The sequence below is a fragment of the Drosophila novamexicana genome, unplaced genomic scaffold (assembly GCF_003285875.2).
Source record: "Drosophila novamexicana strain 15010-1031.04,08,12 unplaced genomic scaffold, DnovRS2.1 tig00001292-arrow-arrow-pilon, whole genome shotgun sequence".
In the NCBI taxonomy this organism is placed as follows: domain Eukaryota; kingdom Metazoa; phylum Arthropoda; class Insecta; order Diptera; family Drosophilidae; genus Drosophila; species Drosophila novamexicana.
In genome coordinates this window covers 163,948-452,305 of record NW_020824848.1, presented here as the reverse complement: position 1 = coordinate 452,305, position 288,358 = coordinate 163,948, and the positions used below count along the sequence as shown (strand labels likewise).

The following is a 288,358-nucleotide window of genomic DNA, read 5'->3' as shown; positions in this document are numbered from 1 at the left end:
ATTGTGCAGCGAGCTGTGCAAATCCTGTGTAAAACACTCGCACAACAATCACACACACACACACACACACATCCATTTCAATTACGCAATTCAAAAACGCAGCACGTCACGGCCAGATACAGCTACAGATGCAGCTAAAGATACAGATACATTCGGATAAGCGGGCTCGGTCGCCAGGCGTATGGCTCGGCGGGCAAAGGCAGCCAAAATTGCGTTTACCTTGGAACAGGTGCAATTAGCGCTAGCGCATAATTTCACCACAAAGCACTTGAGGCTGGGCTGCCGTGTGAATTATCATTAATAGACCAAAGTGAGAGTTGATATGTTTTTTTCTAGGCGCAGCTTCCCAACTAATGGCAGCGCCGCCCAGGGCCAGGCCAAGCCACGATTTACGGCTCTTAAGCACTTTTCTCACATGCTCGCCGCGGCCTGTCAGCAGTTCATCAGAGCTGCCGCGAGACGTGGCATCAAGACGCTGCACACTCGACTCGACTCGAGTCGAGTCGACTCTCTCCCTGTGCGAAAACTTAATTAAAATAAAATTAAATTCAAGGCGAGCATCCCTTTTGGCTGGCAGCGAGCGCATTATGCAAATGCTTAGCATTTGAACTCGTTGCCAACTGTCAGAGACGTGTGCAATTGCACTAAAAACTTAACGATGCATAAATTGTGGTTGCCGTGTGTGTGTTGTGCCGTGTGTCTGTTACCTCGCTATCTGATAAGCTACAATCAAATGCAATCAAACTAAATTCAATTTTATGGCCAGCAAGCCAAAGAGAAGCCGCCGCCGATTGCTTAGAAGATCAACTCAAGTGAAGTGAGCTGGAAAACAACAACAACAACAACATCTAGAGACAGGCAAATCCAAAGCTGAGATTTTGCTTAGCAGCTGCGTCTAAACACGAATTAAAATCCAACTCTAGCCCGCAGAGCGCAACTGAAACGCAAACTTGAGCTAAACCAGCTGCTTACCAAATAATTTGCAAATTCGATTTAATATAAAAGCAAGGAGCGGCGGGCTGCAAGGCGGCCAGCCAAACAAGGGAAGGGAAGGGCGCAGGCAAATCAAAAAAAAAAAAAAAAAAACATTCGAAAATCGAATGAGCGAAAAGACCGTAAATCGAGCAAATGGCTGGCAAGCGTTAAGAAAACTCACAAGAGAAATCACGCAGCTCGTCGCAGAGATGCCGATGTGGCCTTTTTTATAGACGCTGTGCCCATTAAAATAAGGGTATATTAGAGTATGTACAAGAGGTACGAGTAGGGTATATATTTCGTCGATTAACATACAGAGACGAGCCGATACAGTAATGCCTGCCTGCCTGTCTGTTCGTCTGTCTACATTTGATTTATCATTTAAATCTATCGATAAGCTATTTACCCTGGCTTGGTATTCAGATTTTCGATATATCATTCACAGTCACAATCGATAAATATCGATTATATATTTTCCATAATTTGAAACTGAGATATGGCATATATTTATTTTGTCCGAGAGCCCATTCCAAGCCTTATTGCCTTACCATCGGTGCATATTGATTCGATTCTTAAGATTTTCGCACACTCGATGTAAACCAATTACTATGCCTGATTTTTTGAGAATATCTCGCAGATTTAAGGGGGCCTCGACACTGCAGCTGTTGCTTCTTGGCAGTATGAGTACAGGGTATCTCGCAGTCCCACTTGATTAAAGACTGTCAGTTTTGAATTTTAAGTCAACTGTGTGGAGCTATTAGTGCCGCAGCTACCACGTGCTGACAACTCTGACAAGAATCAAAAGCCACGAAAAAGCTTAGTCCGAGGCGAGAGAGGAGGGTTGCACTGGAAAAAAAGCCAGCGAATTGTGACGCCGAGATTGCCAGCCAAAGTTGCGGAAATGAAGATGACGACGACGACGACGACGATGGCGACGATGGCGACTGTTGCTGTCTGCTGTGGATCTGGCTGTGGATTTGGATGTGGCCCAGGCCCCTTGGCAATTCAATTCAAGCGTGGCGAAAACGCTTTGCACTGCATTCGATTCATGCAGTTTGCCAGGGGTAGGTGGGTCGGAGCAGGGCGGGGAGGGCCGCTTATTGGCATCATTGACTCCGACAACAGGCGGCAACACCGCAGAACTGAGCCGCCAACCGCTAACCCCGTCAGACGCTTTGTCTGTTTGATCTGCCAATTTTTTTTTGCTTTTTTTTTTCTGCGCCCTGCACATTTTTTTATTTTACTTTTCGGCTTGCCTTCATTTCTTGCGCAAGCGGAAACACAACTTGCACTGTGTGTGTGCGTGTGTGTGTGTGTGTGTGTGTGTGAGTGTTTGCCTAACATTGTTCGATATTTGGTTCAGCATCCATCTCCGCCTCCGCTTCCGCCCCTTTGCCCGCCTGCCAGCCTGCCAGCTTCTTCTGTTCATTTCTTGACTTCGATGTTTATCTGCAATGATTTGCGATTTTCCGGCAATTTACGCAAAAATATGTGACGAAATTTCAGCTTGTGTGTGTTCGTGTGTGTGTTTGTGTGTGTGTGCTCAACTGCAACCATTTTGTTTTTTATTTTGAAATGTCTATCGAGCCCCAGCTAAGCCCCCCCTCTCTCTCTTGTCTTTATGCGTTGCGCGCGTGATGCCAGCCCGAAATTTACCAAGAAAATTAGCGTGCAAAAATGTTGATGGCAAATATTTGCGTAGCAGCAACAACAACGATAGCAGCAACTGCAAAGACAACAACAACAACATTGACGGGAAGAGCATCCCACGCTTTGCAATTCGTTTTACAAAATTTTGGGTGATTGGCTTTGCCATTTGCCTGTGCAGTTAATTGAATTTGGAAAGGTGAAAGGCTCCGAGTCGCCGAGCATCTCAGGCCAAAAGTGGAATTTCGTTTGCGATAACAATGAAGCATTTTATTTTCTGATTTATGGAGCTGAAGGCGCGCGCGCCTGCAAAGCCATCGATAGTCGGGTAAAAGGGCTGCATTTCGATTAGTGCATAACATAGATTGTGTCTATAAGACGATGTGGCGGAAATGTAATCGAAGCTGAGACAAATAGCAAGGAAATGTTGGAAAATGGAAAACGTGGCTGGATGAAATGTATATATAAATCAATTAAATGGAGAGCTAAAGCCTTTGCTGTTTTTTTTTTTGGACAGACTGGGTAAAGATTGTTTCGCTCGAAGAACTAACAAAATTTTTATATCTAGCTAAAGAAATACTTAGAATAACTAATAAGCTATTGCAATCGAAGACAACAGCAGGCTGAAAGCTGAAGAATCGACTTGGCTCATTCAAGCCAAGTTAAGTTCTATTATATATATATATTGCCACAATTATTTGCAAGCCAATTTACGCATTTGGGCTACAATAATTCACAGCCCAAAGGAATTTAATTTAATACCGAATACATTTCGCAAATTTTATGGCTTTAAATTCTCGTAAAATAAAAATTGTATTTTTAATTAATTGCACATGCATTTGGCTTTAATGCAAAGTCAAAAAATGCTGTGTAAATACGGGTAAAGAAGAGCAAAAAAAAAAAGTATTAAAATGTAAAAATTAATTGCTTTAAACAACAGCACAAATGGCACAAAAAAGTGGAAATGCTTGCCAGCAGCAACATCATCATTATCAACATCATCAACGTCATCATCGTCATCAACATCGTCATCGTCAACATCATCGTCAGTTTTTTTTCAGTCTGGTAATGATCATGTGATGATTTGATAATTAAAAGCAAACATAAAGCGAAAGAGAAAACAAGCTGAAAGAAAAAACGTTCAAGTAATGAATGCCTTCAAAATACGCCACACACAGATACGCAGAGACACACACAGATACAGAGAGAGAGAGAGAGAGAGAGAGAGAGAGAGAGAGAGAGAGAGAGAGAGAGAGAGAGAGAGAGAGACACACACAGTTACGCACAAACTCACACAGACGCACTCAAACATTTACATACAGCAACAAAAATGTCGCACAAATTTGAAATGCCCCAAGCCACACAAGCGTACGGAGCCTGAGACAGGCCCAGATTCAGGCCCTGCTGGCTCGGCATTAGCTACTGACCGATAGAGCAGCTTCTGTGCGGCGTCCGCCAGGTCCTCCTAGTCTTGGCAACTCGAGCCGAACAGTAGCCAAGCCAGACGATAACAACTTTCAGAGACGCAGCTTCAGTTGGAGCTGCGCTGGCAGGCGGTCGGGCCGAGGAGGGAGGAGGGAGCTCTGCTGCTGGCGACAAGGTTTCGCAGTTGATGAACTCCAAGTCGGACTCTACCCGGCCAACGCACATATATAAGTATATATATCAACGAAAAGCGGCTGATCCGCTTTGCGAGCCGGCCATACATCTTATTGTATCTGTATCTGTTGCTGTATCTGGCAGATGCGGCTACGCACACGCAACCGCAACGAAACCAGACCTTGTGCCAGTTTACGATTGCGCGCAAGAATATAAAACAATAACAAAAACAAGAAAGTGTGCTCGACTGGTCGACTGGCAGATACCCTGGCAGATAGCTTCAGCTAGCTTTCCTCTAGATACACAAAGCAGCTGTGCTTCTTCCAGGGAATAATCATGACATACTAAAGTATGTAGATAAAAAAGTGCAGGGTTCTACCCTAAAATCTAATTAATTTCACATAATATAAGTAATTTCTGAAAAAAATGGGGGAAGATCTCTGCAAAGCAAATTCATACCAAGTTTGACATTATCTATACCTCTTATAATCCTCGATTTTCACACAGTCAGACAGACTCAGCGCATCTTCTTGCTGAAGCATTTGGATGCTTTAAGATGTCATCTACGAATCCTTCTGCTGTCTGTGAAATACACTCACACCAGAGCCAAGCTACCCCGTTTTTAGACATTTTAAATGGGTTCGGGGCATAAAAAGCGACTGGCAAATTGATTAAACGCTAATCGACGCCATTTTGCGCAATTATTTGAATGCGGGAGGGAAGCAGTGGGAAAAGATGGAAGCGGAGGCGGATGCGGTGAGCGGCAGCAAAGCGGTCGGTCAGCTGGCCAAGTTTTTGGGCAACTTTTTAATGCCACTTTTTTGTTGCTGTTGCTGTTGCTGTTGTTGTTGTTGTTGTTGTTGTTGTTGTTGTTGTTGTTGTTGTCGCTGATGTCGTCTGAGCAATTACGTTGGCGTTGGCGTCGTCCATTGCCTCGTGTTGTCGTCTGGGGCGCGGTGCGTGTGCAACTGTTAATTGAATGATGGCCAAGACTGCAGCAGCTTAAGCTGGCCAAAAGCTGGCCAAGCGATAACAGCAACAACAACAACAGCAACGTTTACTCAAAAATCTCGTTTGCCTAATAGCCGAGTTCAAGTTGAATGGCTCAATCTTTCAATCTGCCAATTGACGTGTTTGTGCTTGCGTCAACGTTGTTAATTAACAAACTGCCAAATAAATTAATCACAAGCAAAATAACCAAAATGCTTTCGAATACAAATATGTACAAAGGTGCACATGCAATGTATGCATATGTAAATAAATATAAAAATATATAAACTGGTAAAAGCCGCTATGAAACAACTTCGTAGAGATTGGCACTGATATGTGCGGGGAAGGAGAGGAGGGTAGTGCTTGCAAATGATGAGTTTTGCCAACATGTCTTGAAAATGGAAAATGTTTTCATATAAAAATGCATAGATTAAGCGATTCTTCCTATGATTCTTCCTATCCAACATATATGCTGAACAACATAGATACAAGAGAGAAGAGAAGAGAAGAGTCTCTCCAAGGTTTCTTGAGAATAGCTTCAGCACCGTCGAACAAATGGATCTAGCTAGTACACAAATTAAAACCAGAAGGTAAGGTTCTCTTGGAACCAATTAACTACAAAAGACTTCATTGATTAAGCTGTTGATACTGTTCAACAATATAAATACTTGATACTGCACATTTCGCGATAAATGAATACTACAAAATTCTGGCCAAAGCAAGCCGTCAGCAAGGTGAAAACCGTTCATTACACATTACACCTAATAGAATAGAGCACAGCTGAAAATGTAGAACTCTCAACACTTGATGAAAATAGCAAGAAAACAATGGAAAAGCGAAGCAGTGTGAAGGCAGCTGCTGGCGCTGTGATTGTCAGCTGGAAAATGGCCATAAGCCCTGCACATGACTCACACACACACACAATAAGATATAGATAAAAAATGTTTATGGGCACTTAGGTTTATTTCTGCTACCGATTTCCACTGGCTGCTACTTAAAATCAGTCACAAAGACGCGCATCCTAAAACTTTAATGAGCTGGCGCACAACTTGAAGAGGCGGCAAAGTTCATGAACCCAGCGAAAAAAACAAAATAAAGTAGAAGAATTTCTCACACAGAACGCGACGGCGTCAATTACACGCGAGGCGATGGGCTTGATAATGGAGCTGGCGCTGGACAGCAGCTGGACAGCAGCTGGAGGGGGACGGGTTGGGGCCACTTACGACAGGCCAAAAGCGAGAGGCTTAACTTTTAGCCGCACAGCAAGAAGCCGACACCGACTCGACATCGACATCGACATAGACGTCAGGGTTTCGGCCACTTGACTTGATTCTGGTCGTACGGCGAACCAAGTAATTAAAAAGAGGCAGCAGCAACAAGAACAAGCACAACGGAAAGCGTAAAGAAAATGGAAAATTACAGCTTGGCGTTGAAATTTTTGCACCACGTATCTTAAGGCTCTGCCGCTGCAGCTGCCTTTGGCCCAGGCACTGCTCATTTCGTCGTTTCGTAATTAATTAGTCTTAAAAGTTAAATAGCCCAAATGATTTCGGACAAGTTACAAAGGCCGACTGCGACTGCGACGGCCAACAGCCAATAGCAAGAATGCCAAGCTACAGATACAGATACAGATATTAGCAACAGCAACAGATACAGCAACAGCTACAGCTACAGCTACAGATGCGGATGCGACTGCGAGTTCGACTAACAGCAACATATTTACGAGTTGTCTGAGTTCTATGCGGCTGGCCGAGCGGTTGGCAAATGAAGATAAGATACGCGTTTGACAGGCCGACACAAGCCCCCCGGGCGAGAGAGAGAAAGAGAGAGAGAGAGAGAGGGCGAGGTGGAAGCGAGGGCGAGCTGGAGCTGGAGCTGGATAGCTGGAGACGCATCGCATATTTGTGTAAATTTCGTATTTATATACCCTATTAACATTGCAAATGGGCAAAAAGGAGTATATGACAGTTATGCGCACGAATCTAACAAACAGAAGGGGGCATCCGCGTACCCTATGGGAATCTTTGTGTGTATTTTTCTGATGAAGACGTCGGCCAACAAAGTTAGGCATATAATTTTGAGTTGAACTGGCAAGCGGCAAGTCGCTGGTTCAAATTGATAAGCAAGCTTAAGTTCTTAGATTTGTTGAATTTGAGATTTCTCTTGCATATTAGTATTATTATTTCTCGAATGTTTACAGGACATTCGGTAGTCGATCAGCCTTGGCTAGTCACTCTTCGTTATAGCAATTGAATTGGCTGTCAGTTTGGCACACCATTTGCTACACGCATCGCCCGTGTGCATTCGCAAGAATTTATCTAACGCCAATGTCAGCGACAGCGACAGAATTGGAGCCAGAGCCGGAGCTGGGCAGATGTGTGTGCATCGGTATCTGTATCTGTCGGATACGTGCTGTGACTCCTGCTCCTGTCCTCTATGCCCCCCACCACCCACCACCCCCTCCCGATGTTGCTGCCTTATTGATTGAGACAGAATTTATTGGCAGTGCTTAACGTTTTAAGCAAACATCGTTGTGACTTTTTGACATTTGCCAGCCACTAAAAATGGCTCTTGATTCTGAATATGAAATGGCAGGCGCTTAAAGCTGCCACAGCATAAGTATAAGTGCACGCGCGCGCGCGTGTGTGTGTGTAAGTGTGTGTGTGTGTGTTTGTGTGTGTTTGTGTGCCATCTCGTTAGCTGTGCGCACTTTTAGCATATTTAAATATTATGTTGCAACATTCTCAGCTGGCACAAATTGGCAAAAATCAACTCTCCGACAAAAGGCGACCGCCCCTCAACCCACCACCCCTAACCCAACCAGCCCTTGGGCATGCAGCTGCCTGCCTGGCAGCAATAGCTGCATATCAATTTCATTTTGCTTTCATACTCACATAATATTTGCCAATTTATTTTACACTTTTGCTGAAATTGCCGAGCGCTTTAAGTGCCCCCGCCCCCGCATATTAAGCCCCTGCATAAGTTCCACAAAATGCACCTGCCGCAAAAATTTAAATAAAACAAGAAAGCTTCGCTAAGCGCGTCAAATCGAAGCAAAGATACCCTTGAGTGCACAAAGAAACAACTACACTGTTAGAAAAATACGATGGAAGTTTAAATCTAATCAAATCTAATCTTATCTAGGGCTAGAGAAAGGGATTCTAGCAACAGAAGAAAATTTCAATAGCACGTGCACGTCTTTCTGTAGAGCATTAAAAATATGTTTAAGCGTACTCAAATTGAAACTTTCCTCAAAAAACCTTTGCTCCCCATTTTCCACCCAAGAGTCGCGGATTATTCAAACTTTTGGAATCAGTCTGTCAATCAGAACAAACAGCTTTATCTATATATAAGTATATATTCTCAATTCGAACTACAAGAAAAAAAAGGGAAAACGGGGGCTTAATATTTTATTGACTGACCTATCAATCAATCGAAATACTAATTAGAAAATGTGTGTGTTCTTTTAAATGAAATTAAAAAAAAAAAGGCAAAGTGAAAATATTATCGAGCTGATTTGTAAAATTATGATTTGATTTCATTTGAAAACCAAAAGAAATGAAGTTTCAACAATGTGTGCTGTGTTAAATTGATATGCTCTCGGATAAAATTGATGCCATATTCTTGCATTGCCGGCAAGGGTATATGGGTATTGAATATGGTCAATATTTGTACATGGCCAGAGAACGCACTCGTAACGCATTTGAATCGTTTCGTTGTCGAACTGGGCCAAGTGCATGGAGTGTGCTCAATAGAAGCGGGCAGAAGCAGGCAGCAGCCTCCTCCCTTTCAGACCGTTGCATGCAATTTGCAACGGATTCAATATTCAAGTGGACCGAGTGGCTGCAAAAATCGTTGCCTAACAGCAGGCGCCGTAGCCAGAGCCAGGAGTAGAGCCTGATTTACTGAAGAAATACACGCAAGCTCCACAGTGCACAGTGGGTAAGCGGCAAGCTGTTGCTGGCGGAGATTATTTATGGCCAAGTCTAGACAAATGTGACCAATGTGTGATGCGCCGCCCACGTTTTAATTGCCTCAGGGAGCGAGGGGCAAGGGAGCGACCTCAGCAATTTGTTGATGATGCGAATTCTGGGCATTTTACTCGACTTGTCATAAATATGTCAGCAATAATAATATTTTGTGTGTGTAAATATTTAGCCAAGACAAATTGCAGTAAACAATTTGCAACAATTTCGGAGGCCAACAACCGAACGGCAACCAGCAGCTGGAAGATGGGCAACTCGAGCAGGCCTGCGGGCACATAAAGCTGCAATTATTATTCATAAGTTGGAAAATATTTGAGGCTAAACTTGGCTGAGCATGCATTTTGGCCATGTGTGTTTGTTGCTGCTGCTGCACTTGACCGAATATAAAGATGCAAAGTTCATGATAAAATTACCAACTTAATTGCCGAGACGGGGACTATAAGTCAAAGCTGAAAAGCAGACGGCGCTCGTCTAATTGCCGCAATATGAGGGACTTCAGCAGCAGCAGCAGCAACAACAACTGCAACCCGTAGTTGAGTCAGCGGCAGACTTTTAGCTATGCTGCAATCGATCGAAAATAGATGAAAACAACAACAATCACAACTACAACAACTGCTGGCAGTAGCTCGGCCCGGATTAGCTGTTAACAAACTTTTGAACTGGTTTTGTTTGGTGCGCTGTGGCTCTCGCCGCTTTGCTTTGGCCAGCGAAAGCAAAAGTTGCCACCTGTCTTCGTGCCACAAAGCCAAAAAGCAAGACACCAAACGTGCATTTGCATGCCGCTTGCCCAAATGCTTTCTAATTGGGTTAACGACACTTCAACTTGGCTGCAAACTGCGAATAGAAAAAACACAACCAAAAACACAAATACCAGTGAAAGAAAAGCAGCATCAACAACATACAAATGGAACTAGAAAAAGTGCTATAGTCGCGCATGCCCGGCTGGTAAATGCGCAGTACGTATACGCATAGGTATAGCTGCAGATACAGATACAGATACAGATACAGATACAGATACAGGTACAGATACAGATACAGATACAGATACAGATACAGATACAGATACAGATACAGATACAGATACAGATACAGATACAGATACAGATACAGATACAGATACAGATACAGATACAGATACAGATACAGATACAGATACAGATACAGATACAGATACAGATACAGATACAGATACAGATACAGATACAGATACAGATACAGATACAGATACAGATACAGATACAGATACAGATACAGATACAGATACAGATACAGATACAGATACAGATACAGATACAGATACAGATACAGATACAGATACAGATACAGATACAGATACAGATACAGATACAGATACAGATACAGATACAGATACAGATACAGATACAGATACAGATACAGATACAGATACAGATACAGATACAGATACAGATACAGATACAGATACAGATACAGATACAGATACAGATACAGATACAGATACAGATACAGATACAGATACAGATACAGATACAGATACAGATACAGATACAGATACAGATACAGATACAGATACAGATACAGATACAGATACAGATACAGATACAGATACAGATACAGATACAGATACAGATACAGATACAGATACAGATACAGATACAGATACAGATACAGATACAGATACAGATACAGATACAGATACAGATACAGATACAGATACAGATACAGATACAGATACAGATACAGATACAGATACAGATACAGATACAGATACAGATACAGATACAGATACAGATACAGATACAGATACAGATACAGATACAGATACAGATACAGATACAGATACAGATACAGATACAGATACAGATACAGATACAGATACAGCAGGAGATGCTCTGCTTCTCTCTGTTACATACACATCTCCAGCACCAATATACCCTGTATTTATATTGCCCTATAAATACAGGGTATAACAACAATCAAACATAAAAAATGCACTTTCATAGCAAGTGTCGCTTTGGCAACTTTTTCGCTGCATAGAAAGTGAAACTGCAATTGCAGAGTTGTTACAGATACAGCAACAACAACAACAGCAACAACAACAGCAACAACAACAACAACAACAGCAACAATTACATGAGCAAAGATTTGGTTTAGTTTTGGCCAACGAAAGTGAAGCCAAAGCCTTTTTTGATAGCATGTGCCGAAGCGTATTTAATTGCGGCTCACAAGTGTCAATTAGCCGGGTTAATAGTGTTCCAGCCGCAGCGCCAAAATGATGTCAAAGATAACATGACGAGGCTTGGCCAAAACGTAAACAGCACTCAAGCCCTCGACTAGGCAGTTTCATTAGGAAACATTACAAGCTCATTAGAAGCGCAATACTCAAGAAAAACTTGGCATAATTCAACAGAATGCGGACATTACACACGCACACACAGATACGCACACACACGTGTACAGTAAAGCATCTGATGCTGATTGCATAATATGACGAGAGAGCCAGAGATAGGAAGAGATGGGAAAAGATGGAAATAGCTGCAGTGGAAATTCACCTGCTTGGCAGCACACAAATCACTGGGAATCGGCTGGCAAAGTGAAATTAAATGAACTAAAGCCGCTGCCAGCGACGGCGACTGCGACGGCGACTGCAGCAGCGAGTGCAACAGCGAGTGTAGCAGCGATTGTAAAGCTGAAGACATCATAGAGTCGAGTCGAGTCAAGGAACCCATAAGCATAAGCGTTGACAATATGTTGGGAGCCAGCTGAGGAGTCAGTGAAAGACTGAGGGAGAGTGCAAGAGGGAGAGAGATAGAGAGAGGGAAAGGGAGAGCGAGCAAAATCTAGCGACATGCTAATTATGCTACACTTATGCACTCGTATAGAGAAACAGACAGACAGATAAACAACTGAACAGAAACAAGTAACAAGCAAAGGTGTTCGACCAGCAGATGCCCTGTAAATGAATAAAAAGTTTATAAGAATACTGTTTCTGACTGAAAGTATGTGGAGGAAATTGAAAAACTAATTAATAAGTAAGTTTATTAAATAAATATATCTTCACGGTAGTGCGATCTCTATACTTCGTGATGATTCTTAGACCAACGGGCTACTCAACGCAGCTAAATATCTATGAAAAATCAGCTCACTTCTCTATTCCTGGTCAAGCCTATCATCCAATTATCCCCCTTGACAGAATCCTCGAGCTCCCACATGCAAAAGATAGCGATTCGAACTCTTTTACAACAAATATGCTACGAAATGGGAGCATGAAAATGTATCTTTAAATCAATATTTATTCATAATGTGAGATGCTGTTACATTCAATTGCAAGACTTCTTAACACTCTGCTAAAATCTTTGGCTGAGTACAGGGTATAAACCCAACCGGAACTGTGGCTGTGCATTGAGGTGCATGAAACTGTCGGCCGCCCAGCTGCATGCGAGGCTTTAACCTTTGCCCAGGCCACGTCCCGATTGTGACTGGCCCCCCGCCCCAGATGTTGCCATTTTGCGTTGACTTTGACAAGAACGCGACCATCAAGGGCCATTATCGTGCGCCTCATCAGCAGCCTCAACAAGAACAACAACAGGAACAACGTCTAACGCCAAAGTCATTAAACTCGCGCGAGTTGCAAACGTCGACTAACGACTAATTTGCGCATATGACAGAGCATGCGGCATGCGAGTCGAGTTCTGGCATGGCATATGGCATATGGCAAATGGGGAACTGGAGATTGCAAGCTCGCCTATTGGCAGCTCTTCGCCGAGCCTATAGGCTGGGATTGCGCTTTGCGTCTGTTTCCCAGTCTCGGTTGCCCTCTCGACTCTCGACTTTAAGCGGCCATAAACGTTGCCTGACACTTATGCCTTTTAAATGATAAGAAATTGGCCATTAGAGCCCATGAGTTTGTCAAAAAAAAATATAATAGTCATAGAAAATAATAGAAAATGTGTGTGCACTTTAAAGCCAAGTCTGGCTGTGGCACACGCGACGTATGCGCAACGCCCGAGGCGTTAGCCAAACAAATCACGCCAGTTACGGCCATGTTATTCATTAATAAGCATGCTAATGCACGCGCACACGCCCATTTGTGGTAACACATTTTGTTAGTTTTATAATAATGTACCTCACGCAAACGATTTAAAGTCAATCCGGTGCTGGAAAAGTGAAAAACAGGGTAAAAGCTGTGAAGCAACTACAAAGCGGACTTAATTGCTGCGAAATCACGCGTTAACCTAGCCGATACGATAATACGATAGAGTTCGCATATCGCGCATGTACATCATATTGGAGTAGCTGCTGCCCTTCAGGTCGCTGATTATCCGATTTTACTCGATAAATACGAGAGGGAAGCACAACAAGACAAGTGAAAAAAATGACCGATAATCAAATACTCTTGCGCAGATATTTAAAAAAATGGCCAAAAAAGTGAGATCTTATATCACACGAATATTGATTGAAATATATATTAAAGATATCTTGTGCTGTTTTTGGCGACCTTTCCATGGAATACTTTGTATAGAGATAGACAGACGCAGGCGGTTATATCGACTCGGCTATGGATACTTATCAGGCACATATATGCTATACTTCATGCGATCGTAGATGTCTCCTTCAAAGAATAGGGTTCAAAGCCTACCCAAACAATCAGCTATATATTTCATAGCGAATTTTCTCCCATCTTCTACTGTGCATTGCAATCAACACAGAGCAACTGATATATCTAATGGTAGGGTATACTAGTGCTGGGTACGTGGACAATATGCAGCCGGGAAAGCGCCATGAATAACCGTGCTGTGCAAATGGCGCTGGCCGTGCACCTTCGGGCCAGTCTAATTAAACACGACACTGAAAATGTGTCCTCCGCTGTCATTGACACGTGTGTGCACAACAGCAGCAACAGCAACAGCAACAACAACAACAACAACAACAACATGAGCAACAGCGGCAACAATAATAATAAAACTGAAGCCGGTGTCCAGCCGGATATGCAGCAGCCGATAGGCCGTTAATACACAGCACACACACACACACAAATACCCATACACACAAACACCCACACACATACACACAAACACAGACAGACACATGACGGGCAGCGGCCAGAAGCTGCGTCGGCTGATTTTCCGTTTGCCAACAGTTGCCGGAATAACCGTACACAACGCGCTCTCACACTCTCACACCCACACACACACTGTCACACACACAGCAAATCCACATACACAGCTGCAGAGATTCACGCACGTGATTTATGTGCGTAGGCGCGCATTTTAAGGCGGCAACAAACGAGGTGCAAGAGGTGGCTGCCCTCGGCGCCCAGCAATGTCCGCAGCACGAAAGCCGGCGAGCTATGCAGCGAGTATATACGACTAGAAGTTACCCTATAATAAAAAAAAAACACATAACAACCATAACGAATTGATATTTATGGATTGCGCATGCTGCACGACAATTTCTACAGGAATATTCTCTGGATCTTAATCTCATATGATAGAGATGGATAAAAGTGGAGGCAGAGTCCGTTCTGCTGCCCGTTGCAGTCAACTGCAATATACCCTTTTCCATTCATTTGCCACAGGGTATCGGGAATAAAAACCGTTGGCAACTTTATTGGAATACGCATATTTTACGTGCGTACGCGACTCGATGCTGGTCAATTCAATCAGGATATAATTTTATGCGTTACTTAAACACGCAGGATATGTTAATATTGTGGCGCTAGCCCAGCGGCCGCATCAACAGGGGAAACAACAACAGCAACAGAAAAGCTTCACAGTACGCTTGAAATAACAGCATAGTTGCTGCGGATAAATAACCATGTGTGTGTGTGTGTGCGTGTGTTTGTTTGTTTGTGTTTTCATGATTAATTAATTGTATTTAAAGCATAATTGCCTCTAGCTTTCATTTGATTAAATTTCCGTGCAACTCAATCGGCAGGTCAATTGGCTTTCTGCCTTTTAAATCCACCTGTAAATATTGCCCAAAAGTATTTAAAACAAGTTGGGTGTGCTCGACTGTCAAATACGCTGCACCCAGCGCCCAGATACGTTCCTTGCCATGGCAACTTTCGCTGTGGCTGAGCTTCAACCCTCTGCGCTTTACTATGGCATATTAACCGAAAGGGGGGAAGGCATCCATAAAAATATAAAGAAATTAAAGAATCCCAGTGTGTTTATACTATATGAGAACCTTGATGCCAAATTTGGAAAGTATCCAACGGGAAAAGATATCGATAAATATGGCAAACTGCTTTGTATATATATATATATATATTATAGACGGGCAGGAGTTAGGGCATAGATCGAATCAGTATACCTTTTTGGTGCAATGATTAACTGTAGCATACAATTGCAGAAAAATATTTAACTACAGCCCATAGTTGGCTCTGCTCTTTAATGTATGCCATACGAATAAGGTACAATATTTAATAATCCACCTGGTGGAGGCTGTGACGGGAAGGGAAATCTTCTAATAAACTATCAGTTGCACATTTAATTGAATTCGGAGTAGATTCGATATTCATCACAGGCTTCAAAGCAGAAGAACTTAAATTAAACTAAACCTAACTATGCGCAGAGCTCGTGGCATATGTATATTTTGGAGATAACAAAACTAGGGCTATCAGCAAATGGAGCTCTAAAATGATTCTCAATAGGTTTGGTTTTTTTGAGTACTTTTCAGATTTAAATGCAGATCTCTTGCAGTTTCAGCCATAGTGAAAGTTAATACAAGCTGCTTCTTCTATCGTTACACAGAAACCCTTCAAAAGCCGAGCATGATTATATTGTATATAATAATAATTAAATTATATATAATAATATATGAGGTTGATGTTTTCTAGCCATTCACCATTTCATATGTGAAATTGTGGCCAGGTCAATTGTGCCTTAATATTTGTTATTAAAGTTTAATATTTAATGTCCAAATTTAAGTTAGGCAAAGGCAGACAAATTTTGTTGTGGCCTTTAGTACATTTTCTGTTAACATTCATTTTGTGTTTAAATTTTTTTTACAGTTCGCTTGTTTTTATTCATGTTTAGCAGTTGATTAATTGTTAATTCGTGTCATACGTTTTTTTTTTCTCTGTGCTATTTCCCTTTTTATTCGGCATACAATATTTGATTAATTTTGCAGCTAATTTGGTTAATTAAATTTTGCTATTTCAGTTACGTGACGCGCCCAACACGATGCTTTAATTATTTATATATTTACATATATATATGTATATATGGATATATCTATATGTATGTATGCTGTTTTCACGCCCCAAAAGTTGACGTGCCAACTGTCGCTTCTCTAGCTGCCCCTCCCTCTGCCCCTGCAGCTGCCCCTACACATTCTCTGCATATTATAATCGATGCCAGACAACAACTTTTTGGCCGAGACTCACACGCACAGGCTCCAGGCCTGGGCCTGGGTCTGGGCCTGGGTCTGGGTCTGGGCTCTGTTCAGGTTGCGGGCGAATCATTTTTGGCAAAGTTATGAAACAAAATGCGTAAATCTCTTTAGTTGGCTCATAATTATGACATTAAGCGGCGATGCGACTTGAATTTTAATTGGCATGCCGTCAGCTGGAAGGGGGGCTGGCTGACGCTGTATTTATTATAGTTGTTTCGCATTGTTTATTAATAAATAATTCTTGCTCAGCGCGCGGCTCGTTTGTGGCCATTCATTGACGCGTTTTATGGCCTGATACATGGATTCTGTTCAACCAAAAAATGCAGAACCGTTAACAATAATGGCCTGTTGATTGCCCAACGGCGACAAGCAGCCGAATTTAATTAAACTTATTCAAAAAACTGAGCTCTTTTTTCAATGACCATTCCGGGGCTTGTTCTCACATGAGACAGAGCTTACACACAAATCAATTTCACAGAACTCCAAATACTACAAACTATTGTTGTTTCTTTCTTTTCTAAGATATTGATTTGGGTTATTAGAACAAGATTATCCGAAACTTGAATTGGAGTTTGCTAATTAGCAGCACTTTGAGCTTACATAAGGTAAGCCGCACGTTGTGTGAAATGTAATCTTGATGAACATCGGAGCTCATGGTGCGATCTTTATAAAACGTTGGCAACAAAAACCAAAACTCAAAGCTTTAGCTTTTACAAAAGATTTTTGTTGTATTCTGCAAATGTGATAGGAAAATATATGTATACAGACGCATAGGCCAATGGACAAACTTTGCTGGATTGTCTCAGCTCGTCGTGCTCAAGAATATATATACGATATATTTTGTGGGGGGCTGCTTCGTAAATGTAAAATACAATTGCACAAAATCATGCTACCCTTTACTCATTTTCAATGTGTTCAGGGTATCAAAAATAAAGTGCAGTCCATAGTCCGCGCTGCGCTCGAAAGTATGCAATGAAAAATGTATTGCAATACCTAACGAGATGCAGAGTCCATACCCAAATATTAAAATGCTCCCCATTAATTTCTAGAAACATATTTAAGCAGTCTATAATTTGCAATTGTTATCGGATATAATTTAATTTTTACTTATGTGTCTAATTATGGAACATGATAATGGCGTGTTAAAAGCACATTTTTGTAAGCTGTTATGAGCGCAAAAGATAAGCCGGTCTGGGCAGGGTCTATATAAGGCCTGTGCAGTAAAGCACGACTAAAGAGAAGTCTTTTTTCTGGCAACAATAAAATGTTATCTCCAACGGTTTTTAGGGAGTTCTTGCTGCTGCTTTGTGTACTTCAATGCTCTGACGGCAAGGTTAGTTAATCCTTAAATAGATAATTAGCCATGCGTACAGTTGATCAGGATACTTCTGCAGCGCAATTGGGTATACGATCCGATATCCATCGATGGCCTCAGTGCAGATGAAACTAAAGTGAAGGTAGATATGCGTGTAGAGCGCGTGGGTCGCCACGAAATTGGCTTTTCGGGCACCATCGACTGGCAATATGATATCGATAACACAACTATGGTGGGTTCTCAGCAAATGATACTTTATAGTAATAATTTATTTATTATTTTTCGAATACTCTTAAGGTTGAGATGTTGATCTATCGTAGTGCCAGCGGCAGCGAAAGTGACTACAAACTGTTGCCCTATGCTGTGCCCAAGAAACCTTTCCCCTCTGCAAAGACACCCTATGATGAAATTGCATATCCCAATTTATCTCTTTGTTCCAACATACCCAAAATCGAGGGCGACGTGTTGCTACCATGGCCCAGGAATCTGTACACATTTCATTTGTGTGCATTCTCAGAGGGAGTCTTACCAGAAGTAATGGTTGACGGTTTCTACAAAATTATAATCAATTTGACTGGCGAGGTCGATTGGAGCCTTACTATTGTCATTAGGATCAGGACAAAATTAATCTAATCGAAATATTCGAATATTTGGCCTGATTTTGATTAATCTTGTGGTAAAAATTTTATTTATGCTTTGCACAATTTCAGCTACTTTTTTTCGTAACAAATTCCTTCTTTACAAATTCGATTCTTTTATTAATTGATTTATTAAATTTCTTGATAACAATGTTGATAATATATGATGAGGGTTTGAGTCACAGTTCGAACTCGAACTGATGGCTAGGAAGGCTAGGGACTTGGTTCGATCCGTAAACCGAAACTCAAAAGCCTGAACAAATTGGGTAAAAAGCGTATAATGTATTTGTGCAAATGTATGTAACAGGGAGAAGGAAACACCTCCGACCCCATAAGGTATATATATATATTCTTGATCAGCATCAATAGCCGAGTCGGTCTTCCCATGCACGTCTGTCTGTCTGTCTGTCTGCCTATCCGTCCGTATGCATGAACATTTCGATCTCAGATCCTAGAAATTTTATACGTAGATCCTTCTAGTGCTCGTGCCGTACGCATTTGTTTTCGATAATCGATAACTTGCCCTAAGAAATTTCTAAGAAATCAATAAAAATCGATATTGAAATCTTTCTGTTTTGAGCAAATTTCTCGGTAATGTCACCAAGTTTGTGTTAAGTGTATACAGATCGAATATGTTGCATTAAATAGCCCTAGCGTGAGCTGTATTTGGTTTGGGCAGAGAGAGGGCAGTCGGGCACTTTTACTTGAGCCAACCTTCTTATTTTTAAGCAAATGTGAAGAAGCCAGTTTCCATCTTCCACAAAGCATATATATATATAGATTATTTTGATCCATATAAACAGACATGTGTCAACTCGACTGAATACTATCGCGATCAAATTCAAATAAATGTATGTCTGCACATTGAAGTCAACCGATTCGTGCTACTGTTTGGGTTGTCACACGATTTGTTTACTTGCACGAATTGACCCGAATTGTTGTTGGACCCAAATTGACAGTTGCATAAAAGCAAATGAGGCCCGAATTGGTTTTTACAACGGGCAAAAGTAATTTGATTGGCACTTGGCGACAAACTTTTACATGCCAACGAATTTGAAACGTATTACCAACAGTTTTTGGGCAATTTTACCCCTGTCCCCTGAGTCGCGCTCAGAGACTTTTATGGCATTCGCTGTGTTGTTTACACTTGAAACTAAATTAAAGCGCCATGAAAATGCAATAATTTTCGCTTTTATTTTTGTTTTTTTTTTCCTATTTATTTATTTGTGCCGGCCATCGTCAGTGTCATTGCCATTGGTGTTGTTGTGGTTGTGTGTGGTTGTTGTTGTCGTAAAACTCACAACAATTGCAAGTGTGTGTGTGTGCATTAGATAAGAGCTTTGTTTGCCCTTCGCACGCATGAACTTTTGCGTGGCGACTGAAGTATAAATTTATTTAGTTGCCGCATAAAAAGTTCACTTATTCAGCTGCCGTTGTTGCCGGCAATAAAAGTAATGTTTGATAATAAGCGGCAACAACAGCAGCAACATCAACAGCATCATCAGCAGCAACAACAACAACAACTTCATTTGCAATTTCCGTGCGATTGTCTCAAGTTGGCTGCTGCTGCTGTCTGTTGCTGCTGCTGATAGAAATCAGAGGCAAAATGTTGCAATGCTAACAGCAACAGCAGCAACAGCGTCGACAACAACTGAATAAAGTTATTAGCGCATTTAACTGAGCCAACGGCTGTGAACTGCCTCCTCTTCATCCTCCTGCTCCCCCTTCAACTCCTCCTGCCTGGCCAGCATCCTCGGCGCTCGTTATGCGAATACTCGCACATCGCATTGTTCGTCTGGCCAACTGCGAATGCAATTTCCATTTTAATTACTGCCAAATGACAACAACAACAATAACAACTGCAGGCTGTTGAGAGACGAGAGTGAGCCGATGGCCAGACATTCGGCAGACAAATAGCAACAGCAACAGCAACGACAACAACAGACCAAAGCTGGCGGTGGCGCATGCGCCGTAACAGCAGCAACAACAGCAACAATAACATCACCAGCAGCAACAACAGCAACACTTGCAATAAAGGCGAAAATTAGTCACACAATTCATGGCACGTTTAAAATATAAATTACACGCGGTTGATATTAAGAGTTTGTCTAAAAACTACCTAAACTATATATATACAAAGTCAAAAAAATACAAAAAAATTCAAGAGTTCGACAAGACTTTCATCAAGTACATTAATTATATATATATATATATATGTGCATATACAGCAATTATCTGATATGTTTCTCTACTGAAAAGTTGCTCTACTTTGGACAGCAACAACATTTTTGAAAGTTCTATTCAAGCAGCCGGGTTTGAATCCCTGGCAAGTGCATGGCCTAATTGTTCTCACAATCAAAGGTCATACTTTGCCAGTACTTAATACAAATTTCGGTGATCGACACACAGTTCAATAGGAAACTTTCTTTTGGGTCACAATTGAGCTATACGAGGAAATGGAAAAGCATCAACAACAACCTAAATATATAAGTGTGCTTTGCAAACATATTGTCATAAAACTACTTTCAAATTATATATTTATTTATTTAATTTGTTACTAAATCGACAGCTTGTCGCCTAGTCCAGAAACATATGCTATATCTATGCAGTCGGAGTGGTACCCCTCCATAACATCAAAAGCTTATAGGTAATACACTCTATAAAAACCAGCTGGCAGTTGGCAGCTATTGGAGATCTTTATTGGGTGGCTATAAGCAATATTTATTAATGTCCATTATTTCGCGACAAGCCTGTTATTTATTTGCATAATTTGGCAACACTTTAAAGTATCTAAAAGCAGCACATAAACATCTCAGGCAACCCTCGCGTATAGAAAACTTAACACTCTGCGCGTAGCTGCTATTAAAAATGCGAATTAAAATTCGACTTGTTGTTGTTCAAATTGGATATCTGACTCTGGTTGTTGTTGTTATTGTTGTTGTTGCCGTTGTTGTTATTGTTGCTGTTGTTGTTGTTGTTGCTGGTGACACTTGTCGTTTGCTACCTTTGCCGTTTCGTTGTTGTCAGTTTTTTGCTTTTATTTGTGCATTTTCTGCATAAATATTTCAACACTTTCGCTTTTGTTTTGTGTCACACAAAAAATGGTTTTAATTATTCCCAACGTGAGCGCACAGCCCCCCCCCCCCCCCGTCCCTCGTCAGCACCTGGCCCCCCCTTACATAGGGCGTCCGCTGCACGGGCTGCCTTGCATTTTAATTGCATTTTTATTTAATTCCAGTGTGTGCTGCATCTAATTTGTTGTCATCGTGTTGTTATTGTAATTTTGTAATATTTATTTTTTATTTGTTTATCTTTTGTTTGTTGTTCAAGTTTTTTTCTTCTTTTATTTGCGCTACTGTTTTTGTGCTTTTGTTTTTACCTTTTGCTTGACTTTTTTATGTTTCTTCCCACGCACTTGCAATAGTTTTGGCCCATTGTTGTTGTTGTTGTCGCTGTCGTCGTGCATTTGTTTGCGTAATTGTTAAAAGGCAAGAGCAAAACAAAAAGAGCGAAGAAAATAATAAAAAACTAAAAAATAATTTCGTCATAGCGATTGTCTTTTGTTTGCGAATTGATTAGCACGATCTGATTTGTATTCGCCTTCAGACTCACAAGACTATTACATTGGCCCGAGCTGTGAAGTTTGCAAAAACTACAAGTTATCTTTTTCATATCAATTACTAATTAATTTCTTTTTTCTATTCAATTACGAGCAAGAACAGCAACTACTTGACATAGCTATGTATGTTCGAACATATTATTAATTTAATAATAACATTTATGACCATTTTGTAATCAATCAGATTGATTTACCAAACAGAGCTTGAAGTTTATCGAATGCCAAACACATATCCAAAAAGTTTTCAGCAATTTGAAAAACTACAAACTAATGTACGAAGTTTGGTCAGTTCGTCACTCATCAATCAGTCAGTCAATCATTCAATTCAATCAGTTTTATATGTTTTTTGCCCCATTCGTTTTACTTATACTTTTATTTTATATCTTTTTTTGCTGCTTGCATTCCGTCAGGCAGTCAGTCAGTCAATCAGTCAGTCAGTTAGTAAGTCAGGAAGGCAGTCAATCATTCAGTTCAATCAGTTTTATATGTGTAGATGAAAGGTACATACCCCATTCGTTTTACTTATACTTTTATTTTATATTTTTTTGTAGGCGTTGAATGTTGCTCATCAATCAGTCAGTCAGTCAGCCAGTTAGTAAGTCAATCAGTCAGTCAATCATTCAGTTGAAACTGTTTTATGTTTCTAGATAAGAGGGCATACCCAATTCGAGTTGCAATAGTTTCATTTCTTCTTTTGCTGTTTGCTGAGAGCCTTGTGATTAGTGCTTCATCAGTCAGTCAATCATTTATTTTAAACATGTGTATAAATAGGTAGGCATGCCTAATTCGACTTTTAAAATACTAATTAATTCTTTTGCTGCTTGCCCTGAGCAATGCTCATCAATCATTCTCTGTCAGTCAGTCAGTCAGTCAATCAGTCAATTTAAACAATTTGATATGTCTAGCTACATTCATTTTATTGTGTCTTTTGTTTAATAGTCAATAGTCTAACTATCTTCGCACTTCATTTCTGCTGTCGTCGCGTCTGCGCAATTCTTGTGACCCGATTTCAAATTGATTTCCACATCTTATTTATGATTTGGCTTTGGGGTCGTCTCTGTCTCTCTTCCTCTCTCTTTAATTTATGACCGCCTTTGGTTGTGTTGTGGGCGTTTTGTATTGTTGAATATTCATGTGGAGGAGGATGTGTGTTCATATGGATCAATAGACTCATTTATTTTGTTGGTGTTGTATACATATTTGCTTAGCTTCTTATCTGTGGCTGTTTTGTCTAAGCGGCTTATGAAATTTACATATATGGCAATTATGGTCAGCAATTATGTTGCCAAATGGCCCGGCAAAAGATCAATCACTGCATTTTGTTTTGGTCTGCAAAGTCTTTTGGCTGATTGCATAAGTCCAAATTAATATGCAAAATATGTACACACAGCCAATGTGATTAGTGAGACATCAAAAGCTGACATCGATATCATAAATTAATTAAAATCATATCAAAGCGAAAGTCGCGCCAACGCCAATGCCAATGCCCGGGGCGAGAATCTCTTTAGCTCCAGCTCCAGCTCCAGCTCGGCTAACAGTAACAAATAATTAGCTTGTAAACTAAAAGTCATCATTAATAATGATTACCGTTTCGGGCTTGGAGAACGCTTCTCGTTTCTCGCTTCTCGGTTCTCGCTTCTTCATTTCCCCATTTCTCGCTGTTGATTTCTCGCCTGCGTGTGGGCGCCTCTTGGCCCTGGCTATACTTAGAAGACCCTGTGCTGTTTCGTCTTTGGCATTCGCGTCAACATAATTAAGTGAGCGCCTGCTTCTGCTTTTGCTTCTTCTTATGCTCCAGCTGCTTCTTCTTTTCAGTTTTTCTGGAACCCAAATGCAGACTTTTTCTGCAGCTGCTGCGATTTATTTCGCATTAACGCTCAATATTGCCAACTAATTAACCGCAGCCAAGTTTGCCCCAAAAATTGCCACATGCAAACAACAATGGGCGCGGGGGGGGGGGGGGGGGCGGAGGCGGGGCTATGATGACGACCATATATATATATAGAGCTGCCATGGCAACCAATGCTGGGCATGATGCGTCAATTTTGTGGCTGGTAATTAGCGGCTGGCAAAAACTTCTTTAGCCAATCCGCTTAGCGTTTACAGTTACAGCCAAAAGTCTGCTCCAAATATTTAGCACTTGCCCAACTAAAGATCCGTCCGTTACACGAAAGTCATATCTGCTTAGGCTATATACAAAATCGATTTACCGGCATTCGAAATTCTCAATACAAGCAAGAGAGCTCTGGGTTGGCAATGCACGACTGAACGATACCATGTACCCTGCCATTAGAAACTTTCCAGCTTCCTTCTTTTGTTCCAGCTTCCTTTGTTCCAGGTTCTTTCTTTCCAGGTTCCTTCTGTCCAGGTTCCTTTTTTCCAGCTGTTTTTATTACTTATGTTGAGGCTTTGCTTCTTCTTCCTTTATCTTATCCTAACTCTGTAGGAAATGCATCCTTTGTTAACTTTGTTGCTTGTAGATCGATCTCTATGTAATTTGATGGGCCTAAAATTTCATACAAAAATCTGTGTAAAGCAAAGCCCCTAACAAAGGTGGATTGGAAAATATCCATCAGAAAGAAATATTCTGCCTTATTTGCTTACTCAAATAGAATCTACATATCGACTTTGGAGCCTCTGACTCCTATAAGCTATGAGACATGGTAGAATAATAATATTTTGATCGATTTCATGGATTATTTGATTAACATTTTCTTTGTTTTTTTATTCTCTATCTATCTTCTAGTCTAACCCATAATTGACACCGCGCCTGCTTCTCCTCTAACGTCGGTGAGTACGTCTAAAGGTCTTTATATTTACTCAGGAATTTATCTATATTTTATTTATTTATCTTCTAGCTTACAAGAAGGACCCAAGCTTCAAAGCTGTCGTTAATAAAGTCTCTGAGTTCAACAAGTATGTCCATAAGAACAGACGGACATTTTAAGATAAAATCGTCAACTGATGTCAAGCCAAGAATATATATATATATACTTCAGGCTCTCGGAGCTACCTTCTTCTGCCAGCTACAAAGCCACAAAACCAATATAACCCTGTCCGGGGCATAAAAACCATGCGAAATACTCAATGATAAACGGCAAAAAAAAAAAAAAAAGGAAAGAAAAACAACGCGACGTCAACAGTTAAATAGCTTAAACGGGCAGCAATTATTGGATTGGCAGGTCATCTGGCTGAAATGGGCTGAAACGCGGCCTGTTTGCTGACAATGGCTTACAACTCATTACATGCTCGAGCTCGAGCTGCTTATTTGGGCCGCTTTTTATTCAACGTTTTTAATGAGGCAGCCGACTATTTTTCACTTGACGTCCTCCTCCGGCACAATTTGCATGTGCAAACATATTTATATACAGTAGTCGTTGTCGTCGTCGTCGTCGTCGTCCTCGGTTGGGCTCACAAACAAACGCAGGCATAAATAATCGAACAAAGTATGGCAAGCTATAAATATTTAAGCCCGGTGGGGTGTTCCTTGTGTTCCTTGGCGCTGCCAAGATGCACAGCATACGCTGCCGAGACGCTCGGTTCACACAAATTTCATGCAGCCAACAATGAAGCGCAATAATATAGGCAACAGCAGCAATGTTGCAGCCACAACAACAACTGCAACAACAACAACAAGAACAACAACTGCAACAATAAACAAGCAGCGCAATTTCACTGACTACTGAGAACTTTACGTACTGTGACGAGGCGAATGCTGCCCAGCTCAGGCTCAGGCAAACTTCAGCTGCAACTGCACTGCACAAAACTCCGAAATGAAAATGAAAACAAGAAATAAATGTTGTATAAAGAATGCCGAATATCAAATGCCCTAACATACACACACAGCAGGCCGAATACCAAATGCCCTAACATTATGCGGAAGAAAACTCAATTTACAAGCGATTTCAACAATGGATAATATATTTAGAAGCAAGGCGTGAAATTCCAAATATGAAAGGAAAATGCTCTAAAGAATGCCGAATATCAAATACCCTCCAATATTAAAGAAAAAAAACACCATTTACAAGCGATTATTGCAATGGATAACAATGGATGTGGATGATATGGTAAGTGCTAGGCTAAGATTTTAAACATATTGAACTTAAACAATTTTGAAACAATTTTTTAAATCGACTTGCACTTAAATGCAAAAAGAATGCCAAATATCAAATGCACTAAAATATTGGAAAAACTTCAGAAACTCAATTAATATTATATTTTACAAAATTATTACTCTTAGTTATAGCTCAAAATATGATGGCCCATTTTTAATATTTTTTATAAGTATTTATCATTCGAATATAACTAAGATAATTATATGAAGAACTAAGCTTGGTTCTATCAAGAATCAGGCTGACGAATTAAGTCTGAAGACGGGGGCTTACATTTTAAATCTTAACCGAACTAGCGAAGGCGTTTCTTGGGTTCTAAACCAGGGTTAAAAGCCTAATGAAGCTCTTTATTAATAAGTTTGATAAAGATATCTCGAAAAGTAAACCCGCTTACTCTTATCAATCCAAAGTTTCTATGGATACAATATAATAAAGTGCTTCGAACAGGTTGCATCTTTGCCAAGTATCATGAAAGTGTCATTAGATCCAAACTATTTAAGGCTGATTTCAAGATACTTGCCAAGGATGTTGACTTTTCGAGGCACTGTATTACATTGCTGCCATAGAAGAAATAATGGTTCGATGACAGGAGACGTCTGTACTTTTTAAGATATCTCAGTTCATATGAATTCCGCAAATATATTCTGATCAAGCAGCTTTACAAGCTGCATAACAAGTCGATCATATTCCACGAAAGGGAACTTAGCTGCAACTGAAATTGTAAGTTAAATTGAAACGCAACGCACGCTGCATTCGCTAATGGTGCGTAGGCGTATACGCAATATGCGCGCCCATTAAAACTTAAAGAGGTTAAGACTAGAAGTGGAGCTTACCAGTAACAAGTAGCATATAACTGGAATACTGGAGTGCTTACCTGCAAAGAGAGAGAAAGAAGTGGTTCGTTAGAAATAAGACATGGCAAATTGACTGATTGATTGATCGCGTGTACTTAACATAATTACAGGGCATTCACTTGGTCAGCTAACTAGCTGACTTTTAGGGAGACAAGTTAATAAATTGTCTTGGCAATAATTGGCATCAAAGTGGGCCAAGCTTGCAGTCAGAATGAATCATAAAGTATAATATAAAATAAATTAAATTAGAGAAATAGGTTCAAGGTTCATTTGCCGAACCTTCAGATAAGGCATTGATGCGAACCGAGAGTCGAACCAAAGCACATTCTGGTTGGCTTTGCAGCCTAGACAGATACCCTGCAATAACTCTGATTATGTCCTCGAACTGAGAGGCTAGCCCACGCACATTTTGTTTGGCCTTTTAGCCTAGTTAGGTACCCTATATTAACGCTTATTATGTATTTCTTTAACATAATAGCTGCCATATAAAAAATGCCATAAATCTTAATATTCGACTGTCGATTAACTCATCTTGACTTTTTGCACAGTGTGTGCCATATCCTTGTATTTACTGTATCTACTCTTGCTGTTCTTGTTGTTCTTGTTCCTGTTGTGGGCATTGCTACTCCTGTTGCTTTCATTTATATTACCCTGGCCCCAGTCCAGCTCAACTCTCCTTCATTCATGCGCCTCACGCTGTGCACTCATTTACCCTTTAACCAAACGTTCGGTTCAGTTCAACTGCTTTCGCCTGCTCCACTGGCTTCCCCTTGCCGCCTGCCCCGCTCTCCCCTTTTGCCCATTTGCCAGTCACTTTTGCATATCATTTGCGCGCATCTCGCCGACTCGCTGCTCCAGTGCCCGCTCCCAGTTAAGTGCATTACAATGAACTACGTAGGAGCCCGCGTTGGCTGCCCCGCCGTGACTCGTAAATAAGTTTTATTGTGTTTTCTGAAAACGCCCACGCGTCCCCCCCTCCTCTGCTGTTTCCCTTCTCCACAGCGACAAGCTCTGCTCCTTGTGCTCTTTCTCTTCCTCGTCCTCGTCTTTGTCCTCGACTGTTGCAAGTTATCGTTTCCTTTGTTTTGGTAATTTAGCAAGCGCGCCAACGACGTCGTCTAAATTGCTGGCATACATTTGCTCTCTGTGCTGCCCACTGTGCCATGTGTTGTTGTGTTGTTAATGTTGTTGCACTTGTGATACCCTGTTCCCATTCATAATGGGAGAGATTTGGTTCTCAAGCTCGAAGCTTATATGAGCTATATGCAACAAACTTTATAGGCCAGTTATTGTATAGTAAATGAGGCTTAAGTTTATTTCCCATTTTTTTAATGGGAAGTATTAATATATTCTTCCGAAAATTTAACAAATTCTTATATCTAAGAGAAGAGACTTTCGTATATGCACAATTTACATGCCAAATATAAACCCTCAAATTTTCACAAGGAATGGACCATTATCTGCTAAGTTCCTCAAGAAGGGATGTCTTTCTATCTATCTGTCTGTCTGCTGATCTTCCCGTCTGCCTGATTTTTTGCAATTTTTGGAGATCAGTATTCCAATCTGTCTGTCTGCTTGTGTACAGAAGAAAGCGTGAATCTTTGTCAAATCAAAGTGACGCTCTGTTTAGGGTATCTTTCAGTCGAGCAGTCTTACTTGTTGCAGTTGTTGCTGCTGACTTGGCTGTTGCTGCTGCCGGGCAAATGACTACAAAGTGGGCTTAGGCCGAGAGTCTCGCCAACTGCAGCTGGAACTGGTAGCTGCTCGCTCTTGGAACGCTTTTCGGCTGCCGTCGCCTAAATAATGGCAGAGTCTAATGTGGAGAATGGCTTCTCCTTTTTTTTTTTTTGTTGCTTATTTAAGCGCGAACTGGTTGCAATTGTTGCGCGTTTTATTGTTTTGGGAATAAGTGCGGATTTATAGAAATTTTTCAGCTTTGCGCTATGCTGCGCTAAGCCTTTACTCCAGAGAGCAGCAGCAGCAGCTCCTGTTGTTATCTGGGTGGACAGGGAAGGGTAGGGCAAGGCTGGGCTGGGCTGCAATATTTTAAGTGCTGCGCTCTGCACATTTTGCATATATATAGTACAGTTAAAGGCCATCGGCAGGCGCAATCTTGGCTGATAATGAAGCCAAGATTCAGAACATGACATGAACTCAATTACCACAGGCAGGCAGGCAGGACGGGGCGTGGGCCTGGCCAACACATTAGGCCAAGACTCAGACTCGAGACTCAGTCTCGGTCGGAAAAGAGCCCACAAATTAGAGACGCGTCCGCCGATTGGGGGCCCGCATTGCATGTAAATGTGCAGTTTGCTCTTGGGCACAGGCCAGGGCAGGCCAGGCCAGCATCAGAATTAATATGCATACAACTGAGTCGGCTAGCAGTGGGCGTGGCAAGCAGGGGGGCAGGAATTGGCAGACGGCAAGGCAGCATAAAAGCGGCGCAATAATAACAATGAAAATGCACAGAATGCGACTTATAACGACAACAAATTGCCCATTTGGCATAGAAGATGATGACGACAGTTTAAAGCAGGGACCCAGCTGGGCAGAAGTATTGAGGGGGGGCACAACATGGGCGACATTAATTGGCTGCCATGTCATTTTGTTTATGCAGAGCGTACTCGCTGTCAACGCCAGACAATTGAGTTAGGGAAATTAGAAATAGACCAAACGGCAATGTCATCGTTAGCTACTCACCCCCCTCCACTCCCTGCCCCTCCTTCCCTTCCTCCTCCTAAGCAATAAAATGTTTTAGAAAAAACGCCTGAAACTGAATGAAATGAGCTTCAGTTAATGGCCATTGTGATTGCACTAAATGTTGGCGGAATGTTCAGACTACAACTTGTTGAAAAATTCAATTCCTGAGTTACATAAAAGTGCGATAAAGGAACTTTTTAAATGCGGTTAGACACGACTAGCAGATACCCTAAGCATTTAAAGTACCTTCTTCAAAGGCAGCGCGTGTGCATACCAAGGGCTAGGACCATTCCTCTAAAAATGAACTTTTCCCCTAATTTAAGCGGGCAAGGCGTGGGCTTTACAGAAATTATTGTATATAACAATATATAATAGAATATATATAATTATATATATAATTAAGTATTCTTAGATATATATCCAGCTATTAAAAACCTCGAGATATATTAATGTAAGCCTGTTTAAGCAATCGTTGGCTTGCAGTAAAAAATTGTAGCTCAAATGGACTCTTAGACTCGACAAGAAGACGCACAGACGTACAGACGGACTTGGCTACAGCGAACCGTGAACCGTGAAGCGTTGAATAGCTTAGATCGAAGCAGACAGGCACAAATCACAGATGGCCATGAAGATAAGTTTGAAGAGGAGCGCAACCATTTGGCCAACTCGCGTTGCAGCAAAAGTTTAGCAGACACACATTACGCATACGCCACATAAGCCGCACATATGTTGCCGCCTGGAGGCTGAAAGTCAAGCACATTTGCGTATGTCAGGCTAGGTAGCTGCCGGCCAGACAGGCGTATCATTAACGCAGCAGTTGCAGTTGCAGTTGCAGTTTCAGTTGTTTGTATTTGTTGCAGTTGCTGTCCGCATTTGCAATTTAACGGCGCGCATGTGCCACTTATTTTGCAAGAACTTCGCTTGGCTGGCTCCGGCTCCGGCTCTGGCTCCGGCGAACTAAGCTCTGCTATCATGTTCAAGTGCCTGGCCCCAAAAGAACAGCAGCAGCAGCAGGGCTTCAACTTGCAACTATGCAACTGTGCAACTGTGCAACTGCTGCAGAATTTCCACTTGAACTAACCGGGGGTGTCACATTCGTCGTCGCCGTCACTCACAGCTCGCAGTCAGCAGTCAACAGTCGGCAGTCAACTCCATTCCGCTGGCTGTTGCAATTCTTGTGGTATTTGTGGCATAAAATTTGCAAATAAAACGAAATGAGCTGCACGACGAGCACACAACACACGACCCCTCCTTTCCCTCTCGACCACACATTGCATTCCCATTCTTGTTCTCGTTTGGGCTTCGTATTGAATTCTATGCATTATGCACCTTGAGGTGTTCATTTTCATGCCAAAAGAAAATGCGCGTAATTATGCCGCTGTCACAGTGCTGCGAATGTCGTTTCTTATTCGGTTCTCTGTTTTATTTTTTTCTTAGTTTTTTTTTTTTTTGGAGGCCATTTACAAGATGTTCGGCTGCCAGCAGCTGGCTTTTGTGTAACTGGAGCGTGCGGCAAATGTCTCAAATGTTGCACTTATTGTTGCATTAATAACAAAGCCAAGCGGCAGCGAAGAGCTTTACGCAATCCAAAAAAAACCGCCAATGCCAGCAACATATAGAAATAACAACTAGACAAGAGCTAGTCGAGCGTGCCCGACTAGAAGCTACCCTCTACATAGCTTTTGCTTTGTATACACAGAGCAGCAGAAGCCGCAGGCTGTGCATTTCCTCAGTTTGACATTATAAAAACTGAATACTTGAATAATTCAAGCTATAAAATTGAATAATTGAATAATTCAAGCACTTCTTATCCGATTCTTATGCTTATACCAAAAATCAAAGCTCGACCCCTTAAAATAATCCCTTACATTAAATTTGTTGCCTCTCTAGCTGCAAAATATGCCCAAAATATATATTTGAATCATTTTGTAGACCATATTTGCAGCTCATGTCATTTATGAATGGGTTCTGGGCGAAATTTGTTGCAAGTAAAATGATTGCTAGCATTGGTAGACATATAAATGAATACTTTATTGAATATTGTGCAATGCATGCGGAATGCTGGCCACCCACTCCCCTTCGTCTTCCCTCGCCTCTGCCCAGGCGGCGCCTCTTGCGGGTTAACCGAGAAAACCGCAGCTGACAGGAAACCATTTAAACTGACCTCAAATGACAACGACAGCGACAGGACCCACAGTACAGCACATGCACATAAACATTGCAAATGTAAAAAAAAAAACAAACAAACAAATATATATATATATACATAGATATATATATATATGTAAGTGTGTGTATAAAATGGCCAACAAGAAAAGGAACAGAGCAGCTAGCCACAAACAAATTGGCAGCAATTGGAGGCAGCAAAAGGCGACAAAAGCCTGCGTCGAGCAGCTGCAGCCGATTTTATGGCTAGAACCAAAGTTGGAAAGCTGCGTCAAGGGCTGCCCGCATAACCAGGACTCATGACGGATGCTGCAGGGACACAAAACCCAAAAAAAAAAAAAGGAATGCCATTCAAAACTATATATGCAGACAATATATATTGCACAATGCAAATGGACAACACAGTCATAAACAGCTGAATACTGAATACGAAATACCCTGGCTGCACACTGGATACCCTAGAAATGCGACGTATCAAACTTTAGGCATATTATTTTTGAATTCCAAATAGTTTATGGTGTTGAAGTTAAATGAGTTCTAGTAAAAGTACAAGTATTCCTTGCCTAATAAATTGTGTAGGCAACTGTAAGGCTGTTAAGTATACTAAAGGAAATTACCCGGCATTGCTCGCAGCAAATTAAAAATGTTGACAATGCAAATGGTAACAACATTTTTGTGGAATTATTCTTTCCAATTTCAGGCAGCTGAAAAGACTTTTAAATACTGCCTTCCTCCTGTTTACTTTCTTGGATCAATTCTTAAACACTCAATGAACCCATTTGTCCCTTTCTTTAGAGCAATCTCTGCTCTTACTGCTCTATATACATTTATTAATATTTTAATTATTTTGTCTTTCATTTCGTTGACGATCCAACCCCAAACTTTGTGCGCAGCGTGCCTGCGCTAAGCCTCAGCTGTTACTTTAATTTGTAAATTATATTTTACTTTCATACCAATGAGGATTAAATTGTATTTCATTGTCACGCTGCAGACAGAGAGAGAGAGAGAGAGAAAGAGAGAGAGAGACAGAGAGAGAGAGCGACAGCCACGTTTTATATATAAATGCCAAAAAATAATTTTAAATTCCAGCAAAATGAATGCAAATTGCCGTGGCAACAGCTTTCAAGCAAAAGACAATGTGAAGGTATGCTAAGTTATTGTTGGACTGCAAGTTTTTTTTTTTTTTTTTTTTTGGTACGTAATTGACGTGTAAGCTTAGCAGCTTATGAGCTGGGCTTTGGCTTAGTTCGGTGGCAGAGAGGTCTTCAGCTCATTGAATGCAATACAAATTGCATGCCTAAGTCATAATGCCATCTTACGCAAGGGCACAGCCGGGTTACAACAGTTGGGCTCTCAGCCTCAAAATGGGAATGTGACTGGTCGAGACGCGAACTCGAGTGCGGCCACAAGCTGCAACTGGGGAGCGCAGTCACAAAATGCAATTTTAGCTTTCAATTGGCCGTGGAAGCGCTGGACTTGGATCGACGAGCCAACTGTCCGACCAGAGCAGGCCAGGCCGTGCCAGACCTAGCCAGCTAGCCTGCCATCCAACCAAACGGGCTAAAATTGTTGTTGCACTTCGCTTTTTATACCCTGCATCCACTGGAAATGGACAAAACAGGGCATTCAGGTTCAAGCAGCTCCGAGAGTCCATAAGGTATACATATTATTGATAAGGGAGAACAAGTTAATTCAAGCCATGTCCATATGCCTACTGTATCTATACAAGCTGAAGACTTTCCATTTGAAATATTAATAGTATATATATTCTTGATACACTCTTCTGAAACACTTTTCAAGCCAAACACAAAATATGTAAATCGCTTTTGGATAGCCCATAAAATTCACCCAAAATTTAAATGAAGCTTATTTTAAAAGATACATAGTTAACACAAGAAATCCCTCCCTAAGTCTCTTAGGTATGTAAACACTTTTGTATATCATATACAACAAAGTTGGGCATAGATTGAAGATCAAACATTGTGAAGAAGAAGGCTCTCTAGTATATATATATGGCAGCTGGAATATTCCTAGTATCTCCTAGTCGACCTCTCCCGACTAGAGGAGTCTTATTTATTTTTATGTTTCTCTTTTTTTTTTTTTTGGCTTGGGTCATTTTTGTTGGTGCACTGCATTCGTTTGCCACACAATGGCAACGATAACTTCGCATTACATTAGTATATTTGCAATTGTGTGAATGTGTGTGCGTATGTGTGTGTGTGTGTGTGTGTGTGTGTGGGAAAGACACAGTTCTGCAGACAATGGTAAACGGGTTTGGGGCCTCGCTCCTTTTGGCCAGGCATTTGCAACAATTGCAACAGTTGCTGCAGCAGCATTTGCTATTTTTTATTTATTATTTGCCAAAAGACAAAATCAATACATTTATTTTTATGTCTGCTTTTCTCCCAGTGCCTGTATGTGGGTGCGTGTGTGTGCGCGTGTGTGTGGGTGACACTCTGTCCAACTTTGAATGGCTGCCATTTTTGGTCGCATATGCGACCGGACCAAAAACTTTACATTTAGCTGTCAGCAAAAGGCCAACAAACTGCATTTCAATGCAAATAAATGCAAAGTTTGCAACTGCTTTCAAGATGACCCCCTCACTCCCCCTCCCGCACTCTCTTGTCAGCCATAATTTTGTGGCAGCAGCTTGTTGTTATTTTCTTTATTATCAAATTGTCCTGAGCTCTGACCATTTGGCTCAATTTGGGTCAACGGGCAGCGCTGCCACGTGCCACTTCGCCAGTAAATAAATCACTTTCGCCGCAAGTATCAATCTCTGACTTTGTACACACTCATACACACACACACACACACCTAAATACACAATAGGCTGGAAGAGAGAGAGAGTTCCTGGTTCTGGTTCTGGTGCTGCTCATCAGCATCGCCGCCATTGCCTGGGCAAAAAGAAAGCACGCAAAAGCGAATGTCGCGCCGTGTGACACTGAAATGCGGATACAATAAAAGTTTATTATACCCTATAGCCATTGTTAAGCGCAGCTATGGGGCATGCTAGCCATGTAGCGCCTGAATGTGGCAGGCAGAAGCATTTCGATGAGTCAATGATTGACTTAGACTAAGTTTGATTTAAATTATCGATAGTTTGTCTGGCTTCCCGTAATCCATAAATATCGAAAGCCTGTTTGGTCGAGTTTTGAGCACAGCTCGAAGATAAGAAGAGCTATTTCTCACAGATATCTGTGAACGTTTCATTCTTTGGATAGCTTCCCTCAGGTACAGGCAGATTTCACATTTGAAAGTCATCTTTAAGCTTAGAATTAATAGCAATAGGAATAGTTGAGCTGTTATAAAGCTTAAGAGCATGCCTCGGCATCTCGAAATCCGCTTACAGGGTATCTATTGGCTGTGCACGTTAAGTCAGAGCACTCTTACTTCTTATTTTTCTTCACTTCATCGCGCGCTTTCAAAGTGCACCCTGTGGAGCAATCACCCGTCGCCAGCAACAACAACGATAACAACAACAACATCATCGGAGAAAGGAAGAACCCATCAAGAATATTGAATGGAGCGGGAGAAAGTGCGGGGAAAAGTGCAGGGAAGCGCTGGCGAAGGGCAGGCCAGGCCAGGCATTAATGGCAGCTGCTGTTGCTCAGGATTCGGTTCCTTTGTCAATGGCGTTGTCGTTGTTGTCGTCGTCGTCCTCGACCCGACAAACACGCATCTATAAAAGTTTATTAAATTTACAAGGAACTTTTATGCAGTTACTTTTTGACATGCTTTCTCTCTGTACCGTTGCCTTTCATTCTGTGTGCCTCATTCATGCCTCGGCTGAGCCATAAAATTGACAACGACTATGTAAATATGCATATACGCCCAAAGTCCTGTGTGTCCTGTGTGCAGGATTTTCAATTTAAATGAACTTTCAGACGAGCGTTTTATTTTCTTACGCATTCAATAATTTTTGCCAGCTTATGTTTGTGTTCATCTTGGCAGCTCATATGGAAAATTACAGCAGCAGCAACAACAAAGCTGCAAAGGTATGCAAATAAAAGGTCAAAATAAAAAAACAACAACAACAACAACGACGAGAACAATCACAACGGCAACAATATGACATTGAAATACAACGCGCCACTTGTCACATGTCACATTTTGCGGCTGATTTTGTTTTGAGAAATTCTCGCCAAGCTCGGCTCAACCGGCTCTGCGGCGAGGGTATCGGGTACAGAGACTGGGCCGTTATCATGTCGACGCCAACGCGTCGCCAGTGAAAGGAAGTTGACCTCTAAAGTTTAATGCATTTAAATAAATCTCGTACTGCGCCGACAACAACAAAATATATGTACATGCAAGCAAGCGCCGAATCTGAAAGCGAAAACGACAAAGCACACATACAAAGAAATACACGCACACGCACTCTCGCACAAACTTGTATGGAGATCAGTGTTGGCGATTCCGCATTTTTTCCGTCAAATCTGGCTATTTTCTTAAGTGTAATTGCGTTTACTTGGAAGCAGCTCAAATTCTGGCATTTTTATTTATTTACTTAAGTTCTTTTTCTGCAAAATATAGTATTAAAATGATATCGCCTATTTAACTATCAATATAGATGTATCCAATGAGCTTGCCAATCTTTATAATAGTTAGCCGTTTTTTTTCAACACTAAAACGTATTTAAGAAAATGTATGGAAAATTCGTTCAATGTCGGATATACGATTATATATCTTTTTGAGTTTAATATACAAGGGAAGTGGAAAATTAAATCAAACGGCGCTTAATTAGCTCTCAATGCTGATCTATTTAATGACCTTGCCAAAAGTTGTGTTAATGTATAAGAAAAATGTGGCATGATGACTATTTATTGACAAAATGAGTTTCCCATGCCCAATTTATGCTTCCATTTATTTATTTTTAGCATGACTTAGCATTCCCACAAGGTATCTTATATAGAGACTCATAAAGAAATAGATTTAAGTCGGGTAGATTGTATTCATATGTATGTTCATTTTGTTATGCATTTACAGTCTATCTAGACCTTAGGTACGGCTTGCAACATGGCCTGCCTGAAGCAAAGTAAATGCACAGATTATCAATGTAGATCATATTTTAGAGATTTTCTCAAAATAGGATCTAAAATATGTATATAGATTAATATAAGGAAACATAAGTATATGATCACGCAAAAGTTTAGCTTTTTAATAGCAACTCTTTTGCAACACAAAAGTTTGCCAACACTGACAGAGACAGAGACTGCGACTCACGCACGACACGACACGACACGACACGACGCTGGCGTATTGTTTTGTTCGAAAAATACATTTAAATTTTTTGCAATTTTTTAGTCAACGGCAATTAAATTGGCGACGCGTGCAGCCTAGCCATAAAAATACAAATAAAAATAATACAAATAAAAAAGAAAATGTATAAAAATAACTAAAACCAGTCGCTGGCTGACTCAGTTTTTAGCGGAACCGGTATCGAACTTTAACTGTAATGTTAATGGTTATGGCTCTGGCTATGGTTATCGTTATTCAAGTCTCTCAAACTTTGAGACAATGCAATAATTTTTCATAAATTTCTACGAATTTGCTTGAGTCTTGCCAACTTGTGCAGCCAATTGTTAAATTTCCATTTGATTCTTGTTTCCTGTTACATGTCAAATGCCAAGCAGAACTTTTGCATATCTTTTGCCCAATGTCCGGTGACCTTGTCCGAGAGATACAGACACAGTAACACGTTTTCGAGTGTGTGTGTGTGTGTGGGGGGGGGGGAGTACTCGTATATCATTGCACTTATCGAATGGCCGCATCAAATGTCTGTGTGGCCATAAAAACATAACACTTCCGTTGCCATTGTTGCCGCACAGAAATGTATCTACGGCTTGGCCAACTGTCAAAGTTCAGGCCCTAAGACCCAGGGCCCGTGTATGTGTGTGTGTGCGTGGCCTATCAAATGACAACGAACACCTGCCCAGTTGGCTATTATTAAGCATTTGGGTGTCATATTTCAAACCTGTCAGTTATGTATCTTTGGCCAGGCCAGCAAATGTAACTGTAGCTGTGTATCTGTATCTTTGGCTATGTATCTCGAGCTGTTATTTGCCAAAGAGATCAAAAATTATGCGCGCAATTAAGTTCAATTTTCAATAGCAAAACCACAATGTGCATATTCGTTGAGCTGTCAAATGAATTTCAATTTTTTCTCCAACATTTTCTATACCCTACATTGCGCGCAAGTGCCTAAAAGGGGCATAACAGGCAACTAGAAGTATCTCTGACAGATCCAGATATGAAGAGCTGGAGACTTGACTTCTGCTTCTGCCAGACAGAAATATTTCCGACAGCTACTGCAAGTTTATGAGGAGCCAGAGATTTCTGCTTCTGCATATCTACTCTCACTTTTATAATTCGTAGATAAAAATCGATTTATGTGAGATGTGTGATTTATGTGAGATGCACGTTTCTTAAGCTTAGCAAGAAGTTAATGCAAGCGCGCGTCTTTTCTTGTATTTGTGTTACAGTGCATTGTATAGGGTATCTTATGCTCTTATATGCCCTCTTACCCACTTCTTTTTGTTGCTTTTTTGCTTTTTGCACTAATTGTCGTTAATGAACAAATTATTGGACACAACAACAGCACAGCTAGAGGCCATAAGAGCCCAGACAAAATTTGCTTAATAGAGCAAAAAAGTAAAGAAAAAAAGCAAGAAAAACCACTCGAAATGTCAATCAAAATTTGATCAATGAGCTGGCTACGAGCTCTGAGCTCGTTTTCGTTTTGAATTTGGATTTGTCTATCGTTTGTCTAGGCTAGATGTGGATTGACAGTGTGTGTGCGTGTGTGTGTGGGGCAAGGCTATTTGACGCCTCTGATTGAGTGATGTAATGCAAATTACTTTCAATTTCGATTGTGTAATACGAGAGAATAACAGGCAAAGGCAAAGGCAAAGGCAGTGGCAGTTACTAAATGCCATTTAACTAGCCTTTCAAATTACATGGTTTTTTTGTTTCCAATTTAATGCAAAAAGCGGCCCATTGCCAGGGCTTACGTGTCGTATGATTAATTAATGTTTTTGTCATATAAAATAATTGCTTTGTGTATGTATGCCTATAAAAAGTTTGTTACATACTTTGACCTCACACAGAGCTTGGCATATATATTTTTTAAATGCCAGCAGGGGGTACTTTTGTTTTGTCAACAACATTATAAAGCATAGAAAAAGACAACCCGCTGCTCAATATATATATTTATATATATTCCTGATCTGCATCGGTAGCCAAGTCCGTCTGTCTTCACACAGCTAAAAGGGCATTTTTCTGTGCATTAAGACTTTTTGTTTGGCTGCTGCGTTTGGTTTTTTCCTCACTTTGTTTAAGCAAATATCAAAAAATGTGGACTCTGGCGCTGCCTACTGCTAATTTGTATTTGCATAAATTAAAATGTAATTATAAAACTGCAGCAAAGTGCAGCAGCAGCAGCAGCAAAAACTAAATGGGAAATGATTTATGCATGAAATAAGCCCAAAGATACGGCGACAATAAACAAAATGTCGCAGTTTCTCTCTCTCTCTCCCTCTATATATATATAAGTCATATATAATAAAATATATTTTGTTTGCATTAATAATTGCTGCAAATAAATTAACAAGCTATGACAAAAAAAAACAAAAAAGTAAGCGAAAAAACAATACAATATATAAAAAAGTAAAACTTTGGCAGTCGCTTTTTAATTTTCAATATTTAACTTTTAATTGTTGGCAATCAATTTCGAGTGCGCTGCGTCCATTGTGTAAAATATATATACATATATATATGTGTATATATATCGATAAAAGTTAGCGATTTTTTTTACATGCATATGCGCGCGCGCCCGACTGCCCCGAATCATTTATCAAAATTGTTATTTTCGTGTGTCAAAAATAAATATAAATGTATATAAAAAATTGCTGTTGCATGAACTCATTTTAGAAAGTGAGCTGAAATTGAAGTTAACGCCAAAACTGAAACTGGCCGCGATGAGTCGACTATGGCTTTAATATACATATAAGCCACGATTGTGGCTACTGTGTGCGAAAACGAAAACGAAGCCTCGTTAAATTCAATTTCAAGAACGCACTCGAGAAAAACAAAAATTACCCTAAATCAGAAATGTATAAAAATATATACATATGTATAAACAACACTCAAACATTGATTTGCTTATTTGTGGCACAAATTTGCCCAATCACGGCCAAATAAAAAAAAAGAAAAGAGTTTTGTGTCCAGTCATAGCCGAATCCTACGCACATTTTTTACTTTCGTTTCTTATCATTGAGGTATTCATTAAGCGATCTTTAACTCCACAGCATGGCCAACTCAGGCCTGGGGCGGCACTTTCAGTTAAATGTATTTTGTATAAAAAAAAAGTTTAAGCTGGGTTTGCAGTTAAGGGAGGCAAATAACATATGTATGTGTAGGCTCTTAAGATCTTTCAATTGTTTTCCTTATTCCACAAAGCATTTATTTAGTTCTTTATTGAATCCAGCCTGTTCTACGATCCTTTAAGATCGCACATTTAGGCTCATGGGTTCTTTTTTTGCCTATTAATGGTTTTCTCTCTCTCAGTCTAAAAGCTTTTTGTGTTCAAACTTTGCATAAGTCAGCATTTAACACTCAGTATTCTCACATATCTACAAAAGGGAAAGATATGCCGAAGATATGCCTAGTCTACCACACGCTAAGCAAATTTCTTCTAAATTTGAACCAGCGACCTGCCGCATGTATCTAGCTTGTCTGGCCGCGGAAAATGTTGAGAAGGTCTTCCAGTTAACGTTTTCGCCAATTGTTGTGGCGCGTGGTTGTTTTTAGCACTTAATGAGACTTGTTTTATTCTAATTCTTTTTGCTCTTTGTACGCTATGCAAAGTTCAAACTACTTAAGACAATTATTTCCGGCACTTTTCCTTTACGCTGCCGTAGTAACATATAATATAAAAACTGGCACACAGTTGACGCGTGGGGTTCTGGCTATTTGCGAGTGCTGCACTACATTTTACATCAAATCGGCGTCTAATTCCAATTACAAACAATTACCCGCAGTGAACTTGCAGCTCCGGCGAGCGCCACAATTGTCAAGTCAAAGTTAGTGGGCCAAATGTGAAGTCGGGCACAATTTTCTGCTCTTCATTTCGACTAGCCCACTGACCTGAAAAGTGAATGGAGAAAAAACGCGCTGGCAGAGAAAATGTTGTAGAGTTTAACTTGTATCACAGTTGGGTTTTTAGCATAAACACGCGAATTGACAGTTTTTAGGGTGTTGAGTCAGGCCTCGTGATAGGCAAATACCAGATGTAAGCGGGCGTATGAGCAATCTGTTCGACGGCAGGGGTTCAATGACATTCAAGTGGAGCGTTTACATTAAATGCTAATTTATTAATCATTCGTAATGGCTTGCAACACTTTGCGCCTGCTGCTCCACATTGGCCAACTGGGCGACAATTGTAGCCGCTTTTAATTGCAAGGCATTTCGAAAAAGAAAAAAAAAGCAAGCAAGTCAACCATTCTCATCCGGTTGGGCACCCCGTGCTGCCCGAGCTGGCCGAGCTGGCCGAGCTGAAAGGCAATTCATTAACGCTCCACATATGAACGAGAGACGCCAAACGTGTTCAAATCAAATCCAGCTCAGACTTGGCTCAAAGAAAAAGTTGCTGTGCCAGTTATGCAGCAGCCGCAGCACAGACCACAACGAGTACTCGTTTTGTACTCATTGTCGAGTCGTGTACTCGTGCGCGTCATACTTGTCCGTCTGTCCGTCAGTCCGTCTGACCGACCGTCTGTCCGCCCGCTTTAATTATTTAATGTTGCACCCATTTGTATGGCCAGCAGCCGCCTCTCGCCAGCCGCCGATTTGCATCAAAACGTGATCTGCTGCTGCTGCTGCTTTGTTTGGATCTGTCCACTTTTCCACTCCTTCCCTCGCTCAGCTTTATCCGCCCCCAGTCGAGATTCACGCAACAGAAAAGGTGCACGAACCGTAAACTGTTGCTGTCTGCTGTCTGAAAGATACTTTCGACGACTCGCTTAACCGCCGTCTGATCTGAGCTTCGGCTATATTTAGTTCACGTTTGATACACAATTTATTTAATATGTATTTTATATCGCTGCGATTATCCCTGCTTTTTGATACTTGACCCAAATGCTGTCTCGTCAGTATGCTAATTTTACAACAAATGCAAAAGAAGAGAGTACAAAAAAGAGAGAATAGGCTGAAGTCAAATACTCTTTTAATTGGATAGTTTGTGGTATATCTTGATAACATATATGTAACATATATGATAACATATCTTTGATATAGTTATACCAATCGCCCGACTTCGCAATGTCTAGAAGAAACAGACTAGATCTGTGTGAATTGTTGTTTTTCAATTGGAGGATTACTTCACATGAAACGCAAAGCATCCGTCCAACCCTGGCTATATCCCCTGTTTACATATCAATCACATATATGCCTAATATAATCAAAGATATATATCCCTCCAAGCGTTACACACTTAACGTTCAGCTTGTAATACCCTCGGCACAAATCATGGCAAATAAATTCAAATTTTTATGAATCAGCTTAAAGAGATGTGCGAGCTGCTGCGTGGCCAGGTGAGGCGTGACTGAGCAAGAGATACGTTTAAAGGTGACGTAGCCGTTGCTTAGTTAGCCTCACCCCCGCCCCCACCACTCGTTGACCTGGGCCACGTCGTTGACCGTTGCCCAAGATAGACTGCAAGCGGCTTTTAAAAATTTATGCGTGGGCGGTTCCGAAAACCAAGACGACAACAAAGAGTCGGAGCACGGCCACGACACACTGACATACACACAAGCTGCTAAAAAATTAATGAAAATGCTGTACCAAATTGAAAACAATAACGAACAGACAGAGGGGGAGAGTGAGAAGAGAGAGGGAGGGGGGTTACTTGGCTAACAGAAAAAAGAAAAATGCAGTTGACCAAATATGCGCAAATGTTGAGGTTGGGAGAAAAAGAAGAGAGAGAGAGAGAAACAGGCCCAGGCCGAGCAGAGATGAGTTGAGACGTGGGCCAATCATCATAATGATTGAGCTGATGATTGAGTTGATGATTGAGTTGACGATGATGAGCTTGGCGAAGAAGCCACAGTCAACACAGTCTTTGGCTAAAAAGAAAAAAGAAACACAAACAAGCTGCTTGAAAACTTGATGTAGGTCAAATATATATATGTATATGCATGTATATATACTTCTTTTTTTCTGAGCTGAGCTGGGCCGGGTCCGGTTCGCTGTGTTACTTTTTAGTTTATGGGCCAGGCTTCTCAAGCACACGGAAGCTGAAGCGCAAAACTGGAAGAAACAGAAACCGAAGACCAAGTTGAAGCCCAGGCACCCCCAATGGCCAGGATGAAGTTGGCGACGTTGATGAGGCTTCAGCTTCTGCTGTAAGCTGGCAAAACAAGCGACAGGCAGGCAGGCAGACAGTTAGGCAGGCTGTGCTCCGTTTAATTGCCTTTGGCCAAAACGCAGCCAAGTTCTGACAGGGCGCAAAAAAATGTAAAAATCGAAATTGTTTACCATGCCCCTGAAATGCTGCTCAAATTGGACCATGAACGTGATCAATTATGGTTCATTGTGGCGCATTTTCAAAATCAATAAAAGCTGCGCGTTGGCCAAGACAAGCCAACACAAGACAACAATAAGACGTTCCGCTCTCTAAGCCAAGCCAAGAGTCAAGGCTAAATTGAGTTGACTTGATTTCAGTTATTTTTTATTTATTTATTTTTATAACTCTTTTTAGCTGCATGCTTTAGAGTAAAGTTAAAAATAAATAATTAATAATAACTGTGCATAAGCCGCAACAGATACGCAATTATGTCCAAGACACACACACAACAAAATATCAATGTCAGCTTTTATTTGTGCCGAGTCATATGTCAGAAATACATACCATATATCGCATTGATATTATCTTTGAAGTGAACTGCACTTTGGCCAAGACAATTAAATGGCCCGAAAATCGATCAACATTTTTGTTTGCCTTTCGGCTGCCGGCGAGTGGCTTCCGCTTTGCCTTGCAAAAGCAACAATTGGCCATTGTATTTGGCCAAAACGGAACGCGACGCTGCTCGAGTACTGTGCCAGACATTAGTGTCAACACTCAGCTGCACTCAGATAACAACAATTGACGAGTACTCTGGTTGGGAGTGCTCGACAGGAAGATATCCGGAGCCCAACACGAACTGCCTTTACGCACATTCTAGCCTCCCTCTTTAGTAGTTCCCCAGTTCCCCACCTTATATAGGAAATGAGTTCTACTTTAACTCGGGTATTTATAGTCCGATTACATAGAAACTTTTAGGTCTTAACTATGGCATTCCAAAATGTGCACATATCAAGGCGCAAGGTGTGTTTCTTCAATCTAATGTGGTTTAGGAGGCTTTTAAAATATGATATATTCTTGACCTTTGTAGGCTATACGAGAGCCGGTATACATACCTACATGCAGGTTTAGGTTATCCAGCTCTAACAATTTTCGAGTTATGCTAAGAGCCCCAAAATATAGATATTGCGCAAAAGGCAGAAGCTATTGTTAAGAAATGACAAGCTCATCCTGTCTATGGTTTATAATTCTCAACTGGTTATTGCTTCGTTCTGGGAACAATGCCTTGCTGGAGCTAGAGTCGATGGCATAATCTCCTATTGATAGAATCGGCAGGTTCTTGAAATAGCTATACAGACAATCTGCTGTTGACCTTTATCACCAGCATTAACCTCCAATTCCCATACATAATCGATGCATTGAAACGGACCTTTTGAGCATACTTATGCTTCCATACTTATGTCCAGGCTTTGCTTTTTGAGCATAGCTCAAGCTCACTTCGGCAGCTTTAAAGTTGCATTTGAGAAATCTTTGGGCTTATCTTAATTTGTCTTTAACTGAAATTGATGAAAATGATTCAATTCAAGTACATTTTATTACAACTAAATGGAATTTTACACAAGAACTGATACTTGAGGCTTGAATAATGGCCAGCTGGTCTGTGGCCGCATTCTTGGGGCTATCTTTTGTTTAGTCTTCAGTTTTAATTTTGTTAATGGATCCGCTTTGTTGTTGTTGTTGTTGTTGCTTGGCTTTGGCTGTGCCCATTTGCAATTAAATGCATTAAGCCAAGTCATAAAAATACGAATAAAAATAAAAATCATAATGGTTGTCTATTTAATGCGACGAGTCTATTTGTATAAAATACGAAATGTTCTCCGGCCATTTCGAGGTTAATGTGCAATTATTTTGCCTGACCGTTGCGCGGCCGAACTGGAGACTAGAGGCTGGAGCATACGGCGATAATTCGACAGGTTTGAACTTGAATTGAAATTTATAAATCAGGCCATAATCGCATTGAAAGCGACGGCAATTGCAACATTTCTCTTGGCTAATTGACGACTGCTTTTATTTCTTTCGATACCCTGTAGATATATTTCAGTTAGGCTATATGAAAGCTAAGCAAATCCCACTATTATTCTATACAGACATAGGTCGAAATTTCCCAGCCCCATAACTCGGTCAAATCTGATCCGATTTTCAAGCGGTTTGTTTTTTTCTTCATGGTTTTCCCTCTAGATTAATCTTGCATTCAAATCTGAACATCGATTTTTTGGTCAAAATTCATGTCCAAATCTTACTCCAAGATTCGTAAATAGACATGGGTCAAAATTTCCAACCCCCATAACTCGGTCAAATCTGATCCGATTTTCATGCGGTTTGTTTTTTTCTTCATAGTTTTCCCTCTAGATTAATCTGGCATTAAAATCTGAACATCGATTTTTTGGTCAAAATTCATGTCCAAATCTTACTCCAAGATTCGTATATAGACATGGGTCAAAATTTCCAACCCCCATAACTCGGTCAAATCTGATCCGATTTTTACGAGGTTGGGCTTTTTGTTCATAGTTTTCCCTCTAGATTAATCTGGCATTCAAATCTGAACACCGATTTTTTAGTCGAAATTCATGTCCAAATCTTACCCCAAGATTCGTATATAGACATGGGTCAAAATTTCCCAGCCCCATAACTCGGTCAAATCTGATCCGATTTTCATGCGGTTTGTTTTTTTCTTCATGGTTTTCCCTCTAGATTAATCGGTCATTAATATCTGAACATCGATTTTTTGGTCGAAATTCATGTCCAAATCTTACCTCAAGATTCGTATATAGACATGGGTCAAAATTTCCAACCCCCATAACTCGGTCAAATCTTATCCGATTTTTACGAGGTTGGGCTTTTTGTTCATAGTTTTCCCTCTAGATTAATCTGGCATTCAAATCTGAACACCGATTTTTTAGTCGAAATTCATGTCCAAATCTTACCCCAAGATTCGTATATAGACATGGGTCAAAATTTCCAACCCCCATAACTCGGTCAAATCTCATCCGATCTTCATGCGGTTTGTTTTTTTCTTCATAGTTTTCCCTCTTGATTAATCTGGCATTAAAATCTGAACATCGGTTTTTTGGTCAAAATTCATGTCCAAATCTTACCCCAAGATTCGTATATAGACATGGGTCAAAATTTCCTACCCCTATAACTCGGCCAAATCTCATCCGATTTTCATGCGGTTTGTTTTTTTCTTCATAGTTTTCCCTCTAGATTAATCTGGCATTCAAATCTGAACACCGATTTTTTAGTCGAAATTCATGTCCAAATCTTACCCCAAGATTCGTATATAGACATGGGTCAAAATTTCCAACCCCCATAACTCGGTCAAATCTGATCCGATCTTCATGCGGTTTGTTTTTTTCTTCATAGTTTTCCCTCTAGATTAATCTGGCATTCAAATCTGAACACCGATTTTTTAGTCGAAATTCATGTCCAAATCTTACCCCAAGATTCGTATATAGACATGGGTCAAAATTTCCAACCCCCATAACTCGGTCAAATCTGATCCGATTTTCATGCGGTTTGTTTTTTTCTTCATAGTTTTCCCTCTAGATTAATCTGGCATTCAAATCTGAACACCGATTTTTTGGTCGAAATTCATGTCCAAATCTTACCTCAAGATTCGTATATAGACATGGGTCAAAATTTCCCACCACCATAACTTGGTCAAATCTCATCCGATTTTCATGCGGTTTGTTTTTTTCTTCATGGTTTTCCCTCTAGATTAATCGGGCATTAATATCTGAACATCGATTTTTTGGTCAAAATTCATGTCCAAATCTTACCCCAAGATTCGTATATAGACATGGGTCAAAATTTCCTATCCCTATAACTCGGCCAAATCTCATCCGATTTTCATGCGGTTTGTTTTTTTCTTCATAGTTTTCCCTCTAGATTAATCTGGAATTAAAATCTGAACACCGATTTTTTGGTCAAAATTCATGTCCAAATCTTACTCCAACATTCGTAAATAGACATGGGTCAAAATTTCCAACCCCCATAACTCGGTCAAATCTGATCCGATTTTCATGCGGTTTGTTTTTTTCTTCATAGTTTTCCCTCTAGATTAATCTGGCATTAAAATCTGAACATCGATTTTTTGGTCAAAATTCATGTCCAAATCTTACTCCAAGATTCGTAAATAGACATGGGTCAAAATTTCCAACCCCCATAACTCGGTCAAATCTGATCCGATTTTTACGAGGTTGGGCTTTTTGTTCATAGTTTTCCCTCTAGATTAATCTGGCATTCAAATCTGAACACCGATTTTTTAGTCGAAATTCATGTCCAAATCTTACCCCAAGATTCGTATATAGACATGGGTCAAAATTTCCCAGCCCCATAACTCGGTCAAATCTGATCCGATTTTCATGCGGTTTGTTTTTTTCTTCATGGTTTTCCCTCTAGATTAATCGGTCATTAATATCTGAACATCGATTTTTTGGTCGAAATTCATGTCCAAATCTTACCTCAAGATTCGTATATAGACATGGGTCAAAATTTCCAACCCCCATAACTCGGTCAAATCTTATCCGATTTTTACGAGGTTGGGCTTTTTGTTCATAGTTTTCCCTCTAGATTAATCTGGCATTCAAATCTGAACACCGATTTTTTAGTCGAAATTCATGTCCAAATCTTACCCCAAGATTCGTATATAAACATGGGTCAAAATTTCCAACCCCCATAACTCGGTCAAATCTCATCCGATCTTCATGCGGTTTGTTTTTTTCTTCATAGTTTTCCCTCTTGATTAATCTGGCATTAAAATCTGAACATCGGTTTTTTGGTCAAAATTCATGTCCAAATCTTACCCCAAGATTCGTATATAGACATGGGTCAAAATTTCCTACCCCTATAACTCGGCCAAATCTCATCCGATTTTCATGCGGTTTGTTTTTTTCTTCATAGTTTTCCCTCTAGATTAATCGGTCATTAATATCTGAACATCGATTTTTTGGTCGAAATTCATGTCCAAATCTTACCTCAAGATTCGTATATAGACATGGGTCAAAATTTCCAACCCCCATAACTCGGTCAAATCTTATCCGATTTTTACGAGGTTGGGCTTTTTGTTCATAGTTTTCCCTCTAGATTAATCTGGCATTCAAATCTGAACACCGATTTTTTAGTCGAAATTCATGTCCAAATCTTACCCCAAGATTCGTATATAGACATGGGTCAAAATTTCCAACCCCCATAACTCGGTCAAATCTCATCCGATCTTCATGCGGTTTGTTTTTTTCTTCATAGTTTTCCCTCTTGATTAATCTGGCATTAAAATCTGAACATCGGTTTTTTGGTCAAAATTCATGTCCAAATCTTACCCCAAGATTCGTATATAGACATGGGTCAAAATTTCCTACCCCTATAACTCGGCCAAATCTCATCCGATTTTCATGCGGTTTGTTTTTTTCTTCATAGTTTTCCCTCTAGATTAATCTGGCATTCAAATCTGAACACCGATTTTTTAGTCGAAATTCATGTCCAAATCTTACCCCAAGATTCGTATATAGACATGGGTCAAAATTTCCAACCCCCATAACTCGGTCAAATCTGATCCGATTTTCATGCGGTTTGTTTTTTTCTTCATAGTTTTCCCTCTAGATTAATCTGGCATTCAAATCTGAACACCGATTTTTTGGTCGAAATTCATGTCCAAATCTTACCTCAAGATTCGTATATAGACATGGGTCAAAATTTCCCACCACCATAACTTGGTCAAATCTCATCCGATTTTCATGCGGTTTGTTTTTTTCTTCATGGTTTTCCCTCTAGATTAATCGGGCATTAATATCTGAACATCGATTTTTTGGTCAAAATTCATGTCCAAATCTTACCCCAAGATTCGTATATAGACATGGGTCAAAATTTCCTATCCCTATAACTCGGCCAAATCTCATCCGATTTTCATGCGGTTTGTTTTTTTCTTCATAGTTTTCCCTCTAGATTAATCTGGAATTAAAATCTGAACACCGATTTTTTGGTCGAAATTCATGTCCAAATCTTACCTCAAGATTCGTATATAGACATGGGTCAAAATTTCCCACCACCATAACTTGGTCAAATCTCATCCGATTTTCATGCGGTTTGTTTTTTTCTTCATGGTTTTCCCTCTAGATTAATCGGGCATTAAAATCTGAACATCGGTTTTTTGGTCGAAATTCATGTCCAAATCTTACCTCAAGATTCGTATATAGACATGGGTCAAAATTTCCAACCCCCATAACTCGGTCAAATCTTATCCGATTTTTACGAGGTTGGGCTTTTTGTTCATAGTTTTCCCTCTAGATTAATCTGGCATTCAAATCTGAACACCGATTTTTTAGTCGAAATTCATGTCCAAATCTTACCCCAAGATTCGTATATAGACATGGGTCAAAATTTCCAACCCCCATAACTCGGTCAAATCTGATCCGATCTTCATGCGGTTTGTTTTTTTCTTCATAGTTTTCCCTCTAGATTAATCTGGCATTCAAATCTGAACACCGATTTTTTGGTCGAAATTCATGTCCAAATCTTACCTCAAGATTCGTATATAGACATGGGTCAAAATTTCCCACCACCATAACTTGGTCAAATCTCATCCGATTTTCATGCGGTTTGTTTTTTTCTTCATGGTTTTCCCTCTAGATTAATCGGGCATTAATATCTGAACATCGATTTTTTGGTCAAAATTCATGTCCAAATCTTACCCCAAGATTCGTATATAGACATGGGTCAAAATTTCCTATCCCTATAACTCGGCCAAATCTCATCCGATTTTCATGCGGTTTGTTTTTTTCTTCATAGTTTTCCCTCTAGATTAATCTGGAATTAAAATCTGAACACCGATTTTTTGGTCGAAATTCATGTCCAAATCTTACCTCAAGATTCGTATATAGACATGGGTCAAAATTTCCCACCACCATAACTTGGTCAAATCTCATCCGATTTTCATGCGGTTTGTTTTTTTCTTCATGGTTTTCCCTCTAGATTAATCGGGCATTAATATCTGAACATCGATTTTTTGGTCAAAATTCATGTCCAAATCTTACCCCGAGATTCGTATATAGACATGGTTCAAAATTTCCCACCCCCATAACTCGGTCAAATCTCATCCGATTTTTACGAGGTTGGGCTTTTTGTTCATAGTTTTCCCTCTAGATTAATCTGGCATTCAAATCTGAACACCGATTTTTTAGTCGAAATTCATGTCCAAATCTTACCCCAAGATTCGTATATAGACATGGGTCAAAATTTCCCACCACCATAACTTGGTCAAATCTCATCCGATTTTCATGCGGTTTGTTTTTTTCTTCATGGTTTTCCCTCTAGATTAATCGGGCATTAATATCTGAACATCGGATTTTTGGTCAAAATTCATGTCCAAATCTTACCCCAAGATTCGTATATAGACATGGGTCAAAATTTCCCACCCCCATAACTCGGTCAAATCTCATTCGATTTTTACGAGGTTGGGCTTTTTGTTCATAGTTTTCCCTCTAGATTAATCTGGCATTAAAATCTGAACATCGGTTTTTTGGTCAAAATTCATGTCCAAATCTTACCCCAAGATTCGTATATAGACATGGGTCAAAATTTCCTACCCCTATAACTCGGCCAAATCTCATCCGATTTTCATGCGGTTTGTTTTTTTCTTCATAGTTTTCCCTCTAGATTAATCTGGCATTCAAATCTGAACACCGATTTTTTAGTCGAAATTCATGTCCAAATCTTACCCCAAGATTCGTATATAGACATGGGTCAAAATTTCCAACCCCCATAACTCGGTCAAATCTGATCCGATCTTCATGCGGTTTGTTTTTTTCTTCATAGTTTTCCCTCTAGATTAATCTGGCATTCAAATCTGAACACCGATTTTTTAGTCGAAATTCATGTCCAAATCTTACCCCAAGATTCGTATATAGACATGGGTCAAAATTTCCAACCCCCATAACTCGGTCAAATCTGATCCGATTTTCATGCGGTTTGTTTTTTTCTTCATAGTTTTCCCTCTAGATTAATCTGGCATTCAAATCTGAACACCGATTTTTTGGTCGAAATTCATGTCCAAATCTTACCTCAAGATTCGTATATAGACATGGGTCAAAATTTCCCACCACCATAACTTGGTCAAATCTCATCCGATTTTCATGCGGTTTGTTTTTTTCTTCATGGTTTTCCCTCTAGATTAATCGGGCATTAATATCTGAACATCGATTTTTTGGTCAAAATTCATGTCCAAATCTTACCCCAAGATTCGTATATAGACATGGGTCAAAATTTCCTACCCCTATAACTCGGCCAAATCTCATCCGATTTTCATGCGGTTTGTTTTTTTCTTCATAGTTTTCCCTCTAGATTAATCTGGAATTAAAATCTGAACACCGATTTTTTGGTCGAAATTCATGTCCAAATCTTACCTCAAGATTCGTATATAGACATGGGTCAAAATTTCCCACCACCATAACTTGGTCAAATCTCATCCGATTTTCATGCGGTTTGTTTTTTTCTTCATGGTTTTCCCTCTAGATTAATCGGGCATTAATATCTGAACATCGATTTTTTGGTCAAAATTCATGTCCAAATCTTACCCCGAGATTCGTATATAGACATGGTTCAAAATTTCCCACCCCCATAACTCGGTCAAATCTCATCCGATTTTTACGAGGTTGGGCTTTTTGTTCATAGTTTTCCCTCTAGATTAATCTGGCATTCAAATCTGAACACCGATTTTTTAGTCGAAATTCATGTCCAAATCTTACCCCAAGATTCGTATATAGACATGGGTCAAAATTTCCAACCCCCATAACTCGGTCAAATCTGATCCGATTTTCATGCGGTTTGTTTTTTTCTTCATAGTTTTCCCTCTAGATTAATCTGGCATTCAAATCTGAACACCGATTTTTTGGTCGAAATTCATGTCCAAATCTTACCTCAAGATTCGTATATAGACATGGGTCAAAATTTCCCACCACCATAACTTGGTCAAATCTCATCCGATTTTCATGCGGTTTGTTTTTTTCTTCATGGTTTTCCCTCTAGATTAATCGGGCATTAATATCTGAACATCGATTTTTTGGTCAAAATTCATGTCCAAATCTTACCCCAAGATTCGTATATAGACATGGGTCAAAATTTCCTACCCCTATAACTCGGCCAAATCTCATCCGATTTTCATGCGGTTTGTTTTTTTCTTCATAGTTTTCCCTCTAGATTAATCTGGAATTAAAATCTGAACACCGATTTTTTGGTCGAAATTCATGTCCAAATCTTACCTCAAGATTCGTATATAGACATGGGTCAAAATTTCCCACCACCATAACTTGGTCAAATCTCATCCGATTTTCATGCGGTTTGTTTTTTTCTTCATGGTTTTCCCTCTAGATTAATCGGGCATTAATATCTGAACATCGATTTTTTGGTCAAAATTCATGTCCAAATCTTACCCCGAGATTCGTATATAGACATGGTTCAAAATTTCCCACCCCCATAACTCGGTCAAATCTCATCCGATTTTTACGAGGTTGGGCTTTTTGTTCATAGTTTTCCCTCTAGATTAATCTGGCATTCAAATCTGAACACCGATTTTTTAGTCGAAATTCATGTCCAAATCTTACCCCAAGATTCGTATATAGACATGGGCCAAAATTTCCCACCACCATAACTTGGTCAAATCTCATCCGATTTTCATGCGGTTTGTTTTTTTCTTCATGGCTTTCCCTCTAGATTAATCGGGCATTAATATCTGAACATCGATTTTTTGGTCAAAATTCATGTCCAAATCTTACCCCAAGATTCGTATATAGACATGGGTCAAAATTTCCCACCCCCATAACTCGGTCAAATCTCATTCGATTTTTACGAGGTTGGGCTTTTTGTTCATAGTTTTCCCTCTAGATTAATCTGGCATTAAAGTCTGAACATCGATTTTTTGGTCAAAATTCATGTCCAAATCTTACCCCAAGATTCGTATATAGACATGGGTCAAAATTTCCTACCCCTATAACTCGGCCAAATCTCATCCGATTTTCATGCGGTTTGTTTTTTTCTTCATAGTTTTCTCTCTAGATTAATCTGGAATTAAAATATGAATACCGATTTTTAGTCGAAATTCATGTCCAAATCTTACCCCAAGATTCGTATATAGACATGGGTCTTAACTTCCCATTACCATAATTCGGTCAAATCTCATCCAATTTTCACGATGTTTAGCTTTCTATTCATTTTTTCCTATAAAATAATCTGGCTTCTAAATCTGGTTAATTAATGACCATAGCAGCTAGCTACAGGGTATCGGCTAGTCGTGCACTCTCAACTGGCGCACTTTTACTTTTTACGTGCTGTGCTGTTGCTGCTGCTTGGGCCATAGCCAATGATATATAATTAGGCAGGCAAAAAGGCAAATTATCTCGGGCCGTGTGTCTTTCCGTAGTTTTTAGCTTTACAAATGACCCCAACACGAGCACAAAAAGCAGCTCCACATTACGTTACGCCCCGGACAACTAATTTCGTAAGCGGCACAAGTAAAATGCCGCACTTGTGATGGGGGTCCCAGTTACTTATGGTATACGATATCTATGCGTTTTATATGTATATATTTCTTCTATATATCGTGTGTTATGTGGCAAGGTCTGGCTGGCTGGCAGGCAGTTGCACATTTGCTCTTAAAAGTTATTAGCGTGTTGAACGCTTTTTTATTTTGATTTTACTCTCTTTTTCATTTTCATTAAAAGACATAAATTGTGCAGAAAAATGCCAGAGCAGAAGGATATGTTTGTGTCTAGGTCTGGGACGAGGACTGTGAGAGGGGGGTGCCTACTTGTCTGGGCCTGGGTCTCAATGTGTCCATGCTAGCAAAGCCAGCCAAAGGCGTCGCCCTCAGCATGTGTATGCGTGTGTGTGTGAGCCGTGTTTTATTTGCAGCCTTTGCGCTCTTATTTACGATTTTTTCATTTTCATTTTTTCACAAATTTCCCAGCCCCCCACACACACTTAATTTCACAGGCAATGCATTCATGAGCTGCGACGACGTCGGCAGTTTGCATGAATGAAAGTTGCATGAGTGTCTGAATAAGCGACTGAATGAGTGAATGAATGAATGAATGAATGAATGCACAAGCGGGCTAAAGAATGTTGCAAACGGCTGCGCCGCACATTAAAACATTTGGTAATGGGACGGCAGAGTTTCTGGGGGGGGCGTGGCTGCTGCGAATGCAAATGCAGCCCCAGCTGCAGCTGCAGCTGAAGTTGACAAAATAATCGCCAGGGCAAACAACATTGCAGCTGGCCGACTGGCCGGGGGGTGGTATGCGGGGCGTATGCTTAACATTTGCAATTCTTTTGAAGGGATATTAGAAAAGTGCCCAAACGACAAATTGAAAGCGAAATGGAATACAAATACAAATGTCAAAAAGTTAACCTGCGTAGCCAAGTGTCCATATTGATATTGAAAAATGGAAAACGGCAAGTGGAAAATAGAAAATGGAAAAGTCGCTGCTTGAATTCACTTTAACCTGGCACTTTAATCATTCCGGTAATCTGCGCCCTGTCCACTTATCTGCAAATATTAAATTCTCCGCCATTGTCAAATACAAAATTTTCAATCCGGCTCAAATATGCACAACCCTTTTTCTTCTTTATTTTTATTTTGCTGCTGCTTCTTCTTTTTCTACTTCAAGAATTCTCGCCACGCGCCGAGCCCATTTTCGCTTTTGATTTCTTCGGTGTCGTTTTCGTTTTCGCTTTCCTTTTTCACTGCACTTAAAGTTAATAAACAAGTTAGAATGCTCACGGACAGACATGACAGACTAGCAGATACCCTCTAAAAACTCAAATTTTGTAAATGCAAACAAATTGGTGAAGAAATTATAATCTAAAGTGAGCTTAGGGCGAAAATAGGATTTACTTGGCAGTCATAAGAGTTGGAGGACTTTGAAGAGTATTTGGAAGCTTGCTTAGCAACATCTCAAAAAATCCATTTTCGAAATATGCGTTACTTTTATATTTGAATATTTAGATTCGATTAAAATTGCACTCTCATATTCTAGATTTTGAAGAAACAATTTATATATACTCTTATTATAGAGTATGGGAAACCCTTGTGTGAATTCTAGAAAAAAAGGTGCGAAAAATTGTTTTCAGTAAACTCTGAACATGATAAAATATCTAAATTTTGCTTATATAAAAAAATATATTTTTTGAAATAAGTAAAAATTATTATTTAGAAGGCACAAAAATTGTGAGTAGAATATGTAAAATCCCCAAAGCTGCCCAAAATTCTGTCAAGCAGGCAAATCGCTTCAATTTTGAGGGTTTAAGTTCTGGAAGGAAAACACGAATATTCCTTTTCTACTCATTTGATACAGGGTATTAGTAATAATGCGCCAAACAATTTTTGCCGACGCCGTAAACTTTCATGTGCCGCCTCCAACATCGTCGTTAAGTTGGTCGTTTTTTTGTTGTTGTTGTCGATGTTGTTGCTGTGGTTGCTGTTGTTGCTGTTGTTGTTGTTGCTGGTAACGCTGCCAACTTTTTGGTCGTGATCTTTCACTCGAAGCGGCGACCAGTGCGACCAACTGTCTGGGTCTGGGCAAACACGCGGCATTCAAATTAGCTGTCGTTGTGGGCGCCGCTGTCTACCTTTAGTTGTTGTTGTTGTTGTTGTAGTTCCTGTTGTTGTTGTTGCTGCGGCTGCTGATGTCGCTTTTCTAATTGCTGGCAATGCACGTTCGTGCTGTGGCATGGTCTAGGGTCCAGGGCCTGGGCCTGGTTTTCACTGCAGCTCACGCATAAATCTCGCAACTATGTCAATCGCATCAAAGTCACGTAATCTGTGTGACATTTTCAGCGAATCGTTAATATTGGAAAATTTATCGTTCGTGCGGCAAATGCACTAGATGAATATTTATTTTGTGCCGGCCAAATGCAGTTGGTTTTTTTTTTTTGGCAACTGGCAACTGGCAACTGGCAGTTCATCATTAACACTTCACGGCCAGCACAAAATAGCGGATGATTAATGTCAAAGCCGAAAAATGCAGCAGGCAGGGCCACGAAAATTGTAATTAAATTCTGATAGCCCCGTCATTAGGTAAAAGCAAATTACGAGCTGCATTCAAACAAAAATCAAATAAAATACAATCAACACAAGCTGACATTCAATTCTCTTACATGAAAAACTCGCTAACAACGAGATGAAGAAGAAGAAGAAGAAGAAGAAGGAGGGTAGAAAAGCTAAATAACAACAACAACAACAACTGGGAACTGGGAACAAACAGGAAACGAAACGCAGACAAAAGCCACAAAACACGAAACGAACATTGCGAAAAGGCCGAACATTCGTTAAGATCACAGAAAAAATAGGTGCTAATGTCACATGAATTGTCATGGGTTTTCTTTGAGTGTGTTGGCTTTTTTTTGGCTGCAACATGCGCGTAAAAAACGCCACAAATCGTGTTCATTGTCAGCTTTTGTTAGCGCAAGACTTGAGGCGCCTTAGCGATGGGCGCGTGAGAACAAGACGATGAATTGTGCTGGGCGTGACATGGAAGAAACGCTAGAGAAAAAAGCTGAGGTTTTATTACTAGAGAAAATTAGCCAAGTCATTAAATATATATATATATATATATATATATATATATATATATATATATATATATATATATATATATATATATATATATATATATTGAATGCTGGATTTGGCGACCATTGCATATTACACATATTTGTTTGGCTGGCTCAAGGTCCGCGGTTTTGATTGAAGACAAAAATGCAAACACAATTTTGCTTAAATTTTCATCTAATGTTTGACTCGGCGACCTTTCCATGAGATAATTATTTGTTTGGCTGGGAAGGGGTCCGGGGTTTTTTTATTCACAATTTTGGTTTTCATTGATATATTTCGTCTGCACTTCGACAACCGTTTTTACGGCAATTGTTTGACACGTTTACGCTCTTTGACATCTGCATAATTTGAGCCGGCGACCTTCCGCTTGCTAGTTTGATGCTCATGCACATAGCCCACACAATATGTAATAAGATGTAACATTTTCTAGAGATATGACTACGTTTTCAAACGATGTTTGTCAGAAGAACTTTAACCTTCTTTCCCGACTAGGAGTTCGATTTGCCGAAAGTCCTCTCCCCGTGTTGTTTACCTTTGATCCTAAAGGAAGCTGCTAGTGCCAAACTTGGATCATACATTGGTCAAACAGTCAGGATTAACTCTATTTGAAATCAAGCTATCAGACACCAAACATACTCTTACTTTTTTATTTAAATTTGTCCATCCTAACTTAGTCGGATTCAAAATTTTTAAGAGCTGTATTTCCTTTTAAAGCGCAAAGAACTGCCAGGAGTATAAATCTCTACAGCACACTCCATGAAAGCTGTGTTAAAGTTCTTAAAGGCCATAAACTTTTGACTTTTCACAAATTGTTCTTACATTAGGCTTTAATTGAAAACTGAACCGAGACGCAGACTAAACGCTAGCAAGAGCTGGGCAAGGCTTTAAGGGTTTCGTGTTGAAATATAGACTGCGAAAAATCAATCGCAGAACTTAACTAAAATCCTTTTACAATACACTATACAGATTCGTGTAAAAAGGGAGAATGTGTTGCAAAAGTGGCAACACTTTCCAGCTCTTGGCACTCGCGCCAGTTTCTTTTGTGTTGCTGCTGTTGTTGTTGTTGTTGCTGCTGCTCAGCAAACAGTTTTGAAGTTGTGCAAAACTGAAAATTAAAAACGCTTAATATGCACTTCCGGTGAGGGCGAAGTAGAAGCTGAAAACGAAGGCGACTAAAGCAAAGGCTTAAGCAATGGTCTTTACATTCAGCCAACTTATCAGCGCCATCAGCAGCAGCAGCAACAGCAGCAACAACAGCAACAGCAGCAACAACAACAACAGAAACAACAGCAACCACAGTCGTTAGAATAGGGGACTTTCAGAGAAGGGGGCGTAACATTTCAAGTTGATATGCTTGTTTTGTTTGTCTTTTGTTTTTGGCGACTCTTAAAGTTGTTGCTGTTGTTGTTGTTGTTGATGTTGTTGTGTTGTTGTTGTTGCTGTTGCTGTTGCTGCTGGTAACCCTTTTTTGTGTGTGTGTGTGCGTTGTTTTTAGCATTTGCGCTAAATGTTGTTTACTCTTCGTCATTGTTCGAGCTGTTGTTAGTGTCGTTTTTCTTTTGTTTTTGCGAGCCCTAGACCAACATTGTTGTTGCCGTTGCCGTCGACTGCTTAACATTCACCTACTTTTCACCTTGCTGGCTGCTGACGCTTTTCAAAGCAGAATTCAACGCTTGGCCGTGGCATCAAAGCGGACGCGAAGGCTTCAAATGAAATAAGAAGTTGACGCAGTGCTAAGCGACTACAACAACGGCAACAACAACAAACAACGACAAACAACGAAGCAACAAGAACAAACAAACAATGCAAAATGCACACACACTTACACACACACACCCACACACCCACACACACACAGCGAAGAGACTGCGCTGCTAAAGATTCATTCAGTACAAGAAAACTGAGCACTAAGTAGAAAGTTAATTAGGCTTAAATGTGCGAGAGACGCCAACGTTAATGCCAACAGCAACAGCAACAACAACGATAACAATATCAAGTGGGAATGCACGGCAGTGATCGACTAGGAGATACCCTGTACTCTGCGCCGTGCTGCCATTGAGAGTTCCTTTAGCTTCTGTCTATAAATTTGGACTCTAAGGCTCACGCTTCTTCTTTCATTTAAAAAATGCATTCTCAAATAGCTTCGATCTTTATTGTCCGATCCTTATGAAATTCGCAGGTACTAAGAGTTTATATAAGGCAACAAAAAGTGTGTATATACCTAGTCTATGGGCACTACCTACCTAATCTATGGGCACTACTTTGTCTCAGTCAAGAAAATATCGAGCCTAAGAGGTCGAAGATAAAGTAACTTCAGTCTGTCACATACGTTCACATAAAAACCAATCTACCCGTTTTACGCATTTTAATGCGCTTAGGGTATAACAATCAGCACTGCTGACGTTGACTTGAGCCTTTGCTGGCAAAATCTGCACGAGCAGCCAATTAAAAATTCTGATGCTGTTGATTTTCTTGCTTATTTTTCTAATAATTCTTCAGTTTCAGCTGAGCCAGCCGAGGCTTGTTAATTAATTTTTATGCATTTCTCGACAAATGTTCGAATTCGTAAAGTTTTTGCCGCGCTTTATTCGCATGCAGCGAAGCGCGCCAATCAATGGCCAAAAACTTTCCTCTCGTCTTGGCCAAAAAGAAAAACAACAACAACAACAACAACCAACAATTTCACTTGGCCCGAAGGCAGCTTCAGCGACGCAGTTGACATTAATTGAGCCTATTAAACTGTGCGCTAATAAGTTGCAGAGCCCAACTTATCGTATTGTTATTTCCCATTTCCCTTGAATCAGCAACTGTTGTCGCCGTTGTTGCTGTTGTTGCTGATGTTGCTGCTGCTGTTGTTGTTGTTGTTGTTGTTGTTATCATGTTTGTTCGCCTGTCAGCTGGCCGAATCAGAACGATTAACACTTGGATTGCTTCAAGAGCGTGTGGAACATTAATATTGGCCCCTTTGGCCAACAGCCGCTGCGTGCGGGCACAATGTGAAATAATAATTCGCCGAATGTTGAATGCCCTTAAAGCATTTGGAACAGGGTATTGCATTTACAAAATATGTTTTATTGTATTTGTACGCGAGGCTGAGGCTGTTTTTGTTAAAGAAGACATCTCCGAGAGCTCAAATAATATATAAATACATATTCCTGATACCAGTAATACAACTAATACTATTTCTTTGGGAAGTATTGAACAAAAATTCAGCTGCAATAAATCCATTTTTTTGACAAAACGATTATTAGTTATTATTAAGATTAATATCTGGCGGGAACTGGACTCTATATAGCAGAAACTGTTAGTATGTAGATCAGATTAGATAAATTAGAATTCTTATATCAATGCTAATCATAAAAAACTGGTTCGTGTCAGACACTAAATCAAGACATCTCGACATGCTAATTAAGAATTTACGATTCACGGTCTTATAATTGTCCATCTGTGTGTGTGTGTGTTGCAAACTTCATGACTTTATTATTATGCCGCGCAACAAAAGGTGCACAACGTTGGCTTTGGGCCCAAAAGGTCGCTAGCCAATGTCCAACAGCGGCAACTAATTTAGGGCTTAACTCTAATCAAAGTTGAGCAGCGGTGGTCAAGCCATTCACATAGATTCCCACGGCACGCACATGAGTTGGTATGTGTGTGTGTGCGAGTGTGTGTGTGTTGCTTAACCAGGTTTTACAGTGTGCGTGCGCACAATTTAATGACAGAAACTGTGGCGGGCTCTCAACTAGAACTGAAGCTAAAAATGAAACAGAAGCTGAGCTCCAAAAATGGAATATATCGATGTGAGGAAGCAATAATAACGCAGGTGTGCTCCAGTCGGGAGTGTCCGACCGGCAGATGCCCTGCAACAAGCGCCGAAACTATGCTTCTTCTTTCATGAGCTGCAGACCATGGCAAGTTATTTATTTGTTTTATTTCTTCGCTGTTTATTATACAAATATTATGAAATTGTAAGGGCATCAAAATGTATTCAAATACCAAAGACCTAAACTATTCTTCTTTAAATTCCTTGGTTTTGTTTTCCGGAGATATCCCCGGCGAGATATCCGAATAAGTGGAACATTCTGGAACTGTGTATACTCTAACATATCACTCAATATCTAACATATCTAACATCTCTCTAGCTCTTATGCTCAAAAAACAGTATTTCGATATCGATTCTTATCGACCAGGGTGAGTTATCGATGAACCAAAATTAAGGTAATCCTCTCTATGTTCAACATTAGAAGTCTCTTGTCTCCCATAAGTCCTGGCTCCAATATAGTATTTCGATATCGATTCTTATCGATCGGGGCGAATTATCGAGAGAGTCGATCTTTTCACACACGCTCCTAGGGTGTATATATTACAGCTTTCTATAGACCCTAAAGTTAGCATTCCTAGATTAACATCAACCTGTCTAATATTGCTGATCAGAAATATAAGTATATGCCTTAAAGATTCGGAGTTGTCTCCTTCTAAACGTTACACATTTCTCCACTACTTCTTCTTCTTCTTCTAAAGTACAAACTATCTCCACAGAGACAACACATAGCTGCAGCGTCTGTCTGTTATCTGTATGCTAACTTTTGATATTCTGTTCAATTTACATGTTGCAGCCACTGTTGCATAATTAAAATTTGGAAATTAATTTCATAATTTCTCCCTTTCTATTATTAACAGTCTCTTTTTTTTTTGCTTTTTGCTTTTTGCTGGGGAGTTGTCGAAACAAAAGCCCTGTGCCGAAAAATGTGCCCGGCTTTGGATGATGATGATGATGATGATGATGATGATGATGATGCTCCATTCTGAAGCGTTCGGTTGGGCTGTATTTTGTTTTGTTTTTGTGTCGGTTCCTGTTGCTGGTCCTTCGCTTGGTTATTTTTATTATTTATGTGCATTTTGATGTGGCCAGTTTTATGGAGTTGTTGGGCTCTGCTGCATATTTTGTTGTTCCATATAGTTTTGTAGCTGCAATGTTCTGTTATGTTTCCAAAAATACAATTTTTCGTGCCAGACCCCGAAAGTTGTTCTCGCTTAGCCGGAGGAGGAGCGTGTGGCGTGCAGTTGCTGTCGGTTATATTTTTGCGTATTGTCGGATATAAAATTGTAATGCAACAGCAGCTGACAAAGTTCTGAGCATCAGCTGACTGTAAAACTACAAGTTTTTCGTATTTATTTGAATTCCGTTTTATATTTTTTTTTTCACTCTTCCCTTTTGTCTTTTTATATTTATGACCACACTTCACACTCTCTGCCCGTGGGTTAATTAGCACGAGCAGATACAATGGCAATAAATGGAAATCGCTCAACATGCAAAACAAGCGTGCAGATACATTTGTATCTGTATCTCTGCATCTCTGTATCTTTGAACTGTAGCTGTGCACGGCGAGCGCCCATTGGGAACGCCTTAATTTCCGCCTCACATAGGGCAGATATATATATATATATATCTATATGTGCATATGGTATATAGTTCCGATTTACCTTAATGAGGCGTCTGCTGCTGACGTAATGCACGCACTAACAGAAGGCCTCCCAGCTCTTGCCCTGGCTCGGGGCCTGCCGCTTGGCCAAGCGTTCATTGTGTGTAAATTTGTTACCATTTTTTTTTTGCCTGTGCGTGTGTTTGTTTCCCTCGCATCGCACATAAAAGGTAATTTCTAATTTGCTGGTGTTTTATTGTTTCTTGCGCGCAGTTTTATGGAGGTGCTGCCAGCAGCGCCGACTTATGCAATAGACCCAACAGCTCAGGCTCAGACCTGGGCGGCGACTGCGACTGCGACTGCGGCAGAGGCAGCGGCGCATGCGCTCAAATTACATGGCAGCTGTGGCGAAGACTCGGCCCGCTGCTCGTAAAAGCATAACGGCTTTCATTAATCATGCAATCCACGTCCAAAACGTAACGCAACCAAACGAAAACGAGGCTAGAACCAAAAGCAAGAAAACTCTGCCATCGACAACTGTTGCCAATTAGCAGCAACATGCAAAGCGCATTTGCAACTGCAACAGCAGCAGCAACAACGGCAGCAGCAGCTTCGCATCTCGCGGGCAACGAGAAAAAAAGCAAGCTAGAGGGCTCTAGTCGGGAGTGTGCGACTAAGAGATACCCTAAACTTCTCGCTGAGCTGACATTGCAAGCACTCGAAAACTTTCCTATATAAGCTTAAATATCTTCTGCTTTGGGGAAATATGGTTTTGCAATTTTGCGAAGAAACTCGGGAAGATATTCAAAAGATGAAATATTCTGTCTGCACTGTACGAGAACCTGGATACCACGTAAAGTGTATCTAGCTCTTATTCTTCTCGATATCGATATTATCAAAACGTAAGGAGATATCGAAGAAACTTATTTATACATATGTATATTTTGGCTATCAATTTTTAAGCTCAACCTTCCCTAAAGAGCCTTCTGCCTGTTACATAACCCTGCACAAAGCCACGCTACCCTTTCTATACATTTTCACTGCAAAAAAAGAAACCTATCCAAAGAGCGTTAGTTTTTCCCGCTAGCCATAGATATGTATGTGTGCATTGTAAACAGCGGAGGATGTGATTAGATTATAAAGGTTTAAGAGTTAAGCCAAACGAAATAGAGGCATAAACTTGACTGTCCAGCCAATTAGACGCATGTATCTCTAAGCCTTGTTCTAGAGAGTTCAAGACACAGCAGGAAATGTTCCATAAAAATGCTATGCCTATGCAGAAATGAACATTGGCAAGATACAAATACAACCCGGAAAGAAATTGGCCCATTTAAGAATAACATATGAGCTCTATAGGAAACCGCAAAAGATAAATAGAATAGGGAGAAGGCATTTGTACATGAAAAAGGAATAGGTCCAGCTTTGGATTAGTTTCGACTTTCAGCACAACTGGCTTAGGATTTGGTTCATGGTATATTAAAAATAAATTCCTGTGCAAATTTATTTTGATACGCTCAATTTAAACTAAGCTGAATAGGAGTTCTTTTCAAGAACTCCGTCTACATTTTAAACGTATTTCCACTATTTCCCATCCTTCTCTTTAGCTTAAAAGTTGTGTATTTTAATATTTGTTTATGTCTTGATGTACTCCAACTTAGTTGAAGTTTAAATTAATAAATCTTCTCGAGAAGCATTTGTGGTATTGAAATATTCAATATTCATCTACATTCATCTCTGATTTTCACACTTAAGGAAACAAATCTCCCTGAGAAGTTTGTCTACGTGATATTTGTATCTTTGGCAATTTCTCTGCCTTATCCGTGCCGACCTCAGCTTAAAAAAGTATATAGTATTCAACACAATTTGACCTGTTCTCATTTGATTAAAAAAAAAAGCTGCTACCTGAACGGAGTTACGCATATGCGAACACGTGCGCTATTGATGGCCAAATCCTGAGAGGCCGCTGGCCAACCTACCTGCTAGTGTTTAAATTGGGGGCGCCAGGGCAGAGATTGGATCATTTGGCCAGAGACACGCAACGGAAGCACATCATGTGGCAGACAGACGCAGACGCAGACACAAACATATCAGACTGTGCAGAAAGGATTATGGAGTCCATTGGCTATGCGCTCTATATGCATAGGCAGGAGCTGGGGCGCCCGAGGCGCTGCCGTCGCCTGATGCGCATCGCCAGCACCAAGCTGCGGCTGACAAATGAGCTGATCTGGCTGGAACGCTGCCAGTGGCAGCTGGAGGAGCCCGACTATCAGCAGTGGAGTGCACTAAATCGTGAGCGCGAATATCGAGATATATTGGAGCACAACATGCAACAGCAGCAGCTGAAGCAGCAGCAGCAGTTCAGGCAGCGACAGCTCGACAGGCGCCGGCACGAGACGTGCCAGAACACGGCGCGCCCCGTTTAAGATAGATTAGTTGGTCCCGTCCGGGACTTTAAGCACTTTTAGTTTAAGTCCAAGTTTAAGCGATAAGCAATAAAGGCGCATAAATCATCAAAGAGTTGCTGCTGCTGCTTCTGCTTCTGGGATAGACGCTCGTTTGGTGTGAACGAAAAACCAGCCAAGTGCTTGGCTTCTGACACCGTCTAAACTCGGTGCCGAGGGGAGTTTTTCGGCAAACGCCGAGCTGACAGGGCCAAATGCTAAGAAAATGCAACAACGGCGGCCAAACAAGACAACAACAACGACAAAAAGAGCCGCAACTGGCAAGTTTTTCAATTTCCTGTAACCATTACGCATCGTGTATCGGAGTTGCAAGTGTCGCGTGACACGCACAAGCGTCTCGTGACACGAATAGAAATTTTAGCTAAATAAAGCCAAGACTAGTTAAGACATATTTGAATTGAATTTAAATTGAAGCACATACTTAAAAGATTAAAAAGGAACTAGTTCCCATATATTATATTATTATCATACATTATCTGTGATTAGGTTTACGCTTCCAACTAGTTCCCTGTCTTGAGGTTCGGTTCGTGCGCCTAGTTTTCTATATGCATAAACCTAGTTGAGACTAGCTCTTCCTCAAAGGCTAATATTTGGAACCAAATCATTCATTTGGAACGTTTTAAATGATTTGATTTCTATATACGTAGTTTCGTAGTTTGTTTGTGACTCCTTATTCCCCTAACGCTCAATAGTTTCTTTGAGCTTGACCTGCCTGTAAGAATGCGTCACGCTCCCATCTCTAGCGACTATTTCTTTGTGGTTGCAGTTGGTTAGTCGGCAATTCCAGCTGCTCTGCTGGCCATTGACGTTTCGCGCGGTTCTCGCACGGGCTTTTTTCTCGCTTGATTTGTCACACACACACTCGCACGGTTAGCGTACCCAACGGAAAAGTAAACCTGTCCATCTGTCTGAGAACCGGTAACTGTTTTGCCAGGCGTTGCGGCGCTTTCTTTTTGCCCAATGCCAATGGCAAGGGGCTATTGGGAGGGGGTATATGGCGGGAGTGGCATCGCTTTGCGTCTCATCTTGACACAGTCGCATTTGTATTTAGCTGCAATACCTTTAGCCTGCCCCTGCCGATGCCCATCTAATCTCGCCTCAGACTTTGTCTCGGTCGCCCGTTTGTTTGCTATTCTAAGTGTTGGCTGCAGTTTTCCGAGTTTTCCTGAGTTTTCGCTTCGTTTTTCTTGCTTTCTATCCCATATACTCTCTATCTATCTGGTGGCATGTTGGTTATTTATGCGTCTTGTTGTCCCAATTCTGGAGAAAGAAAAAAACCATATGCTGCTGCAGCGTGTGTGCATGCGGTTTCCCATTTTTAAAGTGCCTGCCAACATTTTAATAAGCAGCAGAGAGGACAACAAAAAAACAGGGTATAAAAAAAAACGAACAACAAACAAAAAACTAAATGCTTTGTTTCACTTACCTATCGATCGTCTGGCCTTTAGGCGCAGTCCGCAACGCTAGAAAGAGATAGAAAAGAAAAAACAACAATAGAATAAAACTATAGTTTATTATTTAAAACCAAAATCAATATGGAATATTGCGCTGACAACGCCAAACGCATAAAAGTCAACAATGGCCAACAGGGTGACATCAATTTAATGCTTTCAAAATGCGCTTTCAAAACTCCACACCTATAAATATATACATATGTGTGTATATAAAAAATGCTGCACGACCTGTGCGACAGCAGATAAAACATAATGCAAATATTATTGTTTTTTATTTTGTTATTTTTTTTTTTTTTTTGTTATCATTGCAAGTCTAAAATAAACAAACACACACACACACACAACGTGACAGTTGACTGCGGTGAACGGCCGCCTCTCTATGCGATTCTCACGAGTGCTCGCTGTCTCTTTCTGACTTGCAGCTTGCATTTTCGCAAACAAACTTCAAGTTTTTTCCAAAAAGAAAAGAGATTAAAGAGATGTGAAAGTCTGACAGCTGCTGCTACCTTTCTAGGCAATTTCCAAAAGGCCTCAAAGTAAATGTTAAACAGCTCTAGAGTTTTTTTTTTTTTTTTGTGGCAAGTCTCTACCTTTCCCATTAAAGTTACAGTCATTTTAATATCAGAATCTTTAGCTGTGACTCTTGTTTTGAAGCAATTAGGCTATGTTTATTTGTGCCTTTCTAATCTGCGTCCACCACACGTGGGTTTTTCATTTGGAGTGTCTACTGTAGCCCGCTTGGCACCTGATTGTGCCCGTGACCGAGTGTCAGTTAACAGCTCAGTTCGCCTGCTGATGACGAAACTTATTCAGCCATAGAACAAAGGCAGCCCATTTTTCTCGCTATGATAGAGTACATAAATACATTTATATAAATGGACACACACATTTATATATATTATATATATATATATATCTCGTATTTTTCGCACTTGAGTTTTTGTGCATTGGAAATTTTTGTGCGTGTCAGCAGCAGCTGTGTTGGCCACTAAACAAAAATAACAAATACAACAACAACTGTAATAATAGCAACAATAAAGGCTAACAAACAAAAACACAAACAACATTGTACAAACAACAACAAAAACACTTTTTATTGCTTCCCAAAAGTGGCAGAGAAGTTGCCACAGCACAGCACCACCCACTCAGTGGCGTGGTGGGGGGGCGAGTGGGTTTGGTGGTGCGACAAAACACAAATAAACAATTGCAATTGTGAGCTGGTTGTAATTCGGTGAGCGGCTAAATCGCCTGTAAATACTTTTGTACAAGTTAACAGTTATAAATGGGCTTTTTATGAGTTGTGTATTGTGTGTGTGTATTGGTGTATGTGTGTGTGTGTGTGCGACAATATTTCAGGCAGGGTCTCGAGTGTTGTAACTCGAGTGTTGTAATAACAAATAAATGAGATTCGCCAGGAGCATGGAGCTCTCCCCTTAGTGATAACATCGAGCAGCTCCGCATTTCTCATGTTGCAACAACAATTGCAAATGGAATTGCAGAAAGTAAAGTAAAGTCAAGTGAACACTGCTCAAGGTATATTTTGCTCAAATTAAGTAAAAGCTTGGCGAAGTACAGTCGACAACTGCTTAGACTGAGTAGGAAATATGTATTCCAGGCAAATTAAGGCTTAAGGCACATAGTAAAAGTTCTATGCCTTTATTCAAGCCTTGTTTCTTAAACTTGGTCTTCAGGCACAGAGTTATTAGTTTAAGTTGTGTTTTACTTCAATTAAAGATCTTTCCGTTTTTCAAGCCTTGTTGCTTAAACTTAGGTTTAAGGCAGTGTTATCTAATTTAAGAGATATTTTACTTAAAATAAATATTTCTATGCTTTATTTAAGCTTGCATTTGTTTGTGGTACAAGATTATTTTCTAGGTTTAAGACTTTCTTGAAGAGTTTTTGAGCTTAATTCAAGTATGCAAGTTCTGGTAAAAAGTATTTTACATTTTATGCTTAAGCCTAACATGCACATGCTTCTAAGTTTTTAGAACTTGATAAGAGTCTGCTTGTTTCAAGTAAATTAAACTTGTTTCATGCTCAATTTAAGCATTTTACTTGAAACCTTCAGAATTCTCGCTGGGCTGTACTTGAAGTGGAATTGGCATTTTTCCATTGCGCTTGGACAGCGATGAGTCGAGGGAAATGTTCGCTTGGACAGAAGTGAAGCCTAGCGCTTCTCCCCCTTTCTCTCTCTCTCTATCTCCCTCTCTGTCTCTCTCTGTATCACTGTGGTCGCGCCTGTCAAGTGAAATCGCCCGTCCATGTCTTAGCTCCATCTTTTGCAGCTGCTGCTGCGGGTTTGTCTGCCAGTTGTCTGGCCAAGTGGTCATGTTGTTATTGTTACGATTTATGGCATACGCACATAGATCAGCGTTGCGGCAGCGGAGGGAGCTCACCCACCAGCATGCCCGGCACACCTCCGGCTCACCTGGTGCACCTGGCTCACTCACTTCATTTACAGCTTGCAAGTTGAGGGGAATTTTCTATTGATTTTCTCGTTTTGCTGGCGTGTTTTCTATTTGCTGTCCATAATAAACGCCATGCAATGGAAATCATAAAAGTCAAACAGCAGCAGCAGCTGGCCATGGCCATAGTTGCATTTGCCGGCTTCATTAGGAAAATTTTTGCGCTTTCGTCTGAGCGCCAGAAATCAAACAACAACATATAATGATCATAATTGTGTTCATAATGTGCTTGACGGACAGGTGAAAGATGCAACCCGCTGGCCAAAAGCCAGCACAATTTTTGGCCAGCTGCCCGCCCTGTGGGTGGGCCGGGTAGGACCATTAAAAACATTTGTTGCACGCTTTTAACGAGCAGTGAAAGTACTGAGCGACAAAAAAAAAACAAGGCATACACTACAAAGCTAACACAAAACTTTGCATGAATAAACAAAGGCGACAGATAAAAAAAAAAACATTCGAAAAATGGGTGGCGGGGGCGGGGTGCGCGACCATGCCCTTTGTTTTTTGCTGGCTGGCAGCAGAAATCCAAACTGCAACATCACAACCAAAAGTAATGCAAAATTAAATGCAAAAAACAATCAACAAACAGCGAAAGGGACAAAAAGAGAAAGAGACAGACGGACAATCAGACAGAGCGGCAAACAGGCAGCAAATGTTGACAGCCGCAGAATGCAACAAGCAAATTTGCAGCAATACAAGAACAACAAAGCCAAAAACTAGCTCTAGTTGCAAAGGCATGGCTTCAAGATACCCTGTACATAGATTGATGAGAAGCACAAGCTAGACTCGCTTCTACCTCTTTAACCAAGTACCAGAAAATCTCAATATTAAACAACTTTAGTGAGTGCATTTAACCATTTCCAAGGGAGATGATATCTATTTCTATTGTAAAAGAGTCTGCCCACAAAAGTTGGTTTCTATAAGCTCAAACATCAAACATGTTGAGCTCGGAGCTGTGCTAACTCCTTGCCTTAGTACCAAAAATTTGTATATTAAATAACTTTCGGTATTCATTGTCCGATCGTTGTGAAATGCTTGGAGTGCTTAAGGAGGATATTCTAGTGTGCGCATGTAACAATTTATAAAAGATTACCAGGCCAGCTATCAAAGTTATACGAGAGTTTACAGCCTACACACGCCCAGTTGGATGTGCGGCTAAGCTAGCTCATCTTATAAATGAATTCGGTGCATATTGTCCGATCGATAAGAGACCACACCCCCCAAGTTGTAACCGCAGCTGTTAGGTAGCTCTTTCACATAGTCCCAAAATATGTATATTTTAAAAAGTTTCGGTGCTTATTGTCCGATCGATATCAAATTTGCCTAATAACGATTTTCTAGTGTATGCATCTTACAGAGAGAGAGAGAGAGAGCATCAATTGCTTCATTCCAAATATGGGCACTCTAGTTATGCTCTTGAAGATTCTGATGAAGCTCTATATATTTTAATACTGAGTATGATATAAAAGAATCTAAATCACAAATTTGAAAAATGAAACTCTTTACGATCTTTGCGTTCACACAGAAGCCCATAGATGTACCCAGCTGCGGATGCCGATCAAGAGCAGATACTCTATATGGTACGATAAATGATTTCCCAAATTCCAATACACCCTCTTTTAACACACTCCCGTTGTCTACAGGGTATGCAAAAACAAAAAGAAAAGAAAAAATACACTGCGCTACAAAAGCCAACAAATATTTATTATTACATTTACATGGTTATATGGCAATGCGCATTTCTTTTGTGTTGCGGCAGTCGAATGCCCTAACATAGTTTGCATATTATGTGCTCGGGCATGAGCTTTGCAACACAATGGACCCCATGCAGTTCGGCTGATCTCTGGGCGCTATGCAAATCAGGTGCTCAACTGTCCGGAGTATTTAAAGGGCCCAGCGCAGAAATGTAAATGCCTCTTAATGTCAGTTAATGGCAGCAATCGGCCATAAAACCCAACCATAATGAAGAACAAGAAGAAGAAGCAGCAGTAAGTTCTCTGATCGTATCGTGTGGTCTATTAGAGAATCAACGAACTTCTCTCGATGCTTGCAAATTAGTTAGACAAAGACGAACGGAACCTGTTTTTGGTTCATTAGTTAAAAAATCTAATGATAATATTTATGGTCGAATATGCATTTTGATTAGCTCATCTAAAACAAGGCATATGTTTATATTTATTATGTGCATACACTCGCAGAAAAATTACGCGCGAAAGTCAAGTTTATAAAAGTTCTTTAATAAGGTATGCATCATTTTAACTAGTCCGTCAAATATTAATATTATATTTAAACTTCTCTAAATGTTTTCTCAGCTTCTCGCTTTGGAAAAAGCATAAAATGACGCTCAAAACTCATGATTTGAAATGTTCTTTGCATCATTTTAACTGTTCCAATAGAAATTTATACATTTAATATATGCTTCACTTAAACTTCCCTAAGGTTTGTTCAGCTTCTCGCTTTGGAAAAGCATAAAATGACGCTCAAAATTTAAGTCTTTTAATGTTTTTTGCATTATATTAACTGTGTCATAAAGAAATCCATTAAATTAATATGTGCTTCACTTAAACTTCACTAAATGTTTATTAAGCTTCTCGCTTAAGAAAGAGCATGTTTTTAAATGGCATCAAAATGATGCTTCCATGTAGAAATGTATCTTAGTTAATATATGCTTTACTTAAACTTTTCTAAATGTTTACTACGCTTCTCATTTGAGAAAGAGCATGCACTGCGTTGTTATTGCATGCGACATTTTTAGTTAGATTACACTTGCATTGATTTTATGCTGTTTGTTGTTGGCTTTTCAATTTGTTGTTAAATGCAATAAAAGTGCATTTCGCATTTTGCATTTGGCATTTTGTCTGCAATTCATTGATTGAATGCGTCGCACAACTACAGAGCAGATGCCCCTGGCCCCTGACACATATTTCCCCCGTCTCTGTGTGCGTTCTGTCTGGCTTGTCTTTTTTTTTTTTAGGTTGTTGTTGTGCTTTGCATGCGCGCAATTTTAATTATATTTTACGTCAATTGTAAAATGGTTTCATTTTTCATTTAATTAATTGGAAAATGTGTCTGTGTGTGGAAATGCCAAAATTGCAATGCCAGAGATGGCGTTAAATGGCACCAAAAGGTAACAGGGCTGGGTCTTTGGCCAGATGAGAGCTGGGCGATAAGACGGCCCTTCAAAAGAAACGATATGAAATATGAAATATGTGAACAAGACAAAGGCGCATGGAATATTTTTCGCAAAAGTTCATTACGCCCAACGAACGACGACAACGACGACGACATCGTCATAATAATTGTATGAATATCTTTCGACATTTGTGCGCCGAGTCAACGCCCATTTGCCGATTTTGCCAGAGTCATTTGGCGGAGTTTTCGATTTCGCAAGCCGCAAACGAGACGCTTGCGATGCAAATGAGTTGCGGCAATCTGTAATTCACCAATTCATCTAATTCACCTGCCGCATTGTTTTAGCCATGGCAAACAGACAGAGAGCGCGAGGAAGGGGGAACACACACAATGGCTGCAACCATCTATTGAACCTTGCAACAGATACACATACTCACAGATACACTCGAAGAAAACTTTGCCGCTTTTCAATTCTAAGGCTTCAAATTGTGAGTTCAGTTCGTTCGTACATAAATACTTGAAATTATAAATAGCTTGTTTGAAATAAGCTAAAAACATGTTCAACTATTTTTTCAATCTGAGCTAAATTTATATATTTTGACTTGGGCTTGGTGGTAATATTTAAATATTTCTTATTCTTAAATTAAGTGCATAAGAACTTGAAAAGATCTGCAAGTAGGTTGCTGATATTCAGAATTCTATTTGAATATGTATTGAGTATTGTGCAGTACAGTATTATACTTCAACTTTCAAGCTCATCTCATTCGTGAACATTCTTAGAATAAGTTGAAAAGATCTTAAAAAGGTCTTGAATTATTTCAACTTATTCCAAAATCTCTTATATGAAGACCCAAAGGTTGAGTATACTTCATTGTAAAACATTCTCAAATTAAGTCAACACGATCTAAAAGGTTCCTTGAGTTATTAAAAACATATTTTAAATTTATGAATTTATGCATTTTTTCTGCAAGTGCATAGGTAGTTAGATACTTAGATACGCTGACACTTTGACCAGTCGCGCGTTACATTCTTGAGTGCATTTCTTGGCAAAGTGCATCGAGATCGAGCAGCAAGCATTACAAGTTAATAAAAGTTTTTAGCTTGGACAACTAGTTGGCCCTGCCCGGCAGCCCGGCAGCTCGGCAACCAGGGGGAGCGTCCATTGCTCCAGTGGGACAGCTCTGATGGGGCTTCATAAATTCGTAGTTGAGCGGCCAAGTGTGACGAACGAGATTACTGAAATCTTCTGGAGCAGATCCATTTTTCATAGCCGGCAACTTTGGACCAAGCGTCGAGCCGCGTGCATTGAGTTGTCTTCCAGCAACATTTGTATCCATGAGATACATTCTATCTGAGTGTATACATGTGTATGCATGTGTCGGTTGTGTTTGTGTGTGCAACAAATTGCCTTTGTGTTAGTTATTTGCTGTCATAATAGTTGCTGCTGGCTTTTTACCTTTTCGCATTGTTGCCGCCATGCTTTGCTGCTCTAGTTATCACACTTGCTGTTGTCTGTCTGTAATCGGACATCAAAATGCGAAAATGATATTCTTACTGGCTCGCCCATTGTTGGCCAATCACAACAGACAGACGGGCAAACAACAGACAGGCTGACAAAACAGAACGCAAACCTATTGAATTATTCTTTGCATATTGCCACAAAGCTAGCTGCTAACGAGGGCCGTTTGTGAACAGTGTGACAAATACGATAGGGGAAAATAATTAGGAGATATCGATTAATCGATATATGATAAATATGAAAGAGAATTATTTAAGTGTTATCGGTACATCGATATCTTCACAGTAAAGAGAGTAATTAAGTGCCATCGATAAACCGCTGTTACACTTGCAATTATTGGCGCGGAATCAATCGATTAGGGTGCAGTCGATAAGTGTATTATCGATAGGGAAATGTGTTTTATAACATCAATATTTATGGGATGCGGTATATGAGAATTCAGTTGAATTGTAAGCGAGATGATTGAAGTGGACTTTGTTACTATTCCAATATTGACATTTGTCGATTGACAGTGATAACTCTCCTAACGTACTATCATATTAGACGGAAACCCATTACTAATCAAGACATTTGCCTCCTATAAGACGGACCCCTCTCGGGACAGAAATTACCGGACAATCATTGTCCTTCTAAGAGAGTTTTTCTTGTATGTTACCGTTACTTGTGAAAGAAATATGAACACCTTTTCAATCTTGAAAGAAACGAGATGTGTCTAACTGGTGTTAATACTGAAGGTTATATCTTTTTTTAATTTAATACCATCTCCTTAATTACCGATAAACACATAATATATGTCGATATCAAAAGGAACTATTTTAAGCTTACAAAATCAATTATCTTACGAATTCACAAAATGTCATCTCTGACTGACAAAGCGCAGATGACAGGCTTCCCCCAGGGAAAAGAAGAAGCCCAAGTGACTCATTTGCAGGCACCGAGCCAAATGGAGCTAATAAATGTTTTGCAAATTTCTTGCACAATTTAAAGGCATAAATTACAACCGAACAATCGGAATTATAGCCCGAAACAGGGAAACCAGAAAAGCGAGCGAGCAAAGAGAAATAATAAGATACAGAAAATATGTTTAACGAACAAAAAGCAATTGTCACATAAACCGAGTGTCTCACGTAACGGCCATAAATACAGGCGCAGCGCTGGCGAAAATAATGCGAGCTGTAAAGCGCGAGGTTAACGCTGCGTATGAGTTATATGCGCTGTTGTAATGCGGCGCGAGAAATGCGACAACAACAACAACAACAAGCACAATAAATAAAGTGTAACATATGCAAATGATGATGAGAACCGCGCTCGCGATATCGTTTGCCGACGACTTCGATGATGTCCTTGGCCTGCCGCAAATGAATATGCAAAACGCCAGCAGCAGCTCAGGTGGCAGAAGGGCGGCGCCTCGGCCGAGTCGATGACAGTGCGATAACGATAACTCAGCACGTCACGGGCATTGTTGGCCACAGCAGGAACGTTGCAGTCGGTCTGCAAGTAACGCAGCAATACGCTGTATAATAATTGACAGCGGTGGTTTTCTTATAATTGGGTGCGACTGTCAGATCCAGTGGGCGGGGCAGTGTCAGAAAGATATATCGATTCGATTCGATGCGGAGGTGGGCCTTTATTTTTGGCTTCTGCTTTATTTTTAGCTCCTACTTAAGACACACAGAATGAGGACTCACTCCTGGTCGCTTTACGCTTTTCAAGTTTACAACAAGTTAAAGCCTCAGCAAGCATACGGCATTTGTCAAGCTACTGTCAAAAGCACAGTCTGTAGATGCTAGAGGCAGGAGCCTCTCAAAGTAGCTAAATATGCAGAACGAATATACTCGTATCTCACATATTAAACAGAGTATAGCAGCAAAAAAGTGCAAGCAGTTAAAGTACTCGTAATTGTTACCAATTTCAGTCTCGTTGCCAACACTCGAACTGCTGAAAACTGAAAACTTTATCGAGCGCTGCTGTCATCAAAGCCAGCAGCGACGCTCGACACGCCCGCACAGGGCGACAATAAAACAAAAAGGCGAGCAACAGCAGCAGCAGCAGCAGCAACAGCAGAAGCAGACGGCAGCAACAGACACGTCAACAACATGCGGCGACAACAGCAGCAACAGCAGCAGCAGCACGAAGCAGCAGCAGCAACTCGCTCATGTTGTCAATTGTAAAATTCCCAGGCAACACACAACACACACTCACAGAGACACCCACAACACACACACACACACACATGTGGCTGGCTCAAAGTTTTTTAATAAAATTAAATTTAATGCTGCCAAATGCTGAGCTCTCGGTTTGTTCGGTTTCATTTTGCAGCAAATTGCATGGCAGACGCTGGCAACAACAACGACGAGAAGAAGAAGAAGAACAACAACAACAACATCATGTGCGGCGAGCAACAACCACGAATGCAAATGAGCTACAAATGCTATGCAATGCATGCATAAAAAATGAAAACGCTTTAAATTGCAGCCCATAGATGCCGCATGCCGCATGCCGCATGCGACAAGCCGCATGTTGCATGCTGCCTGCTGCCAGGCAACACACCAATATGCGAGTCAAACAGCCCGCATTAAGTATCCATAAGTTGTGCCATTTGGCCGTAACGCCTCGGCAGAGCGCGACATTTGAGAGCCCTCCCTCGCGCAAATATGAGATTAAATATTGTAAATGCCAAAGTTGTAGACAGGCGGTGCACAGAGCAACAACAACAGCAACAACCAGTGGTAAAAATGCAACCACCTCGAATGCAACCACCGCCAGATGAAAAAGTAAGCCAGTTTGCCAGCCAGCTCCACTTTCAGACTCGAGTCGGGCAGCAAGCGACACGACAAGCGCCCACGCCCACAACAGACACAGAAATGGGCTACAAACAGTTAACTTTCAGCGGGCGAAGATTAAATACTCTGGATAATATAGCTATATATAGAAAAGGGCGACTAAATGATATGTGCCTGATTTATAGCGCAGTGAGCAGTGCGCGAATTTGATTTGTCGAATCTGTAAAGCCAGGTTTTGGTTGAGGAAAGTATGTGATATATACTTGTCCGATGTTGATAGGTTTTTAGTCACATATTAGAATCTCTAAAAGCCTCCTAAAGAACAGCAGGGAACTCGATTAGTTAATAGACGCAACCCCTCCAGGTCGAGCTGCTTAGACAGCAACCTAAACTAAGATTCTTCTTAACAATCAAACAATTTTTCTTTCGTATTAAAACAATATACTTTAAGGTATTGCAGTTGTCTATTCTTCCTCGGACTACCCTCGGCTAGGGTATTTTTAGAGGCATTTGCAGCCACACCTTAAAGCTGCTATGGCCCTGTGGCTGATTTCAGCAACTACAACAGGTTCGGGCCAAAACGAAGTTCAGGCCAACAGAGCACAACTAAAATACCACATGGTACGCCCGGTGAGAGCATTGTCGGGCATCACATTTTGGCTCAGTGCAATTATGGCCAAATTGGATATACCTTCAAGTAGGCATTATTCATGGCTGTCACACGCAATGCGCAGAGCGCAGATTCTGTTTGCATTTGCCTTGATTTATTGGCCAGCACTTTCTCCCTCTCCCTCTCTCGCTCTCCCTCTCTCTCTCTCTCTGGGGCTGGCCAGCTGTTTGGCTGCAGAAAAACATTTTCAATTTAATTGCCAGCAACACCTTGAAAAAAATGCGCATATTTTAATTATAACAAGTTTCGTTATAGACAACAGCGAGGGGTGAGGGGCGAGGGGTGAGGGGACAGACCAAAATGTCGCAGCAACAACAGCAACAACAACAACAACAACGGCAACACGAAGCAAGCAAAGCCAATGAAAGACCACTAAAAAGTAATTGTAGTTAAATGTCAAAGCGACAATTGTTGCTGTTGTTGTTGTTGTTGTTGTTGTTGTTGTTGCTGGCGTTGGCAACTGAAATGTTCATAAAGTGAATGGCACAAGCAGCACAACTGTAACAGACACCACAGCAACAACAACAACAACAACTACAACAACATTAACAACAACAACCACAATGACAACTTCAGCAACAACTGAAAGGTGGGCGGCAGGTCGCTCGGCCGCTTGTTATACCCTACACAAATGTAAGCTGTGGAAAAAGGGGTATAACATGCAACATTTCGTTACGAGAGAAACTTAACAGCGATACAATTGAAAGCTGTTATTTTCCACACCTTGTTCGGAATTGAGTATAGGGTAACCGCTAGTCAGACACGCTCAACGGCCTGGCCTGGGCAATTGGTTCAAGTAATAGAGTGCTGCAGCTAAATGAGGCTTAGCTCGCAATGACCACGAACAGACCGGACCGTGTTGGCGCTCGGAATGATGGAAACGGCGCCGAAGACGTTGGCAATAAGGTGGGGAGAAGTACAAAGTGGAAAGGGGGAACGCCTTGCCCTATTGCCCGGTTGAAGACTGAATTCGTTGCTGCTGAAATTGTGTGACAAATCGACAAATTGCAGCCGATGTCAACGAGGCAGCACCGTTCAAGGCGGGGGCGGATTGGTTGGGTGGCGGGGGGATGGAGAGCGGTGGCGGTTGCCTTGTGGACCTGTGCGACAGCTTGGAATCACAATCTTAGACCAAGACTAAATATGCTAATTATGCGTTAATAAGCAGTCCAGGCGCAGCCTGCTGCTGCTGCCTAACGGGGCGTGACATGCGGCCCAAACTTGTCTATGGAACTGTTGCAGGTATCTGCTGCCAGTTACATGGCAAATACACTCAGCGAAATAAGTACAAAATTGTCGAAATTTGCAGAGGGTCGAAATTGCTTAGATTTGGCAGAAAACTCTTATTTCGAGCAATTATTTATTCAATGCGAAATATCCATACTTAATTCAAGACACACGAATCACACGAATCTCAAATAGAGGAATTCTTCAAGGAAATGTGCTTGAATTAGGAATAATTTTCACTTATTTTATGCACTTAAATTCTTGTTATAAACCTATTTCAAGCCATTCTTTCTTACTTCCCGAGATCAAGTTAGCTTCATAGATGAAGAAGAAAGCTCGACAAACGCTCGCCCTCGTTCAGATTACAATTAAGAACAAAGTATTTCTCGCAGTGCATGTTTATATAAGTTTATATACTGTTACTGGTCTGAGATAATTTGCAGCTCGGTTGGCTCTTTGCCGTTTGCCGTTTGCCATTTGCCATTTGCCGCGACGGCCCACAGAATTGTTGCGAAAATTGCTTGCCGCGGGCCTTTTAGCTTTAATTATGAACAATCAGTTGTTGCCATTGCTTTGGCTGTTATTGTTGTCGCCGTTTTTGTGCTACGCCGTTTCTGGCTGCACGTCAATCAAAGGCGCTCAAGTCGTGATTTGATGATTTTGTTGTTATTGCTGCTGCCATTTGTTGCTATGGCCAGCCACAAAATGCCCATTCGTCAAGAGCAGAGCAGAACAGAACAGAACCGTAAGCCCAGCTGTCCTTCAGATATCGTCGATATCTGAGCCGGGTCGAGTTGAGTTGCGACTTTTATAATGCCATGAAATGAAAACAAAGCATTTAATGTTATATAAATACACGGATTATGGCCGGATTTAGGCGTTGAGAGCGCTCCAATTGCGGAATCAATCAAAAGCACCACGAAATGTATCGAAATCAAATTTGTTGTTGTTGTTGTTGTTGTTCTTGTTGCATAAACTCATAAAGATTAATTAAAGTCCAATTTTCGTAATTTATTTCTGTTATTTTTGTGACCCGGCAAAAATTTCGTATTTTCATTTGTTCAAAAATTTATGCCCACAGCCACAAAAGAATCTCAAGAATTTTTTGTGGCCCAAAAGTGCTGCCATTATCTAATGCCTGATGATTAAATATATATAGATGTTTAATGTGCACATATTTAATTAAGACAATTATTATTGAATTGGGAATGATATTTGCAATCATTTCAAGCGCTGGCGCCAGACTTTGGCCCGAATGTGTTGAGAGGCTCGAGTTTTATTACAACATTTTGGCCACATAAATTCAACAATGTCAAGTTATAAATTTTGCAGCTCCAAGAGGCCAGCAATAACAACAACAACAACAGCAAAAAATTGCTCGCCGTTAACGTTGACTGCTCTTTATTTATATCGTGACTTTGTTGTTAGTTGCTAACTTTTTCGGTGCATACACTTCCCCAGGGTCTCATCACTTTAGCACCGCATACGTAACTTAATCAAAGTGCGTTTCGCCACATTATTTATGTGTAAGTGCAGCTAACTGAGCCGGTTTGAGTCTCAGTTTTTAGCTATTTTTAGTTTCCATTTTGTTGGGAATCTAATTAGCAATAATTATTAATAGTTTATTGTTAGTATTAACAGTCTAGAACATGGCTAAAAACTATTAAGTTCGCCTTTTTAATGGTGTTAGAAATTACTGTGACTTTTAGCTTACTAAACGCAATGTGCATATGCATCGATTTGAACCAGCAACTTCTCTTGAGTTGCTTTGCCATTATATAAATATGTCGCAGATATAAATATGTTGAAGTGAACTCTAAAATTTGTTTATAAAGCATTGTCAATTAGCCAAAAGAAAGCAATAATGGATATCTAGTGTTGTGAAACGCGCAGAGCTTGAGTCTGTGTGCAACACTGTTCGACTGTGCTGACAGCAGAGGCTGTCGAGTGTGGCTCTGACTGTACTTCAATTGAGTTGATTTGAAAACAGCTAGCGTAACCCGAACTGAACTCACAAGCTTGTTTAAAAAGCAAGGGATTCGAACCAGTAACCTGCATTAAGAGTCTTATATCACAACAATATTTGTTCACGTTAGGCTCTGCTGGACTGGGCATTCGCTGAAATGTTTATGTGATAAACTAAACAGATTTTATTTCAGCTTATCCAAGCTTAATTGCTTTGCTTTAACAGTGAGTGCATTAAGTCTTCGTCTAGTATTTGTTTCTAGTGCTTTCTTGTTTTGCAGTGTGTTTAAATCAACTCTGATCTTTGCGCTCTCTTCAGCTGCTGCTGCTGCTGCTGCCGTTTGGTGCTGTTTGGCACTTTGATTTCGTTACTTTGACTTTGGTTAATTTATGCAGCGAACTTGTTTCGGTTTCTCATGGCGCTACAAAGCGGTCGGCCATAGACATATATATATATATATGTATATATGAAAACCTCTATAAATATTTTTTATATATTTAAATTTGATTTAACAAAATTGGCAGCCGCATTTGTGGCGCTGCGTTTTTTAATTGCATTTGCAATTTCTAATTAAGTTGTTGACCACAAAAAAAAAAACAACAATATTTTTGCAACTTGTTAGCCTAGGCAGTCCCCCCCCCCTCCACCCCCTTTCCGCCCACTCCACCAGGGAGCTTCAGCTTTTTGGCTTCGCTTTGCCGTTAACATGAAATTCATTTTTTGCTTAGCTTTTTAGCCATTTACTTTTGTTCAATGCAAACGACTTTTTTTTTGCGTATTTCGCTTTTGCAGCCAAGTCGAAATCTGAGTCCAAGTCGAAGAAGTTTACATTTTGCCTTTGTGCGGCGTTTGCTGATTCAGCTGCCCAGTTTTTTTTTTTTGCTTCTCCTCTCTCTCGCCATTTTTACTGGGGCTTAAGCTTCTCCACTTTTTGAATAGACCATCAAATTAACAAGTTTTGCCAAATAATATGCAAGCGGTAAGCGTTTCCAGTGCAGAATCTTATCAGTATCATTTATTGACAAAATGTTTATTGACAGTTTTTTTTTTCTTTTGATGACCCAAATCGCCCGCTTCGCTTATGACTAGTTTTTTTTTTTTGGCTATGTCGCAGCTTTGAGTTCGGGAATCAATTTTTATTTTCTGACTATTATTCTGATTTATTTTTAAAACCCATTTCTATATTTCCGAAATCTTTTTATACCCTGAACAGGCAGAAGGAAGCATCTCCGACCCCATAAAGTATATATATTCTTGATCAGCACCAATAGCCGAGTTGATCTAGCCATGTCCGTCTGTCTGTCCGTCCGTGCGTCTGTCCGTATGTATGAACGCAAGGATCTCTCCTATAAGAGCTAGAGACTTGAAATGTTAGATGTAGTTGCTCCTAGTGCCTGCGCAGATCGAGTTTGTTTCCAATAATCGATAACTTACTCCGTTTCCAAGCAATCGATACAAATCGATATCGATATTCTGTTTTTTGTGCAATTTTGGTAAATAATAAGAGCTAGAGTCACCAAAATTGACATATAGCTCTAACATAGAATATATGTATATATGCATTTGATGTTGGAAGAGAGGGTTCAGGGTATCCCCTAGTCAGGAGCTCCCGACTAGAACCTCTTGTTTTAAATACAGCCTTGGAATGGGATTATTTTGTAATGGAGCAGAAAAATATAACTATTTCTCCCTGCAGAATCTAAGCAGAGTACTTATTGATAACTTTTTTAATAACCCTTTGATTTCAGGAATAAATTGTTGATCTTTTGACAATTATTCTGATAAATATTTCGAACATTTTTCTATATTCTTCAAAATTGTTTCTGCTTTTAGAAAAAATGCATGCCTATCACATATTTATGCTCCCTTTTAGAAATATTGCAAATGTTTTTAGAATGTATTTCATTTCTAAGCAACAACGCGAATAGAATTGGGAATATGCGCTCAATTATTCTGATCATAGTTTTAAATGCAGCATCAAAAGACAACCGTTGCTTTTTGCATAATCTAATCAGAGTTTTTATTTACAAAATGTTTATATACACGTTTTTGTTGTCGTTCCTCGCCAACCTTCCACTTATGACTACGTTTCTCCTCCTGCTTCATCTCATGACTGCGACTTCTGCTTCTTGGCCTGTTTGCGCAGCTTGGAGACATTGTGCCGCAGCTTGCGCTTGAAGATCAGCTCCCGATTGACCGCTTTTAGATCGTCCATGCTGCAGCTCTTGATGTTGCGCACCGTACGCGAGATGAGCTCGTCCGTGATCTCGATCTTGGTGCGGGACAGACGCAGCTGGCGTGCATTCCGTCTGGCCAGCTCCTCGCGGTACAGGAATAAATGATACGAGACGGTTGGCTTCAGCAGCTTGTCGTGCTCCATTTTTGTCTAAGTTGTTGCTGTTGCTTTGCTTGCCGTTGATCAAATGTGAGACAATGTCGCATTGAACGTGGCTTATATGCGTCACGCTTCTACCTGGATGCTACCTGTACCTGTACCTGTGCCTGGCCTCAGGTCGGGCAACTGTAAATATTTGTGCAAAAATATTTCGTGGCTTAATCCGGCCTAATCCACTTTGAACGCCAACCGTTTGGCTTACCAGCCATAACACACACTTATATCCATATCCATATGCAAATACAAATAAGCGCAAAAGCCAGATGCTCGAATGCAGCGAGGCATGAAAGAACTTGTCGCGTTCTCAACGGGGCGTTGAGAAACAGGTCACTACCCCAGATGATATGGCATCTATATGAAGAGCTTGAAGGGGTAGGTAAAGCGAATGGTCCCAGTCATTTGTTAGGCAATTTATACACAAATTGGCATTGATCCACATTTCTGTCATTTTTTTATTATATGAATTGAAACATAAGCTGCCACTGGAATTGTGGTTCAACTATATAATGTTTATCTAAAGCAGATATGTCTTCTTTATAGATATATCTTACGAATCGCAACAGAAGCTAACCCCAGAAATGTGGGTCAACTATAAACTGTTTGTCCAAGCAAGCTTATCTCCTTTATGGTATCTTAGGCCAAGTTGGCTAATGAATATATATCTTAAATATATCACAAAGCACGGAGATTGTATGACCCGAAGAAGTGAGGAAAAAGGAGCAACAATTTCATTTAATATGCATTTCACTTTCCGCAGTGAATGTGCTTCTTCTTTCCATAATCCCACTCTATGCATAAGAAATGCTTTCCTGATTAACTTCGGTGCTTGGAGTCCGATCCTTATGAAACTTTCAAGGCTTGAATATGTACTACAAAAGTTCCTACATACTTCAGCTCAAGGCTTTCATTTTAACAATGTCACTTTTCCGATTTGGGAGATTATCCGAAAAGTGAAATGTTCTGAATCTATTTATATCATCCAGAAACCTATATATCAAGTTTGGGGTATCTATATATGGTATATACCAGACGAGAGCCTACACTCTAACTGTGCGGAGTCTAGCTTTTAAAATCTTCGAGGTATGTTAAAAACTCGGATACTCTTTGACATTTACATGAAGTAAGCCATCGTATACCCTGTATGCACCATTTTCCGAGTTCTTTCTAAAAGAATACACGCATCATTTTGAGTATTTACGATAAATATCGTACTCGTAACAATAAAGTTGATTAAGTTTTGTCTCTTTTTGGTTGAATACGGGTTCGATATATATTTACTCTTAAAACGGAAGTCCCAATTTCTATTAACTGAATGGTTTAATAAACAAGCGTTCACTATGCTGACATAACGAATGTTGCAATTAACGAGCCTTCACTGTACTCTGCCATTACTTATGCTTTTTGGTCAGCTTGGTTTTCCGTGCGTTGTTTTCCTTTTTTGGTAACATTTCCAGCAAGTTCTTGAAATTTGTTTGTTTAGGTGCTTTTGCTGCTGTCATTGTCACGTGTGCTTCCAAGTGTCGCATCTTGCGGCTCATTAGCATAGCCATTGTGAGAGTCAAAAATTGTTCTAGAACTTGCACAGAGCTCGCGTGAAATTCCCGATGCCTTTTGTGCACCTAACAACTTCCAGGTAATTCATTAAAGTGCGTCATAATGAAATATATATGCATGCGCCTGACGGGCAGAGGGCAGAGGACAGTCGGGTCACAAATGGCATAATCCTTTTATAATTGCCAGCCAGTAGCGGGAATGTAGAATAACAAAAGGATATTCGCAGCCGGATTAAGAACTTGGGAAAGACCACGCGCCGGCTTAAGCAAATGCGACGCATCAGCGTTTTATGAGCGCTTGCCTCGCCCCGCTGCCACGACATTGCGGGTCAGGTAACAAAAGGTCAAAGCCAAAAATGAAGTGCGGCCATCGATGTGAACAGCAATAGCTGCGTTTGACAGCTCGCAGACAGCTTCCAATTCAACGCGCTCAACGCTCGCAACTCGCCGCTCCAAGCTCCACCTGATCAACTCAGCGGGGAGAGGGAGGAGGAGGAGGAGGTGCCCGGGGCAGCGAAGTTGTGCTCGTTCAGGCATCCAAATTTATCGGTCAGCTGCTGCTCAACCACAATTATAATCAAGACAACCGAAAAGCGATTGAGAGTGCCCGACTAGAAGATACCTCGCATTAGCTAAACTTGCTGAACAAGCACACACACACACACACACACACACTCATCGCCGCACTTTACGCAGCAGATTCTTCTTCTGCGTTTTCTTCTGCTGCTTCCTCTTCTGCTTCTGCGTCTTCTAGCCACGGCACACACATTGTTTATAGGATATAAAGTCTCGATAAACCTCGGTATTTGTAGTCCGATCTTTATGAAATTTGCATGGCTTAAATATGACTTGAAATAGAGTGTGTACATCAAAGCTCTGCCTACTGGAATGAATTTTTCTTTATAAATATATATAATTAATACTATACTATGATGGGGGACGTATACAAAAGGCAACTTTGTCCAAGTATACATGTGTAAACTATATACATTTTAAAATGGAGGTTTTTTTATAGAGTCTGAGACTGTCCTAATAAATATGTATACTATATATACTGCACTATACTCGACTTGAATACCAAGTCCGTTTTATCTCGCTCTTAAAATCATTGACCTACGCTAAGAAGACAGACTTTATAGAACTGAAAAATGGGAGAAAGATAGATATCGACAGAACATAATGCAATCGTTTCTTGTATGTTATAAGAGAATAGTTTCCGTAGTGTCCAATAGTGAAGCAGCTTCTCATCCCGACCAAGAATTTATGTACTCTGTGGTAATATATCCCCAACTTTTGTAGTTCTCCAAGCCAACTCATGCCCATCTGACCCATAATAAATGTACTCTTTGGTGCTGGCCTTCTACCTTTAACGTATATTACTCAATACCCTTTTCATTCATTTTGAATGGGTTCGGGCGATGAGCCAAAGTCTCGATTGCTCTTTTCATATTTTCATTATGAGGGATTTTTCAGATTTTTGTAGGTCGTTTATCGTCTACGTCTACGTTTTCGTCTTTGTGTGTGCCTCGCGGGCCCTGCATTTAGCGTCACAAAACGAGCAGCGTCTTATAATGAATGTATTTATACATATATGAGCATTGCGAGGCATGCATAAGGCATAGCAAAAGCATTAGCATAATATGTAGGAAAGAATTTTCAACTACGAAATGTCGCACTTCAAATACCCTGACGGATATGTATCATATGCCATGAATCTCTCTACATTTCGGCTTGAATATGTAAATCGTATTCGAATTCCTTGAACTTTTCATAGAGTATATTTTGCCTGCTGCCAAGCAAGTCTTTAAACTGAAAGAGCCTATGCGAAGGGCATTTAAAATAAAATATTTAAAGCTTAAGCGCCCTGTCGAACTTTCACTGGCAGAGCTCGATGTGGGCTTTACGTAGTTATAATTGTTTTTGTTGTTACGGTTGTTATCGTTGTTGTTGTTGTTGTTGAATGCAGCCGAGCACATTTAAAAGAATTTTTGACAAGTCGCAGCGCTTAGCGCTTTGAGTGAAAGACAAACAATGGAGCGGGAATTTTCACTTTTCTTTGGCACACATTTTAACATAATTATGCTAAAGTTTTAGTTGAAATTGCGCATTTAGAGCACTTCGCATCGGCAGCTCAATTAAATTAAGTGAAAATAATAATTATGCTCAAAGTCATTTTCAAATGTTAGCCCTAGCCGGCGAGGGGCAAAGAAGGAGAGGGGGGGAGATCAGACGGCTGGACGCGTGGATTCGTTCATAAATAAATATTTAATAAGCACTCCGTGGAAGAGGGTCGCGCACGGCCAGAATAAATTGTATTTCTGCAAAAATGAAAGCACATTTATTAGGCCAAGGGCTACAAGGACATGGAAGTAGTTCAAGCGAATTAATTAGTTGGGCTAATGAAAAATTAAGTTGACTTATTAAGCGCCAACGCGCGGAAATGGCGGGCGGGGGGCGCAAGTGTGAGCTGGGCAAAGGCAAGGGGATTTTTTAAAAGTTTATATATTCCGCATAGCCTTGATTTTTGGTATATGGCCACATTTGATAGCCATATGTCAGCCTTGAACATTTCATTTAAGTCCGACAACGAAAACTCGAGTTATTAACGAGTGAATATTTCATATTTGCTAGGGTATCTATGAGTGCCCCATGCAAACACTTTCGCTTTTACGACTACAATCTAGCCAAGCATTTTCTAGAGAGCTTGGCATATTAATACAAAGGTCGAGTCATAAATTGTTGCTGCTGTTCAACGAAAATTCAGTCAAGACAAACAAATCAAAGGCAACCTTTGCAAGGGCCGTCAAACATTTAACAGCATTTGCAACAGAAGCCAGAGCAAGAGAAAGAGCGCAAACGTGGGTTTTACCTAGGCAACAACAATCTGGTGATTCGATAACACGGCATCGCACTTTGACACCAGGTAATTACGCGAACCGCGCACAGGTCACAAGCACAGAGAAGCCAGAAGTCCAGTTGCCGCAACAGGTAGCTAGGCGCCTCCCCCTGTTGGCCCAGATATAAATAATCCTGGTAAAGTACAAGAGGACATCATTCACAGCTCGCACTGCCAAGCAGTCACAGCCACCACATCCGCTCGAAGCAACTGAGTTCTCGAAGCCCAAACAATTGCCATGGAAAGCCAACGCAACAACAGCCAGAATCGTCGAGGTGCACGTCCGAGCGTGGGCTATTTGCTGTTCCAGTATCAAAGTGAGCTGACCCGGCGGCATGCGGAGCCGACACGTTTGTCGCGGACCAAAATCCACATTATCGACGGCCTCGTCTCGCGCACCATACGCCAGCTGAAGCACTGCAGCGTCGAGGAGCTGCAGGCCTGCAAGCGGGAGCTCGTCTACAAGGAACAGCTGCGCGACGAGCTGCGCAGCATGCGCCGACGCAAGAGCTCCAGCTTCAGCTCCTGTTCAAGTTCCAGCTTCGCATCCGGCTCAGCTGATCCGCCCGTGAGGAAGGCGCCCAGCACGCCGCCCAAGCCCCGTACCGCGTATCAAACGAAAGTAACCATCTTTGGCCCGGAAATATTCGTCTAGATTTACGCAATTTGTATTTTATTTTATTATTGTACATTGAGTTCCAGTTTCGTATTTTGACCTTAATTGTTGACGATTAAAAATCAAAGAATTTCAAGTTGAAAACAAGAGCAAAAAATCTTTGCAATTAGTGAACAGGAAAGAGGAGAAGCTCTTCTTTCCGGTTGACGACGAATGAATACTCTATATGTGGAGTTAACCTCCCTCTAAAGAGCGTAAACGTTGAGGAGAAAAACTTCTCTTCAATAGGAAAGAGAAGAATCCTTTCCGGTTGACGACGATTAAATACTCTACATTATATGTATCCAACTGTCTGCCTTTAAGGAGCTCAAACCTTGTGTGTTCCTTGAAGAAAGGAAAGAAGAGATTCTTTTCCGGTTGACGACGAATAGATACCCTTTCAAATATACTATATAACAAGTGGAGTTTAGTTAATCCCAATCTCTTTTATACCTTTGAACCAAGTATCCCCTAAGATCTTGTATAGAAAGAGCATTCACTTTGTGCCTTCCTCTCTCATGTAACACACTTCGTGACAGTATTGATTTACCCTCAGCAGAGGGTATTGCAAATGTCAATTACAGCGCTCTGTGTTTGTTGTAGGAGTGGAAATTCCTGTTCTGAAAGCCAGTTTCGTCTAGGCTAACTGAAAAATGTGTGCCGCACAGGCAAATGCCAGACGCGACTCAAAGAGTTCCCACGGACAGGAAAAAAAAAATTGGCCAGTTTTAGCTGCGATTGCGGCCCGCAGACAGCAAAGAATTCGGCTTAAAGTTCAATCGTGCTGCAAGTGTTATTTTCGGCTGCAGAGATCACATTTTATGGCCCAGTCAATGGACGTGAAAATCTATTCAATACTCAATCAAAAGACTTGAACTCCATCTGTGTCTTCTTTTCCAATTGAATGCGATATGCAAATCGGCTGCGATGTAAAATGCATTAATGAATATATTAGCTGGAAAATCGGAGAAATGAAGATCCACACGCTTTTGACCATTTGGCCGAGTTGGCCTAAGCCGGGGCCCGAGCTACAGGTTCTTCCTGTAGCGCCGCTTGTCAATGAAATAATCAAACAGTTATGCAGTCCATATACAGTGAATGCTCGCTAACTGGAACACGTTGCGGTTTTTTAAATAAATGATTTTACATTAAATCCAGTCTATATCCCATTTCTGTAGATGCACAAATTTTTGAATATACAGAAATTTGTATTAAATAATTGCATGAGCATAGCTTTAAGTATTTTCTGAAAATTTTGAATGGACTTTTCCGGGAAAACACACTTTATGCGCATTCTTTTAGAGATAATTCCTTGCCTAATTTTTAGAAAATCGCGAACTAATAAAAAATTATCAGAAAATACTCTTATTTGTTTCATTTCTGGAAATTTTTATTACAAGCGATAATTTTTTATAATCTTTAAAATTTTAACAAAATTGGAAGCTGACGAAAATGATGTTGATTAATAGTTATACGATTTGTTTCAAAACAAATTTGTTGGTAAACTGATCTAATTTTTAACAAATGTTCTGCTGCTTAATTGCATATTTTGGTTATTATTTTGAAAAGAAATTTCCTGTCTTCTTTCCAGACATAAGTGTTTGCTTAAAAGTATTTCATAATATTTAGTATAATAGTGGAAACTCGGGAAAACTAAGTAAAGGGGTTGTTATCTCCATAATACATAAGAAAAAAACTTTAGTTCAGAAAATATTCTTTTCTTTAACCACAAAAAAAAAAAAAAAAAATAATAATAATCCAATTCTTAAGAATTTAAGGGACGAGTTAAGGCTGTCTTGCGTTCAGAGAATTCGCTTTTTTAACACATTCTTCTCATATAAAATAAAATAAAAATGCAAATTTTTCGGCAAGCTTATAACAATCCAATTCTTAGCAGCTCTCATTACTGAGTGTTCACTGTATTTCTGTTCTAGTTCCATCCGGCTTCAAGCATCGATATGCATTTAACATACCTCTTTTATTTAAGTTTCTCGAGCTATTCCGCTAGTTTGTGCTGAATGTTGTTGTTGTTGTACTTGTTGTTGTTGTTGTTGTTGTGTTTGCTGTAGAAATTTGTTGCTTTCTATTTGAGCTTGTATTTATTATATTTGTACATGCAGTGGAATTATGAACACAATGTTAATAGCCTGGCAAACAGAACTTGTGCCGTTTTTTTTTTCTTCTTATTTTTTTTTATCTTTTTTTGAACACTTTTTCGAGCACTTTTCGAGTGAAATTTCGTGCAGCTGCACTTTTTTTTTTTTGTTAAACACGCGCTGCGATTAGAAGAAGAAGCGGCTGAGTAATTGATTTAAAGGCTATTTTTAAAGCCAGGCTAAGTAATGAGCCGAACCGAAATGAACCGAAATGAACTGAAGTGAACCGAAATGAACTGAAATGAACTGAACTGAACGAGAAATGCAAAAGCGCAGCACACAGCGAAAATAAATGGAAAACGAGATTCCAAAATAAAAGCCGAAAATGCAAATGGTAACACGCACACAAACACACACAAAGCTGGAGCTAGAGCTGGAGCTGGAGAAACACAAATAGACCGATAAACAGTGATACGAAAACAAAATGCAGAGAGCGACGCTTTTGTTTTTTTATTTTTCTTTCTATCTTCTGACTTGTTGTTGCTTGTAAAACGTTCGTTCTTCGGCGAAGAAGAAGACGCTACGGTAATTGTTAACGGGTTTTGGTGGCGATCGGCTCAGCTCCTAGACGCCGCTTGTGAGCCACACGACGGTTCACTGACGAATGACCAAAGTTTTCGGCTGCAGCTGCAGCTTTCTTGTTCGAACTTCGAAAAGCCGCCGTTCGTCGAGTTCGAAAGAGAGCAAGCGCTCTCTCGAGCGCGCGCCGCAATGATCGCAAGTTTGCCGCTCAAGTCTTTCGTTTAGAATTTTTTTTTTTTTGTCAGCTATTGATTTATTGTTTAACAATAACTGTTTATTACATTGTGCGTTCGTTTTTTTCTACTTTAATTTTTTTTTTTTTTGGCAGCATCAGCAGCATTTAACAGTGGTTCATGGTAGAACCAGACAACAAAAATGAAAACCGGATTTGTGTGACACACATTGAGGCGCTTCTCTGTCTGGTTCTATGTGAGGCGCTATAATTGTGTTTTTTTTTATATATGTATGTATATTTGATGACAACAGGTTCATCAATTTAAATACATATGCATATATTGGCATTTACATTGCCGACATATGCGCACTTGTGCATACACAGACATACAAATAGCCCCATATTTATCTCTTTTTATTGATTTTCAACATTACCTTTTTCTCTCTTGATGTATTCTAATATTTTTAATTTATAAAAATAATTTGTAATTTAACTCTAAATTTAAGAGCAGACCACATTAATGCTCTCTCTCCAATTTTATTAATTTTTCTACAAAGTAGTTCTATTTGTGTGGCCTCCGCTGTGTATATATATAGCTTTCGCTGCGCTCGCGCTGTCAACTTTTACTCTCAAGCTTGGCTCTGCTCTCACTGTTAGTTCTTCTTCTTCTACTGCCAAGGCTTACTCTCTCATAGTTTGCTCTGTTTACTTCAGAAATTGAGGCAGTTAAGTTTTTCATGCGCTGCGTCGACGCTGACGTTGACGCCGACGTCGCTTTATTGCTGTTTCAGGTTTTAGTCTACCCAATGACTTCTTAACGGTTCGCCACTTAATGCCTCGTTTTTTGTGTGTACTTTTGCAGTCGCTTTTTGTCGCTCGCTCGGCGCTCACATGCTGCCCCCCCCCCCCCCCCCTCGGCACACTCCTTCTTTGAATTGCAGCTGTTATTGTCATTTTGCTTTAAGCTACAGCCTCGGCTCAGCTCTGCGGTTTCCATGTACTGCCCGCTTCCCCAGCTCCCCTTTTGCCCTTATCAACAACATCGCGTTGTCAACATATTTATACCCCGAACTCATTGAAAATATAGAAGAGAGGGTATATCGAATTTGTGGAAATTTATGTAACAGGGAGTAGGGAGTATCTCCGAGCATGAGCCGAACTGATCTAGCCATGTCTGTCTGTGTAAATGCGTTGATCTCGGCAACTACAGAAGCTATATACCTCAAATTATAGGTATCTTTTCTCCTATACTAAAAGCAAATAGATACTTACTTCGATATCGTCTCCCATTTACATTATATCGATAAATATCGATGCTGAAGCTTGGATTTTTAGGCAACTCGAAGATTTCAACAGCTAGAGACTCCAAATTTTGGTTGAAGGTTCTTTTTGGATACCCCTCTTCTCTCCCTAAACATGAAGAACAGGCACATTTTGAAATGCACAACGTTGCGCTTTGGTATGTACACATGGTAATATGTCGTAATAAAGCATAATGATCGGACCAAAGTTAAACCGAAATGCCTTGCCCATTTCAAGGGAGTTTCAAAGGGAATACCATTCCAAAGTAATTTCTTAGGGTATCTCGCAGTGGGTCACTTGGGCCCGACACAGCTCAGTTACATGCTAGTTTTTGTTGCGCTTGTTTTCACGGCAAGTTTTCCATGCCACGCTTGTAGGGCTGCCCCGGGCGCGGTTTTCTGGCGGACTCTGAACGCTGCAACCGCAACCAGCTGCCGATATCGGATCTGATTTATAGACGCGCGCTCCGTTTGCCGGCTTGTTGTCAATTTGTTGAAATATTTATTTACAATTTTCACAATTGCCAATTGGCATTTGTTGGCCCACTTTTACTCGACTTGAAGCTGCGAGCTCCGGAGTTGCCACAAATAGGCGTCTAATTTAAATAGTTGCCGCCCGAAAGTATGCTACGACTTTCGGGGTTTGCGTCTAGCCGAGACACAAAGCCGCGCCCACTAATTAGTCGACACTCTTTCGTCTGCTGCATGCGATTTTTGTTTGAGCCACGCGAAAATCAACAACGTTGCAAGTTCTCGTTGTTGTTGCAAGCTCTTGTTGTTGTTGCGTGTTGGGTTGTTTTGTTTGCCCGCCGCCGCATGAGCTCTTAATTAGCCCGCAATGAGTTGCCGATATGCGATTTGTAAGTACATATTTTGTGTTCTTTTCGCTGACATAACAATTTTTTTTTTTGGCCTGTCTAATTACGGGCCACACTGTGGCCCAGTTTTTGCCTTATGTGAAGCTTCTTCTAATTGCAATTCGAACAATTTTCTAATGATGACAGGCCCGGGCCACAAAACAGATAATGAGCCATTTGACTGGGCCCCGTTAATTTGTGGTCTTAGGTGGCAGGTGGGCGGCAGGTGGCAAAGACAAAGTTCAACAATTATCTGATATGTGCGGAAAATTAGATGGGCGCGTTAACTGATCTGTTGGCGTTGCCCTGTTAACTGCCACAATTAAATTCAATGCTGCAGCGACCCACATCCCACAAGGCGATCCATTTTTGACCTTAAAGATCCAAAGAGCCCACGATATATTTTGTCATCGATAACAATCTCGATAATCATGACGACCATGGCGATATATTTTGTCATCGATAACAATCTCGATAACCACGACGTGCAAATAGTCAGTTTGTCCGATACATGCTTTAACCGATAACAATCTCGATAACCATGTCCAATGCATTCTGTCATCGATAACAATGCCAAAAAGCAGTTATTTTGTCCAATAAATTCTGTCATCGAAAACAATATCGATAACAATGCCAAGCAAACAGTCATTTTGTCCGATAAGTTCTGTCATCGATAACAATCTCCATAGCCGTGCCAAGCAGTAGGCCTCAGGAGAATGATCAAAAGACGTTTTATGGGGCAACGAATCCCAAAAATCGTACAACAATTTGGAACTACACTGACGAGCGTACACAGCCTACAGTTTTGATAAATAAATATACATAAGTATATATATATATCAAGCTTTTCGAAATTTATAACCTCTTTGTAAAAGTTCGAATACTATGCGCAACATGGTGATCGCTTACGAGGTGGAAAACAAGACAATACCAAATTACATGAAGTACGTGCTGGGCGGTACAGCGGGCATGATGGGCTCCTGCATCGTACAGCCGCTCGATTTGGTGAAGACCCGCATGCAAATATCAGGGGCCAGTGGCAAAAAGGAGTTTAGCAGCTCGTTCGATTGCATCGCCAAGGTATTCAAATCCGAGGGCCTCTTGGCCTTCTACAATGGCCTCAGTGCCGGCTTGCTGCGACAGGCCACGTATACAACGGCCCGCATGGGTGTCTATCAGATGGAGATCGAATCCTATCGGAAGCATTTCGACAAGGCGCCAACAGTGTTGGCCAGCATGGCCATGGGCATATTTGCGGGCGCCTGCGGCGCCATGGTTGGCAATCCGGCAGAGGTGTCCCTCATACGGATGATGTCCGACAATCGATTGCCGCCAGATCAGCGCCGAAATTATAAGAATGTCGGCGATGCAGTCGTCCGGATAATACGCGAGGAGGGTGTCTTTACGCTGTGGCGCGGCTGCATGCCGACTGTGGCACGCGCCATGGTCGTCAATATGGTCCAACTGGCCTCCTATTCGCAGTTCAAGGCCGCATTCAAAAAGCACATGGACGAGGGTCTGCCGCTTCACATTGTGGCCAGCATGTGCTCCGGCCTGCTGACAACGATTGCCTCCATGCCGCTGGACATGGCCAAGACGCGCATACAGAACATGAAGGTGGTCGATGGCAAGGCCGAGTATAAGGGCGCCATCGATGTCATCCTAAAGGTGGTCAAGAATGAGGGTTTCCTTGCCCTGTGGAAGGGCTTTACACCCTATCTGGCACGCATTGGGCCACACACGGTGTTCTCATTTGTCTTCCTCGAGCAGCTCAACAAGGCCTACTACAAGTACGTGCTCGGCTCGGAGAGCTCTGGACCAGGTCTGTAGCCAGAATGCGTTGGCTAAATCAGCTTAAAGCCAGAATATGCAGAATATACACGCGCAGGCAGAATATGTCAAATTGAAGCACTCGCGTATATATATATTTATAACTGCATAATCAGAGTTTGTTATAGATGGGTTATTTCTAAATCGCTTGATTATCTGTGTACCGTTCAAAATTTACATTAAATGATCGATAGTAATCGATTAGACATTATCGTTTCTTGCATCTGCGCTACGATTTCGATAGATTTTGTATGCTTTTGTGGGCCCTCGCTGTTTCCTACTTGTACTCTGGAATTTGGAGGCCACATTCCTCGCATTATTGTATTAGCTTTATTCGATCGATAATCGAATCGATTTATCGAATATTTCTTAATCATTTGTTATATATATTCTAATGGCTTTTTGTCTGGAATATTTGCTAGTCGACTAATCTCGAAATAGAATTTATATTTCTCCCATTTATCGCATTAGTTAAAATTATTAGCCCATCATCAGCGCATTATTTGCGTGCGTCTGTCCACCCGTCCGTCTTTATGTACGTATTTGATCTCAGAGACTTTAAGAGCTAGATAACTCCGCCTTTTGCCCCTCTATTTCCACATAATGAATGGCTTAAGACTGATATTTCTAACATAGCTCCTCCTAGTTGTTGTTTTATATATTCAAAACCAACATCCCATTCTCTAACATATCTCGGTCATTATAAGAGCTATAAGGTCCAGAGTTAATCAAATGCGCGTGTTTGTATCTGGAATGGACTGTGGCAGCTCGGAGTTTGTTTTGGTATTTCCTTTTCTATAATTGAATTCAGCTAAAGAGATTTAACACAAGAGCTTCCAGCTTAGAATTTCCATTGGGTGAGCTACCTATGCTTTAGCGTGTTTTCCATTTGCGATCAACTTGTGTCGCATGCGAGTTGTGTCAGTTATCGCATGCGATATAGCAACTTTTATCGGCACACAGACAGGCGCATTTCTCTCTTGGAGCTCTCGCTCGGCTCGGAGCGAGTGTGGAACGAGTGTGCGAGGTCTTATCAGTCGGGCAATTGGATTCCAGTCAGTTGGGCTTGTGCAGCTCGATCGTGCGGTCCGGTTTTGGGCACAGTTTGCCGTGTGGCGCCTCGCAAGGAGATTCCTGTGTACAGCTAAATTGATGCCACTTAAGTGTGTATGGGTCGTCAGGTTTTTTGTGATCTTCAAGTGAGCTGCAGCTCAAGCGACGCGGAAGTGTTAATTTAAAGTCTAAATACGCGGCACAAATCAGTGTTTGGATTCGTGAAGCCCAACCAAGTGCCAGCTATACATACAAAAGATATATGTATATATCTATATCTGGAGCTGAATCTCTGGCTACAAAAGTGTCGCTCTATCTCTATCTCTGCCCATCTGTGTGCCAGTGTGTCATTATTGTAATTCATAAATTAATAATTAAGTGCTTCTTAATTTATGGCCTGCAGCAGATAGCTTGTAAATTGTAAAAATTCCTTCAGCGATCATCAACGGATATCAGCAACAGCCGCGACGGGCCTCTGACCAAAGGTATGTTTCCCGCTCGCTTTCCACAATCTCAAGTTTGAATTATGGCAGCTACTCGACTAGATTAATTGATTAGCCCCGGCCAACGATTGCTCATGCCTGAGCACACAGATCAATTGATTGATTGGGTGGGTTTTTAGTATTGCGCCCATAAAGTTGAATGACTCGGGCGGCTTTATAATGTATATATTTAGTATGCTATACAATATGAATTATTGCACTGTACAATTCATATTTAAATCTAAATGTATATTGATTATATAATTTAAATTTGCTTCGCTTCGTGTTTATCTAATTGTTATACCCTCAACCTGACGGGTATATAAGTTGGGTGCCAATTTATGCAACGGGCTGTTGGAGCTCATCAAGCTTGATACACTCTTGGCTAGCATCAAATGCAATCCAAATTAAATTCCATTTTTAATGAACAATAACAAGCCCCATTTCTATAAAATCGATAATAATCGTTGTCTAAATCTGGGCTTTTGAAAATTTTTTTAAATTTTTTTTGAAGATCTCGTAAGCTACAAAAGCTGAACACCTGAACTTTCGAATGTATATTCTCCTGTACTACTTACTTCGATATCCTCTCCCAATTTCATAATAACGATAAATATCGATTTTCACACTTGGTTTTTTAAGCCTAAGTCGAAGATTTTAAAAGCGAGAGACACCTAACAAGGCATATAGACTCTTGTGTAGTGTACAGAGATCCAGAATAGTTGGGCTCTGAAAATTGTATAAAGATCGCTCAAGAAACATCCAAGCTAATCGGGAACGTGCTTCTCATGGAGTAGGGGCAGGTTAAGAAGAAAAGAAGCACAGCTCCTATGTAGACTGCACAGCAAAAATTTAAATATTTGTAACTAAGCAGCTCATTGCTGGCTGCAGAGTATCACCCAGTCGATCACTGCCCGACTATTATTTGCTTTTCAGCTGTGAGAACGCAACTGGCATTCGAAATAAACTCACAACAAACTGACAAATGCAGCTTCCTCAGTCGAAATCCCCCCTCAACGACACATGTCGAACGCCTGCTGGCCCGACACTTCGATTAACATTCAGCTCTGCCCTCCTCTACCACCGTCCCGGCCTAATTGCTGGCTGTCAGGTGGAAAGAACAACAACAAAAACACTGGGAAAACCGTTGGCTAGAGAGCTGCGAGGCGGACAACAATTAGATATTTACTTATACTATTTGCCAGCTGCTGATAATGAGAAAAGCTCTGTCAATGACGCCTAGAACACTGGGGACTATTTGTCCACAGATAATGCCTTAGATTAGAAGAAGAGCCGACAACGAGAAGCACTCAAATTTACTTTGCCCCAGTTCTCTAATTACCCATATGCTGCTTAGGTACACAGTCAAAAAAAGTTCTGGCTTGCTTTTGAATTTTAGTTGTTTTTTTAATTATATCAAAAAATCATTTAACATTTGTAAGCTTGTTTTTTGCCTGATTCACAATTGCGATGCTCGTCGTCTTAATTAATGGATCGCCTTCCTCCCTCTCTCTTTCTCTCTCTTCATTTTGATGGATCCTCTCCCTCCATCTCGTCTTTTCTCTGTCCCCCTCACTTTCTACATCTCTCTTTCTCTCTCTCTCTCGTTCTCTGTTTGTCTTTTGCTATCTTCAATTCACATAGAAAGTGAACTTTGATTGCACTTTACGTTAATTTTCGCTTGGATTTCTCGACTAGTTTAAGCTTCGACATGCAGAAATGCTAGTCTTCCGATGAGAGTTAAGCTTAATTTAATCATTAGTGAGGGCATTTGTCAGTCGTTCAGCTGTGCTTACCTTCTGCTGCTCACCTGTTTGTTATGGCAATTAAAAATTTGTTGTTTGCATATGACTTATAATGGGAATATACAGCTCTAGAGTTGGCAACCAAATTTGGCCACGATCTGTGCTAGGTTTCAGTATCAGAGTCTGTGTGTCTGTTGTTGCTATCAGCTGACTCGATTAAAATGGTTCGGGGTAAACAAGAGATTTGCTACAACAATTGTCCACGTGTTGTGGGTGTGTGTGTGTGTGTATGTATACACCCAGCGCCGGTCAACTGGGCCTGAAAGACATGCTGTCGCACTGGCGGACAGGTTAAAAAGCACGCAGAGAGGTCACTTCTCACTCCTCAGAGTATAACCTTAAGGTATCTGCATTCAAAAGGCAATAAAGACTGCTCTGCAAGACAACTTCGCTGACATGTCATGCAGACTGTCTTGCAGGACAACTGGCATGACAAGTCCTCAAGCAAGTCAAGCATGACGCGCGCAATATGTAAATAAATATCCCATTGAAAGCCATTATTAAATAAAATGTCACTTCACCAACACATTTATATTGAATAATTAACCAAATTCGATTTTTAAATGTGGCAAAGCATTTAATTTGGCAATTGGCAAATGAAATTTTAATCTAATTGATATGCAGCTGTGCATCAATTACATTTGGTTATTGCCTTAGTCCCAATTGCTTGCAGTTATTTTATTAATTAAGTGAATTCATGAGTATTTACAGCATTTGACACACTTTCCACGTCGGCCTGATGTTTACACACTTTAAACAAACGACCAAGTCTTTTTGTTTTGATAATCGACTATAGCTACTAATTAGCTGAGCTGTCTGTGCATTCGTTTGTCAACAAAATAATTGTTTAACAACAAATGCACCAATAATATTACTAATAATAACAATAATAATAACAACAATCGGCTGGCCGCGTGCTATTTGCTGATTATTCAAATATAATTGCACATCAAGATTGGGGCAGCAAAAAACAATTAAGAGGTTCTAGTCGGGAGCTCCCGACTAGGGGATACCCTGAACCCTCTTTTTCCAACATCAAATGCATATATATATTCTATTTTAGAAGCTATATGTCAAGCTCGGTGACTCTAGCTCTTATTATTTACCAAAATTGTCCAAAACTCCGGATATCGATATCGATTTTTATCAATTGCTTGGAAACGGGGCAAGTTATTGATTATCGGAAACAAACTCGATCTGCGTGGGCACTAGGAGCACCTACATCTAAAATTTCTCTAGCTCTTATAGGACGGACGGACGGACAGACAGACGGACATGACTAGATCGACTCGGCTATTTATGCTGATCAAGAATATATATATTTTATGGGGTCGGAGATGCTTCCTTCTGCCTGTTACATAAATTTGGATTTTGCACAAATACAATATACCCTTATACCCATTTCTAATGGGTTCAGGGTATAAAAAAACTGTAATAAAAATCCAATTAAATTACAAACGCACGATATATTTTCTGTGTGAAGTGAACCCCCCCTAATTAAGTTAACGATGGGTTAGAGCATTTAACAAGCCGTCAATTGGCAGGGCAAACCGAAAAAATAAGTCAACAACCTGGCCAACCATAAACCATAAAATGTGTTCGATCAACGCTTTTCTGATACATAATTACAGCAATGCTCAACGGGCAGATACCCTAGTTGCAAAGATTACAGCAAAGCTGAGAATTGGGTTTGAACCATGGCGGTTCAAACTCAGCATCTAACACACATATAAACGGATTAGTTGAGAAGAGAAAGAGAAAATTTTTATCTTAACCAGGCTCGCAGCTATGTTGAACAAGTTTCACGATTTGAACCAAGGCACTGGTTCAAACCTTAAAGAGAAATATCGGTTGTTGGGCTTGCAGAGTGTCTTAAGTGGAATATTTTTTTTAAGAACTTTCAGCTTTCCGTTTTACGAACTGAACCAACACGCTGGTTCGAACTGTAAAGAAAGATAGCTTTTATTGGGCTTGCAGAGTTTCTTAAATGGAATATTTTTGAGAACTCGCAAGTTTTATCTAATCTGCTTTTTGCAAGCTATGTTTGTTCCTCTCATATATATATATTTTTTTCTTCAACGCTCGTAAACCTAGCACGCGCATCTTTTTGTTTGGCTACTAGGTATCTGCACGTCGAGCAAGCTAATTGATTTAGCAATGCGTTTTGTACAATATATATTTTTTCAAGACTGACAGAGAAAAATGAAACGTACGTGATCTCAGCTCAGATGCTGACAGTCTGTCTACTGTCTGTTGTTGTTGTTGTTGCTTTTGTTGTTGTTCTGATTGTTGTTGCTATACGCAAATGCAATTCACAACTGGTTTAATGGACGCCTATTTTGTAGCTGCGTTCGCCGACAGCGTCTGTTTCAGTGAGCGCTTTGCGGTTTGGTCACATGACAAAAGACAACGCAAAATCAAATTTATAAAGCTATGCAATAATATATTTTAGTACAAGAAAAAACTCTCATTAAATGCAATTAACTAATAACAAAGCTAATAACAATAAGAGAAAGTGCTCGACTGGGAGATACCCTAAGGCTTTCCTCTATAGATAGATACACTATGTGACATAAGGACATGCACAAGCACACAAGCAGGCAGACAGAAAAATTAGACTATATCATATATCACGTCATGCTGATCTAGAATGACTCAAGTGGTCGCAGAAGCCTTCTTCTGTTTGCACAAAATCATTAAACCCCTTTTGCTAATTTTCAACGGAATCTGAGTATAAGAAAACATAAAATACAATCAACTAATCGCATTAATAATAATGAATAACATTAAGAATAATGAAATCTTAAAGTCAATTAAACAGAAAGCAACAAAAAACATAGATGCCAAACGGACGAGTCATAGATGAGCTTTAATGTCGCTTGGCAATGCGTTGATGCAGCTTTGCTTTTATTGGGCTGGGGCACGCAAGACGGCCAGGGTCAAAGGTCAAGCGTCAAGCGTCAAGTTGGAGCTTAAGCGGCACGCCGCCATGTCACATGGTTTACAGTTACGCGCTCGAGCAACAAATTGACGAGCAATTTGTTTTGTTATTTTGCCCCGATTTGCACGCAGATAAGCTAAACATCAGCATCATCATCGCTGTCGACGGCGACTGCGACGGCGACTGCGACGTCAGCGTCGCATCTTTCAGATACAGATACGCGATTATCATTGCCAGATGCGTGTGCTCGTGCATGGCCACAAATTGTCTACAGCTGCGAAGCTGCAATTTTCGAATTAAGACAATTGCGCCATGAATTACAAAAGTTCCGACTAAGAACCGCAGCTGACACCACGCCCACACCACCCCGCCCCGCCCCCTTGCTCCACCTCAAACCGACCCCTGTCCTAGCCAAAAGAAATGCTCGTCTCGGTTGCGCAAATCAATGCCAAAAGTAATGCAAATTCGCATCTTTTCTTATGTTTTTTTGCTACGCTTTGCCCAAAAAATAAATTGAATTTTCAATGAGCTACACGAAGAGAAAAAATGGGATTACAACCAGCCCGAGCAAATGTCATCAAATATTTACATAAGACTCCGAAGCCAGTGTCAAATAAATCACAAGAGCGGAGCGTAGAGCAACGAGCAGTTACCCTTACTTGTTAGAGTATCAGAAACAGTATATAAAAGAGTTTTTTCTGATTGACTGATTGACTGACTGACTGATTGATTGAGTGCGTAACAACACATAGCCTTGACAGAAAGGCTAGAACTTTTTAATATTTATTGTAAAGACAATATCAGTCAATTAATTGATTGAAAGACTAAACGACTTTTTCAGTACAGAGTCAATCAATCAATAGGTTGATTGATGTGCTTACTAATCGAGCATTGATACAAAACTTAATCCATAAAGCTAGAAAAATTAAATTTATATTGTTAAGAATATAGCTTCTTTGGTTGACAGACTGGCAGATTCGTGCAGTACAAACCCAATCAGTCGATTGATTAACTGATTGATGATTGACGCACAGCCTAAGCCCTAAAAGCTATTAAGTTGAATTTTATGCAATACTTACTTGTTGTGATGTAAGTTGAGGTTTCTGTGTGAAGTTCACCTGAAATTGAAAATTGATTGCATTCAATTATATTATTTATTCTTCGAATTTAGACATAACAATGAGTACGTGTTTTATAGAGTTGAGAATAAGCAAAAATAGAAAGTAATCTGGAGAGTTGGCAAACTTAGCACAAATTACAGAATTTGAAGCAAAGCGAATCAACATTTTCTTTGGCAAATAATTAGAAAGTATGTATAATTTTGATAAATATGAACATACGTTTTTTCTCTAGTGCAATTGAGACAATCTAAATGAGAGAGACGCTTATGCCAGGTAATTACCTGCAGTATCTATATTAAGTATCATATGTTTAATAAGCTGTTTACTTCGACGAAATCCTATATGATGAAGATACTTGCACTTGATTTAAATGCATTTATGTCTTAATACAGAGTACTCTTTAAATGCATACTTATGCACTTCTTTATGCATATAACCATCTCTTAGGAAGCGCTGGCTCGCTGTCTCAGACTTTGGCTCAGCCGTGCGGCATATCAGTGGCAATTTTCCAATTGACGCCTATTACGGTTAATCGTAGCACTGACCCAAGTCCAGACGAACCTAAACTAATAATGTGCACAGTTTAATGGCTAAGCCGCAGCAAATCGTCGGCCCGACCAAGCCCCAGAACCAAGCCGGGCTACAATAACACCCCGAGTAGCTCGAGTGGGTCTCTATTTGTGTGTGTGTGTGTGTGTATGTGTGTGTGTGTATGTGTGTGTGTGTATGTGTGTGTGTGTATGTGTGTGTGTGTGTGTGGAGACCACTACAAGACCACAGAACAGCGTTGTCTCCATGCATGTAGATGGGCATGGGCATGGCCATTGTGGGCGTGGTTGTAAGCGTGTGCGTATGGGAGTATGCGTGACGCCACAGTGTTGTTGTTGTTGTTATTGTTGTTGTTGTTGTAGCTATTGTGACTGCTTAGCACGCTAACTAGCTGCGTCGCCGTCGCCGCTGGCGTCGCTGCCGCCGCCGCCGCTGCGTCGCTTTAAGCTAAACATTTGCTGGGGCCTTAGTCGCGCCGCGTAGTTCAAAGCAAGTGGATTAAATGCAGAAAACCTAAAAAAAACCCGGGGAAAGTCTGTGTGAAAGTCGGCAGTGAAAGCGCCGGACTCGTTAAGCTCGGACAAGCAATTAGCACTAAAAGGTTCAATGCCGCCTCAAAGGATTCAATGAGGGGCAGCTGCTGCCGCTGCAGACATTGCGCATACGACACGTTGCCCAGCCGCCCGCCCACATTCCCCAAGCGGGTTGCTGCTGACTCGTTTAATCAAGCGACACTGCGGCTTTTATATGGGCAGAAGGACTCCTGTGTCCTGTGCCGAAAAAAAAGAGCGACAGAGAAACAACAACATTGACTGCGCCTCAATTGTGTCTGATTTCCCAGGCAAATGTAAGCCTCGACTTTACTTTTGTTTGGGCTGTGCGTTTCGTTTGTGTTTCGTGACTTGAGTAAAGGCAAAAGTTGATTCATCAGCCGCAGGATACACACACACACATGCACTCCGCACACACACACACACCCGCTGCGTCAGCAGAAAATAAAATAGTGAAAATATAAAACGCAATACTATTGCAACCGCATATCCTTGAAGCTCGCACAGGCACACGCCACAGCGTGTGCACACTTTGACCTCATTTTGGGCAAACGTTTTGCCTGACCTCCCCCGCCCACCCCACCATCCCACCAAAGACACTTCATACACTGAACCCATTGAAAATAATGGGCAAAAGAGGGTATAAAGGTTTTGCGCAAAAGCACGCAACAGACGGAAGAAGACATCGCCTGATCAGCAACAGACACGGCTGTCTTTTTGAAAACGCGTTAATCTCGGAGAATATAAGAATTACATTCCTCTAAAGTCCGAATGTGGACCCTGTTAGTGCACGAAACTAACAATTTAATTTCTAGTGATTGATAACTCTTCCTCTTTCCATGATTATTATTTTATATCTCAGTACACGTATATACAAAGTTAATTTCAAGTAATCGACAACTCTCGCTAAGCTTTATAAAAAACGAAGCTTTGGTATAAATTCTGTGAAATCTTCATAAGAATCGGACAATGAGCAACAAAATTGTTCAAGGCAGGATCTGTCTGGGGTCAGACGAAGCTCAGCCACTGCGTAAAGGTCGCAGCTTGAGTTTTTGTTTGTGTAAAAGGAAGCTAGAATACTTGAAACGTCAGCCTCGAACTGGGTTCAAGTGTACTTCCTAGTCGGGCACTCCCCATTAGAGCACACCAAATTGTTTTGAGTGTGTATCGTTCTGCGTGTTCGACAACTACGTGTGTGTTTGCACAAGTTTCCTTTTTTGTGTGGCGATATAATGATTTAAGAGTGTTAGTGTGTTAAACACACACACGCACACACACACACACACACAGACTCGTATGTATTATCGATGAAGCACAGGAAGTGACTTAAATCAATAAGCTGGCATATCATCAGTTAAACAGTTAAACAGGATAACGAACACGGCGCGCAACCCAATTTGCAATCTATTGAAATTAAACTCGTTTGGGTTTTCTTTTTTTTGTGTTTTTTTTTTTGCGCCACTTTAATTTGTATAAATTGCAAGTAATTAAGCCATTTGCAGTCAGTTAATAAAAATAAATATAAATATATGCAAGAATTAACAACATTTGCAATTAAATTAACATATTTATTTGCAAAAGTGCGTGGCAGTTATTGAGAATTCCATTTAAAAAAAAAAAAGGGCTTAAAATAAACGAGCAAAAAATGAAGTGAAAACTGAAAATTAAAACGGAATTTCGTATTCGATGTGTTTCAAATAGAAATTAGCTGCAAAATAATAATATATTATTTTAAATGCTAATTTTCAGCTAATAAAAATAATATATATGTGTCTATTACCTAAAACCAAAACCATTTTAATAGGATAAAAGCAAAACAAACGCCAAAAGTGAAACCGAATGCAAATGTTTTCAATAATAATAATAAAAAAAGAAATGTAAATATGCTCAATTAATACATATTTTGCAGGCCATGCTGAGTGCATAAATTAAATATATTTGGAAACATAAATATCTGGATATCTGACGCATGCAGCAAAGTGAATACCCTAAAGGAAATCTTTGTGGGCGAAAATTGTGAATAAAGTGAAGTTATCTCGAAGAAAGCTAATGAAAAACTAATAAAAAAATACACTTAATATAAACAAAGCTAAACTCCCTTTGCATCGAAGTCATTCCATATGATATATTAATTCGATCTTCAACAAGTGAAGAGCATGCTAGAACTCGTAAGTGTTACCTTAGGTTAATATACATATATATTCTATAACAAAAGAGTGTTTGTCTGAGAAAGTTAATTCTTGACCAATCTATTCTGTGCTGTTCTTATGATATTGTGCTCCGAACCGGCAAGTTTCGATATATGCACAGTCTGTAACAGAAAGTCGGACGAAAGATTTCAAAGCTCAGCTAGACTTTAAAAATAGATACACATAATCGAACTAATACTCTATACCCATTTTAACTCATTGAAAGGGCATTAAAAAGCCAACAATTAAGCTGGAGCGCCATAAAGACAACCTTTATAAGGCACTTAAAGATAGTTTGCCAGCTTCAAATAAGCAACAAATTTAATTTCATAAAGTTAAGGTAAATAAAAGTCAAATGAAATGAATATTTGTTATTGTGCAAATGCAGCTCAAATTTGACAGTGCATAATCAAATACCATAGTTATATTAAGAAGCAAAAACAGGTATATAAAGATACATTTTAGGAAATAATCAAGAGCGAGAGAGAAAGAGAGGGAGGGAGAGAGAGAGAGAGAGAGGGAGAGAGACATTGAAAAGTGAAGAGCAATTACAAAATTGCTTTTAATATTGTAAGACTCTGTGTGTCTGTGTGTGTGTGAGTGTGTGTAAACATGTTATGAGTTCCTAAACACACACTTGTGCATACAGAAGCACATACACACACATATATATATATATATATATATGAATGTGTTTATGTATGCACACATTCATAAATTGAAAGCGGCAGCAACAGGGCCCAGTCAATGGCCAAGTTGTGGCATGCAACACGAGGCTAAGGCAAATGTTTTGCAATTATTAATGCTTATAAATATATAAAATTATGAAAAGAAATTACCCGGAATTGCTCGAGTCGAAGAAATAATGTAATTGCGGGGGGTAACAAAATTTGTATCTATATGGCGAGACAATCTCACATATTCTATTTTAAATAAAAATGACTATTTTCGGGAGCTTGATCTCTGCACTCTCTGGTTGGCACAGCTCAGTCAGTCAGTCGGGACAAGCTCTCTAACATATCTATAGCTATATATAAATAGCAAGCCACATCAACCATACACAGTCAATGGGCAATTTATGAGATGACACGCGCTGCCAGCCCGGGCAAGGCAAATGTTCTGCAATTATTTATGCCTATATTATATATATATACACACACATATATATATATATTTATAATAGCCATAATAAAGTCAGTTAGCTGCATTAAAATGCCAGGCATGCCGGCCGGTCACATTAAAAAGTGCTCAGCTGAATTTGCATATAACGTACCCGTAGCGAAGGGTGGCGCGGAAGCGGGGGGGTAGCTGCCGTCTGGGCCGTTGCACTCGGCTGTCAGCCGGCAAAATGGGCAAACAAACAACTTCATTACAGAGTATGTAGTGCAAGTAAGCAAATTAAACAATAATTATTTATGCAATAACAAATGAATGCGCAAACATGTTCCATATGCGGAGCTGGGGCAAAACGACAGCCGCAGCCAGAATGCACAAAGTCGAGCTCAGCGAGCCGTGTAAATATCGTTTAATATTCTAAGCGCCAAATGTTGTGCGTGTGTGTGTGTGTGTGACTGTAAGTTGCATTAAACTTTTGGCAAAAGTCAAGCACTAATTGTTTAATTTAATGGAATAGTTTTTGACTTTGAGGGCGGCGGCAACGTTAATGCTATTAAATCATTTTTTAAGTGCTTGAAAATCATTTAACATTTTGCGCACAGTGAAGCTTGACTAAGCGGTATTAGTCATACTGAAAAATGTGCCCAATATACTTCTAAGCTAAAACAAAGAACTGCAAGTAACCAATTTGTAGAGAGCACTAATAAGTTGAATGTGCGAACTACAGTAAATACTGTGTTGGGCGGATAGTTACTATCGGGTAGTTTTTGTCCGTTGTCCAGACACATGTTTGCCAAAAAGCGGTTGGAGAGATATGGGAAAGGTATGGCCTGTTACCTAATGGTTTGAGTGAAGATCTCCGCCCAAGTGAGGTGTCCTCCTAATAGGAGTGTTTGATCCAACTACATAGGCCATGTGAACCAGTTTGAGCTAGTTCCAAAAAGATAAGTACCTTGGAACTAGATAAACTCGGTAAAACAAACTAAGTATGTACAACTATGGAATTAGACAAGTTATTTAACATTTGCTGAAAAATATAAAGGGGCATGTATCGAAGCTGTGAGCGAGTCCAAGTGAACAAGTACTTTTGCACTCATAAGTTCCTTGCTAACATAACCTTAGATCCAGATAAGTTCTCATACATAAGGTGACAAATAATATATGAGGTTTGCTAAAAATCTTTCACTTATAAAAAAACCTGTGCACCAGTCTGAGCAAGTTTCATATTGATTATTAATGTTGCTAAGCTCTAAGCTCTTATTTCTCTAGCTGAAAGTAAGCTAAGCTAATTTAGATTCCCAATTGCCAAACGCACTTTATCAAGTCTGTGAACTAGTTCAGTGTCAGTTATTTGACAGCTATCGAGACTAAGAGTCTCTGAACTAGTTCCAATGCATGTGCTGCAAAAGTAGTTCATAATGTTTCAAAGTCAATGTCTTGACAGTTATCGAACTTGAGAGTCGGCAATAAAATATATTGGTCGTAAATAAATTACACTTTGATAAAAATACACCTTAGGCAATACACACTGTTGCTCCATATTAATGCCTAACGTTGTATGTAAACGAAATGCCTGCAGCGATCAGCTCGTATGTCTTGCCGGCAAACCCCACAGCCCCCTTCAGACGCCCACACAGTTAGCCTCGCTTTTTATGCGTTCATTCATGCAGCGTGACTTCTATTATAACACACACACACACACACACACACATATGGGTTGTATGTGTGCGTGTCTGTGTGTGTTGCATGACTTCACGCTGCTGATGCCATTTGCTAACAACAACTGGCGCCGCTTTCAACGTCACTTAATATACAAATTTCAGTAAATATTTATGCACACACACGCACGTACACACACACAAACACACACACAGACAGACAAAGCGTAGCTGCAATTTCCCTTAGAGATGTCAGAGCCAAGCGAGACTCTTTGCTTCGCTCTGCTCCTCCACAACATTTCGTTCAATTTCAAGCAATCAAGTTATTTTAATTCATTACGCTTACGCGGGCAACACTTTGGAGACATGCACAACAGCAACAACAACAACGGTAGCAACAACAACAACAACAACAACAACAGCAGCAACATAATGCCAGGCCACGCTCCTTGCGCCCAGTTGGAGGGCAAGTGCATGTGCATTTTGCCCGACACCAAGGCGTTTGTTGTGTGTGTGTGTGTGTGTGTGTGTGTGTCTTATTTGCATGTGTTTATATTACATTCACACACAAATACACACACTCTCACGCACACACACACACACACACATTCACTAGCAAAATGTCAGACATCTGTCATTTAATTTAATTTGACTTCACTTGCTTTCATTTGTTCGCCTTCGCCTTTGCGCTTCGTTTTCCTTTGCCTTTTCTCCTACAACACTGTGCAATCGTACACCCCCCCCCCCCCCACACTCTCCCTTCTCGTACACCCTCCCACCATATTGCACGACTTTTCCGCGCGGTTTTTTTTTCCCACGCAAAGGCGTCAGCGCCTGCCTTAAAACGTGCAATTTAGCGGTGGGCGGGGCCAGCGTGCTGTTTCTGTTGTTATAGCTGTTATTACTGTTGTTGTTGTTGTTGTTGTGTGTGTGTGCGTTGTGAGACACACACGCGCATATTTTAAAACGTTTTTCGTAGTCAGTGGAAATGAAAAAACGAAAGGGTAAACTTTTGCGACCACAAACTTCGTTTAATATTAGAATATATATATCTCTATATAGAAAACTGTTTGTCATGACTGACTGACAGACTTATTGACTGACTGAATAAATGACTGACTGAATGAATGACTGACTGATTAGTGATCAACATCAACAGTTGTTACCTTAGTTCTATCTTGGTGGAAATGGGGGTCACAGATTTGGTGGGGGACATTTCGCGCTCAAATTCATTTCCAAGAATTTATAAAAAAAAAAAACATTTGAGGCGTATTTCGCATATTTCGGCAAATAATCTAAATTAATTTCCCATTCCCATAACTCGGTCAAATCTCATCCGGGCTGGGATATACACTAATATCGTATATAGCTATATGATATAGCGTCAATACTTGACACTGTAAAAGTGGTCAAAAGTGGTGCTGGTTTGAATCCCAGGACTGAGCTAGTTGTCTGCATTGCAATTTCAAGAAACTCACGGTTCATTCATCAGACTCTAGATTTGCACGGCCTTTTTAACAGTCCGCAGCTATAACTACTTTTGAAATATAAGGATGGAAAGGTAGCAAACCAAAAGCCTAGTCATGCGTCTTTAGGGCTCCCGGTGCGAGGGAACTCTTATGGCCAGACGATAAGCGAACTGCAGCGGCAGGTACAGCAGGTAGAGGCACCCCAAAGAATTGGACATGAAATATCACGGGCGCGCTTTTGGGGCAGTCAGGTAAAGGGTTCGTCCCACAGGCACCTGCACGGGGCATAGTATTAGCAGCAGGTCAAATGTGCTAGCATATATAAGGGGCACGTCGCGAGGGAATCCTCACACATTCACCACACGATCGTCATGGAAGCAACAACTGCAAAGACCGCCTACGCTCTGTTCCTGCACCGCGCCGAGCTGCATCGTCGCCGCACACACTATGCCAAGGTGTCCCAGACGAAGATACAACTTACTAATCAGTTGATTGCCAAGGTGAAGCAGCGCATGGACACCTGCAGCTACGAGGATCTGCAGACCTTGGTGCGAGAGCAGCAGTTCAAGCGTTTGCTCGAGAAGAAGCTCCAGCATCGCGCCAAGCAGCTCAAGGCCCTGGTCAAGCAGAACCGCAAGCTGAAGCGACTCCAGTAGAAAAGTGCACAGGAAACAGACTGGACAGCAATGAATCATAGAATCATTGCAATCATTACTTAGTTCAACTAATGACACATTTATTGCCTTTTTAAAGGCAGAGAAATTCAATTTCTTATGATAATATCGACAAAGTTAGCTCATGTTAGCTATCTTACGATCTTTGCCATGCAAAGAAAGTCATTAATCATAATTATTTATAACTATTTTAAGTATTATTTTCACTGTCTAATAAATTTCTACGATTTTAAAAATTTAAAAAGTATAGTTTCTTATAACAGGGAAAAATAGGATAATTTTCAAAGGTTTTTGAGAACATTTATTTATACGTGCCACGGGCAAGGCCGGGCTATATCCGCTAGTCTATCTATTTTTTTTAAATAAATCTATAACTGAAATATATTTTAAGAACATAATATAATTAAGATTGATAGAGATTATAATTGCAGCATAACCTAAAGGGAACATGCTGTTTGCAGTCGTATTTCCTCTACCCGGCATTCATTGTCCGATCTTTATAATACTCCCACTTGGTGATATTTCATGTCCAAATCTAACCTTTACGATTAGCATATAGACATGGGGTCCAAATTTCCCACCTCCATAACTCGGCCAAATCTCATCCGATTTTCACGAAGTTTGGCTTTTTGTTCATGGTTTTCCCTCTAGATGAATCTGGCATTCAAATCTGAACACCGATTTTTTGGTCGAAATTCATGCCCAAATCTTACCCCAAGATTCGTATATAGACATGGGTCAAAATTTCCCACCTCCATAACTCGGCCAAATCTCATCCGATTTTCTCGAAGTTTGGCTTTTTGTTCATGGTTTTCCCTCTAGATTAATCTGGCATTCAAATCTGAACACCGATTTTTTGGTCGAAATTCATGCCCAAATCTTACCCCAAGATTCGTATACAGACATGAATCAAAACTTCTCTCATCCATAACTCGGCCAAGTCTCATCCGATTTTCACGAAGTTTGGCTTTTTGTTCATGGTTTTCCCTCTAGATTAATCTGGCATTCAAATCTGAACACCGATTTTTTGGTCGAAATTCATGCCCAAATCTTACCCCAAGATTCGTATACAGACATGAATCAAAATTTCTCACCTCCATAACTCGGCCAAATCTCATCCGATTTTCACGAAGTTTGGCATTTTGTTCATGGTTTTCCCCTAGATTAATCTGGCATTCAAATCTGAACACCGATTTTTTGGTCGAAATTCATGCCCAAATCTTACCTTAAGATTCGTATACAGACATGAATCAAAACTTCCCACCTCCATAACTCGGCCAAATCTCATCCGATTTTCACGAAGTTTGGCTTTTTGTTCATGGTTTTCCCTCTAGATTAATCTGGCATTCAAATCTGAACACCGATTTTTTGGTCGAAATTCATGCCCAAATCTTACCCCAAGATTCGTATACAGAAATGGGTCAAAACTCCTCACCTCCATAACTCGGCCAAATCTCAACCGATTTTCACGAAGTTTGGCTTTTTGTTCATGGTTTTCCCTCTAGATTAATCTGGCATTCAAATCTGAACACCGATTTTTTGGTCGAAATTCATGCCCAAATCTTACCCCAAGATTCGTATACAGACATGAATCAAAACTTCCCACCTCCATAACTCGGCCAAATCTCATCCGATTTTCTCGAAGTTTGGGTTTTTGTTCATGGTTTTCCCTCTAGATTAATCTGGCATTCAAATCTGAACACCGATTTTTTGGTCGAAATTCATGCCCAAATCTTACCCCAAGATTCGTATACAGACATGAATCAAAATTTCTCACCTCCATAACTCGGCCAAATCTCATCCGATTTTCACGAAGTTTGGCTTTTTGTTTATGGTTTTCCCTCTAGATTAATCTGGCATTCAAATCTGAACACCGATTTTTTGGTCGAAATTCATGCCCAAATCTTACCCCAAGATTCGTATACAGACATGGGTCAAAACTCCTCACCTCCATAACTCGGCCAAATCTCATCCGATTTTCACGAAGTTCGGCTTTTTGTTCATGGTTTTCCATCAAGATTAATCTGGCATTCAAATCTGAACACCGATTTTTTGGTCGAAATTCATGGCCAAATCTTACCTTAAGATTCGTATACAGACATGAATCAAAGCTTCCCACCTCCATAACTCGGCCAAATCTCATCCGATTTTCTCGAAGTTTGGGTTTTTGTTCATGGTTTTCCCTCTAGATTAATCTGGCATTCAAATCTGAACACCGATTTTTTGGTCGAACTTCATGCCCAAATCTTACCCCAAGATTCGTATACAGACATGAATCAAAACTTCCCACCTCCATAACTCGGCCAAATCTCATCCGATTTTCTCGAAGTTTGGCTTTTTGTTCATGGTTTTCCCTCTAGATTAATCTGGCATTCAAATCTGAACACCGATTTTTTGGTCGAAATTCATGCCCAAATCTTACCCCAAGATTCGTATACAGACATGGGTCAAAACTCCTCACCTCCATAACTCGGCCAAATCTCATCCGATTTTCACGAAGTCTGGCTTTTTGTTCATGGTTTTCCCTCTAGATTAATCTGGCATTCAAATCTGAACACCGTTTTTTTGGTCGAAATTCATGCCCAAATCTTACCCCAAGATTCGTATACAGACATGGGTCAAAACTCCTCACCTCCATAACTCGGCCAAATCTCATCCGATTTTCACGAAGTTTGGCTTTTTGTTCATGGTTTTCCCTCTAGATTAATCTGGCATTCAAATCTGAACACCGATTTTTTGGTCGAAATTCATGCCCAAATCTTACCCCAAGATTCGTATACAGAAATGGGTCAAAACTCCTCACCTCCATAACTCGTCCAAATCTCATCCGATTTTCACGAAGCTTGGCTTTTTGTTCATGGTTTTCCCTCTAGATTAATCTGGCATTCAAATCTGAACACCGATTTTTTGGTCGAAATTCATGCCCAAATCTTACCCCAAGATTCGTATACAGACATGAATCAAAATTTCTCACCTCCATAACTCGGCCAAATCTCATCCGATTTTCACGAAGTTTGGCTTTTTGTTCATGGTTTTCCCTCTAGATTAATCTGGCATTCAAATCTGAACACCGATTTTTTGGTCGAAATTCATGCCCAAATCTTACCCCAAGATTCGTATACAGACATGGGTCAAAACTCCTCACCTCACTAACTCGGCCAAATCTCATCCGATTTTCACGAAGTTTGGCTTTTTGTTCATGGTTTTCCCTTTAGATTAATCTGGCATTCAAATCTGAACACCGATTTTTTGGTCGAAATTCATGCCCAAATCTTACCCCAAGATTCGTATACAGACATGGGTCAAAACTCCTCACCTCCATAACTCGGCCAAATCTCATCCGATTTTCACGAAGCTTGGCTTTTTGTTCATGGTTTTCCCTCTAGATTAATCTGACATTCAAATCTGAACACCGATTTTTTGGTCGAAATTCATGCCCAAATCTTACCCCAAGATTCGTATATAGATATGGGTCCAAATTTTGGACCCTCATAACTTGGTCAAATCTCATCTGTTTTTGCGAGGTTGGCTTTTATTAACTAAACTGAAGCTTCAAATTGCTTTGGGTTCGAGCTCTGAGCTATATCTTTCCATAAGAAAGCATACTTTTTTAAAATTGATAAATCGTAGAAATTTATTAGACAGTGAAAATACTACTTAAAATAGTTATAAATAATTATGATTAATGATTTTCTTTGCATGGCAAAGATCGTAAGATAGCTAACATGAGCTAACTTTGTCGATATTATCATAAGAAATTGAATTTCTCTGCCTTTAAAAAGGCAATAAATGTGTCATTAGTTGAACTAAGTAATGATTGCAATGATTCTATGATTCATTGCTGTCCAGTCTGTTTCCTGTGCACTTTTCTACTGGAGTCGCTTCAGCTTGCGGTTCTGCTTGACCAGGGCCTTGAGCTGCTTGGCGCGATGCTGGAGCTTCTTCTCGAGCAAACGCTTGAACTGCTGCTCTCGCACCAAGGTCTGCAGATCCTCGTAGCTGCAGGTGTCCATGCGCTGCTTCACCTTGGCAATCAACTGATTAGTAAGTTGTATCTTCGTCTGGGACACTTTGGCATAGTGTGTGCGGCGACGATGCAGCTCGGCGCGGTGCAGGAACAGAGCGTAGGCGGTCTTTGCAGTTGTTGCTTCCATGACGATCGTGTGGTGAATGTGTGAGGATTCCCTCGCGACGTGCCCCTTATATATGCTAGCATATTTGACCTGCTGCTAATACTATGCCCCGTGCAGGTGCCTGTGGGACGAACCCTTTACCTGACTGCCCCAAAAGCGCGCCCGTGATATTTCATGTCCAATTCTTTGGGGTGCCTTTACCTGCTGCACCTGCCGCTGCAGTTCGCTTATCGTCTGGTCAGCAGGGAGCCCTCACACAGGTAGCGGCTGTTATCTTTCGCGTAACGGCTACGTGTTGTGGCGTTTGTGCACTTTAGGCAAATGCCGCATATGCATGACAGGCCTGCCCTTTGAGCACGGACGGGAAACCAAAAGCTAGGCAAACTTTTTCCGCTTGGTCGACCCAAATCATCAGCCCAACTTTTTCGCAAGCATGCATTGGAAATTTGTGGGGTAAGCCTGCGACTGGCTGGCATCAATAACTTGGCCAACGACGCATCCTTGACATGACCACGCACACTTGACGAGCAACGCCCTCTCTCTCCCTTTCTCTCTTTCGTTCTTCCACTCTGAGGTTTATTAATTTGCATGAACTTTGGCCCTGCTCATTTTTCATGCTGCTCGACGTGGCTGTGTTTTTTTTTGACCGGGCAGCTAAAGCCGCAATTAAAAATTGCTTATGAAAAGGAAATGGAGGCAAAGGGTTTGTCGTAGAGCTGGCCTTTACGAGCACGCGACAAACTTATGCACGGGCAACATATAACAAAGCTCAGCTCAACAAGTTTGAGAATATATACATATAAAGCTGTTTTTATTGCATAATAATTTTCTCAATATCTGTCCTACTGCAACTTTCTTATAACATATTTTTTGACGGGTTTGTGAAAACTCGTTAAAGTCATCCTTAAAGGGTTTGGCTGAAACCTGCGAACTATCAACTAGATTTAATATTTGTTTTCACTACAGCCTGACTCTAGACGGACACATCGTGTCGCGCATCAAAACACGCTCCATGCCCATCTCTAGTCGGGAACAAAGCGCTTGGGGTTAGGTTGAAGGAACATTGGCAGGCCAAAGCTAACATCCACGTCCATTTTGATCGTTATGCAAAACTCACAAAGTTTTTGGGTGGCAGAAAGAAACTTAATTTCCCTTTTTTACACCATTTCCCTTTGACGTTTAGCAGCCCCGCCCACACACTCACGCCCACGCCCCATTTTGGCAGCATTTAGTTCAAAGTCGAGGCGCATCATTATTTTTAGATTTTTGACAGTTTTTTCCACGACGATAAGCTACTTGTAAATCAGCTCAAGCTACGGCTTAAACTCACGCATCTTCACAGCAACTGATGTGTGTATGTGTGTGTGTGTCTTTCTCTCTGCCTGTGTGTGTGTGTGTCTTGTCACATTTCCGGCGGAAGTGTAAGCACAAAAGTTCGTTTTCGTTAAATGCCAGCAAGAAATGCAACGTCGCTTCATTTTCCCAGCCAGACATTGACTGATGATGATGAGCATGATGATGTAAATGGGATTTATAGTGCGCCATGACAATAGTAAACTGCTCAGCACACACACACACTCTAATACACACACGCCCAGGCCAAGACATTGCTGGTAACAAGTAGCTGAAATCATAAGCTGTGATAGCTTCTTTGTGCGGCTGCTGTGACGAGCCCGTAAATTGCCCCAGTGAATTTATAGTACAATTACCACAAATCTAATGAGCACATGAAACGAGAAGAGAGGGCGGGGGCTGGGGCGGGGGCGTGGCACAGACAGCGACAGCATTTTTTATGTAGCATACTTAATGGGGCTAATGAAACGCACAAGGTACGACAAAAGAAAGCAGGTGTATTAATTATGTCTGGCAGTCAAATGATCGTGACAAAAACTTGAAGAAAGCCGGAATGGCTTAGGCAAATGTGAATTTATATAAAGGCTTAATGTCTGACAGATAGGCTAGCCGGCTTGATACGGTATTGGTGATATATATTGGGAGAAATGTGCAGCTGGCAAATTTTGTCAAGAATTCTTGAAAAACAGAAAACACAATCGACACAAAATCTTATTTGTCGCTCGATTCATCCTGTGATATAGTAGTTCCTCATATACCATAATTTAACTAATAAATGCCGAAAAGAAACAAACTTTTCAAATAAGCACTTATTCTTTAACTAGATGTTATTCTAGAACTAGGTGATATATAGGTCCCATATTCATAATGCTTAGCTCTTCAAAAGAGAACAATTATGACTACATCAGCTAATTTTTCAAGAGATCTTTTCTGTAGAACTATCGGATATAGTAGTAGGATTTTCAATGAAAGGATTTTCAAAAAAGAACTTATTTTGGGAACGAATATGTCAATGTCATTTATAAGTTCTTAAGATAAAAACTTATTTTTCAACCGAATTTCCTATAGAACTAAATGATATAGTAGTCCCATATTCAAAAGATTAAGCTATTTAAAGAAGAATATATATGCTAATGTCAGTTTCAAGTTCTTCAAATCACCCAAGAGCAAGCTGCGGTAAGAATTTCAGTTTTCATTGTAGTTCTTATGCAAACTTTTTTAGACATGAATACATATTTATTTTATGGGATTAAACATGTCTTCTTCAAAACTCTTTTATGAAAAAATATATGTTTACTTTATGGAATTAAATATGTATCCTTCAGCACAATGGCTAGACTTCATATAAATAATGTTTCCTCATTTGAGGCCATTCCATTTCCTAGCTTAAGTTTTTCACTTTTCAAAGAAAACATTTATCCATAACACAGTCTAAAAGTTTTGCCATTTTCTTGCAGTCAACAGCAACACACGCAACAGCGACATGAAACTGCATATGCCAAATTTGCTGCCTCTTCTGCTGCTGCTCCTCCTAGCCAAACTAAGGCCCGTGTCGAATCTGAGCCTGTCTGTGAATGGCACCTTGGTTGGCGGCTTGGCTGATGGCAATGTCGCAGGTATTGTCAATTTACCGGCGCTCGGCGCTGGCCTAGGCGCCGCTGGCAATGGCAGCGGCAGCAGCAGCCTGCCAGGTGGTGCCAGCCAGCCAGGTGGTGCTGGTGCCGGCGCCCAGTCCAACAGCGAACCGAGCGGCAACAGCGGCGGCGGCGGCTCATTGGGCGCCAATGCGGGCAGCAGCAGCGGCGTCGGCAGCGGCAACAATTCGGCGCTAATGCAGGCGCCCAAGGAGAAGCTGTACGAGAAGTGCACCGGACCGGGTGATCCCGGTCCGTGCAAGCAATACATATACAAATGGCGCTACGAGCCGACGACCAGCGAATGCACCACATTCATTTGGGGCGGCTGCGATGGAAATCCCCAGAACCGTTTCAGCACCGAGGCCGAGTGCCTGTTCCACTGCATTGGCGGACCACGTAAGCAAATTACCTAATCCCCCCTGAACCCTCTTGCTGTCACTCAAATGTTTTGTGCTGGCGCAGACACCTTGCCGCCTTTCCTGCTGTCAACCACGCGAGAGCCGAGCACCACAGAATCCTCGCTGGCCAGCTACACGCAGAGTCCCGCCCAGACGCCGGTCGGCTATGGCGGGCATGGGGGCGGCACAACACCCGTGCCCATCGAGCAGCGCGGCCCGGAGTTGACGTTTGCGGAAACGGGCCAGGACAAGACCTTCGTGTTTGCCAAAAACAACACGTTCATCCAAATGGACGGCGACATCATACAGACATTTCAATTAAGGTGAGTGGGCGGGCCAGCGTCCAGCTGGAGTCCAGCTCGAGTCCGGGCCCTTGTCCGTCCGGAATATTGACGGCTTGCTCGGCACACTTACCTCAATTTCGTTGTGCGGCATTTTTAAAGTCTTTTGCATATTTCATGGCCCGCGAGAGAACCGCGAATCGCGCGTCATTTGCCAGATTGTTGGCCTTTCAGCTCAAAATGTGTTTGATGTACCTTAACACCAGAAAGCCAACAATTTTGCCCAAAGCTAAGAGTCCGTTTTTGATTTTCCCTGCCTTTCTTTTACGCTTCTCAAAGTTGAAAACTTGGCCAACAACTTTGTAGCACACGCAGGCCTTTTTCACATTGGACTCTACACTCAAGCAAAAATGTTTTCCAAATTTACACAAATTATCTTAAATTGGCAAGTTTTCTAAATTTTAGACAAGTTTTTAAATTTGCAAAATGTTGTAACATTAAAGTCGCACACATAGAAAAGAAAATTGCGATCAGCAGAGATTTCCATCCAGCTTCCGACCGATTAAGTGAGTTTGACGAAAACGGTGAAAAGCGTAGATTTGAGCTAAAACTTTTGGTCTGACAAACAGCCTCTCTTTTCTAGGAGGCTTCTTCAGTAAAGAATATTTACAAATTTTTGTGAACAGTTGAAAGCATAAAAAAACTAAAATGTTGAATTGACACGATTTTCACGTATTTTCCGCCCACGAGAATGGAATGCTCTAAAAGTGTATTATTCAAACATATATCAGAAATCTAAAAATGTGTGGCTTCATTCGAATAGAAGATAAATACCCTTCCCATTGTATTAAACTACATTCTTTTTTTTCGAGTCTTGTTCAATTTTGTTGAGTCGTGTCGAGTCGTGTTTCCCGCGCACGACACGACTTGTCTCTAAGACTACGTGCTTGTTTGCCTTAAAAATACGCAGCACGCGCAGCTCTAAACTTTGCCCAACTCGAACACCTGTCGTAAGTGGGTTAAATACTTGCATCTGATGTGTTGTGCAGTTGCAATTAGTAAACAGGACGCAGCTTTAACATATTTTTGCCTTAAGTGTTTTGGCAATTAAGCGTTTTAGTGCTGGCGTCCGGAAATGCCAGAGATTTGATTTTCTGCTCAATTGCAGGACCTTTGCCCGAGTTGACAGCAAATTGTAGAGACAAGTTTTGTGAGCTACTGCAAATTCAATTTGTGCAAACATTTACCATTTGCATATTAAATTAAGATCAAAATAAAAATAATATTTAAATAAAGGCCACACACACACACACACTGCAAGACATTACGACTTGTGTCCGAGTCAAATAAAATTCAAAACAATTTTTGTTGTTGCACAAAAGTTGTTATCACTGTAGTTGTTGTTGTTGTTGTTGCCTCCTTGGTCCGTGCTGGCAATTTGGGCTGTAGTTTTAATTGTAACTCATGTTGTCGCCAGCAGACAGTCAAGAGCTCAGAGCATATAAATTTAAAAGTCTGTCAGGCGCACGGCTGCATGTAAACTATTTCTGTCTCATTCTAATTCTCACTCTGTCTTCTTCTCTTTCTAATTCACAGACTTTGCCGTGAGATTTCATTTCAATTTCGCACACGACTGCCGCACGGCCTGCTCGTCTATCACAACGTTAAGAATCCGGATCGCATTAATTTGGACCCCTATGCACTCTATGTGATTGTCGAGAAGGGTCAGCTAAAGGTTGTACATGTCTTTGGCAAGCATTCAACGAGTGTCACCGTGGGCGAGAGTCTAAATCGAGATGAATGGCACAGTGTAATGGTGAGTAGCACAAGCTTCTCGGAACTGAATGCCAGTCCAGTTATCAGCTCCAGCTGCAGTTTCCAATTTAAGTTTCAGCCTTTGCCTTTGCCTTTTCCTTTGACTTTGGCTGCAACTGTTGAGAATTGCCTTGTTTTTAAGTTGTTCCCTTCTCCCACTTGAAGTTTCAACAGCTCGACGTTGGTATTGTAATTGCTGCAGTTGTAATTTGTGCTCTAGCGGACATATTAGCTGTGCCTTCTAGTTTGTCAGGCTATGCCTGTTACTGGGACTAATATAGAGTTCGATCCGTCGACAAGACTGTAGAGTTCCTTGCTGTATTACAGCCCGCCTAGAAATCAAGAAGATGCGATATTACCAAAGAGTATTCCTTAACAACAACTCTGCATATTGAGAAGAGGGTTTAAAGTGAAGCCCCACCTCCATTAATTCACTTGCCTCAATCTCGCATACTTAATCGATTTAAGCGATAACCGACTCGAACTTTCAAAGCAAATTTTTTCATACAAACGAAGTTCAAGCTGCTCGAGTCTGCAACATGTTCGAACCGTTCAATTCTGTAACATGTTCGACGTATTCGAATAAGCAACATGTTTAACCTATACGAATCTGCACATTGTTCAAGCAGCTCGAGCCTGCAACATGTACGAGCATCTCGAGTCTGCAACATGTTCGACATATTCAAACTGCAACATGTTCGAGCAGCTCGAGTCTGCAAAGTGTTAAAGCCTTAATGCTAGTTGCTATGTTAATCTTAGACAAAACATGTATGTACGATTAGCTCGAGCACAATCGAGCTTATTTGTTCGATTAAGTCGACTGCTCGATCGAGTCGCCAACTCTAACAGCTCGAGGTGCCAGAAATGACGCAAGGCTTTGGCAGCACAGGGCTTCACATAAAAAATGTCTCTTATTAAACAGCACAAGTTAAATTGTTTATTGACGCCCCTACACTCAATTAGGGTATTTGGGCTAGTCGCCTGGATATATTCTTTTTATTAACACATGCACATACCTTCATTTAGCAATTAGCAAGATTGCAATACTTGTGTTGTTGTTCTTGTTGCTGCCTGTTCTGTTGGTGTAAAACGCTTTATCAAAGTTTTATAACAAAGCAAGCTAGTTGATTTATGAACGCTCAACTTTGCTAACTCACCTACATACGGACGGGCCAGTGAATGTTAAGGACCGAGCATGGTCGAGCAACAGCATCATCATCAATAACCGGCATCATCATCATCAGCAGCAGCAGTAGCCATTTAGATCGTTGCGTGTTTTCATATTTAAAACAAACATATCCACTACTAATCACACCCATGCAGATGCTGGCACACACACACACACTCGCTCATAAATAACACGCAAATTCCTAATGAATTTCAGCTGATCCCTGCAATGTGCGCACAGCAGTTGCAATTCATTTTCGTAGATTTTTCATGCGCCACAAACAACAACAAGAACAACAGGAGTGCGCAAGTGGGGAGTGCTCGACTAGCAGATGCCCTGCAGAAGCTGTCCTTAGAATCAGTCAAGCTTCTATCTACACATAAAAAAACTCCCTTTTGCTTTGGAAAAAGGGTTCGTGTTAAGCTTCGGTGCTTATAGTCCGATCGGGCTGTAAATATAGCCGTTAAGTGTGTATAGGCAGCAAGTTGTTTTTTCTTAGAATGATTGGAGGAACAGGAGTGGGACTTAAATGTTTGGATCTGTCTACACTACCTTAGAGCTTACCGAGACCAAAACTGTTATCTCTAGCTCCGAGATATGCTTAAAAGAATAGGATTTCCATATAGATTTTTATTGATTGAAACGAAACAAGTTACCAGACTTTAAAGTAAATTTGTTCACCCCGGGCAATGGGAGAAGCTACGTTTAAAATGACACCTCTCCAGCTCCCAAAGAGTCCAAGATCAACACGGCTAGATCGCCTGATCTTTTATTATTGTTCAAGAACACATATATATCACCGCATAATACCCCTTTAACCCACGGGTTCTGGGTATAACAATACGGGCAGCAACAACAATTTATCGCCCAGCGCTTGCAACTTCAACTCTGGGCCAAAACGCATAAATTCATAAATTTTTATCATTTGTCTGTGTTTGTGTGTGTGAGTGTGCGCGCGGGCAATTGCCACGCCCACAAGCAGCAGCAGGAGCAGCATGAGCAACCAGCCAGCCAGCTAGCTGGTTTATTGGTTTTATGCTCCATATCTTTCACACCCAACTCCCACTCCATATATATATGTCTACATCTCTTCCTTTCTCTCTCTTTTCGCTCTCTCTCTCTCTCTCTCTCTCTCTCTCTCTCTTCCTCTCTCAATCTCGCTCTCTTTTGTGTGCTGTCGCGGCTGTTGCACAGGTGCGCATCGATGTCCATGGGGCAAGATTAATTGCACGCGTCGACAATAGTCAGGAGGAGGTCTATCTGAAAGGTCTGAATCACGAGTACAACTACGGCGTCTCCACGAATCTGCCATCGGTGGTCCTGGTCGGAGGTGAGTGCCAAATCAATTGTGTGCGTAAAGGTGTGTGTGTGTGTGAGTGTGTGTGTGTGTGTGTGTGTGTTTGCCTGCAAATCCCTCGCACTATATGTTTGCCACCTCTTAAAGCCGGCGCCTGAATATATGCAACGAATTTGCGGCAAGTGCAACAAACAATCGCTACATAAAAGTTAAAAAATAAAAAATAAAAACAAGAGCAAACAAGTTGTCAAAGTGCCAACGAGTTAATACCCTAGCAGATATGTGGTCGAGAAATTTATTAAAGTGAAATTTTAATTTGTTCTATAGAAGCCATATAATATAGACATACTTCTAGACTTTCGTTATCTAAAGAAAGAAAACTTTATCATTTCAACCGGTTGTTCACATAGATCTGATATGATATAGTAGATATGATATAGTAGTTCGATGCTAATGAGATTTTGCTCAAATGTGCGATGAATGGTAAAACAAGTAAATACGGAGTTCGATCACGAGATCTTCAGACAAGAACTTAATGTTCGCCCAAGATGAGAGCTATTTAATATAGTAGCCATATCCTATCTATATTACCTGCCTGAAATAAGAATCCAGATCAACGCTAGGCTCGATAAAGTTGGCTTTACATTTCTAGAGACTTAGGTTGTGGCTATAAAGACTCTACTTCTAATGCAGATTGGCAATATATATAATTTATTGAATCACAAACTCTCCTTCAAATCGCAGAGCACTTTTTTCAACATAGTTTAAATACCCTCTGCATCAAACAAAAAGTTTTGATACGGCGAATCGATAACAGAAAAATGAAAATTGCAAATCGAATTTGGCACACACAGGCACACACGCACACTCGCACACATACAGCTGCACATGCTCATTTGCTATTGAATTTAGTGTGCATTTTGCAGGTGCTGTGTGTGTGTGTGTGTGTGACTTTGAAAGCTGCTTTTGTATGCCATGCGAAAATTTAATTATTTGACGTTCCCAAAAGCTGAACAGCCGCACGGAAAAACGCATGACGAACTCATGAAGTGCACATACAATGCGCCATTGATTGCAGTCTATGACAAGAGAGGGGTGAAGAGGATTAAAGGGGAGGGGGGGAGGGTGACAACGCAACGTAGTCTGAGCTTTAACAATTGAAAATGTTTAGACAAGAAATGTTTCACAAAAGAAATATCAATTATATAATATCGATTAGATAAATAGAAAAAAGTTTGAGTTGAGTTTAATTTAAATACATAAACAAATAGGTTCTTAAGCAGATTTAGGGCTTAAAATTGTGAAACAATTTCCATGAAATTAAATCTAAACAGTTTGCTAACGAGTTTAAGCCCATGCACTAGGGGCATTCACGAGAGTTTTGGGAGAATAAATCTGATATATATTGATATTCATCTGTGAGAGAATATTCAGGAATCCTTTACTTCGGATTTTATTCGATTTAAGTCAAATCATCCTAAATAAAATGACTGCAGCTCAACAGAAGAGATTTTTCTGCAAATGAGCTATTTTTAACAGCTGTTAACTTTACATGATTGAGTTATATTAGCATAACAGCAAAGTAACATAATCTGTATATGTTAGCTTGCAGTTTTATATCTAGAATATTTGAAAATCGGGTTTTGCCACTTAAACTCTAAATATTGCCCATTGTGCAATAGACTAAACATAAATACTGTAAAAACATGGCCTCATTTGGCCGTAGACAACTTTTTTAATTAAACAATATTTAAAGCCGCCTGTGCGAACCTATCAGAACTTTCGAGCTGTAAACAAAATGTTTTCACAACATATACATTTTGGCCAGACGAACTTAAATCCGCTTGCAAATATAACGCTTTTGTTAATTAATCTTTTTTCGGATCTCTTTGTGTGTGTGTGTGTGTATGTGTGTGTTTCCAAATGTTGACCAACTATTAAGCCCTCCACCAAAACCCAAACCCGACTCAAACCCAACTCAAACCCGCTTCTAATGCCAATTTTCAAATACACAGGCCTCTCGTCCGAGGAGAAGCTGCATGGCGTCAAATATATCACCGAATCGTTTGTCGGCTGCATTCGGAATGTGGTGCTGAGCTCTGGCAAGGCGGCCTCCGATCTGCTGCCAATCGCCCCACTGGTGGCCACCAAGCACGAAAACGTCAACGAGGGCTGCTCGGACATGTGCGATTCGCGGCACAATTTGTGCTTTGTCGGCTCCCGCTGCATCAACCACTACGCGGGCATCTCCTGCGATTGCTTTGGCACCCACTACGAGGGCGAGCACTGTGACATTTACAGTAAGTACAAGCTCAGACACTCTGAGAAAAAGTAATTTAAGCTAAAGTATCTACAATTAGTTTGCACTGTGAGCCCTGTTTCTGGTTCAAACCTTCAATAGACATTTTTGTTTATCAAACAGCTTAGATTTCCATAATTAGGATACGAACTAATCGGCTGCCAGAAAATACGTTTAGATAAATGCAAAGTAGAAACTCAGGCACTCTGAGAAAAACTAACTACAACTAAAAATTTAAGAAAAGTTCGAACGAGAAGCTCTGTTTCTGGTTCAAACCTTCGATTGACACTGAGTTTTTCAAACTTAATGAAAACTTTGGTTTCTATTTTTGAATTATTCTACTGAAGGAGTTATTATTACCATAGAATCGATGTAGACTTTTAAGCTAAGCTCCACCCAAATTCGAATTCTCGAAAATATATTTAGAAAAATGGCAAGATTGGTGCTCAATTGATGTGTTCTTTGGAGCGAGAGCTCCCATCAAAAGCTTCTTAAATCAAAGCAAATATGATTCTTACTAAAGAAACTGAATAGAAATGCGAAGTTCAATGCGAAATTCAATGCGAAGTTTTTGCTTCATCTTTGAGTATTTTATGCAATTGACGAATATCTGCAACGAGAAATAAATTTTGCACAGGCTTTTTCTCTGAGTGAGCATGTGGCTGGCTGTGGCCAGACACTGTGGCAGCATGGAGCATAGGGGCCAGGCCGGCGCCATTTTGTTTTAATTATAAACTATGTTTGTTTGCTTGCGGTTAACCGCCAGCTCCACCCCCCACCGCCCGGTGAACTGCCCGAGAAGCGACAGCCCGCAGGAGTTCTAAACACGCTAATGACCTGACCATAAATTATGCAAAATAGTGTTTGACTTTTTGACTGCCGGGCAAAATGTGCGCAAAATTAGTTTGTTGAGCTTCAAATATACCAACTGGCCTTTGTCACACTCTAAACTGCCACTCCTCCCCTCTTCCTATGCGCTGTCACTCGCCAGTTTGGCAGGCATTTAGTTAATGACACAAAGCCAATTCCGTGCAGCCATAATTCCAATTAAGTCACGCGAGCCCATTAAAAATGCCAACGCCATTAAAAATTGAGCAGCTCGTTTATGTTACATTTTTTTTGCTAGACCTTATACAGGTTGAGCCCGGGCAGTTATTTAAATACTCTATATATTTAAGCTAAACGAATTCAAATTGTTGCACTGTTATTTCATGAACATTTCCTGAATGAAGCGCCGCAGTTTTACGAGTTTACTTTTTGTTTGTATATTCAGGAAGTGCATTATTTACTGAGCAGGTTTACCTAATCAGGGTTGACTGCTCTTCGCTTTTTGTTTGATAGATAGACTAATTTTATGCAAGGATGCGAACCCTAAACTTAGCCTCTCATCAATGAATAGATAATACACAATCCTTATGAAACCAAATTTTAATAACTAGCTTTATACTCACAACTAACTGAAAGATATTCCAGAGTGTGCTTTAATTTAACTCGCACCAATTAACAGCTAAGGATATAGAGGGTATCACAGAAAAGCTGCTCGGCTGCGGTCTGAAATTTTAGTTCAAATTTGCATGCAAACATTGTAGAACAACAACAAAAGCAAGAAAAAGAACAAAAATATGGAAATTCATGCGAATGTATACAAAAAATAATCGGAAAAGTTTCAAAAGTCTGCGGCACACTCTGTTCACAGACAAATAGCAGCGGAAAACAGAGTATTGAGGACTCTCAAACTGTAATTGCAAGGCATGGCTGACTCTCAAACTGTGTATGTTGTGCAAAAGCTCTGCTTACTTTGTAAGCCCAAAGGTTAATCTCGAGCTGGCAAGCGCATATGCTCAGTCTCATTTTTGTTAAACAGAGTAGAGTTGCAAAAAAGAGTAAAAACTAATGAAAACGCGAATTGAAGCAATGGACAGCTGGAAAATGCACAATTGCTGGCACGGACTAACGGCATTCGGCAGCCATTTTGGAAATGCGCTCTCTAAATGGCGTCTGTCAAGGACAAATGGCGTCGTGACGTGCGAGTTTGTCGAGCATTTACAGTTGATCACAATTACAAGCAGAGAGGCAAGGCAGATGGAGGGCTGGCAAGTGCTAGCAAATTGCACAGATGTTGTCTGCGAGCATGAACCTGGGCCCAGGCCCGGTTGTCGTTAGTTGCATGTTGCAGTTGTCAACATTTCGGTTGTACTTGCTGCTGCACCGGAAACAGTGTGTCGGGCCATTAAAAGCGTGAACCCCAGCTGCCTCGTAGGTAGAAACATGAATGTGCGACATAATCAAAAGCAGACGTTACGGTTCCTGCAATGCAATAACTAAAATGACAACCGACAACTGTCTGCCCCCTCCCCCTCCCTCTCTCAGCGAACAGCGTGAAAATCATTAGCCCAGCCATGAAGTTCTCTGCAAGAGACTGCCAGATTTTTGTTAACTTTTTTTTCTTTCGAGTGTACTCTGGTTTTTGGCAACGTCCCGCATAAGCCGTATGGCATCACAGGCCCGGCCCGGCTGTCAAACGTGGTCGCCATTCAACTCAACTTTGGTTCAGCTGTCAGCCGGCTGACAGTCGGGCTCGGCAGCTGGCAGAGCGGCCAAAAATGCAGACTGTGAAATAATGCCTGTAACGAGCTTAAAGCTGATTAACAGCTGCATGTGCAGGGCTCGACTGGCAAATACCCTGTAACTAGCTACGACTTTAGAAGACTTATGCTTAGTAGACTGTGCAGCAGCTGTTCTTCTTTTAGCCCCAACTTGACACTTGGGAAAATTCATTTTCGCTTGATAGATTCGAATATAATGCATATGGACAGACGCTGGGAGAGGCAGAGGAGCAAGAAGAGAAGACTTGCTCGAATCGACTGTAAATACTTGGCAAGCATATATGTATATATATAAATATATACTTAATCAGGTCGCAGTTGCCTCCCTCAAATCCAGTATACTGCCCTTCACACATCTCGATTGAGTGCAGGGTATATAAATGTCGTTATTATACAGACCACGGAGACTGTATCAATTTCTGTTTAAGATATACCCTTTAAATGCATGTTGACAACTCAATTTCAGCTACTGAGCTGGGCAACTCTGGCATGAAAATCCGTAGAGCAAATGTCAGTCCAAGAGATTTTTGCGGCATGCACAAGCTCGGGTGGGGGTGGCCAGGTCAAAGTTGGCCAAAGTTGTGCGTCAACATTTTGTAGCAATTCGTAATTGTGTTCATTTAGCTTTTTGTGTTGTTGCTTTCCAATTGAATTGATATCGCAAATTGTAAGGATGAGTACATTAATCTTCCGCCCGATAACCTATTCGGAGTTCGCTTCGAGGGCGCCCACGGCCCGTAGAAATCGGATGCGTGCCCATCAATTGGCCAGTGATCTGCTCCGGCACGGCAAGCAAGTAAGGGACAATCTGCCCGAAGTTCGACGGCCCACCTACGGTGAATTCAAGCATCTGGTGGGCGTCGTGCACGGTGGCAGCAGCAACCAGGCGGCTGAGACCAGACGGGTTAGGGTCTACGATAGCCTAATCGATCTGCACCGGCGGAAACTGGATCGCAGTAAGTTGAAAGACATCAAGTCGGTGCTGAATACGCGACTGGCACCAGGAACTCGCACAAACCAGTTGGACTTCAAGAACATGAACAAGGACCTGGAGATCAAGCAGGATATTTTGCGCGAGAACTTGTTGCTGCTGCGTCGCATGAACGAGATCCAGCGTGTGCAGGGTCGCGTTGACTGCTACAACAGCAGCTTGCAATTACCGCGCCAAAGTCACCTCCGAATTGTGGAGAAGGCCGCGGTGATAAGCCGTGAGAATCATCGGCTGGGCTGCCGGCTGTTGCGCGCCAAATCTAAGGTGGACTCGCATAATCCCTGGTGTAGAGCACTCTCCGTCACGATGTCCGATCCCACCGACGATTTGGTGCGCAAATATAGATCATATATGCCCGAGCCACTGCCCCAGCGGCCCGTGCACTCGCCGAAGGAGCTGCTGCGTCCGGTCATTTACTTTGATCTGGCACTGCGTCGGGGCCAGCATCTGGGCCGCATCTGCATTCAGCTCTACACAGAGGTCAGTCCGGAGGTGGTGCGGGAATTTGTGCGCCTGGCCATCGACAACAATGTCGAGGCGCACAAATTTCCGCGCATCTTTCCAGATCTGTGGATGGAGGGCGAGCTGTTGCCGCAATCACGCGACGCCCTCAAGGATCATCACGATCATCCATCACCGCTGGATGCCAGGCAGCTGAAGGGCGTTCTATCGTACTCCTGGAGCCATCGCCAGCGATTCCCCCACGGCCTGCTGCTCTACACGATTAGCTTTAAGACGTTGGCGGTGACGCCGCTTGAGCGGGTTATTTTCGGTCGGGTGCTGAGAGGCTTGCGCCTGCTCGAGGTCTGCCGGGAGTTTGGCACCAAAGGCGGCAAGCCCAGGAAGTGTATTGAGGTAGTCAAATGTGGACTGCTTTAGCAATCATGGTGGCAGCGGCGTCGTCTCCTGTGGCCTCGAAAAGTGTCCACTGAGATTTCAAAAGCTGTAGCATACTTTTCTGCGCCACTGCGCACACATTTCCGGCAAACTCCCACCATAAAAATTATAAAGTATGCCTGCATTGCGTTATCGACTGGGTTTGCCCGCCTCTCATGTGTGTTTGTGTGTGTGTGTGTGGGCGTGTGTGTGTGTGTGTGGGCGTGGGCGTGTGCGCGAATATGTGTCAGATAAGCGGACAGCATTTTGCTGTCACACAGCGGTGCGAACGACCCCAAAAAAAACGGAGAGCCCTAGAAGGTAGTGTGTCCGACTACGAGATACCCTGTACTCAGCTGCCGTTACAAACATTTCAGCTTCCTTCTATACATACACAACATAGCATAACATGCATAGCATACGTAACATACATGACATACATGACATACATGACATACATGACATACATGACATACATGACATACATGACATACATGACATACATGACATACATGACATACATGACATACATGACATACATGACATACATGACATACGTGACACACATGACATACATGACATACGTGACACACATGACATACATGACATACATGACATACATGACATACATGACTCATACATGACAAAACTGTGGCTCGTCCTGATGAATATATTTTATCTATGGGGTCAAAGCTCTCTCCTAACCCTTATACCCTTTCTGCCCATTTTCAATGAGTGCAGGGTATAAAAGCACACTACACGATTTGCACTTTCGCACTCGCCGCGAAACTGAAGAGCGATGCGGGGCGACGCGGCGAGGTGGTCTGGCTGCAGGCGGAGGAGCAGAACCGCGCATAAACGCCTAGAGGCCAGCACAGTCATGGTCCAAACAATATAATCTATTTCCGTGCCGCCACTCGACATTTTTTTGTGTGTGTATGTGTGTGTGTGTGCGTGTGTGTGTCATGCAGATAATGCAGCAAGAACAATGCCGAAAAATCCAAAAAAATAAAAAAAGAAATGTCACCGAAAAGTTGCTTAAATTTGCTTGGATTTTGCGGTAAGCTGCGAGCACGCCAAATGGCAGCCCAGCTGCAAATATGCCAACAGCTGAACTAAGTGAGAGAGTGCAAAAGTTTTAAAGGGTTTTTTGCCGAAAGCAATTTATTTGCGCCGGAAAAAGGTTGCTTGATTTGTGTGGGAAGGATATATATATATAAAAGAATATTATATATAGTATATGAATAATATGAATAAGTGAATAGATATATTATCTAAAGTGTCTAGAAACACATTTCTCTCAATCTTTCACACATCAGTTTAATCTTTAAGCTAATCAGCTCAGCCTTTGCAACTTGCGGGTTATCTCCAGATCGGATAACTGGGACAATAAAAGAAAGAAAGAAAGAAAAAAGAAAGACATTTTTCTCGCACTTAATTCTTAGCTTTACTCTCCAAGCTCAGCCCTGGCAGCCTACGGGGTATCTACAGGTCGGGCAAAAACAAATCATCTCAATTTAATTGTAATAAAATTTCCGTATTCTCTGCAGCCTAGTTCTCTTCCCTTTCTAATAAAACCCCTTCTCCCACTTCTAGCTGCCACAATTATCACGCTGCGCGGCGCCAGCTACGTTTCGTATCGCATCTACGACTGGAAGGATCGGGTGCACTCCTCGACGATACGCATCAGCCTTGTTTTTCGCACCAATTTCGATGACTCGGCGCTGTTTTATGCCAGCGGCGAATCGCTGAAGCATCAGTATATTGCCGCCGCCATTAAGAATCAATCGATTCACGTAGAAATGGACTTTGGCGACAATGTCATGTCCACGGTGCTAACGGATGACCTCACACGCGGCTACTGGCATAATCTGACCATATTGCACGAGCAGCGCACGGTGCGAATTATACTCGATCATCAGCAGAAGATTCTGGAGCTGCCGGCGACGGCTAGTGGCAATCTGTTGTTCGATCCGGAAATCTATTTTGGCGGCGGACCCGAGCTGAACAAGAAGAAGGGCCTCATCTCGCACAACAATTTCGTGGGCAGTCTCAAGTATGTCTACTACAATGACATTTCCATACTGTACGAGCTGCAGCGCGGCAATCCCAAGGTGCACTATCATGGTAAGTATTGTCAGCGCGCAGCTGAGGGCAGGATTGCAGGGGATCTATGTGAGACATGTAATATTTAAGTTCAGACAAACTGCACACCAAAAAAAACTGTTTTGATTTGTCTGCGACATGTCTGTTGATACCCTTACAGAAGATACAGCTTTTTTCTTACGTGATATGCAAAGTTCTTAGTTAAAAATAAATTGGAATTCTGAGCTCGAACGGGCTTGTAGGCCTGCTTTTAGAACATGAATGTATGCCATGAACATCAGACTACTTTCTTTACATACAAAAGAGCTTATCTTGACTGACTGTCTAAGCGACGAACCAGCAAGCGGGAAATCGCTGGTTCAATTCGTAAAATAGACAAGTGATGGAAATTTAAGCAGCTTTTGATATGCTTAAAGTTGATGAACTGACACATCTTAGCGCCGGACTGCAAAAAAGTGAAGTCGCTGGTTCAAATACAGCTGCAATTATCTAGAATAGAACGAGGTGGCAACTGGCGTGACTTTTTGTTAGAATTTCGTTATGCCGTGAATTTTCAACTTTTAACTCGAAGCAACTTCGGATAGATAAAATCACTTTCCGTGTCTTAGTAAAAAAATCTACGATCTGTCTGCAAGGGTATTTAATTTTCGGCTTACCGAAAATGTGATTTTTTTCTAGTGTTTTTTTTTTTTTTGGTTTTTTGCATTTTTAGCCTCGTATTTGAGAGTTAACATTCGCTCGTTTCAGGTGTCCTGGAGGCTGAATTCTTTGAGAACGAAGTGAATGTCATACCCATCACCTATCCCTTTGCGACATCACACATTTGGTGGCCCATAAATCACGCCCAAGAATTTAATATTAAATTCGATTTCCGCAGCAGCCGACCCGGCGCAGTGCTGGCCTACAGTGACGTCACGACCAGCGCCGGAAATGGCTTCTGGGAGGTAAGTGTGCGCTGAAGCATTCAAGCATATATTCGCCAGCTTATGAAATGCACACATCAGTGTGTGTGTCTGTGTGTAAGCTTGGGTGTGTGTGTGTGTGTGAACTGGACCAAGTTGATGTTGACGTCTACGTCGACAGCGACAGCAATGTGCAGCGTGAGCTTAAGACGACTTAGCAAACGATGTTTTGGGGCCAAGCGGAATGCAAATCAAATGTACATACGTCGGGTGTGTCTGTGTGTCTGTGTGTGTGTGTGTGTGTGTGTGTGTGTGTGAACGAGCTAAGCATGCAAAATTTCTGCAACAACATTCCCCAAAACAGTTTCTCCTCAGAGAAAAGCATCAAATGTGAAAATTAAAAGCATCAGATGTCTTTTGCCAAGGGAATCATATGCAAAATTAGCCGGGCTAGAGAAAAAAAGTTGCTTTACATTTTATTTTTTCAGCTTTTAAATACAATATACGAACACCTCCCAGCTCTATCTATCCCACTTATCCCACTTTCGACGCTTTAACTGGCTTGGAATTACAACATGCATAGCCAAGGCCATTTTCTCTGCTTTAGCAAAAGAGTCTCGCTTTTTAATTTGAAATTTAATTAACAATTTATATTGGTTATGGGCTATAAATTATGACTTAAGCTGAACCTAAAATCTAATCACTCACAATTTCTAAGAAGGTTCTCTCTAACTATCTTTCCCTCTCCCTCGCTCGCTTCTGCTTTCTGTAGATATTATCTAAGCTCGTGAACAGCCCAAAGTGATATTCCCTAGCTCGAATATCAAGCATTTGAGATCACAGTCATTTTGCAGCATATTTATTTAATCCTTCTAATAAATTGTTGCAGCTTTCATAAATGTTTCATTATTGAGTTGTGATGTTTCGTTGAGACTAAGTTCGATTAAACGGCTCACATAAATGAACTACTGACCTAATGAACTTGTTCAGTGATTTCCTCTGATTCCTCCTTCAACCACCTCGTTCAGAAACGGAATCGTTCATGATCGACTAAACCAGTTATGACCGACTGAATAATTGAACTAGTGAACAATATGGGTTCACGACTCGAAAATGAACAATTGAATGAACGAACCAACAAATTGAACTAGTAGTTTCTACTCTTATAAATATTGTCAGCATATATAAGTAGCTTTACAGAAAAACTACTTCAGCAATTGATCTATGCGTCTCTTTGCTTCTCTTTGACTCTCTCTCCCTGTCTCTCCCTCACCCTGCCTGTCACTTCAGCTCTTCTGTTTCCTTGCTGTGAATAGATTTATGACTTTGACGCAACAATTTGAATAAAAATATGATGCATTTATAACGATTGCGCAATCGAAATTGCGCAAAGCCAACGAATGCGTTGCATTGAAAAGTGCTTTATTGCTGGCCACAGAAACTGGCCTCGGCAGCTTAATGCCACTCAATGTGCAACGTGCAACGTACGCCCGAAAAGCCCACTCTAGCAGCTCAGAGCTACTTGCCACACACACACACATGTACACATGGATATGCTTGATTATGCAACTGAAGTGTGCGTGTGTGTGTGTGTGTGTTTGTTTAAATGTCAGTGGCATTTATCTATATTTAAACAAACAAACGTCCTGGCCTCGAACGTTTATTTGGTTACTTGACATTTTGGAAATTCACTAAGGGAATAAATATATACACAAAACACAAGCACACACACACACACAATACAAATGCATACGTGTGTGTGTGCATCTGCAATATTTATTTGCATTTTATTGTTGACTTTCTTGCTTTTGATTGCAAAGTCCCCCGAAAATAAACTCAAATGTCAATAGAAATGCCTCACGGCCAGATAGGGGCAGGGGCCGAAGTGTGTGTGTGTGTGTGGAGGAGGGAAGGGTATTCGAAGCTTGTGGAAAAACAAATTGCCGGCCATCTCGTTAAATGTTGTAATAGCAATGAATATTTATGCTTGAAAGCCGTTTAATTTTCCATTTGGCTTTTTGGCTTATTGAAATTGCCGAACGATTTATGTGTGGTCGCAAAATTAATACGATATTGATTGCACATATGAACAGAAAGTGTTAATAATATATATACATATATATTTTTGAGGCACAAATTGCAATTGCAAAATTTTGTGTTTTAACTATTTGTTTCAACGAAAATCCAACAACATTTTTCTTATCTATATTTCGTTTGTGAAAAACGCATCATCTGCGCATTTTATTTATTTATTTATTTATTTACTGTTTGTCGAACTGGCCACAAAATTACCACCTGCGATTTGTGCAGCGTTTAGCAAACTAATAAATTCTCTGCTGTCGCCCTACTCCTCCCCAAAAAGTAGGCAACACAAAATGTCAGCTCTTATAATTGACAGCGGGACAGCTGGGCCTATAGTATAAAAACTTTGCGCCCGCACAAATCGCAAATCGTGAATCACAAATCGAAAATCGAATTTATTGACAGTCGCGCAGCAAATGGTCGAAATAGTCAAATAGCAAAAGCAACAGCAACAACAACGAGGAGACAAGCGAGTGTGCTCTAGTGGAGCGTGCTCGACTAGCAGATGCTCTGCAACTAGCTGCCATTGAAAACATTATAGCTTCTTTCTATACACAAAAACAAACACAGACGTCTGCCCTACTGTCCTTCTTCTTCCCTTTCTTCCAGATGATGCAGGGAAAATGCCCACATGATTAACTTCGGTGCTTATAGTCCGATCTTTATATCACTTGATCTGCTTAAAAGTGGCATTAAAAGTGTGTACATGCCAAAGCGCCGAATTCCATCATTAAAAAATAGATCTTTAGGAGCATGTGGGAGGTATCAAAGAGTTAAAGTATACCTTATCTTCTTTAGATACAATACGATAACCCATATACAAGGTTTTAGATATCTAACTCTTATCGATTTTTATTAATATTACGAAAATTAAGTGAGACTTGCCTTGCTTGTCGTATAGGAGAATTTAAACTTCCAATTTTCAAGTCTGTAGCACTTCTATTTCCCGAGTTCGATCCGTACACACAGACGTACAGACAAGGAAACATGACAGAATAGTCTCAGCTCATTCTCCCGATCAAGAAAATATATATATTCTTTATAGGCTCGATGTAAGCTCTCTCTTTAATCTGTTACCTACATTTACCCTCGAAACAATCTACCCTCTTGTAACCGTTTTCCACATGCTACAAAAACCATTTGAAATATTGTCAGTGTATGTGCGAGTGGCTGTGTATGGTATTTGCTTTAAAATATAACACGCTGCCAAAAGTCTAATGAAATATGCAATAAAATTTTAGTGTTTGGCAGTTTGCATAAGCGCGACAGCAGCACAGCGCAAAAGCGCAATTCACAATAAGCAGCGGGTAAATAAAAGCAAATAAATACCGAATACGAATATGTGCAATTCCGGGCAACACGCACATGAGGGTCGGTCGTACGTCTTCAATATGAGCACACAAACAAGTTAAATTTAATTCGATTCTTCCCTTCTTTTGCACTATTTTTTGAACAACGCATGAAAGCTGTCGTATTACTCTGGGATATGGGCAAACAAATACTGACACGTTACGTGACATCAAATAAAAGAGGTTTTCATCTGCAACTCGATAAGTGAGTGAGACATTTTGGGAAACAGCTCGGTGGGTTAGACACAGAAAATGACTACTTGGTCTGATGGGAAGAAAATAAACAGCTGAATTTGGGCAAATGAGCAAAAAAAACTCTGTTCGGATCGTCAGGCTTTCTTACAAGGCATTGCAGATGCTCTGCAAGCAATAATAAGAGCCAAGCATTGTGGAAGGCACAGTTTGCAGACCCTGTCTAAAGGAGTTTGAGATGCCTGAGCACATTCTAGGAAACTGTGCGCTTTATATTAGATTGAGACAAGCTCGCTATTAAGACTCAGTCTCAGTATGTCAAAATTGAGGCTCTTAGACAGGCGATATAAGCAAGCATTTGGTTCGAAAAATATCACTAATACAAGGAGTAGAGTACAGGTACAATAGATCCAGTAGTTCGCATTGCAAGGAGTTTCGAATAATAATGATAATAGAAATAATTAACCTAGAAAGAAAATGAAGGCAACGATTAAAAAGTCTTGCGGATTTACTTCGCCTTGAATGTATTTTGAAGATATGTTAGAAGAGGCAGCATATATTGGACAACTAGAAGATATAGCTGCCATAAAGGTCGCTCGAAAATGCAGTTTATAAATGCAAAAGTTTTCTAGTCTTCAAGTCAGCCTACCAATAGTTTTCCTATGCTCCTTGCAAATAGCCAAAAGCTGTTTAACATCGGATTACTATAGCTTACCATATAGCCAGAGTTGTATGAACAAGTGTTGTTTATCAAGATATTTTGACTGAACTATACTTTTCATATGTGAAGCTAATCTTATCAAGTTTGCAATACTATATCATACAATCCCTATAGTAAGAATCGATTGAAAATTAAGATTTTTACATGAAAAACTTTGTTATTTATAAAGATATGTTGACTAGCCCGGGCATTTACTAGCTAAACTCTATCATACTCTATCATTTATCTCTATAGAAAGAATCGAACAAAACAAAAGGTTTTTGAATGTAAAAATTCTCCAAATTCAGCAAATACGTTTTACGTTCTACACTTCAGAACAGCGTTACATTTAAATACTTCAAAATTAAATAAGGTAATACAAAAAATTCTAATTTCACACACACACACACATATGCACATTGATGAAGCGTATGCGATGCACAGATAAAACACAAATTGACCCATTTGAACGGAAATTACAAAAATGCAATTAGAAGAGTTATAAACATGGCTGAAACTCTTAATGCCAGGGCTTAAATAAAGCAATATACACATAAATTATGCACAATTATACGGCTCTATTCATATAAACAGCGGGGCGTGGCGGGCAGGCAGTGAGGGTTAGCTAAAGCGTGCGTTATATTAATTCTAATGGGAATTGGGCGTGTCATAAATGGCACTAGCAGCCCCCTTCACGCCCCCATTTGACTGATTTTGTTGTTGGCTAACAATTTAACAGGCCCGCATTTGGTTTGATGCCGCTTTGATGCATTCTGTGCGACTATGCGGCGTATGCGTAATATGATTTAAGCGCCGCTAATGCACAAAGGCATTTCCCAAATTGAAATATGTGTGCGGGAGTGTGCATGAGTGCGTGTGTGTGTGTGTGTGCGTGTGTTGGAGTGTGTGTTATGTACGTGTGTATTTTGTGGGCATTTTGGCAATTTTGATTTATTTTCCAGTTTGAAGTCCAAATGCTAACAGGGGTTTTTTTTTCTCTGTGTATTTAACATGTGCTGCGTTTGCGATTGCGATGACAAAACTAATATTTGGCGACACGCTAATGCCGGGTCTTGCACCTGGACAACGTGCAACATCCGTCGCTGACAACTGCAACAACAACTAACCGAAACGAAACGCACGGCTGTCGATAACGTTGCGCCGGAAATGTAAAACTAACGGAAATTACAAAATGGCTGCCGCCAATGGGCAACCGACAACCCCCTCTCACACAGATACGCTTAAGCTCAGACAAGCTGAGCTTCGATCTGGTGCCCGATGTGAACAACAATGTGACCCACTCGACGACCATTAAAATCAATCGCGCCACCTCCTGGCACAGCGTCGAGCTGGACTATAAGCAGGGCGAAATACGATTTACGGTCGACTATCGCCATACGCTCAGCCAGATGTTTGGGCTAACCTTTAACATCGGGGACAAGCTGATCATTGGCAGCAGCCTGAAGTCGGCGGCAATGGGGCTGGTGGGCTGCATTCGCGATATCGAGATCAATGGGCATCTGATTGAGCCGCGGCATGTGGTCAAAACGGAGCGCGTTGTGGGCGAGGTGGCGCTGGACAATTGCAACTACATAGATCCGTGCAAGCGGCCAAATACATGTGAGCATGGCGGCAAATGCTTTGTGAAGGACGATCGCGTCACCTGCGACTGCAAGCACACGGGCTACATTGGCAAGAATTGCCATTTTACCAAATATCGCAAGACCTGCGAGGAGCTGGCCCTGCTGGGCTTCACCAAGTCCGATGTCTATCTGATTGACATCGATGGCAACGGCGTCTTTCCGCCCGCGCACGTCAAGTGTGACTTTCAGAGCCTGGAGAACGCCACCAAGACCATTGTCGAGCACAATCTGCCCAGCCAGGTGGATGTGCGTTCCGCCCGCGAAACCGATTTCAGCTTCAACATTCGCTACCGAGAGTTCTCACCGCACATGCTGCAGGAGCTGATCTCGCACTCGCTCTACTGCACACAGTACATCAAATATGATTGCTATCGCGCCCAGCTGGAGCTGCATTCGGCCACTTGGTTTACATCGTCGGCCAAGAATCTCACTGTCGACTTTCTCGGCAATGTCAAGAGGTAAGCGATTTTAGCTACTCAGCTGTCAGTGCGTGGCATTTTTGATTTACGTGCCACCAATTTACGCAGTGCACAGTGGGGCAAAATACTAAAATATTGCAAGCAATAATTGACGTTGTTCAACTATGAAGATGTGCTGATGAAATGCCGTTTGTTTAATTATTGAACAAAATAAGTAAATCAGTCATCTTTCCCTTAATCAAACAAAAAAATACCATTATCATTATTATCAAGTACACATATTCAAAATTCTTGCACAGTGGGCAAAAAGGGCAATAATTGGTAAAAAAAAAACCAAAAAAATTGTATGAACTTTTGCTGATGGGCATTTAGCATTTATTTTAGTATTTAGCTCATATTTGAAAATAGTTGCGCAATGGGCGGAAAAGGCAAATTATTGAATATAATAAATCAGCCTCGAGATCTTTGCCTTCGCCAAAATAGAAACCCAATGCATCTATCTTCTACATATTCTTACAAATACATGCACAGTGGGCCAAAAAGTCGAAAAGCTTATTTCGATATACCTATTATTATTTGTATAATATTTACAAACTACTTGGACAGTGGCCAAAAGCAGAGAACATATTTTAGACAGAGATATTGAATTAAGGCTTAAAGCAAATTGGGTCAATTTTTGCCTTATTGACCCACTTCCTGATTCTCGATTGAATATCTGTTAACAATACGTTCTCTTATGGGATATCCGATGACTTTTGGCTAAAGGAATATTTCTTTATATATAAAGAGTGTGCACAGTGGGCCACAAACACCAAATATTGCACCTCGTTAAATTTGAGAATAATTAACCTCAATAACCTCTCATACCTTCACTTGGTATCCTACTTATTTAATTTTATTTCGATTCCTAATCGAATTTACGTCCCTCTGAAATTTAACTCAAAATAGTTACTATCTCGGCCACTGTGCCAGCTCGGCCAATGTCCATTTCTATGCACAAATCGTTGGCTACCCCACCTAGTGCCTACTCCCCCCCCCCCCCCCCCTCCTTCCCGTGCACAGGCGGCTGCCACTCCCCTCGGTGCACCGCATGCCACACAATTAATGTTGCAGTCTATTTGCTTAACTTGTTGGTCTAGCACAGTGCATTGTGTGGCCCGTTCTGCTCCAGTGGACAACTCGCCCGCTCAGCGTGTACGTGCGGTAATCCAACAGTATAAATCCTTCATTTCAAACTGCTGGCAGTTGGGCAGCTGGGCAGTCGGTTAGTTGATAGTTGGAGGAGGCCTACTGCAGCCCCTGGATAGCCCCTCGTTGGCATTTCAAATGTAAACGAAACTTAAATTAATTGCTCGAACATGCATAATATAGGCGCCTGGGCCTACACTTAATGCTAACTGACATATTTATTCACACGGGAAGGCAGCACACAGATCTGAGGTACACACACACACACACAGACAGACAGAGAGAGAGACAAAGCTGTCTCACTTTCATAATGCTTCGATTTGCGTACATTTGTGTCAGCTGCAACAACAACTTACAACTGCAGCCCGGGTTCAACTCTCAAGCCATGTCCACAATTGTCAACTGAATGCCTCTGTGAATATGTGTGTGTGTGTGTGTGTGTGTGTGTCTGTTGCGTAATTTGTCATGCTGCTTGGCCTGCTGCCTGCCAGTATCGAGTAGCCGCCGCCGCCTGCTGCAGCTGTTGGTTCAGCTCTTGAAATTTGATTTTTCACATGTGCACAAAACTGTTGCCTACTTCTTAGCGCACGCAACCGACTGTCCCGCCCCCAGCCCAGTCCCGCCTCCTGCACAACCCATTGGCTAAGTTACGTGTGTGTGTGTGTGCGTGCGGCATTTGTTTCTATTCATTGGAGCATAACATTTTATGACGCCGAAAGCCCAACCGAATGTTGCATAAGCCGCAGCCAGCCCAGCAGCTTTAATTTTTATTGGTCGAATTAAAGCTACCCTTTCAGGCGCTTAGCAAATATTTTGCTCATTCTTTTAATGAAGGCCTTTATGGAAATGCTCAGGCTAGTTCTATAGAAATAGAGTTGACAAATTCTAAGTTAAACAAAAAAGATTATTTCATAACTTTTTTTTAACTTTTTGTAAGTGTTTTTCTAATACATTTACTGGCCCTATGATACATATATAATGCAGGCTCAAATTGAGTTAACAAAAATATTAAATATTTAATATAGTTTATATATATATATATATATTAATCGGAGGATATCTTCTGGCGTTGCTTGGATGAAATGTGTTATATTGAAAATATGAAAGTGCAAAGACGAAATCCGATAGTTTATTTAAATCGCAAATGCAAGTTCGGGCATATGGAAACCCTCTCAAAACCCTATTTTTTCCAATAAAGTAACATTTATTTTCTAATTTTAATTTCCCGGGGATTTGCCCGGGGATTCGATCCAAGCACTTTGTTCAGCCTACAGATACGTAACCTATTGCACTCTTCAATCAACTTTTCGGCTTTCATTTCTTTTCTCTATTAATTTATTATTCTCGCTATTTCTTGTGAATAACAACAAATGAATTAGACAAATCAACATTTAAAATTGCTGCTGAATTTGAACTGGCGACCTGCGGCTTGGCACTCAAACGTTTGAAAAGAATACTATTAATATTATTAATGCTTTTCCTACAAACATTGGCCAGCATTTTCCAGCAGTTAATCTAGAATTAGTTTTGATGCTTAATTTCAACCCCAATGGAAGCTTGAGTTTAAATTGAAGCTGTCCAGCTTTTGGCCTTAAGGCTGATTCTTTAGCCCAAAACAGATATAGATAGATTGATGATTCAGATACTAATATCTTTAGCATAACTTTTGAAGCAAAGTCAGGTTTACCTCAAAGTAAAACTAGAAACATTTGGCACCCCCTTGTCCCTAGCATTATGCTGGAGTGTAAGAATATAGACTTAATAAAGATTATTAATAATTGAAAAAGTTATCAACGGAATTCACTTAAAAGCTAAACAGCTATTAGCTCACATTAAAACATATATATTTTTTTATTGAAAAGCAACACGGAGCACGAAACTTGTATGCCCAACTCAATGGAAGTTCTATATATATATATCGAGGCACGAAAATATTTATGGCAAATACCAAAGTAAAACATATGAAAATACAAAATTGCAAAAGTGCGAAAACAAGAGCAAAGCATAAACACACACACACACACACAAATACAGATACACACAGTTGCAGATGTATGTGTGTGTGTGCGTGGGCATAAAAGGCTGAGTTGTATTTATGTCGGGTAAATATGTTTCCGGCTCAGCGCTAATAAGGTTTATGACTGAGCCTCGCTCATCTGTAGCCCCATCTGTGTGGGGCCATGTGTGTGCGTGTGTGTTGGTGTGTGTGCGTGTTGCCATATTGTCGAACAACTCTTTTTCAACTTTTGCTGGGTAATTTTTCTTATGGGCGGCCTTTTTAAAATGAATGACTCTGTGCACAAATTTAGTCTTTACGCCTAATTTCTTTGCAAAGCTCCAGCAGAGTTGAAAGGGTATTAGCGGGCGGGCAAGGGGCTCGGGGCATGGCTCTCCTCTAGCACTTTGACAATACATCATGCGCTGCAAAGTAGGCAACAGCTGCTGCCAGTTGGGCTTCTTTTTTATCATCCTCGGTTCGTTTCGGTCTGTGTAACTAATTTCCGCTTTTACTAAATCAATTCTGGCGCCTAAATAGCACTCGATTCTTTTAACTTGTTTTTTATTTCTTCTACTCCATTTTTTTTTTGTGCAACTGCTTTGAACGAATGGCTTTCTGCTTGGCTACAGTCTGAAATATCAAAATGCGTTTTAGCACAATTCCAAACCAAAATTTGTTAGTGTATGGGAGAGTGTGTGAGGGAGAGTGTGTGTTTATACAGTCGGGCCATAAGTCTGGGCAAAGCAACAGCAAAAAATAAAGGCAAACTGTAGCTTGCTCGACTAGCAGTTGTCCTGTAAACAGGGGATTTTTTCTTTCCAAGATTCTCCTAATAAAAAATAGTTTTAAATAACTCATGTGTTTCTTTTCCTAACCTTCTGAAACTGTCAGAGCTAACAAATGGCATTTAAGTATGTGTGTGTCCTAAAGCTCAGGACTTTGCCTCTTGAGATCTGAATATGCCGCATGATAGCCCCAATACCAAATATGGCCTCTCTGTCTATAAGCTCCTCTAATTTCTCTGCTTTAAAGTCCATCGCTGCTTATTTAAAAAGACAAAAGAAAGTATTGTTCAGGTAGAAAAGAAAGAAAAAGCTCATTTGGCATCTGGCATACAAGAATATTCCATTCCTGCCCGAGTTTAAATATATTTCTCAAGCTCGTGAAAGCATCTTTTTAGCTTATTGCAAGCTTTGACACACACGCATATACCCTTGCTTCAAGACCTTCTCATTGCGTACAGGGTATACAAAAAACGAGTTAGCTCGCAGTTCCTCTCTTATTTTTTTTTGTTGCTGTTGGCACAGGACTGTTGTGCGTTTGCGGGCAGGCAGCCCATTGAGCCATCCATCATTGGATCGTAGTTTGGTCTTTACTCATTCAAAATTTGACAGCATCGTTTGTTTGTTTGTTAGCTGTGGTCCGTCGTCCTGCCTGTGCAAGCAGCCAAAGCGGAGACGGATGTGGCACATGCATTGCAAACCGCACAAACCGGCCACCAACAAAGTCGAGCAATGTTTTGGCTTATAGCTAGACTATGTATAGTTTTTATGGAGGTAAACAATAGCTGCAGCTGTGCGGTTACTTTATCAAATTAAAGGCAAAACACACAAAAGCTGAGCTGCGCTTCAAGCAATTAGCATGCGACAAACGCGCCCCAGCACACAATACGCCCACTCACAAAAATGCCGAACATTGAATTGCCAAAAGAAATCGAATCCGACTCGTCAAATTGCCGGCAGCTCTGTCGACAGCGGCGTCTCAAATACATGCAAATGTATGCGTGGGGCTGTTTTTTTGTATTTTTCTAAAATATCTTTCAACTCTTTTTGTCCGTCAGAGGCGCCTGCCCGTGCTCCGTGAACAAGACGTGCGTGGACCCGAATCAATCATGCAACTGTGATGTGAAGGAGAACAAATGGAATTCGGACGAGGGCTACTACCAGGAACCGCACAGTTTGGGCATCACCAACATGTACTTCCTACAGCAGAAGGACCTCGACGATGAGGCCCAGGGTCGCATCACGCTCGGCCCCCTGGAATGCGTCGAGACAAGTGAGTTGGCGACAAGACCCCACAGCAAACAACTAACTAAAATTGCTTCACACAGATACCCAAAAGTATGTGGTCACCTTTACCACATCGCAGTCGTACATTGAGGTGCCCGGCTGGCGCAAGGGCGATATTGCCTTCTCGTTCCGCACCACGGGCGAGAAGGCCATTCTGCTATTCCAGCCGCCAATCCGTGCCCATTATCCCTCCTTCATGGTGGCCCTCACGGGAGACTATCAGCTGACGTTCAATTTCACCCTCAGTACGGGCACCACACGGGAGCTGGTGATTAACTCGCATCGCAGGTGAGTCTGTCAAACATATCTCTCTGTTTTCTATATATAAAACTGTCCTGACTGACTGACTAATCGATTGATTGATTGACTGACTGACGGACTGGCTAACTAATAATCAACTGACAGCCTCAACCGCATGAGCTTTAAGGCTAAACTAAGTCCGTCGAACAAATCTCCACTTTGAATATATAAAATTGACTGATTGATTGACTGACTGATTGATGATGGGCGTACGGACTCAATAGCATGAGCCTTAAAGCTAAATTAACTCTGTCGAACTATATATATAAATAAAATTGACTGAGTGATTGATTGATTGACTGACTGACTGCCTCGAGCGCATGAGCCTTATAGTTAAATTAAGTCTGTTGAACAAATTTCATGTTATATATATGAAACTGACTGATGGACTAATTGACTGATTGAGTGATTGACTGACTGATTGATGATGTGCACACAGCCTCAATATGACGACTGTCGAACAGATCTCCATTATATACAATATATATAACTGACTGACTGACTGACTGATCGCCGCTTTACCAACCATATAACCATTAACAAGAGAATTAGGGGGGACAATTGTTTCGTCCTGGCAAAGCCGGGTAATATTGCTAGTCTTGAATTGCTGCCAAGCCCAATGATATATCGATTCGTTCTAATTGTTCTCAGGCTAAATGGCGGCGAATGGCATAAAATATGGATAGACTACAACCAATATCATGTGCGCTTCATGATAAACACCGATTACCAGATGCTCGATTTGCTGCCCGAGGAGGAGTTTGGCCCGTTCGAGGGCAGCATGTACATCGGTGGCGCCACATTGTAAGTACAGCATTGATATAGTATAGAGTCTAGCCACGGTTAAATGTAATCAGCCTTGGAATGGGCCAATCGCATTTCCAATCGTTTTTATGGCTGCTTGCAACGCAGCAGCAGCAGCTGTAATAATAACCGCAGTGCAAAAACTCGCGGACGCGCTCCAATGGTCACCATTCGCTGGCCATTGGCCATTGCGGTCTGTGCAATTTATTGCGGCAATTACGTTTTAATTATAAACGCGCGACTAACTGGCTACCACCAGCAGCAGCCCGGCCAGGCAACAAAGACACTTAAAATGCGACCAAAGTGTAGCCCAAGGGCAGACAACTGTCTCCACGCTGACGAGTGCAGCACACCCAAATCTCATTATTCAAGCAGCTAGCTAACTAGACTTTTGCTACACTCAAGCCCCTTAGTTTAATTTGACAATTTGAACCCACACATAACTACTTTTTTTTAACTTTTTTACTTAACAATAACTTGCAAGGGCTGCAGTCTGCGGACTCTGACTTTGCTTTCTTTATTTCTTTAGGGAAATTAAGAAGCATTTTCCAAGTAGTCAGAGTCCGTTGCACAACTTTCAGCCTAGATCAAATACATAACAACGTGTTCTTAGATAGCCAAGTGGCAATTAAAGCAGTTCACACCAAAAGGTGTTATGTCTGGGCAAGCCTTGAATAGTCTAAATAGGTAGGAAATGACCAATAGAATAAACATCTACTGGGTATTGGGTCGTGATCATATCCTATTCAAAGAGCTCGCAGACGAGGAAGGAAGAAAGCTGATCAACTTTCTGGGCGCCATAGTTATGCAATGGGAAAGCCCCCGCAGAGACACACACTCACCAAGACACATGCTTTGTGTAGTAGACCAGATCTTGTCAGCCATTATATTCATCTAGAGACAAACGTCTAGAAACAAACCATTTAGGCAACTAGGCAGAGCAAGCAGCTGCTCATTAGCTTGGAAAGGAAACGAACAGCCAAATGTACATGAGCAAAAACTTTGATCCCTAAAGGCTTTTTTTACAAGAAATAACATACTCAGCCTGCATAACCTGTCTATAGGAATTCAAAAAACCAGGGCACATTCTGATAAACTGTGCGACCGGCAGTATGTAGAGACTTGCTCCCCTTTAGAGACACAGACTCAGTATATCAGAGTCGTGGGCTCTGGAACACGGAATATCTATGACACAAAGATCAAGTAAAGGTACAATATAACCAGTAGTAATAACAATTAATTACAATCTTAATGGCCTTTTTCTGATTGAATCGAAGTTTCCCTTTTTATCCCCAAATTTTATTATTTTAATCAGCGTATTGAGATTTTATAAAATATTTTGCATATATACTTCGCCGGGAATTAGGTGCTACTTTCTAAGATTGTGGACCAGTGAATTTTCCTTCTTGGTTCTGATTCTGTTTAGTTAAATTTCCCTTAAAATTGCTGCACTCACAATTTCAATGCTCAAGCTCAAACAATTTAATTGCTGGCAGTAGCTTAGTGGAAAGGCGTCCGCCTGGCAAACGTGAGAACTTAGGTTCGTGTCCATTCAAATCAAAAAACAAGTATTTTTTTTTAAAACATTCAATTATCAAACTCTTAATCAATAGACTAAAGAAAATGCTTTTATAAATTGTATAATTTCATTTGATTATTATACCCTGAACCCATTAAAAATGGGTATAAGGGTATATTGTATTTGTGCAAAATGCAAATGTATGTAACAGGCAGAAGAAAGCATCTCCGACCCCATAAAGTGTATATATTCTTGATCAGCATCAATAGCCGAGTCGATCTACCCATGTCCGTCTATCTGTCCTTCTGTCAGTCCGTCTGTCTGTCCGTCCGTCTGTCTGTCTGTCCGTCCGTCTGTCCGTCCGTCCGTCCGTGTGTATGAACGCAAGGATCTCTCCTATAAGAGCTAGAGACTTGAAATGTTAGATGTAGTTGCTCCTAGTTCCCGCGCAGATCGAGTTTGTTTTCGATAATCGATAACTTGCTCCGTTTCCAAGCAATCGATAAAAATCGATATCGATATCCTGTTTTTTGGGCAATTTTGGTAAATAATAAGAACTAGAGTCACCAAACTTGACATATAGCTTCTAAAATAGAATATATATATGCATTTGATGTTGGAAGAAGAGGGTTCAGGGTATCGGGAGCTCCCGACTAGAATTTCTTACTTGTTCTTTAATTAATTTCATCTATTTAATTACATTGAAATGTTTGTGAATTTAAAACAAAACTCTTTTGCTGTTTATCATCCAGCTTAAAGCTTTACTTGAGCCACTTGCGCGTCAGCCACATGAGTATATTGCGTAATCATTAATCAAAACATTGTTTATATTACATTTTTAATTCTGTAAGCCAGCCAAGCACTTGTGCTGCCGTTTGCCGTTGCCAGGCACTCATTTGCATCACATCGATGCTATTTTATTCGCAAAGTACTCGGTTCAAAAGAATTGCCATAATTAAATTAACTTCCCGCTGGAAATTCATTTCAAAGTCATTATCAATAATCAAGCCACGGCGGGAACGAGGGGACGGCGACGGGGCCGGGGCGTGTAACGTGGGCATAAAGTCGCCCCCAACTCGCCCACAACTCGCGCGCGCGTTTTTTACCCCTTTCGAGCAGCGTCGCGTTTTTTGCGCCCCCCTTTGGCAGTTGGCGCACTTAAAACGCGCTTATGCTTGATTGGCATAATTTATAAAGTTTTTTCCCCAGACACACACACACGCAGACAGACAAATGTGCACAGTCATAGATAGAATGGAGACATGTGGGAATGGAAGAGATTTCGGTCTGGGGCACTTAACAAGCCGTGAGCATTTCGAGTGTCTGTGTGTGTTTAATTATTAAAAATGTGCAAAATCAAATTGAGAACAAAAAAAAAAAGGATAAGCAGAAAATGTGTACACATTTGCACTTAACCTCAAACCCGCAGCGGAGCCGAGCCATTCATAAAATTTCGATGAGCGGTAAACACGCAAAGTAATTAACGGTAAAGTGCTGCGCTTTATATAACCCAGCCCGAGCCCAGAACCAAACCAAACCGAGCCGACTCGCTTTCAGTCGGCCAATTATGGCGTTCAATTTATATATCCAAAAAAAGGAATACGAGAAACGGATACAGCAACAACAAAAAACTACATACAAGGAGAATTACAAGCCCGAGTACATGTAATGCAACACAAAAAAAGAAAAAAAAACACAAGCGGAAATGTTGCAAAAAGAGTCTCGGCCAGGAGATACTCTGTACATGCTTTAAAGATATTGCGAACTAAGACGATATCAAGATCAAAAATCTATAGGCCACATGCCCTCAAACATGAAAATTGATTCAGTTTTTTTTGTTTTTCAATTTAAAAGACAAATCAAACAATTCCTTAACTTTCGCTGGTTCAATTCACGGTTTGAACCATTCACTCACTTAGAGGCGATTTAAATATAATTAGGTTCAGTTTGGGGTTCGGCTCTTCACAGAATTTAGCCTAGCAAAAATGTTCCGCGGTTCAAGGTTCAAGGTTCGAACCATTGGCTGCTCCTTAGAACTTTTTTAAAGAAAAGCATTATTTTATGATATGAGGTTCGGCTTCAAATATTTTTTGTTTTGACTCAATTAAGCGAATGTGTAGCCTGGGAAACATTTATACGTAAACCTAGCAAACATTCAAGATGATTTTAGATTTGAACATATGATTCGCTTTAGGTTGAGACTCGACTTGTCTTTACATACATAGTCCGGTTTGAGGCTCGGTTCATGGTCTACCGGTTCATTTCTGACAAAGTTAATGATATACGTCAAAGTACAAGAACGTCCTTTGTTAACGCTGCCTTGAATACAGGGTATACAAATATTGAAGTGCTTCTCAGTAGTCTTATAAGGACACGGCAAGGATACAGCGTGTGGTCTGCTGTGTACAAAGTGCAGCGTAAGCCATTAAGCGGAATCAGTGCGAGCTCATAAATAAATGAGTTAATCAACATATTGACGCAGACAAGGACGAGACGCAAGCAGACGGGTCGAGAGCAGGAGAGAGACTATACCTTAACGCAGCGGGACATGTTAAGGCAGCATGTGGAAAGCGAGCCAACTTGGATGGACTTTCAATTAATCCCCCGGGACAGACTGCGGTCAATATGAAGTATAACAATTTACTGAAAATCTGCTTTATTGATCTCATTACAGAAATGACTTTTGAACTAATTAATTGAACAAAGGTTCCTCAAGTTTATTTCGCTGCTGAAAGCTGCACTGCAAAAAATTGGACTTACATTTTAATTGACCTGAAAGAACTTTTATTTCATCACTTTCATTGAAATAGTAAACTTCTTGCTTTTAAAAAACTCTTATACTGACTCAATTTAAGTGTTTCTTCCTCTTCGTATTACGTAAATAAATTAACTAGTTGCTTAGACAGATTTGACTGCCAGATTAAACTAGAGGCAAAGCCATGAAGAAAAAGCCAAACTTCGTGAAAATCCGATGTCTATGTACGAATCTTGGGGTAAGATTTGGACATGAATTTCGACTAAAAAATCGGTGTTCAGCTTTGAATGCCAGATCAATCTAGAGGGAAAACCATGAAGAAAAAGCAAAACCTCGTGAAAATCGGATGAGATTTGACCGATTTATGGGGTAGGGACATTTTGACCCATGTCGATGTACGAATCTTGGGGTAAGATTTGGACATGAATTTCGACTAAAAAATCGGTGTCCAGATTTGAATGCCAGATTAATCTAGAGGGAAAACTATGAAGAAAAAGCCAAACCTCGTAAAAATTGGATGAGATTTGGCCGAGTTATAGGGGTAGGAAATTTTGACCCATATCTATGTACGAATCTTGGGGCTAGATTTGGACATGAATTCCGACTAAAAAATCGGTGTTCAGCTTTGAATGCCAGATTAATCTAGAGGGAAAACCATGAAGAAAAAGCCAAACCTCGTGAAAATCGGATGAGATTTGACCGATTTATGGGGTAGGGACATTTTGACCCATGTCGATGTACGCATATTGGGGTAAGATTTGGACATGAATTTCGACTAAAAATTCGGTGTTCAGATTTGAATGCCAGATTAATCTAGAGGGAAAACTATGAAGAAAAAGCCAAACCTTGTAAAGATCGGATGAGATTTGGCCGAGTTATAGGGGTAGGAAATTTTGACCCATGTCTATGTACGAATCTTGGGGCTAGATTTGGACATGAATTCCGACTAAAAAATCGATGTTCAGATTTGAATGCCAGATTAATCTAGAGGGAAAACCGTGAAGAAAAAGCCCAACCTCGTAAAAATCGGATGAGATTTGGCCGAGTTATAGGGGTAGGAAGTTTTGACCCATGTCTATGTACGAATCTTGGGGTAAGATTTGGACATGAATTTCGACTAAAAGATCGGTGTTCAGATTTGAATGCCAGATTAATCTAGAGGGAAAACTATGAAGAAAAAGTCAAACCTCGTAAAAATCGGATGAGATTTGGCCGAGTTATAGGGGTAGGAAATTTTGACCCATGTCTATGTACGAATCTTGGGGTAAGATTTGGACATGAATTTCGACTAAAAATCGGTGTTCAGATTTGAATGCCAAATTAATCTAGAGGGAAAACCATGAAGAAAAAGCCAAACCTCGTGAAAATCGGATGAGATTTGACCGATTTATGGGGTAGGGACATTTTGACCCATGTCTATGTACGAATCTTGGGGCTAAATTTGGACATGAATTTCGACTAAAAAATCGATGTTCAGATTTGAATGCCAGATTAATCTAGAGGGAAAACCGTGAAGAAAAAGCCCAACCTCGTAAAAATCGGATGAGATTTGGCCGAGTTATAGGGGTAGGAAATTTTGATTCATGTCTATGTACGAATCTTGGGGTAAGATTTGGACATGAATTTCGACTAAAAAATCGGTGTCCAGATTTGAATGCCAGATTAATCTAGAGGGAAAACTATGAAGAAAAAGCCAAACCTCGTTAAAATCGGATGAGATTTGGCCGAGTTATAGGGGTAGGAAATTTTGACCCATGTCTATATACGAATCTTGGGGTAAGATTTGGACATGAATTTCGACTAAAAAATCGGTGTCCAGATTTGAATGCCAGATTAATCTAGAGGGAAAACCGTGAAGAAAAAGCCCAACCTCGTGAAAATCGGATGAGATTTGACCGATTTATGGCGTAGGGACATTTTGACCCATGTCGATGTACGAATCCTGGGGTAAGATTTGGACATGAATTTCGACTAAAAAATCGGTGTCCAGATTTGAATGCCAGATTAATCTAGAGGGAAAACTATGAAGAAAACGCCAAACCTCGTAAAAATTGGATGAGATTTGGCCGAGTTATAGGGGTAGGAAATTTTGACCCATGTCTATGTAAGAATCTTGGGGCTAGATTTGGACATGAATTCCGACTAAAAAATCGGTGTTCAGCTTTGAATGCCAGATTAATCTAGAGGGAAAACCATGAAGAAAAAGCCAAACCTCGTGAAAATCGGATGAGATTTGACCGATTTATGGGGTAGGGACATTTTGACCCATGTCGATGTACGCATATTGGGGTAAGATTTGGACATGAATTTCGACTAAAAAATCGGTGTTCAGATTTGAATGCCAGATTAATCTAGAGGGAAAACTATGAAGAAAAAGCCAAACCTTGTGAAGATCGGATGAGATTTGGCCGAGTTATAGGGGTAGGAAATTTTGACCCATGTCTATGTACGAATCTTGGGGCTAGATTTGGACATGAATTCCGACTAAAAAATCGATGTTCAGATTTGAATGCCAGATTAATCTAGAGGGAAAACCGTGAAGAAAAAGCCCAACCTCGTAAAAATCGGATGAGATTTGGCCGAGTTATAGGGGTAGGAAATTTTGACCCATGTCTATGTACGAATCTTGGGGCTAGATTTGGACATGAATTCCGACTAAAAAATCGGTGTTCAGCTTTAAATGCCAGATTAATCTAGAGGGAAAACCATGAAGAAAAAGTCAAACCTCGTGAAAATCGGATGAGATTTGACCGATTTATGGGGTAGGGACATTTTGACCCATGTCGATGTACGCATATTGGGGTAAGATTTGGACATGAATTCCGACTAATCTAGAGGGAAAACCGTGAAGAAAAAGCCCAACCTCGTAAAAATCGGATGAGATTTGGCCGAGTTATAGGGGTAGGAAGTTTTGACCCATGTCTATGTACGAATCTTGGGGTAAGATTTGGACATGAATTTCGACCAAAAAATCGGTGTTCAGATTTGAATGCAAGATTAATCTAGAGGGAAAACCATGAAGAAAAATCCAAACCTCGTCAAATCCGGATGAGATTTGACCGAGTCATGGGTTGGGAAATTTTGACCGATGTCTATATACGAATCCTGGGGGTAAGATTTGGACATGAATTTCGACCGAAAAATCGGTGTTCAGATTTGAATGCAAGATTAATCTAGAGGGAAAACCATGAACAAAAAGACAGCCCTCATGAAAATTGGTTGAGATTTGACCGAGTTATGGGGGTGGGAAATTTTGACCCATGTCTATATACGATTCCTGGACATGCGATTTTGGACATGAATTTCGACCGAAAAATCGGTGTTCAGATTTGAATGCAAGATTAATCTAGAGGGAAAACCATGAACAAAAAGCCAACCCTGATGAAAATCGGATGAGATTTGACCGAGTTATGGGGGTGGGAAATTTTGACCGATGTCTTTATACGAATCCTAGGGGTAAGATTTGGACATGAATTTCGACTAAAAAATCGGTGTTCAGATTTGAATGCAAGATTAATCTAGAGGGAAAACCATGAAGAAAAAGACAATCCTCATGAAAATCGGATGAGTTTTGACCGAGTTATGGGGGTGGGAAATTTTGACCGATGTCTATATACGAATCCTGGGGGTAAGATTTGGACATGAATTTCGACCGAAAAATCGGTGTTCAGATTTGAATGCAAGATTAATCTAGAGGGAAAACCATGAACAAAAAGACAGCCCTCATGAAAATTGGTTGAGATTTGACCGAGTTATGGGGGTGGGAAATTTTGACCGATGTCTATATACGAATCCTGGGGGTAAGATTTGGACTAAATTTCAACTAAAAAATCGGTGTTCAGATTTTAATGCAAGATTAATCTAGAGGGAAAACCATGAAGAAAAAGACAATCCTCATGAAAATCGGATGAGATTTGACCGAGTTATGGGGGTGGGAAATTTTGACCGATGTCTATATACGAATACTGGGGGTAAGATTTGGACATGAATTTCGACCGAAAAATCGGTGTTCAGATTTGAATGCAAGATTAATCTAGAGGGAAAACCATGAACAAAAAGACAACCCTGATGAAAATCGGATGAGTTTTGACCGAGTTATAGGGTGGGAAATTTTGACCCATGTCTATATACGAATCCTGGGGGTAAGATTTGAACATGAATTTCGACTAAAAAATCGGTGTTCAGATTTGAATGCAAGATTAATCTAGAGGGAAAACCATGAACAAAAAGCCAAACTTCGTGAAAATAGGGTGAGATTTGACCGAGTTATGGGGTGGGAAATTTTGACCCATGTCTATACTTGGCGTTGTGTACAGGGTATCACCTAGTGGGACACTTGCTGAGTACACAATATCTTGACATGCGCTGAGCACAAGGTATATCGAAGTGGGAAACTCTCTGAGTAATGATACCCTGGTGGAACAATTGGGAGTACAGTTTAAGGCCTAAAACAACACTCGCTAAGTGCAGGGTATCACCTAGTGGAGCACTCTTTATTGCTGTCCAATTGGTTCCAATTGTGCAAATACCTAGCTTTGGGTGGTTTTAAAATGTCAGCTGAATATAACGAGTTGGGGAGAGAGTTGCTGTCCCGCTAATGATGGTTGTAATCGGCTTTTTTGTCAGCGGCACGTCTGGGCCTTGTTCTGGCCGTGTCATGTTGTTTAGAAACAGCAGCTGCAGCACCAGCAAGCGCGTGGTCTCCATGTCCGTGGCCGTGTCCTGTTGATCATTTGCATGGCCATCGATTACCCGGCGGATGCAGCAGATGCCATGGGCGCCCCAAAAAGCACAGACAACTGGCATGCCAAATATGCGAATTATTCGGCCAGCAGCAGGAAACAGGGACAGCGACGGCGATTGCCAACGGCCAAAAATGTGTGTCACCGTCCCATGTGTCCTCCATGTCCTGTGTGTCCTCCGTGTCCTCCGTGTCGTCCATGTCCTGTTTGTCGTGTGTGTTGCGCGTGTCGTCGCAGCGGCCGTGAATGAATGAAAAGTGCTTAATTGCTTGTGACGGTGTTAAATAAATTCTTAATTGCTTCGCACTTTGCGCGTTTGCAACGTTAATAGGATTTCCAGCCGGCTGCATCCTGCTCCTGCTCCCCGCCCGCCGCGCCCCACCCCGCTCTGCACTATATAGGCTGTCAAATTTCTTTCATTTTATTTCCGTTAATTTTGTGCAAGTTTTTATTTTATATTTGGCCAGCGTGCAAATCCTTTTAGCCAAGTGTCAGCCAGTCACATGGCACATCATTTGCAAGGCAAAACGCTAAATTTCATTTTGTGCACGCGGCGTATGCGCAACGCTGTCTCTGCTGCCTGACGTTGACGTAGGTGGGATGCTCGCAAGCAAAAAAAAGAAAAACACATGTAAAAATACATATATAAAAAATGCAGAGAAATTAACATGTACCACGTGCATGCACACAAAATGCCGCACATGTTGCAAAAACTAATGACTTAATAGCTGCTGCAGCTTGCAATTGGGTAAAGGACACCGCGACCGGGATCGGGTACCGTGTCCGGGCCAAGGACGCGTTTATTGCCTGCCTGCCTGCCGGCCAATTCGTTTGGCATTATTCAATAAGTTTAGCGCTTAAAGAACAATTACACAACTTAACAAACAATTACAGGCAAAACGGCGACAAAGCTAAAAGAAATTACAAAAGAATGCAAGCCAAGTGAGACGGCACGACTAGCCGGATACCCTGCACAGAGCTCTAAAATTTGTGCATTCATATTTGCTTATACGATAAAAAGTATTTTCCCGGCGCGCATCGGCTTGAATGAATAATTTCGAATACAAAAAACTACTGTAGCTAACATTCCAAAGGGGATTTAATCCCTAAACCCTTTTGCTCAAACTCTTCCTAAAAAATAATCTCATATATTTTCCCATTTGTCTTTCTTTTTTTTACACTTCTTTTCCTAATAATTTCTGTTGAGTTTGAACTGGCGACCTGCAACTTGTAAGCAGGCTTATCCGAGTATCTGATTGTCATGACATTGCGGCACATGTGCGTATATCGAAAATCAAGGGCGGAAATCAATATTTATCGATTTCAGGGCATATTTATCGAAAAAAAGAATCTTTGCTTTAAACTGAACATATCTAGATCCCATATTCTTACATATTTAGGCAATCAAGGAACACACAAGCTAGATCCACTCTGATCAAGAATAAATACTCTATGTAAAGAGGCTTTCTCTTGTTCATTGAAAATGCAATATACCCACTTTTGGGCGCACGGCAACGAGGGTATCAACAAAAGAAAAAACTTGAAAAACCCCAATGCGCGTTAAAAGTTGAGAATTTCTTTTATTTAAAACAAGAATTTTAATTTTACTTAGAGCTTTTTCTCGCAGACAACACTCAGCGAAAGCGACTGCGGCGACTTGTAATGAAATTTACATAATTTAGAAAGACATTTTTGAGCAACTTTTGTTGTTGTTGCCGCTGCTCCTGCTCCTGCTGCTTCTGCTTCTGGCGGGGGAGTTTGCCGCTGTACGCGTATAAACAAGACATTTCCGCCACTTTAATTTTCAAAAGCTTACACTTGAGATTTTATTGGCCAATTCATTGTTGGCTACAAAGCGAAGGGTTAGCGGTTGTGTGGGGGGGTGCGGGGGTTAGGAAATGAAGGGTACGGATTCAGTGCGCAAAAAGTTGAAAGCGAACGAAACTTGCAAATTGCTGGAATAAAAAAAAAGAGTGAAAGAGTATAAGTTTACTAGACGCCAGGACAAAAGTGTTAAGGGGACGAAGTTTAAATACTCTGCATGCGAAATAAAGAGTTGCCCAATACAGAAATATGTAAAATTGTTAGACCTGAAGCCTGATGTATGAAATACGGTATCAAGCAAACTATTCATATCAATCTATACAAAAATATAGTACATAAAACAGTTAGAGCAGAAGAAGGCTGTTGTCTGAAATGTGAACCATCAAGCGAGAAGTCGACGGTTCAAACTATTTCTATCCGTACATTTATACAGAAAAGAATTAGAACAGAATCCTGATGCCTGAGCGTCGGACCATCACGCGGGAAGACTCTGGCTCAAACTCATCATAAATTCTCCGCAAGTTAAGAAAATAAAAAGGGAAAGTGAAGAAATATCAAGATCAAGAGACACCATCAATCTCTTGCTTGGCATGTAAAAAGCATAATTAATACGGGCAACGAGAACAATAACAAGTTTCTTAGCCAACATTCAACCCAGGCAATGCCGGATAAGTGCTTCCAATATTTCTAGAGAAAAATATTTTAAATTTCTGCATAATTCAATGACTAAGTTATAGAAGCCCGCTCCAAGTAAGAGTATGCCAAGGAGTTAAGAAAAAAAGGGGCGCCAGGCTACGAAAAAAAAATATAAAAAGAAATGGCAAAAGTGGACGAATAAACGAGCAGACAGATGAGTTGAAGCAACTTTTGCCATTCTATTGGACGATTGGTCCCTGCGTCCAGTCCGTCTGTTTCGATTTGCCAAGACGAGCAACTTGAAAGCCCAAAGGCGTCGCGACCACGTCAACACGGCGTTAGGCTGGGGCTACACTTTATTTGCATAAAGAAAGTGCAAAGTAAAGCGAGGGCAAGTTCGAGTCTCACGTTGATATTATTGTTTGCACTGCACGCTGTATCTCGCAGCAGAGAAAAGTTATTGAATAGTTATGAGAGGCTGCCGTAATATGGCATAATCCTTGAGCAATATTCTGTGCATTTGCAGTGACCTGCTGAAGAAGCTGTCCGTTAAGGCTGGCCTCATTGGCTGCTTTCGCGGTCTGGTTGTGAATGGCGAAATACTCGACATCTACAGCTACATGTCTGTGCATCTATCGGAGATAATCAAGGACTGTAAGCCCTCCTGTGTGCCCTCGCCATGCCGCAACGGCGCCCAGTGCAAGGAGCTCTGGAGCAGCTTCAAGTGCGTCTGCAACAATCCCTGGGCCCACATTGGCGAGTTCTGTGAGACAAGTGAGTAGACGGTTGAGTCTAATCCTCCTCCTCAAAGCTAATCCTGTTGCTTGCAGACATCAACGAGAAGGCGCTGACGTTCATCAATCGCGAGGCATTTCTTATGCGCAACTATTTAAGCGTGGGAGCCACCGCCCCCATACTGCTGCACGGCATCGAGGGCGAGCGGGAGATGCTCAAGGGCATACTCAGCCAGGATCTGTTGATCAATTTGCGCACCTACGACACCAACTCCCTGGTGCTCTATGCCAACGATCACTACAACAACTTTGTGCATCTGTACATCAGTCAATCGCGCGAGATTGTCTTCCTCTACAACTACGGCGATGAGATCGTCAATCTGACACTGCTGGACGAGACCCTGATGGCCAATCTGAAGAGCATTCAGGTGGCCATTGTGCGCGGCGAACAGGAGACTCGCATGCATGTCAATCAGCGCAGCGTGAGCATCGATCGCGGCACTCTGCTGCTGGATGAGTACGCCAACAAGCCCTGGAGTAATCCAGAGAAGGGTAAGTCATGTCTGTCCGACAGGAGAAAGCCAAATGTATCTCAAAGACAGGCAGCTGTTTACACTGAGATAAGCCCGAATGTATCTTAGGGATAGACAATTACCTTCACGACAGCTAGACGAACCTTTAGAGAGTTGGACGCATTGGACCAGTTTGTATAGAAATAGATAGATATTAAATTTGATCTTCCATCTTGACGTGCCACTCCGACTTCGCGGTCGGCCACGAAATACCTTAGTTGGATTTGAAAATTTAGTTTTCTCCACGTACACTTTTATTCGGAACACATTGCCACGTAAATACGATTTAAAATATAAGCTATTGCACCGCTCTCACTTGTGAGCTGAGCGCTTCGGCTCAGCTCGGGGCTACTTTCGTCACTTCCAGCGGCTGCTCAGCTTCGAGGATTTGTTGTGCGAGGAGCTGTTGTTGTTGTTGTTGCTGCTGTTTTGCGCCTCATCCTGTGCAGCCAGCTCCTCGTCGATGAGCAGCTCGAAATTGCCCAAAGCATCCATGCTTGGTATCTTGCACCAGCGCACATCCGGTATACCATCCGGCGGCAGTACCACCGAGAGTATATTGTCGATCAGCTTGTACTTGAGTATGCGATCGTTGACCGTGGTCGAGGTTAGTGAGGGCGAGGCATTCACCTCCACCAGCCAGGGCTTCAGAGCGTTGTCAATGATAATATCGTAGCCATAGCACTCGAAGCAATGCCTATCGCTGGCCATGACGGGCGCCACGGCGCGCAGTGAGTGAACAATTAGCCAGGAGATGGCGCCAAACAGGCGATCGGTAACCTCCTTGCCGCGCGTGCCCTCCAAATAGAGCGCCAGATTCTGTACGGACCATTTGCCGCCATGCAGGGTATTATATTCGCCGCCATGTTTCTGTACACTGACATTGGTCAGATGGACATACATGTTGTCCAGCTCCGTGACGCTTGTGTCATACTTGACGGTGCAGAAGCGACAAAAGCCCTGCTTGAACAGATACGCCTTTAGCGGCCGGAACGAGGTGACGAGCACGTAAAGACGCAAATCGAACTTCTTGCCACCAATTAAAAGCGGATTATCAATGTAGCGCGAGATAACATACGATTCCTTGGCTATTTGCGGATGAAACGGACCCTTCGCCTCGCGTGACCACTTCTTCAGCTTGCTCAGCTTATTGATTAGGAAAATGCCAGCGCCCTGAGACTTACCGCACGGCTTCATGATCCAAGTGCTTAGCGGAAATTTGCGATATTCCTCCACAAACATATTATAGTCGGCGGGCAGCACAAAGGTAGTTGGCACAAAGTCCAGATAAAGATAACGTGTGCCGCTCGAGTTATTTGATTCAGTTTTCTCCGCCAGCGGATTGCCGTCACGCTCGAGATCCTTCCGATAACGCTTAATGTTCTTCACCAGCAAGTCCTTGCGCGAGAGCTCATAGTGATTGGGAAAGTGATTGATCATCTGGGTGTCGTGCATTCGATAGCCGCTGTCCACGCTGAAAATGTTGCGACACGTCTGCACCCCCGCCCAATAGAAATGCCAATCATCGTCGCCGTTCACCTGATGCCAGCCGCGCTTCTCAAAGTTGTTCACCAGCACCGATTTGTCCAAATCCGTGCAGAAGCCAATTTTCACCCTGTCACCAAGAGCACCCGACCCAACGCCGCCGCCGCTGGCCGCACCGTTGCCTGTGCCCGGCAGCCGTCCGTACATGGTGGCCACGCTCAAGTCGATTGTCGGCTGCAAACTGGCGATGCGCTGCGTCCAGTCGCCCACGGGCCCGGCACAGCCATAATACAAGAGTGCCGCATCTCCGCCGCCGCCGCCGCTGTAAATCCTGACATGGCCCTGCATTGACAGGCGGCTGGCTACGTTGCCTAGCTTCGAGAGACCCCTTCTCTCACTTGTTTGATATTGTTTTCGTGTTTGAACACCCTGCACCTTTTGCAAAATGGAAAAGGGGTAAATTGGTTGTATCAAAATGTTTGCAACAGGCTGAAGAAAGCATCAACCACACCATAGAGTTTATTCTTGATCAGGTTGATGAAGGTCTTTATCTCGAAAACTTTTAGTAGCTATACCCTTAAAATTTTGACCATATATTCCCCAATACCATAACCTTACGCAAAAGGAACCAATATCTCCGGCATTTCTATGATATCGATAATTGATCAGGATGACGAACTAAGTCGATCTAAGAACTAAGTCGATATACTCGTCTATTTTGGAAACTTTCAGAAGCTATTCACTTAATATTTGGAATAGGCATGATGTAGTTGAAGAAGTAGTTATTCACTTTTTATCAATATCTCCGGCCATTTCTATAATATCGATAAAAATCAATTTTCGGACTTGGTTATTTAAGCATTTCACTTTTTGAATACCTCCCTCTTAAAATCCCGATAAACTCCCAAGTTATTCAAGCACAAATTTTCCATGGTATGGAGCAAGGCGAAGCAACAGAGCGTGTGATTGAGTATATGCGTGTATGTGCATGTGTGTGTATGTAATTGTATGTATGTGCATGTATGTACGTGTATATATGTGTATATATGTGTGTATATGTGTGTATATGTGTGTATAGCAGCAAGCTAGAATTGATGTAAGGCAAGCTCAACGCTACTTTTTTAGGTATCTTCTAGTCGTGCACACCCGACTGCCGCACTCTTACTTGTTGTTGTTTTTTATTGAACCAACAAAGCCTGGGCTTCTGTCCTCCTTTCGTCCTCGAAAATATATGCACAACTGTTTAGCAGCGGTTGCCTGGCAGCATTACCTGCCCCGCTCCCGCTCCCGCTCACGCTTCTGTTTCTGCTCTCACTGTCAGTTTTTTATGCGCCGCCGAGCGCAGCATGAAAATTTTGCAAATAGTTTAGCAAGTTAAGTTGCAAATATGCCAAAAATTTGCGCACACACACACACACACACACACATACACACACGCACTGTAAAAATCCGTGCACTCCGATCGCCAAAAATTATTTGCACTTGAAATGTTTTGCCTTTTTTGTTGTTGCTGTTGTTGTTGTTGCTGTTTTGTCCCTGTGTGTGTGTGCCTGTTAAACTCAGTTAAAGTGAAGGAACAGAGAGAAAAAAAAAGTAACTGTATGAAAGCAATTGAAATGGCAAAAGTTTTCTCTGTATGGCATAAAAAACATGCAGCTGCTTTATATTCGTTTGAAATTTTTCATAGTTATATGTTAATAAAACTGAAAATAAATTGTTGAAGCGGCATAAAACGCGCACATGACTGTACATTGGATTAGCTTTTGATAAACATTGCATTTCGATAGCATTTAAATCATTTTTAAACTCACATTTATAGACAAACGAGATATAGACATATCAATATGTATAAGAGGAAACTAATAGTCGAGTTAAGTGCTGAAAAAGCGTGGAAATTTTGTTGGGTTGGCCCGGCGTTGCGCAGCACGAAATATTCAATTGAGAATGTGTGTCATACGAAATTTAGCATCATATTTTATTTAGAAACATGTAAATTTCTTCGAGAGGGTTCGCACCTTCAACTTCTGCGATTAGTACGCCACTTAGACGAAAGTTTCGTAAATCTTTTTTGAATAAAAAAAAAATCTTATTTTAGATAAGAACTCCTTCTTAAACCGACTGATACATAAAATACTAACCCGACGTTGATAATAACTCGCCTTAGGTATCTTCAAAAATCAAGAAACTTTTTAAACAAAATAGTAATTATAGTATCCTAGGACAGCTATAGACTATCATGATACGTTCCAGCTTAAGCTTCCACAGTTTCGCACATTACATGATAAACCTATATAACCCACTGGAAGAGTATTCATTTATCCCCAAATATCAAGCTTTATGACCAAAATTATTTATTGTCAGACAACTTTAACGACAACTCTGCGACTCTTCGACTCTCCGCTTGCAAAGAGAGAAGCGATTTATGTAGTGCGAACTGTTAAACGACGTAATAATAATAATAATAACAAACCAATCAATAGGTCTCAAACTAGCTTTAGGCAAGTCGAAGTGTGCTTCAATTATAAATGAAACCAAATTTAATTATTTAAACAACAACAAGCCCTTAAGCCGATAAAACGTAAACAGTTGCAAATGTGTGTTTAACTACACTTTAAGCGCTGCCTTAATTAATAAGCACTGGCTGGCATTTTGCACTTGTACTGCATTCAGCTTGGCCTTTGCGAAATTTTGCAATTTACCAAAATTTGCAATTGGTAAATCAATCAGAGAACTGGTAGCCCTGCTGTAGTTCAGTGCACCAATTGCCAGCAATTGGAAGCCAGAGGTTGATTCTCGTCAACTGGCCAATACAAAATCAATCATAATTAGTCAGGGGAAACAAACTAGTTGAGTGTGCGCGACTTAGATATACCTTGGACAGGCATTGTATGAAAATGTGTGCATGTGTTTGGCGATAACTACTATCGATATTTATCGATATTATGCAACAAGATATCGATCGGATCGAATGAATTTTCTTGGAAAAACTTGCCTTGGCCTGTTACAAACTACCTCGCCAAGCCAATATACCTTGTGTACACATTTTCAATGGATTCCGGGCATAATTGGGCCACTTGTGCAAAATGCCCGGGCTGGAGCCTGGCAACGCGTCAATAGTTGGCACAAAATAACACATGAGCACTTATGTAATTAAATGCGTTAACCGAAATTATAGACAGATAGCATACCGAAACGCAAGCGAAGAGGGGGCAGGGGGAGAGTGCAACAAACATATCAATTAGACAAACTTGAGCCCTCAAAATGCCAAATGCGGGCTCCACTAAAGCCAAATGCCACAGCAATGAAGGCTCATTTCCGCACAAGCACACAGACCCAGGGTCTCGCAATGGATGGCTTTTAGGAGGGGCAGGGAGGAGGGGCAGGGAGGATGTGCTTAACGTGGCCGTAACGTACATTTTGGCCGGCTGGCTCATTTGATTTTTGTTTATTTCACAGAGGTCCTGTCGCCCCATCGCCCGCCCGCACCGCCCACCGAGTACTTTCAATTCCATGTCGGCGGCTACGATCCGGCAAATTTGCTGCGCCCAAATGTGGATGCGCCCCAACTGGAGGGCTACATTGGCTGTGTGCGCGGCCTCAAAATTGGCGCCCAGTTGATCGACTTGGCGGAAATCAATGAAAGGAATATAGCGCCCAGTAAGTACGAGTATAAATCAATTTTCACTGAGTGCAATTTGCGGGCCTCGGCAACACACACACACACACACAGAGAGAGAGAGAGCCTAATGCCATTTTGGGCTGCCACTTGCTAACCACATTTGCCGCATCCTTTTGGCTATGTGGCTGGCAGTGCAACTTAATATGCAGGCAATTTCCGTAGAGTGCAGCGCCTGTTAAGCTAAGGCCAGTACCAAGATTAATGCCGATGCGATAGGCCAACGCCCCCAGGCCACACGGCGTATGATTTATGCGCCCACACCCGCACGCGCACACACACACATTCCCTGGCACACACATGAACGCCGCGGAAATTGTGTCCCGACATTGATACGATTAAGTAACAGCAAAGGCAGCCACTAAACCAAGCTAGACTCCTTGCCTAACGACTCTATCTATCTAAGACTTCCTAAACGCACAGCCCAAATCGTACGAGCTGGATTGCAGACGTTGTCAGACTATTTACCCCTTCTAATATTTTAGTTCATTTATTTATTAGCCCTTTTATTTATTTTTTGACCCATTTAATATTTCACAATCAATTAATAATCAACTTTCAGCTCAGCTTTAACAAAACATATTGTCCAAAATCCTCGAACATCGTTTAAAATAATGAACGGACTTTCGAGTGGAAAGTTTCTGAAAACCTTCAATGTAGAAATTCTGCTACCAATCAACAATTGAATAAGTTTATTGCTTTACACGAAAGCATACGAATTGTATCTTCTTCCAGTCATATTCCCAATAACCCAGCTCTGCCCGTTTTTCCACCAGAGCAATTATTTCAATTTAGCTATTTTCCAACCAAATTTGGCTATTGTTTAAGGTTGTTTGAGGCATAGTAAGCCCCAGACAATGCTCTTTATTGCCTATTTGTGCTTTGCTTATTGCCTCCTATAATAGCCTTTTTAAAGCTATTTTCAGCACTGCATTTAGCTTCCTTTTGTAGAGCTGGACCAGAAAGTTGAAGCGCGATTTTGCAGAACCATTCGATTTGAAGTTATCCACAAACACAAATAATTCGATAAACTATTATGTTTCTTAGACCCATCGACGTCAAGTTAATTTCCAAGTTCATGTCAAATGTCACTTAAAAACAATTAAAACCCTCACTAATCAATTCACGCCTCTGTGTGAAAATTGAGGGGATTGGAAATGCTTTTTAAAATATAAAACGGCGTACAAAAAGTTTTATAAATAGCAACTTTTTAAATCTCGCCTAAAAGCTGTTCAACTTGTACTAATAAACTCACGCCTCCAAGTGAAAGTGCTGAACAAGTGAAATGTAACTTAAAATGTACAAAAAGTGGAAAAATGTGGAAAAGTGGAACACACATAACCAACACAATTATAATAACATTTCAAGGAAATATATGCCAAATAATAGCCGGCAATTCGATTAACATATAATTGTGAATATTCCCTTTCAGCTCTGGAGGGTGTGCTGCCCAATTGCCAGATCAAGTGCGATGCGGAGCCCTGCAAGAACGGCGGCATTTGCAAGGAGCATTTCGCCGAGCAGATGTCCACCTGCGACTGTGAGCACACCAGCTTTCTGGGCGAGTTCTGTTCGGTGGAGAAGGGTGCCGACTTTAGCGGCGAGTCGACGTTGCAGCGCAAATTCGAGCTGCCCAGCTCGGGCAGCGTCGACTATGTGCGACTGCAGCTGGCCTTCTCGTCGTTTGATTTGCGGCGCGCCAATCGCATCATGCTGCTGCTGCAGACGGCGGCGGAGCGCAGCTATTACCTGCTGCTGGCCATCACCTCGGACGGGTATCTACAGTTCGAGGAGGATCGCGAACGTGGCAAAACTGTCGGCGCACGCATCGATCGCAATTTTCTCAATAGCGCCCGCCATTCGGTCTACTACGAACGCAATGGCACCCAGGCCCAGCTGTATATCGATCGCGAACAGGTGCCCCTAACGGACTTTGCCGCACGCGTTCTGACCACCACCGTCGACGAGGGCGCCAATCGTGCCCAGATCGGCGGCATCAATACGACCGATTCGCGTTTTGCGGTCTTTAAAAGCTACAGTGGTTGTCTGTCAAGTAAGTAGAGCGCGGCAACTCTGCCAAGTCAGAGTGGGCAGTCATAAATTTGAGCACGGCTTGCCATTAATTATACCCTGTACCCAATGAAATGGAGGGGCTATGCTGGACTTGTACGTAGCAGAGGGAAGCTTCTTCGACTCAAATATAGTTTGTGCTCTGTTCCACAAACTCGATAAAAGTAAAAGAGGTAGATTATGAATACCTGAAGGCCAAGTCCGTCTAGAATGTAAGCTCTCCAAAAGATATAGCTCAGATTTTGTCAAACATATTTGAAAGACAACCTCACCTATTTCCACAATTTCGATAAATATCGATTTTTAGTCTGATTCATTGAGTATAGCTCTAAGAGTAAAAGGGGTAGAGACAGCAAAGCTGGTAAAATAGAATATATATATGCATTTGATGTTGAAAGAAGAGGGTTCAGGGTATCCTCTAGTCGGGAGCTCCCGACTAGAACCTCTTACTTGTTTTTTTTTTTTGGAAGACTCAAACTGTTGCCTTAACTGCAATTCATGTTGTTGCGTTGTTGTTGTTGTGTGGTCTCATCAAGTGCCACGCCCAGCGGCTGCATCGTGTTGCTGCAAGTTTATGAACAGAAACAGAAGCTGAGCTGAGGCAGGGAATAGGGTGATAAGGGGGGGTTGGGGAGGGCGACAGAAGCACTTTGTTGACCAAAAATTAAATTTATTCGCTGCCATAAAAAGTCATTTCCGTGGCCGTTGCCATAAATTTTGTCAGTTTTTGCGCTCAAGATTTACAGTGGCTCATATTTAAATTGTTGCTGCTTTCACAACGGGCAACCGCAGCGGTCGGGCAGTTTGATTAAAATTCTCAACTCTCAACTCTCTCAACTAGCTGGCCCAGGCAGCTGTTTAGTTTAACGCTAACCACGCCCACACGAGCACCACGTGCACCACATGCACCACATGCACCACATGAGTGTTGCACGTGCCCCATTAAAGCGCCATCGCATCGCAGCGCGTTAGTTCGCCAATGGCCATAAACAGAAGCTCACCAAAAAATTCAAATAGAAAAAGTTTGCCCTTTGGCAGCTGCTCAAATGTTCACAATATCAATTCAAGTTGATTTAAGGTAAAAGTGACAAAAAAAATGGCAATTTAAAGTGGGGAAAATCAGAGAAACTCTTATTTAAATCGAGAGTCTTTAACGTGAAGCCTAGTTGAATAATAGGCCGACAATTAAACAACATATTTAAATATTTGTTTGTGTTTAATTTGAAATATTGCACATTTTATTTGTGTTCAGCCTGGCAAATTCAAATCTCTTTCAATCAGTTAATTTATGGCAAAATTAAATATATAATTTATAATTGTTCGGCACGGGCAGAGGATACTTCTACTTGTTCATGCAGTTTGTAAGACATACATATATATATCATATATATTCCTGATCAGCATTTGGTCGACAAAAACGAACGTCTTGCCAATTATTTATGGCATCTAATTATGAAAATGAAATGCCAACAGCCCAATTAGAATACACAAATATCCATAGGTTCTCTATGTAGGTAAGGGTATTTAGTCTTCGACTCTTCCACAAAATTTGAGCTCTTTTTTGTTTTTTTTCATCGTGGAATTAAACAATTCGCTTGAAAAATATATTTCACAGCTACGCAAATAATTCAATGTGGCGCCGCAGCAAACAAATTTGTTAAATATATCTAGCATATTATTATTTATTATTTATGATAATATTTTTATACAATACTCAATACTATCGGCATGGCACGAGCAGGCCGTAAGCTTCCATTTAAATACCTTGCAGAACAGCCACGCTCCTTTGCCAAATCAAAAGTCAACACACAGAGTTTGGGCATTAAACATTTTATTGCTAATTTCGAGCGTGCATTAAATATTCCTGTCCTGGACTTGAACTCTGACCCATTGCGACCTGAACTCTGCCTTGGACTCCGCCGCAATCCCGTTTGAAGCTCAAGGCGAGCAGCGAGCCACAACACATTTGTATTTGCAATTTGAATTAATGACCGATACTAATGAAAATTTTAACAAGTGCTCTGCTGGGGATTGACAAACTTGGAGATACCCTAAACCAAGCACTGCACTGTTTTGCCCTGGCCCAGCAATTTGTTAGAGATGTACTTTCTTGTTAACCTTTGAGATATGTTGTCCAATCTTAATTAGACTTGGAGATACCCTTAACAAAGCTGCTCTGGTCCAACAATTTGTATGGGAAATCTTTGCCTGATAACCTTTGAGATTTGTTGTCCGTTCTATATGAAATTACCAGGGCATAAATATGGCATTTAAATACGTGCATATGCCAAAACCGAAGACTATATATCCAAAGGGGGAATCCATTGGAGGGAAATTTGGGTATATTTCCAAAATCTGAAATATTCTAGATATGTGTAAAAGTCTACATCAAATCTAGTATGCCTAGCTCTTAAAGATCCCGAGATATGCTTAAAAAACAGAGTTATTTTATCGATTTTTATCGAGTTCAAGAGAATTATCGTTGATTGGAAACAAATTAGTTCTGTGCGGGCAATGGGGAAAGGTTCGTTTAAGATTTCTAAGCCTAAGCGAGCGAAAATATAAACTTAAAGAGCTGCTTCCTGCTGCCTGTTACCCAAATGAGCACAAAACCAGCATACCCCGTTGAGGCAGTTCACTGGGTACAGGGCATAACAATATATTCGCAATTGGCTGGGGCCAGACATCTATATACAGGTGAATGGGCACATTATGAAGCCACTCGAGGAATATATGCTGTTCACCAAGTCCGGCGCGGACAACATCACGGTCATAAATCCGCAGGGCCTGCGCAGCGCCCAATGCAATGCCAAATTCGATGTCAGCGAACAGCCCACCCAGGAGCCCATGGTCAATGTGAGCATGGTAAGTCTGCGAAAGGAGAGAGAGAGAGAGAGAGAGAGAGGGGGGAGAGTGTAAAGCACCTTCATTGATCCACAGATACCGGAGCCATGGGTTGAGGAGCCGCCGCAACGTGTGCCATACATATCGAAATTCGTTTATGATGTGGACAAAAAGGAGGACTCCACCCAGGTGCTGTTCATTACGCTTACCAGCGTATTTGTCATCATTGTGGTGTGCTGCCTGCTCGAGGTATATCGCAGCCATTTGGCGTACAAGAAGCGCATCGAGCGCGAAACGGACGAGGACATCATTTGGTCCAAGGAGCAGGCAACCAAAATGCACGAATCGCCAGGTGTAAAGGCCACAGGTGCTGCGGGCATTAAACCAGGCAACACACTGCCGCCGTACAGCTACAAGCCGGTGAGTGCGGCATGTTCAAGCTGCCTTCTATAATGAGATTTATTTGCCTCTCCGTCCAACCCTTGCTGCAGCTGCCGCAGGACGATAAGAGGCCAGGCAACGGTGCGCCCTTGGTGGGCATTCTCAAGAATGGCAATGTGACGCCGACCCCCTCGGCGCCCGCCACGCCCCAAGCGGCAACAAAGAACGGCGACATTGCGACGCGCATCGAAGAGGAGGAGGAGGAAGAAGACGTAGAGCAGCCCAAAGAGCAGCAGCCGCAGCAGCAACAGGAAGCACAGCAGCAGCTGGAGGAGCCGCAGCAGCAGCTGCTTAACCTTGCGGCAACGGATGTGGCTGCCACAAATGGTGCGTCGCGTAAAAATTTACTTAAAAGCTATGCGAAAAAATTATGACAATATGACATTGCAGAGCCGCCAACATTGCTGAATGGTCAGCCGAATGCCATAGAATCCCAACCAGCAACAACAACAACAACGACGACAACAACTCCGACAGCAACAACAACAACGACGCTACCGGTAAGCCAAAATTTAAGCAAATTGGCGCCCCTCGTCACAATTAGTGAGACGAGCTTGCATGAGCTGTAGCCGGATCAAAACCCCTCGCATAAACCCAGCCACATTCATGTACATAACACATAACACAACAACAGCAACAACAACAAAAACAACAACAACAATACAACTACAACAACAACAACATGAAAAGCATGTCATTACATCAAGCATTTAACTATATGGAATGTATATACTTGCGCGTTGCCTGAACATGGAACTAATAGGAATTATAAGTCTATCTTTGGCGCGCCGAATATGAAATACCCTTGCGGGCAACTGATTGAGGAATGATTTTAGGAGAGAGCTTGCCTTATTTCTATAGCAGCTTTATAGTACAGTTAGTCCGATATGTTATGGTTTGAAGCTGAGTGCAGGTAAGTTGGCCAAGACATCTTAATATACTTATAAAATAGTTTGCCATATAGAAAAATATTTATTCAACCGATTATACGTACAGAATTATATGATATAGTGGTCCGATTTAGGGCAGACTTTGCTGATGAGCCTGTCCGAGCTCGTTAATGTGAAGTTTGGTTGAGATATCTTGAGCAAAGCCAAACTATTTCTAATTTATCTATAGTCGCTCGATTCATCCGATTTCGACATATATATTATATATATACTATATTATTATTATTATTATATATAATGCTACACGCCAGTGAACGACGAACCTATGTTCCAAAAGAGAAGAGAAGAACGGAAGAGTCTGTTTATATCCACTCGACTCTTGATACTGATCAGCTATATATATATATATATATATATATATGGCATGTGACTATATGATATAGTGTTCAGATATTGGGAATATGTAAGGAGCATGTCAGAGCTCCCTTTGTTAGGAAATCTTAAGAAACAACAAATGATTTTTACCAGAAACTTATACAAATTTATTCCAGCTATCTAATATAATCGCTCAATTTATCCAATTCTCACATATATGCTTTATAATTATTATTATTATATATACTATCCGCAAGTTAAAGAGGAACCTATGCAAAGGTTTCTTTCTATAGCTTGGTCAGGGACAGATGATTCTGACTATATCCCCTCGACAATTGATGCTGTTCAGATATATATATTTATATATATGCCTTATAAATTTCATTCTAGTTACGCTCTGCAAGGGTATATACATTTTATTTATATATTTGCTATATAGTTTCTTTCGAAACTCTTTACATATATATTTTTTATGTCTAGTTCATAATTTTGTTACGCTATTAAATATATTATATTCAAATATTTATTAAGCATGATTATCTCACACACTCGCTCATTTATATGATTTTCATTTAATCTGAAATGTCAACATATTTATATGCTTATAGAGATAATGCATGCAACTCTTTTAAATCCGATTTGCAGCCTGATTAATATGTCTATGCATTGATTATTGACAGCTTATGAAGTGCGGACCCTAATGTGTGTGTGTGTGTGTGTGTGTGTGTGTGCGTGTGTGTGCTCGCAGCTGCTTGCGAGCATATGGTAATTAAATTGATTTTAATTTAACAACATCAACATGAATAAATGCGACAACAATGCAAAATTGAATTTAAATCAAACATTTTCTTCGCTATTCAGGTTTTTGTTTTTTTTGTTAATTTTTTTTTTAATTCCAGCAAATTTGTCGAGATGCATTTTAACATTGTTTGCATTTGGCATGTGGCATGGCATGCAAACTGAATATGCTAGACTAGCAGATACCCTGTAGACTAACACATGCAAGCAATATTAATTCTTAATATTTAAGATTCTTTTAAAAATGGGTTTAAATTTTGTTTTTGGTTTTCCTAATAACTGAACAATAAACCCCTTAAATAATATATCTTTAAGGAAAACCGAAAGCGTATTGGGAAGTTAGCATAGATATTTACTAAATTTGTTCTACTCTCATTTCTACTTCCCTATTTAAAGGGTATGCGAGCAACAATAACATCACGATTTATTTTTATAATCGTAATTTAATGTCGTTCTGTGTATTTATGCGTGTTATTTTAATTGTTGTTGATATTAAAATGTGCGACTGCTTAATTAAAATCAGCTGAAAATAAATCGGATGGCCCCTAGGCAAGGTTTGGGTTAATGCTTTGACAAAGAAATAACAACAAAAAAAACCTCTGCCTTACAAATTGGAGGGCAGTCGTAGCACGAAGCAGGCTTTCATTAAATAGAGGGTGTCATCAATGCTTATACCCTGCCAAAGGGTTGATGGTTTTGTTTAAGCGAATGTAACAGGTAGAGACAGAGGCAGGGCATATTCGAGTCCATGAAATAGAAATATTCCGACAGTCCGTCTGTATGAACTCCTCCCATTTCCATAATATCGATAAAAACCGATTTGAAAGAATGGTTTTTTAAGCATGACTCGAGAGTTATACGAGCTTTATACACCTTACTCAGTTTATAGGGCTTAGTATAGTTTATACTCATATTAAATTATCTTTACTTTTTGAATAGTCCTTTTCCTACAAATTCGAAAATATCTCGTTATCGCTTGAGTGTGTATATAACACTTTTGTATGCCATATTAAAGCCTAGAAAACTGCATTAAGATCGGACTATGAAGTCCGAAGTTGATTAAGAATGCATATCTCATATACAAAAGGAAGGAAGAATTTACAAAAGAAGAAGCCAGAATCTAGGGAAGGGTAACTTTGAACTGGATTCAGAATATCTCCTAGTCGAGCATATTGCAAATTCCACAAAGATCGGACTACAAAGACCGAAGCGTATCTCATAGACAGTTAGAGCGAAAGAAAGGAAGAATCTACAAAAGAAGAAGCCAGAATCTATGCAAGCGAAACTTTGTGCTGGAGCTAGAGCATCTTTCAGTCGGTCACGTCCAAGCTATTGCACTATAGCTTGCTTTAAATAAGCCTTTATGGCACCATAAAGCAATGTTGTTAAATTGGTGGCTCATTTAATTAAATACGAATTATTTAATAAGCATAAGAATGAAAGTTTTGCACAATAGGCGTGCGCTATTGTACGCTCCGTAAACTATATCGATTGATTTAACGGCACTTTGTTTCGATATTTAAAATTAACGTTTAATTTTGCAATTATTGTGAATGTGAATACCTTAAAGTGCACTTTTAAGCGTCTTGGCCCTGTTTAATGCGCCCTGTTGCACTTATTTTAACTTTGGCCAATTCTTTTGGCCTGGCTTTCATGGTTTAGACAATTGCTTTTTAACATTCTCGCAATGCGTTCGCCCGCAAGCAATGCCAACCCGCCCACCTGCGATTCTCTCTCTCTCTCTTTCTGTGTGTGTGTGTGTGCAATTGTCTAAAATGTTATTTAATAGAAAAAGCGCGCAGCACAGCACAAAAGTTGACGGCGCACAGTGGTTCACAGGATGTGAAGAACTTGAAGAACTTTGACATGAGCTTGTAAGTCGGAGGATAAAGTTCATGTTGAGAATGTGCTCTATATATGAGAAATGCATCTAGTTCAACTTTGTTGTTTATAGTTCGATCTGATTGAAATGTTCAGGTCTTAAATATGGCATATAAGAGTATACATGTACCTATGAAAATATATATTTTTTCCATCTTGAGGAGTATTGGGAAGAGGGAAGATATCAAAAAACTAATGTATTCCCTACACGAAAAACGACACGAACAATGCTAGGGACTTCTGCAAAATATCAATAGACTATCCGTCTTATCATTTGTATGCTTATCTTACACCTTATGCTTTCTACCTGACCTTGTTGAGGAGACTCAAGATCTGGAATCAACTGTAAATAAAGTTAATAATTACACCTATGCCGCCTATAAGTCAACGGATTCTTGCAATGCTTCGATGAAAGCCACAAGCACAAAAAACTTACAAGTTTGATTAAGAATACAACTGTTATACTACCACCGAAATGCCCAACCAACGACCAATCGACAACTGAGACGCCCATTACAACAACAGCTAGGAATCTTACTAAAAATCCTTTAACTGCAAGCCCAACAACTACGGCTACAGGGCCTACAACATCTACAGCAACAACGGGTAGATGTTGATGTTGAACAACTCCCATGTCATCCCACAACAACTGTAAATCCAGCAACTGCGATTTGAAAGCCTACAACATCTACAGCAACAACTACAAAAGCAACAACTTGGACGCAAACAACAGCTAGCACTCCCACTAATCAGTAACTAACTAATCACAACAACTCCGAAACAAACTACTTTAAATCCGAAACACACTACTTCAACTCGCCAACTTACAACAACAAGCACTACAAGATAAGTTTGTCCGTCTGTCCACATTCTGTCTGTCCGTCGGTATGCCTGTCTGTCTGTCTGCCTATCTGTCTGTCTGTCTGTCTGTCTATCTGTCTGTCTGTTTGTCTGTCTATCTGTCTGTTTGTCTGTCTGTCTGTTTGCCTGTCTGTCTATCTGTCTGTCTGTCTGTCTGTCTGCTTGCCTGTCGATCTTCCTGTCCTTAGGAGTCTCTAGCTCTGTATCCTCCGAGAGTCAATCTGGAATAGATGTCTTCAGCTCAACGCTCTGATCAAGAATATATATATCATATCTGCATCTCTGCTTTGAGAACACTTTTGTTCCCTTCTGCCACACTTGCGAACCACTGTGCGCAGCCCACTTTCCTCAGCTCGCACAACGCAAAGTGAATTGAACTGCATTTGTGGTAGCTTAGTGCAATTGGCTTTTGTTGCAAAAGACATTTGCAAAATTAATATGCGTTGAGGGCAAAACTAAATATAATAGTTAGAGAAAAAGCCGAACAAAGGCCAAAGGAAAAAGTGCCCGAAAGCAGACAAAGGTTCTGGCTAAGCCCAAAATGATGCGATATCATTTCAGTTGTGGGCGCAACTTTAACCCTTAGTAGAGCCCATGTGCACCTGGCCATATTCATGATATACCCATGATAAATATCGAGACAATGGCACGAACCGAGCAACACGCGGCAAATGCCTTTCAAAATGTGCAACTTGCAACTTTTCGGCACGAACGCAAAACAACTTTTACAAAAAGCACCTACCCCGTTCCCCCTTCCCCTGTCTCCCCGCCCACCGCGTCCCGTCAGTAAATCGTAAAAGCAAAATATTGAACTTATTGGCTTTTATGTAGCTCGTAGCGGCAAAAGTGTCTATCGAAAGTTTTGTTTTTTGTGCATGGGCTGGGGCGGCATGTTACTTTTGAGCTTACTTAGCATGTACTTTTTCACAGAGTTCGACTTAAGCTGCAGCCAAATTGAATTTTGCCAAGCTGCTCGCCAGCTCGAATCTCGCATTGCAAATCTTCAGTCAGTGAGTTCACGCCAAGTCTCGGCATTCAAATCTGCCAAGCTCCCCTGTCATGACATTTGCTATGTTTCTATCAAGAGCGCAACAATTATATGATAGACTCACAGTTACCCTCTACTGGGGCAACAACTCGCTCAAAAAGACTGCCTAAAATGTTTAAAAAGAAAACTTTTATCTAAAAAAAATTACCCGAAAATATATTCTAAATTTTCAAAAACTTGCAGTTAAACAAATTTCGCAAAAATTGCTTTTAATTAATTTAATTGAAATACATTTATTTCAAATATTTTGCTGCTGCAAGCTATAGATCTTGGCTGTGACCACCCTCTAGGCTATTGGTTGCGTACAGGGTATCGCAATGGCAAAACTTTCGCTGGGGCAAAGTGCGTGCGCCATTGTCTCGACAGCATTGTGCAACTGCAACTCCCAAGCCCCTCTCCCTCCCCAACCCCCCTCTCGCTGCACAGCCCGTCCGCCCAACCGGTTTCCGCCTGACTTGCGGCGTTCTTCCTGCCTGATTGCAAGGCAACCGAAATTGAAGCGCAACCCAAAAGTTTTTTTTGTTTTCTTCGCAACACAAAAGCCCAGCCCGCACCCAAAATCAAAAAGTTTCGCTTACAGCCTTTAGCAGTCTGCCGGGGTCGAAGGAGGGGGAGGGAGTCGAGAGTTTTTGGGCTTTTGTTTAAGCAGGCAGCACAAAAAAAGTGCAAGTGCCACAAGTGAAGCCTGGTGGCGCCTGCTCCTGCTGGCATGCATGCCTAGCTTCTTTTGATGCCCGAATGTTTTGTGGCTCTCTCGGCTTCTTTGCATTTTCTTGCATTTCTTGCTGCTGTTGCTGCTGCTGCTGCTGTTCATTTGGCCTGGCCACAAACGCAGCACGCACTTAACTTTGCCAGCTGCCTCAATGCTGCGGTGAAACTCATTACGAGCTTAGAATGCAAAAACAAAACCTCAAGCAGACACATAAACAACTAAAAAATAACAGAGCAACTTTATGGGCGTGTGTGTCTGGGTGTGTGTGTGTGTGTTTGTTCGTTTTCAACTTTTCTATAAATCTAATGAAGGCAAAAAGTCCAGCTAATGACGTGTAAATTAAAACAACAGCCCCTAGTTTAATAAACACACACACACACGCACACACACAAAATAAACACAAGCTGACAACGCGGCGTATGCGCAATCTGACTACCAAAGTCAACAAAATGTCATTTGTCGAGAAGCGAGGGAAAAGCTATTTGATATCGACAGCTTCTAATTGCTGGGCAAATATATGAGAAAAATGCTGCAAATTGTTCTATACCCTGTAGCCATTGCAATAGGGTATATCTAGTAGCCGGCAGCACTTGGCAGGCGTATCAAAAAGCTGTCGCAAAAGTATTTATTACAAGTAGATATAAAAGGGACAAGTTTATTGGATGTAGTCGCGCGTGCACGACTAGAAGATACCCTATGGCCAGCGATAAGCTGCCGTGGATAATATTCTGACTTTCTGCTAAATATACATATACAAAAGAGAAGCACACACACAGTAAGTTGCGCCCTTCAGGCAGTAGAGACACACTTAAAGAGGAGATGTTCTTATGATATCTAAGATCGACGAGTTCCAGCTTCCTTCGTCATGCTGATCCCCTTTGGGTTCGGAGATATAGGAGATGTTTTAATAGTCTCTGAGATAGACTTGTTTAAACATAGATCATACAAATATGTCTAGATAGACTCAGCTCTTCGTTCTGATCGAGAAATTATATATACTCCAGGGGCTCGCAGATATAGGAGATGTTCTTGAAGTCTCAGAGATCGACGACAAACCTGGCAGGATAAACTGAGCTCTTCCCTTTTCCCTCCCAATCAATAAAAGCATGCTCTCTTTGGAGCTGTCTTCTCCTGCCTGTTACCTTTACACAAGCCATAATATCCTTCTTAACCATTTTGTGTTGAGGGTATTGTATAAGATTGAACCAAAAGTTAATTTAAGTTCATTTTTGCCTCAGCTGCAATTTCCAATTAGGGCCTTGTTAAAATTTTGCGTTTGACTCAAGTCTGAATGGAAGAATGGGGTTTGCGTCTACCTTGGCCCGGCAATAACAATGCCAGCCAGTTGAATAGAAGCACGAGCATATATTGTGCAGCATGTTAATTAAAAACTATGCATGAGGCAATGCCAACTGGCTGTTGCATGCAACAGCCATGGCAACGCGCAACAAAACTAATTAAAGAATGTGCAACACACGCGCACAATATGAAACAATATGTTTGCCGTTTGTATTTTTCTCGCAATATATATTGTATATAGGAAAACTAAGAGCACGAAGCATATTTAAAGGAAAGTCAAAGTTTTTCATAAAATGCAATGCCAAACATCCTCGCACTTTGACAGCAGCAGAAACACGAAAATCAAAGGCAACAGCTGCAGCAGCTGCAACAACTGCAGAGACAACCGCTGCAACGAGCGGCAACACTTCAGCAGCCGGGCACAAAGCGACGCAAAGGCACATCAACTGGGGCGCCAACTGTGCGACGACAAGTATCTTGGGGTCCGCCAATCGTAGCGGAAACGGATGTCGATTTGGCCGCCAGCAGCCAGGGCGTCAAGGAGTCCGGCCGCAAGACGGCCAAACAGAATGGCTACCATGGCGTCAATAGACGAGCGACAACAACGCGCAATTGACAACAGCAGCAGCAGCAGGAAGAAGCGAAAAGAGAAGCAAAAAAACACAAAGAGATATATATAAAAGCATAAATATTTAGGCAACACAACAAGTCGAAAACAAGGCAAACACAAATAGAAACAAACGCAATTTATGTGGATTAAAGAAGCAGCTCAAGAGTCAGGAAAATCAGAAAATAACAAATGCACATTAAATGTATAATACAACGGATACTTATGTATATTTAAAGCAAAAATATTTTTACTCTCTGAAAAAATCAGCAAAATTTGACTAACGAGATATAGAATAATTTACAATTTTTAGCAGAGCTTTAATAATTGCAGCAACTCTTGAACAGAAATACGAGATAGATACACTATATAATATCGCCCACATAAATATTTTATATATTTTATTTAAGATTTAAGTTTGGTTTAGCTAAAGTATTCTAGATATTTAATTGCAAACTTCGAAGAGACTTGGTTAAATTAGCTAAGCCTAATTCGATAGGGGCTAAGCTGTTTAGCTATAGAGTAAAAACAGAAGACAAAAGAGAAGAGATTCAAAAGAAATTTAAATTTATCAAATGAATTGAAACAAGTAAGAGGCTCTAGTCGGGAACTCCCGACTAGGGGATACCCTGAACCCTCTTCTTCCAACATCAAATGCATATATATATTCTAGTTTAGAAGCTATATGTCAAGGTTGGTGACTCTAGCTCTTATTATTTACCAAAATTGCCCAAATACTTTATGGGGTCAGAGATGCTTCCTTCTGCCTGTTACATACATTTGGATTTTCAATGGGGTCAGGGTATAAAAATATATAGTTAAAGTTTGCATTGAACTTTTACTAAAAATATGCTTTTTTTTGAGTGTAAGGTTTAAGGAAAATATTCAAATTTTCACAGGGAAAGCAGGCATATGAGATTGTAGTCCGAAACAACCAAATGCGGCCAAAGCAGGAGTTAGGCAAAGTTTCTAAATGAAGCTTTAGAAATGAGAGACAGACAGAGGGACGGATGGAGATGTCTATATCAACTCGATTTATCGAGAATATGCAAACATTATAATATAATATAATATATAGAATATACAAAGTCATAAGACTCTCTACAAGGGCATAAAGATTCTATTCTCGTATCGATTTCTCAGATCTAGGCAAATTTTGAGAGAGCTTAAAACCGTTTTCTCAATCAAAGAAAAACTATATTTTAATATTAAATTGAATATTTTCATCAAGTCTAATTAACATTCATATTATAGGTTAAATAATACAATAGTTAGTCTTCAGCTCAAACTGAATTTATATTTTCTTTGCCCATTTAAAAGTAGCTAAGTATAATTGCCTCAAAATTTGATATTTAAATGTTGTAGAATCTACAAGCATAAATTTTAGACCTAAGCAATTGCTCGACTTCCAAATAAGATTATTTTACTATTAAGTCGAATTGAGCGCGTGAACTGTGTCCATATCCCGCAAACATATATAACATATATAATACTTCCCATTTTCCCTTCTCCCATTTCCCATTTCCATGTGTATTAGGCTTAAGAAAACTGACTTCCTGTTCTCGCTGTGTGTGTGATATACGAAGGTAATAAAAGTTTGTTCTCCGCGCACAACTTACGTTGCGATACAAACGTTAAAAACGTTAAAAACGAAAAAAGCGCAAAAGCTCGCAACTTGAAATTGTTTCTTATTAAACAGCAAAAGAATTATGAGCAAGTGCTCTGGCAAATAAATTCATTTTCATTTATTTAAATGATTTTATTAAAAAAGTTTCCATCGAAAATGTTTGACGACATCATCAACAATAATATTAACGAGTGCACGACGACTAGATACCCTGTAAGCAGCAGCAGATGTGATGAGACAGAGAACTGCTTGTTGTGCTTCTTCTTCTGCTTAGACTTGTACTCTCACTAATATGTTCTCAGTTAACTTAGGTGCTTAAAGTCTGTGCTTAATGAAATAAATGGGCCGCGTTTTAAATATAATATAAGACAAAGTCTCTAGATATCTTAGTCTCAAAAGAAACAATCGAACTGAAGGAGAGACAGGCGGAAAGATCGCCTCGGCAATAGATAAAGATATAAATATAGATACAGATACAAATAGATGTATATGAGCTCGTAGATGCCTGCCCCTGCCTGTCACATACATTTACACAAAACGTGTATACCCATTTTCCATTTTCGTAGGGTATAGTAACGACAACAAAGAGCAGCGAAATATTTTCACACACACACATAATGGCACTTCAATATGTAATGCAGTCGTTATTGGGGGTGTGTGTATGTGTGTGAATGGGGGATGTATATGCTTGGGTGTGTTTGTGTGTGTGTGTGTGTGTGTGTGTGTGTGTGTGTGTGTGTGTGTATGTGGTGTGTGTATGGTATGTGTGTAACCAACAGCTTGTTAGTGGCTTTGTTGGTCAGTACTTTCAACTAATGTGTTTTGTGCGGCCATACAAAATCTCAAGCACCCGCTTACACACACACTAACACACACACAGTAGCTCACGTTTCTTTCTCACAGAGACACACACACACACGAACGATTTGATGTACTTAACTTGCGTCGTTTTGGCCATGTTGTTGCTGTTATAGTTGGCAGCTGCTGCTGCCAACAAACCGCAGACTACATGCATGTGTGTGTGTGTGTGTCAGTGTGTGTGTGTGCGAGAGAGAGAGAACGCCTTATGCCTCATCTCGTTCAGCTTTGGCTGCCTGCATAAAATAACCGCATAAAATGTCGTTAAGCATAACGAAATTGAGTCTGCTCATAAATTCAGATTATAAGATTAAAATGTTGTGATTTTCGCACATTGCCCCCCCTCCCCTCCCCCTCTCTGTCAATCCGAAAGAAGAAGAAAACCCCTTTACATAATGAAATATAACAAGAGAGGACAGTTTTTCGTTTAGGCTACCGAAGCATTGAATACCCTTGCAAACAGATTGTGAGCTGTATATATCTCTTGAGAAATTGAATTAAAAAAAGTGTGTTTTTTGGAGAATTACATTTTCAACCTTTTGTATCTGGGTTGACTTTGACGAAATGTTAGCTATAATTATAACAATCCGACGACAAAGAGATTTTACTTTCATATAAGGATTATTATGAAGTTGACGCAGATATCTAGATGTTTTTATGAACTACAACATTTTAATTTGTTGCTAGAGTTGAACCAGCGTCCTTTTGCTTGTTGGACCGACGCTTGAACTTCTAAACAAAGCATAAATATCTTGATAACGATAAGTTTACCAAGCAAAAGCTATATTGTCCACCGATCCAGCTGAAACGTACCTACGCATTACCTTCAACATATAGTCTGATATATATCAGAAGTTCTTTCAGCTGGTATTCAAACTAAGTAAGCCTCAATAGACGAGATCTACTCAGCTGATCAAAAATATATCTCCCAATAACATGTCACATTTCCCGCCAAATATATATAAATACCCATTTGGCAGGGCATCAAAATGTGCAGCACGTCGCAGCCGAAGGAGTTGCCTTTTGCCTTTTGCCTTGTTTTCCCATTTTGGGGCAGCTTTCCCGCAGGACGAAGGCTTATTGAAAAATGCGACGATACAAGCTCTGGAAATGGCCAATTTAATGAGTTTACGACTTTTATCATCAGCGTGCTTCAAGCTTAAAGCCAAACGCGAAAAGCGATGAAAACTCGAAAATGTATTGAGAAGAGAAGGCGCATACCGAAAAACTCTTGAATGGGAAGCTAAAAACATGAAAATACTCTGCTTTAAATTTAAAGTATAGAAAATTTACAAAGGAGACATTTTTATAGGGTATACGCCGGGTATCAGCGCGGTTGGCCTAATGAGAAGTTTTCGAATATCGAAAGAGCTCTGAAGCAAAAGTCAAGGACAAGCAGATGCTCTACTCTAGGCGACACTTTTTTACAGGGTATTCAGTAGGTAATCGTATGTAATTTTGTGGATATTTCTAGAACTCTGAAGCGAAAGACAACGACAACAAGAGAACTTTATTATGGGCTCTTCCGATTAATCGGATGAGAATTTTCTTATAATCAGCTTTTCATTAAGATAATTCATTTCCTTTTTGGAAGCAGGGTATTTAAACTGAAGATTAGTTGAGCTTAGCTTAATTTGGATTTATCTCACGTTGTTTTTTATGGCACAGAATCTACCTGCGTCATAGACAGAGCGAAACATTAAGCAAAACCTAATATACTCCCAACAGAGGTGCAGGGGTTTTACCCACCCCCTCGCCTCTGTCGCTATCTTGTTATCAACGAAATAGTTTTGTTAATTACACACGTTCAGCGAACTTGAAATTCGTTAAAAAGTTTACCAAGCGAGGCGATTAAAGCCAAATATTTGGCTACGAATTTGGGTCAGCTGGCAATTTGTCGGTTGCTGACAATCCGTGACAACCCTGGCCGCAACTCTGGTCACGTGAAATTCCCAAAAACTAAAAAGCCATCAGCTGTCGCTTCATTATGATGCTAATTGCGAGCGGGCCGAGCAAACACAACGAATGAGTTGAAGAAAACAAAAAAAAGGTGAAGTGAAAAACAAACAGAGCTGAGGATTAGCTCAGCAAGGCGCAACGTGATATGCAACGTGCCGCATGTAGCATGCAACATGGACCCATAAACAGTTCGTTTCGCCTAATCCCGTTATGCATGCATCGGGATTAGCGTGTGAAGAAAACAAGAGTCCTGACGTCCAGCCGTTGTCGACTTTACGACACTTTTTAGGTAATGAATGGGATTAGAGTTTTTTCATCATCTTTTAATCCACTCGCCGCGCTGCGGCTATAAAAAATGCAATGATTGAGCATTGGCTCGTAAAAAAAAGAGAGCGCGCGCGCTCCGGACGCTTGCCTGTGCTGCAGGTTGACCTGTGCTCATGAATGGCCGCGCGCAGGTCAAAAACTTGACAATTTGTCGGGCATAAAAGCGAGCCGTCGCCGTGCAGACCAAAGCAAACGCAACTGAGCATTCCGGCAGCCAAGATGTGTAATCCACAGCAACACGAACAACAACAGCAGCAGGAGCAGCAGCAAAATGTGGCTGCAACCAGCTCGACCACGCCCACAGCCGCCTACGCGCTATACTTGCATCGAGAGGAGCTGCGGCGCCGCAAGGCGCACTCGGCCCGCGCCTCCGCCACAAAGATACAGCTGACCAGCGAGCTGATCGCGCGCACAAAGCAGAATATACGAGTCTGCAGCTTTGAGGATCTGGAGATACTCGCCAGGGAGACGATCTTCAAGAAGAGCCTGCAACGGCATCTGCACTATCGACGCATGCAGCTGCAGGCCTGGCTGCTGGCCAGGAAGCAGGGCAAGATCCTCAAACAGGAATCGAAGAGAAGCAACTGAGAGCGCTGCAGTTGAGGGAGCTCAGTACTAAAAACAGCCAAAGTGATAAATTTGCCAGTCGAAACGAATTTCTACTCTAAATATAATTGTATAAAAACATATTAATTAGATTCAAATACAATTTAAGCTTAAGATAAACATTTCCCAAGAGGCGCAAAACCCAGCAACAATTGACAAAATGCAGCAGAAATATCTAACTGATATCTTAATATATATAATCAATAGGAATCTATAACTGAAATAAATTTTAAGAAAATAATATAATTTAAGATTGTGGAGCATCTGCTGGAAGAAAAAACACACTGTTTGCAGCCGAGCTTCTTCTTCCCTTGGCCACAAATGAGAGGAAATGTTTTTTTTTAATATTTCCCATTCGCATAACTCGGCCAAATCTCATCCGATTTTCATGAGAGTTGACTTTTTCTTCATGGGTTTCCCTCTAAATTAATCTGACATTTAAATCTGAAAACAAAAATTTTGGTCGAAATTCATGTCCAAATCTTACCCCAAATCTTACCCCAAGTTATATAGACATGGGTCAAAATTTCCCATTCCCATAACTCGGTCAAATCTCATCCGATTTTCATGAGGGTTGTCTTTTTGTTCATGGTTTTCCCTCTAGATTAATCTGGCATTCAAATCTGAACACCGATTTTTTAGTGGAAATTCATGTCCAAATCTTACCCCTAGGATTCGTCTATTAGACGTGGGTTTAAATTTCCCACCCCCATAACTCGGTCAAATATCATCCGATTTTGACGAAGTTTGGTTTTTTGTTCATGGTTTTCCCTCTAGATTAATCTTGCATTCAAATCTGAACACCGATTTTTTAGTCGAAATTCATGTCCAAATCTTACCCCCAGGATTCGTATATAGACGTGGGTCAAAATTTCCCAATCCCATAACTCGGCCAAATTTCATCCGATTTTGACGAGGTTTGGTTTTTTCTTCATGGTTTTCCCTATAGTTTAATCTTGCATTCAAATCTGAACACCGATTTTTTAGTCGAAATTCATGTCCAAATCTTACCCCTAGGATTCGTATATAGACGTGGGTCAAAATTTCCCATTCCCATAACTCGGCCAAATCTCAACCGATTTTGACGAGGTTTGGTTTTTTCTTCATGGTTTTCCCTCTAGATTAATCTTGCATTCAAATCTGAACACCGATTTTTTGGTCGAAATTCATGTCCAAATCTTACCCCTAGGATTCGTCTATAGACGTGGGTCAAAATTTCCCACCCCCATAACTCGGTCAAATCTCATCCGATTTTGACGAGGTTTGGTTTTTACTTCATGGTTTTCCCTCTAGATTAATCTTGCATTCAAATCTGAACACCGATTTTTTGGTCGAAATTCATGTCCAAATCTGACCCCTAGGATTCGTATATAGACGTGGGTCAAAATTTCCCATTCCCATAACTCGACCAAATCTCATCCGATTTTGACGAGGTTTGGTTTTTACTTCATGGTTTTCCCTCTAGATTAATCTTGCATTCAAATCTGAACACCGATTTTTTAGTCGAAATTCATGTCCAAATCTTACCCCTAGGATTCGTATATAGACGTGGGTCCAAATTTCCCTTTCCCATTACTCGGCCAAATCTCATCCGATTTTGACGAGGTTTGGTTTTTACTTCATGGTTTTCCCTCTAGATTAATCTTGCATTCAAATCTGAACACCGATTTTTTGGTCGAAATTCATGTCCAAATCTTACCCCTAGGATTCGTCTATAGACGTGGGTCAAAATTTCCCACCCCCATAACTCGGTCAAATCTCATCCGATTTTGACGAGGTTTGGTTTTTACTTCATGGTTTTCCCTCTAGATTAATCTTGCATTCAAATCTGAACACCGATTTTTTGGTCGAAATTCATGTCCAAATCTTACCCCTAGGATTCGTCTATAGACGTGGGTCAAAATTTCCCACCCCCCTAACTCGGTCAAATCTCATCCGATTTTGACGAGGTTTGGTTTTTACTTCATGGTTTTCCCTCTAGATTAATCTTGCATTCAAATCTGAACACCGATTTTTTGGTCGAAATTCATGTCCAAATCTTACCCCTAGGATTCGTCTATAGACGTGGGTCAAAATTTCCCACCCCCATAACTCGGTCAAATCTCATCCGATTTTGACGAGGTTTGGTTTTTACTTCATGGTTTTCCCTCTAGAGTAATCTTGCATTCAAATCTGAACACCGATTTTTTGGTCGAAATTCATGTCCAAATCTTACCCCTAGGATTCGTATATAGACGTGGGTCAAAATTTCCCATTCCCATAACTCAGTCAAATCTCATCCGATTTTGACGAGGTTTGGTTTTTTCTTCATGGTTTTCCCTCTAGGTTAATCTTGCATTCAAATCTGAACACCGATTTTTTAGTCGAAATTCATTTCCAAATCTTACCCCTAGGATTCGTATATAGACGTGGGTCAAAATTTCCCATTCCCATAACTCGACCAAATCTCATCCGATTTTGACGAGGTTTGGTTTTTTCTTCATGGTTTTCCCTCTAGATTAATCTTGCATTCAAATCTGAACACCGATTTTTTAGTCGAAATTCATGTCCAAATCTTACCCCTAGGATTCGTATATAGACGTGGGTCCAAATTTCCCTTTCCCATAACTCGGCCAAATCTCATCCGATTTTGACGAGGTTTGGTTTTTACTTCATGGTTTTCCCTCTAGATTAATCTTGCATTCAAATCTGAGCACCGATTTTTTGGTCGAAATTCATGTCCAAATCTTACCCCTAGGATTCGTCTATAGACGTGGGTCAAAATTTCCCACCCCCCTAACTCGGTCAAATCTCATCCGATTTTGACGAGGTTTGGTTTTTACTTCATGGTTTTCCCTCTAGATTAATCTTGCATTCAAATCTGAACACCGATTTTTTGGTCGAAATTCATGTCCAAATCTTACCCCTAGGATTCGTATATAGACGTGGGTCAAAATTTCCCATTCCCATAACTCAGTCAAATCTCATCCGATTTTGACAAGGTTCGTGGTTTTCCCTCAAGAACAATCTCTACACATTTGTAATTTGGGGATGTCACAAGCCTCCGTTCCCTTCAGTCAGTTTCAAACTTACGCATTTTTATAAATTTTATGCATATAGCTTTAAAAGTTGTAGATTTCTAACTTATTTGATCAGCTTTTCGAGCTTATTTGATAGTCCGATAAAATCCGTGAGACAGCCAAAAGTTTAAATACACATCTCTAATTATTCAGCTACACATTTGTTATCTGCTTGACACACACTCTCGCACTCGCACACACACACGCACACACACAATGACATGCTGAGTGCAAAGTGCAAAGTGCAATTATGCCCTGAGCATACAATTTCCCATTTAAATATTAGAAAATTTGCACTGCGCTGACAATGAATTCCACAATGTCTGCCAGAGTCAGGCCAAAAAATAGAAGCAAACGCAAAAGACTTGTCGGCGAGGGGCAAGGGGTGTGAAGGGCGGCCGGGGGGAACTGGCGACGACCTGTACGCTGTGGCTCGTAATAGTGTAAAAACAAATTTACACATGATTACATGATTCAGACGAGTTACAAATGCCGGCGTTTAATAAAACTCAAACAAAATGAAGCGCTGCATAAATTTGAACAGGCGCAGCTACAACAACAACAACAACACCAACAACAAGTGCAACAACTGCAACAAGAAACGAAAAAGTAGGAGCAGAAGATGTGCGCACCCAACATCGACTTCATCTTTTTTCCTTTTGCCTTTTAGACTACATAAATTTTAATTAAATGTCACTCATACGCCATGTATGCCAAGTACAATATGTGTGTGCAACCAGACATTTGCTCGAGTGTGCGTGTGCAATTGAGTGTGTGTGTGTGTACGTGCGACAAATGGATGCAGACACACACACACACACACACACACACACACACACACACACACGTACACTGCCAAGCACATGCAAGTGGCACGAATTACAGTTTATTGAACAGAAAAGGGAAAACAGTCAGGGCAAAACACAAGAGAAAGGGAGAGAGGGAGAGGGAGAGAGAGGGGGAGAAAGACAGAGAGAGAAAGGGAGAGGGAGAAAGAGAGAGGGGAAGGAAGAAAGCAAACAGCATCAAGTTGTTTCCACTGCTCGGCAGTACAGTGTAAGAAGCAATAAATGCATTTGATGCTTTAATGGTTTTCGCCACACGCTAATCATCAATCAGACAGTCAATCAATCACTCAATCAGTCAGTCACACAATCACACAGTAGGCCAGCACCAAATCCCATTTAAAGGCACCCTAGCATCAATCAATCACTCAGTGACTCAACCAATCAATCACTCAGCGGGCACAAATTACCTATATAATTGTTTGGAAAGGTGTAAGTTCATTCAACCTATCCGTAACAGTACTTACTTGTGCATTGATCGTCAATCAATCGGTCAATCAATCACTCAGTCACTCAACCAATCAATCACTCAGCAGGCACAAATTGCCTATATGAGTGTTTGCAAAGGTGTGAGTTCATTCAACCTATCCGTAACAGTACTTATCTGTGCATTGATCGTCAATCAATCGGTCAATCAATCACTCAGTCACTCAATCATTCGGTATATCAGCACTAAATCCCAATAAAAGTGTTCAAAAAGCCATAAAATACTCGTTAGGCCAGCTTTAAACATCAATCAATCGGTAAATCAATCAAGTATGCATGTCTTACATGCGAATTCTAATGCGCCTTGCTGCCACCCGATGGAAACAGTGTAAAAATGTGCCCGAACAAACGGAGATTCTCGGCCACAGTCAATTGCTTTGACTGCATTTTGGTTAGCACAAATTTTGGTCAGCTATAAAATCTCAAGTTTTTTCTTTCAACATTGTTTTTTGTGCCCCATTTGATGTTTTTTCTCGTTGTTTTTCTTGTTTTTTCCTTCTTCTGTTTTCTTTTTTTTTTTTTGGCTGTGGTCTTGTGCATTTTAATAAAAGTTTTAGAGCATGCATTATTCATGTTTTACAACAATTGCAATTGCCAGACGGCCCGAACAAGGCGCAGGACTTAATGAAAAGCCATCATCTCCCTCTCCCTCTCCCTCTCTCCCTCTCTCTCTCTCTCTCTCTCTCTCTCTCTCTCTCTCTCTGTTTCTCACACTTGAAAGTTTCTCAATAATTTCGAACATATGCGTCGAGTTCTTGACAAATTAACTCAAGTACGCAATGAAGTGTTTACTGTGGATAAGCAAAAGTTTAACTTTCTTGAAGCCAGTGCTGCGCATTTAGCTTTTTAAAAGCTAAATCTAGCTATAAGCGCTGCTGTCTTTAGTTAGTTATTTGTACTATTTGAAATAATACTTTGTAAGAAGACCTCTATTAAATACAATTTTATATTTTTAGCTGTCTTTCACTCTAGATTTAGCTTTTAAAGCTACAGCTGGCAGCACTGTTTAAGGCCGCTGTCACGCCCACACTTAGCTACGCTGCCTTCAAGCAATTTGTTATTCATTTCCGCGTTGAAAAAAGTTCAAATGAGGAGCTCAAACTTTTTCTTTCAATTCAGTGGCCCCTTCCCCTCTCACTCCCTCTCTCACGACCCCCTCTCTGGCTCTTCATTTAATGCGAAAAGTTATTGTCGCTGTCGCTGTCGTTGTTGTTGCCATATTAAAACATGGCCCATAATGGTTAACAAAGCATTTGCCTCTCGTTGACCAGCGCCATCGACCCGAAACGGGCAACAAACTTGTGCGTACAATGTAAAACATGTGTAATAAATACATTCAAGTGCCAACTGAGTGTGTGTGCGTGTGTGTGAATGTGTGTGTGTGTGTGTTGTCAGGTGGGCAATAAATTGCAATATGCGGCTCAGAGTCAGGCAACAACAAAAGCAGCCAAGCAAATGATGACTGGCACAAAGTATTTGAAATGCATGCACTCAGGGGAAAAAGCTCAAGAGTTGCTCGACTTAAATCAAGCACAAAAGTTATCTAAATTGGATCTAAAACTTAAGCTGAGAATGAAATGCAAAATGTCAAACTAAATTTTTAAGCATTCAATTCTGAGTTAGAAGTTTTTGATACAACCTAACCTAACTTAAGTCATTTTTTCAAGCCTGCAAGTTCTTATTGTAAGTCATTTCTGGCTTAATTTCGTTCAGGAAAGAAGTTTACTTGAAATCCAGCTTGATGGAACGCCATGAAAACCTTACAGAATATACTAGAATTGGGAGTTCAAAAATAAAATTTTTCATAATTTTTCAATCTTGTTTCAAAATACTTGCAGCTTAGCTCAAGTCTTTTCTGCATTAACTTAAGAACGAAAACAATGAAAACCCTAAAGATTAATCTAGAATTTTGAGCTCATTTTTGTATGATTCTACAAATGTTATCTATCTCTCTCCCACCTTTCTGTAAGCCCCCTTTATCTTCTTTTTTGAGCCCCGATTTCTTCAATACAAGTCTTAATCTAAGTAAGTTTGTGCTTCAATTAAGAACGTTTGAATGCTATGCAAGCTCTTGTCAAAAGTATTTTTGTACTTTATTCAAGTTTTTTACGGCCTTTTTTCTTTTTTTCTTTATTTTCTTTTTTCTAAAGAATGATTTTAGCTTAATTAAGTGTCTAATGTGCTTATACTAGTATTTAGTACAGCTTTTTCTCTGAGTGTACCCCTCCTTCTGTCCCTCTATAAAGTCCTCCTCTATAACAGAGCCCCGTGCAGTATGCTATGAAAAATTGCAGAACTATGCGCTCAATGTTAATATGGCCGCCAAATGAAACAACACACACACACAAACACACACACACTTATATGGTGTGAAGAAGTGTGGCATTGTGTGCGTGTGTATGTCTGTGTGTGTGTGTGTGTGTGTGTGTGAAAGTGCAAGTTTGGCTGCCTTTTGATGCTGCTGCTTTTATTGTTGTTGTTGTTGTTGCTGTTGTTGTTGTTGTTGTTGTTGTTGTTGTTGCTGTTGTTGCTGTTGTTATTGTTGTTGTTCTTGTTGTTGTTGCTTTAACCTTCAACCGAGAACAATAAAAGCGAACAAAAGTGCAGCTGAAATGAGTTGCAGCAAATGGAAAACTATGAAAAAGCAAACGTGAAAAATAACAATTTTAAACTGAGCGCGACCAAAAAAAAAAACAAAAACCAAACATAAAGTTTAACTAGTTATTAAAGTGCAAGACTGAAAGACGTTTATTAAGGGAAGGAGAATATTTCTTTATTCTCAGTTATCATCCGAAACTATTGATTGACTGAAAAAGACTGAAAAACATGATCTTACAGTTATATGATTAGATCATAGAATAAGATAATGCCTGGATAGGGCAAAAACTCAGATGGTATTCGTTTATATCTGGGGTATTTGTTTATGTTTGGGATATTAAAGGCATACAGTGAAAGTTTAAAGTCAATTTCTGTCACATAACGTTTCTTAAGACCCATTTCTGCACTTAAAAAAAATTTCTAAAATTGTTTTACAAATTTCAAAATAAATGATTTATTTTTATAAATTATTTAAGCACATCATAAAGATATAAGCGCATCTGGGCGTGCCCCTGTTTAAATAGTTCTAAATGTTTACAAATATATTTTCATTTTTCTCCGTGTACTTGTGAAATGCCTAAGAAACACACACACACACATGTATGCATATACATGTGTATGTATGTATGTTTGCTTGAAATATTTTCGAAATGCTCAAAAGACGCGCTGCGAAGCGAGCCACAAAAAGAATTGCGATTACCGTTCGAAGAACCGCAAGCGTGCGCCTATGCATATGCATATGCCAAGCGAAGGTCAGTCAAGCAGTACATATGTATGTATGTATGTATGTATGTTAACATGTACATATGTATGTATGTTAAAATAAACAATCGAATGTTAACTGCGAATTCACTTACCCCATGCTTTATACCGTTGTTTCTTGCGCTGCGCTGATGCTCACACACACACACATACACGCATGCACTTATTAAATGCATATATGTATATGTGCATGTAAATGTGCTGCTGCCTTTTGGCCAACACATTTGCATCCATTGTGTGTAGTTGATTTGATGTCGACAGGCGGGGGGAAGGGGGGCGCTTGGTGCAGCATGTGTGGCCAGTTGTGAAGTGGCTGACGGTTGCGCCCGCACCTGCTGGGTCAGGGGTGCACGGGGGGCGACGCCATTGTTGCCGAAACACACAAAGCGCCCGAGCTCAAGTGCAGCGCGGCGCGAATTTAATGCGCAGCAAAGTGGTTTTTTTAGACTACGCTAGCACACACTCTAATACACTCTATACACTAACACTATACAAAAAAAAAACAGCACACACAAAAAAAAAATTACACAGAACACACGCACACGCATGGATTTTTCCAATAAGCCGCGCGCGCTTATCCCTTTTTAAATCGGCAAAATGAATAATAATTAGAGGCGCACACGCCTGGGCTTTGCACTAGACACTAAACACTACACACAAAAAAAAACACACACACAACACACGCGTTTTACAATTTAATTTAACGCACACGCAGGATTTTTTTCCATTAGACGCGCGCGCTTTTCCATTTTTGACCGCCATAATGAAAAAAAACTTTAAGGTCGTATGTAACAGCATTTATCGGCCAGTTGTTATCGAATTGTGCTGTAACAGTCGGCTTACGCTGTTAAGTCCTGTAAGCCTGGCTGTTACGATCGCCTGCGCTGTACACTTAACAGCAGCATGTTAAAAGTTCGGCTGCGAAAATGTTAGTCGATTTTTGACATGTTATCACGCACTCAACTTCAGTGCTGCCAAATAAAGCTATTAATTCTAATGCCTGGGATTTAGCTACTTTTTGGAATTTTCATTTTCAACTGCCACAAAGCCCTTTTGGTAACAGATATGCTTAACAGGACTCCATTTTTTGATGCGCCAACTGGCAACACTGTTCAACTCTTCTACACTCTCCCTCTCGCTCTCGCTCTCACGCACTCGTGCGGCCTCGAAATGTGCAAAGTCACGTCAGGTGTTTAGTTATTGTTGGCATAACTTTTCGCATATCATTCATTGCAAGCCACGCCCATTGCACAGCACAGTACACACATCTTTTGAAGAAAATTGCGCATTTCGGTTTAATTTAAAAACTTTATCTCTCTTCTACTCTCTGGTCACACTTATACGCCTCGTCCATTTCCATTCATGCTTTGACTATAGCCAAATCGAATTAAACCCTAAATTATTTGATCTAAACCCGCAACCGAACACCCCCCCGCCCCCCTTAAACCGTGCCCAACGCCCGACAATCTATCGCAGCCGCAACGACGCAAATCCCGCCACAAAGCACACGATGACACCGACCATCCCTTTGATGGCAACCGCACCCGCCCACCACCGCCGCCCGCGCCCATGTATCTGGAGAATGCGCTGCTGCAGCGCCAGTTCGCGAATCCAATTAGTTACTTGGGCGGACCGCGTCTGCAGGCGCGCAGCAATCGCAACAGCATCGAGTCGATATTATCGCTGGATTAGCGCCTGAGCCGGCTGACGGGAGACGGGAGCCGGGAGAGGGGCGACGTCCAACTGGAGGCTAGTCACAAAACTCTCATCAAGTGCGCCCTGCCCTGCCACGCCCGCCGCCGCCCTCTTGTCGGACAGGGGATTGGCTTTTACGTGCGGCCGCTTGACCTTAACTTAGCTAGTTTGCAATTTTAGTTAGTTAATGTTGAACAAATTGTAAAAGTTCCTTTCAAATAAACAAATTATCAAAGAACACTCAAAAGCAACTAGTTGGAAAGCGCAACAGAGCATTACCAATTGGAGATGCCAGAAAACGCCTAATCAGAACGGAAAGTGAAACCAATTGGGAAACTGAAATATCGAAGAACGACCGAAAAGGTCTAATTGGACACATATCAAACTATTATATAAGAACAATTAACAAAAACGAATTGGAAAATTCAAATTTCCGGAAATTGTCCAATTGGACATCGGGTACATAGTCAAATAAGAGCTCATCTAACTGGAATACTTAATTAAAATAATAAATAATATTGAATATGTTCTAATTAACAGGTATTTATGGAAATACCCAAATCACAATTTAAATGTTCCCTAAAATATAGAATACATATATATATATATATATATAAAAAGTAGGGATCTATATATATGAAATTCAAGGTAGAATTAAAATTTTAAAGAAACTTCACAAAATTAAAAAAAAAAAAACAATATTAATTATAATATTTTTAATAATAATTTATATATTACTCAAAACTTTTCTATTTGGAAAACTCTATATAAAAATCAATAAGATATCTGATAAGAAGACTATTAGTTATCTATATAATTGGAATGATAATTAAATCTTTATAAATTTTCCAAAAATCTAAAAGTAGACAATAGTTAAAACCCTAATAAGTTTTCTCTCCAATTAGAAAATCAAGCAGAAATAGTCGCACTTGATATACCCTTCTAGACATAAATCTTACGACTCTTAAGTTATATGAGAAACCATATAAAACTTTCAGTTACATATTTTATCGAGTATATCGTAATAAACCAAAACAAATACTCAATTTTCGACCTATTCTTTTCATGGAACTATATGAGAAGTGGTCCGATATTGATAGAGTATATATAAACTAAGCATACTAATACTAGTAAATACCCAGTTTAGTTAAGATAACATGCTGTAGGAATCCGATAAGAACTTTCATGATATAAATGAAACGAGAAAGAAAGGCTATCTTCGGCACGCCGAAGATCTAATACCCTTGCAGATCCAACCCTTGCCCGTATCTAAGAAGCACAGGGAAAATAGTTAATGCCGAGCTTGGGCAAGATATCTTGATAAACAAAATGTTTTTTTATACAACTTAATTTTCGACCGATCGTTCCTATGGCAGCTATATGATATAGTAGTCCGATCCAGCTGGTTTTGACATATGTGCTGCGTGCAACAGAACGAGGGACTTCTGCAAAATTCAGATAGCTTTAAAGCTGAGAGACTTGTTCGCATAGAAACAGACAGACGGACATGGCTATATCGACTCGGCTGTTGATGCTGATCAAATATATATATACTTTATGGGGTCAGAGATGTCTCCTTCTATGCGTTACACATTTTACGACACAATCATAATACCCTCTGCAAGGGTATAGAAACAGAAGATGACAAAGCTCAATAATGTTCAAGAATATATATACTTTATGGGATACCTCTCTCTTTGATACCTCTTATAATCTACTATATCTTCGAGTACATACATATACCCTAGAGATTTAATATCCAGGTAAGTATGTAAACATTCTATAACTATAATCTATATACTCATGATACGGCCTGATTAGATCTGATTCTATATATTGATTTGATCTCTGATTAATTTCAATTTCATGAAAACCTTATTTGAAACTCTTGATATTCTCTATAAGACTCCATTGAAATATCTATGATCCCTTGGAATACATATATCCAAAAGCTTTTAAATCCAGGAAGGTATATAAACATTTAATCTAATATACATTAAACTTGCTGCTCAGATCTGATTCTTGAGCGCACATAAAACTTTCTATATCTATCTATCTATATCTAATTAAAACAATTCGAATACCCTCTACAAATGCACAAAAACTCTATCTATACTCTATGTCCATATCTATGATCCCTGCCTAAGCACATATGCCCTAGAGGTTTAAACATTCTATAATTAAATGCTATAGACTCATACCAGGAACCGATTAAATCTTGTGTTATATATGACATATGTCGTACTGATCTCTAATTGATATAATGTACAAATATAATATCCTCTACAAGTGCATAGGAACTTAATTCGGAATAGTCTGGTACCCATAATACACTCTTCCTATATCTATATCTTACGAAACAGATATGCAAGAGGTTTTGCAAGCATTCTTTAACAGAGGCTGCTTAGATCTGATTATATATATATATATATGACAAGTGTCGATCTGATCTCTGACTAATCTTATGTACAATTATAATACCCTCAACAAGCGCATAGAAGACTCATCATAACTATATTCCATAAATATGCTACATGCACACCAAACATTCTGATTAGAACTGATTTCATATAAGACATATCTTGATCTGAGCTCTGAATAATCTTAGTTACAATTGAACAGTTTGACAAAGTAATATTTAAAAAGTTTTATTGATTAAAAGTTGCAAGAAACGCCAAAAATGTATCTTGCCTATGTGTTAAGTATCTGTATCTGTATCTGTATCTGTATCTGTATCTGTATCTGTATCTGTATCTGTATCTGTATATTTATGTTTAACTTTATCTTTATCTGCTTCGATTTTATAAAAGTATCTGCTGCTTAGCTTAAACGCGACGAATTCGCTTTACACTGAAGAGAAAGTTGCCTTACAATAGATTGTATATATATATATATTATTTTAAGTTGAGTTTTTCTTGGTTTGCCATTTAGTTTTTTTCATTTTCTTTACTTTTGCCTGGCGTTCGCTTCGCTCCCAGCGTGATTCTTGGCAAACGGCTTAGACTAAGGGACGAGGGCTGGCATCTGGGCTTAACTATGGAGTAGCTGGGCGCTAGGTAAAGTCCGGCGGCTTGTATTTGGGCGGTCGCTTAATTGGCTTCTATAACCAATTGCGGCCGCCACGTCATATGTTGTTCTCCTTGGCGCCCTTCGACGCCGACGAGGCGCCGCTTGCATTTGTGCTCGCATCGTTGTCCCCTTTGTTGTTGTTGTTGTTGCTGCTGCTGCTATTGCTGCTGTTGTTGTTGGTGTTGTTGTTGTTGCTGTTGGCAGTGGGCGTCTCCTCGCCATCAACGCCATCGGCTGCAAAGGGCAAAAGAAATGCATTTAATAAGCGATTATTAGAGGGAGTTGCCCGGTTTTGTCAGGGCCAGATTTTTGCTTCTGCTTGCCCTCATATTTATTTTGCTTAAATATTCGAAAATGTTCTTTAAAGTCCTTCGAATTGAACAGCAACAGCTGGAAGCAACGTCTGTCGTCCATTTCTATCACTTGCTTCAGAGCTAGAAGACATTTGCTAATGAGTTTGAACCAGCAACTTTGCCAGTTCAACCCTTGATACACATACTCATCCGTGATAGATTTTAAAAAGTATGAAACTGATTTCAAATGCATTTAACCTACAAAGATCTTTAAAAGTGAGTTTGCGGCGAATTGTAAACCGTTTTCACCTATTTTCCACAGTTGCAGGTGGATTTATCAATATATGATCCGCATATAGATCCCATATAATCGATTTTGAGAAGTGTGAAACTCATTTCAAAAAGATCTCAGAGATGAGATTTATGTATTTATAAGATCTTTGAAAATGACTTTAAGGTGGATAATAATCGTTTTCACCTATTTTCCACAGTTGCTGGTGGATTTTCCAATATCGCTTCGACAAGTATTTAAGTTTATTTTTTTTTAACCAATCGGACTAAGTTGTTGTGACTTTTTCGAAAAGTGTGAAACGCTGGAAAATGTTTGGACACAAATCCACCAAATCTTTGACATCGATTTCCACCAAAAAAAAAAGGTGGATTTGGCAAAAAGTGTGAAACACCATTCAAATGCATTTTTACAAAGATCTTAGACAAGTGTGAAACATAACTCAAATTAATGAAACAGAGAACTTTAAGAATGGGTTGCATAAAAGAATTTTCCACGCATTTTCCACACATGCGGGTGAAATTGACAATAAATGCCGTCTTAATACCATTTTCATAGCATAAGGCAAACTAAGCTTCAGTCAATCTCCAGGACACCTACCCTTCTCCTTGTCGTCCTTGATGTCGCTGGAGGTTTCGGAGGAGGTCTTGTTGCTGGAATTGGTGATGATGGGCTCCTTGTCGAGGCGCGGCCGCTTGCGCTGGCCCTTGTACGTGCGATTGTCGCGACGGCCAGCCTCGCCCTCATCCTCGGAGTCGGAGTACTCGTTCTCGGGCACAATGCGCTTGTCCTTGTCGCTCTGCGGCAGCCGCTCATCCTTGTCGACCTTGTCCTCGTCCTCGGATTCATCGTTGATGGCATCCTCGGGTATCGTCTGAATCTGTACGCCCGGCGCATGCGGCAACATGCGCAAATTCTCGAACAGACGACTCTTGATCTTCTCCAGATACTCGGCCGTATTCTGATTGGTCATGTTGCTCGGGCTGATGTGCAGCTTAAAGTCGGGCCCGAAATACTCGAAGTAATCGTTGTACGGCAGCTCGTTGGCAATTTCCACGGCCAGCGCCACGGACGTTTCGTACGTCCAGCAGCGGGAGACATTGCGTATGGTGTAGCCGCCGCCGCCGACCATGAGGAAGGGCAGATTATATTTCTTGACAAACTCCACGCACTTGCCGTGCCCCTTGACCGTCAGATTGAAGCAGCCCAAACGATCGCCCGTCAGGGAGTCCGCGCCGCATTGCAGCACCACGGCCGCCGGCTGGAATGTCTCCATCACCTTGGAGATGATGGGCACAAAGATGCTCTCGTACGCATCGTCGTCCATGCCGTCGCGCAGCGGTATATTCACGGCATAGTATTTGCCCTTGCCGGCGCCAATGTCGCGCAGATCGCCCGTGCCCGGAAAGTATTCGCCGTACTTATGGAAGCTGACGGTCATCACGCGATCCGTCGTATAGAAGGCCTCCTCGACGCCATCGCCATGATGCACATCGATATCAATGTACAGCACGCGCTGATGATACTTCAGTAGTTCAAGAATGCCCAGCACAATGTCGTTCACATAGCAAAAGCCGGATGCCTCCGATTTCTTAGCATGATGCAGCCCGCCGCCCCAATTGATGCAGATCTCCGAGGCCTGTTTGTTCAGCTTGACAGCGGCGGCCACCGAGCCGCCGGCGGACAGCTGACAGAACTCGTAGAGGCCGTCGAAGACGGGACAATCCTCGCCCACATTGAAGCGCTGCATCTGTTTGTTGTACTCCGTCATATTATCCGGCCGTATTGAGCGCAAAAATCTCACATACTCATCCGAATGGAACTTGGTCATCTCGTCGGCAGTGGCTTTGTGCGGTCGCTGCAAACGGGGGCAGGGGAAGGGCAATTAATGCATTTCCAATTGGCGAATCGGTTTTCGACTTACGTAAATCTCCATCTTGCGGTAGAGTCCATAGTTCAGCAGCAGATTGTGCGTCATGCGTATGCGGTGTGGCTTCATGGGATGTCCCTGGCCATAGTAGTAGTTGCCAATGTCACCTGTGGAAGCGATAAGCAAATCAGTTGTAGTCGACTGCACAATACTCTGTTCAAGAAAACAGCTGAAAGTGGTTAGAAGAGCTCCTTTTCCAGATAATAAGAGCTAAAGGTGTCTCGAACCGACAATATTCATTTGGTTACTGTCAAACTGTTGACCAGAGCCGACTGCACAATACTCTGTTCACTTTCAAACTGCCAGAAAGCCCACTTCTAAATACTCTATTTAGCTACAAATTAGGCAAAAAGCTTTCAAATTGCTTTTTGAATTGGCAAATTACATCTGTCTTCTGACCAAGTTGTTGAGTTCAAGCTCTAAAGCTGTGAAAAACAGATATTTTGACTCATAACCTCCCCCTTCCAGCCCGGTGGGCGTGTCAGAAAAAAAACCAAATCTTTTCAACCGTGTTTTGACATTACAAATAATAAATATAACTCCAATTTTAAGCACCCTGCTTCAGACCTAACACAAAACACATATACCCATTCACACCTTCCGAACAGTGTATATGGAAAAAAAAAACATTTTGCGCCACGCTCTGCAAAACGAAAATTTTATTGCCAGTGCCGGCGAGGCGTCTGCACGCACAGCACACTTTGACCCAAACGACCGACGCCGCACTTTCGCTACACCAAACAAAGACCTACAGGTACACACACACTCATGCACACTGGCAGGCACGCACACACCACCACCACCACCGCCAACAGAGTCGCATGCGTTGCGGTCGTTAGCGCAAAGTGCGCTGTGTGCCAAAATGCTGGTACAGTCGCTGTAAAAATTGAAATTCACAAAAATGCCGAATGAACGCCACCGTCAACTATTGCGACTGGTTTGGAGGCCGCAAATGCGCCCAATTGCTGCATAGTGCTTCGTTTCTTGGATTTATTGCATTTTTAGTTAGTTAAAAGCCAACTTACTGTCGTAATAATAGCAAACGCGCTTTTTGCTATGGGACTGCATTGTCACTGCTGCTGTTGCTGGACTGCCGGTCGGTCGTAAGACGCGGCGTTGGCTGCTTTTTAAGCAATTTGCCTTAAAGCAGCGATTTTAACAATAATTTTAGTTTGCTTTTAGCGGCTCGCTTGCACTTTTCTTTGAATTAGCGAGAGAAGAAACACGGCCGCGCACTGCAAGAAAACGATGTGGTATGATATTTGCTGAGTGGCAACCACACTAGATAGCGTTGCCACACTGTAAAAAGAATTGCCAGATGAGTGAAATGCACTAAATTGCGCCAAAATTATGTGGTATTTTTTGCAATGCAATCTATGGTCATGTATTCGTAGAAGATATGTTTTTGTAGTGCTCAAAAAAATTTAAACAATAACAGTAACAACAATAAGTCCTACATACAGTACTGTCTCTTATGAACTTGTATATTTTGTTGGTTTTATGTAATTTTATCTTAAGTGGCAACGGCCACATTGCGCGAGCCGTAGTTTTTTTTGTGTTGTGTGAGCGGGAGAGAGAACTTCTTTTAGTCGAAAAAAAACCGTTGAACGAGTTGGACGCGTTATCTGTGCGAGGCTATGTCGGTCGGTGTTTTCCGTCTCTTGTCGGTGAAAAATAAGAATTAAACTCAAAACTAAAGTTCAAAAATATTGAATGAAAATCGTATGTGTAGTGCAAATTGTAGTTGAATTCAAAGGAAGCTAGCGCAAAAGCAACGCGTAAGTTTGTTAAGTGAGTTGTTTGTGCGCCGTTTCGTTTGTATGCGTGCGTGCGTTTGTGAGTGTTGTGTGTGTGTGTGTGTTTACGTGTGAATGTGTGCGTGTAAAAGAGAAAGAAGTTTCAGTTTCCAAGCAAAGCAAACACAGCAAGTAAAACAGCAGCAACGGGAGTTGCAGTGGGAACACAAACAGAGCAACACACACACCAACGCACACACACGAACACACACACACACACACATGAACAGGCCAGCGCAAAAGAAGTGGGGAGAAACTGAAATAAAGTGTCGAAGCGGAGTAACAAAAAAAAGAAGCGAAAAATAAAAGAAATGAACGCGCCCGCTTTACTGTGATGATGAAAATTAATTAAAATAAATAAAAATAAATGATAACCGTCTGAAATATCCTGCGCAGTGCAGACGCCGCCTCCGCTGCCAACTTCAGTGTTTCCTCTTTGCCTCTCGCTCTCTCTCTCTCTCTCTCTCGTAGCTCTTTGCATTTTTACCGACTGCCGCAGCAGACGTCTCTGCCGCCGCCCCCGCGACCAACGCCTCGCTCTGAAAGTTTCTGTTACTTCTTTTTGTTGCCTTCCGTTATTATTACGATAAATTTCCTTCTTTTTTTTCCCCAATGCGCCCGCAGGATATTTTTTGCCGTTATTTATCCCACCGCGTACGTGTTTAATTATAGTTTTGTGTTCTCTCTCTCTCTCTCTCTCTCTTGTGCATCTTATTCGCTTTCCAATTAGCGCAATTTCGGCAAACCGCAAAGCTAAATAGTTTATTGTGTTCATTTTTGTATACAGTCCAGTAACGACCGTGAAACAAAACAACAAAACGCGACGCTGGCTGAAACTGCATTTTATAGCTGTAACTGTAAAAACGCGCGGCTAAGCCGCTGGCTACACAATAAAAAATATTCCATATAATTTCAATTAAAGGTAAGTGCTGCCACACTTTAGATTTAGCTATTTTCAGCTCATTGCTGCCCTGGTAACTTGTTTGCTCCTGGTTATTATGTGTGCGTGTGTGTGTGAGTGTGGCCAACGCATCGTTCGTTAAGTGGCACAAAAATGCATCATTGCCTGACTCGACACTACAAAGTGCCGTTACAAAAGCCAATGAACGCATCAGCCAAATAACAAAACATAAAAAAAAAAAATACCAATCTGGCAACAACAACAAATTAATGCAAGTTTATGCTGAGCGAGAGAGCAAGAGAGAGCGCCGCTGCATTTTCTATTTGCGCTGGCGCTGCTGCTGCTGATAAAAGCAAATCCCATTTTATTGCTGCTGCTGTTGTGCGTTTTAAAAAGTCAAAGAGCAATGTTGTTGTTGTTGTTGCGGCTGCTTGTAATTGTCTGTAATTTAGCTCGAGGACCAAACCAAACCAAACCAGTCCGGCAACCAGCTGTCGACGTCTGCGCGTGGAATACCATAAGGCAGAGTGTGAGCGAGAGGGAGAGCGCGAGGGAGCGGAAGCGAGAGCAACACATGCAGCTGCTGCTGACGCTCACGTTCTGCCTCTCTTCGCGCTCACACTCTTCTCTGCTCAGTTGTTGTACTATTTTTGTTGGTGCTTTGCTTTGCTTTGCCGCATTTATTTATTTACATTTTTCTTTGGCCTGTTTGTTATCCCAGTGCAGCATCGTCGCCGTTTGAAGTTCAAGCCACAATTTTTTTTCGTTATACTATTTTTGTAGCTTATCTTGCGGTGCTTATACAACCCCCCTCCCCCTTGCTATTTTCATTAACACGTTCTACAATGCGATGACAAGTTCCACAGTTTTTTGTTGCTGGCGCTTTTTGATGGCCGGCTATTTGCCTTTCGCCACTCTCTCTCTCTCTCTTTCCATTTGCCTTCCTTTCGTAACGACATAGATACAAGGAGTGAGAGTGGGAGAGGGGGGGGGGGGCAGCCCTTTTTTTTTGGGCAGTTCAAAGCAAAGTGAAGTTCGTTTCGAGTGCTGCACTTGGCAATTATGCCTTTTGGCTTTTGCGAAATGGACAAACGGTAAAAATCTGCTTAGCTCTCGACTAACGGCAAACTTGCTGAAGATCTCTGATGCTGCTTCTTCCTTTCTTTTTTTTTTTCGTACGTTTTGATTATTTTCATTTTGCGCACACAAAGCGCTTACGATTGAACGACTCGCAAAGGCAAATGGCGAAATTACGGCAAATCCGCACGAAGGAGGCGACGACAACAAAAACAACAAGAACAACAACTGTTAAATAGTTAAAAAAGTAGCTGAAGTGGCAGCATCAGCAGAAGCAGAAAATTCAATTGTTCGCGCTGCGTCTGCGGCCTTTGTATTGTTATATACCCTATACACATTGAAAATGCGTTAAAAAGGGGCATATTGGTTTTGTTATAAGTGTAAGTCGCAGACGTGGTTATCTATCCTATAAGAGCGGCAAATTTCCAGTTAGACTTATATATGTATTTCACCTTTAGCAGACACCAAGTTGTGCTCTGTGCAGGGTATCATTCAGTCGCGCAAACCTAATTGGATCACTCTGACTTGATTTTTATGTGCAGCTCTCAAAGTCGCCCACTTACAGCACACACAATGAAAACGAGCAACCGAAGCAGCAGCGTCTTTTATTGATAACAAAATTGAAAGTGCGTGGCAAGCAGAGCGACAAGCGGCAAGCGGCAAGTGTGGAAAGCCGGCGAGAATGAAAGGCAATTTGTAAAGAGAGATGAGCGCGTGAGGCGTAAACCTAATCCAAGATATCGATAACCTCACATAATGGAAGGCAACTTGATCAAAACTATCGATAAATTGGGAATTTATATAAGCAAAGGCAATTTTCAAAGAGATGAGCGCGAAAGGCGTTGAGCAGTGTAAACCTAATCCAAACTATCGATAAATGTGAAACTAACCCAAACTATCGATAAATTGGCATTTTATATAATCGATCGATCGATCGCTCTTAACCTCACATAATGGAAGGCAACTTGCAACTTGCAATGCGATGAATGCGTGAGGCATTGAACAATGTGAACTATCGATAAATTGGGAATTTATGTAATCGATCGCTCTTAACCTCACATAATGGAAGGCAACTGGATCGAAACATTCGATAAATTGGGAATTTATGTAAGCGATCGCTCTTAACCTCAACTTATGGAAGGCAATTTTCAAAGAGAGGCGTTGAGCTGTGTGAACCTAATCCATACTATCGATAAATTCGGAACTTATATAATCGATCGGTCTTAACCTCACATTTTGATAGATCCCTTTTGGAAATTTGAAAGATTTCTGAATACTTTCCAAACTTAACTCAATCGAACTCTTAGTTCTCGATATTATTAATCGTCGATTTTTCTTTTGTATGACTTTTTCTTGGACTTTTCATGAGCTCCAATTCCTCAGAATTCTTTGCGTTTTTAGATTAGAATGTGGTTCAATCTGTTATTCTTTCGTTATTCAGAAATAATCGAAACGTTCTTTCCAATACAGAACTTTCTTTTATCTACTATACTTTTTTCAAGTCTGTCGAACAAATCATCTCATTTACTGAGTTTTTCTCGCTTTTCATCTTTTGCAAGAGGTGCTGCAGTAAATGTTGCTGCAGCTTCTCCTCCTCCCCCTTCCCCCCCTTGGCCATTGTCGTCTTGTCTGCCCGCACACAATTGACACAATTCAGATGGTGCTTCGGGCGCATCATCAATCCGGTTAATGGACATCCAACTTCTTGTCCCCGTTATTGTTGTTGCAGTTGACCCGGCACGCCACGCCACGCCACGCCACGCCCATTTGGCCAGAGCAAAAGCTTCAAAGTTTTTATTTTATGGCAATTTGAAGTTTTTGTTTGTTTTTTTTTTTGCCACGCTTGACAGGTGGCCAACATAAAGTGCAGCAGAATGCGGCAGGACAACAACTGCGGGTTGTTTTGTCTCTCTCATACCCTGGACCCATTGAGAATGGCAAAGAAGGGTATTATTGGCAGAGGCAAGCATCTGCGAGCCTGTAGTTAATATATTCTTGCCTGGGAACAAACGGGATAGATGTCCAGTTTTGGTATTTTGAACGTAGGTTCTTCTATCGATAAATCTTTATAGAATTGCCGCATATCCTAGGCCTTTTAGGAGCCTGACTTTTCGCCTACATTCCTTGCCCAAGCTTTCCAAAACCCATTTTTGAAGGAATCGCCTTGGGCTTTGGTACTTGAACACATTTAGATGCCAACATTGATTTTCGAGATTTTCATAAATATCGGACTGCAAATGCCCGAGTTATTCGGGAATCTATCTCTCGTAGAGAGGGGGTAAGAGAACAGGAAGCACAGCCACCGCATAAAGTACAGGGTATCTGCTAATCGTATCTCTACCGACTCTTCTCGTTGCACGTTGCATTGTTCAATTGTTTTTCCTTTTTGGCAGACTGTGGAAAAACTGTTTAATTTATGTCGTTAAGAAAAGTTGCAGTCGCGTTTAATGGTCAGCTGTCGGGCGGAGGGGTGTGGTTCGTGGAAGGGGGGGGGGGGAGTGTGTGGAGGCAAAGCGGCTAAGCTGCCCTGTGACCGGCTAACCCAAAAGCTAGTTGGGCGGTTCAATTAGATTTATGGGATTAGGACAGGTCGCACACACACGGGACTCGAACGTTGAATGCTGCTCTCCAAAACATTTGGCATTGTTTGCTTTTTGCTGTTGCCTCGCCTCTCTCGCCCGGCCCCCCCTCTGCGCTCCCCTGGTTTGCGGCACTTCAGTGCACATCCGGCTGGGCAACAACAAAACATTGTTACGTTCCGTAAACCGGCGGCAACTTTTCGCAGCGGTGGTTGCTTGTTTCGCACTCGCTGAAAGCTGCGCCAGCGTTTTCCGGTTTGCCCATTCATTCTCCCTTTCCGCCCACCCGCATTCCAGGCCAGGTTAGCGCTCCTGGCCCAGGCACAGGCCGTGAGCGCGCACACATTTCCGGTAGAAAAAAACCTCATGTGCCATGCCCACTGTGCATGCGTGTGTTGTGCCCCTGTGTGTGTGTGCCTTTGTGTTTTGTGGTGGTTGTTACTTTGGCTAGTTTTCGATTTTATTGATTTTCATAAAGCTGCTTTTGCGTCCAACTTTGCGGCTACTCCAATTAGAGGCTGCAGCCGTTGAAATCAAAGTTTCGCCCCATTTGCATTGAAAATCAGTTCTAACATTTTCTAAATCTCTCTGTGTGCAGCAGCTGCCACTTGCAGTTGCATCAAACGTAAGGCTACCCCAACAAGGAAAAACAAAATATATACTAATTGGAAATGCACACAAGGCTCTCTCCGATTCAAGAAAAGGCTTTATTCCGGAAAAAATGGGGCAACTAGGGTAACTAGGAACGCCTGGGGTTCCAGTTTAGATGGAAAATTTTTGCTATATTTGTTGTGAATGAAAATATAAATTTAGAAACCTCTCCTCTTGCCCTGAGCCTTTTTGTGGACTCTTGAAAGAAGACGGTATGGAACGGTCGGTGATGCTATTAGAAAAGTCTATTTTCTAATTCCTGAGTCCTGATCGACGTCCAAAGACCTGCAGAGGTTTATGGGCTTAAGCCCTTATCAAGGAGAATACCCTGTTTGCTTAATATGCATCCTATTCTTACCGAAAAGAAAGAAATCGCTGTCTTCTCGACTTGAAATATACGAATTTATTTAGAAAAATAACAGCTCATGTTCTCAACTCTCAATCCTCAAAAAGGTTGACAGAAGCATCCCAATAGTTTATCTCCACAGACGCTGAGAAATCAGCCCGAAAACTGACATCGACACACACAGATTTTGTGGGAGATTATGAGATGTTAGAAGATGTAAATCTCAAACCTCCTATTTAGACGCTTCTAGTCAGTTCTTAAGTCATAAAAACCATAATAATGAGCACCTCCTCCCAAAATAAGTCTCAAGTGCTTGTGCGATATGACCCAGTTTTGTGTGCACTCCTAAGATAGGGCCAGACTTAGGGACAAACTTTTTAATTACAAGGATCAGGACAATAAAAGTTTATTATGCGAAAAGCTCGAAGCGCATTTCGTTTCTCAAAGTCCACAAAAATAAACAGCGTCGAGCGCGGCAAAAACTAATATACCAAACTGAACTCTGGCCTCAACTGACAGTCGAACTATTTATCTGTAAAAAAAAGGAAAAGGCACACCTAAATCCAGTTAAAGTTGATGTTTTAATGTGCAGCAAAAGTTTTTGCTAATCCCCAAATCGGAGCTTACCATAAATCTAGTGAGATTTGATTGTGGAATGGCGATTGTTGCGCTCGACTTTAGTAAATATTGAAGATTCAGCGAGGGATGGAGTGCAGAGGAGCACACGGAGCGATGCGACAGTCCGAATAGCCAATCGATTTCAAATCCAATTGAAAATTCCAGCCAGCCAATGAGTTGCTATACCTCGCTCTTATGGCTCCCCCTCTTTGTCTAGCTAATATTCAAATGGAATTCGAGTACATTGAACTCCGAACAACACAGATACAAGGTGTGAAAATTGCCAGGAGGCACAAGCACCGACTCGCAGGCAGGCGGATAAACATAAACAGAAAGAAACTGGAGCACGGAAAATAAAAGGCCAGAAGCAGCAGCAGAGCAACTATCTGGCAATAGATGCCTGGGGAGCTAGCTGGGCCATAACAAAGGCAGATTTACGGACTGGGGGCATATGCTGCGGCATCGAGCCGGCTGTCTCTGCCCAAAACTTGTGTGGGAATAAACTTGCCAACAGTTCTTAAGAAATCATAACAACCCTTTAAAGTAAAAATACAACCCCTGTACGAAATTTTCAAATGAAATTAAAAAGTTTATCGTCAACTTTGAAAAACAGTGCATAAAAATGTGCGACTGTCATCCCTGAAAACGAAAAGAAAACGTGAAAGAAAGGCTATCTTCGGCACGCCGAAGATCTTATACCCTTGCAGACCCAACCTTTGCACGTATCTAAGAAGCACAGGGAAAATAGTTAATGCCGAGCTTGGGCAAGATATCTTGATAAACAAAATGTTTTTTCATACAACAACTTAATTTTCGACTGATCGTTCCTATAGCAGCTATATGATATAGTGGTCCGATCCAGCTGGTTTTGACATATGTGCTGCGTGAAACAGAAAGAGGGACTTCTGCAAAGTTTATTAAGATAGCTTTGAAACTGAGAGACTAATTCGCATAGAAACAGACAGACGGACAGACGACAGACGGACTTGGCTCTATCGACCCGGCTGTTGATGCTGATCAAGAATATATATACTTGATAGGGTCGGAGATGTCTCCTTCTATGCGTTACACATTTCACGGCAGAACTATAATACCCTCTGCAAGGGTAAAAAAAGGAAGGAACAGCGTTTAACTGAGTCGAGTGCTTGTCTCGTTGCAATTTTTGCTTTTAGTTCAATTTTTAGCTGCCAAACTTGGCCCAAAACTTGTCAACTATGCGCCGTGGAGATGTCAGGCAAAAAAAAAAGAAGAAGTAGAAGAAACTAAAACTTAACCACTTGAATAGTTAGTGTAATTTGTGTAGCGCAGTGTGAAAGTGGCACGAAAGGTTTTGCCAACTTAACCAAGAAAAGGGAGGCAAAAAATAATTTGTGGAATTAAAATTTGGAGTAAAGTTTCTGCGAAGAATACATCTCCTTCTTTATGCGTACTTCCTAATATAAGATTAATTGGAAGCTTACTTGACAGCAATAAATGATGCACATTTTCTGTTTAAATGTTAAAGCTACGTACTGTGGTTTCACCCTTGGCGGTGAAATAGGGGTGAAAACTATTATATTGTTGTTATCGCTTTGGCTTCACGTTTAGTTTCGAAGATCTCTTCAAAAAGTTATTTAAGACATACTATTTTATGTGCCAAATGCAAATCAGTAATGTTTGTTGTTGCATTCCACCTCATTTGGTGGAAATTAGGTGGAACTAGAAGTAGTTCGTCGATTTTGCAAACCTGATTGGCAACTTTCAGTTTGTATGAACACAATTTTAATTTTCATTTGGCCTACAATCACTTTGTTATTCGTAACGTGTTTCATTGACCTCTAGAAATCCACCCCAACTGGCGGAAACGAGGTGGAAAATGACAGAATCTTGGAAAAAACATTTTATCGATGTTATTATTACCGTTATGTATTGTCATATGTGCTTTACAAAATTTTGCCATCTCTGAGCAGGGTTCATGAATTATACGTACGTGCATTTGGGACATTTAGCATGAAATTTTCAAGCATATTTCATGCGATGCTTCACTTGAAGTGAACCAAAAAACTTGCTCCGTCTCTTGAGGACAGCTTGGAGCGGGCGGGGGGGTGGTGAGGGGGAGGACGATGCAAGCTTGCAATTTGTAGCAGCGCCTGGCAAGTTATTGTTATAGACTCTGCCCGATTGACTGACTGTCCGTCCGTCCGTCCTTCCGTCCGTCCGTCCGGGCACGAAATGTCACGCTGTGATTGCGCCGAGAGCGAAATCTCAGTTACAGCTGCAGTCGCAGTCGCAAGTCTCAATTCTCAGTGCTCTGTGCTGCGACTATTTGTCTCGAGTGCATTGCAGTTTGCTGGAATTGTGTCTAGTGGCGCACTTCAAGTCGCATTGCCACCCACCCACCCCGCCCCCCTGCCTCCCCCAAAGGCTACACACAAGCTCCCCAGGCGCTCGACCCGCAATGCACTTTGCTGATTATTTGTCTCGATTTTGTTGTTATACCCTGAACTCATTGAAAATGGATAAAAAAAGAGTATGCCAGCTTTCTGCAAGGGTTTGTAACGGGCAGAGGGAAATATCTCTAAACTCTTTCTGATCAGGACGAAGAGCTGAGTTGATCTAGGCAGGACTGCCAGTGAATGCTTTGATCTCAAGAACTACATATAAATATTTATCTATATTATATTTTATCTATATATTTATCTGTGCTATACCTTAAGCAGATGGAGCTGTTCTTTTTTTCGATATCTTCTTTTTTAGGGATTTTGCAACTTGTTTTTCAAGCATAACTCGAAGACTATAAGAGTTATTTATATCAAACTTAGTAAGAAGTTTCTTGTTTAGGTTGAAAATATGAGAAAGTTTTCTTTTTTTTTTTTGTTACCTACTTCGGTTCAGGAACCCAATCCTTAAGAGCTCAACTTTAAGGGAAGAGCCTTGCGCTTTGGTATGCACGCACTTTTGTATGTTATATTTAAGCCCTGAAAATTTCATAAAGATCTGACAGTGAACACTGAAGTTAAACAAGAACGCATTTCTTATAGATAGAGTTGGAAGAAGGGTATCTGCTAGTCGGGCACTTCTGTTATAGTTCTTGTTGCTTTTCTATTTGTAATGAGGCACGTGACGTAGTTGTTTTCATTGTCGTTGTTGTTGTTACTTTGACTGAAATCAATTTGACACAGATTTAGTTACAGATTAAAATCAATATCAATTGTGTCAGGGCTTGTCCGAGGCGCCCCTGGGATAGAGCTGAAGCTGATATTATGCAGCTCCAAGCAATTAACCAGACACCTGACTCAATTGTGAGTGTGTGAATGTGTGTGTGCATGCATACAAATTAGTTTTAATATTTGCAAGGCAAACGGGCAACACACAAAACCCAAATTGGCTGAGAGGCTGCCGCTTGCCACATTCCACATGCCACTTGCCACTTGCCGCTTGCCGCTTGCCACTGCTGCAAAACTTAACTCAACTTCCGTTCATTACGAGTTGCATTTTCAATTTTGCAACATGGCAAATTTTGCATATTTTCCTATTGCCATTTAACTCTTGTGTGTGTCGAGTGCGTAGCCAATGTTCAAATATTTTCCCACAAAAAAAAAAAATGCACTAACAAAACAAAAACAAAAGACCAAAACCCAAATACTTTTCCCATGTTCAAAACGCATTTACTGTCGCTGCCACGCCCCTATCCCCGCTACCCCTCTCTCCGGCTGCCATCACACGATAAATTGCATGCATAGATTGTTGGGCTTGGATCGGATTGTGTCCAGGATCGATTCATTGCACTCTGAATACCTCTGTAAATACATATTTGCCGCTTGTTGTGCGGCCCACTTCAGTCTTTAGATATCTGCGGCACTCGAGACTATTCTATTTGTGATTTGTTATTGTAACACTGTAAACAGTTCAGGTCCATAAAACCCAGGCTAAAGAGTCGATAACCTTTTAACAATAATGTATAAAATGAGTGGGATACAAGTGCAGACCAAGAGCGTTCTATGAAGAGGGCTTTTAAAGAGGAGAAAACTTTATAGTTAATACTTTGTTACGAGCTCGTATACGTTAAATTGAAATAGAGAGAGAGAGAGATTGTCTAAGAGTTAAAATCAGAAAGATTTTTTATTTAATAGATGATGTACTATGAAATAAAAAAGTTTCTATGAATGAAAAAATAGCTCAAATAGCTATAAATATGTTAATCTCCTGATAGTAGCTGATGAAATACTCCTAATATATATTCTCTTATACCAAGCACAGATAAAAATAGAATATTTCAAAATGACCTCCCTATGCGATTCTCAAGAATTCAAGTGAGGCTTGAAAGGCAAGAACTTGTCCATATTAAAGAGCTTTATAATCTAGACATTAACTGCTACTGATAAAATCTATACAAACACATAAAAATAACTATCCATATTTATGCATATAGATTTTACATATATTTCGTGACTATCGCAACGCCGCTCTTCGTTTTGTTTTGTTATTATCAGCATGGCTGGATCTTAAACTAACATATGCTCGAAAATTGACCAACATTCTATTAAGGGGTGTATTTCGAGACCTTCAAGCGCAAATGATAAAGATAGAGTGATAAAGAGGGAGGCAGGGAGCGTTGTGCGGTTCCTCAACAGCTGACAAGGCACCTCCAAAAAAAAAAGAGAAGAAAACCGAAAGTGATACAACTGTCAAAAGGGTCTTTCACTTGGATGGGCCGTCCACGCGCTATAAATATGAAATGTGCTGCAGGCGCTGCAGCGAGGGCAGGTCGAGGGGACGGTCGAGTTAGTGATGCGCATCCTGAGCAGCGTTTCCTTTGCCTTCTTTGACTCGGTAAGCAGGTCACGTGAGCCAAATTGCTTAAGACTTGATGGCTGAAGGCGTGGCGAGAGCAGGGGCGGGAGCAGGGGCTGGGGCAGGGGTTATCATAGGGTGCCTAACCCTGTGTCCAAGCCCCGCGGCAGTCAGTCAGTCGGAATCGCGTCCGTCGTAGGGGCAGTAAATGTGATTGCTTAAAGCGTCAGTTGCTGTCACCCCGCACCCCCCCTGGCTGTTTCATAAACTGTTTCTGTTTGCTCTGCTTTGGCCTCGTGCGTGTGTTTTGTTATTCTTGGGTTTATTTCGCAGCGGCTGGCTTCCTTTTCCTCAGCTTTTCATACGCTCAGCCCGTGCAAAATGTTTAAAAAGGGTATATTCTTTTTGTGCAGATGCATGTGACAGGCAGAGAAATGCATCTGCGAGTCCATAATGTGAATATATTCTGGATCTGTGTCTGCCTGTGGGTCTGTGAGAATTCTACAGGCCAGAACCAGCGCAAGTGTATACTTCTTATTTGTTTCAATATCTTCGCCTTTTTTTCATAAAATGAGACCTGATTTTTAGAGCATTGTTCAAAGTATTTACACCATGTAGCTAGAGCTTTGTGCTTTGGTATGCATAAACTTCTTGATGCCATATTTAAGCCCTTGAAATTTCATAAAAATCGGACTGTAAACCTCGAAGATACTCAAGATCAAGATCAACTCTTATAAATAGGGTGGGTTTTGGGGGAAGTAGAAGCACAGCCGTTGCAGAAAATGCGTGCATTCGTATGTGTGTGTGCATGTGTGTGTGCTTATTGTTGGTAATGGTTAATACAGGGTATCTTCTGGTCGCACACTTGCGACAAGTTTGCTGTCTGCGGCTTCTTCTTCCTCTTCTTTAAAATAAAACATGCTAAAAATTTGCCAGATTTTAACGCTTGTCGCTTGTCGTTTTCTCGTTTCGCATGCAATTGTTTCAACGTGTTTGAAATATTTTAAGAGTCTGCTCGTGTGTGTGACTTGTGTGTGTGTGTGTGTGTGTGTGAGTTGTGTGTGTTTGCGTTTTGTTGTGTTGTGTTTGTTTGTTTTGCTTGCGTTTTTGTTTTAGCCACGCATTCGCAGCTCCAGCGCAATGAAGTTGCTGCCGCCTTATAAATACATAAAATAAATACACACACACACACATACACACCCAGGCACACACAGGCACACACACGCATACGCACATCGCATTGCTCATGGTATAAAAATCAATATTTGCGCCATGTCGCCGTCAGCGTTGACTATTTTATTTTGTTGTTTTATTAGTATTAATACCCTGTAAACATTGCAAATGGGTGTTTAGCATACAAAGAAAGGCATAAAAATGATATATAAATAACTGGTTAGCATTAAAATAAGTTTGTCAGAAGGTAAAGACATTATGTTGAGTATATAAACATAAAGGAATGTCAACTTTCTGTAGTTACAAATATAAAAGTTATTTAGGCGTGCAATTTACAAGCAGAAGGCAGCTCAGCCTGAATGTCTTATACTTATAACATACTGTCACTTACAGGGTATCGCCTAGTCGTTCACACTTCACTCAAGCACAATTGTTTAATTTCTTGTCTCTCTGATAAGACTGATGAGAAACGGATGCGTGTGTTGTGCCTGGAAATGACGCCCAGCGCTCGCTCGTCTATCTAGTTTTATATGTACTTGATTATACAAATAGAATGCTAATTTCATATTTGCTTAAAGACACTTCAGTTGGGAGTTTGGGCAGCAGCGGCCAGCACTTGGCAACTGGACTTTCAACTAGTTTCCATTTTGAGAGAGCGACTTCTTCACACTGAGAGCGCGAGCTGCTGCGCAAGTTGTTGGCCATATTCCTTCCTTTTTTTTTTTGTCATTTGGTCCATTGCTCTCTGGGCGGCCATTAACTGGCACATGCTAAACGCTGGAAATGCCATTTGGTGCCGCCAGCATTTTCCTTTTCTTTGTGACCAATAAAAAAAAAACCCCGACAAAAGTTAAAGCTCTGGTAGCCAAGAGGCGGCTGCTGGCACTCGACTTGCGTGTGCTCCAGTTCTTCGTCCAAAACGAGTTTTCGGCACTTGCCTAGCCGGGCTAACAGCTTGAGTTAGGCCTAGTTATTTTTTTTTCATTCTTTTGCTGTTTGTTTTAATAGCCAAACTCTCAGCGAGACAAGCACAGAGAGAAAAAAACATGTATTTAGCGTTTTGGCCTGGAGTTTTCATGACATATTTTTACGAGCTTGAAACAACATTTTATTGCTCTTTCAGACAATTTGTTTGGCAGGAATTACAAATAATTGCAGCTCCGACTAACAGCTAGACTAAAATACGCCAGAAAACAGTTGTATATCAGATTTAGTTCCAAATAACACTTGAAAGGGGGTTAAGAAACCCATAAGAATACAGTTTATTCGCTTGCAAGCTGTTTGACAATCGCTGCTAGCTTTGAACCGGCGACTTTTCTCGCTTCTTAATAAGACGCCCGATAAAGGTCGGAGATAAGATACACTAGAGATCGGAAGGCATTTATCGATGCCAGTGCACAATAAAACAAATTGAATACAAATAGGAAAAGGCTTTGAGCCAGCGACTTCTCGCTTGATAGTAGCAAGCTTGAGCACTTTATAAAGCTCTTTCTTTATACCCTGAACCCATTAAAAACGGGTATAATGGTATATTGTATTTGTGCGAAAGCCAAATGTATGTAACAGGCAGAAGGAAGCATCTCCGACCCCATAAAGTATATATATTCTTGATCAGCACCAATAGCCGAGTCGATCTAGCCGTGTCCGTCAGTCTGTCCGTCCGTCCGTCCGTCCGTCCGTCCGTATGTATAAACGCAAGGATCTCAGAACCTATAAGAGCTAGAGACTTGTAGATGCTCCTAGTTCCCGCGCAGATCGAGTTTGTTTCCGATAATCGATAACTTACTCCGTTCCCAAGCAATCGATAAAAATCGATATCGATATCCTGTTTTTTTTGGCAATTTTGGTCGGGAACTCCCGACTAGAACCTCTTACTTGTTTTTAAATAAAGTTATAGTTGATGTTTCTCTTAGAAACTGTGAGATCCATTTTCTCACCCTTGAAGCTCAACTAAACAAAACCCTTCTTGTAATGCTTAATTTCCACCCACATGAAAGCTTTTGTGGGAATTTCAGCTCAGGTTAAACTCTTTTATGGATAGATCCCACTCATTCCAAACAAGTATTTTTAATAGATAGTTCTCTCTTATTTCCTTACAAAACTGTTTCAAATATCATTTTCAACATTCATTTTCAACATTAATTTAAGCATTATTTATTTACTGCTTATTTAAATGATCATCTTTGATTTATGCTGATTGTTTTTGGCATTTAATTGAATTATTGTGTTTCTCGTTGCGTCACGCAACGGAATTTGTATATTTCGCTTCGAGTGAAAGTTTGAGCTGCCTTCCTTCCCCTCTTCTCAGATCAGTTGTTTTTTTTTTCAATGTGACAATATGCAAAACGTGTTGCCAAATGCAAATCGGTGCGTTGTGATTGAACCCTCACCCCGAGTGCAGGGTTTGAACCTTGCATTAGAATTCAGAGAAACCCTCGAGTCGGCTCCAGTTACAAGCTCTGCTTCACATAGAGGTTCTCGGCTTTCATGACTAATTACCTGGCCCTGGCTCTGGGGGTCGCGATAGGGTTCGACGGAGGCAACGGCAACGGGGTCGGGGCTGGGGTCGGGGTCTGGGTAAGGTTAAGCGTTCGCGTCTATATTCTGTAGGATTATATTTTAAATATTTCTCTTTTCAACCAGCATTCCGAGCAGTTGTTCTTTTGCTGCACATGCGGGTGGTCGTTTCCGGTGGGACAGGGGTTAAGGGTGCAGCGGGTATGCTCTATAGATACCCTAGACTGCGCCAACTTTGGCTCAATTTGTTGCTTCGCCCGACGACCCTAATGAAGTTATGGCTCGTGGCTCCCCTGCGGAGTTGTGGGCGGGGGGATGGGGACGGAAGCCCCAAAATGGCATGACGTGCGGGTGCCGTTATTTGGTTTCATGCATAAAATAACGGCACATAAGTGCAAGCTGCAAGTTGCAAGTTGGGCGAGCTGCGGCACGTTGCAAGCTGCAAATTTAATGAAAATTGCAACCAAGGCTCGTCCTGCTGCGAGCCAGGCGAGGATTAAATCCAATTTTGCGCTGCTAGTTTTTTAAGTGGCAAGGCACACACACACACACTGAAACACACACACACTTTAACAGCCGCACACTCTCAGCCATTTGTGTACATTTTAATAGGTGTAAAAGCTTCAGTTTTATAATATTATGCCGCTTCGCAAGTGTCGCCTGGCAAGCTGTTGCATAAATCAACTTTACCAGCGGGGCGTGGTGCGCTGAGTGGGCGTGGCGTAAAGAGTTGGGTGGGGGTTGGGGCGGGGCGGGGCGCTGTACCCAAAGGTGCTGCAAACTATGTCAAGTGCCCGCTCGCCGCATTGAGAGCCCCGGCCATCATGCATGCTCTATAAAATATTTGTTAAAACTTGCTGCCTGTAGGCTACCCTCTCCCCCCTCTGCCCTGCCCTGCCCTGCTGCTGTGCCCATCTGCCAACTCAGATGCTTTGGGCGTTGATAAGCGCACTTTGAGTTGCGACACTTGAGGCCGCACGCAACGTGTAATCACAAAAACGAAATGAGTAGAGTTTAATGTTGTTCAAGTGCTTATAGCTCTGGCAAAACTCAAGCCGCAGGCAGCAGTAGCAGGCAGCAGTTATATCCTATCATACTTCCATCCCCCCTCACACTCTTACTTGTTAGTTTGCTTTATTAGCCTGAGTTGCAGCAACATATGTGTGTGTGAGTGTTTTCTTCTTATAAATTCGTGTTTATGTCTGCCGCTTGTTGATTCGTTGTGATACCCTGCATAACCGAGTGAAGAGGGTATTATTATTAATTGAGTGCAAGTTTAGCAGGCAGAAGAAGGCATCTCATATAAAAATATATATATTCCAGAGAGAGAACTATGGTTGGATTAAAGATTCTTCAGCATATCTAAGAGAAGTTGGAGACTTAAGGATTGGCATGTTGATCCTATTCGTCTATAGATTCAAGCTTCAAGCTCTTCCGATACCGGCACTGGATTTCGTACTATTCTAACAGACGCATGACATTTTACTATTTGGATAATATCCCCAAGTTTATAGATAAAACGTGGCTTTGTTATGCCACACAGTGCAACTCGTTGCTGTTTACAGGGTATCTTATAGTCAAGCACCCCTCCACTGAGGGCATTCTGACTTGTCGTGCCAGTTGCTGTTGCTGTTCGTCAACAAGCTGACAATTTGTTGTCTGAGTGTTGGGCTGTCGCCTGTTGTCGAAACATACGGCAACAGCAATAAAAGTGCTAAAAAGTTTTATGCCCCTGGACTGCATCCTGTTTTAAGTAGGAGCTGTCCATAGTCCATGCCGTCCCACAACACACACGGCACACACAATACAATTTTTAATCTTTTCAAACTGAAACGACTTTTGTTGTTGTTGAAGTTGTCAAGCAAGAAAATGACGCAACACACACAGAACCCAGCCAATGTGGACTTGTTCTTGTATATTCCTTGGCCAGCACCAGAGCGAGAGAGAGAGGGAATTGCCGAGAAAGGGTATACGGCGAATGAGCTAGGGAACACTATAAAGTTAATTGATAGAACAGAAAAAGTAAAAAACTATTTTAGAGGGAGGGCATTAAGCTGGAAGCAAGTTTGAAGCTTTGGTAGTTCGAATTACCTCAGAGCTCAAATTTAATCTAAAATTTATATTAATATTTGAGATTGTCATAGATGAAATATCTGTAGACTAAATCCGGCAACGTCTTGGTCTAAAACCACGTGACTTACAAAGGGTTTGAACCAGCGTCCTCTCCCTTGTAAGCCCGAGAAATAGATATAGATATAACCTTGAAGAGCAACTGCGATTCGGTACTTTAAAATATCCTGTATTGTTTTTCTGCAGTTGCTCTGCTTATCTGTGGCTTCATTCATAATTTTTGTCGCATACGCGGTTGAGGGTTGTTCTTTGGCTTTTCCCTTTTGCACCTGTGTGAGAGGGTGTGTGTGTGTTGTGTTGTGTGTATCTGTATGCAGGTATCCTTCATGCGGGTGGCTTGGCGAATTGTGAAACTTTGTCGCGTTGTCAAGCTTTGTGGCTGTTTCTATTTATGTTATGGGCACCGACTCCTTCTGCAATGTCTGCTGTCTGCAGATACCTCCCCCACATAAGCTCCCACCAATACGCTTCTGCATATGCGACGTCACGTATGCGTCTGTGACGTGTGCTTGGCTCCCTGAAGTCGTCTGCCCACACTTTGCGTGGTATACACGGAATGACATCAGTCGGGCCCAACTGTGTGGCAGCTGCATTGCGCCGTGAGGAAATTAAATACTCAAGTCGGATGTTGGTGAAATTTCCGCTTGGAATGTTGTTGCTTCGAGTTGGTTTTTGACTGCCAGCCGAAAGTCTGTTAGAATTTGCAAGACTCACCCTTCAATCAAAGCGGTTGAGTCGCAGCGGAATTCCTTGGCCTTTAAGGGGGGAAGAGTGCATTTGTGTAATTTTCATGCGCTTTTAATCAATGCAGATCTTTAAAAGTTGTTTGCTATTTCGTTGTGTGACTCGGTTATTGAATATTCAATAACATTAAAACAGGGTTTCTCGAGTCTTTGCTTGAATTTCTGCTAAATTAATAGAAGGTTCAGCTCAATGTTCGGTTCAAATTATCAAAAAAATATGAGGATTCTCACCACAACCTTACGAGCCTTACCTACAATTAGAACCTTGCCAGATCGAATCACTATTTGAACTTTACTAATTTGAACCACGATTTGAAAATAACTGAACTCGAACCCTCATTTAATCCTTGCCGGTTCAAATCGCAAGTTGAACCTTTCCAGATTGAGCCACCATTTGAACCTTAGCGTATACTACAATTCGAAACTTATTGGCTTGAACCTTTCTAGTTTGAACCGCCATTTAAAGCTTACTAGTTCAAACCACGATTTAAAACTTGCAGCTTCGAGCCAAGGCTTAAGTCTTACCGGTTCGAATCGCGACTTGCACCTTTAAAGTCTTAACTACACTTGAAACCTTACCTGCGAATCACTTACTAAAACTTTACCATGCTTCCACCGAACCATGTTTTGAACCTTGCCGGTTCGAACCCACATCGAAAAATGTTAATTTATTGCATTGCCTGCAAATTGGCAAGCAGCGCCCATTCAATTAGTTCCGATCCGGATTCGCTCCCTAATGACATTTGACTTTAGCCACCGGATTGGGGCTGGGTTACTTCTCTGCTCCAATTTGAGGCCAGCAAAATGCAATGCAAGCGATTTATACGCAGTGAGGGGCGTGCCACATTTTGGGGCGCTCTCTTTGTTGCAGCTGCTTTGTTGTTGTTGTTGTTGTTGTTGCATGTAACACTTTTGCACTCGGGTGCAACGGCAAATGTCACACGAATGTGGAGCATGTCATGTGTTTTTTGCCACTATGCATGCAAATGCAGCAGCCGTTGTTGCCTGCCGCCTCCTGCTGCACATGTTGACCACATGCCGAGTGTGTGTGGCTGGCAAAGTGGGAATTCTTTCCAATAACACGAATTGCCTTGTGTTGATTCAACGACAGATAAACGCTGCAGGCACTTAACAAATCCGATGCCGATTCCGATACTCCCCCCCTACCCAAATGGGAGTTGTGTGCGTGCGTGTGTGCGTGTGTGTTTGATAAGAGTTGCCCCTGCTGCAGCTCCTGCTATCAGCACAACGAAAATTCATTTTTGTACATTTTTCATTTCATTTTGGGTTTCGTATTTTCGGTTTTGGGGTCACCTAATGACGCTGCAGCATTTCCAAAGTATTTTGTCTTGCTATACCCTGTAAGTATTGTGTAGGACTAAAGAGGGTATACTATTTTTGAGGGTGTATGTGTAGTAGGGAGAGGGGAGCAAACGATCTAGATGAGATCTGAGAAGCCTGGTTCGATCTAGCTTTTATCGTGTGTCTGTCTGTGGATGCATTCTTCTCCTCGATCTCGGAAATTCTAAGAGCTAGAATAAAAAAGGGTCGCAGATGCTTCCATTACAATATAACCTTTACTATTATTATATACATCTTTTGTGCATGAATGTCTATAAAAAAGCTAGACTGTTTGTTTGTATACAGGGTATTTGCTAGTCAGGCAGTGTGTTGGCTGTCTTATACCATTCGGTAGGCCGATAAAGCGGTTGCTGCTGCTGGCCATAATTGACGCCGCTCGCCGATAACAACTGTGCCCCGCCTCGGGGACAGCCCCTGCTCGCTTGCATTTATCATTACATTGGCAGAGCCCAGTGTGCTACGTACGAGGGGGGAAGGGAAGGTACAGGGGGGGCTGCTCACGTGCATATGCCACGCTTGACCCAATTGCCGGGGCACAAGACAAATGGGTTCCACCGATGCAAACAGCCAGCCGAAAATCGAAGCTGAAGCAAACCTTTTTTTTGACTAATTGCTGCACTCCGAAGACGAAGCAGCGGCTATAATTTCCCGCCCCGACCACGCCCAGTTCAAGCATTAAAATAGCTTCAGTCTTAAAATAGCCGTATTGTCGCTTGACTTTGGCTCCAACTGGGCTTTTGCTATGACCTCACCCAGCGAATGCCAAGCAAGGCAGCTGTCGCGGAATCAACAGGATATATCCTAAAACGACAACAACAGCAAATAGTAAATAAAGTGTCTATAGATATAATATAGCATCGCAATAGATACTATATAAATAACTTCTACACTTTTAAAAAAATTGATTGGAAGGGTATTTTGGAATTGTGCTAGGGCATATATAGGCAGAAGCGGGCATCTAAGAACCCAGAGACTTTTATGTCTAGAGATTGAAAAATAAGAACTTTCACAAATTCCCAATATATTATATATATATGTTCAGTTTTTGACAGTGTTTCGAGTTCTCTCGTAAAGCAAAGATGCAATTCAAATATATACTTTGTTTTTGATATCTTTCAACACTGGAAAAACTATCTCATGCAATGACTTGATTTCTGGTATATATACCTGAACATGTTACAACAATAAGAATATGGAAAATTTGAAATTTTCACAAATTTACAATATATTGACGTTCAGTTTCTTATCGTGGTTTGAAGGTTGTATCTTTTGTATAGCAAAGGCGTACTTAGAATATTTTAATTTTTTTTTGATACTTTTCAACACTGGAAAAACTTAAAATACTACTCCATCTGTAGTAATGTCTTGATGTTTGATATATATACATATTTGCATGCAATTGTAAAGACCTGAAAATCCAAAAAAAAATCAGACAATCAGACAAAGCACAAAAGGCTTTTGAGAATGAAATGTTTCTGCAAGAGAGGAAGGAGAATGAAAGGGCATCTACTAGTCGATCCTACTTGAATGCAAAAAGACTTTTACCCGTGTTTATTAATGTTTCACTTAAAGCAAATATTTATTTAGTGATTAGCGACAATCGAGCTGCGAGTCAGCTGTTCAACTTGTGAGTCCAGAAATGAAGGCTTCCTTTCTGCCACCTGCCACATTGATGGCGGCGCGTGCGACATTGGCGTCGAGCTATAACAGTTAGCGGCACATTGTTGTGTCCTTGTTGTGTCGTTGTTTGTCGTCATGGCCAACGAGGGTTAACTTCCCCGACTCTAGTCCTCTCCTTTAACTGTACACTTGGCGGCAGGACGCCAAATAAAGCGTGTAACTATTTCCACCTAACGGCACACTCAAAGCTCGCCATGTCCTGCGTCGTCCTGGCGCCAAGTTGCCACACTCAGCGAAAAAAGGACGTGAGAAATAAATATTGCGACTGGAATGGAATTCATGATACAATTATTATTATTATTCAATTATTAAATGCCTGAGAAATTAGATAAAATTAGATGAGCTACAAAATAAGTATAAGCAAATGTTTTAAAGGGCATTATGCAAGCTTTTGGATTATGTGCTAGATTTGAGTCGGGTATTTTGGGAGTAAGAAAAAAGTTTATAAAATAAGAATTTTTCTTAAGTAACTTGGCTCTTGGATATGTTTCAATTGTGTTTGCTTCAAATACAAAACTCTTGTTATATTTTTCCAGTGTGCACTTAACACTGCATTAGCATTTGACTTTAGTTGATGTTCCATTCTTGTAGTAGGTATTTTATAAAGGTATAAAGATGTCATATAAATAATAGGTAAAATTTCTGGATTTTGAAAATCAAACGCGGCATTTATTAGTTTCTTAATGCTCCTTAATCGAATCGTTATTTGATAGCTGTCAAATACTGAGAGAGCGGCAAGAAACTCAAAATTTATGAGCTTCACAATTCTCTTTAAATATATATATATATATATATATATATATATATATAAATTCTAAGACATATGTCAGGAAGATTATTCAAATTTTGGCATGCCGTAGATAGTCATTTTTGATTGTTGTTGTTTTCTTTTTGAGATAATGTTATCTACACAATTCTGCTCGCATATCTAGAAACAGCGAAGCCTTATGTCTAAGAGGGTATTCCAACTTCGGCTTGGTTAGCCGTTCTCCCTGTTTCTAGTTTCCTTACTGTTACTGCCATCTAATCGCACACAAATATTGTTTTAATAATTTAACTTTTTCTATCGGAGCGCCTGTTTAACATGCAATTAAGTTGACCCATGCCCCATGCCATGGCAGCTCCAGCTACCGCTCCAGCTCCGGCTCGTGTTGCTCCCCATCCTGCATCCGCTATTGTTGACGAAAATTACGGTTGTTTGTAGTGCCAACAATTGCAACTATTACACGGGATCCTGCGAGTCGACAATTGCCGGTTCCATGGCCAACACAACAGTTCGCGGCTCGTGGTCCTGCTCGGCATCCGGGTTTGCCGGCGCTTTGTTCTGGTCATTCCCCAGAGTCCGTTGCACGCCACTTTACAATGTGGGCAGCGCTCAGGTTACCCATCAGCAGCAGCAGCAGCAGAGGAAGCGGCAGCAGCGGCGGCAGGCAAACATGCGACAGATGACGTTTGTTCATATTTCCCTCTCGCTCGCTCTATGTACGTTTTTTTATCGACTCGATTTCGTCATCGAAACGCCCCCCTTTTTGCTACATGTGTGTGTATATATATACACCTATTTATATCTGTGTGTGTGTGTGTGTGTGTGTGTGTGTGTGTGTGAGTTCAGCTGTTGTGCGTGAATATGCCCTGTTTTTATTTTGATTGGGCTTAACAAGAATTTTAACTATATTTGATATTGAGAGCTTATAATCAATGTCTGCTCCCATTTTCATATCATATATTATCATAATATCTCGAAGATCAGAAGCTCTAGATAAGCTCAGCATACTTGATATGTAGGCTCTCGTGTAGTATACATAAATCAAGCATATCTTCTACCATTTCTCACAAATTTAGAAGGAACTTATTTTCTATGAAAGTTAGAGCCTTGTACTTTGGCATGTACTCCCTTTTGTATGTTGTTTATGTATCCTGCAAGTTTTCTAAGGTTCGAACCTTAAAAAACGGAGTTAATCAAGTCAACATTTCTCATAGTATGGCTCTATTGGCAGAAGAAGCACAGCTTGGCGCTGTGCCTAGGGCATCTCCTAGTTGTGCATTTCCAAGTTTTGTTTTTTCTCTTTTTTCTGACAACACGCAGCTCCCATGTTTTTAACGTTCCGTCGCTGCTGTTTTTTATTTTCGCTAATTAGATTTCTGGGTTAATTTTTGTTTTTTTTTTTTTTTATTTTTTTTTATAAATTGTTTACCCATTTTTGTGGAGTTTGTGTTGCTTTTGGCTTGTTTATTTTGCTGGCTAATTACTTGGCGCCGTTGACGGCTTTTGCTTGGCAATCCTTCCGCTGGCTGCCAATGACCCCAACTGTTTGGATACAAACAAAAAAAAAAATAATAATTCTACGCAAATAAAATGCACATTATAGAAATATTTCATTAGCATCAGCTGAAAGAGGACACAGACAGCGTGCAGGGGTTGGAAGTTCCATTAAAGTAATGAGCTCTGCGCGTCATGTCGCTGTTGCATGTTGAGATTGACAAAGCCAGCCGCAGCCCTAGCCCATCCCACTCCACATCAGGAGCAGCATCACAGATGTTATGTGCAGCATTTCCTGTATGGGTCACGTCCTCCACAGCTCCGAGTCCCTGCTCCTGCTCCTGCTCTTGCTCTCCCTCCTACGAGTTCCTTGGAACTTCACACGTTCATTGACGCAATGCCGCCGCTTAAAATGCGTCAAATTGTGCGTTACAAGCGACACGCCCACAAATGCCAACCAGCTCCCTTAGCTCCACATTCCCTGTCTCTGCCCATTTCCCACTCCATGGATGTGGTCACGTTTTTATGGAGCAAAAAGCAGTGTCTGCATTCCAGGGCTAAAACTTTGCTCTAGTCTGCGTCCAGCTGTGGGCTGACGCACAGGCGCCAGACAGGCTAGAAAATAACTGCAATTAAAACTAGTTCGACTTTCTAATACCCTGTATGTTGAATTGGGCTTGGTTATAATTGCAAAGCTAAACAGGAAAAGCTACATATTATCTCCCTTTCTTAACTAAAGATGTGATGTCTCTGAGTCTTTCCGGGAAAATAATTGTTTACAATTTGTTTTAATGGCCTTTTAAGTATAAGTATTTGTTTTAAGTTGGCCGGCTCGAGGTCAATGCTGATTATTTGTTATATTATTAACAATCCACAAATAACAAGTTATATTAAGAATCTTCCGGTTCTATCATGAGCAGACTTTGCTATTGACTCTAGGATTTCAAACGCCTTTTGCCCCTGCCGAAACTTAAACTTGTTGAGAATTACAAGCGCTTCCGTGTAGAATTTACTCTCTGGCAACATCTTATCTAAATTGTCAATATGGCAAGCAAAGAAACTTGAACTATTATTAAATATTTATGTCATTTTCCATATACAAACTAAACTAGTTTATTATTATTATTTTTAAAAACAAGTTGGAACTTATATTATTATAAATTATTATGACTTATTAAGACCTTCGGTTAAAAAATACTCGACATTAATGCACATGCCTGAGATTCGAATCGATATTCTACTTTTTCATTTGCTTGAACATCTTTTAATTCCTGGGATTCGAACCGGTATCCTTCCTTTTGAATAGCTCTAGTTTTAATTATTATTAATAGCGCCAATATCTTCTTCTGTTCATTCTTTGTTTTTCTTCATTTTCTGTGTCACACAACAGCATCATCTTTTTTACAGGGTATTTGCCATAAATTCAGTTCTTAAAGTCTTGTAAATACTGTATTTTGTGCCATTCAATTTATCGCCAGCTGTTTTTGCAACTACGTGACTATTTTTTAATTGTACAAACAAAGCCTTCTTTATATATTACTCACGCCCCTCCTTCCCCCTCCCTTGCCACCCCTCGCACCTCTTGCCATTTAAATTATGCTTGTAATCTCCATATGGGCGCCGCCTGCTGCCACGCCTCATCAGCGAGGCCATCTGATTGATTGAACTTGTCACGCTGGCCCTGAAGTCGGTCACAATATTGTTAATATATATATTTGATCAGATCAGAGTCTAGCTTATTATGCTTATTGCTTTTAGTTCATTTGTTTAATGGCATTGCGCCGGCAGCTGCCGAGGGCGGGCGGCAATCATTTTAATGTCGTCGTGGCATTGCTGTCATAATGTCCAGGCATCTGTAAATGGTCCAAATGGACTCAGACCCCTCACCATGCCCCCACTTCCCCACTCTCCCACCGTTGACTTGACAGGGAACAACAAGTTGTCTGCTGGCACTCGAGAGTTGTTAAACATATATATGAGTGCTCCATAAATTTATTTGTTCATTGCGAAATGTCAACTTGTAGTGCAGCAAGTACATTGAGATCAACATGTAAAGGGTGTACACTTTTTTATTATTATTATTTATTTACCACATACATCTGTCACTTTAGCACTGCTCTAATTTTATTTAATTGTATTCAGCTAATTCGCTCTTTTAATATATGTAATTGACTCATAATGTTTTCCGAATGATTAATAAATATTTCATGATAATTTGCAGCAATATTTTTACATGGACAACTTTATTTCAATTGACGCAACGTTTTATCGGTATTAAAAGTATGCGTAGTCTGTGCAAAGAGGTTATTTTAATTTGAGCACAAAGTATGTAACGCGTGGTGGCAGACCTACAGATACAGATACAGATACAGATACAGATACAGATACAGATACAGATACAGATACAGATACAGATACAGATACAGATACAGATACAGATACAGATACAGATACAGATACAGATACAGATACAGATACAGATACAGATACAGATACAGATACAGATACAGATACAGATACAGATACAGATACAGATACAGATACAGATACAGATACACAGATACACAGATACAGATACACAGATACAGATACACAGATACAGATACACAGATACAGATACAGATACAGATACAGATACAGATACAGATACAGACACACAGATACAGACACACAGATACAGATACACAGATACAGATACACAGATACAGATACACAGATACAGATACACAGATACAGATACACAGATACAGATACAGATACAGATACAGATAATGATATATTTACGGATACAGATATATTTACAGATACAGATATATTTACAGATACAGATAAAGATATAGATACAAACAATAAATATTTTGCATTTTGGATACCTCCGCCCATTCTCCTAAAATAGACTAGTTTTAGAGGAAGCACTTTAAATATGTTTAAGCTTTCTTATGGGTTATATAAATCCTGAATATTTTATAAAGATAGGACTGAGAAAAAAGAACAGTCATAAGTGTATTTGTTTTTCTATGCAACTATAAAGAAAGCCAGAGTGTTTACAGGGTATTGCCAAGTCGAGCACAGCCCACAAGTTAACTTTTGTTTTCATAAAATTATTATGAATTTAAAGCCCTGTTGAATACGCGTATCGATGACTTATTTGCGAGTTTAACAAACAAACGCATAAAAAATGAATAAATTCATTGATATTGATATTGTTTTTTATTTATTTATATATATTTATATTGATATTGATATTGATATTTATTCGGTTCTCTATTTGCACACAAGTGCAAATAACATTGTGATAGATTTATGTGCTGCATTTATTTATTGCATCGTCCTGCAAATGCGTGACGCCCATTTATTATAAACCCAATGCCGAAGCCAATGTCGACAACGCATAGATAATGTTTTATGCAATTTGCCAAAGGGGGGGGAAAGCAACAAATTGAATTTCAATACGAGAAAATTCTTGAATGGAAACTGTCGCTGGTTTTTCCTCGCAGCAACTGTCCGGGGAATATTTCACTTGCTTCTTATGCAAAAAAAAAAAGGACTCGCATCGAGGGATAAATAAATCTACATTTATTTGCCCTCGCTTCAGTCACATTGGCACATATTTCTTAACATTTGGCATGTGGCATAGCTACAGTCAATAGATCTTTATATACATATATAATGTGTGTATATGTGTGTGTGTAGGTTAATCGATAGCACGTGACGCTTAAAGGTGAACGACTGACACTGCGATAGACAGTTAGAAGCTAGACAGGAAGGGCTTAAGGGCAGCAACAGCAAATGGCACACGGCAACAGGACGATGGCGACGTCACAAAAATTGACTTTTTAAGTAGGCTGACAACAGCGCAGCGCGGAGTAGGCGGGGCTGGTGGGGGGGCGTATACGTATATTGTAATAATGTGGCGTAATAAAACTGAGCAACAACAAACGCCCACACAAAACCAAATATAATGTAAAGGAGCACACCCCACACACACACAAACACACACACTCACGAGCAGCTGTATCTAAATCATGATGGGCGTGCGGTTCGGGTGTGTATCTCTGCGTTCCTGGTTTTGTCAGGCTGTCATCAGGAAATGACGGCATTACGGCATTTACAGTTAATGCCTGAAATGTCCTCGAGGATTGGCGCGCACACAGTCAACGCCCTTCGAACCAGCCATACGGCTTTTGCCCATTTCATTTCATACATTTTTGCATTTTATTTGATTTTATTAGATGTGCGGCGATTTTGGGTCTGCCGCCGGGGATTTTCTCTTCTTCCCTTTGCAATTTGTGAAATCGCTTTTTCGCCCCTTCTAACAATAAGAAACAAACTACGATTGTGACACGCAAAGTGAAAATGTGTATGCTAAATAGAGCATTTTTTTTCATTTTAAGCAAATGTGAGCGAAAGTAGAAAGGTCTGCGATTGACTTAGTTTTGACCCATAAAGAAAAGCAAGGGTTTATAATACAGAGTGACCTTTTTTTTACTCCCTCTCGCTCTCTCTCTCTCTCCTTCTTTCGCTTTATCCTACTTTTGCTCTTGCGCAACTTGTGACTTTCTAACGCTTTACTTTTATTACGCCCTTCTATGCAATTCTCACCAATTCAAGTCATGCTAACAGATTTTGCTTACTTTGCAGATGTGTTTATTTATTTGTGTTATTGGCTTACACGTTTAGGTAAATATTATTGTCGAGCTTGCTCGACTAGAGCAATGCCAATTCTTGGTCTTTATTCAATTATAGCATCATTTTCTGATTATGTCGAAACCCCGTGAATTAAGCATTATTTCTGGTCGACATGACCAGCTATAACTCACCACAATGCAGCACATGATATGAGTTTGATGTCATGCATATGCGTTGCCGCCTTTCAGGCGCATTCAAAGCCACAATTTCCAATTAAGTATTCATTTCGTTTTGTCAACTCGAACTGTGGAAATTCAACTACAACAGCAGCAACTCGAGTGTGGCATCAAAGCATGCTCGACAAAGCTAGAAATTTACAATTTCATGTCACACACACACACACGTGGACTCACTGACACACATACGCAAAGTATGTCGCATTCGGATAACTGGCAACTGCCACTCCCCCCTCCCCCTCCCCCTCCCCGCAACTGGGCATGACAACTACAAATGAAATATTCATATTTTCGGTTTTCAACTTTGACCTCTTGCTGCTCCCCCTAAAAATACCGAATTGAATGGAGTACACACACATATATATATATATATATATTTTTACCATGTTAAAGCGCCACCTGTCGGCCGTTGGCAGCGCATGCAACGGCCTCAATTACTATTGAGGTGTTGTGAAAAATGGCAGCCACAAAACACCTGACGGAAATTATAGCGGCCCGTAACTCTATCAATCAAAATGGGTGGGGTTGGGCGAGGGGGTGGGGAAAGGAAAAGCTGAAAATGTTTTGTTGAAGTACCGAAGTTTTCTAACTTAACTAAATTTTAGCTTCGATCTTTAAACGCGGCGTCATAAAATCAATTTCGTGCCTGGGAATAGATATAAAACTGGAACTTAAAGTGTCAAAGCTTAAATTCTCTAAGAAGAACTAACCTTTGTTGTCCCTGATTTCTGTCTACTGTCTTTGCGGAGGTTCAAACCCCAAACTTCGCACGAAGCAATCAATTGCGTGCCTGGGAATACATTCGACAGCTTTTGTGTGAAGAAAACAACTGAAAAAATGAATAATTTAAATTATTATTGTTAACACAAATTCAAATATAATTTCCTTTAAATTAATGATTAATTATTTATTTAAACTAATTGTTAATTTAAATGGTTTATTTTTGCATTCTATGAATATTAAATCAAATATTCATGTAATTCACAATGTTAATTTTTACTGGACTTGAACTGGCGACCTGTCGCTGCTTTGATGTACTTCTACGCGTTACACATTTTGTAATGTAGATTTGTAAGAGATAAAAGATAAAATTAGCAAGATAACCTTTGCAAGGGTATACAAATGGAATTTTGTATCAATTGTTTGCACATTCGACATATTCTACATATATATGCTTACATTTGTTTATGTGTCGATCTGCGATATTTGACAAACATTCAGGTCACAGACATGCCGGTCTTGTCTTGCGCCTCATCTGTTTTACCTCGTGCAGGTGATAAAAATAATTTCGCCAAACATTTTATGGCAATAAAATGCCACGATTCATTGACCGTATTAAGACTGTCGCCGCATTTAATGTGTGTGTGTGTGTGTGCATATGTGTGTGCCTGTGTGTGTTCTTGTGCTTTGGCCTTTAATACCCCTCGTTGACCCCTGCAGACGCCTTTGTTGCTGCTGCTGCTGCGGCTCGAACTGATGCTGGAGGGGTTCATGAACTCGCCAAAATGAAAAGTTTGAATTTGATGCGCCACGCAAAATGTGCATAAAGTTTGTTTTTATTGGGTTTGTTGTTGTTTCTTCGGTTGTTTAAAGCGCGACGCGTTGCTTTTAACAACTCGACAGGACAAGGACCGGACAGGACAATAAACACAGACTCCGACGTCGTTGTCCTGGCAACACAATTTGATGTGCTTGGCCAGAAGTGAAAGCCAATAGAATTTGCAAGCCATGTCAATATTTGACTCTCTGCGATTTCCATTTCACAGATAACATTTTTATGGCGCCTTTGTTGTCTCTCTGGGTTTTATAAGCTTCTCTCTCTCTCTCTCTCTCTCTCTCTCTCTCTCTCTCTCTCTCTCTCTCTCTCTCTCTCTCTCTCTCTCTCTCTCTCTCTCTTTCTTTCTGTTTCTCAGAAATAGGTATGTAGATAGTTTGAAATCAAGTAAGAGATTTCCAAAGCGTGGACTTAGACTAGCTGCAGGGTATCTACCAGTCGAGCACTCCCGACACTCCTGTTTTAAATGTGGCACACTTTAAGCAGCACTTTAATAATTGACAGCAATAGATAACTTGAGCTAATGCCAGGATATTAGTTAATGCCGCAAATGCAGCCTGCCAACTGGCAGCACAATTTCATAGCAGCTGCGCACACACACACACAAACACACACACACTTACACAGACACACATAAATATCCTGCCAACAAATGCGCAACAATAACAATTTAATTTTAGGGGCAAGTGCTGCAACAATTTGTGCAACAAAGCAGCCGTTTGTGTGCTCGGTTGTGGTTGTTGCCAGCCTTGGCCTCGCAATCACTCATACACACTTACACACACATACACAAATACACACAAACACACACACGCACACACTAGACCATAATTATCCAATTGAACAATAAACAGATGCCCGCCAGGCCTTCAGTCAATAGACAATGTGCACTCCCGTTCCAGTTTTTATTCAGGCAGGCAATTGTTATGCCCATTGAAAGTGATTGAATGGGAGGGTATATTGTGGCTGGGCGAATGTATGTAACAGGCAGATAATGTATATATATTATTGGTCTAAGTTAGTTCTCAAATATAAGATAGTAGCTATTGCCCGGCCTTGCCCGTGGAAAGTTTTGTGCTACAAATTTTAGATATTACTTTTCCACTAATTACACGCCCGTGGAAAATGAAAAACTACCCATATTAATCTACAGTTATATTTAAAAATATGTTTTAATTGCGTCGACTAAAAAACCAAATGTTGGAATCAACGGATTGCGATGAGAAGCCTTGAAGCTGAAGAATAAACTATCATTTATTAAACCTTCAGCCCGCATTTTCCATCCAAGAACTTGGAAATGAGCCGATTGGATGGTAAACAAAAAAGTTTCATGCAAACGTTTTTCGCGATTTTTCCACACATGCGGGTCGAATTTCCCGAAAACCCGACTCAAAGTGAAAACACCCTTGGGCGGACAGCGAATGTCGGGTAGCTTCTGTCCACTTAAGGAAATATCCTTCCAATAGAGAGGAAAATGGAAATGGCTTGATAGAAAATGTGCGCCTAGCATACGTGTCCATCAGGAGAGTTTTTACTGTATCAACACATCGGAAAATCATTTAATGGGGATTGGGGACACACAATTTTGAAGATGCTGGGTATCTCCCAGTCAGACAGCCTCAACTAGGTCGTGTTTGCTTGCGGTTGTTGCAGTTGCCCTTCCGATGCCAACAACAGCAACTGTCGCGTGGGCTCTGGTCAACCTGCAGCTGCTGCTGCCTCTGCTGGTGCAGGTCGTTCCGAGCTGCCAAGTCAAGTGAAATGATGTGCCAAAAACGTTTATCTAGAGAACGGAGCGGAGGGCAAAGCTGGAGGCAGCAGCACCAGGACAACGCAGGACAGGCTTGGGTCACTGACTTGACTTGCCCTTTGGATAGGTGTGTGTGTGTGTGTGTGTGTGGCGGTGTGTGAGTGGCTTGGTTGTGCGTTTGTGAAATGCTCTTTTAATGAATATTTATAGCAGAGTCCTAGCTAATTTTTCTTTTTTGGTTTTGTTTACATTTTGTTGTGTTGCAGGTGGAGCAGGCTTGAACAATGTGCAGACAGTTGCTGGCTGAGCACGCTGGCAGGACAACAAACGCAAGGATAATCAACGGCAACAACGCACAACAACAACAGGAACAACAACAACAACAAGAAGAAGAGGAACAACATTAGCAACAGAGGAAACAACAACTTTTTTACATAAACAAAATGAATTTTTGAAAACGCTTAAAAGCAAAACAAGGCAATGCCCTCCATGCAACTCTTGATGCAAGCAGCTTAAAAGGACACTTCATACACACACACACACACACACACACACGCTCACACACGCTCACACACACACACTCACTCCCACACTACTTGACTGATAGCTTAAACTACAAAATACAACAAAAAGGCAGCAGCAGCAGCAGCGCAGCAAACAAAACGTTTTTAATTTGTATTAAGTAAATATTGCAACTCGTGATATGCCAAATATGCGTTGCCGCTGCAGCTGCTGCTAATTTCAAGTCGCAACAACAACAACAACAACAACTGGAGCAACAACAACAACAGCAACAACTACCCTGCACATTTAGCTGCCACAGTCAGCTGCAAACATGGGCAACAAATGCTGCAGCAAGCGTCAGGATCAGGAGCTGGCGCTGGCCTATCCGACGGGCGGCTACAAGAAATCCGACTACACCTTCGGCCAGACGCACATAAATAGCAACAGCAGCGTCGGCGCCGGCGTTGTTGCCGCACTCGGCCAGAAGCACAACAATGGCGGCTCATTGGACTCCAGATATACGCCCGATCCGAATCGGGGACCGCTCAAAATTGGCGCCAAGGGCGGCGTGGACATCATACGAACGCGCACCACGCCAAGTAAGTGTAAAATTGGTAATGATAATGGGAGACTCACGAAACGCAAGCAGGAGCTGGCAGAAAGAACTGTGCCAGTAGCTTCTAATAAGAGCAAGAGCTGCTTGACATGTCTGACGAAGCAGAGACGCAGACCTGCTGAAGAAGCTCTGGTCTCAGCTGGGGAGACTAAGGCTAAGGGTCAAGCAGAACCACAATTTAACTCTCAAATTGTCAATCGTTATCGGAGAGCGATAATCGATTATGATAAATTAATCGGGTTGTGCAAAACACGATAGTCAAATTTGTGGTGTAATCCTTAACGGCCTATCTGAGCGTAGTTTAACTCCTTCCCTCCTTCCTGTTACTTGCTCCCATCCCAAGAAATGGCTCGACACTTCTTTACGTCTTCTCTGTATCTGGAGGAGAAGCGTATTTCGTGTGGCTGAAACTCCTTGAGGGATTTTAAGTTTTCTCATTAAATATGAAACCAAGAAGGAGACACGTGCAAATGTTATGCCAGAAGAACAGACTGCATCTGTTTGGGCGTTAATATATTGCTTATATACAATATATATTTCCCCCTCTACCCCTTGAAACTGACTTTTTTGATGACTCAGCTAACTATGCTAAACTATATTGCCCATTCAATATGTAGATTCTTTTTGTTTGTGTCAAGTGCCGACTGAGCTGTAATTATGCAATTTGCCGTTCACCTGTCAACTGGAGCTACACACACACGCACACACACACATGCATAAGCAGAGGGCCCCAACAGGCAGTTGGTCAAGGTTAATTCGACTGTCACACAAGCACGGCAAATATGAAACTCAGAATGACCTTCTGCGCGCCGTCTGAACCCGCAACTCCACCTTCCAATCAACTGCCACCAGAGACGCAAACTTTAATTATGTGAAACCGACTGCGTGTGTGTGTGTTATAACTTTTATATAAATAGCAACTAGCATTTGGCCAAAGGTTAAAGCCAACCTGACACTGGCAGCAAAACAAAGTCAAATAGCTAATTAAAACGGCAAGGTCCCAGAGACCACCAGAGAGCTGCACACCCTGCAACCCCGCAGGCAAACAAATTACGCATGTAGATGTACTCTAGCACAACAGGGTAACGAGATGAAGCTTAGGCAACGAAGTAGACGTCGAGTTCGCTGGAGCCGATTCAGGGTCCTGTCCTAGTTGGACTCTTAGGAATCTTTACGATTCTACTAATTGCAGAAGGAATCGGACAGCCTCTGGTGTTCTATTAAGGGGAGACAAAATAAAGTGCTTATTGATAGTTTTTGATACCCTTGCAGGGGTTATTATAATTTTGTCTCCAAATGTGTAACGCACAGAACGAGACATTTCCGACCCTATAAAGTGTATATATTTTAGATCAGCCGAGTTAATATATACATGTCTGTCTGCACGTCTGCCTGTCCGTCCGTCTGTCCGTCCGTCCATCCGTCTGTCCTTCCGTTCGTCCGTCTGGTATTAAATCTTTGGCGTACCGAAAGATAGCTCGTCTTTCTCATTAACCTTTATAGGTTTTATAGTAGAGCTTATCGCAGCAACTGTTGGTCGTTTACATGACAAGGCGCCACACAATTAAATATTAATTAGCAGAGGGGCATTTAATGAGTATTTAAAGAAGAAAAATTCGTTAAACATAGATGAAGTCTAGCGAGCAGGATCTTGTTCCCCTTATAGCTTTTATCCTTATAAGCGAGCAATTTTGACAACTATTCCAGCCTGCAAGAGGCTATGAGATATGAACTCTGACGAATGTCTGGGCATGAACAGAAATTTACCTTGGTTAAGCTCAAAACTGTGAAGGATGACACGTGCAGACTTTGCCTTAAGAGCAAAGAAAAAGTGCAGAGCAGATTCCTAAAGGATTGTTGAGCTATAAAAAGACAAGCTAAAATGGGAAAGAGAGGGGGAGAGCTCGACAAGCAATCTGTTTAGCATAAAGTTAATATTCCAGGGCGAGCCACAAAGGCAGCAGCTAAAAGTGCACTCGGCTCTGCCAATTAAAACCGTGTTCAAGAAAATTCTTGAAAGATTTTGACTGCCACATTTCAAGCCATGTTCAAGCTGATGGCAAAGGCGGGGTGGGCCGGGGCCTGGGGTTTGCGGGTTTCTTGTTCAGCAATGACTGCGCCTAATCGCCGCTTGATTAGCTCGGGTATTTAGCATTGCATTGCATTGTGTGTGTGTGTGTGTGTGTCTATGCGTCTATGCGTCCAGATTGAGTTGAGGCAAAGCGGCTTAGGTCGTGTAAACCCGTCAAATGCGTTGACAAAGGCTGAAAGCTTGGACCGAGATTTGTGCGTTCTACGTGTGTCAGCACTTATGCCCCAAATGCAGGGCAAGGCAACAAAAATAACAGAAATAGAAATGGAAACAACAAATCAAATGCAAGGCATGCCAAGTTGTCCGTGTGGGCTAAATCAATTAGCCAAATGCAAATTCAGTGCCAAAATGTTGTGGCGGGAGGGACAACAAAAGAAACAAGTAAGAGTACGCCAGACGGAAGTGCCTGACTAGGAGATCGTCGAAGCCAGATTCAAGTAAGCCAGGATTGAGCTTGATTTGCCGGGAGAATAGGAAGAGCCCGACATACCCCCTGGCTATGGGCTCAGAAGTTATCCAGGATTGAAACTTGATCTGCGCGGAGGAATAAGAAGAGCTCTACATCTTTTAGTTCCTATAAGGACAGCCAGACAGACGACCTGGCTAGCTCTCTATGAGCTCAGAAGTTATCCAGGATTGAAAGTCGATCTGCGCGGGGGAATAGGAAGAGCTCTAAATCTTTTAGTTCCTATAAGGACAGCCAGACAGACGGCCTGGGTAGCTCGCTTTGAGGTCGGAAACACTTGCTTCAACATTCACAAAAAACGGTATCCAAATAGAATTGTGGCTTGGCTTGCAAATGCAATTGTTTTTTTGTTTTGTCGCACATCCTTGGAAGATGCGCCAAAATGTATGCTAATCAATTTCGCAATTTACCTGCCAGACTCCACCCACCTGACCCTGGCCGCAGCTCATTAACTGGCAATTAGATTTTAAATTGATGCTAAAATTTGTCGCCCATAAATTTTGCAATTTATGCCATGACACGGATCGCTGCCCTGCAAATCAAATTTACAGCCAGACGAGAATTGCCTGCCTGCAGCTGTCGCTCTCCCTCTCTCTCTGTCTCACACTCTCTATTGATGTCTCATTCTATTAGCAGCCGGCGTGCCTGGTGGCCTGCCGAAACGACGCGTCGTTGTCGCTCTCTACGATTACAAATCGCGCGATGAATCCGACTTGAGCTTTACAAAGGGCGACCGCATGGAGGTCGTCGATGACACCGAATCGGATTGGTGGCGCGTCGTTAATCTGACCACGCGCCAGCAGGGCCTGATACCGCTCAACTTTGTCGCCGAGGAGCGCAGCGTCAACAGCGAGGAGTAAGTCGTGTGTCTATATCAACTATTGACTGTCATTTGTTAATCGTGCCACCTTCGCCTGCAGCTGGTTCTTTGAGAATGTGCTACGTAAGGAGGCGGACAAGCTGCTGCTGGCCGAGGAGAATCCGCGCGGCACATTTCTGGTGCGCCCCTCGGAGCATAATCCCAATGGCTATTCGCTGTCCGTCAAGGACTGGGAGGACGGACGCGGTTATCATGTGAAGCACTATCGCATCAAGCCTCTGGACAATGGCGGCTTCTACATAGCCACAAATCAAACTTTTGCCTCGCTTCAGGCCCTCGTCATGGCCTACAGCAGTGAGTATTGGACATCATTTCGGGACGGGCAGCTCTCTTCAAATCGTAAACTCTATTGCAGAAAACGCGCTCGGCCTGTGTCACATACTGTCGCGTCCCTGCCCCAAACCGCAGCCACAGATGTGGGATCTTGGCCCGGAGCTGCGCGACAAATATGAAATACCACGCTCTGAGATTCAGCTGCTGCGCAAACTGGGACGCGGCAACTTCGGTGAGGTGTTCTACGGCAAGTGGCGCAACAGCATCGATGTGGCGGTCAAAACGCTGCGCGAGGGCACAATGTCGACGGCTGCGTTCCTCCAGGAGGCGGCCATCATGAAGAAGTTTCGACACAATCGCCTCGTGGCACTTTATGCCGTCTGCTCGCAGGTCAGTCGGGAGTGTGTTTTGCCCAGCAGCAAAAGTTCAGCTAAATCCTTTCCATTCATTCATGCAGGAGGAGCCCATTTATATTGTGCAGGAGTACATGTCGAATGGCAGCCTTTTGGACTTTTTGCGCGAAGGCGAGGGACGTTATCTGCACTTCGAGGATCTCATCTATATTGCCACACAGGTGGCCAGCGGCATGGAGTATCTGGAGTCCAAGCAGCTCATCCATCGCGATTTGGCGGCGCGCAATGTGCTCATCGGCGAGAATAATGTGGCAAAGATTTGTGATTTCGGTTTGGCGCGCGTCATTGCCGACGATGAGTATTGTCCCAAGCAGGGTTCTCGGTTCCCCGTCAAATGGACAGCGCCCGAGGCCATCATCTATGGCAAGTTTAGCATCAAGTCGGATGTCTGGTCATATGGCATATTGCTGATGGAGCTTTTTACGTACGGACAAGTGCCCTATCCGGGCATGCATAGTCGGGAGGTGATTGAGAATATCGAGCGCGGTTTTCGCATGCCAAAGCCAACGATTCATTATTTCCCCGACAATATCTATCATCTGCTGCTACAATGCTGGGATGCAGTGCCCGAGAAGCGGCCCACATTTGAGTTCTTAAATCATTACTTTGAGTCGTTCTCGGTGACGTCGGAGGTGCCGTATCGGGAGGTTCAGGATTAAGCGGCAGCGGAGGAGTCGTCACAATACCCACACACACAATACAAAACACAACACAACACAACACATCTATAAATATATATATTTATAACGTTATCTATATGTAACGTAAACATTTATACATATTTACTATAATTCTTAAGACTTTTAAATGGCAAGGCATACAACAACAGCAACAACAAGTATAACATTAACATAAACATAAACTCTATATATGTATATGTGTATAAGCGTATATATATATATATATATATCTAATGAAATTGATGATGATGAAAATGCAACATTTTATATTTTACACGCGAAAACTATTTTATAATTTATATACCTACTTGTATGTACTATTGAAATAGCAAGTATTTAACTAGTTTTGTAAGCTTACCAAAAAGTAAAAAAACAAAAAAGCGAAAACCCAATAAGAACATGAAACAAAACGTTTATGTAACGCATATGGCAATTTTCTAAGCGAACTTTACAAAAAGAAAAAAAAACAAACAATTTAAATGCTACTTTAATCGATTCGCATCCATTTATCTATCCCAATTTTCTCTCTTAACTCTTAATGATTCCTGCTGAATTTTTGTCCTCTAAAACCGAAAGCAAAACAAAAAAAAGAACCCCAAGTATTATTTAACACAATCAATATGTGCAGCTGATATGTTTCAGCTCAATAAATAAATTGCAATGATGGCATTTAACTTATGAAGGGCGTCAACCGATGCGCCGCCGAGTCGCCCGATTACTTCCATATGTCACATCGAATACGTTAACAATATATCAGAAAAAAAAAAACAAAAACAAAACAAAAAATGATTATAAATTCTTTTGCTGCTGCTTCTACGAGTAGTTGAGGCTAAATAACAAAAAACTCCCATTAATTATAGAACAATAGAAAATCTACATTTTGTCAAACATTCTGTACAAAAAAAAAACAAATATTCACCTTTCGTACACGCTTGTTTAGTTTGTTCTTTAGCAATTAAACCAATAATTGTTTATAGTTCATTTAAGTTTAGGCCAAAATTCGAAGAGTTTTCATTTTGTATATTTAAGCAATGTCCAAAACAATGTTAGAAAATGCACCTTCAGTTGGGCACAGTCCACACACATATACATATATATATATATAAATATATCTAGCCTTATACTTCGCATTGCCAGCTCACAATTTAGTTCCTCTCCAGATCCGCTATATGTTGTACTCGAATTTAAGAACCCAAGTCAAAAAGCCATGCACTGCAGTCTCAAGGGTTTCAAATAATCTATATATATATATATATCATATATGATAGCAACAGGAATTCTTATCAATCAAGCAAAAGGGGGCACATACATCAAATAGTACTATATACACACCATCAAATCTAACTTAGCCGTTGGCCCACAAAAACAAATGTTTATTTTTCTGTTTCTTCTCTTTTTCTATAATTTATTTTTTTTATTATTTTTGTTATAGTCATAAGTTTCTTAAATGTTTAATTCATGTGTTGGCCATTGTGTGCACATTTGTAGCATAAAACCAAAGTTTAGCATTTCGTATTAAAGAATATATCTATATATATATGTATTTGTAAAGAACAACATTTATGCGGCAACTTAATGCATTTCACACACACACACACACACACACACACACACACACACACACACACATACACATAGAGAATATAAGGCAGCTTAAATTAAAGTGTAGCAAGAAATCATTGTATGAAATTGCATTCAACGTAAATTACAATTTAAACGAAACTAAATCATTACGATAAACAACAAAAACAGCAAATAAATAAAAAATCATATTGTTATAATTAAAAAAGGCAAACACTGGAAATTGTTTAGCGTAGTTGATGAATTTTTGTATATATACTTGACATAACGTGTAGCAATAAATGAAATTGAATTGAATTAAACTAAAACTAACACTAAAACAAATATAATAAAATAGATAACAATAGAAATAACAATAGCAGCAGCAGCAACAACAACTAACGGCCTTTGTGGCACGCTAATCGGCAACAACAACAACAACAAACAATTTTTTATACAACACGGCAATCAAATGGACAGATTTCTAAAATTTTCCAGCTCTCAGCCTTTTAGGGGGCGTGCCGCCGTTGCCGTCGTGTTTGTTGCTCTCAATATAAAACCCAAACACTGTCGTATGTTTAATTATAGACATAACAAATTATAAATATTGAATAATACAGATAAACATTTGCATAATACTGAAATCGAGTCGCGATGCTCGTCTATAATAATGCAAACTGAATTTAGCTGATGTATAACGAGAATCTGTCGGTTCGGCGTGTATTGCATTCAAGTAAATCAATAAAATGAAAAATTATGTAATAAAAAAAATCCTACATTCATTTCAATTGTCAGCTATCAATTAGATTATTATTTAAATATTTTATTTATTGTTTTATTATATTTACTTAAGCAATTTATTAGCCTTCTTATGTTCATAGCCTAGAAAATAAGCTCGAATAATAATTGCATAGCTTTATTCCAATCGTATTCAAATACCTAAGTTTATATTTCGTGTGCTGCATTTCTGTCCAAGATTGTCTTTAAACCATAGACAATATTGCCAAGAATTATGCGGAGATAAATACATTTTTAGGAATAGTAGACTTACCAACTACTTTTTTTTTTTAAATTAGCACCAAATCAATAAGACTAGATATGCCTATGACTGCTCTATTATAGCATTCGTCGACAATCGCCTAGGCTAAATACCTAAGGAATGCCAAATCAAAATATTACGTATATAGACATGGGTCAAAATTTCCCTACCCCATAACTTGGCCAAATCTCAGCCGATTTTTACGAGGTTGGGCTTTTTGTTCATGGTTTTCCCTCTAGATTAATCTGGCATTCAAATCGGAACACCGATTTTTTAGTCGAAATTCATGTCCAAATCTTACCCCAAGGTTCGTACATCGACATGGGTCAAAATGTCCCTACCCCATAAATCGGTCAAATCTCATCCGATTTTGACGAGGTTGGGGTTTTTGTTCATGGTTTTCCCTCTAGATTAATCTGGCATTCAAATCTGAACACCGATTTTTTAGTCGAAATTCATGTCCAAATCTTACCCCCTGATTCTTATATAGACATGGGTCAAAATTTCCCTACCCCATAACTTGGCCAAATCTCATCCGATTTTTACGAGGTTGGGCTTTTTGTTCATGGTTTTCCCTCTAGATTAATCTGGCATTCAAATCCGAACATCGATTTTTTAGTCGAAATTCATGTCCAAATCTTACCCCCTGATTCTTATATAGACATAGGTCAAAATTTCCCTACCCCATAACTTGGCCAAATCTCATCCGATTTTGATAAGGTTGGTCTTTTTGTTCATGGTTTTCCCTCTAGATTAATCTGGCATTCAAACCTGACAACCGATTTTTTAGTCGAAATTCATGTCCAAATCTTACCCCCAATATTCGTACATCGACATGGGTCAAAATTTCCCTACCCCATAACTTGGTCAAATCTCATCCGATTTTGACGAGGTTGGGCTTTTTGTTCATGGTTTTCCCTCTAGATTAACCTGGCATTCAAATCTGAACACCGATTTTTTAGTCGAAATTCATGTCCAAATCTTACCCCCAATATTCGTACATCGACATGGGTCAAAATGTCCCTACCCCATAAATCGGTCAAATCTCATCCGATTTTCACGAGGTTTGCCTTTTTCTTCATAGTTTTCCCTCTAGATTAATCTGGCATTCAAATCGGAACACCGATTTTTTAGTCGAAATTCATGTCCAAATCTTACCCCAAGGTTCGTACATCGACATGGGTCAAAATTTCCCTACCCCATAACTTGGCCAAATCTCATCCGATTTTGATAAGGTTGGTATTTTTGTTCATGGTTTTCCCTCTAGATTAATCTGGCATTCAAACCTGAGAACCGATTTTTTAGTCGAAATGCATGTCCAAATCTTACCCCCGATATTCGTACATCGACATGGGTCAAAATTTCCCTACCCCATAACTTGGCCAAATCTCATCCGATTTTTACGAGGTTGGTATTTTTATTCATGGTTTTCCCTCTAGATTAAACTGGCATTCAAACCTGACAACCGATTTTTTAGTCGAAATTCATGTCCAAATCTTACCCCCAATATTCGTACATCGACATGGGTAAAAATTTCCCTACCCCATAACTTGGTCAAATCTCATCCGATTTTGACGAGGTTGGGCTTTTTGTTCATGGTTTTCCCTCTAGATTAATCTGGCATTCAAATCTGAACACCGATTTTTTAGTCGAAATTCATGTCCAAATCTTACCCCCAATATTCGTACATCGACATGGGTCAAAATGTCCCTACCCCATAAATGGGTCAAATCTCATCCGATTTTCACGAGGTTTGCCTTTTTCTTCATAGTTTTCCCTCTAGATTAATCTGGCATTCAAATCGGAACACCGATTTTTTAGTCGAAATTCATGTCCAAATCCTACCCCATAACTTGGCCAAATCTCAACCGATTTTGATAAGGTTGGGCTTTTTGTTCATGGTTTTCCCTCTAGATTAATCTGGCATTCAAATCGGAACATCGATTTTTTAGTCGAAATTCATGTCCAAATCTTACCCCAAGGTTCGTACATCGACATGGGTCAAAATGTCCCTACGCCATAGCTTGGTCAAATCTCATCCGATTTTTACGAGGTTGGTATTTTTATTCATGGTTTTCCCTCTAGATTAATCTGGCATTCAAATCGGAACATCGATTTTTTAGTCGAAATTCATGTCCAAATCTTACCCCCTGATTCTTATATAGACATGGGTCAAAATTTCCCTACCCCATAACTTGGCCAAATCTCAACCGATTTTGATAAGGTTGGGCTTTTTGTTCATGGTTTTCCCTCTAGATTAATCTGGCATTCAAATCGGAACATCGATTTTTTAGTCGAAATTCATGTCCACATCTTACCCCAAGGTTCGTACATCGACATGGGTCAAAATGTCCCTACGCCATAGCTTGGTCAAATCTCATCCGATTTTTACGAGGTTGGTATTTTTATTCATGGTTTTCCCTCTAGATTAAACTGGCATTCAAATCTGAACACCGATTTTTTAGTCGAAATTCATGTCCCAAGGTTCGTACATCGACATGGGTCAAAATTTCCCTACCCCATAACTTGGCCAAATCTCATCCGATTTTGATAAGGTTGGGCTTTTTGTTCATGGTTTTCCCTCTAGATTAATCTGGCATTCAAATCGGAACATCGATTTTTTAGTCAAAATTCATGTCAAAATTAAGGGGGTAAGCCCCTGATTCTTATATAGACATTGGTCAAAGTTTCCCTACTCCATAACTTGGGCAAATCTCATCCGATTTTGATAAGATTGGTCTTTTTGTTCATGGTTTTCCCTCTAGATTAATCTGGCATTCAAACCTGACAACCGATTTTTTAGTCGAAATTCATGTCCAAATCTTACCCCCTGATTCTTATATAGACATAGGTCAAAATTTCCCTACCCCATAACTTGGCCAAATCTCATCCGATTTTGATAAGGTTGGTCTTTTTGTTCATGGTTTTCCCTCTAGATTAATCTGGCATTCAAATCTGAACACCGATTTTTTAGTCGAAATTCATGTCCAAATTTTACCCCCAATATTCGTACATCGACATGGGTCAAAATTTCCCTACCCCATAACTTGGCCAAATCTCATCCGATTTTGACGAGGTTGGGCTTTTTGTTCATGGTTTTCCCTCTAGATTAATCTGGCATTCAAATCCGAACATCGATTTTTTAGTCGAAATTCATGTCCAAATCTTACCCCCTGATTCTTATATAGACATAGGTCAAAATTTCCCTACCCCATAACTTGGCCAAATCTCATCCGATTTTGATAAGGTTAGTCTTTTTGTTCATGGTTTTCCCTCTAGATTAATCTGGCATTCAAACCTGATAACCGATTTTTTAGTCGAAATTCATGTCCAAATCTTACCCCCAATATTCGTACATCGACATGGGTCAAAATTTCCCTACCCCATAACTTGGTCAAATCTCATCCGATTTTGACGAGGTTGGGCTTTTTGTTCATGGTTTTCCCTCTAGATTAATCTGGCATTCAAATCTGAACACCGATTTTTTAGTCGAAATTCATGTCCAAATCTTACCCCAAGGTTCGTACATCGACATGGGTCAAAATTTCCCTACCCCATAACTTGGCCAAATCTCATCCGATTTTGATAAGGTTGGGCTTTTTGTTCATGGTTTTCCCTCTAGATTAATCTGGCATTCAAATCGGAACATCGATTTTTTAGTCGAAATTCATGTCCAAATCTTACCCCAAGGTTCGTACATCGACATGGGTCAAAATGTCCCTACGCCATAGCTTGGTCAAATCTCATCCGATTTTTACGAGGTTGGTATTTTTATTCATGGTTTTCCCTCTAGATTAAACTGGCATTCAAATCTGAACACCGATTTTTTAGTCGAAATTCATGTCCAAATCTTACCCCAAGGTTCGTACATCGACATGGGTCAAAATTTCCCTACCCCATAACTTGGGCACATCTCATCCGATTTTGATAAGGTTGGTCTTTTTGTTCATGGTTTTCCCTCTAGATTAATCTGGCATTCAAATCTGAACACCGATTTTTTAGTCGAAATTCATGTCCAAATTTTACCCCCAATATTCGTACATCGACATGGGTCAAAATTTCCCTACCCCATAACTTGGCCAAATCTCATCCGATTTTGACGAGGTTGGGCTTTTTGTTCATGGTTTTCCCTCTAGATTAATCTGGCATTCAAATCCGAACATCGATTTTTTAGTCGAAATTCATGTCCAAATCTTACCCCCTGATTCTTATATAGACATAGGTCAAAATTTCCCTACCCCATAACTTGGCCAAATCTCATCCGATTTTGATAAGGTTAGTCTTTTTGTTCATGGTTTTCCCTCTAGATTAATCTGGCATTCAAACCTGATAACCGATTTTTTAGTCGAAATTCATGTCCAAATCTTACCCCCAATATTCGTACATCGACATGGGTCAAAATTTCCCTACCCCATAACTTGGTCAAATCTCATCCGATTTTGACGAGGTTGGGCTTTTTGTTCATGGTTTTCCCTCTAGATTAATCTGGCATTCAAATCTGAACACCGATTTTTTAGTCGAAATTCATGTCCAAATCTTACCCCAAGGTTCGTACATCGACATGGGTCAAAATTTCCCTACCCCATAACTTGGCCAAATCTCATCCGATTTTGATAAGGTTGGGCTTTTTGTTCATGGTTTTCCCTCTAGATTAATCTGGCATTCAAATCGGAACATCGATTTTTTAGTCGAAATTCATGTCCAAATCTTACCCCAAGGTTCGTACATCGACATGGGTCAAAATGTCCCTACGCCATAGCTTGGTCAAATCTCATCCGATTTTTACGAGGTTGGTATTTTTATTCATGGTTTTCCCTCTAGATTAAACTGGCATTCAAATCTGAACACCGATTTTTTAGTCGAAATTCATGTCCAAATCTTACCCCAAGGTTCGTACATCGACATGGGTCAAAATTTCCCTACCCCATAACTTGGGCACATCTCATCCGATTTTGATAAGGTTGGGCTTTTTGTTCATGGTTTTCCCTCTAGATTAATCTGGCATTCAAATCGGAACATCGATTATTTAGTCGAAATTCATGTCCAAATCTTACCCCCTGATTCTTATATAGACATGGGTCAAAGTTTCCCTACCCCATAACTTGGGCAAATCTCATCCGATTTTTACGAGGTTGGGCTTTTTGTTCATGGTTTTCCCTCTAGATTAATCTGGCATTCAAATCCGAATATCGATTTTTTAGTCGAAATTCATGTCCAAATCTTACCCCCTGATTCTTATATAGACATAGGTCAAAATTTCCCTACCCCATAACTTGGCCAAATCTCATCCGATTTTGATAAGGTTGGTCTTTTTGTTCATGGTTTTCCCTCTAGATTAATCTGGCATTCAAATCTGAACACCGATTTTTTAGTCGAAATTCATGTCCAAATTTTACCCCCAATATTCGTACATCGACATGGGTCAAAATTTCCCTACCCCATAACTTGGCCAAATCTCATCCGATTTTGACGAGGTTGGGCTTTTTGTTCATGGTTTTCCCTCTAGATCAATCTGGCATTCAAATCTGAACACCGATTTTTTAGTCGAAATTCATGTTCAAATCTTACCCCAAGGTTCGTACATCGACATGGGTCAAAATTTCCCTACCCCATAACTTGGCCAAATCTCAGCCGATTTTTACGAGGTTGGGCTTTTTGTTCATGGTTTTCCCTCTAGATTAATCTGGCATTCAAATCGGAACACCGATTTTTTAGTCGAAATTCGTGTCCAAATCTTGCCCCAAGGCTCGTACATCGACATGGGTCAAAATTTCCCTACCCCATAACTTGGCCAAATCTCATCCGATTTTGATAAGGTTGGTCTTTTTGTTCATGGTTTTCCCTCTAGATTAATCTGGCATTCAAACCTGAGAACCGATTTTTTAGTCGGAATTCATGTCCAAATCTTACCCCAATATTCTTATATAGACATGGGTCTAAATTTCCCACCTCCATAACTCGGTCAAATCTCTTTCGATTTTTGCGAGGTTTGGCTCTGTGCTCATGGTTTGGCCTCAGGATCAATCTGGTTACATTATTCTTGGTCAAAATTCACGTAAAAATGATTATACAATTCTCCTCATTTATATACAAAAAGGCGTAAGCCATATTTTTAAAAATGTATTTAATATACGCAATAGTCTCTATTGTTTGTTCATATTCCTATAGCTTTATTTTTATCTATATCAATCTTAAGTCTTATCAAATTTGCTGCATTTCTTTCAAAGATTGTCCTTAACCCATGGACAATATTACGAAGAATTATGCGGAGAGTAATACATTTTTAAGAATATACGATATACCGACACTTTATTTTTAATTAGTGCCGAGTTAATAAGACTTAATATAAATAAAACAAATTGCTTTTTGTGTTTTTCGCTTTTTTGGATGCCAAAAAAGTTGCATAATTTTATTATTATTGTACGTTTCCCGTTTGAATATATAAGTATGTATATATAAGTAATAATGAAATCGTTTCGTTTAAAAATTGTTTCAAAGGCAAAAATGTACATAATTAATACTCGTATGTATGTTTGTATGTTGCATGTAATTGATTATTGAATTTTTCATATTTGTTTAAATGTATGCATATAGAATTTATTGATAATTTTAATGAAGTGCGCTAAAAAGTATACTCTTGTGAGATCTGACTTGGAATGAACACTACAGGCAAATTTATCTAAGCAATTGCAAATTTGAATTTGATATTTTGACATTGAATTTGAGTTCGAATTTCGATTTTGATAAACCCTACAATAATTGGATACGTAACTGGCGATTGCAGCAATGAGATGCAACACATGAGCAGAATTTCCGTACTATATATTCAATCCGTATATATATATATATATATATATACTATAAAGTTCTATTAAGTATGGGGTAAAACAGTTCTGTCTATCGATATCGTTTTTTTTTTTTTGGTTATTGTATGTACAATAAATTCGTATTACATTTATTTATTGTATATGTGTTTGAGAAAGTCGTCGATTATGTTGTTTTTGGGTTTTTGTAAGTTTATTGGTAGGTATTATTCATATACATATAGTACTTATAAGGCAGCTGTTGAAAGCGAATTCGTTCAACTGGCTGTCGTCCGATGAACTCTGTATATATATATATATATATACTATATAGGTCGGTAGTTCTATTGTATTTGTATTCCTTTTACCACACATATATATTTTATTATATATATCCAGTACTTGATTATATGTAGTGTATATGTAGTATTCCTTTCTATATGGCCATATAGATGTACAATCTTAAAGTTCTTTTTGTTTTTTATTTTCTGAAACATTTCAACTAGATTCGGTTTATGCGCCACAGCTAACGAGCTGTACAAATTGTTCTATCACAATCGGTACATACAGCTATAGATCAAATTGTAAATGCATTACGAGTATGTCTGTGTACGTGTATGTATGTCATATATATACACGCATATATATTATATATATATATAAGAAATTTACCTATCGTTTGTCTGGACTATATGTATTGTTTTTGCTATGGATAACCACGTATTAACATCTTATAGGCTAAACATTTACAAAAACACATTTCGACAGCGTTTTTTTTTTGTTGCATCTTCTTCTACTTAACATTTCACAACTAGATTTGACGAAAATTCAAAACCAAACCAACCATTTTTGAGTATCGCAAAATGTATTATCCAATATGTCCATTCAGCCATTTTCCAGCTAAAAATGGGGATTCAATTTTTAGCTAGCTTTTGGCATGAAAATGACAAGTTTAGCAATTTTCAACACTGTCTTTTATGCTAATTGGTGTAATTCATTTTAATATTCTCAAAACTGGTTGGTTTTAGAATTTTCACTAGTCGTTACGGGTTTGCTTGCCTAAGACCCTAATTGGTCTAAATTTTATATTTAATAAATAGTACTCCTGACTTTTCCATTATGTGAAAATAATGGTCTGCATTATATTTGATAAATAGTACTCCTGACTTTTCCATATTGTGGAATCAATGCATTTGAAATCGCACTTAATGGTACCTACAACTAAGTTTTTGATTCTATTCGGAATCGTTGTATGTGTTGAGTGTAGATGTGTGCGTGTGTGTGTTTCATATGGGTGTGGAATGCGCTGCACAGCTAAGAATGTTAACTGCTGAACATACTGTTAAGGCTATGTTAATTAACATGGCAGTGGCGCTTCCTTCTTTCTTTTAACTTGTGCACCTCATTCATGATTCGGCAATGCCGAAACTTTTCCTTTGGGGTTGGTTTTCCTTTGCATTTACATTGCCGACGAGATCTGCTGCGTCTGCTGGTATTGTTGCTGCTGCTGCTGCTGCGGCTGCTGTGGCTGTGGCTGCATTTGCAGCTGCAGCGCCGGTTCCTGCAGCATCTGGGGCGACGGCGAGTATTGCTGCTGCTGCTGATGCAGTTGCTGCTGCTGTTGCAGCAGCTGTTGTTGTTGCTGCAGCTGCACCTGCTGCTGCGCTGCGACGGCTGCAGCCGCATTCTGTTGAGAGGACGCCTCCGATGTTTTCAGGAAATACGTTATCAAGTCGATGGGCAGCGGGAACACAATCGTCGAGTTCTTCTCCGCGGATATGGTGTTGAGTGTCTGGCCATAAATCAATGCAATATATAAGTATAGTTAAAGGGAAGCGAGTTCAATGGCCACGCCTACCTGCAGATAGCGCAGCTGCAGCGCTGCCGGCGAATCGCCAATCACCTCGGATGCCTCGCGCAGCGCTCGTGATGCCTTCTGCTCACCTTCGGCGGCAATCACCTTGGCGCGCGCCTCACGCGCTGCCTCCGCCTCGGCGGCCATTGCGCGCTGCAGTTGCACGGGCAGACGCACATCCTTGCTGTTCAGGTGCGTTCAGGAAGAGGAAGGAACTTAGATTAGCCATTTGCACTTACAAACCGCCGCAGGCAGACTCGTGTCGCTGTAAACTGATTCAGAAAATATGCGAGTGGCATGCAACGACTACAATGTAAGGCTATTCCAAGGGTGTGGGGCAACCCCACTCGGTGGCTATGTGCATGTTCTTTAAATTGAAAACTGAACTGTTTCATTGCCAAATGAGACGCATTTAAGGCTCAGCCTTGGTCAGGCGCGCAACATTTAAGGTCATTAGGCTAATGCCGCTTTTTTCTTCTCTAGGCCGTATTCATGATTAATGTGAGCTCTATTTAAACGAATACTTTTTGAATAAAGCAGATTGCCTAGAGGTTTTGCAGACCGTTTTATGAGTCTGCTTTGTAGAATCTTACAAAGAACAGTTTATTTATTTTATAAAGAAATGTGTTACGTAATGTCCGTGAGCCCAAAGCGCTTAAATATATTCTTCATAAGTATCAAGACCGAGTCGATATAGATTACATCTCCCTTCTACTTTAATGCGAAAGCTAATCTCTCAATATTTTAACTATATACTGTATCATAAAGCTCCCGAAGCTCAGTTTTTTATTCCTTCCTCAATAACCTAAATTATCTGTAAGCTCTTATTTAATTTGATTCATTAGACTCCTGTAGGAAACATTGTTCGAAAGTAATTCGTTTCTTTAAAAGTATTTTATTAACCCATATACCTAATGGTCCGGTCCACAAGGGTATTTGATCTTCGAGCTTTTCCTACTTATTGTAAATGTATAAAGCATTCTTAACATTGACAAGAATTGAAATGCCAAGCAAAATCCCAACAATATCAAACTACTGCCTATCACATCTTTTAAGGGTATTCCACGTGCGGTTTTGCAACATATACTTGTCTTGCGTTTTCTTCTTTTTGTCCGACTAACACCCACAACATTTACCATAAAATGTCATGTTCATATTTTATTGGCCTTGACAAAGAAATTTATCGCCTGATTAATTTCATAAAAATTGTTCGCCGGACAACATGAGCAACAAAATTGAAGCCTAAGACTGTCGTAAAAATGTAACAATTTTCATGGACAAAATGCGACTAAAGGGCGTGGCCGCTGCTAAGCCACAACAGCAACAACAACAACAACACAAAATGCGTCAAGTTGTTTGGGCCAGTGCAGCCGCTGGGACATGACCACAGAATGTTGTTGAGGTTGTCAATGTTGTTGTTGTGGTTGTTGTTGCTGCGGTTGTTGTTGCTGTTGCTGCTGCTCTTGTTCGCCATTTTGTTGGTCATGTATTTGTCAAGCTGTCAGTCGGCTTAGACCAGCGCCAGCAGCAGCTGTTGACATTTTAGCTATTTTCTAGTTTTATTTGGCTTTAGAGCGTGTCGTGAAACAGCTGAAATTTAAACAGCTTAAGCTACTTTTTGGCTGCTCACTAAACCTATTTTTTGGGTTAATACAGCTCTTTCGGCTGTTTCCTTATATTGAATTTAGCTACTACGTTTTTTAACGACTCGGCAACACTAGCCTGAAGCTGGACCTTCCACTTCTTCCCCCTATCTATGCTTATAACAATTATCTAACTATTATTTCGCACTGCATTCGTCTAATACTTTTTTCAACTGTTCTTCGGCAACACTGGCCAGAAGCTTTAGCTATAGCTGAAGCTGAAGCAGTCTCTTCAACGTCACAATTATCTAGCTATTTTCTAAAATTGCATTTGGCTGGTAATTTTTTGCACCGTCCCTCGGCAACACTGGCCAGCAGCAGCTGTCGCTTAGACTTTAGCTGGAGCTGGAACTGAAGCAGCAGCTGGCTCATCCACTTGTCCCAGCGCGGCTAATAATAAATTACAACAAGGCAACAACTGTGATGGCAGACAAAGGCCAGGCAACCCCCTGCCTCGGCATCCGCCCCTAACCCCGCTGGTCGGTGTAATAAAAGGCTGCCAACATAATGGCACACCACCTACATTTTGACATAGAAACCTTTGTGTGTAAAGGCTGTGCGTGTGCAAGTGTGTGTGTGTGTGTGTGTGTGTGTGTGTGTGTGTGATAGAAAAAGTTGCACTACTTACATTTCAACACGTTCAACTTTGATGCCCCAAGCATCGGTGGCTTCGTCGAGCTGAACCTGTTTATGATTTGGCCCACATAACGTTGTGGCAGGTGTGTGAGAGCATGTGTGTCGGTGTGTGTGAGTGTGTGTCGAAAATTAATGTAGGTGTGTGTGTGTGTGTGTGTGTTGAAAATAGCAGTAGAAACACATTAGTTTTTGTTTACACACATTTTTCATGCTGTTAACTGTGATGGTTTTTGCTTTTCACATTTTCACAATTTTCTTGCTTTTTTTTGGGGTTTTTCTTCTTCTTTTTTTTTTCATTCTCATATTGTTTTGTGGGTCGTTGCAGAATCCTTGAAACCGCCAAAGCAGAGAAAACTGCAGCATTTGGCTGCGTCTAACGGCAAACGAGTTGCCAACTTGGCATTCCTGGCCATGCTCGACGTGGCAGCAGCAGCTGCCGCAGCTGACATGAGTTTCAGCCTGATTTTGAACTATTTTTCATATGGCCATAAAAAAATAAATAAATAAAGCGAACAAATTGCTGAAGCTGAAGCCGAAGCTAGAAGCAACGATTTGGGTTAAGTTGGCAGCTGTTTGCCCGTCTGCGCCGATATATGCGATGCTCAGCATAGTGTATTTATACACTGAGAGGAAATTCATGCATATTACAATCATAGGAAATATTTCATTGCCTTTTTAATGTCGTGTGAATAACTGCTCTGTTTTAAACTTATTTTTCCTATATTTGTTATCATAGCTTGTCTTTGCATGGAGTTAAACCTCTTTGAATATTTTAAGTAATTCTTTTAACAGTGGAATCTTTTTTATTGAACTTGGTTTGCTCGCAATTGAACTTTCTTTTTATATATACATAACCGATTTTTATCATTTTCTAAGTGTAATTTAGGGTCTTCAGGGTCTTTTAAGGTCATATTTCATTTGCTTTCAACTTTTCTTAATGGAGAGTTTTCTGAGAACAGCTGGAAAAACATAATTGTTTCTTATGTTTTTTAAGTTTTCCTATAAGGTTATCCATTTCTTTCTTTGTTTTTCGACATGTGGAAATCGACTCTAAGTTTAATTGATAAAGTGCATCAAAAGATGGTGGAAATAATTCTAGAACTGCAGAAAATGCTATGCCTTATGTTGAAAATGTTCTATGATTGCAAAATAGAATTAATTTCTCTCTGTTGTAGAAATGCTATACGAAATGCTTTCGAAGACATTTTACAAATGTTGCAAAGTTTTTTTCAATAGAAAAAATATCTTCTGGATATTAATATTTCTGAGTGTAGAGCACGTTTTGATTTGCAACTGTAAAAGATGCCGTTGGCCAGGCTTTATTTGATTCCCTTTTCATTTTGGCAGCTGCTGCAAAATTGCAATTAGCAATTATTATTTAGACTTTCAGTTGTGTGCACAAAAGTCTTAAAGTCGCTGAATAATTAGCAGCAGCAGCAGCAGCAGCAGCTGCGGCCTCCTTTGTGGCAAGTGGCAAGTGGCAAGTGGCAGGTGGCACATGTCGGGGGCACATAAGTCAATTACGTGCTAAACGGGGCAAAGGGCTGGTCTGGTCTGGTGTGGTCTGGTCTGGACGGGGGCTGCAGGTTAGCTGCAATTGTTTCACTCACCTGCATGGTGCCGGAAATCGTCATACGCTCGCTGAGTATCTCATGCAAATGCCGAGTTCCCATTGTGTTTCGTAGAGTAGTCTGTGCCAGTAGTCTGGTCGAATGGTGAGCATTCTCCACGTTCGCTATAGAGACGGTTGCATTTGATACGCGATAGTAAACCACTGCATCCACCGAAACCGTAACGCTATCCTTTGTCAGAACCTACAAGATGCAGTGGGTGGGATTGTTTTTTTTTTTTGTTCTCTTTATCTTTATCATTGTTTTCTTTTTCATTTGCTTGTCTCTATATTTGCGTGCTTTCTTTCGCTTATTATTATTTTTATTGTGTTTCTTTTGTTGCTTTGCTTTTTGTTTGTTATTCTTTTATTTAGATTATGCTTGTTATTGCTGTCACACATAAGCACAAAGCTGCGACTACACAAGTGTGTGTGTGTGTGTTTAAGTCTTAGTTTTGTATACCCTTGCATTGAGTATTAACAGTTTTCCAGGATATATGTAACCCGCTTAAGGAGACATCTTCAAGTATAGCACATGAAGTGTCTATCGGACAACTATATCATATAACTCAGAGAGGAACCATCGATCAACATCAGGTAAGACACAACCTTTATTGCTATTCTAAATATCTTATAAAACATTTTTAAGCCCAAGCCTCATTTTACACCTAACAATTGATCAAAGTATTGGACTACAATATCATATGAAAATTGTTTAATTTATTTTGCAAATCGATCGGAAGACACACAAAAAACTTTCATGTTACCTTTTGTCTTTTCTTTTTTACAGTTGCGGATGAAATTTCTAAATGCAATTGTGGAAAACACGTCTCGAAAAAATGTTTCAAACACGTCTGGGTAAGCCAATTAAAGTCGGAGCGGAAGGTAAACAAAAAATTAATATAAACATTTACCGCAAAATTTTCACTCTCTTGCACGTGGAATTTATAGAAGCTTCTTCTTAGCGTCCTTTTTCATTACGTATGTTAGCTACAGTTGAAATTTCACAGCTTATCCGTTAGAATATTACGATCGAACATTTAATTGTTGTAACTAACGTCTCACTCTCATTGCACGAAAGACAAAATTCTGAAGTCTCACTTAGTTATTTTAGCAGCAGATCCCATTTATGTAAAGTATTATGTTGTGTCATGTGTTAAGCTTGCTGTTAAGTCTTATGTTAAGCAATCTGCCAAGCAGAAGTGTTGTTAAGAAGCGTCAGATTGTTACGGTCGGGGATTGTATACAGATAAGTCGGAGAGTAAAAAGTGAAGAAATCCCTTAATGCCATGTTATTAACCTGAATAATCCTACAACATTTATGTGTCTGCAAGGGTATGTAGTCTTCGGTGCGCCGAAGAAAACTGTTTGTGTTGGTTCGTTGTAGTTGTATCTTTATATTTATCTGTGCTTGGCTTGTATCTTGCATCTAGATGAATAATTTAGTGGCTGCTGCTGCTGTGCACTTTTGCTTAGAATGGCATAATGCACACGGTATGCACTTGACTGGAGCGTCTTCAGATGGCGCTGCACTTGGACGTGATTGTGGTCTTTTCTTTAGTTTGGACTAAGTGCAAAGTGCAAACTTTGAAGCCAGACAGAGACGCAAGCACACAAACAGTGAGTGCGAGAAAGAGAGAGAGAGACTGCACAATATGCTCGACAGACGAAGCGAAATCGTGGCTTTTATTTTGATTATTGCTTTGACATGTATGTGTGTGAGTGTGTGTTAAATGTGTGTGCCATACAGAAAGCCATTTTGTATTGTTTTGCTTATTGCATTTGAAGCTTTAACTTTTGGCTTAAGTCAAGCGCTTTGTGCTGGACAAGATACAAGATACTTGTTTGTACTTCAAGCAATTTCTTTTTGTAACATTTATTTTGTTTTTATTTTCGTGATATGAGCTCGATAGCGATACGTGGAGCAAACTCAAGAGTTTTGAAGTTACAGTGTATAAGATATAGGTATGGTTATTGCACAAAATCAAATCGTATATATATACATATATATGTCGTCTATATATTACATACTTATATGCTTAGTTGTATACAAAATGTGGCAAATGACAAAACGACGAAATTAACGTAAGAAAATAAACCAAAATGCGTTAAATTGTTATTTGAAATGTTTATAGATATTACGCACAAGAGACAGGGAGAGAGAGAGAGAGAGAGAGAGGGAAAGATTGAGAGAGAGAGAGAGCGAGTGAGAACGATAGAGACAGAGAGAGAGAACGATAGAGAGAGAAAGAGAGAGAGAGAGAGAGATCTGGGGAGCGGGTGGAGGTAGCGATAGCGAAATGTTTTCTTTTGTACATGTATTTGGGTCCTTTATTCCTTGCGGCGGCTTCTTCCTTCTCACTCAGCCCAAGCTGTCGTTGCCTGAAATCAAATTGCTCTATTTTGATGCCCTGCCCCAAAAGGCGAACCCCAACTAAGACTCAAACTAAAAGCGGAAAGCTCCCCATCAAAACTATTTGCACAAAAGGCAAAAGTTTTTGGCGTTTGCGTTTTGGCCAGCGCACAAGTTGAAGCATTTTACGAGCCGGCTACATTTCGGGCCAATTCAGTTTTTCTTTTTTCGGGGGCGTCTAGACCGCCTTTTTATTTTTATGGCACACTCTGGGCCGGGTGTCAATGTTGTTTAGTGTCGTTTTGGCGGCCGATGCTCAAGAGTTTTTATTTAACTTCTTTTGCGGCCAAACAAATTTCAATATTAGCATAAAAATCAACTGAACATGAGCGAAACTTGCAAACTTTTCAATGCACAACTGGGCGTATACTTAATTTAATATAAAGCAGGCGCGGGGTTTTTAAAGTTAGCCATTCGCAGATACTGGAGTTCATTGAAAATGAATGGTTGAAGGGGGTCTTATAATTATAGCCTATAAGGTATATATGTTCTTGATCAGGACGATCTGGATCTAAATATCGCTCGGAATATACAAATAATATAGACTTGAGATTTTATAGAGTCAAATATATTTCTATATGTACGCAAACAAGCTAAACATTTTTCGATATCTGCTCAAATTCTCTAAATATCGATAAATATCGATTTTGTTTCATGCATTTTTGGGTATATCCCGAGGAATATAAGCGCTAAGTACGCCAAACTTCGTGTAACATATGCATATCACAGATATTTCACTTCTTGAATACCTCCATGTATTTGGTATTTACATACTTTACTATGCCATTTTTCATTAATATCGGACTGTAAGCATGGAAGGTAATTAGGAACGCATTGCTTATAGAGTGTATGTCGTAGTCGGGCACTTCAGCCTCAAGCACTCTTACCTGCGCGTTTTTTTTGCCCCTATAAAAGCTGCTTAAAATTTATTGAACCAGGTCTGCTTAGTTTAGTTGAGGTTAATTTGTTTGATGTGCATTCAGTTGGGTTTTTTTATAAAGCGGTGGCTTAAAGGGCCAAAAGCGTTGTCTATTCAGCTCTCTAAATCTAAATCAATTTTCAAGAACAATGGCTTAAAATTCGAACAATAGTTGACTGTGTTCAACGTGTTCAGTGTGTGTGTACGAGTGTGTGTGTTTGGGATAGTAGGTGGAATAAATTGGCTGTGAACTGTTGAAATTGCAAAGGTGTATGTGTGTGTGTGTGTGTGTGTGTGTGCATGGCATGTAGCTTAAACAAGAGAACAATGGAATATAATTGAACAATAGAAAAATGATAAATTTTCTTTTAATTAATAATTTTATAGTATTAAAAAAATCGCTGGTAAATCGCAAACAAACAAAGATAGATTTTTAACAATTTTCATACATATTTGTTTATACACTGTAACAGCTAAACTAATGAGCTTCGAGAAATTGTAGATATATATATATATATATATATAGGTATATATATATATAACTGTATAATCATTTATCATTTATTACAATTTGCACAGTTCGGCCGTCGGTGTTTCCGATTTTCAATTCGATTTCGATTTTCTAGTTTATTTTTCATAATATTCAAATTCAAATGTAAATCATATTTCAACTGAAAAATAGATATAGCTAGACTGGATGCACTGACTAAAGCTTTGGCATCTATATTTATATATTGATTGAGTGAGAGAGAGAGATAGATAGAGATAGCAATAGTGTTGAGTTAGAGAGTGGGAAGAACTGGGTAGGGCGCTGGTTCGATGCATTCTTTGGGGCGTTGCTGCAACAGCGAAGTGCGCCAACTAATTGCTGTATATTCATATGCATATGCTATATGATTTATATATATATATATAGATATAGATATATATGCTAGTTGAGTACGGGCTCTACGTTTTATGCTGGGGGTTGGACTTGCTCTAGCTAGACCCGGGCGGGCGGCGGCGGTGACGGCAGCTTCTCTTTTTTTTTTCTCGTTTTTCATGCGTGCGAAATTGATTTTACTTTTGTTTTCTTTTGTTTTCTCTTCGATTTGGTTTATTTATTGATAGTTGTTCGAGTTAAGTTAGGTGTACCCACATTTAAACAGCCTAAACCACGCAAAACACACATAGATGAACTCGACATGGATTGCTTGCTTGATATATATACATATAATTGTATTGGTCGGCATATATGGCTATATATATATATTCGGATGGTATATATACATATATATATTTGTGTATATGTATATATATATATATATAGATATATATGCTAATTCATGATCATTATTGTTGGGGTGCGTACGTTATAGCGTCCTTCGCCAGTGCTCAAACAGATCAAATGTTAACGGTTATTTAGTTAGTGGTAAGTACAATATACGAATATAATTCTTATGTTTGTCGAAACTAAAGCAATGTATATACGATCGAGTATATGTGAGTGTGTGTGTGTGTGTGTGAGTCGAGAACTAAACCAAAACTGTACTCATAAAATGTGGGATGTTCAATTTCGATTCGTACTTGTACATAATTTTAATCCAACAATATATGTGTGTGTTTGTATGCGTGTGTGTGTGTGTGTGTGTGTGAGTACGAGTTTTAAGAACTTGTCATTTTTTTATACTTTTGATTTTTGTTTTATTTAAGTTTTAGTTTTGACAGTTAGAAAGCTTTTTTAGAATAGACATTTATGGAAATATATATATATATTTAGCATGCTCTCAAAAATTATTCGAACGCTTAATCGAAGGATCGGGTGAGAGGGGGGTGTATCAAAAATTAAGTGCATTTTGGTTTGAGTTTGTGTAAATACATATTTTTTTTTGCTTGTCTTCGGAGAGGTTTTGTTTTTTTTTTTTGGTTTTTGTTAGGGTTGATCAAAAACAATTGTTTCGCTAAACAAAACTAACATAGCTCAAAACGAAAATCGGTACATATATATATATAGAGGTATATATAGAGTAAGAGATACAGAGCGTGGGTTAGATAGACAGAGAGAGAGAGAGAGAAAGAGAGAGAGAGAGAGAGTTAGATAAAGCTAAGCAGTTTATAGAGCTGCTTAGCATAAGTTCGAGCGGGCGAGTGAGCAAGACAGAGTTAAAATTACACAGAGAGAGAGAGATAGATAGAGAGAGAAAGAGAGAGAGAGACGGAAGAGTGAGGGAGATAGACAGCTTGGGTTGTTGAGGGCAGCTTTGTGTGTGCATTCAAGTGGTTAAAGGTATTTTTACACTCAAAATTTCTTTCAGTGTGTGTTTAGCCAGCTTTCTGTTGCATACTTTTCAGCTGCACAAGACCCAAGCTATGTGGCCATAGGTATGTGTGTGTGCGTGTGTGTCTTCTGTCTATGGGACTGTGTGTGTGTGTGTGTGTGTGTGTGTGTACGGGTGGAACATTTTGTGTATACCCTGTGTTCAGTGAACAAACATTTCACATACATTTTCAGTTTCAGCCAATTTTGTTTCCTTTGATTTGTGCTGTTCAGTTAAGGTTCAGGTTGTTGCGTTATTTTTTTATTTTCGATTTGCCACGCCCCTTGGCCACCCGCCCACCAATTAGCAGAAGTCTGTACAGTGTGCATTAAGTGCTCGGCTGAACACAGAGAATCGGTTTCAGTTGATATGCTTAGCATTTGCTTTTTTTTGGTTGTTTTTTTTTTGCGTTTCTAATTGCAAAACACAATCAGAGATTTTCAACTATGCAAATTGTAATAAGTTGAAGTTAAAGACACCAAACAACTAACTAAAGACTTTACATAAATGATAGATGAATGCGACACGATATCATTTCGTATGCACTTTCCACACACACAACAACAACAACAAGAACAACAACAACAAGATGACGCTTATGGTTAAAAAAAAAACGAATATCTATAAAGGGAGTAAAAAGTTCAGCTCAGCGACTGCTGAGGGCATTGCCGCAGTGTCCTTCATGCGTTTTACAGAAAAAAATAAGAGAGAGAGAAAAAAAAGCGGAGAAACCCAAAAGTCAACTGAACTGAATCCGAAATAAAAAACGAACCGAAATGTGAATAAAAATGCAAATGTTGGCGGAAGCTGCAAATGTGCAAAGTTGGGCAACACCGAGTACTCCAGTCGGTTGTGCCAGACTAGGCGATACCCTGCGAGCTGCCTTCACAATTCTATCAGTTACCTGTGCTCCGTTTTCCCTTAGCCTCAGAAACTATAGAAACTATAAGAATTTGTTCTTCAGTATCTTCGAACCTTATTGTCCGATCTTTATGAAGTTTTTTATGCATACATAAGGCATATATATGTGTGTGTATATCAAAGCACAATACTCTATACTTTAATAAGAATATAATTTATTTCTTTTGTCAGAAGTGAAGTATTCTTAGTCTGTATAAACCATACAAGACCCTGCATAGCAAGTTTATTGTACCTAGTTTGCATAATACTCCAGTTCCATCTGAAAAACCTTGTCTCGAAATCGATATTTATCGATATTATGAAAAAGCCAGAAGATATCGGAAAGCTTTAACTTTTGTTGTTTGCGAGACAAACAAACAGACAGATAGATATTGCCTTATCGACTTCTGTCTGTTAAATACAGTTGCTCGTATCCCCTTTTGTCTATGGGCAGTGTGTTCAGGGCATCATAAAAATAAAGCTATATAGGTTATGGAGCTTACGAAAGGCAGCGAGAGAATGCAGCAATTGTGTTTGCTCCACGTGACGCCAACTCTGTTTCTCTATTTTATTCTGAGTTTGAGATGTTGCACTTAAATGTACTTATGGATATGAGCTCGATATGATAAAAGCTAATAAATAAAAGGGACTCGACAAATGCACTAGAAAAATGAACTTAAATAAAGGGAACGCGCTTTTGTTCTGGAGTATTGTTGGTGTCAGTGTGTGTGTGTGTGTGTGTGATGGTCTAGTACACACCAAAGACAATTATGATATTAATTAAATAGTTTTTAGGACAGTAAGTGTCATACATATAAGCAACATTTGAAACATATAACAAATACAACAAGGCTACAAACAACAACATTATAGTTTCGCTGTCTGTGTGTGTGTGTTTGTGGCACGCCCACAAAACGTAACAAAATGCAAAAGGAAAAGTGAGCAAATGCAAAAAATACAAGAAAGAAAAAACGCAGCAGCCGCTGCTGCTTCTGGCCAGTTTTTGTTGTTGTTGCTGTGCGTGTGCGTGTGTGTGTTTGGAAAAGTATCTTAGCTGTTTGTGAAAAGTTAAAGACAGAGAGGTGGGCAGCAAGAGAGAAAGAGATAGCGAGAGAGAGAGAGAGAGCGAAATAGAGTGAAGCTGCTGAAGAAGGAAACACTGTTACGCAGGAAAACGCAAAAAGAAAAGCAAACTGAAATGTAAGCCAAAGTAAACAGCGTGACATGCGACGACAACAAGAAAAACAACAATAACAAGAACAACAACGCACGGAAAAGAAAATACACACACACACACACAGAGAGTTATGCAAAAGGAAACGTAACAAAGGCAAAGAAAACGTTGCGTATGCGTAATTTACGCTCCAGTTGCGTATCCTGCGAGTGTGTATGTGCGCGTATGTGTGTGTGTGTGTGTGTCTAACTGTAATTGTAGCTGTGTGTATTTGTGCATTTGGGGCCAACACAAAAACAAAATTGTTGTTTAACAAAATTTCGTGTGGCAAAAGCTTAAAAAAATTTCTTATACTTGTTTTAAGTTTTTCACTTTTACTGAGCAGCATTTAAATGGTCAAGTTTTAGCTTGACATGTGTGTCTGAATTTATGAGTATGTGTATGTGTTTGTGTGTGAATTAAGAACAACAACAACAACACACAAACGAAAAGTTGTTGCCGCTGCTGCAGACTTACCTCCTGCGGTGGCACATCGTAGGTGCGAGTACGCAAATCCACGCGTGCATACGAGTCAATGCAGGGCAGTATGAAGAAAATGCCTGCGAATAAAGCATGGAGAGAGAGAGAAAGGGAGAGAGAGAGAGAAAGAGAGAGTAGAGTAGTAGAGTAGTAGTATTTAAGCAAACTAATCTGCTGAGTGGAGGGCGACAAATGTGACGCCAGCAGCAGCTGCCATTCGACGCGGTGTGGCCCCCAAAAAGTTAGCGCTAATTTGGAGCAAGTGCAGCAATTAACACAAATTCTTGTCGCCAGTCGGTACTTGAATTCGCATAGCCAAGCCTGAACACCTTGCCCCTCCGTAACTCACCTGGACCCTTGGCGCCGCCCTGCATAAGGCGGCCGAGGCGAAAGATAACCGCGCGCTCGTACTCCTGCACCACCTGTAAAATACGAGAGGATAAGCAGGCAGAGCAGGGCGAGAGACACAGAATGAGGGGGAGAGAGGGGGGGGGAGAGAGAGAGAGAGAGCAAAATTTGAGTAAAATGTGAGCTGCAATCATGAGCACTGCATAAAGTATAAAGTATACGGATTTTATTCGTAGAAATGCTCCTGAATTCTTAATGAATAGTTTATCTGTATAGCTCAGCTTTCATTTCACGTGAAATTAAATAGTGCAGATACTTAGTCAATCTGTGCGTCATTCTATCAGTCAGCCATTTAGTTTGTAGGTCAATCTTAACTCTGTCCTTCAGTCAGCCAGTCATTCAGCCAATCAGAAGGTCAATCAAACAGTCCGTCAGTCGGTCAGTTCTTAAGTCAGTTACTCGGTCAATCAGTCAGTACGTGAGGCAATCAGTCAATTGGTCATTTAATAAGTCCGTCAATCAGTTGGATGGTCAATCAGTGTCCGTTATTCAGTCATTTATTCTGCCGGTCGGTAAGTCAACCAACTAGTCAAAGAATCAATCAGTTCTTCAGTCAACCACTTCTTAAGTCAGTCACTCGGTCAATCAGTCAGTCCGTGAGTCCGTCAGTCTGTCAGTCAATTACTTATGCTAACGTCTCGTCAGTCAGTCTTAGGACAACCAATCAGCTAATCATTTCGTTTATCAATCAGTCCGTCTATCAACCAGTTTGTCATTTATCCTGTCAGCCAGTAAGCCCGGCATGTATTCAGTCTGTAAGAATGTCAATTAGATAGTCCGTCTGTCAATCATTCAGCCGGTCAGTAAATCAGTCAGTCTGTCAATCAGTAAGTCAATCAGTCCTTGAGTCAACTAGTCAGTTCCTGACAAGCAGTTTTGTAAGTCTGTCCATCAGTCTGTCAATCAGTCCGTCAGGAGATCAGTAGGAGTGTTCGTCAGTGAATCATTTATTTGGTGATTCAGACAGTCAGTCAGTAAATCAATCAGTCAATAAGTCAATCAATCTGTGAGTCAGGCAATCAATCAGATAGTCAAAGAGTCAGTTTATAAGTAAATCCAGAAAACTACTTTTGTAAGTCAGTCCATCAATCCATCAATCAGTCAGTCAATCTGTCAGTGCTTATTCAATCAGTCAGTGAATGAGTCAAGTATTAAACAAGTTTAATGATTTTTTTATAAACAAATGTTATATATTCAAATAATATGCAAGTCTGAGCTTGACTTCGGTGTTGATTGATGGGCTTACCTTGAAGCAGACAAATAGACTGAAGGGCAGCGTCATTATCACAAGTGCCACGGATAGAAAAATGAGCAATTTGCCGCATGTCGAGGCCTTGTCGCTGATATCCTCGTCCGCTGCGGAAAAGAGTGTGGCAAGAAAATTGAAAATTATAGCGCAAAGTGGCAGCAACTGTACACAAGACTTGCGAGAGACAGACAGAGAGCAAATGCTGCAAATTGAGTTTAATTTTAAACACAAACACACACACACACACAAACACACACACACACAAACACACACACACAAAAAATATGTATATATAGGTAAATTTATATTTTTTTAGCTTTATATTTGTAAATTTATCGACGGGCTCGCGACGGTCTAAGAGAAAAAAAATACATGTCGCTAGCCAAAAAAATTGTTCAGTTTTTGCTGGCGGCAACAAGTCGCACATTTTCGGCGGCCAAGTTTATCCCGAGAGAGTCAAAAATTGTGTTACGCTGGGGCACTTTAAAAGACACCAAGAAATAAAAAATGCGAAATGAAAAGAGAGAGAAAAAACTGTAGCATACTTAAGAGCGCGCGAGAGTTGGAGGAAAAGAAAAAAATGTAGCTGATAGAGAAATAATCGTAGATTATATAAAAAAGTTAAGCATTAGTTCTGTGTAGACTGTGTGTGTTGTTCGGGATGTGGGAATAAATGTATCTTTTTTAGTTTGAATAACTGTTTTTCTGCTTTTGCATTATTTGTTCCAAATTAGTGCGACTTACAATAGAGAAATCCATGTGAATGTTTTGCTTGTGTATCTGCAAGAATACGATAAATCAAACGATTGTCAAAATTAATAGGACTTGAGGATGGGCAGGGGGCACGCTGCGTACTATTTTCTGTTTTCTAGTCTTATATTGATTTTTGATTTTCGATTTCGATTTCGATTTGGTGAGTTTCTTTTTTTTTTCGGGAGCCATATTTGCTGCATGCAAAAGCCACTAATTAGCTAATTAGAACTAAAGCTAAAGTGAATTTTCAAATAATAAATATTGCATGCCATGCATATTTAAATGCTGTTTGCTGCGTGTTGCAGTTGCAGTTGCAGTTTGTCTTGTGGTTTTTTCTTTTTGCCCTTTTTTCCATTTTCAGTTTCAATTACAGTTCATTGAGAACTTGCAACAATGCCAACGCTCAACGTCGGCAAAGTGTTGTTAACGAGCCTTTTCTCTCCCTCTCTCCCGTTTGCTCTCTCCCGCTCTCGGAACTTGCGGAAAAGCTGGAAAATAGCTGAAACTCTCGCTCGCAACTTTGATGGGTATTTGTGGTACCTTTATGTGGCACGTTAAGCCAACAAGCTGTTAAACATTTGCCCAGGAACCAGGACCAACTTTTATTGAAATTGATTTCGAAATAATTGCAATGGCGTTGACGTCGATTTGAATGCTTCGGATGCGGATGTGGGCGGCGGGGCGTGGCTTACTGTTGCCGCTGACAAATGAAAGTCTCCCCGATTTGTGTGTGTGTATATCTGTGTGTGTGTGTGTGTGTGTGTGTGGTAATAGATTTATGGCCAAGTAGCTACCTTAAAAATAGACCAGCATCAAAATGTAATTAGTTGGAATGGGTTACATGAGCTTCGGCTTAGCCCAGCTGCAGCTCGAGTCATTTCAAAGTTTTTAATACTCTATACCAATGAGTGCAAAAAGGTTTTGTGCAGTTCAGTTTTTCCTTTTTTATCCCATTTTCTTGTTGGTGCCATTTTCCTGTCGGATTTGTCGGAACTCTTGAAGCAAAGTTCGGAAAGCATTTTATCCCTGCCTCGATGTGGCACTAAGAAGAGCTCTTTTTTTTTCAATTTTCTAGGCTCTGAGGAGCACGAATGTTGGACCTATTAATGATTTGTCTGCATCCAGAATACGCTAACTCTAGCTTATTATTGATTAAGTACAAGATGAAAGAAATATCTATATTTAATCCCTGAACCCAAAAATCTGGGTGAGGGCAGCAGGAAGCGTCTACGAAAACTATAATTGAGACCTTTCAATTATATTCGCGTTTTTCATTAGCAAAAAGAGTTAATCTTATTTGTTTCGACAGATTCTCCCTTTTTTTGATAACTGAAGGAATGAATGAAAGGTCTTTTAATGGCTTATATCATTATTTATGGCCTCATGAGAGAGGATGGGTAAAAGTGTTAGGAGCTTCAAAAAATCCTATCAGAAGTGCTATGTTTTTCCAATTTCCTAATAGACTTGCTATGTTCCACCGAATTTCCAATAAGACCGGGTCTATTTTCTCACATTTCCTTAATATCGATAAATATGGATTTTTTTTCTGTGGCATAACTCGAAAATCACAAGAGCTACAAGCCTCAAACTCGGCATTAAGGTTCTTTTATGGTACACACATATTTCGGATATTTCACTTTTTGAGTAACTTCAACTATTGCCTACGCAATTGCAAAAACAACTCCGATGTTAAGATGAAGCCTTGCGCTTTGACTTAAAACAACCAATTTAATCAAGAATACTTTTTTCCAAAGAAAGTGTGCTGCATTAGGAAGAAAAAGCACACGTTTTTTTGTTTGTATTTTAATTTTAGCTCCACGAATTGAATACGTCATCTGCAAGTTTTTCTATATTTAGCAACAATTTAATCGCCGCCATCAAATGAGATAAAACTTTGAATTCTTGAATAAAATTTCGTTGCTTAATTCGCGCTGGCAGCGCAAACAGCGTGTGGTCATAATTTTGTAATGACCCAGCCGAGCTAGCCAGAGGCTGTCAGAGCCACATCCCCCCCCCCCCCCCCCCCTCACTTCCCCCACTCACCCTTTTAGACCACCCCCGCTCAGGCCCCCCAGCACGCATACGTCATAGCAGCAGCCCCTGGCAAAAAGCTTTGCTCACGAAAATGGGTCACGTTGTTGTTGTTGTTGTTGTTGCTGTCATTTTTGTTGTTGTTGCTGTTGTTGTTGTTCTTGTTGTTGTCTGTGTGTGTGTATATTTCAGGCACTCTGATTGAATTTTGCATGCAAAATGCGTGCATGCTTTTGAGGCAGCCAAAAAATGTTCGGGCCCAGGCTTAAGCTGGCAGCCCTTTTGTCCGCCTAATGAAGCGATTAGCGTGCATATGAGATGAGGCATTCGACACACACACACACCACACAAACACACAAAAGCACACACAGACACACACATTATCATATTTTAGGTCTAGTTTATTAGATTGCCAAATAAGAGATATTAAACAAAAATTGTTGCCAGACATGGGCTTCAAAAAAGTTAAAGCAAATATCAAAAATTTTGTTCAGCACACACACACGCGCACATAAGATACACACCCACACACACAGCCAGTTATTCTTATTGGATTTTCTTTTTATTATTTTTGATCAGTTGGCAGCCAAATTGCATCAATAATTGATGAGCCTGTTGAGCGATGCGATGCGGCGCGCTGCCAGCAAAAATGATTTGAGTGAAGCGCCAGCTAATGAAAATTGCCAAGAAAATTACCATAGCTCAAAAATGTGTGTAGCATACTTTTTGGGGGCAGCCGCGCAACAAGTTCAAGAAAAATGCATTTACCAAAACCAAAAAATAAAGCCAGCAAACAGCCACTCAGCATCATTTCAATAATTTATATACACAATTTGGCACTAGCTATATATATATGCATGTATGCATGTATGCATGTATGCATGTATGCATGTATACATGTATGCATGTATGTATGTATGTATGTACAGGCAATTTCCCGGCATTTCCTGCAGACTCACCTCGTCGCTGCTCAGCTCGATGTATGGCCTGCTGCTGATGCGACTGCTGCATCAGAGCATGATGACTGTGCGGCAATGCCAGCTGCTGTTGCTGCTGCAGTTGTTGTTGCTGCTGCTGGTTAAGTTGTTGCTGCTGTTGTTGTTGCTGCTGCTGCTGCTGATTGAGTTGTTGCTGATGTTGTTGCTGCTGCTGCTGTTGCTGTTCTTGCTGCTGCTGCTGCGGTGTTTGCTGCTGCTGCTGCTCCAGTTGTTGCTGCTGCTGCTGCTGCTGCAGCTGGTTGCGCTGCTGCTGCACTTGTTGGTGATGCTCGCGTGTGTTTAATTGCGGTCGCGTCGACTGCGGCGGCGGCAAAATGGGCTGCTGCTGCGGCAGCTGATGGTGTTGCATGCTTGGCGTTCCCGTTATGGGCAGTTGATGGTCCCGTTCCCGCTGTTCGCTGATTGTTGCTGTTCCTTCTGCCGCAGCGGTTGGCGCTGGCGCTGGCGTTGCAAAGGTGCTTGTGCTTGTTGCCGCCATCACACGCTGCGGCGGCTGATGATGCCGATGCAGCTGATGATCCCGATGCTCCATATCCATCATCGAGTCGGGCATCAAGCCGCGCTCACAAAACGACGCCAGTGCGGCGGCTGTGGCTGGCGTCTCTGCGTCAATCAGTGCGCTATCTTCGAGCAGGTGCAAGACCCGCTTCTAATGTAGCCTATTGTGGCACGTTTAACTATTTGGCTAGTTGCCTGCTTAGTCTTAGTCTTTGTCTTAGTCCTAGTTGCAGTTGCATGGCCAGCAGCGGGTTGTCGTTGAGAGCAGCAGCCTGAGCAAATGCATCGCACGCACTTTTCCACACACTTTTCTTTACAGCAGCAGTCGCGGCTATCACACACACACACACACACACACACTAATGCATTGTCACTCGCTGTGTATGTACATGTGTTTCACACACTACTCTGAGCTAGTTTCCTTAGCACACACATACACACACACACACTCCTTTCCATCCAGGCTTGGTTTGTAGTTCCTTTGCTCCTTTTTTTCCTTTTTGCTGTTGTCGCTGCCTCGCTCAGAATCCAACTGAAAGTGCGCTGCCAGCGCGCATCCTTTTATAGGCAGCAGCCGTAGCAGCAGAGCTTTGCGTGAGAGCACAAAAACTTTGTTATCATCGGAGCAGAGCAGTGCGGAGCAGAGCAGCAGCAGCAGCGCAGCGCAGCAGCAGAGTTGGAGGCGGCGGCGACAAATGGCAAATGATCAAAAAGAGCTTTTTGCTGCTGCAGCTGCTGCAGCAGCAGTCGCATCTTTGGTTGCCCCTTCCAGCTGCCCTGCCTTTTCCAGCTTGCACTGACCTTGCGCATTGTGCGACACGTTGGCTTTTTCCCTGGCCCGAACTTCAGGAATAAAGCTTGCTGAAGCTTTCAAGCAGGGGCAATGCCCAGTCAAGAGAGAGCGAGGGAGAGCGAGAGAGAGCGCAGCTGAGCGAATGAGAGTTGACGACGAGTTTTTAGCACAGTGTGCTAAAAATATAAAGAAATGACTGTCGACTGTTCGTTCCGATGCTGTGCACAGGTGACAAATATGAATAGCTGACACTTGCCACACGCTGTTGCTGCTGCTGCAGCTGCTGCTGCTGCTGTGGCTGATTTTTATTGTCGTGGAATGTGGTCTGTCAGTCAATCAATTTTCAAATCAAATTTCAATTTTCAACCATTTTTGTATTTGTTTACCGGCATGGAATGATATGAGTACCTGTCCCATTATGCGTCTATCAATTGCTGGCAGGTGTGAGAGCGGGGAAGGAGGGTATTCTACAGTCATTCTAATGAACCTGCTCGCACGCTTGTCGAACTGTCGCACATTTGGGTCACAGCCGGGCCTCAGCTTTGAGCCTTTGAGACGTCAATTACCATTTACGCTTCATTAAATGCCGCGCGCACTCTCTCGCTGCCTGCAATCGGGCCAAGTATCGATACCCGAAATATACAGACAGCCCAACTAGGTAGGCACCACGTTGCGTATGAGTGACATTTATGCATACACAAAGCGCACACTTGAGGCCGCACACTTCAATCCAGCTCGAAGCACAGCTGGCACGCACAGTTAATTAATCTTTGGCATTTGATTAATGTGCGATTTGATTTGGGTTTGTCGGCCAACAGCAACAAACACTTCGCATTAGCTGATTTACAAGCTGCAACAATTCCCATGCCCATGCATAGGCCTTTAAGTCTTTAAGCCGCATGAACAAGAGCCCGCAAATTCCTAGCCCATTTTTTTTTATGGACAAACACTTTGCGTATCGACAACATTTCAGTTAACTGACGGGCTCCCGAACGTGCCCCACAACCAAATCAAAATCGAAAACCACAAAGCCATAAACTGATTTCTGGCTCAAATGAAGGTTGCGCCAGTCGAAGGCTGCCACAAAATGGTGGGCGGGGGAGGGGGGCGAGGCAGCTGCAACATGGCCGGAAACGGAGAGCGGCGGCAAATGACAATGGGCAAGGGATAACACAGCCAGCAGAGCTAACAAATGCCACAAAATAGAATAACAGCAAATAAAAGAAATTCAAGCTAGAAAATAAATTTAGGCGGTAAAAGAAATTCTGCAGAATGTTTCTGTCCCAGATTTGATACTCTGGCGAATTGCCTGTCTATTCTTTTGAGAAATTTCGTATCTCATTTATTAATGCGAATTTATGCGATGTTGCTAGGACTTGGTGTGGCCCTTAAGTCCCAAGTTTTGTCAAGATCGAGAAACAAATATGTTGTACATACAAAAACTGAATGTTAGACTGAATGTTCCCATGTCAGCTATCTGATATATAGTATTCGGATTCGTTCTACTCCAACACACAATCCTGCCAAGTTCCTTTTAGCTTTAAGCATCCAGCCCAATCTAGGAGTTTATATACTCTGTACCCTATCAATATATAGGTATTGCAAGTCCATGAAAAACTAGAAATTACAAAAAACCTTGTCAGCTTACAAGTATATCAGGTCCGAATGCTGATGCCGGTCAGGACTTTGAACCGCATGTCCTGTGGCCTGCTGCTCACTGAGCGAAATTAGCCAGGCAAATATGTCGCACTTAACTGCGAACGGAAGACGGCCAAAAAAGGCTCACAGAGATACCAAAACGGACACAAACGCACACAAACACACACACAGACGCAGACAATGTCCTGGCACGGCAATTGCCTGGGCCTAACGAGCGGGTGGGTGGTGCTTGGGTGGGCGGCATTGCGCCTCGTAATTGTTGACGTTTGCGCCTTTTTGCTGGTGGGCGTGTTGGACACTTGGTAGGGGGCGGGGTGACGGCTGCGGGGCATGCGGGCCATATGACACAAATGCGTCGAATTATTGTCAGATGAGGTCAGTGTCCCCGTCCCTGTCCCTGTCTCGAGGCTCGCTGTGAAAGTTTCACCAACACACACACACACACAATCACACACACACGCTCACACACAATCACACATTCTGTTACATTCTGACACTTTGGCGTTTTGTTTGCCTGCGCTCTCGGTCTATTATGAAGCTGGAAGTCAAGCAAATGTTCGCTTGAACATTGCCACAACAGCAACGGAAACAACAACAACAACAACAATTTGCAACAGCAACAACTTTCAACTTGTGGGCTTGTTACACACTTTGTGGCACACACACACTCCACAGATAACAACCATTGCTCATACGCCACGTGCCACCAAAAACCCCTTCTGAACTAACTTTTACAACTGTTGCCGTCATGAATAGTTGAATAGCGCACCAAGCATACCAAAAAATTTCATGGGAATTCCATCAAAAAATGTATATGTGACTAGCAGATATCCTGCTGATAGGCAGCTGCCAAGCAGCGCTTCTTCTTCCTGTCTCAGCGTCATATTGTGTGAATGTTATCCCGAATAAATCGTGTGTCTGTCATGTGATTACCGAGAAATTTAGAATGCCTAAAGAGGGTATTAAATTGTGGGTGTATACCAAAAACCAAGTCTATAACTCTTGGATTCCTCGAATGTAAGGTCATCGATAATTATCGATTTTTGGAAAATAGTCTTAAATCTGAGCTGCGCTTGGTATACGAGAAATCTTCTTCAAAAACTTAATCACTCCCATAGATAAAATTGAGCCTAGATACATTTCTACTTCAATATATTTTAATATTTTTATTAAAATACAATTATATAAAAATAATATTGTTATTATATTTATTATTATTATTATTATTATTATTATTATTATTATTATTATTATTATTATAATTATTATTATTATTATTTTTATTATTATTATTATTTTTATTTTTATTATTATTATTATTATTATTATTATTATTATTATTATTATTATTTTTATATTTTATATTTGCTTTAATTATTGCACTAGCCACAAGGCTCAGGCAGTTGCTCTCTTCTGCCTGTTACATGCATTCCCACAATTGTAATATACCCTTTTTTGCGCATTTACTCTATTTGTAGGGTATATTTATCAGTTATTGATAGCTAGCTTCACATAACTGAAACTGATTGCAAGAGCGCAATTCTATTAGTTCTTTATCTTTGGCTGCTTTCTCTACCTCCCTCCCTACCTCACCACCCCTTGCCTTCTCTTCCCCACAGCCACACTCTGCCTTTCCCAATTACTTTCTTTCTCTTTTCTCTTGCTCTGTTTCTCATGAAATATGAAAGCGCAGTGTAATTTATTCAGCTCGACCAACATGAAATATACACATTCAGTTTATGAAGATGATTGGCCACTTGCGAATGAGTGGGCGTTTGAACTGGGCGTGGTCAGAAGTCGCAGTTGAAGTTGAAAGTTGAAAGTTACAGCTGCGTTGGGGTTTTGTGCCGCATACAGATAAGCTCGGCATATTCATTTGCCAGCCGGACTCGTGTCATATGCCAGAGCTAATTGTGTGCCTTTTCCTTTGATTGTAAGATAGCGACTGCCACGCCTCCTTTGCTGACAAGCTGTTAAGTCGCCCGAATGTGAGGCTCGGGCCAATCAATAATTCATAACTGCACATTGACGACACGTTTCTTGGCAATAAAAAAATGAAAAGCAAAAGCGAAATGAAATATGAAAAATGGGAAATGTTGCTGCAAAATGCTCGACAATAATTTAGCGTGTCTGCTTCTGGCGCAGCCTGCTCCCAGGTCCAGGTTCTGCTCCTGGTCCTGGTCCAGCCTCAGCTCTTGCTGCTGCTCCTTGTCCTGCATCTGTTCCTGCCGCACACTTCTCATCGACCTGCTACTGAGCATGAACATGAAATGACTTTATCAATGCCAACTTCCTTCCAACTCGCGCTCTCATAAACTCACATACAGAAACGATTGTATATGCCACACACACACGCACACACAGATACACACAAACACATAGAACTATATCAAATGAATGTCATGCGCCAACATCGGCAGCAACTGTCGCACAATTTCTTGTTCACTTCCTTTTTTTACACCCTTGCGTTGGGTATGCCAGCTATGATGCAAAACATTCTCGGCCATATATTGACACAGATGGACATATATCTGATATCATATGTCACCATGAATCTTTCTCCCTCTTGTTCAATCATTTCCCGCCTGTGAAAATTGAATATAAATCCATGCTGCCTTGTAACCACATATCCAATCAATCTACAACGAGATTTTTCAATGTGTTCCCCCAATCCATTTGCTTTTGTATATTTTCATACCAAAGGCCCGTCTTTGGTTCATATCGCTCTTACGGTTTGAGCTGTGCCTTGTGGATCAATTAGTCAATCAATAAGTCTGTCAATCAGTCTCTAAAAAGTAGTTCTACATATGTGTGAAGATTATTTGCCATTATTCCTGCTTTTAAACAGACATAGCTTAAAAATAATTAAAGGGTATTCAATGTTCGGCTGACCAAAGCTAACTGTCCGTTCCGTTTTTTTTTTTTTATTTATTTGGCAATCATTTCTGCGTTTTTTTTTTCTCTCTTTCTGTCGATTATGTCGTGCGGCTCTGTGAGTGTCCTTTGATGTTGCGACGAGGCATGAAATATTGATGCGTATGTGTGTGTGCGTGTGTTTGAGTGTATATGTGTTTGCGACCATTTGTATATGGCTATATTAAAAACTAGCGGACGCTCCCAGGTTAAGTAATTTACAAAGTGGAATATTAAAAATATCCATATAAACAGAGAGATAAGGAGAGATATTTGATGGGCTTTAATAACTGCCTGTGTAGCTGAGTTGTCCGAGCGTCGAACTAGCAAGCGAGAGGTCGCCAGTTCAAATTGAGTAATTACTTTTAATTTTCTTATATGTTTGTAATGGACAAGAAAAGAGCAATGATATTGGTGTGTTTTAAGGATATAAGACTACTTTTAATAGAATGAAAGGCAATTTACATGTCCACATTCTTGACCCGCGCAACGTTCTTAATTAATTTTGAGCTTTAATGCCTGCAGCCTGAAACCAATGTGGTTTCTACGCCGGGACGGTCGTAAACGATTTTACTGATTAGCCCCAGGGCTTTAATTATTGCTTAACTGAGCTGGGACGCCTGGGATCGACGTTGAAGGCAGCTCAACCAGCTGCTGACCTAATTGGCAATTAATTGAGTTGGGCTTTAACGTCGCGGCTTTAAGCGAGTTGGGGGCATGTTAAACAGGATCGTCAGCAAATGATTTGACAATTGATTTCGTCAAAAGGGCAAACATCAATAGAGAGAGAGAGAGAGAGAGAGAGAGACAAGCGACAGCTGCAACGCCGATAACGTGGCCAACTGGAAAATCAATTAATGCCCAGGCCAGCAAGCACGGCGGTCGGTTGGTGCTCCCCTTGGCTGTGGGGCGGTGGTGCTTGTGGTGTGGCTGACTTAATGCGCCTCGCTGCCCTAGACTAGTCTAACCAGCAGCCGCGCGCCCTGCCTTGGCTGGGAAAACTTAATTATCAGCGACGGATGTGGCGCTGCATGCAGCGGAAATGTGCGCTTGCACACATACGTCCCGCCTCCGACATTTATCCCCGCCCTTCCCCGCACACATCCACTTGACGCTGGCAAACACGCCTCGGCAATTTTAAAACATATTTCACTTGAGTGCATTCCCTTTGCGCGGCCCAAGGAAAAATGTCGCAGCAAAAGGAATATACGGGTAAATGGTAAATGGAAATGACGACCACATTAATTAATTTAAAAAAAAAAAACCTCCATGATTTAATGATGCACAAATGCGTATAATTGATTTATTAAATGAATGAAACCTTGAGCAGCCATGTAAGCAAATTCTTCATGAAGAATGTTTCCCAATATACGTACTATGCGTACTTAATTGATATAATATAATATTCGCAAGTATAGTCCTGTATATGAGTACTTCTTACCTACACTGTATGCAAATTATTCGCTACTATTCACTCGCAGTATTCATTAGTATTCATTACTAGTCGTTCTTGTTTTCCTACTACTCAGTACAACTTACGCCTATATGATTACAATTTATTGCTGCTCCCCCTCTCGTTTGAGTAGGATACATTACTACTCTCTTGCATATGAATACTACCGTTCACTCGAACATACGTATCACTCACTACTGATTTATTACATGAGAGTAATACTTACTACAACTTACTCGCAAATGAATACTAACCACTAATTCATTGGCCATTTTCACTACTTATATACTACCCAATGCTACTCAGTCAGATATGATAATACTCACTAATATTCTCTATTACTCGGACAAATATTAAATGTCCAAATTATTACTCATTCCTATATAGCGTGTTCTTCCGTCAGAGTATTCTTCTCACGACTACATACTGACTTATGAAAGTACTACTCGCTAAAACTCATTTACACTGTAGTCTAATTTGTTACTACTAACTCTTATATTATTCACTCGAATATTGAGTGTTGTCAACACTCACATTTCTATTGGTCACTCGCATATAACTAGAACTTACTCGGATATGCAGTCAATACTGTGGGTTGCAGTACTACTTAATGCTACTCATATGGCTACTACGTGGCTCGTTACACGGATATAATAAATATTGACTGCTGTTCACTCAAATGTTATTACAACTCACTGCCTAATATTTGAATATGAGAACTACTTACCGCTGCCCGCTCTCATTTAAGTAATACTCACTACTACTCTTTCACCTTTTGTAATAATACTCACAACTACTCACTCGCATTAGAATACTACTCATAACTACTCACTTTAATATGAGTACTACTTGTCGTTGGCCGCTTGCATATGTGTAATACTCACTACTACTCCCTCCCTTCTAAAAATATTACTCACAACTACTCTCAATCGCACTATTTTACTTCTCCTTCGCTTGTGAGTATTACGCATTCTCTTTCTGTCAGTCCACTCTCAAGCATTTGAGTACTGCTCATACCCAATCGTCTGACAAGTTAATCGCTAACAAAAGCTTGCTCTCTTCTTCCGCTTAACTCGACGCTAATTTGTGATATGCATGCGAGCTTACCTCGACTAAAGCCAAAGCCGCTTGTGGAACCGGAGACGGTCGTATCGAGTGCCACTCGTCTAGGCGAGGCACTTATCTCGCGCTGGCTGCTGTGGTTGCTGCTCAACATTTTATTGTTGTTGCTTGCCACGGTGGCACGCTGCAGTCCGTTGGTGCGCTGGTGCGGAAGCTGGTGCTGGTTGTGCATGGGTCGTGCTACATGACGCTGCGGACCAACCGCTGCTGGCATGCTGGCAGCGGTCGACTGCCACAGGCTGTCCGTGCGGTCCGATATCTTGAGGCCGTTGCGCTTCGACTTGTCTCAATTTTGAATTTAATGTGCAATTCCTACAAATCCCTAGCTAAATCAGCAGACAATTTGGGCAACAGCCACCTGCTAGATCTACATATATCAGACTGGTGGTAATTGCCACAAGTTGCTGTCTCCACGACGGCAGCTGCCAACGGATGTGGAAGTTGGCTAACTTTTCGTTTATTTAAGTTGCGCTTTAAGCAACGCCCGACACGCCCCACACCACAAGCCAAGAACTCTATTAAAAAGTTTTGCGCCCAACAAAGTTGGGCCCGAGTCCGTGTCTGAGTCTGAGTGTGGGTACGAGTGCGAGCGCTTGCATTTATTCAAATTAGCATGGCAACAAAGGCAATTGCATAAACATAAATGCAACCAACCCGTACAACCACAACAACAGCAATAACAAGAAAGTGGGTGCTTCAGTCGGGCAAGGCCGACTAGCAGATACCCTGTACCCTGCGGCGACAAGAACTTAACAAGCACAAGAACTTCACAAAGAGTCGAAGCTGCGAGGTCTATGTTGCACCTGTGCTGCTTCTTCTTCTCCCATCTCTCTTCGCATATTATTAAATTAATTTTTAAATAACTTCTGGGTTTAAAGTCCAAGGCTAATGAAATATTCAGGGCTTAAATATGACGTACAAAAGTGTAGGCATACTAAGGCGCAAGGCCTACTTTAATAAATAATTTTATGTCTGGGAGAAGTGAAATTTTCCGGAACAACACTTAGTGTTAGATGTTCTAGATTTCAAAATTGGTAACCCTAGATCGTATAAGTTCAGATATGGCATATAAAAGTCGATTGTTATATCGATTTTTATCGATTTCATGGCAACACGTCAAGTAAGCGTTAACTTGACTGGAAATCAAGCCTTTTGTGCACTGATATGAGCTACTTTTCAAATATTAAGTCTTAAGCTCTTTAAATCTCTGAGATCGTCACGTTTGCGCAGAGAATCGGATAGACAGCTGGCCAGAGAGAAGGACAGACATTATAACAACGACTCGTCTTATGCTCTATAAGTTCAGGCTTCTCTCCTGCTGCCTGTTACAAACACTTGCACAGAACTATACTACAGACCATTTAAAACACCACTTTCAAAGGGTACAGGGCTTAATAACAACAAAAAGCAGAAGAAGAGTAGGACGAACAACAACAATTGCTATGAACTGTGGCTCGTACCCAAAATCGCCTGACTGCTGCGGCTGTTGGTGCTCATGACCCCTTCTGATGCAGCTGTGGGCAAACGCGTGGCGTGTGGAAAACTGGAAAACACGGAAAACTAATTTAATAAAATTGGGCGACTCGCTTCAGGCACCAACCGAAGTTGTTTGCTGTTGCTGTGCGCCACACACTTTTATTATATGTTTTGTTTTTAAGTTTTCTTTTTAATTTTTTTGATTTATTTTTATTTTTGTTATTTTTATACACTTGAGTTCTGCTCGAGGTGCGCTGACCACACGCCGTGTTTACAGTTCAGGACCAACTGAACTGAACGCTTGGCCAGCGGGTTTTATTTAATTTATTTATTGCCTGCCGGACTAGGTGCCCGCCCCTGCCCTACCCCTTCTTGTGTCCTGCACGTTTTGCGTAATGTGGCGCACTGTTTGCGCTCGACGGACACGTACAATGGACTAATGGGCGGGACAGTGGGGCCCTTTGATGGACGACCAATTTGTGTGTGAACAGCTACGAACGATGGACATGCTAATGGCACGAATGTGAACAAGATTTTGACCGTTTACGTTTTCAGCTCAAGGATGCAGGATGTGCACTGCCTGGCAAGTCGTTAAATGCAAATGCCAAAAAGGCATCTTTTGTTGCGCCATCCGTCAGCCTCGAACCAGATACGATATGAGCGCATACGATACGACAGTTGAGCGACAACCGCAACCCGAAAACGAAACTGTTATTGTGACGAGCTCAGTGGCATTGTGAATCCCCTCTCATAATGTTTGACTTGGACTTGGTCGCCAGTAGAGATGGGAACGTGTATCTATTGTTTACAAAATACTCAATTTCCTGCCTAATCAGCGAGAAGAGCACGATCTTTCTAGTCAATAGTGCCCATTTTCACCCAAGAATCTTTAACACGAGTTTTCCAACACTTCTAACTCAAATCAGTCGAAATCTGTCTTCTATCTAACTAACACGCAGAGCACGATCTCTCCAGTCTATAGTTTCCAAGAATTGCCATGTTTTCCGACATAAAACAGTCGCAACAAAAGTATATATGAGAGTTGAAGGAAGCTAGACATTTTCTTTTAGAGAAGAAAATATTTGAAAACGTATCCCTTCGATCATTCTGTGTCTTCTTTCGTGTTCGTGTTCGGTTCGTGCCATAAAAATCCCACTCACGTTCATCTCAAGTCGCAAGTCAACACGTTCAAAGCAAAGCTTAGCCAAGCCAAGTCAGGCCAAGTTGCATGTGGCACAGCATGCGGCAAGCGGCAAGTAGGCCATTTTGTGGCATGTTCTTGGGACAGCTGAAAAGATGTCGTCTTTCAACCGGTTGCTCCCGTGGCCAGGCGGGCCAGTGAAAGTCATGCAAGGCCTCTTGAGGCTCTCGTCTCTGGCATTTACATGCTTGCATAAACCTGAATATTTTGTGAAATGCGGCCCCCATTGCAATCCAACTGAATGCGCTCTGAAAGCCAACTGTCGGCTCGTTATCGTGTTCTGCTGCTCTCCAAAAATTGAATTGTAAATATTTAAGTAGGCAGCCCTCGAGTGAACTTGAAAAACTTAATGTTTAAACAAGTACAAAGGCGATTTATTCAAGTTGCGCTGAGCATTCAATTGCCGCCACGAATTGTTTAACTACCGCTTAAGCAAACAAAATCCGCTTATGAACAAGGTTAAGAAAGCCTTTATGGATAAAAAGGGTTTAAGTTTTTAATGCAAGTGTTTGTCATAGGCAGACCACAAAAAGTTCTTGAGGTTCTTGAGCAGAACGACAAGCTGAGTCTGTTTGAAATATATATTCGCGTATGCCATAAGCATATGGTTTCCTTAGCATAGCTCAAAGATTTGAAGAATCAGATACTCAAAACTTGGCATTATTAGTTGAGAATAATTGAAAATGCTAGAGCTACAGTTTGTGGTCTTTACTTTAAACCAAAAAAAGTTAAATTCACAATTTAATGGAATTTAATTTAAAAATTCTTTGAAATTCAAAGCCAGTGCGAATTGCGTTTAAAACAAACATTTATTACTGTCAGACATTATCTAAATAATTTAAGTTCAATATATGCCAAGCTGTTTTATCTTTCAGTCAAATGAAAAATAATAATAGAAATGCCAACAAATTGTCCACAGCTCCATTACATTAAGGTTAACGAGCAAAAAGTGCCCGCGTGCAATTAGAATAAATTACTTTAATTAGTTGTTTGTGCTATGGCAACATTTACTTGCGCCCCCAAACTAAACCCCAAGCTACCCAAGCGACCGAAACCACCTGAAGTTTCGCTTACGCTCGATATGCTCAATGCATTAACCAACAAGAAAGAAAGAACAGCTGCGACAAGACGAAGATTGAATACCCTGCTAGAAAAATGACTTATGATTAGGCAAATGTGTGAGCAGAATTGTGAAGCTTGTTGAAGATACGACACGACGAATTCTCCTACAGAGCTATATGATATATCAGTATGATGTAGGAGGAGCATGTAGCTATATGATATAGTGCTGCGATTCCGATATATAAACTGCCTGCGACAAAGTTCCTGCCACAATTGTATTACCCTCCATTCTCTATAATATATTGCGCAGTCTTATTGGCAAGTACGGGCCATTCTTATTGGACATCAACCCACTCCCCACGCCCGCCGACACTTATTCACGAGTCCATTTGTGTGCTGACCTCTGTGCGGATGCCATGGCAACAAGTTGCACGTCCATCGACTGCAGACTAGCTGCAGGCGATACAGTTTACACTATGCAGCTTTTAATGGCCGTCAGACTAGGAGTAATTACGACAATACGTATACGCCCTGTTGCACCAGAGTGCGCATCGGGCGACGGCTGTGCCCCATTTTGGGCAGCAACACGACGCCTTTGTGCGTCAAATTAACAACTTCCGCATGAGGCCACATGCCACTTGCACCCAAATGCGTCATGCCTCGCCTTTGTGCTCGGCACAGAGACAGAGAGAGAGAGAGTCAGAGAGACGGACACAGACAGTGGCCATATTGTCATCGCTTGGCCGGCTGCCAGCCAGAAGACGCTGACTAACACTGGCAGAGCCTATTATTGTGCTCTAATGGCAGCTAAAATGGCAGCAGCAAGGCTCTAGACTCTGAAATGGGACATTAATTAATAAGGGCCTTTTAGTTGGCATTCAACGTTTAACTTTGCGCATTTTTCAAAAGAAATCTTTGCAAAAGAATTTTCACACAGTTATTTAAGAGAATTCTCGAATGGCAGCAGCTGAGCAAAGAAATAGGCCACTTTATGAATTTTCCGTATTTAAAGTGGCATTTAGAGTGCCAGCCGCAGGCATTTACGAACACTGGCTGCGGTCGATACTTGCTAAGCAAGAGCCTCGTTTTCCAATACTGAAAAAAAAACGATCTACCTTCAACACATTTGCAGCATTTTTAGGTCGTGTTCTTGTCGCACTGAGTGCCCGCCGCAGGCATTTACCCAAACACAAATTTTGAGCCTCGTTTTCCAACACTTAAATACCTGAAATAAAGGCAACTTTGAAGCAGCATCCGCTGTCAAAAGTTGTGAACAAGTTGTGAGCCTGAAGCATGCTTCACATTTAAAGCGTTTACCAAGGCCCAACCACTGCTCTGCCATACCACGTACTCGGGAAATAAATTAAGACAGGGTCTTTTAACTTTTTAGACACAGTTTAAATTTAGCAGGGGGATCTTCAAGAGATTTTGTCATGGTTTCGAGCATTTACTTATGCCGTAATACACCCCTTTTACAATTTTTCTTTAAACGTAGGGTATTCAGCCAAATCAAATATAATAAAATATTCGAATCTCTAAGCAGGACACACAAACAAAAAAGCAGCCGTTTATCTTGAATTCATAAGCGACTTCAGCGCCGGGCCAGATATTTGTTGGGAAAAACTCTTCGACTAAGTGAAAAAGCCGATGAAAACTTTTGCAGTCAAGTGCAAGCGGGTATATAGAATATTATATGCTGTGTGCTTGTGTGTGTGTGTGTTAAGATACCCTGCACAAATCAAACATGGCTAAAAAGGGTTCAACCCTTTTCGTTAATGTATGTAACAGGCAGAGGCAAACATCTCCAAAGTAAAAGAGTATAATTTTGTTCTAGCAGTAGAATCTAGTACATATGGGCGGGTCGATCCCGGAAACTACAAGGGCTAGAGAATGGATATATATGCTCTCTTTTACCATAGGCAGCTTTCACCTATTTTCTTCGATAACTTCTTCCTTTCCACAGTATCGATAAATATCGATTGAATAATTATGTTTTTCTGGCAAAACTCGAGAATTATTTGACTTAGATGCACCAAATTTTGGTAAAGACTCTCGGGCAGCATACCTAGATTAAGAATATTTCTCTTCTTAAATACCTCTACCCATTCCCACCAAAAATTCTCTATTTTTGAGTCATATTTTGTAAGCCTTATTAATGCCTTGCCGAATTCATAAAGATGGGACAATAAATACCGAACATCTGTTTCGACAGCTTGGGTATCCGCCAGTCGGGCACTCCCAATCTAAATCGTGTTTGTTTTATTTTTTTGTTTGAGGCTTAGGCGATTTTCTTAACTTTAGCCGAGGCTGGCGGGCTCTTGAGGCAGTCGCAGAGCGTGCAGTGCATTGAACCAGTCGCTTCTGTTCCTTCTTGCTGGGCTCTGGCCTCCACTTGGTCCTCGATTGGTTGGCAGCCAACGCCACGGGCCTTGGCTGCGCTTTGTGTTTGTCTTTGCGGCCACACTCGGCGGAGCAATGGGCGGCAGGGGAGGGAAGGGATGGCCGGGCGTTTCATCAAAGTGGAATGTGGAGCGCGGAGCGTCTCGCAGTTTTAATTTCTTTTATTTGTCCTTGCGTTGGCAGGCTTTGTTTTTGCCCGCAAATTATTTGTTTTACTTTTGGTTTCGTTGCGCTGCGAGAGGAGAGTTTTAGCTGCCAGCTGTTAAATGCCAAGCTAATGCTAAATAAGGGACCTAAGAAGTCGAACGGGGGCGTGGCACGGGGCAGGGGACTGGGCGATGGCAAGGTATGGGACTGAAATTAACTGATGATGAAAAATGTTTGGACCTTGTCCTGTGCTCTATATTCGTTGTAATACCCTAGACGTATGTTGTCGGTGAGGTGCTTTAGTTAGAGTAGGGCATGTAAAAGGTAGAGGCAGAAACAAAAGAGATAGATAAAGTCAGAGAAAAGGATTGGCAGACAGATTGAGTATAAGAGCTACAAAGAGACAGAGAGAGAGAGAGAGAGAGTCCACTTACTTAAATAAATCAACATTCAGAACTTGTTACAAAAGCTGACATAATCCTAAGCGCACACTTTACAGGGTATTTGATGGCCCCATATGCCGTTGCTTTTTTTGATTTTCCATCCACGGCTGAGCTGTTATTTGCAGGTCGTCCTGGTCATTTAAGTCGAGTGCAGATGATGCTCTATGTGTTTAGTTATTACATACAGCAAGGAGGACAGCAAATGAAGCTGTCTCCTGTCGCCTGTCTCCTGTCGCTCGTGTGTAGAAACTTATCAAGATATATATGTTGTAGTAGGCGTATCGGTGCAGCATTAAGCCTGAGATATTTGCAGTCAGCACATTCTGAGCTCAAGGGGCGGAGCGACACGGAGGCAGATACATTAAGGCTGAAACAAATATCAAGTATACGCCCCGAAGCCACACGGCACACACTCGGTTTAATCAGCCAAAAGACGAACTTTATGGTTACTGAGCACTTAGCAAATGTTTGGCTAATGTGTGGCACGCACACACACACACACACACACACACACACACATCTACACACATATAGCTATTCACATGTGTATGCAATATGAGCTGGTAATTTATGTAAATGCCTCCGGAACTTCGTGTTCGGCTAAACTAATTTAATTGCAAATCAAAATTTAATAGTAAACCTAGTTTGAAATTGATTCAAAATTCTCATATTCATACGATTCATACTTACATTTGCAAATATATTCACTTATTCATTTGTAATTTAAACTAATCAAATAAAAAATTTTAAGGCGATTTTATACTCGTTCGCAAACTGAAAAGTTGATCTTTCGTTCGGAATTCGAAATTGAACAACGAAACAAGCTCGATCTGATCGAACTCGTTCGAGTTAAGTTCGAGCTTATCATTCATAAATGTATTGTCTCTCATGGGCACAACCCAACCGTTGGCTCGAACATGTTGCAGGTGCGAACAGCTCGAGCTTCGTTTGTATAAAGGTATTTTTGTTGGATCGCTCGTTCAATCGAACACACAAGATACTCGACGCTCGATCTGGTTGGCTTCGAATGAGTATCCGAAAATCGTTTGAAAAATATTTCTTATTCTACGAAAAATCGGACAAATAAACAAGTAGGATTAAGCAGTTATTGAAGTGCGAACGAGTACTAAGCTGTCGATTGCAACCGACTGCAACATAAATCTTATATCAAATTTTTCAATTTAAATTCAAATTTTTAGGACTCACCAAGTCTACGTACTACAGATGAGCGAGAGAGTTGTGAGAGTTGTTTTGGTTGGTTAGTTGGTTATTTGATGATGCATTTTGTTATTTTTGGTTTGTTATGCAAATTTGTACAGAGTTCGTTTCCAAATTCGACGAATTTGTTGGGCAAGCATCATGAAATGATTACGTTTTTCATTTGTTAGTCAAATTTATATATATAATACAGATTGCTAAAAGTTGTTAAAAGCTAAGCTAAACGCATGCAGCACGGCGCATGCAAGGCGTTTGGGGCACGGCGCATGCAATACCGCTAAGCGAAATGTGAAACGCTATTTATTTGCCGCTGCTGCTGCGACTGCGGCAGCTGCTCGCCGGGCGGGCGGCTGGCTTTTTAACTATGTCAACTACAGAGCCAGTGGGTCAGGGATAGTTGCACTCCCAGGCAAAGTCCACAGCAGCAGCAGCAGCATGAGCAGCAGTTACCTTTCTATATGTTGGCTCTTTGGGGTTGGTGTGGCTGGCTGTTTTCTTTTTTTAATTCTGTACGGGGCGGGGGTTGGGGGCTACACACAACATATATATGTATGCATATATACACACAACACATAGCTTTGACACACTTACTTTTCATGATGCGATTTCGGTATTCATCGTCGCGCTGCATCGTGACGCTGCCGCCGCCATTGGAGACCATCGAGCTCACTTGTTCCATGGGCACAATGTCCTGCAAAACAGATCAAGATACATGTAGATATATATGTACATATATATAGAAGGGGCTGGGCAGCTGCATTAATAACTACATATATGAGTTTTTCATTTGACAAAAGTTTTGGCTGCACTGGAAATTTTTGCCAGAGCTGGTCACGAAGTTGCGCCAGTTGCCAAACTTAATTAGGCGGCGTGGCACAACGGGCCAAATTGCATTTATCCCGAACATGGTCACCTCTTGCGGTTGACTGCGTTGCATGTCAGTTTAATCCTGCAGCCATGTCATATTTTCATGTTCATTTTAATACTCTTTCAGCGGGTACTCATAATTTGTCGCAGAAAGTGTGACTTATGAATGCACATATTCTTTTCTAGTCCAAAATTAATAATTATCAAAAAGTAGATAGGATAAGTCGCAGCCATTCCTGAAACATCCTTTGTAAGGTAGTTGATTTTTGTGTCCACATTGATTATATCTCTTTCTATAAGAGAACTCCATATATTTCTCTCTAAACTCTCCTAAATAATCCGAGATAAAAACATTTGAGCAGAGTCTTATTATAACTTAACCCCCTAGCTTCTATAAAAGAACACAATTTGAGTGCTCTTGTCTTTCTTAAAGCTCTAAAACTATTTCGCATGGATAAATATATCAGCCAGTGCATTTAATCTTCGGCACTTCAAAGATACCCTGCTTTTACATTCTTTCCGGCTCTTTGGCTATGCTCTTTATGGCTGCGCGCGTTCGTTTTCGCCACCCGCGCGGAATGCAATCCGTTGCGGTTTTTTCCAAAAATGAAGTAGATAAATTGGTTTCTTTTTTTTTCGGTGAGCGGTGGAGGGGGGAGGGGGGAGGGGGTGGGGTGTCCTATGTAGTGAGTGCCAACAAAAGCATTTGCTGTATGCGGTTTTAAAATGCTTTCGCTCGCTTCCAACAGGGCGCCCCGCTTGGCTTCGGGTTTTTCAATGCCTGCAGCAGCTGCTGCGTTGCCCGCCGAGCTGTGATATTTTCCAATGTTTATTGTTTGCATTCAGCTGACTCTGGCACATCCTCGCCCGCTGGCCCGGATGCCCGAGCATTGAGTAAAATGGATTATTTTCTGTGCACGCGTCGACATTTATTAATGAAATTTCCACAGAGCCGAGTCTGGCCATTGTCCTGCCGGATTAGCACTATAACAAACGCATTTGGCCCTAACTGAACGCTGTACATTTGCCGGCCAATGTTGGAATTAGCTGATAAAACACTTTGTGTGAAGGCTTTTGAGCAGCGCGTTGATGGGCGAGAGAAAAGTGACACAGAACTGAACACGGCATACGAAGTAAAGAGCAGATGTCTCTAAATATATTTTGAAGATGTGATTGTTTCTTAACAAATAGACAGCAAATATTTCGTATGCTTATATATAATATATATATACTGAAAGCCAAAATGTTTTCACAGCAATCAATAGACTTGCACCAATCCAGATATAATTCTCCTAGATAGCCCAAGAATCAGCTGCCGTAGAATTCTATTGCCTACTTTCAGGGGCAGCCATTGCTAGCAGCTCATATGTGTATTTCCTGGAAAATCATACGCACACGCTCAGTGGGAAAATATTGAATGCATTTTCAGTAGCAGCTGCAACTGAAAACTTGTGGAAGCAGCAGCAGAAAATGGGCGGAAGCTGTTGTTGGCCATATACTGGCGCATTTTGCAAGGATATGCAGCTTTAGGTTGACCAGGACTATCTCTTTGATATGATTACCAAGGATATGGAAGCCATCTAATAACCATTTCCTCGAAGCGATGCGCATTTTGATGGCAAATACAAAATCCGCTTTGAATCGGAATGGGATTTATTGGACTCGTTCGAGCTAGAATTATCGATTGGCCTCAAAAAGAATCGACTTCATGGACTTCAAAGCTTAATGAAAAGCTCACACCCATGCAGAAAGTTGGCCCTATACAAAATAATTAAATTAGTCGAAAAGCTGGCAACTTTTGATTTTTTAATTCGCTGTATAATTTTGATTTGAAACGTGATTCAACGTATGCGAAAAATGCCCTCAGCTGATTGTGAATAGGGCTAGAAGTAGTTGAGACAAAGTTTTAATTTCCCACGAGCAACAAACTTTGCCCGGGCAAAGCCGGTTAATAATATAACCCATAACGAATACACAGGCACTTTCGCCTAGAGTTCGCTCAGTTGTTGTTCCTTTCATGAATCTCATTCGGTTTTATAATGAAGCAATAAAATTGCAAATTTCGGAATTCAATACGAAGCGAAGCCAGAGCCACAAATGATACGCAAACAAATAGTATAAATAAAAGAAAAACAACATGTAGACAGTAAATAGTCGAAATGCTTTTTTCGGCCATAAATCAAAGGCCAACAATGCGGAGCAGCGAATCACAAATCGGATGATTTATTTCGGGACGGCAGCCCTCAGCTATCGCCTTCATCTTTCAGCTGAACACCCCGAATCGACAATAACTTTCAGTTTAATCTGTCGCACAACAGACGCGGCCAGTCACACACACACACACACACACACACACACATATACACATGTGCGCGCGCAATGCAGCTAAAATGTGCGGGGCGACGGCATTTTTAACAGCCAAAATGGGCATCACGTATACGACATGTAAAATGCGCAATTCAATTTTGATCTAAACATTATGCAGCATTATGTAGCACATTACGCATACGCGAAAGAAGTTAAACGTGATCGACCAGCAGATACCCTACACCCCACAAGCTGCAGAACAAGCATCCTTGTTTCCTTCAACACAACTTCTTTCTAGAGTCCCGTATGAGTCCCGGAATGAGTTCTTAACTATCTCTGATGCTTACTAACTGATCTCTAATAAGTTTTCAGGGCATAAATATGCTTTCCAATAAGGTGTAAATACCAAACGCATAGTTTCTATATACTATACGAGTATGGGGTGTATGGGAGTCGGAAATTTTGACCTATGTCTATATACGAATCTTGGGGTAAGATTTTGGCATAAATTTCGACTAAAAAATCGGTATTCAGATTTGAATGCCAGATTAATCTAGAGGGAAAACCGTGAAGAAAAAGCCCAGCCTCGTAAAAATCGGATGAGATTTGGCCGAGTTATAGGGGTAGGAAATTTTGACCCATGTCTATGTACGAATCTTGATGTAAGATTTGGACATGAATTTCGACTAAAAAATCGGTGTCCAGATTTGAATGCCAGATTAATCTAGAGGGAAAACTGTGAAGAAAAAGCCAAACCTCGTTAAAATCGGATGAGATTTGGTCGAGTTATAGGGGTAGGAAATTTTGACCCATGTCTATATACGAATCTTTGGGTAAGATTTTGGCATAAATTTCGACTAAAAAATCGGTATTCAGATTTGAATGCCAAATTAATCTAGAGGGAAAACCGTGAAGAAAAAGCCCAGCCTCGTAAAAATCGGATGAGATTTGGCCGAGTTATAGGGGTAGGAAATTTTGACCCATGTCTATGTACGAATCTTGGGGCTAGATTTGGACATGAATTCCGACTAAAAAATCGGTGTTCAGCTTTGAATGCCAGATTAATCTAGAGGGAAAACCATGAAGAAAAAGCCAAACCTCGTGAAAATCGGATGAGATTTGACCGATTTATGGGGTAGGGACATTTTGACCCATGTCGATGTACGCATATTGGGGTAAGATTTGGACATGAATTTCGACTAAAAAATTGGTGTTCAGATTTGAATGCCAGATTAATCTAGAGGGAAAACTATGAAGAAAAAGCCAAACCTTGTAAAGATCGGATGAGATTTGGCCGAGTTATAGGGGTGGGAAATTTTGACCCATGTCTATATACGAATCTTGGGGTAAGATTTGGACATGAATTTCGACTAAAAAATCGGTGTTCAGATTTGAATGCCAGATTAATCTAGAGAGAAAACTATTAAGAAAAAGCCAAACCTTGTAAAAATCAGATGAGATTTGGCCGAGTTATAGGGGTAGGAAATTTTGACCCATGTCTATGTACGAATCTTGGGGTAAGATTTGGACATGAATTTCAACTAAAAAATCGGTGTTCAGATTTGAATGCCAGATTAATCTAGAGGGAAAACTATTAAGAAAAAGTCAAACCTCGTGAAAATCGGATGAGATTTGGCCGAGTTATGAAGTAGGAAATTTTGACCCATGTCTATGTACGAATCTTGGGGCTAGATTTGGACATGAATTTCGACTAAAAAATCGATGTTCAGATTTGAATGCCAGATTAATCTAGAGGGAAAACTATTAAGAAAAAGCCAAACCTCGTTAAAATCGGATGAGATTTGGCCGAGTTATAGGGGTAGGAAATTTTGACCCATGTCTATGTACGAATCTTGGGGTAAGATTTGGACATGAATTTCGACTAAAAAATCGGTGTTCAGATTTGAATGCCAGATTAATCTAGAGGGAAAACCGTGAAGAAAAAGTCCAACCTCGTAAAAATCGGATGAGATTTGGCCGAGTTATAGGGGTAGGAAGTTTTGACCCATGTCGATGTACGAATCTTGGGGTAAGATTTGGACATGAATTTCGACTAAAAAATCGGTGTCCAGATTTGACTGCCAGATTAATCTAGAGGGAAAACTATGAAGAAAAAGCCAAACCTCGTGAAAATCGGATGAGATTTGACCGATTTATGGGGTAGGGACATTTTGACCCATGTCGATGTACGCATATTGAGGTAAGATTTGGACATGAATTTCGACTAAAAAATCGGTGTTCAGATTTGAATGTCAGATTAATCTAGAGGGCAAACCATGAAGAAAAAGCCAAACCTCGTGAAAATCGGATGAGATTTGACCGATTTATGGGGTAGGGACATTTTGACCCATGTCGAAGTACGAATCTTGGGGTAAGATTTGGACATGAATTTCGACTAAAAAATCGGTGTCCAGATTTGAATGCCAGATTAATCTAGAGGGAAAACTATGAAGAAAAAGCCAAACCTCGTGAAAATCGGATGAGATTTGACCGATTTATGGGGTAGGGACATTTTGACCCATGTCGATGTACGAATCTTGGGGTAAGATTTGGACATGAATTTCGACTAAAAAATCGGTGTTCAGATTTGAATGCCAGATTAATCTAAAGGGAAAACCATGAAGAAAAAGCCAAACCTCGTGAAAATCGGATGAGATTTGACCGATTTATGGGGTAGGGACATTTTGACCCATGTCGATGTACGAATATTGGGGTAAGATTTGGACATGAATTTCGACTAAAAAATCGGTGTTCAGATTTGAATGCCAGATTAATCTAGAGGGAAAACCATGAAGAAAAAGCCAAACCTCGTGAACATCGGATGAGATTTGACCGATTTATGGGGTAGGGACATTTTGACCCATGTCGATGTACGAATCTTGGGGTAAGATTTGTACATGAATTTCGACTAAAAAATCGATGTTCAGATTTGAATGCCAGATTAATCTAGAGGGAAAACTATTAAGAAAAAGCCCAACCTCGTAAAAATCGGATGAGATTTGACCGATTTATGGGGTAGGGACATTTTGACCCATGTCGATGTACGAATCTTGGGGTAAGATTTGGACATGAATTTCGACTAAAAAATCGGTGTCCAGATTTGACTGCCAGATTAATCTAGAGGGAAAACTATGAAGAAAAAGCCAAACCTCGTGAAAATCGGATGAGATTTGACCGATTTATGGGGTAGGGACATTTTGACCCATGTCTATATACGAATCTTTGGGTAAGATTTTGGCATAAATTTCGACTAAAAAATCGGTATTCAGATTTGAATGCCAGATTAATCTAGAGGGAAAACCATGAAGAAAAAGCCAAACCTCGTGAAAATCGGATGAGATTTGACCGATTTATGGGGTAGGGACATTTTGACCCATGTCGACGTACGAATCTTGGGGTAAGATTTGGACATGAATTTCGACTAAAAAATCGGTGTTTAGCTTTGAATGCCAGATCAATCTAGAGGGAAAACCATGAAGAAAAAGCCAAACCTCGTGAAAATCGGATGAGATTTGACCGATTTATGGGGTAGGGACATTTTGACCCATGTCGATGTACGCATATTGGGGTAAGATTTGGACATGAATGTCGACTAAAAAATCGGTGTTCAGATTTGAATGCCAGATTAATCTAGAGGGAAAACTATGAAGAAAAAGCCAAACTTTGTAAAGATCAGATTTGAATGCCAGATTAATCTAGAGGGAAAACTATGAAGAAAAAGCCAAACTTTGTAAAGATCGGATGAGATTTGGCCGAGTAATAGGGGTAGGAAATTTAGACCCATGTCTATATACGAATCTTGGGGTAAGATTTGGACATGAATTTCGACTAAAAAATCGGTGTTCAGCTTTGAATGCCAGATTAATCTAGAGGGAAAACTATGAAGAAAAAGCCAAACCTTGTAAAAATCAGATGAGATTTGACCGATTTATGGGGTAGGGACATTTTGACCCATGTCGATGTACAAATCTTGGGGTAAGATTTGGACATGAATTTCGACTAAAAAATCGGTGTTCAGATTTGAATGCCAGATTAATCTAGAGGGAAAACTATTAAGAAAAAGTCAAACCTCGTGAAAATCGGATGAGATTTGGCCGAGTTATGAAGTAGGAAATTTTGACCCATGTCTATGTACGAATCTTGGGGCTAGATTTGGACATGAATTTCGACTAAAAAATCGATGTTCAGATTTGAATGCCAGATTAATCTAGAGGGAAAACTATTAAGAAAAAGCCAAACCTCGTTAAAATCGGATGAGATTTGACCGATTTATGGGGTAGGGACATTTTGACCCATGTCGATGTACGAATCTTGGGGTAAGATTTGGACATGAATTTCGACTAAAAAATCGGTGTTCAGCTTTGAATGACAGATTAATCTAGAGGGAAAACCATGAAGAAAAAGCCAAACCTCGTGAAAATCGGATGAGATTTGACCGATTTATGGGGTAGGGACATTTTGAACCATGTCGATGTACGCATATTGGGGTAAG

The 288,358-nt window shown here is 40.8% G+C and overlaps 13 protein-coding genes across 23 annotated transcripts in view; 8 read left to right on the top strand and 5 right to left on the bottom strand.

Annotated features, from left to right (window-relative positions):
• The first annotated feature begins 17,830 nt into the window (after window positions 1–17,830).
• On the top strand, window positions 17,831–18,823 carry LOC115766969. The gene is made up of 3 exons (XM_030711063.1): window positions 17,831–17,907; window positions 17,969–18,121; window positions 18,187–18,823. The coding sequence occupies exons 1-3, from the start codon at window positions 17,839–17,841 to the stop codon at window positions 18,520–18,522; spliced, it is 558 nt and encodes a 185-aa protein (XP_030566923.1). The 5' UTR covers window positions 17,831–17,838; the 3' UTR covers window positions 18,523–18,823.
• A 45,415-nt stretch (window positions 18,824–64,238) lies between these two features.
• On the top strand, window positions 64,239–64,851 carry LOC115766975. Its single transcript, XM_030711070.1, has one exon. The coding sequence runs from the start codon at window positions 64,448–64,450 to the stop codon at window positions 64,817–64,819; it is 372 nt and encodes a 123-aa protein (XP_030566930.1). The 5' UTR covers window positions 64,239–64,447; the 3' UTR covers window positions 64,820–64,851.
• A 17,330-nt stretch (window positions 64,852–82,181) lies between these two features.
• Window positions 82,182–82,461, bottom strand: LOC115766942. Its single transcript, XM_030711029.1, has one exon. The coding sequence runs from the start codon at window positions 82,452–82,454 to the stop codon at window positions 82,182–82,184; it is 273 nt and encodes a 90-aa protein (XP_030566889.1). The 5' UTR covers window positions 82,455–82,461.
• A 4,320-nt stretch (window positions 82,462–86,781) lies between these two features.
• On the top strand, window positions 86,782–87,666 carry LOC115766981. Of its 2 annotated transcripts, none has more exons than XM_030711078.1 (2): window positions 86,782–86,945; window positions 87,084–87,666. In XM_030711078.1, exon 2 carries the CDS (start codon window positions 87,157–87,159, stop codon window positions 87,571–87,573), a length of 417 nt encoding a protein of 138 aa, XP_030566938.1. In that variant the 5' UTR covers window positions 86,782–86,945; window positions 87,084–87,156; the 3' UTR covers window positions 87,574–87,666. The 2 variants fall into 2 exon arrangements, with proteins under 2 accessions (XP_030566938.1, XP_030566937.1); XM_030711077.1 differs by having other exon boundaries at window positions 86,782–87,010.
• Window positions 87,667–93,351: 5,685 nt separating this feature from the next.
• Window positions 93,352–94,600, top strand: LOC115766985 (mitochondrial 2-oxoglutarate/malate carrier protein-like). The gene has a single exon (XM_030711084.1). The coding sequence runs from the start codon at window positions 93,470–93,472 to the stop codon at window positions 94,412–94,414; it is 945 nt and encodes a 314-aa protein (XP_030566944.1). The 5' UTR covers window positions 93,352–93,469; the 3' UTR covers window positions 94,415–94,600.
• A 928-nt stretch (window positions 94,601–95,528) lies between these two features.
• On the top strand, window positions 95,529–191,620 carry LOC115766919. Of its 3 annotated transcripts, none has more exons than XM_030711000.1 (21): window positions 95,529–95,952; window positions 116,966–117,541; window positions 117,608–117,866; window positions 119,421–119,640; window positions 122,002–122,137; window positions 124,120–124,404; window positions 130,473–131,003; window positions 131,730–131,926; window positions 137,443–138,308; window positions 143,297–143,511; window positions 143,567–143,813; window positions 144,477–144,629; window positions 156,632–156,879; window positions 156,936–157,391; window positions 162,353–162,553; window positions 164,005–164,625; window positions 167,326–167,507; window positions 167,583–167,906; window positions 167,978–168,254; window positions 168,318–168,427; window positions 176,120–176,463. In XM_030711000.1, the coding sequence occupies exons 2-21, from the start codon at window positions 116,992–116,994 to the stop codon at window positions 176,405–176,407; spliced, it is 6,366 nt and encodes a 2,121-aa protein (XP_030566860.1). In that variant the 5' UTR covers window positions 95,529–95,952; window positions 116,966–116,991; the 3' UTR covers window positions 176,408–176,463. The 3 variants fall into 3 exon arrangements, with proteins under 3 accessions (XP_030566860.1, XP_030566862.1, XP_030566861.1); XM_030711002.1 differs by lacking the exon at window positions 176,120–176,463 and adding an exon at window positions 191,002–191,620 and having other exon boundaries at window positions 95,530–95,952; XM_030711001.1 differs by lacking the exon at window positions 95,529–95,952 and adding an exon at window positions 105,002–105,084.
• Window positions 109,720–110,004, top strand: LOC115766940. The gene has a single exon (XM_030711028.1). The coding sequence runs from the start codon at window positions 109,720–109,722 to the stop codon at window positions 110,002–110,004; it is 285 nt and encodes a 94-aa protein (XP_030566888.1).
• LOC115766939 lies at window positions 113,892–114,176 on the bottom strand. The gene has a single exon (XM_030711027.1). It carries the CDS (start codon window positions 114,174–114,176, stop codon window positions 113,892–113,894), a length of 285 nt encoding a protein of 94 aa, XP_030566887.1.
• LOC115766920 (probable tubulin polyglutamylase TTLL1) lies at window positions 157,649–160,510 on the bottom strand. Its single transcript, XM_030711004.1, has 2 exons — window positions 160,062–160,510; window positions 157,649–159,331 (listed from the first exon to the last, which is right to left on the bottom strand). The coding sequence occupies exon 2, from the start codon at window positions 159,242–159,244 to the stop codon at window positions 157,769–157,771; it is 1,476 nt and encodes a 491-aa protein (XP_030566864.1). The 5' UTR covers window positions 159,245–159,331; window positions 160,062–160,510; the 3' UTR covers window positions 157,649–157,768.
• LOC115766989 lies at window positions 181,389–181,757 on the top strand. Its single transcript, XM_030711087.1, has one exon. The coding sequence runs from the start codon at window positions 181,389–181,391 to the stop codon at window positions 181,755–181,757; it is 369 nt and encodes a 122-aa protein (XP_030566947.1).
• A 2,232-nt stretch (window positions 191,621–193,852) lies between the features above and the next one.
• LOC115766971 (histone deacetylase Rpd3) lies at window positions 193,853–198,047 on the bottom strand. The gene is made up of 4 exons (XM_030711064.1): window positions 197,827–198,047; window positions 196,796–196,908; window positions 195,472–196,729; window positions 193,853–194,523 (listed from the first exon to the last, which is right to left on the bottom strand). Exons 1-4 carry the CDS (start codon window positions 197,867–197,869, stop codon window positions 194,345–194,347), a joined length of 1,593 nt encoding a protein of 530 aa, XP_030566924.1. The 5' UTR covers window positions 197,870–198,047; the 3' UTR covers window positions 193,853–194,344.
• A 32,291-nt stretch (window positions 198,048–230,338) lies between these two features.
• On the top strand, window positions 230,339–235,671 carry LOC115766984 (tyrosine-protein kinase Src64B). 2 transcript variants are annotated; one of them, XM_030711083.1, is made up of 5 exons: window positions 230,339–230,680; window positions 233,892–234,111; window positions 234,176–234,429; window positions 234,491–234,798; window positions 234,866–235,671. In XM_030711083.1, exons 1-5 carry the CDS (start codon window positions 230,413–230,415, stop codon window positions 235,478–235,480), a joined length of 1,665 nt encoding a protein of 554 aa, XP_030566943.1. In that variant the 5' UTR covers window positions 230,339–230,412; the 3' UTR covers window positions 235,481–235,671. The 2 variants fall into 2 exon arrangements, with proteins under 2 accessions (XP_030566943.1, XP_030566942.1); XM_030711082.1 differs by having other exon boundaries at window positions 233,889–234,111.
• An 8,870-nt stretch (window positions 235,672–244,541) lies between these two features.
• Window positions 244,542–288,358, bottom strand: part of LOC115766967 (band 7 protein AGAP004871) — a 56,120-nt gene continuing 12,303 nt past the window's right edge. For 2 of the 7 annotated variants that reach the window (XM_030711056.1, XM_030711054.1), the window contains exons 2-10: window positions 281,284–281,383; window positions 261,270–261,305; window positions 260,523–260,632; window positions 259,218–259,290; window positions 258,866–258,948; window positions 250,648–250,851; window positions 249,030–249,085; window positions 246,762–246,942; window positions 244,542–246,695 (exon numbers count right to left, since the gene is read on the bottom strand). In XM_030711056.1, coding sequence (XP_030566916.1) covers window positions 246,363–246,695; window positions 246,762–246,942; window positions 249,030–249,085; window positions 250,648–250,851; window positions 258,866–258,948; window positions 259,218–259,290; window positions 260,523–260,632; window positions 261,270–261,305; window positions 281,284–281,383 — 1,176 coding nt within the window. In that variant the 3' untranslated portion in view covers window positions 244,542–246,362. Of the gene's footprint in view, window positions 246,696–246,761; window positions 246,943–249,029; window positions 249,086–250,647; window positions 250,852–258,865; window positions 258,949–259,217; window positions 259,291–260,522; window positions 260,633–261,269; window positions 261,306–264,268; window positions 264,417–264,563; window positions 265,314–272,730; window positions 273,031–276,917; window positions 276,934–280,676; window positions 280,693–281,277; window positions 281,384–288,358 lie in introns of those variants that run through there. The other 5 variants (XM_030711060.1, XM_030711057.1, XM_030711059.1 and 2 more) reach the window with 5 other exon arrangements.

Bases quoted from the DNA above. Each gene is read 5' to 3' on its own strand.
- LOC115766919 (XM_030711000.1), top strand. From the start codon at position 116,992: ATGAAACTGCATATGCCAAATTTGCTGCCTCTTCTGCTGCTGCTCCTC. The intron at 117,867-119,420 runs GTGAGTGGGCGG...TCTAATTCACAG, and splicing joins ATACAGACATTTCAATTAAG to ACTTTGCCGTGAGATTTCAT. The intron at 131,927-137,442 runs GTAAGTGTGCGC...CCTCTCACACAG, and splicing joins CCGGAAATGGCTTCTGGGAG to ATACGCTTAAGCTCAGACAA.
- LOC115766969 (XM_030711063.1), top strand. From the start codon at position 17,839: ATGTTATCTCCAACGGTTTTTAGGGAGTTCTTGCTGCTGCTTTGTGTA. The intron at 17,908-17,968 runs GTTAGTTAATCC...ATACTTCTGCAG, and splicing joins TTCAATGCTCTGACGGCAAG to CGCAATTGGGTATACGATCC. The intron at 18,122-18,186 runs GTGGGTTCTCAG...AATACTCTTAAG, and splicing joins ATATCGATAACACAACTATG to GTTGAGATGTTGATCTATCG.
- LOC115766975 (XM_030711070.1), top strand. From the start codon at position 64,448: ATGTGGCAGACAGACGCAGACGCAGACACAAACATATCAGACTGTGCA.
- LOC115766971 (XM_030711064.1), bottom strand. From the start codon at position 197,869: ATGCAGTCCCATAGCAAAAAGCGCGTTTGCTATTATTACGACA. The intron at 196,909-197,826 runs GTAAGTTGGCTT...TCGCTTCCACAG, and splicing joins CGTTTGCTATTATTACGACA to GTGACATTGGCAACTACTAC. The intron at 196,730-196,795 runs GTAAGTCGAAAA...CCCCGTTTGCAG, and splicing joins ACCGCAAGATGGAGATTTAC to CGACCGCACAAAGCCACTGC.
- LOC115766989 (XM_030711087.1), top strand. From the start codon at position 181,389: ATGTGTAATCCACAGCAACACGAACAACAACAGCAGCAGGAGCAGCAG.
- LOC115766939 (XM_030711027.1), bottom strand. From the start codon at position 114,176: ATGGAAGCAACAACTGCAAAGACCGCCTACGCTCTGTTCCTGCACCGC.
- LOC115766985 (XM_030711084.1), top strand. From the start codon at position 93,470: ATGCGCAACATGGTGATCGCTTACGAGGTGGAAAACAAGACAATACCA.
- LOC115766984 (XM_030711082.1), top strand. From the start codon at position 230,413: ATGGGCAACAAATGCTGCAGCAAGCGTCAGGATCAGGAGCTGGCGCTG. The intron at 234,112-234,175 runs GTAAGTCGTGTG...CTTCGCCTGCAG, and splicing joins CGCAGCGTCAACAGCGAGGA to CTGGTTCTTTGAGAATGTGC. The intron at 234,430-234,490 runs GTGAGTATTGGA...ACTCTATTGCAG, and splicing joins CCTCGTCATGGCCTACAGCA to AAAACGCGCTCGGCCTGTGT.
- LOC115766920 (XM_030711004.1), bottom strand. From the start codon at position 159,244: ATGCAGGGCCATGTCAGGATTTACAGCGGCGGCGGCGGCGGAGATGCG.
- LOC115766942 (XM_030711029.1), bottom strand. From the start codon at position 82,454: ATGGAGCACGACAAGCTGCTGAAGCCAACCGTCTCGTATCATTTATTC.
- LOC115766940 (XM_030711028.1), top strand. From the start codon at position 109,720: ATGGAAGCAACAACTGCAAAGACCGCCTACGCTCTGTTCCTGCACCGC.
- LOC115766981 (XM_030711078.1), top strand. From the start codon at position 87,157: ATGGAAAGCCAACGCAACAACAGCCAGAATCGTCGAGGTGCACGTCCG.